General features: G+C 39.3%; 1 pseudogene; it reads right to left on the bottom strand.

The window, feature by feature from the left end:
- Window positions 1–190,915: 190,915 nt before the first annotated feature.
- On the bottom strand, window positions 190,916–191,967 carry LOC149142740 (exocyst complex component EXO84C-like; annotated as a pseudogene).
- Between the last annotated feature and the right edge of the window lie 96,391 nt (window positions 191,968–288,358).

The following is a 288,358-nucleotide window of genomic DNA, read 5'->3' as shown; positions in this document are numbered from 1 at the left end:
TATAAAGCCCCGACCTCCATGGCCAGTCATGACAGCATAAGCGGGAGTGGGAGTTCTATTTTGTTTTATATTTAGATAGCGCTTTCCTCCCTTAACGGCTTTCTGGTACAGGAAGGTGTTTGCTGAAAATATACGAAGAAGAGATAATGCAGCGATATTTGTGAGATATCTCTTTTTAACAGAGAAAAGAGAGAAAGATTTAGCAAACATACCCCAAGATTGTAATTAGACTGTAACTGGTATTTTATAGAATGTTTGCAGCCATCTGGGAACTTCTCTCCTCGCTGGAGCTGCGTCTTCCCTCGTGCAGGAACATACCCTTAATGCTCACGTACCTCTCTGCTCTAGCTCGCGGCCTCTGCTCGATTTTTCGAAGAACTACTTCACATGTGCGGGCAACATCTTACCATTATCGTACTGCTCGTGGTGTAAATAGTTACCGAGGTATACAATTTGTATCAGCTTATGGTCCTGGGATTGTAGTATAGCGGATATCTTTATGGTGATTGCAGATATTTTATGTCGATTTTTATGTCTACTGTAGATTTAGGGAATTTGGTGAAGAGAGGTTTATGGTTTATAGGGAATCCATTGGAAATTAATTGTCGATTTAGAGAATTTGGTGAAGAGAGAGGTCAATGGTTTAGGCTTCTTCTTTATGTCAATTAAGGATAGCTTTATGCTGATTGTAGATTTAAAAAATCTATTACAAATATAGGGAATTTGATGGTGAAGAGAAAAGTCAATAGTTCAGACCCCTCTCCTCACCATCAGATTTTAAGACATTACTAATATCTGTAATCAACCTAAATTCAAAATAATATAACTATTATTTCTGTGATTATTAGTTGTGTTGTTTCTTCATTGCAGTGTATTAAGGGTCTGGAATTCATCTGTTTTCATTTGTTAAATATATTTTTATATGTCTAATATAATATAGATGTTTGTTGAGTTGATGTTAAATAGTAAATATGATTGTTGAATTGAGGCCTTTGTGATCTATATCAAGTTTATGAGAGATTTTTTGGCGTAATTCACAAGAAATTTTATTTGTCGACGGGTTTCGAACCAACCAGTGTGGTGCATCGTCAGGGCAAGTTGAAGAATCAGTTCTAGCTTAACATCTTAAATAGTTAGATTAGAACATCCAACCGCTATAATTCTTGACTAGATAACGGCTATATTGTCTAACAGCTAAATTTGACCAAAAGATGGTTAGAAAGAACGAATTAGGGACAAAAACCTATATTTAAATAAATAAATTAATTAAAATAAAACTAAAAGGACCATTTAAACTAAATTAATTATAAAATAAATTAATATAAATTAATATTTAATTATAAAAGTTATTAGAGTAATTAATTGTTAGTTATAAAAGTTGTTAATAAGGCTTAGCATGTTTTTTTATAAGATATTTAAATCTAAAGATAGAATTTACATATTTCTATCCATTATAAATTTTCATTAATAATTAAATTATTAAATAAAAATATTTTTTTTTTTTTTAAATAAACAAAATATAAATATTTACTCTTCAACTATATCTCTGCTCTTTGGAACTGTATCTCTGCTCTTTGTATCCAGTTCCAATTGCAAGAGTGGAAGCCGTGTATTCTCTTGATTGTTAACGGTGATAAGTATCTGCACAGAAATTAATTACAGGCACCTCTGCCATGCCTATCCTAATTTCCCCCAACCCTGCGAGTCTCTCCACTAGGGATGCTCCATTAATGGCCATGAATGATGGATTCATGGTGGCCATTGCAATATAGCAATCAATACCATGTCTGATAATATAGCCAATTTATATGGACTTGGGGAATATGAAGACTCATTAATGGACAAAAAAAAGCCACTATTGATCTGTATTGAAAGTCCAGGGATGGTGGTTGTGATATATAATGGCGTGCAGGAAACCAGGAAAATTCTAGGAGTATTCATTAAGCGGCAATCCATGATCCAAGTCGAGGTCAGTTGTCCTCAGGATTTGTTTCCACGTGGTTGGATTATAAAACGGAGAGCTAGAACCTCATCCAACGGCACCATATATATATATAAGGACATTATTTGTGGAGTAATATAAAATTAATATTAATAATAATATTTTATGTTAAAAAAGTAATAGGGAATTTAGAAATATAATTGGTGTATAATAATTCTTTGTTTACGGAATAAGTTATTTGTGTGTTTTTAGTGATTTGATTGTTAAAATTTATAGATGAGATTATTTTTATTGAAGCAATTGTTATGATGTGAGTCATAAGATATTTAAAAGAATTGAGCCAATGGAAGCAGATGGCCTAAGGTTTTAATGATAGATTGTGTGAAAGAAAAAATACTTGGACGCAGCAAAATAACAAATGGTTTAGTAAATGAGGTATTTGCTTAAACGGGTGTCACATAAACACCAAAGAGATAAAAACTTTTGTTATGGAAAAGTTCCACAAGCGTACTTGGATAAGGCGCTAGGAAGAAAGAAAAAGTACTATATTGAAGTGTTTAATCCTACACATAGTCATCAGCCAAAAGCATACATAGAGGCCAACATCTTTTGGAGAGCCAAAATTTTTATTGCTCAGTTAAGGACTAATTTTCATCAACTCCGTTGTGAAACAGAGCGTTGGAAAAGACCAAAAGAAGTGTGGGAGGAAAGAGTATGCATTTTTTTGTTCCTCCCGACAAGTGGAAACAGAAAAACATTTCATTTTAGAATGTGAGGCTTTCAAAGACAACATAGAAAATTATGCAAATATGTTGGCAGCTAGCTCTTGAGATGATCTATTTAGCCAGGGGTTTGTCTAGAAGATGGAAAGATTTATTTTGAAGCTTCATAGAAAAATGAAAAATGACCGAATAAATCAAGCAGATGAAAAAGCAATTTGTCCCATAGGCTATCTTTAGCCTAGTGGACGTTAAAATAATTTATTTCTTTCTTTATTTCTATATTATACTCCTAAATATCAATGTTTATTACATAAGATAGGGGGTGATAGTGTAAAATGCTTCCAATAGTAATTTTGTAGTGAAAATAAATGAACAAAGTTAAATGAAAATTTTAAGGTATGGTAAAGAAATTTGGCCATGTAAAAGATATTATTTGTATTAATTTTAGTGTACAAATAATTATGTTGATAGACGTGTTTGTTTAGCAATAGGAATTCCAAAATTTTAATTTAATTATCACTAATTATTATGTGAATGGTGGAGATTTAATCTTCATGGATTATGCTCTAATATGCAAAGTAGTATATATAGATTAAGGGTTAAGATTTATCTCCAAATTAGTTGTGTTTTTTAATTAATTTATCTCAAATTAATTAATTAATTAAAGAAAATGTTATATCAACACCTATCATGTTATATGGTATTGATAAGCCATGGTATTGGCCCATAGTATTCTAACAACAATTATTTACATATTAAGATTTTTGATGGTAAAGTGGAGTGAATATCCATGGTTATAAATATTGTTTAACTCATACATTAATTTTTTTTATAATTATTAACAATAATAATCATTTAAAATAAAGTTATAGTTTAGTTTTTTTTAATGATTTTTCCTAAGCTGACAATGTGAGATGTATTTTGGTGTAAATGTTTTGATGCTTATCATGGTTGGGTGCCTATAAGTATTTATCAACCATTTAATTGATATGGTTGCTCTAGTATTTGGAGTAATCAAGTAATCATGATGAGCTTGGACATTCCTTGGAATAATTTTATTACCTCAAGAGTGGCTTCCATCTTCAACCCTTCCCATGAGTTTTTTGAACTTGGTGGGAACTAAAGCCTACTCAAACTAGCTTGTGTACACCTCATAGTTAATCAAGTAATTGTACTGATTTTAATAATAATATACAATGTAAAATAATAAAGTGCAAGGATTTTAACCATGATATAATAAAAAATGATTTAGTATAATCAAGACTTTAAGTGGGAAACTTAAAAACAATTTTACTAAATTAATTGAAAGAATGAATTATAAATGGAAAGAATGAAATAAATTCAACTATGTAGGAGTCATGGATTGATGGAGTAATTTTATTGATTCCAAAAATGATATAATTCAAAAAAAATAAGGTGTATTGACTTTAGTGATAATAAGTTAAAAATGATTTAGAACAATGAATTAGCCACATTGATTTCAATAATGACATAATGCAAAACAACATGGTGCATTTATTTATGTGAAGATCAACGAAAATATGATTTAAAATATTCAATTAGTTGCATTCATTTAGCAAAGATATAATGCAAAATAATAGAATGCATAATTCTAATGATAATATGATGAAAAATGGTTAAGTCAAATTGAAAAAACAATACCAAGAAAAATTGTGACATTGTTTGTGTTGTGAAGTATTATGTAAAGTATGTGATCCAAGGTTCAAATCCCCTCAATTTAGCTTGTGAGTGATGGTCAGGGTCGGTAAAAAAAAACTCCTAGAGGTTATAGTGGTCACGGTCAGGGTACTCCTAGAGGTTATAGTGGTCACGGTTAGGGTACTCCTAGAGGTTATAGTGGTCACGATCAGGGTCCGTGGGTACTCCTAGAGGTTATAGTGGTCACGGTCAGGGTACTCCTAAAGTTTATAGTGGTCACAGTCAGGGTCGATAAAAAAAACACCTAGAGGGATCAGGGTTGATGGCAGTTGGAATCAACACCATGCTAAACAAGTATGATCCTATCTCCATTTGTAAAAAAAACTCCTAGAGGTTATAGTGGTCACACCTAGAGGTCAGGGTGGCTGTAAAAAAAAACATCTAGAGGTTTTTGTTAAAAAAAAAAACTCCTAGAGGTTATAATGGTCAAAACTCCTAGAGGTTATAGTGGTCATGGTCAGGGTTGATGGCTGTAAGAAAAAACCCCTAGAGGTTATAGTGGTCACACCTAGAGGTTAGGGTGGCTATAAAAAAAACACTCGAGGTTTATGTAAAAAAAAAAACTCCTAGAGGTTATAGTGGTCACAGTCAGGGTCGATGGCTGTAGACAAAAACACCTTATAGTGGTCACACCTAGAGGTCAGGGTAGCTGTGAAAAAAAAACACCTAGAGGTTATAGTGGTCACACCTAGAGGTTATAGTTCTCACGGTCCGGGTCCATGACTCAACACCATGTCAAGAAAGTATGATCCTATATTATTTTAGAATTCCTTTACTAAAAATAAATAAAAAGAAAACAAACAAACACTAAGATAATAAAGGTTATAGTGGTCACGATGGCGGTTGGACTCAACACCATGTCAAGAAATTATGATCCTATCTTAGTTTAGAATTCCATTAGTAAAAAAAAATGAAAAGAAAACAAACAAACCCTAAAATAGTAGTTATTAGGTGAAAAAATTTCGATGATATGCAGAATTGTTGAGCCTAGAGGCTCATTCAACGATGGACTCATTTTACAATCCAATGTGAAAGCACCATGTCAATAAAGTATGATCCTATTTTAGTTTAGAATTCCATTAGCAAAAAAAAATAAAAATAAAACAAACAAACCCTAAGATAGTAGTTATTAGGTGAACAATTTTCGATGATATGCAGAATTGTTGAGCCTAGAGGCTCATTGAACGATGGGCTCATTCTACAATCTAGTGTGAAAGCACCATGTCAAGAAAGTGTGATCCTATCTTAGTTTAGAATTCCATTAGTAAAAAAAATAAAAATAAAACAAGCAAAACCTAAGATAGTAGTTATTAGGTGAAAGAATTTTGATGAAATGCAGAATTGTTGAGCCTAGAGGCTCATTCAACGATGGGCTCATCCTACATTCCAGTGTGAAAACGATGTGTAAGTATATCTGTGTTCGATTTGGAGTTCACACATGTCCCTTTTAAAATAAAAATAAAATATTCTCTAAATAGAAAAGACATGTCACCTATAATGAAAAAGAAAAAGAATATGTTATTCATGTTTAGTTAGTTGTTCATATAACCTAATATAATTTCATGTAAAGTAATTAGAGGTAAAAGAAATATACGAATAAGATGTCTAAACCTTATATTTTTCAAAAATATATTAACACATTATTTAAATGAATTATTTAAAGATCTATGTTAACTAGCTTATGTGAATATCTACTTCATATATAGAAAAAAATGTTAAAAGAAAATATTTTATTGTATATAATAAAATATCCATGATTATGAATAAAATATTTTAATATGAATTAATGTTTACTTATACTTCAAAAAATGTAGCTTTCAAGAATAAAATTTAAACAATGAAATATTACATATTGATTTTTTACACTCTATAATAAGTTTTCACTTGAAGAAATTTGATCCCTCTAAACTCATGTTAGATACGTGCTTAAAATGAATCTATGTTGATTAATATTATAAAGAAAAAAAAAACATAATATGACATTTTGGAAATATTCTTTAAATTATAGATGATACTTAGTAAATTTTAGTGAATCAAATTTGTATAAAACATATGCATATATAATGATAATCATTCAAAATTTTAGTGTGATATCTTGTCATTAAAATCAACATAAATACCTATCAATTCTAAAATTATTAAATATGTAATGTCTCCGTCCTAAAAAAAAAAATTATTCCCCAACGAATTACATGATGAGTCTATATTTTTACCCAGCTGGCCTATCGTACACCAACTATGGGGTTACCGCAACTCTAGGGATCCCAATCACTACAGTTGTAAAGTCATTTATTAATGCATTTAATACTCAGGGTGCTGGATTTTGGTTATGAGCCACACTGCTAAATTTCATATTAAGTTTGATATGAGGTTGCTTACCTGATTATTTGCCACCTGTGCTGTCGTATACATGGCCTGGTGGACCGTCTGGCCACACCAGCCCCGCTCGGGATCCTCACCCAGATCGACGGTGCTGTATACTCCTTCAAGATCCAACGGTGGCCACTATTCCAGGTCTTGCCACAACTCTCGCTGTGAAGAGTTTACTTTCATTTGTTCTGGCAATTTCTCTAACGAGGTTTACTTTGGTGCGATCTTTGTTCTCCACAGTGTTGTTTGGTAACTTAGCATGGGTCCCCTTGTCATGGCCTGTCAGTGTGTCGAAAACATTTACAGGTGAGCTATATTATTTTCTTCCAACTGGTTTTATACTCTTTCTTTTTCCTTGATATAATGTGTCTGGAGGCGTTCCAAACTCTGCCAGGTGACCTAATCAGTTTTTCTTTATTTGGGTGAATGAATTGCTACGTAGGATGAGGGCTTATGGAGTTGGCTCGACCTGCCTGGGAAAGGTGTCTACAAACCCACAACAGAGGGGTTTCTCCCATTTCAGGTAAGAGCTGAACCTTAGTCAATGGGAACCCTTAAGGCGTGGCCTGTTCTTTTTACTTTCTACAGTCGAGATCCATCATTCCAGAAAAGGATTGACTCCTTTACTGTTAATGGTTTCTTTTTTTTTTTTCCAAATATGGGCAACTATGAGTACGATGTAATTACCTACTGTAGATTAAGCCAGAGCTTACTTCTGCTCGTAAATTATGTAAATTTATTTCCTCTCCGCACCTTGGTGACAATGAGGGTTTTATGAATTGTATAGTTTATTTAATCTGCCCTTTTGGTATGGCCCTATGGTGAGTGATTTTAAGTAATATGTGCTTAGAGTTGTTTCCAGAATTTTGGGCTAATTTATATGTATATGTCGTGCTTAGAATTATTCCCAGAATTTTTCTAATTTATATGTATATGCCTAGTTTCGGATTTAGCGTCCTCTGTTACGTAATCAAGAACTGGTGCAATGAATTACCTGGTTTCTATGCTTGTTCTAATGTACACAACATATTCTATTTGTTTATACTTTTCAATGGATTGTTTGTATTATGAAGGGTTTCAAATTCTCGTGTCGGTTATGAGGCCTCAGCCCACTCGAACTCTTGTTCACTGCTGGCAGTCTATAAGCCTGTTGCGTATCTTTACCCTACAACATGCTAGTTTTCTTTCTTACTGTTCCCTTTATATTCGCGGGTTTGCTACCTAGTATTGAGTAATCTGGAAACCCGCGGTTTCTATGCCTCTCTAAGAGCTTGTACCACAACCACAGCTACAGGTTCCACCGCCAGGAGGATTAATCTCCTTGGATGGTTGGTTTTCTTTTTGGCTGCAGGGTTCGACTACTGAGTCCTCCACCCTTAGGGACTACTGGCTTCAAGGGAGTTCGAACCCTTACCCTGAGCCTGCACTACCCTCTGTATTGTTATTTACTTTCACACAAATCATTTCTTCCGCTTGTGAACTGTATTCATGCATTCCACAAAATTCTTATACAGGTATAAAATAATGGTCCCACAGAGCCACTGCACATGTCTATACTATTTCCAGAAGAATTTCCCGGTGACGCTAGCCCTGAGAGTGCAGTTACCTCTCGATAGCCTGTCTGTCTTCCGAGGCATGCTGAGACTATAGCAACCCGTCATCCCTTTCCTCCAAGATCCATAATACCAACTACATGGGACCTTTACAAATTTGCGTTAGTTCACTAATTTCTCTAAATCCAAGTCTATCTACACTTAGCTCAGTTCTTGATTGTTTAAAATTCTTTGTGAATTCTCTGGCGGCTATCCGCCCTTTGTAATCCTACCAAGGTTTTTCCTATTTCTTGGTTTTAACTGCCTTTAGGTTCTACTCTTTGAAATTATATTCTTTAAATTATAATCTTTCCAATAGTAAAACATTTGACTACTTCCCCCGATTACAGTTAAACTGGAAGGCTGCCCGACCTTCCTACGGACGACCCCTTTCTTATTAATTGAAGGAGCTATAAAATTACAGACAATAAGTAAATCTTTTCCATAGTTTTGAGTTTAAGTCACGTACCTGAGTAGCCGTTTGTAGATCTCTCCTTCTCTCTGTTTCTTGTTCTGATCATCACTGCTTTCTGCAGCTAGTCTTCCACCCATCCTTGAAACCGTCCTACAAGACCAATTTCCCCCCTAGCTGGCTCAAAGACTACCATCTTTGCTAGTTGCATGCGCTCTGCGCCCTTACCATCTGATCCTCACCAGACTTGGTAAGACTCTGACCCTTTTCCTACTGTTTGTCCTCTACAGCATAGCCCCCGTCTTTTCCTTTTTCCTCCCTTTTTCCCAAACCATTCCACGGTTGGGGGAAAGAAAAGAAACGGTTAGGGTTGCAACTGTTTTTTTTTTGTTAATCCAAGTCTTAACCAACTCTGCCACTATGTGACATGATATCCTTGTCATTTAAATTTCCATTTACTAAAAAAAAATATAAGTTTATACACAGATAATGTTCTTGTTTTTTGACTACGATAAAAAGAATATTTACAATAATCTGGGGATATGACATCTCCCCCTCCTGAAGTTAGACATCGTCCCGATGTCTTCTGGTTATAAACAGCCCTGGGTAAGCTTGCTTCATGAGTTCCTCATCTTCCCAAGTGGCCTCATCAGGCCCAAAGTGCTGCCACTGCACTTTAACTTGGGTAATATCCCGCTTCCGCAGTGTGACTTCTCTCCGATCTAGAATGCTCAGCGGTTCGACTCGGATTTCTCCTTCCAGTTCTACCTGCAATATGCAACACCCTGAGTCAATTTTCCTTTAAGAGAAAACATTTTTTATTGATTTACCAGAGAAATTCTTACCTGAATATCCTGCCAATTAATCACATGTTTAGGGTCATAAACATATTTCTTTAGCACAGAAACATGGAAGACATTGTGGACTCGTATATGGCTAGGCAGAGCAAGTTGGTAAGCCACCGGCCCAACCCTTGCTAAAATCTGGAAGGGTCCACAATATTGAGGTGCCAACTTAGCGCACACTAAATGCGAGGCAAGCCTGGTGGGTGGATTTCTTAAGTGCCTTTGATTTTGAGATCAAGCATCTGAAGGGGAAGGAGAACCGGGTGGCAGATGCTTTGAGTCGAAAATGTCACCACATTTTCAGGGCGTGAATCATAGCTGCCAACTCTAGATCGTAAGCAGAATATTTCTGCTCATGTTCTTTTAACTTCCTTGATTCGTAGGCTATCACTTTGCCTTCTTGCATTAGCACACCTCCCAATCCTTCTTTGCTAGCGTCAGTACACACTACGTACTCTTTACTGGGATCGGCTATGCTTAGAATAGGTGCGGTGGTGAGTAAATATTTGAGTTGTTCAAAACTTCTTTGGCATTCAGGAGTCCACCGGAAAGTTCTTCCCTTCTTTTGCAAGGATGTGATTGGGTAAGCCACTTTTGAGAATCCCTCTACAAATCACCTATAGTAGCCTGCCAAGCCCATAAATGATCGGATGTCTGCCACATCCTTGGGTACTAGCCATTCCATAATGGTTCTTATCTTTTCCGGATCCACAGCGATTCCATCCTTAGTGATGATATGGCCCAAGTACTGTATCTGCTCCTTGAAAAATTCGCATTTACTAAACTTAGCGTACAACTGGTGCTCTCGGAGAGTTTGCAATACTATCCTGAGATGCTCCTGATGCTCTTCCATAGTCCGAGAGTAAATCAATATATCGTCAATAAAGATCAGCACAAATTTATCCAAGTATCGGTGAAACACACTGTTCATCATGCACATAAAGGTGGCAAGAGCGTTGGTCAACCCGAAGGGTAACACCATAAACTCATAGTGGCCATATCGCATTCTGAAAGCTGTCTTAGCTATGTCTTCCTCTCTAATCCGGATTTGGTGATACCCTGACCGTAAATCAATTTTCGAGAAAACTGTTGCTCCTCTTACTTGGTCGAACAGTTCATCAATGCGAGGTAGGGGGTACTTGTTTTTAATTGTCAATTTGTTTAATTGGTGGTAGTCCATACACATTCGGAGGATCCCGTCATTTTTCTTAACGAACAGCACTGGGGCTCCCCAAGGAGACACACTGGGGCGTATGTACTTTTTATCTAGCAGTTCCTGTAACTGCATTCTCAACTCTGTCAATTCTGGCACACTCATTCTGTAGGGTGCTCGTGAGACTGGGGCTGCTCCTGGTACCAACTCAATGGTAAAATCTATATCTCTTTTAGGTGGCAGCCCAGGAATCTCTTCCGGAAACACATCGGCAAATTCTTGTATCACTGGAATATTCTCCAATGTGGTTGTTTTATTCTTTGAATTGGCATACCCCACTTGAATGGCGTAAATCTGACATCCTTTTCTGATGCATTTGGCTAGCTGTGAGGCAGTTATGGGCCGAATCTGTACTGGCCGCTTAATCCCCTGCATCTCTTGTTTTATTCCAAGCTCATCTTTATAGCTGATAGTCTTGGTTTTACAATTAATTATGGACCAGTGTGTTTCTAACCAGTCCATACCAATCAATATGTCGTACGAGCCAAGGGGAAGCACATTTAAATCAGCTGTTACTGATTGTCCTGCTATTTTTAATGGGCAGTTTTTGACCTTAGCCATTACCCATCTTTTTGCCCCTGTTGCCAACTGAACTAGCCAGGGGTCCCTAAACTTAACAGGCTGCAACTTATAGAGCTCCACAATTCTAGGACTAATATAACTTAAGGTTGCACCAGGGTCAATTAAAATAGTTACAGCAAGGTCTAAGAGTTTACCTTCAAATTCCACCATGGTCGGCTGGTACTCCGCCTAGCGATCCTCCAGAGTGGCATTAATCTTTGGCAGACTCCGTCCTACATCACCAACGGTAGAGGCTTCATAAACCTGGGAGACCTATTCAGCCCCTTTTCGCTGAGGGCAGTTTTTTACATAATGGGGGCCACCACAGCCCCAACATTGCACCGGGGGCCTTGCTGTCCCTTCATTGTCTGTTTTCCCGAGTTGGTCATTAACTCTGGACTCGTTGAGAGGCTTTGATCGGAGTGGATTTTTTTGAGAGTTTCTGCTGATCTGCCCTTTAGTGAATCCTTTGTTACCTCCACCACGGTTTCCTTTAGTACCACCAGCCAGCTTGCTGCTTCTCTTATCAACCCATTTCTTACCCAGGGGCTCTCCCTTCTGCTTGCCCTACTGATAACAGATTCGGGCTTTTCGTATTGCTTCATCCATCGTCTTTGGATTGTCAAATTCAATCCTTTCTCTCATACTTGCGGGTAGGCTACTGACAAACCTTTGCACTTTAGCCTTCTCTTCCCGAATATAGGGCACATAGCGGAGTAAGGAAGTAAAACGAGTAATAAACTCGTCCATCGTTTGCTGCCCCAACCGCAGGTCATGAAATTCCCTTGCCTTCTCATCATAGAAGCACTCAGTCAGGTACCTTTCCTTAAAGTATCGCTGGAATTTCTCCCAAGTGACAATCTGTTCGCTTACCCCTTTCACCATCTTAACTTCCTCCCACCACAAGGTGGCCTTCCCCTGTAGTTGGAAAATGGCCAGCCGTGCTTTGAGGTTGTGATCGTATTCATACAGCTGGAAGTATTTGTTCATATTAATTAACCAGGCTTCAGCTGCTTCCTCTTGTTCACCATCAAAGTGTGGTGGTTTGATCTTACGAAACTCCCCTTGCAACTCGATCCACTGCCTTTTGGACGTCTGCTGTTCTGAGGCATTATCTGAGCGTTCCTCCTCCCGCCCTTCTGATTCCTCAGGTCCTGTGGGGTGATTCTGTTCTCCTGACATCCTTTGTTGCTCAGAGCTGGGATTCAATGGCTGCTGGTTCTGTCTGTCAGACAGGCTTTTGATAATCCTCTCCTGCTCCATAGTTAACCTTGCATTATCTTCCCGTAATCAAGCCATTTCATTCTTCAGCTCTTGTACCATTTCCAGAATTGCCTGATTGGTATTGCGTGCTTCCTCGCCCAGCTGTACCCATAATTTGGGATTGTTCCCAGGACCCATTGTAGGTCCCTGACCTGCCACAAACCTGTGTGACGCACTGTCTGTTCTCCTCATACTGCCAATCTTCTGTTGCCCTATGCTTACCACAAACAAGCAACAGCAGACGATTACCACATTAGCTGTTCCTTTTTACTCATTAGAGATAAAAATAAATTGCAATATACAGTCTATTGACTGTTTTATTTTTTTCCAATGCCCAGAGGCCATAGTTTTTCAACTTAGCTCTGATACCATTTGTGATGTCTTCGTCCTAAAAAAAAAAAATATTCCCCAATGAATTACATGATGAGTCTATATTTTTACCCAGTTGGCCTATCATACACCAACTATGGGGTTTATTGCAACTCTAAGATCCCAATCACTATAGTTGTAAAGTCATTTATTAATGCATTTAATACTCAGGGCGCTGGTTTTCGATTACGAGCCACACTACTAAATTTCATATTAAGTTTGATATGAGGTTGATTATCTGATTATTTGCCACCTGTGCTACCATATACATGGTTTGGTGGACCGTCCGGCCACCCCAACCCTGCTCGGGATTCTCACCTAGATCGACGGTGTTGTATACTCCTTCAAGATCCAACAGTGGCCACTATTCTAGGTCTTGCCACAACTCCCGCTGCGAAGAGTTTACTTTCATTTGTTTTGGCAATTTCTCTAGCGAGGTTTACTCTGGTGCAATCTTTGTTCTCCACAGTGTTGTTTGGTAACTCAACATAGGTCCCCTTGTCATGGCCTGGTAGTGCGCCGAAAAAATTTACAGGTGAGCTATATTATTTTCTTCCAACTAGTTTTATACTCTTTCTTTTTCCTTGATATAATGTGTCTGGAGGCGTTCCAAACTCTGCTGGGTGACCTAATCAGTTTTTCTTTATTTGGGTGAATGAATTTCTACGCAGGATGAGGGCTTCTGGAGTTGGCTCGACCTGCCTGGGAAAGGTGTCTACAAACCCACAACAGAGGGGTTTCTCCTATTTTGGGTAAGAGCTTCCTCAGTCGATGGGAACCCTTAAGGCATGGCCTGTTCTTTTTACTTTCTGCAGTCGAGATCCATCATTCCAGAAAAGGATTGACTCCTTTATTGTTAATGGTTTCTTTTTTTTTTCCAAATATGGGAAACTATGAGTACGATGTAATTACCTACTGTAGATTAAGCTAGAGCTTACTTCTGCTCGTAAATTATGTAAATTTATTTCCTCTCCGCACCTCGGTGACAATGAGAGTTTTATGAATTGTACAGTTTATTTATTCTGCCCTTTTGGTATGGCCCTATGGTTAGTGATTTTAAGTAATATGTGCTTAGACTTGTTTCTAGAATTTTTGGCTAATTTATATGTATATGCCGTGCTTAGAATTATTCCCATAATTTTGCTAATTTATATGTATATGCCCAGTTTCGGATTTAGCGTCCTCTATTACGCAATCAGGAACTGGTGTGATGAATTACCTAGTTTCTATGCTTGTTCTAACGTACACAGCATATTCTAATTGTTTATACTTTTCAATGGATTGTTTATATTATGAAGGGTTTCAAATTCTCGTGTTGGTTATGAGGTCTCGGCCCACTCGAACTCTTGTTTACTGTTGGCAGTCTGTATGCCTGTTGCGTATCTTTACCCTACAACATGCTACTTTTCTTTCTTACTGTTCCCTTTATATTCGCAGGTCTACTACCTAGTATTGAGTAATCTGGCAACCCGCGGTTTCTATGCCTCTTTGAGAGCTTGTGCCACAACCACGGCTACAGGTTCCACCGCTAGGAGGGTTAATCTCCTTGGATGGTTGGTTTTCTTTTTGGCTGCAGGGTTTGACTGCTGAGTCCTCCACCCTCGGGAACTACTGGCTTCAAGGGAGTTCAAACCCTTACCTTGAGCCTGCACTATCCTCTGTATTGTTATTTACTTCCACACGAATCATTTCTTCTACTTGTGAACTGTATTCATGCATTCCAATGAATTCTTATACAGGTATAAAATAATGGTCCCACAGAGCCACTGCACTTGTCTATATTGTTTCCAGAAGAATTTCCCGGTTACGCTAGCCCTGAGAGTGCAGTTACCTTTTAATAGCCTGTCTGTCTTCCCAGGCATGCCGAGACTATAGCAATCCATCATCCCTTTCCTCCAAGATCCATAATACCAACTACACGGGACCTTTACAAATTTGCGTTAGTTCACTGATTTCTCTAAATCCAAGTCTGTCTACACTTAGCTCAGTTCTTGATTGTTTAAAATTCTTTGTGCATTCTCTGGCGGCTATCCGCCCTTCGTAATCCTACCAAGGTTTTTCCTATTTCTTGGTTTTTACTGCCTTTAGGTTCTACTCTTTGAAATTATATTCTTTAAATTATAATCTTTACAATAGTAAAACATTTGACTACTTCCCCCCAATTACAGTTAAAGTGGAAGGCTGCCCGACCTTCCTACCGACGACCCCTTTCTTATTAATTGAAGGAGCTATAAAATTACAGACAATAAGTAAATCTTTTCCATAGTTTTGAGTTTAAGTCGCGTACCTGAGTAGCCATTTGTAGAGCTCTCCTTCTCTCTGTTTCTGGTTCTGATCACCACTGCTTTCTGCAGCTAGTCTTCCACCCGTCCTTGAAACCGTCCTACAAGACCAGTTTCCCCCCTAGCTAGCTCTATAAAAAGAGCTAAGCTCTAAGTAGTTTTAGAGTCAAAGATAAGAGTCAGATAGTAATAGCTCTGAAGTAGTAAGTCTAAGTTTTAGGTCGTAGAGTAGGTAGGGGGTCTGTAGCTGAGTGCGCAGAGGCCTAGGGTGGAAGTCCACATCTGAGTGTGGGGACCCCTACAGATGTGTGCATAGGGCGAATAGAGTCTGTAATTACTTGAAAATATCAATAAGGAGAATTATTCTACAATTTTGTGTCTTTGTTTTCGGTTGCTACATCTTGACATGTTATGTGTGAATTTCAATTATAATACTTATATGATGGGCGAATATATGTAATTACATTGGTTAAGTGAGTGCAAGTAAGAACATCTATTTACGCAGTTCTAACTATGATTTTCTAATAAGATAAGCAAGATACTTAAACTAGATTAGGAATTTGCATGGTACACTGCCATAGCAGCGCAAAAGCACCTGAGCCGCAAGTCAGAGCTGCACGAAGGTCAATCGTACCCTTTCGCAGAGGTACTGAAGGGCGGAATAAAGGGCTAGTATGGGGAGCCCTAGAGGCAATTGAACTGCGTGAAGGCAGGAATAGAAGGAATAAGCTGACATCGCAACCATCTTAGGGTGCAGAAACTTGGTTCCAGCATCCTCCCATACTACTTCGGGTGAGACTTCGGTCCACGCTCCATAGGCTGATGCCAAAAGAGCCAATAGTGTAGGGATTTGTTTGGCTAACTAACGTTGAACTTGGGTCAAGCCCCCATAAGCCAAAAAATGGTTCTGTTACCGGGATAGGAATCTGCAATAATAGATGTGTGATGTCGTATCACTGGAATCCAACTAAGAAAGAGATCGAAGACTAGTTGGATAAGAAGATCCACGAATTTGCGATGCAGAAGAACAAAAACCTGTGACTGACAAAGGAATAGTGGCTAGACAGGTACCTATATACAGAGATCCATGAGATCTTCTTCTGCTCCTTTCCGGTTAAGCTATACGAGTGGTTCACGAAGCTAGTAGATAGCCAAGGAAGCTGGAAACTTGATGGTCCTATTGTCTAGACCCTGGAGCTAATATAGAAATTGGAGACATCTAAGGACAAGATCACCTATGCTGTCGATCATTGGCTGAATTGCGTCATAGGAGGATTTGTAACTAAATTCGCAGTCGATACCTCAGTCAGCTACAGCGAAGTGGAGCAATGCTTTTTCAAAGGACTATGAGGTAAGTACATAAAATCTTTGAATACATGGATTAAAATGTTATTGTGTGAAAAGCAAGTTATGCAGCTACCTTGATGTTCAGGGCTAGGCGAAGCAGAAAAACTTACAGGAACGAAGGGAAAAGGGTCTTGAATATAGTCCAATGATTTCACCTCCGCGAGGTGATGAAGAAGGAGTGGTGCAGGCTTCTCCATGAATTGCTATTCAGTTAATAAGACAAGGATTCCCACGACTACCACCTCCACCCACGCCATCTCCAACTTCACCACCATCACCTACGGCTTCATCCGTACCACCTCTGCCTCCATAGCGGTTCAGTATGGAAAACTCAGTAAAGTTGCATTTTTTCAAAGGCTTGGGAAATGAGGACCCAGACCAATTCTAGTTCATTGTGAAAGCTGTATGGGAAGCTCAGGGCGTTACAGATGATGACATGAATAAGCCGACATTGGTTAGTGCTCTGCAGGATCGCGCACTAACCTGGTATATCAAGTACTCTAATGATAACCCGAATGCTGCAGTGGTAGACATCCAGACCACGCTGAACAAAGAATTCAGTAGGCCTAAATCTGAGGCATAGTCTATTGTGGGGTTCAAGGAAATCGCGATGAAACCAGGAAAGACACCTTTGGAATTAGATTAGAGATTGAAGTACAAAATCTATAAAGCTAACATGAAATTGACAAACTGGCAACATCACGAGTGGTTTGTGGCTTCACTATTGCCACACCTAAGGGTTGCGTTGTCGCAGAAGAAGATAACAACTCAAGAAGAGGCCTTAGAGATTGCCATGAGACTACATGAAACGCTGATGCAAGATCCAAATCTGGGGGTTCAATAGATCCATATGCAGTTAAAAAACCTTTTCCTAGAGATACAAAGTTTGAAGCAAGATAGAACAGTTTGACCAGAGGCATGCAAAGAGGTATGGTGCCTGAAAATCAAGGATCAGGGCCATGACAAAGACCATTTCCCAATCTTTGTGAACTATATTGCAGGAGGAGGACTGATACCTTTGAGGCCAAAAGTTCAAGCATGACCAAGCACGGGGCCTGCATTATGGTGTGCTATATGTCAGGTAGCAGGAAAACATGCCACAGATAACTATCATTTGCTACAGAAGTTTGTACAAACACCACAACAATTGTTCTACAACTTCTGTAGGTCGGTAGGACATGATGAGCATAATTGCAGAAGTTATGAATTGATGATAGATAGAACTCCCACCTATAGGGTTCAGGAAGAAACACGGCCACCTGATGAGAGTGTGGTGATGGTGCGGATAGGCTTTCAGGGGCATGGATGAGGTCGAGGTGGAGGAGGACCTAGCAGAGGTCGGGGACAGTTGATATACTACAATTGGGGAGGAGCAGGACATTATGCCAGTGATTTCACTAACCCAGCACATCCGTTGTACAAGTATTGCACTCTGTTTGATCATGAAACAAAATACTCTCCTACGCTGATAGCAAGGATATGTGGCAAAGGGGCACTACCACCTTCGCCGACTCAAAACCTACAGATGATGAGGTCTAAGCCATGTGAAGAGAGTCCAAACGTGAATATAGTGCTCCAAAGTGGAATTGCAATAGGAGATGACAAGGGGAAACAACCCAAAGAAAGTACATGGGTTTGCAAAGCTCCAATGAAGGAGGTTGAGTTCGATTTAGAGTGTGCATGTGAAACCTTCATGGAAGCGAAGAAGAGCTTTGCTGAGGCCTCCACCTTAGGGAGCAAGGATAAGCTTGATCACGAGATGGACCCTTATATGCTTACAACCTTCCTGGAGACCTGTATGAAGTTACTACGTGATAGCAAGGCTGTGAAGGTGCTACAGGAGCTTATAAACAGATGCACCGGAAACACTCTGGGTGAGCCGCATGTCGTACGAAAGATTGGTCAGCATAAAACAAGGACGCAACGGGAGATGAGACTGACCACGGAGATAGGAGAATATAAGATGGATAAGATTATTTTGGACCTGCGGTTAGATGCAAACATCCTACCGAAGCAGATTTGGGAATGGATGGGGAGACCCATGCTACAGTGTTCTCTGATTGAGCTAAGGATGACGAACCAGTAGAAGATCATCCCCATGGGGTGGCTACAAGGGGTGACTGTAGATATTGAAGGTGTGAGCGCTTTGGCTAACTTCGAAGTAATAGAAATTATGGATGATAGCAACCCCTATCCTACGCTCCTGGGTATTGATTGAGCTACTGATATGAACGGGGTAATCAACTTAAAGAAGTGAAAGATGATATTTGAGAAGAAATCGCTACGCGTAATAGTACCCATAGATCTTGTTGAAGGATCGCACTATACTGAATGAGTCCACGATTATGAGAGCAACGACGATCTGGACTATATCTATAAGATAATAGCGCGAGACCAAGATTGGGTGAATCCCATTGCGGATGGACAAATTACATGGGATCATGAGAGTTCCTGCCCTCAAACTCTGATGAAGAATTAGAGCATTGGCAGAATAGGTTACATGAAGTAACCACATTAAGCTGTAACATGATGACCCGGTCGATATGCTATGTGTCATCGGAGGTAAGAAATCTACCTACTAATGATGTCCTAAACAATGTAGATGTATTTTTGGATGCATTTGAGAGGGAGGTACCAAAAAAGCAGCGCTTCCAAGAATTGGACTGGGCACTACATGCTATGCCCACAAGGTGGTGGGGTATGCATAAGGGAAGCTTTGATGGTTGGAGAGAATGTAGGAGGATGATGAGAACACACTTTGGGAAGCCAAAGGTATGAATGATAGACAAGTATGATGGGCAGGATGACCCATGTGCGCACTTGGCCAAATGGGCTTAGGCTTATGGAGAGAAGCCCCAACGTTAATGGGTGCACTTGTTCTGTCACACCCTGGACATCATCCTGATGAATTAGTACTTAGAAATAGAGCTTTGCCATGGTATAGGTGAATGGGATATTCTACACGAAGGATTCATAATGACATTTAGTTTTGAAGACAGGTTTGACTATATTGATGAGGTGCTACAAGAGGTGAAAGCAAGAATCTTTAGGATACCGTAGGATCCTTTAGATGTGATTCAACCTGAGTGGGCTACTCAGCTAAGTCATGCACTGGAATGCTATAACATAACTGCTAAAGAAGAGGATGACGATCCATGAAATATTAACATCCCTGAAACGGAAGGCCACCGTGAGGTTAAAGGACCGTGGATTGAGAATCTTGATATAACCGCACTGCTAAAAATGAAGCAAGTAAACATTGGTATGGAGGTAAAGCCCAAATTTTTGAAGATTGGAGACTACTGGGATGACATGAAGATGGATAAGATCCTTGAATTTCTCCACGAATGCCAGGATTTATTCCCTACCATGCTTATGGATCTAAAAGGGATAATCAGAGACTTAGGTGTTATGAAGATCACATTGAAACTCAAGGTGAAGCCGGTTAAGAAAAGACCTTACCATCTCAATCCAAAGTATAAAGAGAAGGTATACTTAGAGCTATACAATATGCTCACAGTAGACATCATTGAGCTTGTGGAAGAATCTAACTGGGTAAGCCCAATGGTGGTACATGAGAAGAAGCATAAGGATGAAATAAGGATATGTGTGGATCTCAGAAAGCTGAATGATGCTTGCGTACATGATCCTTTCCCAACGCCATTCACGGATGAAGTGTTGGACAATGTAGGTGGTCAAGAATCATATTCCTTCATTGATGGGTTCTCACAGTACCACCATATCAAAATCACACCGGAGGATAGGAGAAAGACGACCTTCATGACTGAGTGGGGGTGTTTACAGTACACTGTAATGCTCTGTGGATTGAAGAATGAACCTGTGATCTTCTCGCGCTTAGCTGTTGCGACTTTCAAGGAATTTATTGATAAGTTCTTAGAAGTATATTTTGATCACTGAACTGTGTTTGGTCTGGTGAAATGCCATGTCGCCAGTTTATGTCTAATGTTGGATACTTGTCGAACATACCAAATCATGCTCAATTTGAAGAAGTGTCTGTTTTGTGTTCCTTTTGGGACCCTGTCGGGTCATGTGGTTTGCAGACAAGGACTGATTGTAGATCCTGCTAAGATCATGGTGATACTGAACTTGGAAGTGTCGAGGAGTGTGAAACAGCTATGCACTACACTAGAACACATAGGATATTACAGAAAGTTCATCAAAGGCTATGCCCAGATCACCATGCCTATGGAGAATTTGTTGAAAAAGGATGTCATGTTCTGCTGGAATGAGGATTGTAAGAAGAGATTGGATGTATTGAAAGAAAATATGGTCACCACACCAATTCTAGTCTTCCCCGATTAGAAGAAGGAGTTTCATGTACATGTCGATGTGTCATGTATCGCGGTGGGAGCATTACTGGCACAGGCTGGTGAGGGAGACTTGGACCATCCTATCACGTTTGCAAGAAGAAGGTTATTCAAGGTAGAGGAGAACTATTCCACCATCGAGCGTGAAGAGTTAGCCATGGTATATGTGCTCCAGAAGTTTAGGCACTACTTGTTGGGTGGCCATTTTAAGATGTATACCGATCACTCTGTGCTAAAATACCTGGTCAATAAGCCTGTGTTGGGGGGGAGAATCTGCAGGTGGCTGTTACTGTTCAAGGAATATGATTTTAAAGTTATTGTGACGCTTGGATGACTGAACACAGGACCATACCATCTGTCATGCATTGAAATAGGGGAAGAGCCCACTAATTTGGATGAGGTATTACCTAATACGCAGCTATTTGCAGTTTGTGCCGTGGATGGTTATTTTGAGGATATAATACACTTCCTAATGGCAAGAACTACTCTGAAAGGATACACCATCTAGCAGAAGAAGGAATTAGTGGTGCACGTGACAAATTTCTCTATCATTGCTAGGGATCTGTACAAAATGGGGTATGATGAGATACTGTGACGTATGTACCCGAGTTTGAAAGAAGCAACATCCTCGTGGACACTCATGGGGGTGCCGCAGGAGGACGTTATGTAGAGAGAGTAACCATGCAAAAGATTCTATGTGTAGGGTTGTGGTGGCCAACCCGCCTTCAGGACTCAAAAGCGTATTGGAAGGCATGTGATGGGTTTCAAAGAACTGACAGGCCATTGCGGAGGGATGAGATGGTTTTAAATCCATAGATGACATTACAACCCTTTGATAAATGGGCGATATATTTTGTGGGATACATTTAGCTCCAAGAAAAGATGGGGGCGAGGTACATTATCATTGTGACAGAGTATTTTACTCGTTAGACAGAGGCACAACCTGTGGAGGATTGCACAAGCACGACAACTGCAAATTTCCTCTTTGAGTATGTACTGACGTGATTTGGCTATCCAAAGATCTTGATGAGTGATCACGATACACACTTTCTGAATGAGACAATTAGTGCACTAAAGGAGGAATTTTAGGTATATCACTTAAAGAGAACGCCCTATCACTCGCAGGCTAACGAGACGATGGAAGCATTAAATAAAGTGCTGGAGAACATGATGACCAAGGTTTGCAACAATCAACGAAGTGATTGGGACCTATGCATACCTGTAGTACTATGGTCTTATCGAACAACATGCAAGAAGTTGACTGGACAAACCCCCCTTAGGCTTCTCTATGGTGTTGAAGCAGTAATGCCTATGGAAAATATTGTGCCTAGTTTGCACATAGCGGCGCTCACAAGTATGATGGATCGCAGAGCCATAGAGGAAAGGCTCACAAAGTTGGATGAGCTTGAGGAAGAGATATTTCTAGCTGGATTTCACCAACAGGTCCAAAAGCAGTGTGAGAGAGCATGGCATGATCGACACATTAAGATGCACACCTTTAAGGTAAATGACTTGGTTTTGTTATATGACAGAAAGTTTGATAAATTTCTAGGGAAATTCAGAATGCATTGGTTAGGGCCCTATGTCATTAAGGAAATTACTGATGGAGGAGTGGTACAACTCATAAAATTTAATGGAGAACCCTTCTCAGGAAATGTGAATGGCAGTTGATTAAAGTCATACACCATTGGTCCGCCCATGTGACTAGATGTAGGCAACATAGTCTTATCACTCCAGGAAGCTGAAAGGAGGTGTGGAATATAAACTAACCTACCCAAGTTGGGGAGTTACACGATTGGAGGATAGCGTGAAGCAAGGAAGTGTCACAAGATTCGCAATAACACGAAGGGAGCTGCGCTACCCCAGGAAAAAACATGCAGGTTGGCTAGAAAGTAACCATTAAGGTCACTTTTCATGATTTAACAGTAGAAGTGCGACCAAATGGAGTAGGCAGCTGACATTTAAGACGAAATTTATGGCTCACATCCTTGAAAATCGAGCGCCAATCTGACATTAATGAACCAAATTTGAGGGGAATGGTCGGATTCGAATTCAAAATTCCATATAAATTGCAAGTGGTTGTCCAGCAAAAAACACTTGGCATTTTGAGAATTGATTTGTTGAGCTCTCAGGCTCCCACGAATCGAGAATTCTTTGAGGCTTTGAAAGAGACTCTAGCATTTGCAAACTTGCTAGAGACATCGCGAGCACTATTAGAAAGCACTATGGCACCACCCACAGAAGCTAGAGATACTGAAGTACAAGAGTTGGTGCCGAAAGTTGAGATGGAGGCAGAAGTAGCTACTCCAGAGGTCGCCGAAGTTCTAGCCAAAGTCCCCAAATCACCGAGGATGCTGAGACCCAAGCCGAACCTAACCAAAGATACCACCAAAGATAAAAAGGGCAAGCAGTCTGCCATACCAGTGTGTGCATCGCCAAGGAGAAACCCTCCAAAACCCACTGCATAGGAGAAAAGAAAGGCCATAAATCTGGAGCCGAAGGAGGAAGACATTGAAGACATGTCGATGGATGATGAGGATGTGGGAGTTGAAGTGGAGGAGGTTGAAACCTATGGTGTGAACCCTATTACTCAGTTCTCTGAGTATGTCCCTCTACGCAAGCACAAGACCAAGGTGCCAAAGGACATCGATGAGAGAAAGACCCCCTAGAAAACCCCTTTCCTGCCGGATGAGATTGTTTTTGACAAACTGTGCTTGGAACAAGTGCCACTACTAAAATTTAAGGATTGGGACTTGGATGATCAAGAAAAATTCCCACACCTAGCGACCAAGCAGTTGATGCACTGCATCACTGATATGGACATCAGAATGACCACATTGGACCCACGGAGGTGGCTCAGAGGAGTAGACAAGGCAGGGTTCCTCAACTTGCTTTGGGTGCCACACTACAACCGCACTCTAGTAATAGTATTGGTCATCAAGCAGCTGCTGTGCTTGGTGTATGATTGGTTTCTATGGCTAGAGGAGCCAATACTGATCACAGATAGATTGATTCACAGGATAATGCGATTGTCATATATAGGAGAGAATCAGGCCATGATATTTGGTGGAAAAGGTGGTGAGTAGGCCCTCGCGGAGTCTATGAAGGAAAAGTTTAAACTGGTGAAGAAGCCTCGTGGATATGCTATATCTAGCATCTGCAACCCTACTGTGAAGGTAGCCACGTAAATCCTAGCAGGGAAGGTGATGAGGAAGTGTCACGCTGATGAGGTGCTAGCACCTGTTGTCGCACTAGTAGCCCACTGCACTGAAGGAGTCCAGTTCAACTAGTCAGACTACCTTCGCGTAGAGTTCCTAGGGAACTTCCACAAAGCACAAGAGCTCAGCAAGACATTCCACTATGCGTGGCTCTTACTGTCAATTGTGCTGGTAGCATGGGAGCTACCAGAGGATAGCCAGTTCCCTTTAGTCATGCCAGACCTCCCAGAAGTAGCGAAGTATGCTTTGTTGTGGGCAACCAAGGATGCGCAATGAGTCAGGGACAACAAGATCTTCTGGATCTTGATGGAGATGAACATTTGCATGGCCATCAATTGCAAACTGTGATTGTTGGCTACAATGTATGCCACCTTTTAGGGCTACACAGAACTTAAAGCAGAATTCCATCATGTATCCATCAGGGTGTGGAAGGACCCTGTGCAGAAATGGTAAGACTTGCCTTGGAAAAATATGGCCTTGGAAAGACTTGCCTTATCTGGCAGCGGATGATGCCATTGATGCGGTACTTAATCAATGGCTGGCAGAGTGGCATGCTACAACAGACTTGGCAGTTGGAGGGAGCAAGTCTTCCACATAGAAAAAGAAAGAGGAGGCCAAGCTTAAGATGACACATCTGGTCGAAAAGAGGAAAAAGGAGGCCGCTAATAAGGGCCAAGCAGAGCGCGAGGCCATGTAGTAGACAATGAAGTAGACAGGTGGGACAGAGTGGGGCTTTCACAAAGGTGCACGGTCACCTTCACCTAAAATAGAGGAGGACACAAAACAGCATGTCACAAACCCTCAGGAGACATCTGCCTGCATCAAACGCCCAAGGGAGCAGGAGAAAGGAGGGTCTAGGAAGAAATCAAAGGTGACCAAGATAACACTAGACCCCATCACACTAACAGAGGGTGACTTGCATGATATCGGTGACATAGTGAGGGATGTCACTATAGAGGCCCTGCAACAATTTGAGCAGCAAGTGCAAATCATCTTTGGGGCTATCCAGACAGGGTTGCAGGAGCTACAGACCCTCATGTCATAGGTGGGCACGGTGTCTACCAGCCTAGCTATCGACACTTCAGAGGCTGTCGAGATGGTGCATGCAAAGGCCTCCAGTGCAATAGCACTACCTGATGGAGCTCTAACCACAGAAAATGAGGCTGAATTTCAGCGTCCTAAAGGGATTAGGGTTGAACTTGGTAGTGCTCCAGCGAGAAGTGCTCAACATGTTATAGGATGGAGTGATTGTAGAGCTAAGGGACTGTGAGCACCACGCCCTCGAGGTGATCAATGAAGATCTGATCAACAACGAATAGATGGCACTATAGTGAGATGTTGCCATCGTCGTTGAGACTGAGGTGACCAATTAGAGCAAGCACATTATGTAGGTCGTCGAGGAGGCATGTTGAATGGTCCCAAAGTTGGCCATTCCTGAGGAGGATCCAGTCGAGGTGCGCATTCGCAAGCTAGTCAAAGGGGTGCACGATACTCGTACTGAGATGTCACGGGTTCAGTTGGAGTTGAACCTACAAGTCATGGAGTTATAGTTGAAGGCCCAGCCTTAAACTCTGCCAGAATTGAAGGAGCATCAGGTGACCACTGTCACAGAAGCAGTAGCAGCGGTGGATAGTGCAGTAGCAGACAACACACAACCTTTTGAGTAGTCGTTTGAGGTCCTGACAAGCTTGCAGGAGGACCCTAATGTATAGCGACTAGAGACAAAAGTGTGCAAGCTACAACAGCACTATGATGAGGTTAAGGGCACAACACAAACCATCGCGGTGACACAAAGACTAGCGAAGCTGGAGGAGGCCAAGAAGCTGAAGGAACAGGTGGATGTGGTGCTACACAAGGAAGCAGTGCTGAAGGCAATACTAAAGCCCTGGCTGGATGAGGCTTACATAGTGACAGGGTTTATTGAAGCAAAGCTTGCGACTCTGCAAGCCACACAGCAAAAGCTCCAGGCCAATAGTTCAGGAATAGTGGCCGAGCAAATGGTTGAAGACATGAAGCAAGCGACCATACAATGCACAACTAAGGTTGCGGTCATCTAAGTTGAACTAGAAGGTCTTCGTGTAAAGTTCTCTGCACCTTCCGAGTGACTCGAGGGCGAGTCATGATGTTTGTGTTGGGGGCCTATTGGGAACGAGATCCCCCAAGGACAATTTTGGGGCTAAAATCCCATGTTTTGGTCAAATTTTGTAATAAACTCTTAAAGACTCCACATTTTGTGGTTTCGGAGCGCAAAGGTGTCATGGGTCATAAAGGGTTGTCGGCCCTTAGTTTTGTAAAGTAAAGCCGACTGTAAAAGATCTACCCATGGTCCGCAGACCATGGGATTATATAAAAAGAGCAAAGCTCTAAGTAGTTTTAGAGTTAGAGATAAGAGTCAGATAGTAATAGCTTTGAAGTAGCAAGTCTAAGTTTTAGGTCGTAGAGTAGTTATAGGCTCTGCAGCTGAGGGTGCGCAAACGCCTAGGGTGGAAGTCCACAGTTGAGTGCGCAGACCCCTACAGCTGTGTGCGCAGGGTAGGTAGAGTGTAATTAGTTGAAAATAGCCATAACGAGAAGTATTCTACAATTCTGTGTCTTTGTTTCCAGTTACTGCATCTTGACATGTTATGTATGAATTTCAATTATAATACTTATATCATGCGCGAATATATGTAATTATGTTGGTTAAGTGAACGCAAGTAATAACATCTATTTATGTGGTGCTAACTATGATTTTCTAATAAGATAAGTAAGACACTTAAACTAGATTGGGAATCTGCATGGTACGCTACCATATAAGCGCGAAAGAACCTGAGTTGCAAGTTAGGGTTGCACGAAGGTCAATCGTACCCTTTTGCGGAGGTACTGAAGGGTGGAACAAAGGGCTATTCTGGCGAGCCCTAGAGCTAAGTGACCTGCGTGAAGGCAGGAACAGAAGGAATAAACCGACATCACAACCATCTCAGGGTGTGAAAACTTGGTTCTAACATCCCCCATACTACTTTGGGTGAGACTTTGGTCCGCGCTCTACGGGATGATGCCAAAAGGGCCAGTGGTGTAGGGATTTGTTTGGCTAACTAACGCTGAACCTGGATCAGGCCCCCACAAGCCAACAACCCCCCAACAATTATTTTACAGTTTCTGTAAATTTGTAGGTCACGATGAGTGACATTGTCGAAGTTATGAATTAATGATGGATAGGACCCCTACCTAAAGAATGAAGGAAAACAATTGGCCTCAAGATCAGGGTGCAGGTGCAACACATGGAGGATTCCAAGGCCATGGAAGAGGAAGAGGAGGAGGGGCTCGCAGAGGTCGCAGAGAAGTTATTTTCTATAACTATGGCAAAGATGGACATTTTGCACATGACTGTTAGAACCCAACACATCCATATTGACAATATCAAAGATCGTTAAATCATGTGATAGAATATTTCCTGATACTTATAGAAAAGGTGCAAGAAAACAAGATGCAGACCCAAAAACCTACACAAAATATCTAGATGGTGAGGGTGGAGCCTCACAAAGAGGATCATAACATCAATATTGTAACGTGCAGTGGTATGGCCACAAGAGAAGATAAGGGAAAGCATCTAGAAACCAAAGGATGGGTGTGCAAGGCTAGGGAAAAGGAAGTCGCGTTTGACCTCTACTAAGCCAATGAAACTTTTATGGAAGCTAATAAAAACTTTGCTAAGCCTTCTATGTTGGGCACGGGATCCCCCAAAGGCAGTTTTGGCACTAAAAGCCCATATTTTGGTCAAATTTTCTAATCCAAATGAAAAGACTCCACATTTTGTTGTCGCAGAGCGTGTAGTTGTTAAAGAGTCATAGGGTTGTCTTCCCTTATTTTGAAAATGTAATATTGGCTGTAGAAGATCTACCCATGGTCTGTGGAACATGTGATTGTATAAATAGAGCTAAGCTCTAAGTAGTTAGAGACATTAAGAAATAAAAAGAAGATCGAACATGAATGAGAGATAGCTCTGAAGTAGAAGTCTAAGTATTGGGTCGTAGCATAGGTAGAGGCTCTGCAGCTGAGTGTGCAGAGACCTAAACGTCCGCAACTGAGTGCGCAGGGCGGGTCAAGTATGTAATTGTACAAAAGTATCAATAAAGAGAAGTACTCTACAATTTATGCATCCTTATTTCCTATTATGCATTTGGTTATGTTTGGGTATGAAGTTCACTTATAATGCTTATATGATGTGCGAATATATGTAATTGTGTTGGTTAAGTGAATGCAAGTAAGAACACTTGTTTACGCAAAGATAACTAAGATCTTTAATAAGACAAGTAAGATAATTAGCGTAGTTTGGGAAATACCACAGTTCGTTTCCCTAGCAGTGCGAAAGCATATCAACCCCGGGTTAGAGCTGTATGAAAGCCTATTGTGTTGTATTCTTTATATGACTAGCCTGGAGGATTAGAGTGGGGGTAGATCCCCCCCTTCATTGCACTGATTATGTAGCGGGGGGGGTCACAGGGGGTTTGAGTGGGGCGAGTAGCCCCCCTATATGGGGTCGAGGGCAATGCCCTAAGGAAATTTTTTTTGGACCCTATATTAGGTTGGGCAGACCTACCTATGGTTTTGTGCATGGGTTTCGCACATGGTTTTGGACGTGATGGTTTTTGGTCCATTGTTTTGGACACGATGGTTTTCGGTCCATGGTATTCGATGCTTCGGCATGTATAAATATGTATTGTAACATTGAAAGGAAAATAATGAAAACTCAATCTGGTAGTCCCAGTTTTGGGATCCAGGGGAAAATCTTTGTTTATATGTGTTTTATGTGTTGTTATCTCGCATTGTTTATTTTCTGTTCTTAGAATTCATAAGCAGGTAATTTCTGTATGGAATTGAAACCTACGAATTGTATCTTGTCATGAAGGTACTAAAGGGTCGAACAGAGGGCTAAGAAACTTGCATGCAGGAAGGTATAGGCAGGATAAACCAACATCATAACCATCTCAAGGGTGTGGAAACTTGGTTCCAACATCCCCCCATACTGCTTTGGGTGAGACTTCAGTCTGCGCTCTGTAGGCTGATGCCGAAAGGGTCAGTAGTGTAGGGATTTGTTTGGCTAACTAACGTTGAACCTGGGTCAGGCCCCCACAAGCCAAAAATGGTTCTATTGCCAGGACTAGAATCTACATAAGAGATGTGCGATGTCATATCACTGGAATCCAACTAAGAAAGAAATCTAAGGCTGGTTGGACAGAAGGATCCACGAGTTTGCAGCACAAGAAAACAAAAACCCGCGACTGTCAAAAGAACAGTGGTTGGACTGATACTTGTATACCTAGATCCATAAAATATTTTTCGCCTCCTTTCCTACTGAGCTATACGAGTAAATCGCGAAGCTAGTAGATAGTCAAAGAAGGTGGAAACTTGATGGTCCTATTGTGTGGACCACAGAGCTAGTGCGAAGGTTGGAAGCATCAGAGGATAAGATCATGCACGCTGTTGATCATTGGCTCAATCACATCATAGGAGGGTTTGTTAATGAGTTCATGGTCAACACCTCAGTCAGCTATAGTGAAGCAAAGCGACGCTTTTTTCAAAGGACCGTGAGGTAAGTATGTAAAATATTTGAATACTTGGATTGAAATGTTGTAGTGCGAAAAACAAGTTATGCAACTACCTTGATGTTTGGGACTACGTGAAGCAGAAAAAGTTATAGAAATGAAGGAAATAAGGGTCTAGAGTATAGCCCCTTGATTTCACCTCTGTGAGGGGATGAAGAAGGGATAGCAAAGGTCTCAAAGTGCTATTCAGTTGATAAGACAAGGGTTTCCACGAATACCACCTCTGCCCACACCACCTCTGTCTTCACCACCGTCACCTCCAACTTCACCCATACCACCTCCACCACTGCCGCAATTTAGTATGGCGAATATAGTGAAGTTTCCTTTGTTCAAAGGCTTGGGAAATGATGACCCATACCAATTCTGGTTCATGGTAAAGGCTATATGGGAAGCACAAGGTGTTACAGATGACCATATAAAGAAGGTGACACTGGTTAGTGCTCTGCAAGATCGTGCGCTAACCTGGTATATTAAGCACTCCAGCGATAACCTAAATTCTAGAATAGTGGACATCCAAGTAGCACTGAACAAGGAATTTAGCATGCTTAAATATGAAGTGCAGTCGATAGTGGGATTCAAAGAGATCACGATGCTACCAGGTGAGATGCCTTGGGAACTAGATCAAAGGCTGAAATGTATGATCCGTGAAACCAACATGAATTTGACAGATGGACAACATCGTGAGTGGTTTGTAGCCTTGGAGATTGCCATGAGACTACATGAGACCCTGATGCAAGATCCTAATCTAAGAGTTCAGTAGATCCACACGTAGCTGAAGAATCTATGCCTTGAGATGCAAAGCTTGAAGTAGGATAGGACGGTTCGGCCAGAGGTACGAGAAGAGGTATGGTGCATGAAATGCAAGAGTACAAAGACCACTTCTTGGTATTTATAGATTACCTTGCAGGAGGAGGACCGATGCCTTTAAGGCAAAAAGCACAAGCATGACCTAGCGCGGTGCCTGCTTTGTGGCGTGCTATCTATCAAGCAGCCGGAAAACATGACATGGATAACTACCACTTGTTATTGAAGTATGTGAAAACACCGCAACACTTGTTCTACAACTTTCGCAAATCAGTCAAACATGATGAGCGGACTTGCAGGAGCTATGAATTGATGATGGATAGAACTTCTACCTACAGGGTTCAAGCCAAAATGCAGCCCCTTGACCAGAATGCAGGGATGTCGTGGACAAGATTTTAGTGGCACGGAAGAGGCCGAGGTGGAGGAGGACCTGATAGAGGTCATGGACAGTTGATTTGCTACAATTGCAGAGGGCCAAGACACTATGCCCACGATTTCACTAATCCAACGCGCCCATCATGCAAGTATTGCACGCTGTTTGATCATGAAAAAGAAGATTGTCATATGCTGATAGCTAGGATACGTGACAAAGGAGCGCTACTGCCTCCCTCGACTCATAACCTATAGATGATGAGGTCTGAGCTACGCGAGGAAGATCCGAAGATAAATATAGTGCTCCGAAGTGGAATCGCAATAGGAGATGACAAGGGGGAGCAACCGAAAGACAATACATGGGTTCACAAAGCCTCAATGAAAGAGGTCGAGTTTGATTTGGAGCGTGCTCGTGAAGCATTCATGGAAACTAAGAAGAGCTTCGATGAGGCCTCCACTTTGGAAATCAAGGATAAACCAGAGCCAGAGATGGACCCCTCTATGCTCACAACTTTCCTAGAGACTTGTATGAAATTACTATGCGACAGTAAGGCCATGAAAGGGTTACAAGAACTTATCAATAGATGTGTTGGGATTGTGCCAGGTGAACCGCGCATAGTCTGCAAGATCGAAAAGCGTAAGACAAGGATGGGGTGTGAAATGGGACTCATCGCATAGATCAGAGAATACGAAATGGATCAAGTCATTCTGGATTTGGGATTAGATGCGAATGTTCTATCGAAATGGAAATGGGAGTGAATAGGGAGACCTGCGCTGCAATGGTCTCTGATTCAGTTGAGGATGGCGAGCCAATAGAAAATCATACCCATGAGGCGGTTGCAGGGAGTGACCGTGGATATCGAGGGAGCAAGCGCGTTGGTGGATTTTGAGGTAATAGAGATTGTTGATGACATCAATCCCTACCCTGGTCTCCTGGGAATTGACTAGGCTACTGATATGAATGGGCTAATTAATCTGAAGAAGTGAAAGATGATCTTTGAGAAGAAATCAATGTGCGTAACAATACCCCTGGATCCTGCTGAAGGATCATGATATACGAAACCAATCCATGATTATGAGAGTGATGATGATCTGGATTGCATATATAAGATAACAGCGTGAGACCAAGACTGGGTGAATCCCACCATGGATGGGTAGATTGCATGGGAGTGTGAGAGTTCCTGCACTTCAAATTCTGATGAAGAAATAGAACACTGGCAGAATCAGTTACACGAAGTAACTACGCTGAATTGCAACATGATGATCCGGTTACTGCATTATGTGTCATAAGAAGAAAGAAATCTACCTACTTATGATGGACTAAATGAGGTAGATATCTTTTTGGACTCATTTGAAAGGGAGGTGCTAGAAAAACAATGCTTCCAAGCCTTGGACTGGGCACTGCGCGCTATGTGCACAAGATGGTGGGGTACACACAAGAGAAGTTTTGATGATTGGTGTGAATGTAGTAGGATGATGAGAGCACAATTTGGGAAGCCTAAGATGTGGTTGACAGATGAGTATGATGGGAAAAATGTTCCGCACATGCATCTGGCCAAATGGATGTAGGCCTATGGAGAAAAGCCCCAACTTGAGCAGGTGCACCTATACTCCGCGCTTAAGTACCTGGTCAATAAGCCTATGTTGGGGGGGGAGGGGGGATTTGCAGATGGCTTTTATTGTTCCAAGAATATTATTTTGAAGTTGTTGTGAAGCCTGGATGATTAAACGCAGGACCAAACCATCTATCACGCATTGAAACAAGGGAGGAACCTACTAAATTGGAGGAAGGATTACCTAACGTGTAGATCTTTGTTGTGTGCATTATGGATGGACATTTTGAGGATATAATACACTTCCTAACAACTAGAACTACACTGGAAGGCTACTCTTTCTAGCAAAAGAAGGAATTAGTGGTGCATGCAGCGAATTTCTCTATCATTGTTGGGCATCTATAAAAGATGGGGATTGATGAGATACTTTGAAGGTATGTACCTGAGTTTGAACGAAGCAGCATCCTCACGGACGCTCAAGGGGGCGCCGCAGGAGGACATTATGCAGGGAAAGTAACCGCGTAGAAGATTTTACGTTCAGGGTTGTGGTGGCCAACCCTTCATTAGGATTCAAACGAACATTGCAAGGTCTGTGATGTATGTCAAAGAACAGGTATGCCATCGTGGAGGGATCAAATGCCTTTCAATACACAAATGGTGTTGCAACCTTTCGAAAAATGGGCAATAGATTTTGTAGGACCTATTCAGCCCCAAGGAAAGACAGGCACGAGGTACATTATCACTACAACAGAGTACTTTACTCGTTGGGAAGAAGCGCAACCAGTGAAGGATTGCACGGGAACGACTGCCACAAAGTTTCTATTTGAACATGTACTGACGCGATTTGGATGTCCAAAGATCTTGATGAGCGATTGAGGTATGCACTTCTTGAATGAGATGATCAGTGCACTCATGGAAGAATTTCAAGTGTATCACCAGAAGAACACACCTTATCACCCACAAGCTAACAAGACAGTGGAGGCATTCAACAAAATGCTCGAAATCACACTGACCAAGGTGTGCAATGCTCAGTGAAGTGATTGGGACCTACGCATACCTACAATATTGTGGGCTTATCGGATGATATGCAAGAAGTTAACGGGACAGACACTCTTTAGGTTGGTCTATGGTGTGGAAGCCATAATGCCTATGGAATACATCGTGCCTATTCTGTGCATAGAAGAACTCACAGGTATGACAGATCATGGAGCCTTAGAAGAGAGGCTCGCACAGTCAGAAGAGCTGGAAGAAGAAAGATTTTTGGTTGGATTTCCCCAACAGGTCCAAAAATAGTGTGAAAAAGCATGGCATGATCGACATATTAAGTTGCACACCTTTAAGGTGAATGACTTGGTGCTATTGTATGAGAGTAAGTTTGATAAATTTCCAGGGAAATCCAGAATGCATTGGTTTGGGCCCTATGTTATTAAGGAGAATACCAATGGTGGCACAGTCTAGTTGGTTAAGTTGAATGGAGATACCTTCCGAGGAAAGGTGAATTGTAGTCATTTGAAGCCATACACAGGTGCCCTAGCCATCTAACTAGCCGATAGAAGCATAGTCTTAACACTCCAGGTAGATGAAAGGAGGCGTGGGACTATAAAATACACTACCTAGGTTGGAGAGTTGCATGATGTTAAGACTACACGAAGCAGCGAAGTGTCACAGGGTCTGCGATAGCATGAAGATAGCTGTGCTAGCATGCAGATCCACCGGAAAGTGACCGTTAAAGTCGCTATTCAGGTTTTGATGGTTGGCTTGAGGCCAAATGGAGAGGGTGGCATGCATTTAAGGCGATATTTATGGGTTAGATTCTTGAAAATCTGTCGCCAATCTAGCATTAATGGGTCAAATGTGGGGGGAATGGTCAAATTTGAATTCAAAAGGCCCTATAAATTAAAAGTGGTTATCCAGCGAAAAACACTTGGCATTTTGAAAATTTAGTTGTTGCGCTATCAGGTGTATATGGACCTTTTGAACTTTGAGGCTTTGAGAGCAAGTTCATTGTTTGAAACATTGCTGAAGGAGACACAGGACCTCCTGACTAGAATGATGTCGACACCCGAGGAAGCCGCATAGGAAATTGTGGTAGTAGAAGCCCCAGAGAGTGCCAGAATAATAGTTGATGTCCCTAAATCACCCAGAACACCGAGACCTAAGAAGGATAAGCAGGTTATGATACCAGTGCGCATCTCACCAAGAAACCCATAGAGGACCAAGCTCACCTTGCAAGAAAAGGGGAAGGCCATTAATTTAGAGGTTGACAATGAGGAATCTGAAGAAATCCTGGTGGATGAGGAGGGCGAGGAAATGGAAGTTGAAACCCATGGTGCGGACCCTATTACCCGATTACCAGAATATGTTCCTCCACACAAGGGTAAAGCCAAGGTTCTGAAGGACATAGATGAGAGCAAGAGCTCCCTACAAACCTCATTGCTCCCAGATGATATTGTTTTTGAGGGGCTACACTTAGGATAAGTTCCTGTACTGAAGTTTGAAGATTGGGACCTTGTGGATCATGAGAAATTCCCAAATTTAGCGACTGAGCAGCTAATGCACCGGGGGATTGATGCGATGGTTGGAATGATTGAATTGGATCCGCACAAATGGCTCAAGTGTGTAGAGAAAGCTGGGTTGCTAAACCTACTCTGGGTGCCGCATTACCACCATGCCCTAGTGACCATCTTCACCATCAAGAAATTTCTCTACTTGGTGCACAATGGGTGTTTGTGGTTGAAGCAACCCATTCCCATCATATACCACTTGATTCATCGAATGACATGGCTGCCTTACTCAGGGGAGGATCCAGCCAATATATCTGAAGAAAAAGGTGGCAAGTTGGCCTTGCAGAAGCGATGAATAAGAAGTTCAAGTTGGAGAAGAAGAAGTGAGGATAGGCCATCTCCATCATTAACAACCCCACAGTCAAGGTCACGACACAAATACTAGCAGGAAAAGTGATGTGGAAGTGTCGCACGGATGAGGTGTCTGTGCCTGTGATCGCACTAGCGACCCAATGCGTGAAAGGAGTCCATTTCAACTAGGTGAACTATATATGTGGTGAGTTCCTTGCGAACTGTCACGAGGCATAGGAGTAGGGCAAAACATTTCACTATGTGTGGCTCCTATTCTTGATCATACTAGTGGCATGGGAGCTGTGCGAAGATAGCCATTTCCCCTTGGTCGCGTTAGACCTTCTAGAGGTAGTGAAGTACGCTTCACTATGGGCGACCAAGGACATGCAATGAATAAAAGAAAACAAGATCTTTTGGGTCTTAATGGAGATGAATATCTAATGGGGATCAATCACAAGCCGTAGTTATCACCCATAATATACACCATATTACATAGCTTTGCAGAATTCAAAGCATATTTCCACCATGTTTTTATCAGGGCATGGAAGGACCCTACAAAGACATGGCATAACCTACCATACCTGGCGAATGTTGATGTAATTTTTGCAGTCCTTGAGTCTTGGCTTCTGGAATGGCATGCTCCAGCAGGCTTCACACTGGAAACAGATAAGTCCACTGTGCACCGCAAGAAGGAAGAGACAAAGCTCCAAATGGCGCAGCTGGCGGAGAGGCATAGAAAGGAGGAAGCATAGGCTAAGGTCGAGGCAACGTGTGACGCTGTGAAAATGGTCAAACAATAGAGGACAGGAGGGGAAGAGCGCAAAGGTTATAAGTCAACTTCACCCAATACTGAGGCAGAAACAGAGACAGAACAAGGTGGTGTGGACCCACGGACGATGTCCAGCCAACTCAAGCATCTGTGACCATGTGAGCAGGCAGTGCCAAGAAAGAAAACAAAGGCATCAAAGACATCCTTCGACCCAATCACTCTCACAGAGGGGGCTTTGTGTGATATCAAAGAAATGGTGAGGGATGTCACCACTGAGGCCCTCCAACAATTCGAAGAGTAGTAGAAATTGGTATTGGGGGCTCTCCGGACAAAGCTGCAGGAGTTGCAGGTTCACACTCCGCAGGTTGGCACAGTGTCCACCAGCCTCACGATTGGCACTTCAGCTGCTGAGTAGATGTCGCGCAAAAGTGTGAAAAACATGGTAGTGCTACCAGATGAGGCACTTACTACAAAGAATGAGGCTGATAGGCCCATGGTCAGCAACTTGAAAGAGGTAGGATTGAATATGGTCGCGCTCCCTCGGGAGACACTCTACCTCTTAGAGGATGGAGTCACCACGAAACTCAGGGCCTAGGAGAATTGCGCTCTACAGGTGATGAACGAGCAGTGCATCAATATCAAGTAGTTGGTCCTGTAGCACAATGAGGCAGTGAAGTAGAAGAAGTAGATTATGTAGGTAGTAGAGGAAGCCTGTCGAATGGTCCCGGAGTTGGACATTCAGGAAGAAGAACCGATGGAGGCCCGCATCCACAAGCTAGCCACAGGGGTGCACGACGCTTGAGTAGAGATGGCTAGGGTTTAGCTAGAGCTGAACCTGCAGATCACAGAATTGCAGTTCAAGGCGCAACCTTCAACTCCGCCGAAATTCAGGGAACAACGTACCACTGATGTTACAACAGTAACAGTGGCAGTTGACAGTGAAGTGGCAGGATGCATGCAGCTGTTTCAACAGTCATTCGATGTCCTAACCACCCTACAGGAGGACCTGAATGTAGAGAGCTTGGAGAGAGGCGCGTGATCTACAACAAAGGTACGACGAGGTCAAAGGCACCACGCAGACAATTTCCCTTACGCAGAGGCTCGCACAGATGTAGGAGGCAAAGGCGCTCAAGGAACAGGTGGATGTCGCTCGACATAAAGAAGTAGTATTAAAAGTGCGCCTACAACCATGGATAGATGAGGCTTACGTGATCACAACCTCCATTGAAGGAAAGCTGGTGAAACTGCAAGCAGCTTAGCAAAATATTTAGAGCAATAGTTCAACAGCAATCACCAAATAGTGAGTGGAAGAAGTCCAGCAAGTGGCTGCTCAGTGCGCTGCCAATGTTGCAGTGATCCTAACAAAGTTGGGAGGTCTTTGCGCTAAGATCTCCGCACTTACAAAGTGACTCAAGGCCAAGTCATGATGTTTGTGTTGGGGGCCTGTTGGGCGTGGGATCCCCCAAGGGTAGTTTTGGGGCTAAAAGCCCATATTTTGGTCAAATTTTGTAATCCAAATGAAAAGACTCTGCATTTTGTGGTCACGGAGCACGTAGTTGTTAAAGAGTCATAGGGTTTTCTTACCTTATTTTTAAAATGTAATGTTGACTGTAGAAGATCACGGACCATGGGATTGTATAAATAGAGCTAAGATCTAAGTAGTTAAAGATATTAAGAAATAAAAAGAAGATCGAACATGAATGAGAGATAGCTCTGAAGTAGAAGTCTAAGTTTTGGGTCATACCATAGGTAGAGCCTCTACAACCAAGTGCACAGAGGACTAGAAGCCCGTAGCTGAGTGTGCAGACCCCTACAGCTGAGTGCATAGGGAAGGTCGAGCCTATAATTCTTCGAAAGTATCAATAAAGAAAAGTACTCTACAATTTCTACGTCTTTATTTCCTGTTATGTATCTGATTATGTTTGGATATGAATTTCACTTATAATGCTTATATGATGCGCGAATATATGTAATTGTTTTGGTTAAGTGAACGCAAGTAAGAACACCTATTTACGCAAAGCTAACTAGGATTTGTAATAAGACAAGTAAGATAATTAGCGTAGTTTGGTCAATACTACAGTTGATTTCCCTACCAACACAAAAGTATATGAGCCCCAGGTTAGGGCTGCACAAAATCTGATTGTATCCTATCATGAAGGTACTAAAGGATGGAATAGAGGGCTAAGAAACCTGCATGTAGGAAGGTATAGTCAGGATAAACCAACATCACAACCATCTCAAGGGTGCGGAAACTTGGTTCCAGCATCCCCCCATACTGCTTTGAGTGAGACTTCAGTCCATGCTCTGTGGGTTGATGCCAAAAGGGCCAATAGTATAAGGATTTGTTTTGCTACCTAACGCTGAACCTGGGTCAAGCCACAACAAGCCAACATTCTACTTCAAGGAGTCAAGAGAAATCAATTGGAAAGAGTGGAGCACAAGATGTGGATCCTTTGTTGTTGGCCACTTTTCTCAAAACTTGTATGAAGATGTTTAGGGATTAGAAGGGGTATAAGGGCTTTAGGAGCTAATCAATAATTTCACAGGAAAAATTAAGATTCCTACAGAATAGCATGTTGTGAGGAAACTAGGTAAACACAAGAAGCGAACAGGGCATAAGATGAGGCTGATTGCACCGATAGGAGAATATGAAATAGACCAAGTCATCCTAGATTTGGGTTCTGATGCAAACATGCTACCTAAGCAGACATGGGAAAGAATGGGGAGACCTGCATTGCAATGGTCTCCTATACAGCTATGCATGGCCAATCAACAAAGGATCATTCCTATGGGGCACCTATATGGGGTAACAGTGGATATTGAAGGAGCAAGAGCGTTGTAGACTTTGAGGTAATTGAAATAGTGGATGAAAATAATCCTTACCCTATGCTACTAGGAATTGATTGGGCCTTCGATATGGATGTGGTGATTAATTTGAAGAAGCAAAAGATGACATTTGAAAAGAAGGCACTCAGGGTTATTATGCCACCGGACGCTGTTGAAGGAGCGCGCTACACTGAACTGGTCCATGACCATGAGGAACATGATGATTTGGATCAAATTTAAAAGATTACTACACACGACAAAGATTGGATAAATCCCACTGCAGATGGGCGCATCACATGGGATAGAGACAACTCATGTACCTCACACTTAGATGAAGAGCTCGAACACTGGAATAATAGGTTGCATGAGGTCTCTATGCTACATTGCAATATGTTGACAAAATTGTTGTGGTGTGTATCTTGAGAGGTAAGGAAACTTCCGAATTACAATGGCTTAAATGATGTTACTCTCTTTTTTGATGAGTTTGAAAGGGAGGTTCCCAAGGAACACCGATTCTAGGCACTTGAATTGGCACTGCCCGGTACGCCTGCCCGATTGTGGGGTATGAATAAGGAAAGCGTCGCTCACTAGAAGGAATACAAGTGAATGATGAAGTTGAGGTTTGGATACACTAATACTCAGATAACTGAGAAATATAGAGGAAGGGATGATCCGCATGAGCACTTGGCGTGGTGGACTAAATATTGGGGAGAAGATCCAAAACCAGAATGGGTACACATCTTCTATCACACCTTAGATATTATTACCATTAATTGGTACTTGGAAATAGAGCTACACCACAAAACATATGAATGGGATACCTTGAGGGGAAGCTTCTTATTAATTTTTAGCTTTGAGGATGGATTTGAATGCATTGATGAATTGCTACAAGAGATTAAGGCCGCTATCTTTAGAACGCCTAAAGAACTAGTAGGATGTGTATAACCAGACTGGAATACAAAACTACGCCATGTGCTAGAATGTTACAATGTGATGGCCAATGACGAAGAGGAGGACCCACGGAATATTAATATTCCAGAAAATGAAGGTCAGCACAAGGTTGAAGGACCTAAGACAAAGAATCTTGATGTAACAGAGTCGCTGAAAACCCAGCAAGTAAATATTGGATCCAGGTGGTCGAACATCTCCGTGAATACAAGGATCTATTCCCAATAAAATTTTTGGATCTGAAGGGTATTGTAGGATATTTGGGTGTAATGAAATTACTTTGAAACCTAATGCGAAGCTCGTAAATCAGAGACCTTATCAGCTCAATATGAAGTATAAAGAAAAGGTGCGCAAAGAACTGGACAAAATGCTGGAGGCCGGAATTATTGAGCCAATAGAAGAATTCGATTGGGTGAGCCCAATGGTTGTCTAGGAAAAGAAATAGCAAGGTGAAATTAGGATATGTGTAGATCTCAGAAAGCTTAATGATACATGCATTCATGATCTGTTTCCAACACCATTTATAAATCAAGTCTTGGACAATGATGGAGGCCAGGAGGTATATTCGTTCATTGATGGATTCTTAGGATACCATCAAATAAATATAGTGATGGAGGATCACAACAAGACAACCTTCGCGATAGAGTGGGGTTGCTTTCAGTATATAGTAATGCCATTCAGGCTGAAGAATTCACCCGCGATCTTCTCCAAGGTAGTAATCGCAGCGTTTAAGAATTTTATTCATAAATTCTTAGAGGTATATTTTGATGACTGGACTATGTTGGGATTTGTGAAGTGCCATGTTGCAAGTATGCCCCTCATGTTGGATACATGTCGCAAATACCAAATCACGCTGAACTTGACAAAATGTATATTCTATGTGCCTCTAGGCCATGTAGTATGTAAGAAGGGATTAATGGTGGACCCTGTGAAGATAACAATGATTGTGAATTTAGAGTCTCCCAAGAATGTTAAGCAGTTGTGCGCAATGCTAGACCACACAGGCTACTATAGGAAGTTTATCAAGTCTTATGCCCAGATAACCATGCCGATGGAGAAACTATTAAAGAAGGATGCAAATTTTTGTTGGGATGAGGAGTGTCAATAGAGTCTTGATGTGTTAAAGGACAAGATGGTGACTATGCCCATCTTAGTATTTCTGGATTGGAAGAAAGAGTTCCATGTGCATGTAGATGCCTCATGTATTACGCTGGGTGTGGTATTGACCCAGCCTGGCGAAGGTGATATTGATCATCCAATAACCTTTGCAAGTAAGAAACTATCGAAGGTTGAAAAGAACTATTCCACTACAAAGCATGAAGGGCTGGTGATGGTCTATGCACTGCAAACATTTTGACATTATTTATTGGGTGCACATTTCAAAATGTAAATAGATCACTCCACTCTCAAGTACCTAGTAAACAAGCCCGTGTTGGGGGGGAAGATATGTAGGTGGTTGTTGTTGTTCTAGGAGTATGACTTTGAAGTAATAGTGAAGCCTAGATGGTTTAACATAGGATCGGATCACCTAAGATAAATCGAGACAGGTGAAGAACCAACCAATTTGGAAGAAGGATTTCTAGATGTGCAGCTCTTTGCTATGCGCGTTGTGGATGACCACTTTGTTGATATCATTCGGTTTTTGACCACGAGTACAACCCCAGAAGGATATTCTACTTAACATAAAAATGAATTAGTGGTTCGTGCAACTGATTTTTCTGTTATAGAGAGACATTTGTATAAGATGGGAAAAGATGAAGTATTGTGCCGATATGTTTTGGAGTTTGAGTGTGCTAGTATCCTCGTTGGAGCACATGGAGGAGTGGTAGGAGGACACTATGGAGGTAGAGCCACCGCACAGAAGATTTTACATGGAGGGTTATGGTGGCCAACAGTACATAAAGATTTGAAGGAATTTTGTAAAGCATGTGATGCGTCAAAGGATGGGAAAGCCTTCGCAAAGAGATGAATTTCCCTTAAACCCACAATTTTCGTTACAAGTATTTGAAAAATGGGCAATTCACTTTATAGGTCTGATGCAACCATCAGGAAGGAAGACAGGTGCATGATACATCATTACTATGACAGAGTACTTAACCAAAGGAGCGAGAGCACAACCAGTGAAGGATTGTGTTGTTTCTACAACTGTGAAGTTCTTGTTTGAATACATCTTAATGTGGTTTGGGTGCCTTAAGATATTGATGAGTGATAGGGGTACACATTTCCTGAATGAAACAATCAATGTGATGCTCAAAGAATTCCAAGTTTACCATCAAAATAGTATGCCCTATCATCCCCAAACCAATGGAATAGTGGAAGCATTCAATAAGATTCCGGAGAAAAAGGTTTGTAATGTGAAGAGAAATGATTGGGATGTACGCATCCCAACGGTCCTATGGGCATATAGGATGACGTGGAAGAATTTGAATGGCCAAACTCTGTTTAGGTTTGTCTATGGGATCGAAGTGGTGATGCCCATGGAATATATTTTTCCAAGCTTGCGCATTGTGGCTCTGACAGATATGGCAGATCGTGAGACCTTGGAGGAATGGCTTGCACAGTTGATGGAGTTGGAAAAAGACCAGTTTCTTGCAGGATTTCACCAGCAAGTGCAGAAGTCCTGGCATGATAGGCATATTAAGCTGCACACTTTCAAGGTGAACAATTTGGTTTTTCTCTATGATAGTAAGTTCACAAAGTTTCCTAACAAGTTCCAAATGCACTAGTTGGGCCCATGTATTATCAAGGAAATTATAGATGCTGGCACAGTTCATCTCGCGAAGCTGAATGGTGAATTGTTCCCTAAAATTGTGAATGAAATTCAATTGAAGTTGTATATAGGGGATCCTTCCCTTGCGTAATGACTACATGGTAGTAGGACAGTCTTAGCGCTCTAGGTAGTTGCAAGGGAGAATGGGACTATAAACTACACTGCTCAAAGAAAAGGAAAGGACAGTAAGGGGGCTGCAAGATGGAAGCAAGGAGTAAAACTGAAGAATCTATTACAGAAGAATTTGTGACATAAGAAGCTGCAATGGACGAGATGCACCATGGAGGTTGGCACCATGCAATCAAGTCCAAAATTAGTCGTTGAAGACATTGTTCATGATTGGATAGAGAAAATCCCGTTAGGAGGAGTAGGCAGGCAACATTTATGGTGAAAATATCTGGAGATTTGCCACCAAAGATGCATTTATGATCAGAAAATGGAGGGAACAATCATATTTGAATTTGAAATTGCCTATGAATCTAGCATGTTGGTCTTTCGTAGAACACTTTGCCTTCCGAAAAACACATATGAGCCTTCTTGTTTTCACTCTATGAATCGATATATTTGGGAGGATTTGTTTTCAAGCCCAGTGTTTGTGAGACTGCCTAAGTGGAACCAGAAGATTATCCTTGAAAATATGTCTCCCGAACCTATAAGCTCTGAAGCTGTTGTGTCTGAAGTGGAAGCCTCGAAAGTTGCGTCAATGGAAGTTAAACCATATGTTCCTATGGTGCCAAGGTCACCTAGGTTGAAGCCATCTGCTACTAAGGAAAAGCAAAAGAAAACCCAAGCTATACTAGTGAGGCGGTTACCGAGGAATATTCCAACAGAGGTTAGGTAGAAATCAAAAATGGATAAATCTAAGAATCCCCATGAACCCTTAGATTTGGACAAAGAAGAACTTCGTGAAGGAGTTGAAGAGATGGATGTTGATGAGGGAGAACCTCTCACTAGGCTCCCGACATATATCCCTCCATGAAAAGGGAAAGCAAAGGTTCTAAGGATCCCAATAGCAAGAAATTAAAGATCTCTATGCCACTATTACTGGAAGAAGTGGTATTTGAAGATGCGCTCTTAGTGCGTATCCCTATGTTAAAAATGGAGGATTGGGATCTAGCCAATCACGAGAAATTTCTGCATTTGGCCACCAATAAGTACATGACCAAGATTTACTATGAAGAGACTAGGGTCACAAAGTTGGAACCAATGAAATGGGTAAAAGGGGTCGAGCAGGCCGGATTGCTACATATGTTGTGTGTGCCACACTTTAGCAGGTCGATTATCAATAATGTATGTGTGCGCCAATTTCTCATGCTAGTGCATAATGGGTATTTTTGGTTAGGTGAACCCATCCCCATAACAGAAATGTTGATAAATAGAATTATGAAATTCCCATATAAAGGGGAAGATCTAGCCAAGGAGTTTGGAGGAAAAAGAAAGGAGAAGGAGCTTGCAGATAAAATGAAAAATGAGTTTGGATTGGTCAAGAAGTCGCTCAAACAATCTATCTGCTCTATTACAGACCAAGCAGTGAAGTTTTCCACTTCGATTTTGGTTGGGAATTTCATGCGAAAATGTCACGCGGAAGAGGTTTTGGCTCTAGTAATTTCATTGGATGCACAGTGCACAAAGGGGGTGCAGTACAAATGGGCGCAGTACCTCTGTAAGGAGTTCTTAGCAAATTTTCATGAAGTGCAGGATCATGGTAAGGTATTTCACTATGCCTTGCTCCTACTGTTGATTGTACTTGTTGAATGACAACTTCTGGAGGATAGTCAATTCCATCTACAGGATGAGGATTTACCAAAGGCAGTAAAGTTCACTTTGTTGTGGGTGATGAAGGACTCAGAGAGGGTCAGGGAAACAAAAGTATTCTGGATACTGGTCGAGATGGACCTCGACATAGTGATTAGTCAAAGGCCAAGCTTTTCTCGAACCTTGTTTGAGAAATTGCGATCCTACACAGAATTTAAGGCTAATTTTCATAATGTATACATTTTCATGAAGCGAGATCCTAAGAATATATGCCACAAGTTTCCATACCTATTTACGGAGGCCAATGTATAGGAGATTGTGGGGACATGGCCAGGGGAGTGGCGGCAACCACAGAACATGGCGTAGGTACCAGAAAAGGTGAAGAAAGCTCCTCTGCACAAACGACAACTGTAAAAAAACAGAAAGAAGCAGCATAAGCAGTAGCACGGGAATTGACTGATCAGAAGAAGAAAGAAACTACTACTAAAGTAGCTGCCACTAAGGCATATGCCGAAAAGGAGAACACTACAAAAAATGCCAAAATAGAAGTCAAGGAGTTGCCTTCCCAGCCTACTAAAGAGCAGGAATAGTCTGATTAGGAAGGAGATAGGGATGACTCATAGAGAACTCCCTTTAGGGTGTCAAAGTGCCAAAAGGAGACAACTACCAGACCAAGGAAAAAGAACAAATCGGACAAGCAAGCGCACCTTGACCGAATGTTCCTCACAGAGGGGGGCCTTAATGAAATTTGGGATAAGGTTAGAGATACAACAACGGAACTATGGAAATAGTATGAGAAGCAGTTCCAGCAATCACTTTTAAGCATTCAGAAATATCTGCACGAGCTGCAAATACAGAGAGGTCAGCTGCATGCGAGCGTGGGCCAAGTGAGTGGGGTTCAAGTGAGCCTGCAACAAGCGACCGAGAGCGTAATGGAAACAAAATGGACTCTAGACCTCAGATTCATTCCCTTAAAAGAAGGAACATTACGCGTAGAGTCAGAGGAAAATAATGCCCAGCTTGGAAAGCTCAAATGTGTGGTTGTGAATTTAGCTATGTTGCCACTTCAGACCCTTCACGCGCTTCATCAGGGGGCCTCATATGAGCTCCGGTTCAGAGAGAAATGTGCATTATTAGTAATTAGCGAAGTCAAAATGAACAGTGAGAATATCTTCACCGAAAAGTCTTAGGCTCTTAAGGAAAAAGAATAGCTAGCAGCGCAAAATGAGAGCCTCAAAGTAGCAATTACACAAGCCTGTAATTCAGTAATAGAACTACACATTCTAGAGTATGCGACAGCTTCAACAAATATTTTGAAATTGGCTATTGCAGTGCGACAGTCTAAGGATGATGTAGACCAAGTTACTTTTGACTTTCAGATGAAGATCTCATAACTATAATTGAAACTACTGCCGACTACTCTGCTAGAGGTTAGGGAGCATCACTATGTAGCCATTAGAGAACACATGTCTACTTTTGATAATGCAGTATCAGGGTGCAATGGTATTTTTGAAAATACAATGAAGCTATGGACCACTTTGCATGAGGACTCAAACCTGTAGCGACTAGGTATAGAGATTAGAGAGGCACCGCAGAAAGTTGATGAGATTAGGGCGACTGCGCACACTTTAGCGCCAGCCTAGCACTTTGTGCACTTACAAGAAGGTAAGCTACTATAGGCATAGGTTAAGGAGCTGCAACACAAAGAAGAAATTTTGAAGGTTCAGATTCAACCATGGATAGAGGAATCTATCCAGATTACTCTAGCTATCCAAGACAAGTTGAAGATTTTCTAGCAGACACAAAGGACCATGTGCCTCACAACGGAGGGGCCAACTATAAAGAAGCTGGTTGAAGGAGTGAAGTAGGCTATAGTACAGAGCACAACAGACCTTGAAGTATTGAATTTGGAGTTCAATTATCTCTGCAATAAAGTGGAGAAGCCAATTGAGTGACCCAAGGGCAAGTCACCAAATTTGTGTTGGGGACTTGTTGGGATGGGGTCCCTAGGGTCAATTTTTGTAATAGTTTTTGTTAAAGAATGTAAAGTCTCTGCAAAATGTGGAAGTGAAGCGTGAATCTATGTAAGATTCAATGGGGCATTAGTCACTTGTATGACTCAACTATAAGTAGTTGAGTCATAGTGAGTCTTAGAAGATAACTTTTTGTGAAGAATCATTGGAAGGGAAAGGTGCTAAGGTAGGAAAATTTTGTTTCCTATACTTAGGTGAAAGAAGAAGGCTCATGCAACTAAGGGCGTGGACCCCTACAGTTGAGTGCCCAGGGAGGAGGTCTAAAATTGAATGCTTATTCATAATAAATACTGTTTGGGAAGCAATTATGATGCATTTGTGCCTTGTTATTTACTTCTGTTTAAGTTTATGTATCTTTGCTCTGGGATTTGTTTTATGTGAGTTAATGCTTATTTACTACGCAAAATGGGTAGATCTATAATATCTATTCATAATAAGTATAATTAATGACCTTCACAAAGATTATGAAGCCGTTAGATAAATATGTTGTAGTTAGCCATTTGGAAAGGTTGGATTTGCACGACGACAAATCTAGGCCATAAGGGCATCAGAATACACATTTAATGGGCAGAACTAGTAGATTTGAAATCTTTCTGCATGATAAGTACAATTAAGTACCTTCACAAAGATCTAAAGGTCATTTTGATAGAGTTGCAGTAGTTGACAGTTGGAAGGAACAGATCTGCACGAAGGTAGATATAAACCCTAAGAACCTTAGGAAACCAACACATAAGCCCCTAGATGCAGAAACCTGGTTCTAGCATCCCCTAATACTGCTTCGGCTAGGACTGTAGCCTGTGGTACCTAGGTTGTTGCTGAAAAGGCCAACAGTTAGGGTATTTTTGGTTGGCATAGTTAAAGCTGAACCTGGGTCAGGATCACTCAAGCCAAGAAAAACACACAATTCATCAAACACATAAAGGTAGTTGGATCATTAGTCAAACCGAATGGAACTACAACAAACTCATAAAGCACATCCCTGGTCTGGAAAGATATCTTGTATATTTCCTCCTATTTAATGTGTACGTCACGATATATGGTTCTCATATCAATCTTCGAGAACATTGCTACTCACTTTAGTTGATCAAACAAGTTATCAATCCTCATCAATGGATACTTGTTCTTGATGGTCACTTTGTTCAACTTCCTACAGTAAATGCATAGCCTCAAAGTACCATCCTTCTTCCTCACAAACAATACCGGTGTGCCCCAAGGTAATACACTTGGCCTAATGTATCCCTTGTCAAGCATGTATTTTAACTACAACTTTAACTCTCCCAACTCAGGTGTGTGTATCATGTAAGGTGCTTTTGATGTTGGAGCTACTCTTGACACCAACTCAATATAAAAGTCTACTTCCCGATGAGGCGGAAACTCTAAAATATCTGTAGGAAATACATCTTGAAACTATTGTAGAACTAGGTACCTTCTCAAAACATCTGGACCCTCAACTTCCTTACCTTTTTCACTAGAGATATGTACTGCAAAGAAAACACACCCTTTCCTATGACTATGCTTGGCCTACATAGATGTCACCATCCTAATTGATGTGTCTTTCTTCTTTCCCTATAAGACTCTTAGTTCCCCATTTTCATCCAAGAACTCAATGGCTTTGTAATAATAATCCACCTTGGTCCTATGAAGGTATAGATAGTCCATACCCAATAGCATACTATATTATCCCAATGATAATATATTCAAGTGCATTGATGTAGACATGTTGTTCAACTCAAATGCACAAGCTCTTACCTAATGACGAACTCTTTTGTATGTACCTATAGCCAACTGCACTAATCAAGATTCTGCATGAAATTATTTACTAAAACCACACTTATCCACCAAGTCAGGATTAAAATAACTATAATTAGATCTAGGATCAATCAAAATAGAAACAACTTGATCACAAATCTTATCATCCATCTCAATGATAGATTCCTGATTGTCTGCTTGTCTGTTGTCTAGCACTGTATAGATACAAGGAATCCTATGTCCAACATCCCCAACAGTCTACGCCTCCTGAGCACTATAGATTTGAGGTCTACCACCCTAATTTTTTGGACAATATCCCTTAAGGTTTTCCTTACCGCATGTCCCACACTCCAACTGGCTAGTACCATCACCTATATGTTGTTGTTGTTATCCATGTCCCTATATCGCTGCATTGAACTTTTTTTTTTGGTGACACATTTTCTTTCTCTTATGCATTCTAAGGCCTTGTTATTTTCATATACCATTTACCCTTACCTTTATCCTTATCCTTCCCTTTCCATCCTTGCTAAGATTCATTCTCACTCTTTGATTGTTCATATCAATGCTTCAATTTCCCAATAAATTCCTCAAGTGACCATGGCTCATCATACACTATCCAATCTCTAAATTCTAATACAAAATGACTGAAAAATCATTGAAATTTAGCCTTCTCATCTTTAATATATAATACATACCTCAATAGCTCCAAGAACTTAGTCATGTACTCTTCATCTATCATTGATCCCATCTTTAGCTCATAGAATTCTTTGGCCTTATCATCGTAGTACCTTTTTGACAAGTACTTCTTCCTGAAAAGCCTCTTGATCTCATGCCAACTCAAGCCCTCTATCCTGATGTCTTTGATCAGCTTCACATATTCCCATCAGATATCTGCTTTAATTCTTAGGACAAAAATAACTACTTTGGCCTTCATATTATATGTGTAATTATGCAAATCAAATAACTTTTTCATCCCAAGTATCCAAGCCTCTGCATCATCCAACTTCTTCAAATATCCATCAAAAGTAGGTGGCTTTGGTTTCTTAAATTCATCTATAAATTATCCCCTATCACTCCTCATGTAAGGATGATAACGATGATGATCATAATTCCTATCAGAACCAGAACTAATGTATTACCTATGTCCATCACCTCTCCTATCCAGAGTATCCAACAACCTATCATCTCTCACTATGTCATCTCTATCCAACATGTGAACACCATGAGACCTAATTCCATATGCCCCATTAGTTTTGTCCTCTTTCCCATGGCTGATCCGAAGTGGCACCTGTCGTTGCAATTTTGAAAAATTCTAAAGGAGCTTTGCATTAACCTCTACTTGTTTCTCTTGTGCCTGCATGATTTTCTCATTGTCTACCTTAAAACTCCTTATTTCTTCCTTCAAGCTTCTCAAGGTGTTTGCTAAATCAGAAGAGTGAGCAACACCACATTTCTTATCTGATTCATAGGGAGAATCTTTGTAGTCTACCATCTTTCTAGTCATTTTTATCTCTTTCCTGTGAGGCATACTATGTTAGCTAAACCAATCCACAATATACCAACATAACTTAGCAAAATTCGAGGAGGATATCTCGTTTGCATGATCAACCAGTCAACATAGTACATGTATAACATAATCATAACATCATATATACATATAATACATAATCATATAACCATATAACCATAATTCTAGCTAGAGTCCAGTCATCAATTCATGACCATATTAACTACACATACCATGACCTCACGCATGACAAAAACAGCCATACCAATGTACATTGACACTATGCAAGCATAAACAACATGTAACCAATCATACACTCATGATGACACACTTCACAACAACAACATCATCTTTCACATGGCGACATCACTTCAACCATGACCGATACCATGGATATGCAACAAGCATATAGACTACAAGGATGATTAACACACATGAAATCGACATGAATGCATGACCAAAACACACCGCCCATCTAGTCCAATGGGTGAACCATTCTTTGATAACACTCTATAGCACCCTCATCCCATATGTACTCAAGTAACTGGCCAACTAGGGTAAATATGTGATGAGAGGCCATTATAATGGGATTCAACCTCCTAGGTGACCTTAAGGAAGTGGAATCAATGGAAACACACCACACAGAACTTCCACATCAACAAAAAAAGTCCCAGGAGCCATCCCAACCACTTAGATAACCAACCCCTAAGACCAACTAAATTTTTAGTGCATCAAACTCCTCGATGCTCCCTTAATATGGACAAGGGCGCGTCTGAGAGGCTCTAGATGCTCACACAACAAGGCATGTGTGCATCTAGGGACTTTTCTCCTCAGACCTATGCCTGCAACTCTAAGATTTGTGCCACTTTTTCAAGCCCAGAGCCAAGGTCACTATTGAGAACTCAATGACAGGATCACAAATGAATTTACACAACTAAAAAATGATACATTTGCAAAAAACATTGACAAGGTCTAGATTGGACCCCTACTAGCCATGACATGAATTTCGTCAAACATGTCATAAATATAAAATCTTCAGGTTTAAACAACAGATCTAAGCATAGGTTTTTCATACTTATCTGATAATCGCTAAGAAGCATTGTCCCCTTATATCATTAGCTTCATTATCATCTATTAGGTTATATATACATTGTTCATTCATTTACAAATCAAAACATGAGGAGATCCATACATCATCACTATCATAATACATTCTTATAACCAACATAATAACAACAAAATTATCAAGGATACATCGTCCATAGAACCCACATATAAACCACTACATTTACACATAAGATGTTAAGGAAAGAACCTCTTATTAATAATTACAAAATCCAACCCAAGATGGGATTACCACGTTCCACCTGACCATAGATTGGCTGAGCCAAATATCTCTTCAGCTAATTACCCCCGTGCCATATTCCAAGCATGAATGTGGGACTCAAACCAAAAGAACCAACCAAGGCATCCCAAGGCTAAAACACCTCACGCTCATAAATAGAAACCATGCTTTACTGCAATCCACATCAGATCACTAGGCCAACAAAATAAACATGTAATAATAGACTTTACCATGATCTACACCAGATCACTGAGCCAAAAAAAGCATGGATGCCATCGAATTTATCCACCTACAACATGAGGAATTTTCTAGTCTCCTAGTCTCTCAGGCTTTACTACAATCCACACCCGATCACTAGGCCCTAAACCGAGACTCCACTCTCTAAGATTTACCATATATCCCATCTTGGGATTACTAGGCTTGATGGAGAGAATCCACCTCTAGGATTTACCGTATATCCTGCCATTCACGAGTCTAGGATTCCTAGGCCCAACAAGACAACACAAAATATGGATTTACCATAACTCACAGTCTGGTCCAGGGGCTACTAGGCCATGTGTTCTTTTATTCAAAGATCCACCTTACTCAACTTCGAATCCATCTGAAAATCCATCTCAACTAAAACATGAGAACCCCATCACACCATGGCTATCCAGAAATGGCACAGGTAGGATGAAAACATTATCACGCTTGGAAAACCCCATGCCATGATAGTAGATAACCACATGTGATACCATGCTTGCCAAATCGAGGAAGGAAATCACACATGAAAATTGATAAATGAAAAGAATCTTGTTGTAGTTGATTGATCGTGCTCTTACTTTCTTGCTGCTTCCTTCCTCTTTCCTTCTTTTCCTTTCTTGATCCAATGCCAAAGTGCTCGAAGAAAACTCTAAGTGTCCAAGAGTGAGAAATAGAGAGAGAATAATGAGAGAGCTCCAAAACTGAACTGAAAAAAGGGTACCAACTGATCCTTGAAATCCTTTTTATCATTTAGGCATCTATTTTCTTCATTTTCCATTATTTTCCTTCAGTTTTCCTCCTCACATGCAACCTGTGACCTTTCACCTTTCTTTTCTACTAATTTCCATCATTTTCATAAATAAAATGCCAATTAATGGCTCTTTTCCTTTCCAAATTCCTTATCCATTTCCCTTGCCAATTTCCTTTTCCATAATAAACCAATTAAAACCCACACTAGGATTCAATAAACCTAGTGTACTCAGATCTACCCAAGTATTCAATAAACCTAATAGGAGGTGTTATGATCTTCGCGTAATCACTTAACATTAATTGCATTTAGTTAATAAGATGAATTTGGTAAAGTCGTGCATCAATACATCATTATTTCATAAAGACATTATTCATTACAGCGTATATCGCAATCACAAACAATAGAGATAAACAGATAAAACATGTGATTTTTCCAAACAGTTTTCTTTATTAGTATTTAGTATAAGGTTACAAACTCAAACTTCCCTGCGCACTCAGCTACAGGGGCCCACGCACTCAACTGTGGACACTACTCTAGGCCTCTGCGCACTCAACTGCAGAGTCTTCCCCCTCTAAGACTTAATTTCTTGCGCTAACTCTCTAGACTCCTTCTTTCATACCCATAGATAAAGACATAGATCTCCACATTAGGGGACTTTTGAGGTCTAAAATGGGCATCCTAAGAAAAATGTACAACCAAAATAAACTTTATAAAAACCAATAGGATTAAATATGATGATGTCAACCATGGGGGATGATTCACCATTTTTGGAGTAAAAAAGTAAAAAGATTAAAAAATAATAAAATAATAAAACTACTCTTTCAAATCGTATTTTCAACTTATCTCCCTAAGGTTTTACTCAAATTTCGAGCAAGAGTACTCATTGGATGAAAAATTTAATTCCTCATCCAAAGGGTACCCATGTTGCATACTTTTGATGGACTCTACTACATGAAAAATGAGAAATACATGAAAAAACGTTATTGCAATCACGTTTTTCATGTATTTCTCATTTTTCATGTAGCAGGGTCCATCAAAAGTATGCAACATGGGTACTCCTTGGATGAGGACTTAGATTATGCATCCAAGAAGTGTTTCCACTCGAAATTTGAGTAAACCCATAGGGATATAAGTTGAAAATATGAGTTGAAAAATAGTTTTTTTTTTCCCTCTAAAATTTGATGATGTCATCTAAGCTTATTTTATTATTTCCACTATTATTTTATAATTTCCTTACGAGGCCCATTTTAGACCTCAAAAATCCCCTAATTCTTAGACTCTCTAAGACACACCTATTTATACAATCCCATGGTCTGCGAATCATGGGTAGATCTTCCAAAACCGACTCAAGTTTACATAAACGAGGGGAAAAACCCTTTTTGACTCTTAACTAACTACGCAAATCACATCCACAATTTGCGGGGACTTTACATCTTTTTACATCAAAAGTTGGGATTTTGCCCCAAAATTGACCCAAGGGACGTCATCCCAACAGGCCCCCAACACAAAGGTCATGACTCGTCCTCGAGTCACTCGGCTGGCACGGTGATCTTGCTGCGAAGATCCCCCAGCTCCACTTGCACAATTGCTACTTCAGTCATGCTCTGCATGGTTGCCTGCTTAACTTGTTTGAACAATTGCTCTGTAGCTGGTCCTTCACCGGCTCACTTGATCTTCTGTTGTGTGAGATGCAAGTTTGTCAACTTTTCCTGAATAGTGGTGGAGACTTGGTAGGCTTCTTCCAACCAAGGATCCAACTTGGCCTTAAGCACTGCCTCTTTTTTCTACGCTGCTTCCACTTGAGCGAGGAGTTGCTTCCCTTCCTGCAACTTGGCAAGGAGTTATGCTATAACATGTTAGAAAATTATATATTACAAGGCAATGGAAAACATAATATATATTACAAAAATATAAACACCGAAAACACATAAAACAAGAGAGACACAGATATACGTGGTTCACCCAATTTGGGCTACGTCCATGAAGAAACAATGAGTCCTTCCTTTTATATTATCCAGCAAACTAAAGAGATACAACCTACAAAAGATCCATTGTAATTCCCTCTTCTCTCTCGCTCAATCTCCTCTCTCTTTCTCACTCAGAATATAGATCTACATAGGCGCAATAAAATTCCCTCATATATATCGAGGGGTTTCCTTCTAGGGAAAAAAACCCTAAATTAAACATAACTTCTATCATCATATCTCTGCCTAATGAATGACCCAGATTGACTATGAAATTACAATAATTTACAAGGCAATTTTACATCTATTTTTAGCTTCGGGGGTGCTGCCCCCGATCCCCCCCTGGACCCCCCTGTTGTGCAAATATTATGGGAGGTGTTGCCACCACATTACGAACTAGGGTCCAATACGGTGATACCTTTGAATAAAGAAGATAATCAGGCTCCACACTCAACATAAAAATGGTGCACGTCATCGCCCTAACCTCGTCTTACTGATTTTGAAGCTCGCGGACCTATGTACTCAATATCTGCAGGTTGGGATCTTCCTGTAGGCTTGTCACCACTTCCATGGCATGTTCGAACAAAGTTGTGTAATCAACAACCGTGACATCCACAATATATATCCCTTCCTTGACGGCAGCTCCGCACTATTCCCTAATTTTAGGCAGAGTCAAAGGCTATGACTTGAATTCTAGCTCCGTGATTTTCATATTGAGTTCAAATTGAAATATTGCCACCTCTGCAACTGTGGTCGCCAATTGGGAACTCTGTACCTGGATCGTATCTCTTTCTTTCAGGGCTTGTGTCTTCTTGGTGAACATTTTCTCATTGTTCACCCGATACTTTCTTATTAAACTGAGAGTGCGTTTCTCTCGTGCTCTCAATTCCACTATCACTCATATCTACAGCGCATGAAGAAAATTATTAGGGATCACTGCAACATTGAGGTCGATGTTCTTCAATTTGCTAATGATGATCTTGTCATCAGCCGATTCCATGCTCAGGGATCCTTTTGGTAGTGCAACTATCTTGAGGTCCACTATCCTGACCAGCTCAGTAGCCTAACTTGTCCCCGGTGTCAGGCTTGTCTATGCGGCACTCACCTAACCTGCACCCACCTATATTCTACTAGTCTGGATTTGTAGTTCACGTAGATCCTTCTAAACACTACCCAATGACTGAATTTACTGTTGCTCGAATTGTTGCAACAGTTTGGCTGTAATGTCGCACAATCTGTCCCCGATTTCATCAAGATTGACCTCCTTCAATGTAATGGCATCCACCGGTGGTTTAGTTGCCTTTGTCTTCCTTTGGGACCCCTCCTGCTATTGTTCTGTGCGCTTCCTTACCTGAAATGGGGTGGTTTGCCCTTCATCGCCTCCACCACCCTACACCAACTGATCTTCCTCCTCAGTTTTGGGTGAAGGGGATATACCGCTTTGTTCAGTGTCATGTTGTTCATGTTCATCCTACTCCTTTGTAGCACGCTCCTTTTCCATTCGGGCCTTCTCTTTGGCTTTATTCTTTCACTGCGTGGCCAAATTTTGTGCCGCTTGCTTGACTGCATCCTTTCGCTTCTTCTCCACTGAGTTCCTCATGCCTTTTCTGGTACTTGCGATGAAGTCACACAGAGTATTCCAATTGGCTAGTTAGCACTTGATTACCTCCTATATGGCATCATTAGTAACTAGGTACGCCAGATCGAACCAATTCTGTTGCGGGTCCTTCTGCACCCTAATGTAAACACGGTGGAAGTCTGCCTTGAACTCAACATATTCAGACATTTTTTCATACACGGTTGGGGACAACCATGGGCGCTGGTTGATGGCCATGCGGAAGATTGACTCCATCAATACCCAAAAAACTTCATTTCTATGGCCTACGTAGTGTCCTTCGTGGCCCAAAGGGAGGCAAACTATTGTGTGTCCAGAAATCCTGCCTACAAGGGAGAAAACTGGTTGTCCTCTGGGAGACTCCAATTAACTAGCACAATGGAGAGTAGCAACCACATGTAGTGGAAGGCCTTGATCTCATCTTGGGCCTTGCGACAATTCACAAGGAACTCACTACATAAATAGTGTGACTAGTTAAATTACATGCCCTCTACGCATTTTGCAGCTGACGAGATCACAGGTGTCAGAACCTCGTCCGCGTGACAATTCCTCATAACTTTGCCAGCTAGTATCTTGGTAGAAATCTTCATGCGGGATCATTGATGGATGTTATGGAATAGCCATGCGGTTTCTTAAGAAGCTCGAATTTCTTTTTCACCCTTTCCACAAAGTCTCTCTCACTTGTTTTTCTACCAAACTCCTTGGATGGATTCAAGACTTCATATTGTAGGTGCGTGATCTTGTGGCTGAGCATATTTGTGATGTGGATAGGCACACCAAGCCATAAGAACCCATCATGCACCAGAGTAAGAAACTATCGTATACATGTGGTATTAATGTTACAACAGTGGTAGTGGGGCACCCATAGCAGGTTCAACAACCCAGATTGCTCTACTCCATGAATCCATTCAACTGACTCTAGTTTAGTGACACTTGAGTCTTTGTAATATACTCGTCTCATATAGTTCTTTGTTGGAAGGTGGGGGAACCTCTCATGATAGCCATCTCAGAATATTCCATCTTTAAAAGGGGAACCCGCGCCAAGTGCTGACCTTTGAAGGTTATCTTCTCTAGCAACAGGGGTGTGTGAATGACAAATTTCTCTGAGTCTGGGTCCTTAGTGGCCTTCACCTTCCCCTTACATGGAGGGATATATTTGGGTAGCTTGGTGATGGGATTCACTCCCTCATCATCTATATCTTTAGCGCCCTCTTCAACCTCCAAATCTACAACCTTCTCAGGTTTCTTATCCTTCTTTTATGTCTGGGCAGTAGAGTGCTTCCTAAGCGAGTCGTGCACTGGCACCAGCCTCTTCTACTTATCTTTCTTTGGCTTTTGGGTCTCTCTCAGATGTGTAGGCTTCAGCCTAGGCAACGTTGGCAGCATAGGAACAGGAGCCAAAGCCTCCATGCTCACAACCTCTGGAGAAGCTCCGTCTGAGGCAACAGTTCCACCAATGCTTGTAGTCTCAATGGGGCCTAGTCTTGACATGGTGTCGCGAATGAATTTCTGGGTTAACTCGGGAATATTATTGAATGCAGGGCTTGCAACCAAATCTTCAAAGAACTTACAATTCATAAGCGATGGAAAACACAGCTCAAAAACTCTAAGGGTGAAAAGTGTTCTCCGCTAGACTGGCATGCATAATTTATAGGAGAATTCAAATTCAAATCTGATGGTTCCCCCAAAATCCATCCATTAATGTCGATTTGGTAGTTGATCTCCAAATATTTCAGCCTTAAATTCCGCCCACCCACTCCTCTTAACCGTATCTGGGCTGTCAAATCATGAATAGTGACTCTAATGATCAGTTTCTGGCTGTGCTACATGGTATCTCCATCCATAGCGCAGCTCCCTTCGTGCAGCTTCTGGTACTATGACATCAACCTTTTTCATGGAGTCCCCCTCTCGCGTAGTCCCCAAAACTAGGTAGTGTAGTCTATAGTCCCATGCTCCCTTGCAGCTGCCTAGAGCACTAAGACTTTTCTGCTGTCATATAGTCATTGAGCTGGATATCTTATATATGGCTTCAATTGGCTTCCATTTACCCTTCCCAGAAAAGGTTCTCCATTTAGCTTCATGAGTGGAACTATGCCTCCATCTGTAATTTATTTGATGACATATGGCCCAAGCTAGTGCATCTAAAACTTTCCCAGAAACTTATTGAGCTTACTATCATATAATAAAAGCAAGTCATTTCCCTTAAACGTGCATAGCTTGATGTGTCGATCATGCCATGATTTTTCATGTTCCTTCTGCACTTGCTAATGAAATCCAACCAAGAATCTATCCTCTTCGAGCTCCATCAACTACGGGAGCTGCTCTTCCATAGGCATGATGACTTCTACGCCATAGACCAATCAGAATGGTGTCTGGCCTATTATCTTTTTTCCAGTAGTCCTGTAAGCCCATAATACTTCTAGTACGCACACGTCCCAATCATTCTACTGTGCATTGCAAATCTTCGTCAGTGCATTCTCCAAGATCTTATTTAATGCCTCAACTATTCCATTAGCCTAAGGATGATATGGTGTGATTTTCTAATGATACACCTGGAACTCTTCTATTAGCGCGTTGATCATTTCATTGAGGAAGTATGTACCGCAATCACTCATCGATACTTTTGGGCAGCCAAACCTGGTTAACACGTACTTAAACAAGAATTTAGTTGTTGTGGCTCCTGTACAATCCTTCACAGGTTGTGCCTTCGCCCATCTGGTCAGGTATTCTATCGCAATGATGATATAATGTGCCCCTATCTTCTTACCTGGTGTTGTGGGGAAAAATTCCTATGCAGGACGATCCTATCCACCTAAGGTGTGACAGCGCCTTAGCAACAAACGAATACAGCTATTATGATTTCTTCCTTTATGAAATGTGAAAGAGGGGAGATCGGCAGACTTAACGTTGTCTTTCGGTTGTCCCTCGATCTGGATCCTCTTCTCTTTGTGTGTCTACAGCTACTTGTCTCCCCGCTTGCTCAAGAGAACAACCACGAGATCACAAGAGAACAACTACCTGTGACAAGAGAGCAGCTACTTGCGACAAGAGAAGAACACAATACAAAGGCAAATATACATATTCATAAATGATTCAGGATTAGAAGTAAATCAAATATACTAATGCAATCATACAAAATACACCAGCATATAGGAAAGAATCAAGATAGCTTTATTGATAAGTAACAAGGTTCAGGAAGAGATACAACCCATAGGGCTCCAATCCAGCATCTCCTTCCCAGCAGAATGAAATTCCCTCTTCAGCTCCCTTCAAAGCATTAAGCACCCAATGTTTCTAGCCACAAACCAACAACAATTCTTTGCAATCACAAAATTCCAGCCTTTAGATCCCATGGAGGTGAGATCCATATATAGATATTTGGAGAGAGGATGAGTCAGCTTGAGATCTGACTAGTGCCCTCTCCCTCTCTCAGTTCTTGAGTCCACTTGGAGGTTCTTGCTTCCACTTGGAGATTTGGAACCTCTTACTCATCACCAGTTGAATTCCTTGATGCAAGTGTCATTTTGGAAGCTTCCTGGGCATTGACACCTTGAGGAATGAATCTACCACATGTCCAAACTCGCTCAGCGCAGGTAGCTAGTGTTGGAGTTGACATTCAACGCAGGTAGCCAGTGTAGCAGTTGACATTCAGCGCAGATGCTCAGTGGAGCAGTTGACATGATCCAGAATTGGCTTGTTTTTGAGTGTTTTCAGGTGGAGAACTTCTGTGAATTGCTGTGGTTACTTGGCCTTGTTCCTCTAGGGGTAGGAACAACATGTTTAGGGACTTTGGATCCCTTAGATTATGGACATTTCATGCTCGAGGATGTAAGGCACAAAAATGTCTATAACAGTTGCCCCCTAAAGTATGAGGCCATTTATCGGGTGAAATGCTTTATCCAGGAGGGTCCGAAGTTCATCCATCTGCTGGGAGGAGACCTGTAATAAAATACAATACAATATATTATGATTCATTCTACTTTCATGATCTAGCTGAGGCGGGCATTCCCATGCTCAGCTTTATAAATTCATTTTTTGTACATAGAACAGACGATCGTCTGATGGTAGACTGATAATTTTGGCGAAATTATCATCCTTTGAGTAGGATGATCATCTGCTGCAATGATGTACATGTCAAATGTCTTTATCTTTCCTGAATATATATCGCAGCCCAGATGGATGAAACTAGATCCGGGGTCTTCAAACTCGTTCGATCTTCACTCTAAGTACAAGTCGATCCATGTGAGAATTGCGCTGAAGTCGAACATGGAAAGACATCGCTTGATTACCGGTCAATGATGTAAACCGTTAACAAGCGCGAGAGGAATCACCAATAATGATGATGACCCTCAAGGTACTGCAGTACAATTCACGTGGTGTGAATAAAGGACTTGGCGTCGAACACCACGCAAAATCTTCTGGTCGAAGGTCATTGATGTATACCTGTCGCCGGAAGTGAGAAACTTGCCATTGAGGCATGCAAGCTTCAAAGCACTGAAGGGGGTGTTCCTAGATCAACTTCTTGGATAATGAGCTGATGTCGACAAGAAGCGATCCGTCACAGGAGGGCCCTAATGAATCCCACATCAGTGACACGGAACGGAGCTAATGATTTTAATGGAGGTGAAAACGATCTGTGACATATGATTCAGGGTGGCGGTCATGAATGGATGAAGGATAATGTATGGTAGTGGATGGGACCCGGTTGACTCTTTCTGAACGACTTCTCTTGAACATATGGCGACACTGATGCGATGGATTGGTAGCATTACCCCAAATATGGATGGTATGGCGAGACCATGGTGATGTGACCTGTGAATGAAACAACCCAACCCGAATGTGGTACGGAGGAAAAGTGTCATGTTCAAGAGCGACCTGCTACCATCAAAGTTTTCTTGATTTTCCCAATTTTTCCCCAGTCATTGCTGACCAGTACCTCTTTATTTTTGTCAAGCTTGAGGAAGATAACATATGCTTGTTCTATAACCTGCCCTTCGGGCAAGCCCATCGCTATGTTTTAATGAGCTTAGTGATAGTGAAACTCGTTCTCATCTAAAGACAAGTTTGTCGCTATTTAATAACTTTAACGAGTCTAACGACAAGGATAACTCGGTCCTTTTCATTTTTAGAGAGTCTGAAAAGGTACATAAAGTTAACTCCAAAATTCCTTTTTCGTCATCTAATCCCTTAAGCCAGAAAAAGTATAAAACAATACAGAAGGGATGAGTTTTTGATAATTTTAACGAGCCGAATAAAACAAGCGCTCGACCTTTTTGTGCAATAATCCCTCAGGTCCAAAAAGATTAAAATCTAGAGGAGGGATAGCTCTTCCTGTCCTTTAACGAGCTGGAAGGCCAAAACTCGGCAATATTTTCATATTTTACGAGTCAATTGAAAAGAGCTTAAAGAAGACTCGTCTTTTGAGGAACAAGTGATAAACAGGGATAGCAACTGATTCCAGGTACAGGTTGGAATTTTCCAATCACGGCAGTGTCACAAGGATGGCTAGGTGAAATCACTCTTCGCAGCTGTTCCTCAAAATGGGTAAACAATCATATGGAGGTGAACGATCGGCCAAATGAAAAGTGGAGGTGGCAGGTGCAAACACGACCAAGGCTTTAACGGCTGATAAATTACATTCACAGTGGTCATTTACCGAGATAGGTTCATTTTTTAGTTAAAAATGAGCTTAAACACTGGAGGAAACTCTGCTCACTGCTTATATTTATTTTTTAACAAGCATGAAGACCGCGTTAAAACTGCTCGGATCTTGCGTTTATTTTTTAACGAGCATGAACTTTATGCTAAAACTGCTCGATTAACCAGTCATAAGATAAGAGTGTCTCATGAAAGATCCCATTTTTTATAGAGCTTGCACCTTACCAAAGCTATGCTCCCTCTCCTTTCTTTATGCAAGTTCGGAAACGACTAATCCTACGAGTTTAAAGGGTTAGACCTATAGGTTTAAAGGGAGGACCTAAAAATTTAAAAAATAAATAGTCGCCCCTTGCTTGCACTCTAAAAGGTTTGCATGCCCCCAGGTATAAAACAGAGTTTCAAGGTTACCTCTACTTACCCTCCGCCAAAACATTTGTTTTAATCGAGAGAGGCTTACCTCTTTCAGGTTACCCAAAGATTGTCTCATTACTCTTTCAAACAAAACACTTCCTCGGCAATGTCTACTAAAATAGACAAGGGTGAATGACTGGTGCCAAACACGTAACTTTGAAAAAAGAATCTTATTCTAGAACAACCCCTCTTCCATCCACGGATGGGGTACGGACTAGTCATATTCTCCCGCGGAAACCTACTCTATACCCAAAGTTTCCCTGCCGAAGCAGGCCAGGATGCATGCCCCCTGGGTTCCGGTCATATCCTCCCGGATTACTCGCGCTCATCAGGAGGACGGACCGTGGGTTGAGACACTTCTTGCGTGAATAGACCATTTAGGGATGGTACATGACTATTTGCGATGTGTGATCCAGGAAACGAAAGTTGGTCCACGAGCTTGACCATTCTTCCTTCATGCGGAAAACACATTACTCTAAAGAGTGAGGAGACTACAGCTCCCATGCAATATATATAGTCTCGTCCAAGGAGTAGGTTATAATCCAAGGGTCCTTGAACGACCATCACGTTCATTTGAACGGTCTTCCCTTTCAATGTTATAGGCACATTGGGGAGGATCCCTAAAGGTCGACTGGTTCCTTTATCAAAACCTGACAGATTTCTCATCTCAGGTAAGAGTGCTGGCGAACCAAGCGCTCTCCAAGCAATAGAGGAAAGGATACTCACAGATGCCCCCTCATCAATGATAGTGCCAGCCATTACCATTCTGTATATTTGACAAATAATTCTGAATGGTATACTGGCTGGCAACCGGGGTCTGCCTAGTTGGTTCCAATCAAAGGACACAACCAGGTTGCTTGGTGGTGGGACCGAATATATGGCCGGATAGCGCTCTGATGAACTTCCTTCCTGCGATAAAGGAATGGTGGCATTGCCCCCTTGATCATCAGAGTCAGTGCTGATGAAGAGAATCTGGACGGTGTCGTCTTTATTCTCCTCTATGATGGTGTCATTCGAAGATGGAGCCTCTGAAGGCAAAACCGGGTCAACTGCCGTATCAACCTTTTGACTTTCATCAGGCATGGATCCAGATGGTTCATCTTCAATGACAGGTGCTTCGGCTGACCACCTAGGTGGCTCAGCCGGATTCTCAACTAGCGAGGGACTTGGCAGGAGTCTTTGATATCCAGGAGGGAGATGCGCTCGTAAAATCGGGCGATCTTCCAGAACTCTTTTTGCCTCGTCTAAGAAGGGACAACGGTGGATGGTGTGATCGCCTTCACACAGTCTGCAGGGAAATTTAGCTCTCCCGCTCTGTCCTGGAGCTTCACTCCCACTAGTTGACGGTGAGCAGTCGACATGGCTATCGGAGGTCGACGCTACCGAATTGTGCAAACGGGGGGACCAGTCTCTTAGTATCCGCGGGATACAGGGAAAATCTCTATGGAAGTGGTCTCCCCTGCATATGACGCATGGCGATTTAGGCCTTACGAGTGCAGTGTGTGAATTTTTGTTAGATGACACTTGTTTGCCCCCAGTCACCTTAGGCTCCTTCTTCTTCTTCTCTTTCTTCTTCTTCTCCTTCTTCTCCTTAGGAACCTGGTTTTTAATTCGACCAGTTCCGTCAAGCGAAGAGGAAGGAGGGGAGGACGATGAAGTAGAAGGCTGGGAGGCAACTCTTGTCTGATCTAACTTTTGACTCGACTATTCAGGAATGGTGGTATTCTGAACGACATTGGTTGAAAAGAGCCAAACTGGTAGGGCAATTGTCAGTCCTGGAAGCGACAATGTGGCCATGTGGGGTGCACCAACATCTCCCCAAGAGGAGAAGGGACTAGGATTTCCACCCAAGGGAATTCCTTGGTTGGTGTGCTCCATCTTTTCAACCTAAAGATCAACGCAGGATTAAAGGGTGATTGTTTCGTTTAAAATAAATTGTTAACGACGCTTTAGACACAACCTGCTTTTTCAGTTTTAAAGAGTTGAGAAAAAGCTAAAGATGACTCTAGTCTCCTTCGATGTTTTAACGAGCCCGAAGTGACAAATGCTCGGATGGACTTTTTCTGTTATAGAGTCTGAAAAAGGCCAAAAGAAACTGCTCTGGAGATCTAGGCAGAGGGTGTGCCAAACTTTTCGCAAAACCACAGAATACTTTTTACGGTACAGGTGGTCGATCTTCATGAATGCTGTGTTCACTGCATTGTGATTAGTAGGGCGGCCGACACGGCTTCCTAAGGATAAAAGACATATGCCTATAGGGGTCTCCCAATATATACGCGACAGTACGTGGGAGCACAAATCCGTACTAGCGCTACCGTCTCTCAGGAGGAATCACCCACCTTCTTCGAGATCGACAGTCACTAGGCTTAACGACGCCGGAACACGTCTCTAGCCTAGACCTCTATGTTGTGCATTATGTTACAAAGCGTTGTTAGGTTCATTCAGTTTATTTTAGGTTGATCTTTTTAAAGTTTGCCTTTCAAGGTTCACCACGAGATGTATGATACAAATTCCTAAATGCAGTCTAAGATGATAAGCAAGATTTACAATCTTTCAACTTTGAAAATCCTAGCTACTAAGGGAAAAGAATAACACTATCTTTTCTCAAAGAGCAATCAGCACACTCTAATGCACTTTCCCTAAATCCAACATGCAAACTATCAAATGCAAAATGCACAATGCAGGTGTTTGTTTTCCACTTTCTTAGTATAAATTCCTACAAAGAAAGCTTTTTGCACAATTTTGAATTTGCTTTTAAGATGATCAATACAAACAAGTTCACTTTCTTCGAAATCAACAAGGGTAGAAGAGATTACAATCACCTTGCGATTTTCGAAATAAAGACTTGTTTTGACACTTTGAAAGAGACAAATTCAAACCAATAAGCAAAAGTAAATCTATAATCAATCTGCAAACAGCCAATGAACTCTCTTCTAAGATTACAATCAAATCTGAATCAAAGGCTACAGGATGACTATTTTACTCATGCAAAGGAAGACTGTAAATGACGCCACAAACACATAAAAACATTCACAATCTTTTTGTACAAAAATGAGACGGAATCTAAGCAAAGAAAAAGGTTTATCAGACTCGTACCTATGCTGGTTAAGGGCTGCAAAAAACAGAGATCAAAACAGGGCAACAGAGGACAAAGAACCCCAGCTACACAAGGCCACACTGGTTCAGCGCAGGTCTAACACTATCAGTTTGACATTCAGCGCAGGTAGCCCCTTCGGGACCTGCGTTGAAATGCAGACTGCCTTCACAGTGTCTGCGCTGAAAGAGAAAACTCTCGTTTCCCTTGGTTTCTGGGTCACAAAATGCTCAAAAATCAACTGTTTCAGGCCAAATCAGAAACACAAGTAAGGTATAAACATAGGGATACTTTGATAGGGTACTAAAGACTATCACAAGGATCATCAAATCATCTGTGGATCTAGTTTAGATCATAGACAAGTCCAACAACTGGATCAAAGCAGCAACTTTTACTTTGCATCCGGGAAAGATGCAGTTCAATAGTTGCTGTCAAGTCTATGAAGTAAACAAATGACGGAAACACAAATGAAATGAATAAACAAGTTCTCCCCAGTGGAGTCGCCAATTTGTTGTGGGGAAAAATGCCTATGCAGGACGATCCTATCCACCTAAGGTGTGACAGCGCCTTAGCAACAAACGAATACAGCTATTATGATTTCTTCCTTTATGAAATGTGAAAGAGGGGAGATCGGCAGACTTACCGTTGTCTTCCGGTTGTCCCTCGATCTGGATCCTCTTCTCTTTGTGTGTCTACAGCTACTTGTCTCCCCGCTTGCTCAAGAGAACAGCCACGAGATCACAAGAGAACAGCTACCTGTGACAAGAGAGCAGCTACTTGCAACAAGAGAAGAACACAATACAAAGGCAAATATACATATTCATAAATGATTTAGGATTAGAAGTAAATCAAATATACTAATGCAATCATACAAAATACACCAGCATATAGGAAAGAATCAAGATAGCTTTATTGATAAGTAACAGGGTTCAGGAAGAGATACAACCCATAGGGCTCCAATCTAGCATCTCCTTCCCAGCAGAATGGAATTCCCTCTTCAGCTCCCTTCAAAGCATTAAGCACCCAATGTTTCTAGCCACAAACCAATAGCAATTCTTTTCAATCACAAAATTCCAGCCTTTTTAGATCCCATGGAGGTGAGATCCATATATAGATATTTGGAGAGAGGATGAGTCAGCTTGAGATCTGACTAGTGTCCTCTCCCTCTCTCAGTTCTTGAGTCCACTTGGAGGTTCTTGCTTCCACTTGGAGATTTGGAACCTCTTACTCATCACCAGTCGAATTCCTTGATGCAAGTGTCATTTTGGAAGCTTCCTGGGCATTGACACCTTGAGGAATGACTCTGCCACATGTCCAAACTCGCTCAGCACAGGTAGCTAGTGTTGGAGTTGACATTCAACGTAGGTAGCCAGTGTAGCAGTTGACATTCAGCGCAGATGCTCAGTGGAGCAGTTGACATGATCCAGAATTGGCTTGTTTTTTAGTGTTTTCAGGTGGAGAACTTCTGTGAATTGTTGTGGTTACTTGGCCTTGTTCCTCTAGGGGTAGGAACAACATGTTTAGGGACTTTGGATCCCTTAGATTATGGACATTTCATGCTTGAGGCTGTAAGGCACCAAAATGTCTATAACACCTGGTGGCTGAATTGGTCCTACAAAGTCAATAACCCATTTCTCAAATGGATGTAACAACACCTAAGGATTCAAAGGAAGCTCATCCCTTCGTGATGGCCTGCCCATTCTTTGACATGCATCACACACCCTACAATATGCTTTGGTATCCTTATGTAATGTAGGCTACCACAAACCCGCACAAACATTCTACACTATTTCTTTTCCTACATAATGTCCTCCCGCAGCTCCTTCATGAGATTCACCAAGGATGGTATTTCATTTAAAGTCAGGCACACTTGTAGAGTATCTCGTCCAATCCCATCTTATACAAATGTCCTACAATGACAGAGAAATATGCTATGCACACTACTAACACTTTCTTTTGCTGACTGGTGTATCCTTTTGGAGCCGTTCTGGTGGTCCAAAAGTGGATAATATATGTAAAACGGTTATCTGCTATGCACATCGTGAAGAGCTATGCATCGGGAAGTGCTTCCTCCAAATTAGTAGGCTCCTCCCCAATTTCAATCCACGACAGATGAGAAAGTCTTGCATTCAACCTTCTTGGCTTCACAATTACCTCAAAGTCATGTTATTGAAATAACAACAGCCATTTGCATATTCTCCCACCCAACACAACCTTATTGTCTAGGTACTCCAAGGTGGAGTGATTTCTGTACATCTTGAAATGTCCCCCCAATAGATAGTGACTGAGCTTTTGGAGGGCGTACACCATAGCCAATCCCTCATGCTCTGTCATTGAGTAGTTCTTCTCGACCTTTGAAAACTCAACTCACAAATTCTATACGATGATCCATCTCTCCTTCACCAACATGTGTTAGCACTACCCCCAACGTAATGCAGGAGGCATCAACGTGCACATGGAATTCCTTCTTCCAATCCAGTAAGACAAAGATCAACATGGTGACCATATTTTATTTTAATACATCCAGATTGTGCTAACACTCTTCATCCCAATAGAATGTAGCTTCCTTCTTTTATAGCTTATCCATAGCCATGGTAATCTGAGCATAAGCCTTGATGAACTTCCAATAATATCCAGTATGGAACATCATTACACGCAGCTGTTTGACACTTGTTGGGGGCTCCAAATTTACTATCACCATGATCTTGGCAGGGTCCACCATTAGTCCTTGCTTACATACCATATGACCTAAATGAATCCCAAAAGGGGCACAAAACAAGCACTTCTTTAGGTTTAACGCGATCTGAAATCTTCAGTACGTATATAACATTAGGCGTAGACTGGATACATGGCACTTTACTAACCCAAACACTGTCCAGTCATCAAAATAGACCTTCAATAATTTGTGAATAAACTCCTTGAAATCCATGATGGCTACGTGAGAGAATATCTCCGGCGCATTCTTGAGTCAAAATGTCATCACAATATACTGGAAACAACCCCATTCAGTGACGAAGGTTGTTTTTCTCCTATCCTCTGGTGCGATCTTAATCTACTAGTATCCAGAGAACACATCAGTGAATGAGTAGGCTGGTGGGCTCCAGTATTGTAGCAATAATGCTACAACTCCTGGAGCTTCCTTCTTTAATTTTATCAACCCGGTAGTTCGTAACAAACTTGGAAGCGACGGTGCTGTATGCACAAGTACTAGCTCTTGCCGCAGCTGTCACTTGGTCAGCTGGCACAAGTCCACTAGGAGCTTAAGCCAACTTCTATGAGCTCTTAGAAGAAGCTTTTTAATTGATGGATGAAAGCTAACTCGAAGGAAGCTAATCTAATTGCAAAAAGAAACTGAAAGCCAAAACGAAACGCAAACCCTAGCAAACCCTAATTCTACTAGCTAGTCCTACTGACGTAAAGGAGAGCATGCAAACTATTGAAAGAGATGCCATTACTTCTATGAAGGTAAAATGCAAATGTCTAAGCTATCACTATCTGAAGAAAACATCTTTTTGTATTTTTGATTAAGTTGTTGGAATTATCATGCATGTGCTTCTAACTATTTTTGACTGTGCAGAGGTGGATCAAGGAGGAGAAATGCTTGGGAAAGGTTGGGAAGGTTCAGAGAGGGTCTAAGGGGTCCCTAACACCCTTCCAGAGAGTCTCACAAAGTTTGGCTGCCAAGAAACCGTGTTTATGAGCTTCTACAGGAAGTCTGCAGGGGTTCTACAGGATGTTCAGGATTTCTACAGGATGTTCTGTAATTCTTCTACACGATGTTTCGAAATGGGATTTTGGAGCATGGCTGGAGGGAAAAAGATGGAGGAATGAGTATGGAGGTGAAATAGGGGTGTGAAGAGGCCTAGGGCTTGGTGGATGAGGCTAAGGAGCGATTGGATTTGTTCAAGGATGGAGGAAGCGATGATGCACAAGAATGTAGGAATTAGGGCAAGGTGGGGAAAGTATGGCAAATGAAGGGTACGAATCATGGACTAAGGGTTGGAGCAGATTATCAGATGGATCATGGGCAGATAGAGAAGGATGAAAGGTACTCTGCAAGTGGTTTTTCAAAATGAACAAACAAAGACATGCAAGAAAACAAAGATCTAGTTATGCTACCCTAATATGATCTAGCTAACAGTAACAAGAATGGACAACAGCTTTATTTGCAAGGAAACCATGTATATTAACTGTGCAATGAAGCATTCAAAGATCTGAACATGTAACCAACTTCTGCAAATGAAAACCAAACACTAATGATTGCATGGCAAAGCAAAGTCAGTGCTTTTGTGGGCAACAAAGTCATCCTAGTCACAGCTCCTGATCCCACTAAGGGAGAGGTGAAACCACAGATGTTTGTTGGCCCTTTTCTTGAAGCTTTTTCTGTTAACAACCTATCAACTAAATCTGAGCATGAAAAGCTATTTTACACATAAAAAAACAAACTAAATAACAACACAAGAGTTAGATCTAAATAGCAGATTTTATTCTAAGAACGCAGCAAACACACATAAAGATAAACAGGGGAGGTACTGGGCGCTTGAGATGGGCCCAACCCCAAGAGCTACAGCCTCCCAAGAGAGATTTTGAGCTGGTGCAAAGCTGGATTCATCTTTATTGATCAAGAAATGAAAAGTTACATCAAAACTGTCCACAAGAAGAACTTGCAAATGAGCTGAAAGCAAAGCTAATCTATTTCATCCAAATCGAACTATAAACTAGCTAACTATTGGCTACAAAATGACTAACCACTAGCTAACTATCTACTGGCTAACTAGCTAACATCCACTGGCTACACTGGCTAACTGGCTAACCCAAAATGAGGCCCTAAGCCTTCTTATTTATACAATTTGAGGACCCAACAGTCCTCCTAAAATTTAGGGACTTGGCTGCCCAAGACTTGTAGTTAACAGCAGTCCTACTTGACTTGCTTGGCTGCCCTTGTGCTCATTGATTTGGTGGCCTTTGAACTCCGAGCTGATGGTGGAGAATTCGAGGTAAGGGCCCATAAATGAGGGGGACACCTTCCTACAAATCCTCTAGCTTGTTCTCCCACGAATTTGGCTGCCAAGTGCTCATTAAGACCTTCAATTTTGTCTCCAAGTGGACCAAAAAGGCTACACAAAGCACCCATTAGACTTGTTGGCATAATGACTAACCAAATTCACTCTATTAACATAAAAATAATCAAAAACATGCAATAAAATAATGAGAATGGTGGATTAAGTCAAATTAGGAGGTTGAATGAGCCCAAATAATTGTCCATTTTTGGGGCTCATCATAGGCCTCCCGTCCTCCAACATTATCCAGGACCTCATCAGTAAATAGCGTTGGGAAAGGATCATGGACACATGCATCGTTAAGATTTCTTAGATCTACACAAATCCTTATCTCTCCCTTCTACTTCTTTTCCTAAACTACCATTGGGCTCACCCAATCAAATTCCTCCACTGGTTCAATAATTCCCGCATCAAGCATCTTCTCCAATTCTAAGTGGACATTTTCCTTGTATTTGGGGTTGAAGCAATATGATCTCTTCTTAATGGGTTTCGTGTCTGGTTTGAGGGTAATATTCATCATGCCCAAGTCGCCTATGATTCCATTCCGGTCCAAAACTTTTGTAGGAAACAAATCCTGATATTCACGAAGCAACTCAATAATCTTATCCAATATGGCATCATCACAATAATCTGCAATATTTGCAAATTTAGGCTCCGCTTCAATACCGATGTTTACTTTCCTAGTCTTCAACGGCACGGGTGATGTCTAGATTCTCTATCTGTGGACCTTCAACCATGCGATGGCCTTCTTCCTCTCGAATATTTATATTCCTCGGGTCATCATCCTCCCCATCAGTAGTCACATTATAGCATTCCAGCGCATGGTGCAACTGGGTGCTCTAATCTGGTTGAACCAATTCCAGAGGATCCTGTGAAATTATGAAGATCGCCGCCTTAACCTCCTATAGAACCTCATCAGTGCTTTAGAACCCATCTTCAAAACTGAAGGTCATAAAAAAAGCCTTCCCTTAAGATATCCCACTTTGTCGTGCCATGGAGGAGCTCCGTTTCTAGGTTCCAATTCCTAGGGATTATATCTAGAGTGTGACATAATAAGTGCACCCAGTCTGGTTGTGGCTACTTTCCATAAACTTTAGTCCATTTTGGTAAATGATCACGCGGATCATTCCTCCCATCGTATTTCTCAGTTAGCTGAACTTTTGGGCGACCAAATCACAACCTCATCATTCTCCTATAATCACGACAATCATTTAAGATGTCTTTGTGCGTACCCCACAACTATGTGGGCATAGAGTGCGGTGCCAAATCTAGCGCTTGAAAGCGATGGTCCTCCGAGAATTCTCTTTCAAAAGCATCCAAAATCTTATCTACATCAGTCAAACCATCATAATAAGGTAAATTTCTTACCTCCAATGACACACAGTGTAGTGATTTAGTCATCATGTTGCAACACAGTGTAGATACTTAATGCAGCCTGTTCTTCCAGTGCTCCAATTCTTCATCTAAATCCAATGTATAGGAGCTTTTGCAATCCCATGCAATCCTTCCATCATCCATTGGATTAACCCAGTCTTGGTCCTGCACTGTTATTTTGTAAATATGATCCAAAACATCATCACTTTCTTCATAGTCACGGACCGTTTTAGTATAGTGCGATCCTTCTGCAGGGTCCAATGGTACTACAATGCAGAGTGATTTCCTTTCAAACGAAATTGTCCACTTCTTCAAATTGATTATTGCATTCATATCAATAGCCCAACCAATTCCAAGGAGAGTTGGGTATGGATTTCTTTCATCAACAATTTTTGTTACTTCAAAATCAGCCAGTGTGCTTGCACCTTCTATATCTATGGTAACTCCATGCAGATGCCCCATAGGGATAATCTTCTACTGGTTCACCATCCTTAACTGAATTGGAGACCACTGAAATGTACGCCTCCCCATTCTCTCCCATGTCTATTTAGGCAAAACGTTCGCATCAGATCAGAGATCCAAAATAACGTAATCCATATCATAGTCTCTTATTTGCATGATGAGCCTCATCTCGCGCCCTTCTTTTGTCTTATGTTTTCCAAGCTTTCTGACTATGGGATGTCCTTCAAGAGAATTTTCCTTACCAACACACTTGTTTATCAACTCCTATAGCCCTTTCACAGTCTTTCTATTGTACAATAGTTTCATACAAGTCTCCAAGAAGGTCGTAAGCATAGAGGGGTCAACCTCTATAGGCACACTGATTTCTAGTAGTTTGTCCTGACTTCTTGAGGTAGAGGCCTCAACGAAGCTTTTCCTCACCTCCATAAATGTTTCTTTCACATGTTCCAGATCAAACCTAATCTCCTTTTCTAGGGCCTTGTGAACCCACCCACTTTCTTCAGGTTGTTTTCCTTTATCATCACCAGTCGTTATTCCTCTTCTTAGCACAATATTCACATTCGGATCTTCCTCACAAGGTTTAGCCCTCATCATCTGCAAGTTCTGGGTAGGCTATTGAGGCTGCAACTTCTTCTCCTACATATTAGCTATCAACACAAGGCATTCTTCAATTGTGTGGTCAAAATGAGTGCAATATTGACATGATGGGCATGTTTGACTTGTACACTCCCGTGTGTAGTGCCCCGATGTTCCACAATTATAACAAATGACCTTTCCATGACCTCTACCAGGTCCTCCTCTTCCTTAGCCTCATCCATGCCCCTGATATTCTCTGCGCACCCCTCCTACACCCTGATCTGGAGGCCGTGTTTCTACTTGCATTCAATACATAGGCGTCCTTTCCATCATCAATTCATAGCTACGGCGATGGTGCTCATCATGGCCCACCAATTTGCAGAAATCACAGAACAATTATTGTGGTGTCTGCATAAACTTTTGCAGCAAATGACAATTATCTATTACATGTTTTCCGGCCAGCTGACAAATGGAACACGATAGCACGAGTCTCGTACTTGGTCCTACTGGAGCTTCTTGCCTCAGGGGTATTGGTCCCCCCATGTGATATAATTCACAAAGATAGGGAAATGATCCTTATCATGCCCCTGGCTCTTACACTTGAGGCACCAGACTTCTTCGCGCACCTCTATCCTAGCCTCCTTTTCTTTTTTCAAGCTCTGCAATTCCAAACAGAGGTTCTGCAACTACGAGTGAATTTTTTGGACTCCCAAAGATGCATCCTAAATAGGTGTTTCATGTAATCTCATTGTGATTTTCATAGCTTCTGCCTGAGTTCCTATCTTTTGCTACAATAGAGCAATCCTTAGGTGGGGCAGGAGCAAGGCTATAAACCACTCATGATGTTGACTATCTGTGAGGTGCATATTAGCTTCACGGATCACACACTTCAATCTTTGATCTAACTCCTAGGTTGTTTCACTGGACCTCATCATGATTTCCTTAAATCTAATTACTGATTGTGAGTTAGACTTAGGCTTACCGAATTCTTTGTTCAAAGCATCCTGAGTGTCTACTAATTATGCCAATGGATTATCGGTCCAGTACTTAATGTACCATGTCAGCGCGCAATCCTACAGAGAGGTAACCAACTGAACCTTCTTTATATTATCATCCGTAATCTATTATGTTGTCCACACAACAAAACAACAAAACAAAACTGATCCAGATCCTCACCTCCTAAGCCCTTGAAAACTGGTAGCTTCATTGTATTTGGAATGTTGAACGGCGGTGGTGGTGGTGGCGGTGTGGGCGAAGGTGTATGTTGTGGAGGTGAGGCGGAGGTGGTGTGAATGGATGATGTATTCATGGAAAACCCTGCCTTATCAAATGGACAACACTCCACGGTAAGGCTTGTACCACTCCCTTGTCCTCACTTGAAGGAGGTCCAATCAACGGGCTATATTCAGGACTTGCTTTTTCTTAGTTTCTAAAGCTCTGTCCACTTCACGTAGATCCAAACATCAAGGCAGCGGCATAACCCATTTTTAACACAAGAGCATCTTAATCTAGGTATTCAAAGATCTCAAATACTTACCTCATAGTCCCTTGAAGAATCATCAATCTGCTTCGCTGTAACTGATTGAGGTGTTAGCCGCGAAATCTGTAACAAATCCTCCTATAACCCGATCGAGCCAATGGTCCATAGCACATGCGATCTTATCTTCAGAGGCTTCCAACCTCCGCACTAGTTCCGTAGTCCACACTATTTGACTATCAAGCCTCCACATTCCTTGGTCATCCACCAATTTAGCTATCCACTCATATAGTTCAATCGGGAAGGTGTAGAAGAAAATTTCGTGTATTTCTGTGTGCAAATATCTGTCTAGCCACTACTCTTTTGTTAGGTGTGGATTTATGTTCTCTTGCGCCACTAATTCATGGATCTTCCTGTGCAGCGACTTCTTGATTTCCTTTTTGGTTAGATTCCTGTGACGCGACATCACACATCTCTTTATGCAAAATCCTAGTCCTTGCAACGGAACCATTTTTTGGCTTAAGGGGTCATGACCCAGGTTCAAAGTTAGTTGCGCCAAAGAAAACCCTACATTACTAGCCCTTTCGGCATCAATCCGCATAGCATCAAATGAAGTCTCACCCAAAGTAGTATGGGGGGATGTTGGAACCAAGTTTCCGCATCTAGAGATCAGTGTGATGTCTTTTTATGCCCTAGATCTTCCTCTGCGTATATCTATGAGCCCTTAGGGCTTGGCACTATAATTCCCTTCGAACTGCCTTTAGATATTTGCGAACATATACAACTGGCTTTTGCGGACCGTGAATTGATGAATTAGCTACTTATGCACACCTTATATTACTCTTAGATCAGTATGTACTCAGATCTACCCAAGTATTCAATAAACCTAATAGAAAGTGATATGATCTTCACGTAATCACTTAACATTAATTGTGTTTAGTTAATAAGGCAGATCTAGTAAATTCACACATCAATACATCATTATTTTGTAAAGACATTATTCATTACAACATATATCGCAATCATAAACAACAAAGAGAAACAGATAAAACATGTGAATTTTCCCAACATCTTCTTTATTGATATTCAGTATAATGTTATAAAATCAAACTTCTCTCTACACTCAGCTGCAGGGGTCTGCGCACTCAACTACAAACACTACTCTAGGCCTCTATGCACTCATCTATAGAGTCTTCCCCCCCTAAGACTTACTTTCCTATGCTAACTCTCTAGACTCCTTCCGTTGTACCCATAGACAAAGACATAGATCTCCCTTAGACTATCTAAGACACACCTATTTATAAAATCCCATGGTCAATAGACCATGGTTAGATCTTCCAAAACTAACTCAAGTTTACATAAACGAGGGTAAAAATCCTTTTTTATTCTTAACTAAATACGCACTCTGTCTCCACAATTTGTAGAGACTTTACATCTTTTTACATCAAAACTTGGGCTTTTTCCCCAAAATTGACCCAGGGGACCCCATCCCAACATGGTTTGACAAAAAACTAATTGATAGTCTTAAGGTCAAATCTCTATAATTGTTCAATAGATTCCACAATGACTTTTCTATGCCTTTGCACATCACGAATGAAAGTTTATGCTCCAGTTGTTTCATCTAAAAATGGCACATCAAACATGTTCATATCTCTTACAACACAAATGTTGTGTTGATCAATGAAGTGTAGGTTTCTTCTGCCTCCTTGGACCTTTACTAATTTATTGGGTTTCTTTAAATTTTATTTCTAGCTCCTCATAGTAATTTCTACTTAATTTTTTTCATAAAAAATTTGAGGAACATTGTGTGGGACTGCCTTAGACTTGGATTTCCAAAATGTTATATTGATGAAATTATTCCGATGCTAGTCTAACTCAATCTCTCTGTCAATGATGCTATCGAAAGTGTTGTTAACTAAACATAATTAATTTTAAACTATTTTCAAATCTCAACAAAATTGTTCTTGAACTTGTTGGAGTTGTTCATTATCCTTGACTACTTATATGAACTTGTTGGTTCCAGGATACCATTTTTTAATTCCTATATTTGAATTTGTGATTGGTATATCTATGCATATTTTAGTTCATCAAAGCAAATAGAGAGTTTTTGAGCTTTGGTGATTTTTTTTGTCAACTTTTGTTCAAGAGTTTTCTTCTGCTCTGAGTGTCATTGTTGCATTTCTAAGACCCTTAGCTTGTTTTTTTCTTCAAATTTTGTGTGATGTTTATTCAATTTCTCCTCTAATGGAGTTATTGTATCATTTATTTGTTTGATTATTTTCTTCAAGTCGTTAACTAACTATTTATTAGCTAAATAAAATTCTCACATATAATATGGCATCTCTCCTACTAATTCATTATCATTGTATTTAGAAGCATCCAATACTATTGTTTGTTGCACTAGAGGGTCATGTTTTTTCCGAAGCTTTCTCATTTTAGTTGTTCCCTTTATGATGGATCTATTTTCACATTCAAAAATAATAGGTTGGAGGAATTTCCACCTATTCAATATGTGATAAATAATCTACATGAATAATACCTATGGTTGAAACCCCATGAATAATTGATACTAGAGTCTTTGATATGAATCTAGATGCTACCATATTGGTTAGTTCTTACTTTGTTGCATATTTACTACCTATTTTGGTTCCACTTGAGCAACACTAAAGGGGGTTTGTGCCTTTCTCTATACTTATTATTTTCTTCTTTTCCTTGCTTAGACCTTTTCAAATAAGGAAAATTCATGCTACATTTTATTTTCTTAAATTACTTTTCTTTGCTACTATGTGAGCTTCTCTTTCAGTAACTCATCTGAATAGATATCAATTATCAAAAATGGATAAATAGGTGTTTGTGATATTTGAGCTCCTCTTTGAGCTACAAGAGATGTCTCTCCTTGCTTCTGAGGAGGCTTTCCTAGATAAGGTTTCCCTTGTATTTTTTCCTCTTTCTAAGATATTGTTGCTTTGGTACCAAAGGTCAAAGACAAACTTTGAGGCTTTTCTTAAACCTATTATTCACTTACATTTTGTATCATTTGAAGGAGTATCCTCCTCTTTGTATTTATAATGTTAAAAAATCATGGTCATGTATCATTGAGGAGAAATTATATTTATAGAAAAATTCATGATAGGATTTGGCTCAAATAAAAACATCATGAAGAGGTGTTTTCTCATGGATATGTTTCTTTATACATGTGAATGCAATGCTCAAATATGAGCTTTTAGGGATCATACATTTTGAATTAATTGTATGAAAAATTGAATTTCTCTAATGTTGCAACTCCAATATTTACATGGACATTTGATAAGGTTTAATGTGAATAGGGAAAGAGGGAAAAACTTTATTTGTTGAAGTCTTCAGGTCTATAGCTAGGCCTAAGGCTACTATTTGGTAGGCAATTTCCTTGAGTACTAGCCTATCTTGGGAAAATATGGTTAATTCACAAGGAGGGGAAAGAAAACCATAACTTTTGATATAAGAAAAAGTTTCTTATAAATACAAATCCCTTATTTGGTATAAGACTTTCATGGCTTCATCTCTAAACCTAGGTGGAAGGGAACCAAAAATTATCTCACGGAGAGGAATTGTCACATAAATACGTATTTCATAGAAATTTTCCTTGGCATTTTCTTTGCAAAATTTAGAATGATAGATATGTGCAGGTCCAAAAATATGAGTCCAATGCCAATTCATTAGGGGGGAGGAGTGTGAATAAAAATGAAATTTACTATATAGGTTGACATATAAAAATAGGGAGTTCCACCTCATTTCATCTTTAGGAAAGACTCATTGTGGCTATAGAGGTGTCAGATAGGATATTTTCCCAATAGAAAAAAAAAACCCATGCAATGATTTCTACATAATGGGAATCCAATCTAGCTGGAAAGGAGAAGGGTTCTTCTCACCATATAATCAATTCATCAAGGTGGTGACATACAAATGTCCTCATTTGAAGGAGGTAGTAGAATAACTTTGGAAACTCTCTACATTGTTTCTATTTTCATTATACTAGCAATCTCATATTAGTAGAGGCATTTCTAAATCAAATTACACACATTCATCATTATGGAACTACTAGATAAAAGAATTGTTATAAGTGAGTTTAGGTTAAGGTAGTTGATAGATTACATGTATGTTGTATGGCTTAAATGATCCAATGATGACTCTCTAATTCATACATATTTTCTACATCAGAAGGTCCACATGGGCGAGTGGCCAGCAAATGATGTTTGTGTAAGGAACCAATGTGGGTCTTGTTTATATCTTGTGTAGACTAGACTTCACAATGTCTCAAAAAGTGGAATGATATTCAAACTCTAAGTTTGAAAAGTTTACTTCCTCTAGGAACCTATAGATTTCAAACCATGATTTTCTATTTGGATGTGATTTGTTAGTAGTTTATGAGAAGAAGGTTGTGTTATCACCCCAAGAAACTCTCCTAGGTTGTAGCTTAGAGATGCTCGGGACATCACAAACTCAACTTAATGTTGGAAATGGATGAATGGAAGGAATGATGCATATTCAAGCTAGATAACCACTCCTACTTTGCTTGACTCCAGACATGCGTGAACACCCCCAGACTACAAGGCTTTAGACCACCAATTACTCACAGCCTAAGGGTTGAGTGAATATGGAGAATACTGACCACACCAGCAGATGCACAGGACCTTGTGATGGCCGGCTGCAACCAGTAAAAAGGTCTGCAAATCTAATTCCCTAGTGCATAGACAGGATGACAGCTCTCTGTCACTAAGTGAAAAGAAACCTGATCAATAGATTCACTAATACATACAAGATTATAACACAGAGGTAGGATGAAAACTCCTCTAATGCTACACATCAAGAGTTCAGGAAAATGCATATCAAGCACAACCTATAACAAAAAAGAGATGGAAAGTGAGCAATTAACAACAAAAGAAGCTTGTATTAGCTGAAAATGAAGACGAGACACTGCAAGTATCAAAGTAATTACAGTCTCCAGAAGTTGAACCGTACATCAAAACAACAACCATCCACACTCATTACATCTGTCTTTTGGGTATATATAGATTTTCATTACAAAAAATGTTCTGTTGTCCTATGTGTGGAGGGGTCATAATGGACCACCAACCGCTTTAACTGCCTGACAGAACTTTTGAGTGCAATTTCTTGTTGTGGTGAAAAAAATTGATCTTCTTGGATGCTTCTGTTGTACTTATTGAGCAGGTGAAATGTCGTGTGGATGAAGTTCCATAACTGTTGAATGTATTTTAACTACTCGAGGCATGTCCTTTTCTTCTTCTCCATGCTGCTTGTTGAAGACGGTGGTTGAGGAGTAACTGTGCAGAGTACTGGATGTTGGCCGCCTTCATCCTTTCAGGAGTAGGGAATGGCTATGGACATGGACAGTCGGGATGGATGGAGGAAGAATATCGGCTGTTAGATCACACAAATGGACGACAGAGAGTGCTTTACAGAGGGCATCGGGAGTTATGAGAGCGGGATGAACGCAGTCTGTTGGATCTCAGGTGAATAGATCCAACAGTCGTCGGGCGTCGGAGGTGCACGGAGTTTATCGGGCGGGAAAACAGGCTTGAGTTGTAAGCGGCATCGCTCATGCCTCTATTGAGGGTTGGGCGGTAATCGTGCAGGGGCGAGCGATTCCATTCAGATGGTGACGCGTAGCGGCGGGGTAATACGGAAACCACTTTTTATTGCAGATTAACGTGCGGCTATGTTATGGCAGCGGGTGAAGCGGGTGTCGTCGGATCACGGCGGATGCGATCAGACAGTGGATAAACAAAGGGGCAGTTTGTTCATTTGAAAGTGGCTGGGACCGTTAGATTAGGGTGTGGCGATCAACGGCTACGACTACAGGTGAAAGGGCAATGAAGGCGCGCGGTCACGTGAAGACGGTTATATGAGGGTTTAGGCTTTGCGCTCAGGCTCAAGGGAAAAGGCCTTCTATATATGATTTTTTAACAATTAAGCCCAAGAAATGGAGATGAGAGGAGGGTGATTGGAGTGAAAGGGGAGGCAGAATGATCAGTTATAGGCCTCCTTTGAGCAAGAAACGAGGACTGAGCTTCCTTCTGAGATTCCGAATATCAGCAACGTGTAGCAGAGCTAACACTGGCTCCTTCTTGGGATAAGATCCTCCGTGTGAGGTCTCAAGAACTTGCAGATCAATGCCTTTCCTATAAAAATCAATTAGAAAAATTTCCTAGTGTTCCATTGGGCATGGAGTCTAACTAAGCTTATACTAAAAATTGATAAAATAACATATTTACAACCTTAAGGCCAAAAGACCTTAACTGACATAATTTTTCAGGAAACGCCCATTCACTGGGCCATCAAAAACTGTCTCCCCTCCCATACTTTGCAGTATGAAAGTATTGTTCCCCTGGGTCTAAGAAATGATAAAAGGCCCTATCCAGAAAGCACCAAACTTCCCATGGTTGCCTTTCTTCTCTTTCAGTGTATCCCACTTCAGAACCAAGTCTCCAACCTAAAAATTATTTGATTTTTCCCTTCTGCCAAAGGCTTTCTTGATCTTCTTTTGATGTGCTGCAGACCTTTCAACCAGATGTTCCCTGATCTGATGTACTTCTGCTAAATTAGTGATCCTTTTTTCCATGTCTTCTTCCTCATTCTGTTCTTCTTGTACGAATTTTTCCAGAGGGAGAGTTAACTGAATCGAGAATACGGCTTCAGTACCATATACCAGCCTAAATGGAGAATTCCCTGTGGATTTCTTAACGGTCACTCTGTCAGCCCACAGTGCATATTTGAGCTTAGAATCCTAGTTCTTTCTATTGTCTTCCAGCAGGTTTTTAATTATCCTTATCAGGCATTTGTTGGAAGATTATGCTAGACCATTGCCTTGAGGGTAATATGAGGTGGAATGAACCAGCTTAATTCCCATTGAGTCACACATATCTACCAACTCTTTTGCCCTCAAGGCTGCTGCATTGTCTGTGACTAATTTATGTGGACAGCCAAATCTAGTGAAGATATGTTCTGTCAAAAACTTCATGACCACATTATGATCAGCCTTCCTTGTAGGGATTGCTTCAGTCCACTTAGTGAAGTAATCAGTGGCAACTAATATCCATCTGTGTTGGCCACTGGAATGTGGATTGATTTCTCCAATGAAATCCAAGCCCCACTGCTGAAAAGGTCCATTAGCATGTATTGGTTTTAGGGGCAGGGACTTCAGTTGTCATTTTCCTTGAAATATTTGGCACCTGTCACATGATTTAACAAATGAAAAGACATTAGAAAACAAGGTGGGCCAATAGTACCCAGCTCTGAGGATCTTGTGGGTTGTAGTTTTCCAATAATGATGCCCCCCACATATGCTTGAATTAAATTGTTGCGTGACTTCAATGGATTGTTCTTTTTCCAGACACCTTAAAAGCATTCCAGATGGGTCCCTCCAATAGAGAAAATTTTCATGAATGCAATATTTTGCTACCCTGAGCTTGATAGTTCTGGCTTGGCTTGTGCTTAAGCCTGGAGGGACTTCTAACTTCAGCAAGAATTTAGCTATTACAGAGTACCAATCACAAGAAGCTAGATTTGCTGCTAATGACTATTCTTTCCCTGGTTCAGCTGCTTCCTCTTCTTCTATTTGACCATTTCCTGCAATTGTGCCCATGAAATTTATGTCCAATGATCTACAATTTTCTTCAGCCAATAGTCTGGCAAGACCCTGACCTCTGACCAGCTTGGTGGGCTTCAATTCTATATTAAATTCAATTAACTTTGCAATCCACTTAGCTCGTCTTCCACCAGCATCAGGCTGTGTTAAGACATATTTTATTGAAGCAGAGGGTACATATGCAATTATCTTGGAATGCAGGATATAAACTCTAAAGGTTTTCAAAGACTTGATAAGAACATATGCCTGTTTTTCAATGATATCATACTTCAACTCAGCATCCCTCAATGTTTTGCTGAAAAAAGCCACTAGATGCTCTGAGCCTTCTTCATCTGCTTGCAATAAAACTGCTACAAGGGTGTCATTTGAGGCAAATGAAAATATGTGGAATTCCTTGTTGTAATCTGGACTTCTTAAAGTGGGAGCTTCCATAATAGCTTTCTTAATGGACTCAAAGGGTCTTCTTTCTGTATCAGTCCATTTGACTTCGGACCCCTTTCTCAACATGGAGGTAATGTGCTTTACAAGTTCTGCAAAATTTTGGATAAACGTCCTCACAAAATTTATTTTGCCCAGAAAGGATTGGATGTCCTTCTTTGATCTTGGGACAGACAAGGTCTATATTTCTCTTACTCTTTCTAGGTCAATTCGGACACCTGCGGTAGAAACAATATGTCCTAACAGCTTGCCCTCTTCCAAAGCAAACTGTGACTTTTTAGGATTGACTAAAATCCCAAACCTTCTACACTTCAGGAACACTCTCTGTAAATGGTCTTGATGACTGCTGGAGTACACTGTTATGTCATCTAGGTAGATAAGGACGAACTTGTCCTTCTCCCACCACAAATGCTATATCCATAGCTATCTGAAAGGTGGCTCTAGCATTCATCAACCCAAAAGGAATCTTGGAATACATAAACGTGCCCCAAGGAGTGGTGAATGCAGTCTTCTCTTGGTCATCTGGATGTACAGCAACCTAATTATACTGTGAAAATCCGTCCAGGAAAGACATCACTTTGGCTCCTGAGACCTTCTACAGCAAATGCTCCATCTTGGGCAGAGGATAGTTGTCTTTTTTAGAGCATTTGTTCAAGTTTCTGAAATCAACACAGAGCCTGATTTCTCCACTTTTCTTTCTCACTACCACTAAGTTGGCTACCCATTTGGAATATCTGAGAGAGACTATGATTTTGGAAGCTAGTAACTTCTTTATTTCTTTTTCAATCAGAGGAAGAAGCAAAGGATTTATCGGTTTCAGCTTCTGCTTAAAAGGGATGGTGTCTTTCTCTAAAGGAATTTTATGCTGAATGATCTTTTTGTCATATGTTTTCAGGTCACTATACTCCCAGGCAAAGACATCAGCAAATTGGTTCATTAAATTGTAGTATTCAGCACTATGGGTAGTAGACAGATGAGTGGACAGATTTATGTATCTTGGCTAATCTTGACTCCCTATATTATGCTTACAAACTGTAGATTGGTCTTCTTTTTGGGCAGCCTTATAAGGCACATCATTTTGGTCAAACAACTTTTCTAAAGGAACTAGACCCTTAGGTATATGATTGCTGGGCAGTTGGACAATGCTATCTTTGCCAATTTTGTTTCTAAGCTGGGATTGGGGACTTTCTTCCAAGGCTTCATTTTCTTGGTCAATTTGCATTTCAGAAATTCATCAATGACTTGCAGAAACCTATTCACTTCATCATCATCTTCAAAAACTTTCCAATGCTGGACATTGTCAGGCAAGGATGTTCTATATTTCATTTGAACTTCATATATCAGTCTGGGAGGCATGGGAGGGATAAACATGCTAGTAGACACAGCAAGGGAATCAACAAGCTAATTTATGGCTCTAGGGATATATGAGATACAAAAATTATCAAAGGAATCTTTAAGTCTCCATACCTCATCTCTGTATGCTTTCAGCCTTGGGTGCTTTGCTTGAAATGTTTCATTCACTTGCTGAATGATAAGATTAGCATCTCCAAAAACCTTTATATTCCCGATTCCTCTGTCTTTAGCTGCATTGAGACCCAATATCAGAGCCTCATACTATGTTATATTGTTGGTGACATGGAAAGCCAGCTTAAAAGACAGATGTGCGTTTTCTTTTTTTGGAGATATCAGCACCACCCCTACTCCTGCAGTCTCCCTGGAACATGCTCCATCAAAGAACATCTCCCAAACCTAACTTCCTTACTCTCCCTTGGGCTGATTGACTAGTTTCTTGATCTGCATTGAGGCCTTCTGGGATTCTTCAATTTGGAGGATACAAGCTCCAAAATCAGTGTCCACAACATATATGGGATGATTAGAAGGATTCTTCTCATCACTAATGATGTATGCCAGTTGTGCTCTGTACAATCTCCTGCTTTCCCCTTCAAAAACTGGGACAGTGGCATAAGATAAATCATTATGTAGTGTCCCACCTAGTCTCTTAATCCATCCTCTGGACAACAGCATGCCAAACTTAGGAGGGGCATCTGCTACCACAATATCCATCATCATGCTCTTCATGGGCAGCTGAGTTAGGGTAATGGCTAGATCTTTAATCAACCCCAGACATTTCACCTTTCTTGAATCAAATGAGAATAAATCATGATATGGTCTAGTGATGTCAAGGCCTAACTCTTCCATGACAGCTTTAGGCATCAAATTGTGGCTGGCCCCTATGTCTAGCAGGCAATTGTGGAGGATTTTGTCATGAATGGTCAAGGAGACATAAAATAATGGAGAATTATTATCAGCAGGTTCGATCATGGGGCTGAGCACAACTGCAGGCTTATCATCTTGCAAATTGATGTAGTCGGTGGGGGTTTGTGTGGCTTTCAGCTCAAGAGCATCAAGGATAGGCTTTCTAAACACTTCACTCCTTACAACTTCTAACAGAGGTACAGATATTTTTAACTTCTGGACTTCTGATTCAAAGCTGAAAGGGGAAGGGGACTTATCAGGACCTCTTACCTCTTGATCTGGTGCTTTGAGGATGACTGGATCAGCTACTGGCTTCTTCTGTCTAATATTCTGTGACTCTGTTTGGACAACAGCTCTTTAGGCAGGAATATCCTTGACATTGTTTGCTTTCGACCTCATATTATACCTTTGCTGTTCACAAGTCTGTAGAAAAGCCTCTCTCTCCCACCCTTGATTGGTTTGGTCCTGCAGTAATGATTCTTCATATGCAGCCAATGTCAAAAAGGTAGCACCACCTTTATCTTCCATTCAACAGATTTCATCCTCTTCTTCAAACTGCTCCTCCTCCATGACTACATTTTGAAAAGGAGCCTTAACTTTCTATTCTTCACTTGCTTCTTTACCCCTTTGAATGATTTGTAATTGTTCATTTTCTTTTCTGAATGGATTTGGATTTCTTGGAGCAAATGTGTTTTGAAACCTTGTTTTCCCAGAACTCTGCTCAACTTTCAGCTTAGATATCTCAGCAACTAATGACTCTATCATTTTAGTCATTTTATCTAATTTGGGATCTGAAGATGAAGCAGAGGAAGAAGAAGCCTCACTTCTCTGCCTTCTTCTATCAGCATTACTTTTAAGCTTTTCTGTGGCCATAATATTCGATTCTACCTCCAATGCTACATCTTGCATATCAGCTAGAGTGGCACATCTTCTTTCTCTCAACAACAGGCAGAAATCCGATTCAAAAGCATTGGCATAAGTGAGTTTGGCAGAGGTGGGGGCAGACTTTACTTCAGCTGGTAACTTACTATACATACGGTTAAATCTTTTATTAAAATCAGGCAAAGATTCCCCATTCTCCCTCTTTAGGTTTCCAAACTCTGTATGGTAGTAGAACAGGTCTTTTCTATCTCCCCATTATTTCAAGAATGCATCATCCAATGCCTCAATGTCTATCATAGACCTATGGGGAAATTCTCTAAACCACTTTCTATCTTCTCCATCAAGGATCTGAACAAACACTCTCATCCACACATCATCTTCACTGATATCAAGGTTATTAGCATAACTATAGAAGGACTCAAGGTGTTCTTCAGCTATCACTCCCTCTGTACCAGTGAATTTGGGCATATATTTCTGATATTCCCCTGTAGGCATAGCATTCAAAGGAACAGTCAAGACCAAAGGTCCATACCTAGTAGCTATAATTCTTTCCATCTTCATGGGAGCTTGTTGTCCTGCCATGACTGGGATAGGTGGAAGGATACTGGTAGATTGAGTAGGAAGTAATGAAATAGATGACAGACACAAAGGAAAATGATGGACTGTATGAGAGGCTTTCTTTGGACTGAGATCCACAGGGGAATTGACTGAACAAGGAGCTGTATGAATCTCTGAAGGAATTTCTTTACTAACAGTGCTGGGCTCTAAATCTTCAAACTATATATCCTCAGCTATAACCTTCTTCTTCAAAGATACATAAGGTTTCTTGGGCTTACTTGATATTGATGCTCCTTTCTGTGATGTTTTCTTCTGCTTAGCAATCTTCTCAGGGTCAGGCACTGGGTCAGCTGGTTATTTTTGAGTATTTCTCTAGGTATGCCTCACAAACTAAGCCAGAACTAAAATGTGGAGTCGCCAGATAGATGATTACAACCAAAAATGTGTCCAGACTTTGTCTATCATCAAAGCATGGAACTGTGTCATTTTCCCAGGGAAACTGAGCTTCAATCTCCTCTCCCTGCCAACGACGCCAATCGATGTTATCACCCCAAGAAACTATCCTAGGTTGTAGCTCGGAGATGCTCGAGACATCACAAACTCAACGTAATGTTGGAAATGGATGAATGGAAGGAATGATGCATATTGAAGCCAGATAACCACTCCTACTTTGCTTGACTCCAGACATGCGTGAACATCCCCAGACTACAAGGCTTTAGACCACCAATTACTCACAGCCTAAGGGTTGAGTGAATATGGAGAATATTGACCACACCAGAAGATGCACAGGACCCTGTGATGGCCGGCTGCAACCAGTAAAAAGGTCTGCAAATCTAATTCCCTAGTGCACAGAAAGGATGATAGCTCTCTGTCACTAAGTGAAAAGAAACCTGATCAATACATTCACTGATACATACAAGATTATAACACAGAGGTAGGATGACAGCTCCTCTAATGCTACACATCAAGAGTTCAGGAAAATGCATATCAAGCATAGCCTAGAACAGAAAAGAGATGGAAATTGAGCAATTAACAACAAAAGAAGCTTGTATTAGCTAAAAATGAAGACGAGACGCTGCAAGTATCAAAGCAGTTGCAGTCTCCAGAAGTTGAACCTTACATCAAAACAACAACCATCCACACTCATTACATCTGTCTTTTGGGTATATATAGAGTTTCATTACAAAAAATGTTCTGCTATTCTATGTGTGGAGGGGTCATAATGGACCACCAACCACTTTAACTACCTGGTGGAACTTCTAAGTGCAATTGCTTGTTGTGGTGAACAAAATTGATCTTCTTGGATGCTTCTGTTGTACTTATTGAGCAGGTGAAATGTCGTGTGGATGAGGTTCCATAACTGCTTAATGTATTTTAATTGCTCGAGGCATGTCCTTTTCTTCTTGTCCATGCTACTTATTGAAGACGGTGGTTGAGGAGTAACTACGCAGTGTACTGGATGTTGGCCACCTTCATCCTTTCGGAAGTAGGGAATGGCTATGGACGTGGAAAGTCAGGATGGATGGAGGAAGAATATCAGTCGTTAGATCACGCAGATGGATGGAAGAGAGTGCTTTACAGAGGGCATCGGGAGTTATGAGAGCGGGATGAACGCAGGTCGTTGGATCTCGGGTGGATAGATCCAACGGTCATCGGGTGTCGGAGGTGCACGAAGTTTATCGGGTGGGAAAATGAGCTTGAGCGGTAAGCGGTATCGCTCGCACCACTATTGAGGGTCGGGCGGTAATCATACAGGGGCGAACGATTCCATTCAGATGGTGACACATGGTGGCGGGGTAATATGGAAACCACTTTTTATCGTTGATTAACGTTCGGCTACGTTATGGCAGTGAGGGAAGCAGGTGCCATCGAATCGCGACAGATGCGATCGGACAGTGGATAAACAAAGGAGCAGTTTGTTCATTTGAAAGTGGCGGGGACCGTTAGATTAGGGTGCGGTGATCAATGGCTACGATTACAGGCGAAAGGGCAATGAAGGCGTGCGGTCATGTGAAGACGGTTATATGAGGGTTTAGGCTTTGCGCTCGAGCTCAAGGGCGAAGGCCTTCTATATATGATTTTTTAACAATTAAGCCCGAGAAATGGAGATGAGAGGAGGGTGATTGGAGTGAAAGGGGAGGCAGAATGATCAGTTATAGGCCTACTTTGAGCAGGAAATGAGGACTGAGCTTCCTTTTGAGATTCTAAATATTAGCAACGTGTAGCAGAGCTAACAGGTCGAATTTTGGTTCTTTGCATATGGGTCCTTCATATGTTGGTCTTGCTTTTGCTTCTTTCCTTTCTTAGGAGCCATGATGATCTTTATTTCAATTCATTGAAAAGAAATTCTATTAATTTCCATAGGAAGAAACAAGAATTAACAAATAATATGAATGATAATTACACACTTAGAAAATAGGCAAGAAATTACTTGTTTGAGAAGTCTTGTATGCATTTCAAGTGATAGGTTACTGCTAATTGTAAGTAATGCGAGCTATTTGAACACAATTATGAGGCAGTTCATGGCAAGATCAATGAACAAAATATTGAAGTTGCAGAGTGATTTCTAGATGCTATGATAGATCTATTTGAGATGTTCAAGGCTTAAACCTTATTAAGCATTTATTTAACACTTCCTAAACAATTATTAAAATAACAAAAACATAATTTAATTTAATCATCAAATATTTGGCATCACATGTTGCATTTGTTATGTGAAAGTGTTGATGTTTGAGATGGCATGGTAGTAGTAATGACATGGTAGCTCGACGTAGATGCCTTGCGGCACTAAAAAATGGCCTTATTATAGGTATAATTAGCCGAAAAATGAGTTACATTTGTTTTGTGATGTGGCTAGGTTACCACATATCATAATAACATGTTGGCTTATGTTAGTGTCAATTAGTTCAACCTATCACCAGTGATCAAATATGCTCTTACAAGGTGTTGTTAGGGTGTCAAGTCAAATTTTTGTCATTTCAGCAAGTCTTCAAATAACAATTTGGTCACTAGTTGTTGTGTCTAGGTCACTACTAATCCCTTCACTTACTCATGGTCTTCATCACTCATCATGGTCATTGTCTTCTTCGAGGTATCATATCTTCATTTAAATGTCTTGGGTCATGAAATGGTTAAATTCCTCATTTTAGGTCATGGTCCAGGGTTTCACTCCATGTGTCGTCATGGTACCATATGTCAAACAAAAAACGTGTCCATCATGTGAGTCAATGGATAAATGGAGTTAGCAGCTTAGGGAAAGAAAAATAAATGTACACTACCTCATCTCGTCATTTCTCAAAGGGACATATGATGTCATGCCAATACCAAAGAAAAAATAAAATTTCAAGGTACAAAGAACCGAAGCATCAAAAGGGTTTCATTTTATCATTCACAAGTTTAAACATCTTCTTCGCAAGTAAATAAACATCTGACACCTCTTATGCATCCTTCATTTTGAAGAACTCAGTGAAAATCCCTCTCCTAGGGTTTCATTTTGTTGGTCTCCAAATGCTTTTGCTTCATTGAGGTGAGAAAAAAACTAGTTTTTATGTTCCATAACCCCCAAAAATACCCTATATACCCCTCCCAACCATTTCCCATACCCATTCCCTTCATTTCCCCTCATTTTCCCTAAACCCTAGCTGAATGTTGCATTTTGCAAATTTCTAGGTTATGACTATGTTTTGCACTTTTCGGCACCTTTCCCTCATTCTTTTCAATAAATTCCACCTCCTTAAACTCCCTAACATCTATCCCTACCACCCAAAATTTTCCCAAGAATTTAGAAATCCCCTAACCCCTTCATTCCCCACCATCTACAACACTGTCTCAAAATCCCTTGTTTTCCTAAAACTAAACCCTAATTCTTCCTCCTCGCGAGCTAGGGTTTAACCATGGAAGTAGAGGCCACACACACTGACAAGAAGAAATAAAATAATGGAGGACATGTCTAAAGAGTTGAGCCATCTAACATCAAAGAGATCAGTGCCTCACAAACTCATCAAGAGGTATTTTGCGGCACACACGGACAATTTTTCTTCAAAGTGTGTTTTTGACCAAATGGAGACGAAATTGAAAAAAGTGGAAGAGGTTTTTGCCAATAATATACCAAGGAAAAAAATGTCCATCATTTTTTACACAGGTATCATATATTGTGAGATATGAAACTTTATTGGAGACCTATGTCAAAAAATCAAAAATTTTGAAGTTAATTTCCTATTTTAGTCATGATTTTGTGGCAGGGATTACGAGCACATGAAAATTATTGTCCAGAAATGAAGAGATTTTTCTTATTAAAAATGTCTTTATCTACAGAAACCTCTCTCAGTTTTCTAAAATTTCATATGGTTAGAAAGATATTACTCCATCTTGGAGCCATATGTTTGCAAAAAAACCCAAAATTTTGACCCTGCCAGAAGCGTAGCCTCCATTTTAGGAAAGGTATACATTTTTGGAAATCTATTTCCATCCTCTAAAAACCCATTTTTGTAGAAATTTTGAATAATATGACACTTATTCACAGAGATTATCCCGATTATACACTATTTGCGGAATGCATGCATAATACATAACCTCCTCTACATTGATCATCAATTTGCTGAATCAAAACATTCGCATGCACACATTGAAACACATCAATAACACATATCAACACATTATGTAACCGGGCAAAGAATATAGCTGAAAACCCCCAACTATCTGTATATTATATTGATTGAGAACATGTAAAAATACATAGTACAATACTCCTCACAAGTACTCAGTACTATCTCCACCTGTTACACACAAACTAGCTCAGATCTGAATCAACCACAGGTTCAAATCTCCTCCGCTGCTTGCCTGCCTCCATTGCGCAATCCTGCATGAGAATAGATGAGAATGGCTGATCCAAACTCGTATTTCCCTTGCCTTAACCACGCAATCCTCATTGGCAATACTCAATCCATTGATTGTGAAAATCTCATGCACAACTATAGTCACAACTGACAGCTATCTTGCCCTTTCACTCACCTCTAACACTTGTCTCCACTGAACTTTCCATGCACTGAGTTAACTGATGTATTCTTTAGTTGATTTATGAGTTAATAATTAGTGAATTAATTAATAATTAATTCACATCACTCATCACTAGTGTATTCTTCAATTAGACTAAATACAACTAGTTCAACCAAGTCAAACTGAACACAACTCCATCAACTCCTCAATCAACTCCACCAAACTCAATCACTTGAGTTCTAACTGAAGTCCATCGTGCAATAGCTCAACTGACCCATAATAAAAGCGTATTTCCTTCTGGCAGTTACATGTGCCACATCCGTAGCTCGAACTGAAGTGCTCCAAGAGGATAAGATAATGTTTATAGTCCAAATATTATTAAGAGCTAATAATATTCGACTGTTCTATTTTTAGCCTGGCAGTCTAAAAATAGACTCCGCCCATATGTCTAAAAATAGAAGTCCATATATTTTTACCAACATGACCAATCATCCACAAATAGCATCCTGCAACTCATAGACCATGATCCATATGTCTAAAAATAGACATAGTCTAAAAATAGACTTTGCGCCAAAAATAGCCTGCGGGCCCACTTAGTGAAGGCAACTTCTTTTCACTAAGCTCCATCATCTTGTTGCATTTTCAACACTCCCTCTCAACAAGATATGGATTATTTGCAACCCCTATCCTGCAACTCTGGAATGTTCTGTATGCAACACATTTGCCCGGTCCACTTGCTCCAACAACACTTGAAACAAAAACACTCCCAACTGACCACTCTGTTGGGATAGGAACATACTCTCATGCTGAAGCTCTACCTGCTGCTGACAAATGCTCCCTCTCTGACATCTGCGCTACTGCAACATCTCCATGCATCTCGCACCATTGCACACCTCTCTGTGCCACCTAGCACTGTGCAAAACACTTGTGCCTCTCGCATTGCTGCAACCTGCTAGCTATGCGCTGTCCTGGGATTCCCTACACTATCGCTCTCTCTGCCGCTCCATCCATATTTGTCTCTACCCAATCAGTCAAATCCTGCTACTCCACATCAGGGCTCCCGTAGCAAGGTCTCATCCAAGAGGTTGGGTACCTCAAGGATCTTGCCCCTCCTCGTTGGGACGATCACTCTATATCGCCCCACCTCCTACCTCGAGGTATGGCTGCATGTGATCCCTCAGCCCACCTGGCTCGAGGTTTCCCCCTACTTGAGGTCTCTGCATGAGTAGATGTCTCTACTCGATCTCCTCTCAGCTTCCCTTGTTGTGGCTGCTCCACAACCTCCTGAAGTTGCTGCACCAATCGTGGCTCCTCCACAATCGTCTGAGACTTCTTCTGGCTCTGCATGTTGAGAGGTAATATACGCTCCCTCTCAACCACCAAGTCTCCATCAGTTGCCTCGCTGCTCAAGGCTTTGCATGCATCTTGAACCTCAAGAGCATATAGGTTCTTAACTCGTGAACCAATCTGCTTCAACTGTCTAGTGATGATGTATCCAAGGAAAACCTTTCCCTTACTGAAGACTACATCATAGCCTCTATCTTCCAGCATCGCAATTGACACCAAGTTTCTCTCCAGTCCTGGTACATACTCGACATCGGTCAAGGTAAGGCGAGATCCATGCTCCCTCTGAAAAATAACCGTGCCTACACCTGAGACACTATACTTCTCATCATTAGCCATCGCTATGAGTATCTGGAGATCTTTCTCCTCCAAAGTATTGAACAAACTCTTGTCACCGGTCATGTGGAAAGAAGCTCCACTCTCAAGAAACCAACCACTTCCCACCATGGATGAAACCATGCATGCGAAGAGTGTGAAATCCAAATCAAACTATGAAGCAAGTGCCTCACCTTCAGATCCTTCCCCGGATCCCTTCTTGGATTTCCTCCGTGGACAATTTGCAGCATAATGGCCCACCTCATGAAAACGAAATCATCGTACTTTCGATTTGTCAACCTTCTTCCCATCATTGGAAGAACTGGATTCGGAAAGAGAACCCTTCTCCTTCCCCTTCTTTGCTTTGCCAGCCAAAGTGCAATTTTCTTCATCAAATGCCTTTGATGAAGATCCATCCCTGGTATTCCACCTGATCTCCTCTTGCACAAGATCTGACCAAAGTCTCTGCCATCCTGGCAATTTCTCCCGACCATTGACAGAGTCTTGATAGGAATGCCAACTCTTTGGAAGACCAAGGAGAGCCAAGCTCACCAATTCCTCATCATCGACAGTCACCCCCACACTTCCCAGCTCATCCTAACATTGGGTGAACTTCGTGAGATACTTGGGCATACTGTCTCCATTCTCACACTTAATGTTTCTGAGTTTATCCTTGAGTGCAAACTTCCTCTGATCACTCTTGCTTTGGAATAAATCTGTCAACACTTTCCACATCAAGTATGGAGAAGCCTTTCCATGCAAGCTGGACACAATGTGATCCTTCACGCCCTCCAACAGAATCCTTTGACACTTTGTTGTCTTCTTTTGCCAAGCATCAACGTGAGCAGCATCAGTAGGCTTTGGGACCTCAACCTCTATGAAACCCTTCAACCCATTATCATCTAACACCACCTCCATCTTGTCTTTCCATGCAATATAGTTCGAGCTACCTTCAAGAGCATACTCCAATCGCAATTCGTTGAAAGACATTTCAACTTTGACACCAAGAAAACACTGCTGCAAATTCGAATTCCACCAACTCAAAACTCAACCGCTTCTGATCTAAAATTCGTGAGAACAAAGTATTTCTCGTACAGAGATTGACTGTATGGGCATTCACCGGATATCTCACCTTCCAAAAGAAGGATGAATCCAGAGGCTACTTGGCCTGATTACAAACTCTGCCTGAAGAAATAAAATGTAAACACTTTCTGAATAATAGATCTGATGATCAACTCTGCTCTGATACCATGTAGAAATTTTGAATAATATGACACTTATTCACAGATATTATCCCAATTATACACTATTTTCAGAATGCATGCATAATACATAACCTCCTCTACGTTGATCATCAATTTGCAGAATCAAAACATTCCCATGCACACATTGAAACACATCAATAACACATATCAACACAATATGTAACCGGGGAAAGAATACAGCTGAAAACCCCCAACTATCTGTATATTGTATTGATTGAGAACATCTAACAATACATAGTACAATACTCCTCACAAGGACTCAGTACTATCTCCACCTGTTACACACAAACTAGCTCAGATTTGAGTCAATCACAGGTTCAAATCTCCTCTGCTACTTGCCTGCCTCCACTGTGCAATCCTGCATGAGAATATATGAGAATGGCTGATCCAAACTCGTATTTCCCTTTGCTGAACCATGCAATCCTCAATGGCAATACTCAATCCATTGATTGTGCAAATCTCATGCACAACTATAGTCACAACTGACAGTTGTCTTGCCCTTTCACTCACCTCTAACACTTGTCTCCACTGAACTGTCCATGCACTGAGTTAACTGATGTATTCTTTAGTTGATTTATGAGTTAATAATTAGTGAACTAATTAATAATTAATTCACATCACTCATCACTAGTGTATTCTGCAGTTAGACTAAATACTAGTTCAACCAAGTCAAACTGAAGACAACTCCATCAACTCCTCAATCAACTCCACCAAACTCAATCACTTGAGTTCTAACTAAAGTCCATCATGCAATAGCTCAACTGACCCATAAGAAAAGCATATTTCCTTCTAGCAGTTGCATGTGCCACATCCGTAGCTCGAACTGAAGTGCTCCAAGAGGATAAGATAATGTTTATAGTCCAAATATTATTAAGAGCTAATAATATTCGACTGTTCTATTTTTAGCCTGACAGTCTAAAAATAGACTCCGCCCATATGTCTAAAAATAGAAGTCCATCTATTTTTACCAACATGACCAATCATCCACAAATAGCATCCTGCAACTCATAGACCATGATCCATATGTCTAAAAATAGACATAGCCTAAAAATAGACTTTGCGCCAAAAATAGCCTACAGGCCCACTTAGTGAAGGCGACTTCTTTTCACTAAGCTCCGTCATCTTATTGCATTTTCAACAATTTTCTTAGATTTTGCAGAGGTGGCTCAGTTTTGGAGAAAAATGCCAAAAAGTGGCAAAAAACTAGCATTTTGTACCCTTTTTTGACACGCGATGCGCTCCTCGAGCGACCTTGGGAGAATGGATTTTGGAAGGCCTTCCTATGGTCCAAATTCCAAAATTCAAACTGTTCCGAAAACTAGACTTGAAGGGCTAGTTGATTGTTCTCTTAATTGTGCAGTTTAACCCTTGGAAGGCACCTGAAAATTAACCCAAATTGGACACTGTGCTTCTGCACTTTTCTGTGTTTTAACTTGTAAATTTCACTGTGTAAAATTTTTAATTTCCAGTTTGACTTAGTCAAAGTCAAGATTCTCTATGTAATGGCACTAGTTTCAAGGCTAGGTGATGTAGGCATGAATAAATGTACATCATAGGTTGTTTTTTATGTTTATTAGGCCTCATAAAGGAAGCAAAATCCTAAACAAACTCTTTCAAGAAGTGTTTGAGTTTCATCTTCTCACTCTCACTTGTTAGTTGAGAGAATCTTGGCGTCAGTTGCTCCACCAAGGAATTCGACTCCTGAAGGTGGGCAAGCAGTCTAAGAGAGTCTATATGTATCATTTCTCTTCAGGAGAAGAGGGTTTAACTTTTTGTGGAGGAGGCTTACATGTAATCATCTTTTCAGCGAATACAGAGACAAGTTGGAGCTATTTTCAAGGAACTCTAGCCCAGTGAGTTCATGGTGTTTGTTCTTCATTCTCTTTTTTTTTCTAATGGTTAAAACATCTTTATCTACATGATATATCTTCTTTCTATGGATGCCTTACAGTGAAATATACAAAATTCTTGTTCTCAAGCTCTCTTATCTAGTTTTCATAGTTATGTTTATGTCTTCCTAAGCTAATGAAATCATGTTTACTTATGCTCATTAGTTTCTTATACACTTTATCTTCTATACTACACTGACAATATCCTAAATACACCATGACTTATGATATCTAGCTCCTTCTCATATTTTCTCCTGCACTCCTACAACCTAGACATATTTGTGATTCCAAACCCTAAGTTTAGCAAACCCCAAAAGACAAATTTTCACAAACAAACAAACAAATACATATATCTAGCCTAAAACTCATTTTCTTTAAAGTCATATCACTGATAAGAGACTTAGAGATATCCCTTTCATTCTTAGTAGGGCTAGCTACTGAGCTGAAGTGGTTTGAGGTTACCCTTCTCGGTTTCCTTTCCAACCTAGGAGATATTAAGGGCTAACATTTTTGGTGCCGTTGCCGGGGAAACGAGTGCTATATCTTCCCTGAGAAAGAATGACAAAGATCAGATCTGATTGCTGATGGTGAACAAAAATTAGACACATATGAAGGCTGAACCATTCACCTAGCGACTCCCACTTGATCTGAATACTCCACTGGTAGCAGGATCCAAAAATTGAAATGAGTTCTCAATCTAGAAGGTATGCTCCTATGCATCGAGATCATGTTCCAGGCTTTCCAAATCGTATGCCTTAAGTAGATTGGTAAACACACTTGCCAAAATTCAGAGATGGAAAAGGTGATTATGCTACACTTCATTTAATAAGATTTCATATGCATGTGCGTAAGCTAAGGATTGATTTTCATGAAGATTGTGTAATGAAGATGTTCATGGTCTCATTGGAAGAAAGAACATGGTCTTGGTATGAAGGCTTGCCTCCCTATTCTCTCAAGGATTTTCACTCAGTATTTATTGAGAATTATAGAGAGGCCTATCCTTCTTTAGTTTTGATTGAAGATTGTTGTGATAATTTTGAAAATTTTATTCAAGAGCTGGAAAATGCTTATGACGATGAAGAGTTTATGGATGATGAAATCTTGGATGCTTTCAGTGAAAACCCTTTTCACCACCATGTTAAAGTCATGGATTCTACCTTGGATGATAGCGAAATTGAGCCTATGATTGTAGAATCATTTGTTGATTTGCAAAAATCTTATGATCCACGAGAACATCTCCAAGAGACAACAATTTTTGCAGCTGAAAATGAAACTAATCAGATCGTCAAGGATCAAGAAAAGAGTAGTGAAAGAGAAGAGTTTGTTCTAAATCATATTGCAGAAGAAAATTGTATTCAGGAAAACTTCCAACAAACAATGTCTTCTTTGACTGAAGAAAATATTGATCAACAATCAATTGATGAAGATCACATTCATTCCCTTGAATTATATGAAGAATATTTTTAGGACCAAGAGCACACTCTTACCAAAATTCATCATGAAGAGAGACTAGTTGCAATAGAAGGACGTTTCTTGATTCCGCCACATCAGCAAGAGCCAATTTTTCATGATTTTCAAGATCCCATGGAAAATTCGTTACATCCAATAATGAAGGTCAATGTTGTAGCATTCATTGATGAAGGTGATTAGTTTCAGCGCATAGACAAATCAACAGTTTGGAACGAAGTTTGTTTTCCTATTTTAACTCATCCAGAAAAGTATATGTTACATGCTTTCCATGATCTTCTAGTGAGTTTATTGCAATCATCAGTAGAGGAAGAATTTTCCAAGTTTGTCAATACAAGTGTTGAATCCATATGGAATTTGGAGTTACTTAGCTTTTGTTTTGTCTTCTTGCTCAAGGCAAGTGTGAGTAGGATTCAAGTAAGTAGTCGTTTGCTGGATTGGTTACACTGGAGGGATCATTACACATGATTGTATATACATCTTCAACAGGAGGGTGTTTATCATCAGGATTTGAAGCTCAAGGTGAAGGACCTAAGATCCTGATGGTCCACTGCCATAAGTAAGTTCAGCCAGTATGTTTTTTATAGTCAGGTCAATCAGTTAGTCAGTCAGTTTTCAGTTTCATTTTAGTTTTTTTGCATTCTGACTCCATGCCCAATGGATAAGGCTACTTGGTCTACGAAGTTCTTGACACCTCCAAGGAGCTACCATCCCCAGTTGGAGCCAATGTTAGTGTGAGTCAGTTCAACCTATCACCAGTGAACAAATATGCTCTTACAAGGTGTTGTTAGGGTGTCAAGTCAATTTTTTGTCATTTCAGTGAGTCTTCAAATAAAAATTTGGTCACTAGTTATTGTATCTATGTCACTACTACTCCCTTCACTTACTCATGGTCTTCATCACTAATCATGGTCATTTTATTCTTCGAGGTATCATATCTTCATTTAAATGTCTTAGGTCATGAAATGGATAAATTCCTCATTTTAGGTCATGGTCTACGGTTTCACTCCATGTGTCGTCATAATTCCATATGTCAAAATGGAAACATGTCCATCATGTGAGTCAGTGGATAAAGGGAGTTAGCAGCTTTGGGAAAGCAAAATAAAGGTAAAGGTAATGTTTTATTTCAAATAATACAATTTTTTAGTACACTACCTCGTCTCATCATTTCTCAAAGGGACATATGATGTCATGCCACTACCAAAGCAAAAATCAACTTTCAATCTACAAAGGACCAAAGCATAAAAAGGGTTTCATTTCATCATTCACAAGTTTAAGCATCTCCTTGGCAAGTAAATAAACATCTGGCACCTCTTATGCATCCTTCATTTTGATGAACTCAGTGAAAATCCCTCTCTTAGGGTTTTGTTGTGCTTTTGGTCTCCAAATTCTTTTGCTTCATTGTGGTGAGAAAATTCCTAGTTTTTATTTTCCATAGCACCCCAAAATAACTTATAAACCCCTCCTAACAATTTCCCATACCCATTCCCTTCATTTCTCCTCATTTCCCCTCATTTTCGCTAAACCCTAGCTCAATGTTGTGTTTTTGCAAATTTCTAGGTTATGACTATGTTTTGGACTTTTCCACAGCTTTCCCTCACTCTTTTCAATAAATTCCACCTCCTTACACTCCCTAAAATCTATCCCTACCACGCAAAGTCTTCCCAAGAATTTAGAAATCCCCTAACCCCTTCATTCCCCTCCATCTACAAGATTGTCTCAAAATCCCCTGTTTTCCTAAAACTAAACCCTAATTCTTCCTCCTAGTGAGCCAGGGTTTCACCTTGGAAGAAGAGGCCACACACACTAACAAGAAGAAGTACAATAATGGATATCATTACCTCACAAACTCATCACGAGGTCATTTTCGGCACACAGGGATGGTTTTTCTTCAAAGTGTGGTTCTGACCAAATGGAGATGAAATTGACAAGAGTGGAAGAGGTTTTTGTCTATAATATACGAAGGGAAAAAAACCTTATTCATGTTTTACATAGGTATCATATATTTGGAGATATGAAACTTTCTTGGAGACTTGTGTCAAAAAATAAAAAAAATTCAAGTTAATTTCCTATTTTAGTCATGATTTGGTGGCACGGATTACAAGCAAATGAAAATGAATTTCTCGAAATGGAGAGAGATTTTTATTCCAAACATCCTTATCTACAAAAACCTCTCACAAGTTTCCAAAATGCCTTATGGTTAGAGAGATATCACTCCATCTTGGAGCCATATGTTTGCAAAAAAACCCAAAATTTTGACCCTGCCAGAAGTGAAGCGCCTTAGCGCTGCGCTTTTTCCTTATGCCTCCATTTGAGGAAAGGTCTACATTTTTGGAAAGCTCTTACCATCCTCTAAAAACTAATTTTCTCATATTTTGTAGAGGTGGCTCAGTTTTGGAGAAAAATGCAAAAAAGTAGCAAAAAACTAGCATTCTGGACTGCTTTTTTGACAGGCACTGTGCTCCTAGAGCGACCTTGGGAAAATGGATTTTTGAAGGCCTTCCCTTGGTACAAATTCCAAAATTCAAACTGTTTCGAAAACTAGACTTGGATTTTTTAAGGTCTTCCCATGGTACAAATTCCAAAAGTCAAACTGTTCCGAAAACTAGACTTGAAGGGATAGTTGACCGTTCTCTCTGTTGTGCATTTTGACCCCTGGAAGGTACCTGAAAATCATCTCAAAGTCAGCACTGTGCTTCTGCACTTTTCTATGTTTTAACTTGTAAATTTCACTATGTAAAATTTTTAATTTCCAATTTGACATAGTCAAAGCCAATATTCTTTATGTAATGGCACTAGTTTCGAGGCTAGGTGATGTATGCATGAACAAATGTACATCATAGGTTGTTTTTGATGTTTATTAGGCCTCATAAAGGAAAAAAACTCTCCAAGAAGTGTTTGAGTTTCACCTTCTCACTCTCACTTGTTGGTTGAGAGAATCTTGGAGTCAATTCATCCACCAAGGAATTCGACTTCTGAAGGTGGGAAAGTGGTCTAAGAGAGTCTATATGTATCATTTCTCTTCAGGAGAAGAGGGTTTAACTTTTTGTGGAGGAGGCTTACATGTAATCATCTTTTCAGCTAATACAGAGACAATTTGCAACTATTTTCAAGGAACTCTAGCCCAGTGAGTTCATGGTGTTTGTTCTTCATTCTATTTGTTTTCTAATGGTTAAAAAAAAATTATATACATGATATATCTTCTTTATATGGACGCATTACAGTGAAATATACAGAATTCTTGTTTCTCAAGCTCTGTTATATGGTTTTTATAGTTATGTTTATGTCTTCCTAAGCTAATGAAATCATGTTTACTTATGCTCATTAGTTTGTTCTACACTTTCTCTTCTATACTACACTAATAATATCCTAAATACACCATGACTTCTAATACATAGCTCCTTCTCATATTTGCTCCTGCACTCCTACAGCCTAGACCTATTTGTGGCTCCAAACCCTAAGTTCAACGAACCCTAAAACACAAATTTTCACAAACAAACAAACAAATACATATATATTGCCTAAAAGTCATTTGCTTTATAGTAATATCACTGGTAAGAGACTTAGAGAGATCCCTCTCATGCTCAGTAGGGCTAGCTACTAAGATGAAGTGGTTTGAGGTTACCCTTCTCGATTTCCTTTTTAGCCTAGGAGATTGTAAGGAATAATAGCTTAGAATTCCAATGTGGAATGGGGAAGAGTTTTATATCGATATCAGATCATTGGGAGATCAAAAGGTGATAAAGTGCATGGTTCACCAAAATGTTGATGTCTAAGATCAAGGATATTTTTTGTTATTTGACAAAGGGAAGTGAGTGAATTAATTGATTGTATAATAGTTTGGCCTTGAGGATTTTAGGACTGCGAGATTTTAAATACATGCATATGAACAAGACTCTAATGACTACTATCCCAATGATAGAGATATTCCCATTAGTTCGAAGATTTTGATTTGATTTCGTGATCCATCAGGATCAAAGGCATAGGAACGTGTGGGATTGGGTGTATCCTTCACTATCTATTCTAAGCATGTGTCTAATGTGCTGATGTTTTTCCTTGGGACATGAAATATTTAATAATAAAAGGAATATAAAGTGTATTTACAATGGGGAATTTACGCTTTAAAGTTTAAGTGTAAATGAACAATGTTTGTATTTTTGTGCAAAGGGAAAATTATAAAGTTTAGAAACTTAAGGGTCCACATTATTTATTTTAATGTTAAAAAAAATAATCAAGGTTTTTGTCACATCAAAATAGGATGTCATTATAATGTTACCAAAATATGAATGTAAATATCCCATTTCTATGGTTTGTTAATAGACTCACAAAATATGCACATTATTTGGAATTCAAAGTATAGACATAGAAATCCTAGTGAAAGAAGTGTTCATGAAGGAAATTTGTAAACTTCATGGTCTTCCTAAGGTAATAGTAAGTGACGGAGATCCAAAACTCATAGGTATCTTTTGTAAAAAATTATGGAAGTTGAATTGAACAACATGAGTAATAAGCTCAACAAGTTTTCCACATACAAATGATTAAATAGAGATTGTATGTATAAATTGTGAATAATATGACACTTATTCACAGAGATTATCCTGATTATACACTATTACAGAATACATGCATAATACATAACCTCCTCTACGTTGATCATCAATTTAGCAGCATTAAAATCAATGAAACATCAATCGCATGCGCACATTAACACAGTATGTAACCTGGGGAAAGCATACAGCTGAAAACCCCACACTATCTGTATATTATAATGATTGAGAACATGTAACAATACATAGTACAATACTCCTCGCAAGTACTCAGTACTATCTCCACCTGTTACACACAAACTAGCTCAGATCTGAATCAATCACAAGTTCAAATCTCCTCCACTATCTGCCTGCCTCCACTGCGCAATCCTACATGAGAATCAATCACTCTGTGAAATCGAATTCCTTTGGTTATACTACGCAAGCCTCATGGGCAATCTCCATCCATGCATGTGCAAATCTCATGCACAACTATAGTCACAATTGATAGCAATCTCAACCTCTAACACCTGTCTCCACTGAACTGTACATGCACTGAGTTAACTGATGTATTCTTCAGTTGCTTTATGAGTTAATAATTAGTGAATTAATTAATAATTAGTTCACAGAACTCATCACTAGTGTATTCTTTAGTTAGACTAAAATACAACTAGTTTAACCAAGTCAAACTGAACACAACTCCATCAACTCCACAATCAACTCCACCGAAACTCAACCACATGAGTTCTAACTGAAGTCCTGCATGCAATAGCTCAACTAACCCACAAGAAAAGCGTATTTCCTTCCGACAGCTACATGTGCCACATCTGTATCTCAAACTGAAGTGCTCCATGAGGATAAGATAATGTTTATAGTCCAAATATTATTATGAGCTAATAATATTTGACTTTTCTATTTTTAGCCTGGCAGTCTAAAAATAGAAACCGCCCATATGTATAAAAATAGAAGTCCATCTATTTTTACCAACATGACCAATCATCCACAAATAGCATCCTGCAACTCATAGACCATGATCCATATGTCTAAAAATAGACATAGTCTAAAAATAGACTTTGTGCCAAAAATAGCCTGTTGGCCCACTTAGTGAAGGCGACTCATTTCCACTAAGCTCCATCATCTTGTTGCATTTTCAACACTCCCTCTCAACAAGATATGGATTATCTTCAACCCCTATCCTGCAACTCTGGAATGTTCTGCATGCAACACATTTGCCCAGTCCACTTGCTCCAACAACACTTGGAACAAAAACACTCCCAACTAACCACTCTATTGGGCTAGGAACATACTCTGATGCTAAAGCTCTACCTGCTGCTGACAAGTGCTCCCTCTCTGACATCCGTGCTACTGCAACATCTCCTTGCATCTCGCACCATTGCACACCTCTTTGTGCCACCTAGTACTGTGCAAAACACTTGTGCCTCTCGCATTGTTGCAACCTGCTAGCTATGCGGTGTCCTAGGATTCCCTACACTGTCACTCCATCCGCATCTGTCTCTACCCAATCAGTCAGTTCCTGCTACTCCACATCGGGGCTCCCGTAGCAAGGTCTCATCCAAGAGGTTGGGTACCTCAAGGATCCTATCCTTCCTCCTTGGGACGATCACTCTATATCGCCCCACCTCCTACCTGGAGGTATGGTGGCATGTGATCCCTCAGCCCACTTGGCTCGAAATTTCCCCCTACTGGAGGTCTCTACATGAGTAGATGTCTCTACTCAATCTCCTCTCAGCTTCCCTTGTTGTGGCTGCTCCACAACCTCCTAAAGCTGTTGCACCAATCGTGGCTCCTCCACAATCGTCTAAGACTTCTTCTGGCTCTGCATGTTGAGAGGTAATATACGCTCCCTCTCAACCACCAAGTCTCCATTAGTTGCCTCACTGCTCAAGGCTTTGCATGCATCTTGAACCTCAAGAGCATACAGGTTCTTGACCCATGAACCAATCTGCTTCACCTGTCTAGTGATGATGTGTCTAAGGAAAAACTTTCCCTTACTGAAGACTACATCACAGCCTCTGTCTTCCAGCATCACGATCGACACCAACTTTCTCTCCAGTCCTGGTACATACTTGACATCGGTCAAGGTAAGGTGAGCTCCATTCTTCCTCTGAAAAATAACCATGCCTACACCTGAGACACTATACTTCTCATCATTACCCATCGCTATGAGTATCTAGAGATCTTTCTCCTCCAAAGTACTGAACAATTGTCACCGGTCCTGTGGAAGGAAGCTCCACTATCAAGAAACCAACCACTTCCCACCATGGATGAAACCATGCATGCAAAGAGTGTGAAATCCAACTCAAACTGTGAAGCGAGTGCCTCACCTTCACATCCTTCCTCGGATCCCTTCTTGGATTTCTTCTTTGGGCAATTAGTAGCATAATGGCCCAACTCATGACAATGAAAGCATCTCACCTTCGACTTGTCAGCCTTCTTCCCATCATTGGAAGAACTAGATTCGGAAAGAGAAACCTTCTCCTTCCCCTTCTTCACCTTACTCTCTAAGGCACAGTTCTCCTCATCATGCATGCATGAAGAACTGTCTTTGGTGCTTCGTCTGATCTCCTCTTGCACAAGATCTGACCAAAGTCTCTCCCATCCTGGCAATTTCTCCCGACCATTGACAGAGTCCTGATAGGAGTGCCAACTCTTCAGAAGACCAAGGAGAGCCAAGCTCACTAAGTCTTCATCATCGACAGTCACCCCCACACTTCCTAGCTCATCCCGGCATTAGGTGAACTTCGTGAGATACTTGGGCATTCTGTCTCCATTCTCACACTTAATGTTTCTAAGTTTATCCTTGAGCGCCAACTTCCTCTGGTCACTCTTGCTTTGGAATAGATCTGTCAACGCTTTCCACATCAAGTATGGAGAAGAATCCTTTGACACTTTGTTGTCTTCTTTTGCCAAACCACAGCTTCAACAGCATCAGTAGGTGTTGGGAACTCAGCCTCTATGAAATCCTTCAACCCATTATCATCTAACACCGCCTCCATACTGTCTTTCCATGCAATATAATTAGAGCTGTCCTCAAGAGCATACTCCAATCGCAATCCGTTGAAAGACATTTCAACTTTGACACCAAGAAAACACTGCTGCAAATTCGAATTCCACCAGCTCAAAACTCAACCGCTTCTGATCTAAAATTCGTGAGAACAAAGTATTTCTTGTACAAAGATTGATTGTATGTGCTTTTACCGGATATCTCACCTTCCAAAGGAAGGATGAATCCAGAGGCTACCTGGCGCGATTACAGACTCTACCTGAAGAAATAAAATGTAATCACTTTCTGAATAATAGATCTGATGATCAACACCTCTGATACCATGTAGAAATTTTGAATAATATGACACTTATTCATAGAGATTATCCCGATTATACACTATTTTGGAATACATGCATAATACATAACCTCCTCTACATTGATCATCAATTTAGCAGCATTAAAATCACTGAAACATCAATTGCATGCGCACATTAACACAGTATGTAACCCGGGAAAAGCATACAGCTGAAAACCCTACACTATCTGTATATTATAATGATTGAGAACATGTAACAATACATAGTACAATACTCCTCGCAAGTACTCAGTACTATCTCTACCTATTACACACAAACTAGCTCAGATCTGAATCAATCACAGGCTCAAATCTCCTACACTGTCTGCCTGCCTCCACTGCGCAATCCTGCATGAGAATCAATCACTCTGTGAAATCAAATTCCTTTGGTTATACTATGCAAGCCTCATGGGCAATCTCCATCCGTGCATGTGCAAATCTCATGCACAACTATAGTCACAACTGATAGCAATCTCAACCTCTAACACCTGTCTCCACTGAACTGTACATGCACTGAGTTAACTGATGTATTCTTCATTTGCTTTATGAGTTAATAATTAGTGAATTAATTAATAATTAATTCACACAACTCATCACTAGTGTATTCTTTAGTTAGACTAAAATACAACTAGTTTAACCAAGTCAAACTGAACACAACTCCATCAACTCCACCGAAACTCAACCACATGAGTTCTAACTGAAGTCCTACATGCAATAGCTCAACTGACCCACAAGAAAAGCATATTTCCTTCCGACAGCTGCATGTGCCACATCTGTAGCTCAAACTGAAGTGCTCCAAGAGGATAAGATAATGTTTATAGTCCAAATATTATTATGAGCTAATAATATTTGACTTTTCTATTTTTAGCTTGGCAGTCTAAAAATAGAAACCACCCATATGTCTAAAAATAGACTTTGCACCAAAAATAGCCTGCGGGCCCACTTAGTGAAGGCGACTCCTTTCCACTAAGCTCCATCATCTTGTTGCATTTTCAACATTGTAAACAAATATTTATAGGGTTATATACAATGCCATTATTTAGATAAGTAATTTTAATCGATAATGTAGCTTCCTCTGGAATAATGGTGGTATAATACTACCTATCATATATCTACTAGAATGACCCCATTTGACGTTGTTTATGGATACCTGACTCCTAGTATCTCCTATATTTTACAAGATAAGTTTAAAGTACAAGAAATACAGTCACATATGGATAAGTCTAAAGAAACTTTGACCATTATTAATGAAAACCTTCAAGTGGTACAAAATCATATGAAGAAATAAGTAAATCAATATTGAAGTGAATGAAAATTTTGGGAGGATGATTGGGTACTTCCGAGACTACAATGTTATAAGTAATATACACTCAAGAAAAACAATAATTAAAAGTTAGCTCAAAAATTTTATGGGTCGTACAAGATTATTCACAAGATTGGATGGTTGGAATATGAGATATATCTTCCTTATTTTCATATTCATAAGGTTTTCAATGTACATTGCTTAAAGAAAATTGTGGGACATACTATACGAGTACAAGCAAAACATCCAAAGTTAGATGGAGAAGGAAAGTCTATTGTTGAACTAGAAAATTTAGGGATCAATATTCTCTATCTATTTAAAAAAAACCATTATGGAGTACCTAATCAAGAGGAAGAGCATGACTCTAGATGAATTTACTTGGGAAAATGAGTATCTCATGAAGAAAAAACCTCAACTACTAGCTTTGAGGGAAAATCTTGTTTAAAATAAGGAGTTGCATTATGGCCATTGGACCCTATATTAATTCCATAATAATCATCCATTAATAGTTTAATTTTTATATTAGGATGTTGGCTAGATCCTTTCATCATCCCATTTTATTATAATTGTACCCCTTTTCTCCCATATATACACTAAGGATACCTAGTCTTAGGGTCATCAAATTATGTTCTTGTGCATTATATTCATTGTAAAGGTGTTTTTCCCCTTGAAGTGGACTATAATTATTGGTTCCTTATCAAATTTTATGCACAAGGTTCATACCATGTGGCCTTTCTAATGGTGTCATCCAAAGTTTGTGGTTCATTAAAGTCAATTATATCTTTATAATACTCAAGTAATCCATTTAAAACATGTTGGATCTTTACCTTCTCACCCCTTAACTATGTAACATACCTCAATAGTCCAAGAATTTATTTGTATATTCATCCATGTTCATTTCCCCAATATTGTCTCACATAATTATTTTATTTTACCATCATAATACCTATCAAAAGTATACTTCTATTGAAAGTGATTCTTGAGCTACAACCAAACAATTTTTCTTTCACAAATTTTCTTACTATATTGAGATGGTCCCAACAAAATGAAGTTGTTCCTTTTAGATTAATTTTTTCCACTCTCAACTTCAGGCTTCTAGAATAACCTTGGACCTAGAAATATTTCCTCATCCCAAGGATAAAGGGCTTAAATTCTCATCCAAATTTAATTTCATAATTTAAGGTGGGTGGGTTGTCTTTAGAAAAAATTCCATGTAAATCTTTTCTAAATGGATTTGACCTCCTATATTTGGAGGAAGAAGATATTGAATTTCTTAAGGACTATTTATGTTGGAATCACGATTTTTGTTACATAAAAACCTACAGGTGTTAGTAAATGAATGCATTTCTAGAGTTAATGGATTCACGAGAGGCGGTTAAGCATATGTCATGAAACACATGAGGATGCACTAGTTTATACAATGCCCAACAATCTCCCCATAGTGCGGGTTGGGTGTGATTTTAACTCGAGACCTTTGGCTCTGATACCACTTGTTGGAATTACAGTTGTCGTTACACAAAAACCCATAGGTGTTACTAAATAGATGTATCGATAAAGCTAATGGGTCCACGAGAGGTGGTTAAGAACATGTTGTGAAACACATGGGGAGCTATAGTTTATCCAATTTCCAACAATTTATTTAAGAAACTGTCTTACTAGCATTTGATTCTAATGGTGTATATGTACCATCCTTGGAGTTTCTTTTTTTGTGATATGGTACTTATTTTGAGATTGAATTCTTAAATTGCTTGGACTTGTACTAACATTATCTGATCTCCACTAATGATATTTTATCTTATATATATATATATATATATATATATATATATATATATATATATATATATATATATAATATATATATATATATATATATATATATATATATATATATATATATATATATCTCTATATATATATATATATATATATATATATATATATATATATATATATATCTCTATATATATATATATTATATATATATATATATATATATATATATATATATATATATATATATATGGATCATGGAAACATTTAAATACTTATTCTCCTCCTAAGATTTAGCTATCCTTTTCCAATGGGGCATTAAAAAGTTGGTGAATGGGTGCAATATTAAGACACTCTTTATATAATGGTCATAGATTCACCTTCCCAACCCTTACATTAGAGAAATTTTGAGGTCTAAAATGGGCATTATAAGGAATATTATAAAATAATAGACGAAATAGTAAAATAAGATTAGATTACATCATCAAATGTTAGAGGGAAAAAATTAAAAACTATTTTTTCAACTTGTATTTTCAACTTATCTCCTTATGGTTTTATTCAAGTTTCGATCAGGAGCACTTGTTGGATGCATAATTTAATTCCTCATCCAAGGAGTACCCACGTTGCATATTTTTTATGAACCCAACTACACGAAAAATGAGAAATACATAAAAAACAGGAATGTAATAATGTTTTTCATGTATTTCTCATTTTTCATGTTGCAGGGTCCATCTAAAGTATGAAACATGGGTACTACTTGGATGAGGAATTAAATTATATATCCAACGAGTGTTCCTTCTCGAAATTTGAATAAAAACATAGGGAGATAAGTTGAAAAAACAGTTTTTTTATTTCTTTTATTTTTCTAATGTTTTTACTTTTTACTCCAAAAATGGTGAATCATCCCCCATGGTTGACATCATCATCTTGAATCCTATTAGATCTTATAAAGTTTATTTTGGTTGTATATTTTTCTATTGAGGCCCATTTTAGACCTCAAAATTTCTCTAATGACTAAAGGTTATAATGGTATAAATGGGAATCGACCCTATGTGATGCGAGTATGAAACCCACCTAGTTATTGGTTTTAGAGCCACCTAAAAAATCCCTTTGGGGACAGCTTAATTGGAAATCATTGTGATATGAAGTATTATTTAAACTATAATATTCAAGGTTTGAATCCACATGATTAGCCCATGCCTCTAGGAGGGGCTTGTGTAGGCACCTACATGTATAGTGGTAGCTATTAGAATTGATGCCATGTCATATGGGTAAGAAACTAGCCTAGTTTCCAATTTATCTAGCTTATAAAAAGAAAAAAATATTTAACTATCCTTTCATTGCTTATTATGTGACTTTGTAATACGACTCTCAGAATTCATAGTCTCTATAATATTTGGAGGAGTCACTTGATTTCTAATTCTATTAGACTACATATTTTCATTTCCATTTTTTATATTTTCACCCATAGAATTTAATTCAAATTCATAAGGGTCTTATGCATCCTCTATTGGGAAAAATACTAAGAGGGGGGACTGAATCAATATTTTAAAAGATCATTAAACTTTTCAATTTTATATCCAAATTTATGTACGTGAATTTACTGAAGGGAACCTGCATATGTACATGACTATTATGTAGACAACTAGTGTATATCTAGTAAACTTACTTTTCATTATTTGTTTACCTTGATCCAGTGTATCAGTATCTAATTAAATAGTAACCATGTGTAGTAAGAATAAATTAAACCATCACACATAAGAAACACATCAACACTAGGATTTTTAGGTGGAAACCCAATGTGGAAAAAAGCCACCACTACTGTCGTCTCTGTCTTTTTTTATTATTATAAATAAAACCTTCATGTAATCTTGTATTGGCGTAGACACATACCAACATCCAAGCACCCACTTACAGAAGGCTACAACTTTCTCTCATTCTCCAACACCCACTGGAAGGGAGCTCCAACCCCCTGATTATGTTTATCGGCACCCATCAGAAGAGAGCTTCAACCCCCTAATCAAATTTACCAGCTACCACTGGAAGGAACCTTCAACTCCCTCAACACCTCCATGGACCATGTTCCATAAATTTTCATACCAGATCCACCTGCTACAAAACATCACAACTTGTAGGCCATGTTTCGTCAAAGTTTCTAACTGGACCCACTACCAAAATTTAAGCCCAATACCAATTATCAAAACTGAAAAATGATCAGTGAAACTCAATCATTGAACCAACCAATCACTGAACCAATTGAATCAGCCAATCTCTAAATCAAATGAATCAACGAGTCAATGAATCAAATGAAACCCAAATCAATGAAATTATTCTCAAACAACCAATGCAGTTAGATCATTGTAACCAAAGTACTAATATTTAACCCAAACACGACATCGACTTACTGAATCAATTGAATACCCTCATCAATAAACTATCAGAATATACATGCCACTTTTCTGTATCAAACCCACATGTATACTCAGCTTCCTTGAAGCATACTTGTGTACATATCTCAAAACATTGAACCTTGAAACTAAACCATTGTCACTGTGAAATAAACATTGGATCACACATAGATCCACTGCAACATTATGAAATAATCACAAAACCATCATTGATCTTCAATCACAAAAAACTAGTATCTTCATCATTCTTTAATCAATCAATCATGAATCAAAATATCACTATTGAGCCCAGATCATTAAGTAATACATCACTAGCAGACAATAGAAACACATCAAGGCTGATTAAAATGATCAAACATATTTTTTAGCAAAACCATAGTTTATATACACGCTTTTCTCAAAAAAAATCTGCTTGTATACACACTTTTCAGGAATCAAACCTACGTATATATCTGAATAGATACACAACTTACCAATATTAAACCTGCATGTGTACGCTTCCTTCAAGTTATCAAACCCGTTTACAGATCTACAATTATTGACATGAACTTTCGTTGCACAACAAAATTTTAGACATACCCAAATCTCGACATACACAAAATAATCACACGTTAAGACATTATAATCACTAGTCAAATCAACCCATATTCAATATTGTCTTCTCATATCTATTGAATTTGATCCATCATCAAATTCCCAGGTGCATACTTAGTTTTAGGTCAAACAAATCAATAATAGCCCATGCACACTAGCTTTTGATCTATCTTATTCATGAAATATTCATCACTTGCACACCCAAGTACTTTGATCTTCATCTCCTTATATAGCTTAGCCCTTATCGAATACCACAAGTCAAAATCATACTAATGCCGATGGTATTATTAGACGGGATCAAATATCTATTGCTAGAAATAATACCATGGGTCAATACCATGGTAAAGACCCTTGGTATTTAGAATAACATGGTCCAGAAACTGTATATCCCTTTTCTTCTTCATACCCATGTATGTACATGGATTTTCTTCATAGAACATGCATATACACATCTTTGGTTCACCAAACTTGAGTATGTACATGACTTTTCTTCACCAAACTAGAGTATGTACACGAATTTGCTTCATAGAACTTGTGTATATTGTTTCAAACTTCATCTTTATCATTCCTTTGTCTATGAATTTCTATTCCTTTCACCAAAGTCTCTGTCACATGTAGACACATCCTGTTGACATCTTCATTAAGTAGGTTTCCATCAAGAACACCACATTAGTCATAATGCCAACAATCTCCCCCTTTGGACTTGATGGTAACCACTTTGGTTTTTTTTCACCACAACCTGTAAATACCTATAAAATTCATTAAGATTTTAAAACACCAAGTTACTCTCCCCCTTTGACATCAAGGGAAAAGGGATGACCAATGTTGAATGAAGGTTTCTCTCTTAAGCATTGTAGATATGAATTGTTGAGTATGAACATTGAATATTGACCATGCTCCCCCTGAGCACATGCTGAAATTTCTGAAGGATGTACAATGAAGTACATGACTCTATGACTCAAATGAATATGAATTTTCCTATCACCAAGGACTCAAGCTTACATCAATCATCCAATCACAGTGGGTTTACATATTTGACCTCATTATTACATCGACCTCCCAATGAAAGTGGGGTTACAGATTACATCACATGTCCAAAAAGGCTTAACCACAATGGTCCATACATGACTAAATTTGACAATGACTACATCATAGGTATTTACATGACCTTTACATCAAATGACATATATGACATGTATAACCAAGACCAAAGATAGTCTTCAGCAACCATCATATACTATGTAGTATCTACACCATAAGCATCTATTAGCATCAACTTTCACGTTTTCATCATCAATTTGCAAGATAAGATAATGTAGCTTCAATACCATCAACCTATGACCAAGTATGTCATGTCTCCTGTAGTAACCTTTAGGAGATGTCTTCATGAAATCCTGTAGTAACACCATTTTCCTCATGCAAGAAAAATTATCACACTAACACCACTTCATCAAGAGTTATTTCACCATTATGAAACTCAAGTAGACATCATAATCAACTACTCATCTCATAGGCTTTATCCATGATAGCAACATTATCAACAATATCTACATGTTATTTCCACAACTGATAAGCATCAACCATAGTTAGAAACTCGTGCATCATCATTGAAGAACTTTAGCAACATAAGCAACATCACCATTGATAAGCATCATTATGTACCAAGGAATTATAAACAAAACATAATATCAACAATTCATTATTAGAAGCATAGCAAATGTTCCCCCTGAACCTGTACTAATTGTTCAATGTCTTATCTGATCATATCATCTCATATATTAATAAGAAAACCAGAGTATATTCATCAATCATTTATCCATCAAGGCATCAACAACTTATAAAAGCTAAAACCACTTCTGAATAACATCAACATACTGTATCGGAACATGAAATCCAAATAATAATTGACTAAATCATATTAGAGTCTTTTCCCAAGTATGTCTCATTGTTTCTACATCATAGCAAAACATACACGACTGTTCAAATTAGAACTCGCGTATATATGTGACTTGTCTTAATAAGATCCAGGTATAGAAAGTGAAATATTGAAACTTCATAATTTCATCTCCCCCCTGATCCTATACTGTATGTACCTATTCACTGTTACTACACTAGATGCACTGTCAATAGTATAAGAAACATGAATATCAAAACAATCATAGGAATCATCATCAAGACAAAACATGTATTTCTCCCCCTGAGATTACTAATCATGTGGACTTGATAATAATATTATGTTCTTATGACATCAAGTACCTCATATCACTTCTATAGTCACTGTTAGAAGTATTCTTTTAATAATAATGGATTGCAATGGGAACCATCTTCTTTTACTTTGATTCTAAATCCTCCTCATATATGCGAGAATTATGTTCTTCAAGCACATATAATTTGTCTAGGTTTCTATATCCTCTTGCTATGACTTTTCCAGTTTCTTCATCCATAACCTTGCACTTGGTTGAGGTAAACACAATTATATTTCCTTTATCTTCCATTTTACCTACACTTAGAATATTCTACATTAGACCTTGAACTAATAAAGCATCAAATGCTCCTCCATGTTTACTAATTTTGGCTTTACGCTTTCCGAGAGATTTTGTTGGAACATTAGTTCCAAGAATAACATTACCATATTGGTTTTTCTTAAGAGACTCCATCTTATTGTTATCTCCAATCATGTGATGAGAGCATCCGCTATCTATGTACCATTCATCTTCTTCTTCAAATGAGCATAGAGAAATACCACACCTTATATGTTCTTCTTCTTTTTTTCTTACTATGAGAAATGTCCATGGATCCATCTTTTTTAGGTCTTCTGACAACAAAATTCTTATCATGATATCTACGGTGATCCATAGACTTATTCCTGCATTCTTCTACTACATGCCCAAAATGTGTTACAAGCATAACATCTTATATGAGTGGTGGAATCATAATATTTTCGTTTCATATTCCTTCTATTGCAATCAATGGCTTTGTGACCAAATATATTGCAAGAAAAACAATATCCCTTAAAGTACTTGGAAGATGATGATCTCTCTATGAGGCAGTTTGTTCTAAAACCAGCTCACAAAAAGATAGAAAAGATAGATGAATGCCTTAGAAATAAGCCTCTTCGATGGGGAAACCTCTTTTACATTACACAAATGAACAATTATTTGATGATACAAATGACAAGACCTCCTTTCTATATAAAGGAGTCTAAGGGGTCGTAATATAATTAGAGCCGACATAACAATAATAATTTAAGGGCACAATAATAAAAATAGTGGGTTTCTATGGGGCACAATAATAACAATATGGGGACTACATGGGTAAAACAATATAATAAGGGGCTTGTACTAATAATAATAAGGGGTTACACTAGTAGTATAGGGGCATAACATGTCCCTCTCCTTCAAAAAGTGTTGTCCTCAACGCTTGAGTAGTTCTTGATGCTTCTGTATAAAATTCTTGTCCTCCCATGTGGAATCTTCGGTGGGTAAGTTTTTCCACTTGATGAGATACTCTGAAATTGATCAATTTCATAGCTGTCAGGTTCTTGTTTCTGTGACTGATCCAGGTTCCAATATGATTTTTCCTTCATCTTCAAGTTCTGTAAATATTGTTTGAATTGGGATCTTCTACAACTTTTGAATGAGTGGCCACACTTCTTCATCCTTCTTGCATTCATCCCTTGCTTCGTTTATCCAATCTCATTAGATAATAGAAATAGCACAAAACAATGCTTCCACGTCGTCATCCTTTCTTGAGAGTGTATCTGCGACAAAATTTTGCTTCCCTTTTCTATAGATGATGTCAAAGTCATAACCCAACATATTTATGACCCATTTTTTCTATTCTAAAGATAATATTTGTTCTAAAAAGTATTTAAGACTATCATGATCCATTTTTACCTTGAAGTGTCTTCCCATTGGGTAAGGTCACCATTTCTTAAGTGCATGTAGTATTGCCAACATTTCCTTCTCTTAAATAGCTTGCTTGAGATGTAGTCGTAAAAATACCCAATCACCTACACCAAAACTTTTTTCACTGCGGTGTTGATCTACCTATTGTTTCATTCGAGTCTGCACCAAAGTGGCATTATCCTTTAAAAGTTGGAGAACTTGTTGTTGATGCTCGATGTGATCTCTCACTGCTTGAACCTTTTTCTTCTTGATATGTCCTTCTATCTTGAGGGTTTGAGGAGTGGTAATTTATTCCAATGCTTTACAAGATATGGTCGGATTCTTTTCTTGATGCTCGATGTGATCTTTCACTTCTTGAACATTTTTCTTCTTGATATTTCATTTTATCTTGATAGTTTGTGGAGTGGTAATTCCGGCCAATGCATTACGAGATATGGTTGGATTCATTTTTCTTTCTCGATGTGATCTTTCATTTCTTAAACTTTTTTCTTCTTGATATTTCTGTCTATCTTGAGAGTTTGAGGAATGGTAATTCTTGTCAATGCTTTCAAATATATGGTTGGATTCATTTCTTCTTTCTTTGGGGTTGGTTCCTAGTGTATATCCTCTTCTTTTGATGTTTCTTGATTGTTTTCTTCCTCCTCTTCATAATCTATGTAAAATAATTTCTTCTCATCACACTTATAACCTTTAGTGCATTTTATATCACAATTGTAACAAAGCCCTTTCTCTCTTTTTTCTTCCAATTGTTGTGGTGTAAACCTTGTAGGTTATGGAAGGCTAGGAGAAAGAACACTTCCATAATTATAGTCGTGAGTGGTGGGATTCCTTGTTTCCATAATTTCGCTTTCAATTTTTCTTGCCCCCCTGAATGCCTTCTCCAATGAATTAGGTTCCCAAAGATGAACCTCATGTTGAATGTTATCCTTTAAAGTACCTATGAAGACATCAATCCTTTGCTTCTCTTGAATATCATTTACCCTTATATTCAATTTTTGAAAGTCCTCAATGTGCTCTGCCATTTAACACTTTTGTTTGAGATTTATCAATTGGTTAAAGAAGGTGTTTCTCTTTGTATCCTCATAATGTGCTATCATTTCCTCCGTGAAAATTGACCATGTAACAAGTGGTTTACGAGAACATAGCCCTTTATAACATAAAAATTGATCCAGTTATAAATATGAAAGACGCAATGCGTACCTTTTGTAATAGTTGCACCTCATGTAAATCAAAATATTGCTCCATCTGTAGTAACCAATTTACCGGATCGTTGCCATCAAACTTCCTCATATTGCCTTTTCTTGATTTTAGGAGCTCGATATTGAAATGACTATAACTCTGTAATTCAGATCTTCTAGTTCTGAAATTGCGATCTGCAATAGCCCTCTGCATCCTCCTTTCAATTCCACCAGTCTGATCGAAATTGGATTCTCCAAGAAAGAGTTATGCACAATCTCTCAAGATGACCTGATTATATACCTTTTTAGAAGAGCGAACTTGTATGAAGTACCACGTGTCACTATTTTGACCTTCGGATCTAAAAAATATACATAGGCAACTAAAGTCCATCCTTTTTCTGTAACTTCTTACGAAATTTTAATCTGATTCTCAGAGCGAAAGTTATGATGATTTTCCCAAGGTGACCTATTTGGAATGTAAGTCGAGGTTCTGCAAAAATCCTAACTTCCTCAGATTATATCTCCAACAATATAGCGAGATAGGATCTAAAATTTGGACCAGAGGTTCAGCATGATTTCATCTCAAATGGGCTTTGCTTTTAGCTTCTGAAACATTGCAGAAAAAAGTTGTAGCGAAAATGCCATGATGACCTGTTTGGAGCAGCAAACCCTAGAATCCAAAGCTCTGATACCAAATGTTATGAAACTAGCTCACAAAGAGATAGAAAAGATAGATGAATGCCTTAGAAATAAGCCTCTTCGAGGGGGAAACCTCCTTTACATTACACAAATGAACAATTCTTTGATGATACAAATTACAAGGCCTCCTTTCTATATATAGGAGTCTAAGGGGTCATAATATAATGAGAGCCGACATAACAATAATAATGTAAGGGCACAATAATAACAATAGTGGTTTTCTATGGGGCACAATAATAACAATATGGGGACTACATGGGTACAAAAATATAATAAGGGGGTTGTACTAAAAACAATAAGGGGTACACTAGTAGTATAGGGGCCTAACACAGTTATTTGTTTGAGACAGTCTACTACTACAGTTGGTTACAACGTGTCCATAATCATGAAATGTAGAACATTCAACATTAATTATCAAAGGAGAGAATTGATTAACATTTCTATAATTAGGAATAAATTATTTTCTTTGAAGATTCACTTCCTTTGGTTATTGATCAGGTTGACTTCTTATCTCTTTGTTGAGCATTTTAGGTTTTGCATTGTTACTCTTTAAATTCCTTGCCTCGGCTTGTGAACTAGATTCTCCTTCAATAGTTTCATGAAAACCAAGACTAGATTTGATGGTAGGAGACCTTTGACTACTAAGTATATTATCTAAAATCTTAGTATTTTCTTGAAATTTCAAATGTTTATCTTTTTCTTATTATTTACCTTTTAGGATGTCTACCTCAACCTCCATTCTTTGATATTTCTTTTTGTTTTCTAGACACTTCTTATTCATACCTTCTTCAACCTTTCTTCCTTCCTCCACTTGCTACTTTAATTTGAGAATCTCTTCTTTTAACCCATTTACTTATTCTTCAGATGCTTGAAGTAGCTCTTCATTCCGCTTATCTGATTTTTCAAGATATGCTCTTAGAGGGACCATCTCAGCTTCAACACCTTCACAACATTGTTTAGATTCCACAACAACATTTACTGATTTAATATGATCAAATTTTTTCTAAGATCAAAAATCTCTTCTAACATGTCTTCTTATGAATCAACAACTTCATTTGACATAAAAAACGTTGACACATTGTTAAGGATAAGATTACCTAGTAGTTCCCTTGATGAGGAATCTTCCTTTGGGATTTCTTCATGGATTGCTTGTAGCTTACCCCACACTTTGTTTTCAGTTGTACAATGCATAACCTTATTTAATGTTGAATCAGGTATGCTACAAAAGATGTCAGTCAAAGCCTTACTGTTCTTTCGCACTTCCTCATCTAATGGAGGAATCTTGGTGCCACCATTGCATACTAGATACCAAACGTCAAGGTTCATTAGATTAGACTTCATCTTTTATTTACATTGTTGATAATTATCTTTGCTTAGCATAGGCACATATGTATTGTCCATTATTTCTAACTTGCCTTGATCTTCTGCTTCTAGAGGCATCATTTTTGAATCTGCTTTTTCTTTAGAGTGCTTACTTTCACTTTAACCCATGAGTGCAAGTTTAGTTATTTCACTGTCATCATCACTATCATTATTGCATAAATAAGGAAATGGACTGCAGTTAGAACAATAACACATGTCTAATAATTCTTTGTTACCATCTTCTTCATTCTTGATTAATAGAAAGCGGGGTGTTCCCAAAATTGAATATTTGCTAACATTTGTAGTTGTCAATGAAAATGTTATATCACTGTCAAAGTTTTCAATAAAAATAATTTTTTTTTTCTAGTGCCTCAAATTGATTACTAATTATATCTTCAAATGCCATAATTAATTGACATTCTTTGTAACACCCTCCTCCCACATCTACCGAAGCAACTAACCATTTGAGGTAAACATGCGATGAGAGGCCACTATGACATGATTCGGCCTCCTAAGTCACATTAAGGAAGTGGAACCAAGGGAAACACACCATATAGACATTCAACATCAGCATTAGGACCCTTAAGAACCAATCCAACGTTTTCTCCAACCAGCCCCTTTGTCCCACTAAGCTTTTGGATCACTTGACCTCTGTATGACCTCATGTTGCGGGCATGCCAGCGTCCAAGGACATATGGACGCTCTCACAGGCCTACAAGCCAACGTCCAAGGACTATTTTTCACAGTGTTGTGTCATCATCCTCGATATTTGAGCCACTTTTTTAGGCCCAAAGCCCATGTCACTGCCCAGAATTGAATGACATATTTAGAATAGTAACATAACAAGGAAATGACAGTAAAAATGAAATCACTTGAATAATACCTCGACTGGACCCCTACTAGCTATGATAGGAATTTTGTTAAACATATCATGAATATGTAATCTACAGGTGTAAATAACATATATGAGAAAAGGGTCTCATACTTAGCTAAGAATCTCTAAGGAGCATTGATGCCTCAACCCATCAATGGAAATTTCATCCATTAGGTCATAGATAAAATGTTCAATCATTTAACAGTAAAAACATGATGAGAGCCATACATAGCTTTTGTCATAAAACATATATATATAACCAATATAATAGCAACAAAAATACCAATGCAATCACAGCCATATCATCCACATATAAACTAGTATAATACTCATAGAAACACAAGGAGAAATAACCTCATATTAATTATGTAAAATCAAAACCTAAGATGGGACTTCCACTATCCACCTTACCATAGCATGGCTAAGCCAAATCTCTCTTCAGTCATTCACCCCTGTGCCATATTCCAAGCATGAATGTGGAATCTCATAAATGCATCAACTGAAACCATCTAGGGTTTCCAGAGGCCAACCACCTCAACCCATCAAAGAGTGATTCCACCTCACAGCCAGACATCATAAAACCATCATCAAATTGGTCTCTATCCAAGCCTTCTAGAGCTTCCAGAGAATTTGTTCCAACCAAGGCTTCTGGGAGTAGTAACTCAACCCACAATTGTCATCAGGATTCTAGAGAGTTTTTCCATCCAAGGCTTCCAAGACTAGTAATTCAACCCACCAAGGCCTTCTAGAGTGTTTGTCCAACCAAGGCTTCCAGGACTAGTAACTCAACCCAAGTTGTTACAGGGCTTCCAAAGCATTTGTCCAAATAGGGCTTGTAGGAACTAATAACTCAACCCAATCTAAGGAAACATGAGAACTAACCAAAACGAAACAAGGAAATAAACCCATGATCTCCATGGCTATTGAGGAAATGGATAGGCTAGGAAATCCACTCTCAATCTAGGAAATCCTCCATTCCAGTGATGGATCATGACCAAAGAACCACATTCATATTCAATGCATGCCAAAAGTAATAAGGAAAACATACATGCAACTCGATACCTACAAACAAAACTGTTGTAGTTGTTAATCCTAATGTCCTCTTATGCTTTCCTTCTCTTCCTTTTCCTTCTTTCTCCAAAACTCCAAGTATGCCAAACCCTCCAAGAGTGCTCCAAGAAAACCCTAAGTATCCAAGAGTATGAGAGAGAGAATAATGAGAGAGCTCCAAAACTAAATTGACAAAATGTTACCAACTGATCCTTAGAAGCCTTTTTATGAATTAGGCCTCTATGTTCTACATTTTCCATTAGTTTCATTCAATTTCCTCCTCACATGCAACCTGTGACCTTTCACCTTCCTTTTCTCCTAATTTCCATTATTTTCATAAATAAATGTGCCAAAAATGCTACTTTGCCTCTCCAAAACCTTAGCCATTTCCTTTTCCAATTTCCTTAGCCATTAATCAATCATAAGTGATCCCCATCACTAGGATTTTTCCCAACGTTCATCTTGGATTAAGTGTCCCATCATCCATGGTTATTATTTTTCCTTTATCAACTTTTATTACATGGAATTTTCACTAGGGTTGTTACAGAACCTTGCCCCTTGGGGGAATACCATCCTAGGTGTTCAACAACACCTATAACCATAAGAATATTGTAAAAAATATATACTTCCGATGGAGCTTTATAAACTAGCTCGATGTAGTATTTATAATGATCAACCTATTGAGGAGAAAACCAACATGAAAAAATAACAAACATAACATCATAATGACATGACACCCATACTGCTTATTTGAGCTTTATAACATATCTCATGGTGGTGTTTACATCCATACAAACATGTACATATATCAAACATCACCAAAACAAGTACCAAAACATCATACCAAAACTGTTTTGCCTCAACTGGCAAACAATGAAGGATATATAGCCCACATCTGATCTGCCATCTCCCATGTAGTTTCATCGAGGCCAAAGTGCTTCCAATGAACTTTCAATTGCTTGATTTCTCGGTTTCAGAGAATGAACACATTTTTCTACAATATATAGTAAGGCTTCAGTTGGAATTCTCCATCTGGTTCCACCTGAAATACAAACCAGTCAATCACATGATCAACATATTTAACATACTTCTTAAGCAATGACACATGGAAAACATCATGGAATTTCACTGTCAGAGGCAATGCAAGTCGATATTCTACTGGCCTAATCCTCTAAATAATACTAAAGGGTCCATAAAACCATGGTGCCAACTTGGCACATGATACAATCCATAAGGAGCTCTTCTTCGGTTTGATGCACAAGTACACATGTTCCCCAAACTAGAACTCCTTGAATAACCTATTTTGATCTGCATATCTCTTCTTCCTATCCCGTGCTAACTATAGATTTTTCTTTATAACATGCATTCCCTCTTCCATGTATGCCAACATGTCTGGTCCAATCAACACCCTATTTACTGGATCCCTCCAACTGATGGGAGTATTGAAACTCCACCCATACAATGACTCAAACTGACTCATCCTCAAAGATTCTTGATACCCATTATTGTAAGCGAACTCTACCAGTGGAAGGTACTATTCCCACTTTCACTGTTGATGCATCCCATACATCCTCAACATGTCATCCAATGTCCTATTGACCCTTTCTATCTGTTCATCTATCTGCAGATGATAAGTTGTACTAAAGGCCAACATTGTGCCTAAACATGCAAATAATACCTTCCAAAAATTGGAAGTGAACTTTGCATCCATGTTTGACACAATATTCTTCAAAACACCATGCAATCTGACCACATCTCTTATGAATACATGTGCTACGTCACTAGCTGAGAATGTAGAGTTCACTGGAATGAAGTTTGTAACCTTTGTCAACCTATCCACAATAATCATGATGGAATCATGTTGTCTCATTGTCCTCAGAAAACCTGTGATGAAGTCCATGGAAATGACCACCCATTTCCATTCTGGAATCAAAATCAACTATAGAAATCCACCTGGATGCTTTCATTCTAGCTTGACACGCTGACAATTAAAACACCTAGCCACAAACTCTACTACATCCCTCGTTAGGTTCGACCAATAATAAAATCTCTTCACTGTGGTCAATGTCTTCTAATAACCTAGGTGACCTGAATATGGTTTCACATGAAACTCCCTCAAGATCACCTTTTTGATCTCACTATTGTATGGCACATATATCATGTCTTTGAACCTAACCAATCCATCTACTGTAAGGCAATAGTCCACATCTTGCACACCTGCACCTGCACCTGCACCTATACCTATACTTTCAATTGTACATGTACATGTATGTAACACCCTCCTCACACATCTACCAAATTAACTAGCCAACTGGGGTAAACATGTGATGAGAGGCTACTATGATTGGATTCAACTTGCTATGTGACCTTAAGGAGGTAGAATCAATGGAACACATCAACCAACATATCCACATCAACAACAGAACCCTTAGGAGAAATGTCAGCAACTAAAATATCCTATCCCTGGGTTCCACTGATGTTATGGAAATCTTAAGCCTCGATCGCTCTCATGCTATAGGCATGACAACATTCAAAAACCAAAAGTCACTCTCACAGGCTTTCCTACCAGCGTCTAGAGACCCAATTTGCCAATGTTATGTCATTGACCCCGAAATTTGAGCCACATTTTTATGCCCCAAGCCTAGGTCAATGCCTAGAGTGGAATGATAGCTTAATATTAATCAAACAATAGAGAAACAATGATGCAAAAGAAATAAGTTAAACAAGTCTTTAATCAGGTCCCTACTAGCCATGACAGACATTTCGTCAAGCATATCATTAGCATGTAACCTACATGTGTAAACAAAAGAATTAAGTGTAGGGATCTCATACTTATCTGTTAGCATTATGACATAGGCTTGGCACTATGGCATAGGTATTGACCTTGATGGCAACCCACTCGACAAATCACTCAGATGACAGTTCAGGATCACAGGCTCTCAGAATAAAGGAAAAGGAGGTGTACGCAGGTTCCCGTTGATCAAGCCACGTATACACACACTTTCATGCATAGAAAAGAGCGTACAGTTTAGAAAACTTGGTTTTTGGTCCTTGGTATTCAGACCTATGGTTTTGGACCATGGTATCTAATCTGAAGTGTTGAACCCAGGTATTTGGACCAAGGTATTGATTCTAAGTGGTTTTGGACCATGGTATTGAGTAAGGCTTAAGACTATAAAAGGGGAAGGAGATCATTAGGCAAAGGCACTCAAGGATTGAATATCTTATGAAGAACAAGATCTAAAATACTGGTGATTGGGTTATGGTGCATAGATGGATTTGAATCAAGGAGGAACCTGAGCGCTAGAAGAAGGATAAGTTCTTTTGATGGGTCAAGATCTTAAAGCTTGAAGAGAAGTATCTTTGTGTGATTTTGATCTTTTATATTTGGCGCATGACTTGATATGTAAATCTAATGATCTGGGTAAAACTCATATCTGAATAGTTGAAAAGGGTAAATTATCTTTTATAGATATGTACGCAGGTTCAGCACAGCAAAGACGTGTATACACACTAGTTCGGTAATTCAAAATTGCATATACGCAGGTTGGACTTGATATAGGTGCGTATGCACGCAGGTCCTACATATTGCATAAGCATACATCCCATAAAATATGTTTTAGCTACTTCTATTTCTTGCTACAGTGTTCTCGGTTCAGGATTAGTTTCTGGTTACTGTTATTGTATTCTGGTTATAGCATTCAGAGAAGTGATTGTTTGATTCAGTTTTGGTGGGTACATAGGAGATTGGTTGATGCAAGTATCTTTAATGTTTTATTGGTTTTATTGATGGATCTAATCTGAAAATTTATGAAACGTGGTCCCTAGAAGAAAAGAGAAGGTTTTAGCCTTCTGTAGGCCAGCACCTACGTCCTAGTACATTAGCTAGTACAAGAGCTAAGGGGGTTGTAGCTCCCTTCCAGGAGAAGCTGGAGAATGAGAGAAGGTTGTAGCCTTCTGCAGGTAGTCGCCTACGTATTGGTATAAGACTGCACCAATATAGAAACATTGTAAAAAGAAGTTTCTTATTAAAAGAAGATAGAGACAAATTGCAGTAGGTGGTTTTCACCCACATTGGGTTTCTACCTTATATCTTGTGTTCTTGTGTGTGATTGTCTGCTCTATTTTATTGTACCTGGGTACTGTTTATATGGTTTTTATGCACATATTAATGATCAACATCTGAGGAATAAATTAAATTATAATTCTGTAGGTTATACGCTAGTTTCCTTAACTGCAGTTGTGTATATACGCAGTTTTCACTAACTGAAGTAGCATATACAAGTTTGTTTGTGAAATGAAAAAATAATTGACTTGATAATATTGATTCACCCCCCCTCTCAGTATTATTTCCAACAATTGGTATCAGAGCAAGTCCTTCAAAAGAAGCTTGATCACTTGAAGGAAGGTCTATCATCATGAGCAACCACGAAAAAGAGGCATCCATCCGGCCACCAATTTTTGATGGGAGAAACTTCATTTATTGGAAGGTAAGAATCATAGCCTATATTCAATCTCTTGGAACAGAAGTTTGGGATATTGTAGAAGGAGGATACACATTTCTAGTAGCAACTCCTACAGATACGACAGGTAAAAAGTAGTATGAAACAAATGCAAAGGATGTCAATACGTATTGGGGAGTCTATCACAATCAAAATTCGTCAAGGTTATGCAGCTCAAAACCGCCAAAGAAATATGGTACAAGATCGTTCTAAGCTATGAAGGAGATGATCAGGTAAAACATGCAAAACTACAATCTCTCAGAATTCAATATGGAACTCTCAAAATGCACAACGATGAAAGTGTAGCTAATTATTTCCTACGTATAGATGAGATTGTTAATCGCATGAAAAATCTGGGTGAAGAGATAAAAGAAGTCACTTTAGTTGAAAAGGTTTTAAGATCCTTGTCTTCTAAGTTTGAATCAAAAGTTTCTGCCATAGAAGAAAAGCAGAATCTTCAAAGTATTAATATGTCACAATTGCACGGAATCCTAATTGCTTTCGAAATGAGAAAAGGGGGTCCATCAGATAGGAGAGAAGTCGCATTCAAAGCTTCAGGAAAAGGAGAATACAATGAGTCAGAACATACGTCAAAAGGAGAGGAAGAATCAAATTTTGTCAGGGACCTGTTATCACAAAATCGAACACTGAAGGCTGCCAATCAGCAAGATTCTGTGTAACTATTTCAAACCAGGCTTTGGACTAAGGCTTAGCCTCCTTAGTCTGAGAGGGCTCTCTCACAGATTATGAATATTGACTAATGACAAGGAAAGATGGCTAACTCTTATAAGACACATGAAAAATAAGTTGGCTGGACAACATTGAATTGATTCCCATTGGGCTTATGGAGTCTCTCATATCTCAGCAAACAAAAACACTATCTTTTCATAGAAATCAGGGCACTTTACATCTATATGTTCAAACATAACTTTGAAACCACAGTTTGCCAAGTTATACAGGAAGTCAGAGCATGATTCATGAGTTCTGAGTGATTATGCATTAACAAAACTATAAAAGAACCTTAAAGAAAGAATACCATCACACATTTGAACAAGAAGATCCATTGTGAATCCTGAGAAGAAAACACAGTCATTTGCATTACTGAAACTTGTTTATACATAAACCAAAAACAGTCTTCTCCAAAACATCCAACCCTCATTACATCAAAGTCTGATCTATATATAGAGATACAACCTTAACCACTATGAGCTTCCTCCTCCAGCATGAGGGGAGCTCGAAGACTGTTACTAATTACCCCTATCTATCAATTAACTAATTCATTAAATACATCAAGTGCTGACTGTAATTACAAAGAGTGCTAATTAAACTACATATCTAATTCTATCTTCCTCGTATCATGATCCTTCTTTGCTCTTGGACACCTGTCTCCTTTCAGTTTGGCCGAGATAACTGAAAAGTGGATGAAATGAACAAGGTTAGCATTGGATACTGAATGCGCTGATGGTTCATTGATCATAAGAACAAACCCCTGTTTTTCCGGTCTTTGTCTCCCACCATCCTTCGAAAGTTAAGCAACATGTTCCCAGCTCTTTAATACCCCAAAATTTATGAGCATCACCATATTTCAGATGTGTTGGAGGCTCCGTTGATGGGCATGTGTATAAACCAAAACAATACTCCTCGTATGCCATTTCTGCCAAACCCTAACTGGTCATAAAGTACCTTTATAAAAGTTTTAACTTGAGACAAAATATTTCACCTTTACAAAAAGGCACACTTGTCATTATCTGAATGGCTAGGATAGCCTCATGTGGTCTCCCTTATGTTCCTTAGGCATTTCCTTCAAAAATTTGCTGATCTTACCATTAAACTGTTTGTTTTCATCCAAAAACAGTACCTACAGCAGTTTCGTAGCGCGCCACGAAACCGCTGTTTTTGCTAAAACAGAGTGTATTTGCAGTAAGGAATTTTTTGCTTGAACTTCTAATTTTTTAAATCTTCTTTACAGGTGGCAGAGACCTATATGTCTTCAAAACAATGGAGCTTTAACAAAATTTGCCAAAATTTAGAAAATGACCTCTCTCACCATCAATGAGCAGCTAGTTAACCTAGCTGTGCTTTTAAACTTGCAATCTCCCTCCTCAGGGCTTTGTTTTCTGCTCTTAGAGCCATGTTCATTTTACTGATGAATTTAGCTTGTTTAATAGCTGACACTATCCATGTATACACATCAGCCACTGAATCCACTTGACTCACTAGATTTTTACTACCCTTTAACACAGCTCTTCAATAGTTGGCATACCTAACTGCACGCTCTCTAATGACGTTCTTTGCTTTGGCAATTTCATCTTTTGCAATCCCCGCTTGATTCTTTATGGCTATAACATTTCCTCCTTGGGTAATGATAACTTTTCTGTTCTTGTCTTTATGCTTGACTGCCTCCACTGTTTTGGAAAATACTTCAATTACCTCTTTTCTGGGCATCTTTACAACTTTCTCTCCTTTATGCACTTTCTCAGCTTCTCTAACTTGTTTCCTTGTAACCGGCCTTCGTGGTTTGAAAATAAACTCCTCACTAGGTTCATCAAACCTTAGTCTCTTCGAAGCTTTGGATTTCTTAGTGCTCTCCGGTGATGATTGAGTCAAATCAATATGCATGGGTTCAACATGCACTGGTTCCTCCTGTTCAAACTCAATTGCCTCAAGCAAATCACTCAAACTGGCCTTAGATATTGGACTTTCCTCAATAGCTACTGATTTGCCCTTCTCCTTGCTTAATTGACTCCTTGTTTTAACTCTTGATACTCTTTCAGACCCACTTGATCCAGGTACATCTTTCTTGTGCTTAACCTTTTCCTTTGATGATGGCTGAGGTGGCTCTTTAAGAACCAAGGGCTTTACTGGTTTGTTCAACTGAGACTTGGTTTTCTTTTTATCCCTAGCCTCCTTTCTAAGCTCAGCTATTGTAGGTTCCTCCACTGATTCTTCTCTTTCTCTAACCGGTTGTGGGGTGAGGCCTGTCTTACTCTGGAAACCAGCCATATAGATGAAAGAATTCCAATCCCTACCAATTCTCTGAAGACCATCCAGCACTAACAGTTTCACTAAACCATGGTGAAATAATGATGTCTCACAGTCATCCTTCCTTAATTGAACTTTATCACACATCTTGCTGAGACTACGAAACAAGTAAAATGGAATATCTATAGAGGCTTTACCAGTAAAATGCAACAGCAACTTAAAGTGATAGGAGTAAACCTTGTTATATCTACCCTCACAGGTTAAATACTTTTGAATACATGTAAGAAGCAGAGCATAGTGCTCCTTAACATAGCTCCTAGGCACAGCCTTTGTTAAATCCTCATTCACATATGCCTCTTTAAGAAATTCTTTTCAGGGGTTCAAATCAAATTTAAAGTTCTTAAACCACTCCTGCCCTCCTCTTGGAATTTCAGTTACATTCGCAATTGCCACTGGAGATACTTGAAATTCTAACATAGATACTTTAGAACTTAAACCTGTAAAGTTCAAGGCAAACTCTTTTGTTACCTCAGCATGGCCACCCTGCAGCTTCTCACAGAAATTCCAACAGCCAGCATCCTTGAAAGCTTTCCTGACCCCTTCGTCTCTCAATGCAAGATCCAATCCTTTAGGCTATGTTCTTTGACATCTTCCAGACCGATGCTCCTTCCTCTCCATTCCGCTTTTGAAATTTTTGCACAGAGAATCACCTCCAGCTTCAACTCAAATGGCAAATTCAAATTTTTTAAAACGCAGGCTCGCTTGAAAAAGAAAACTCGGGCTCATTTGAACTTGGGCTCATTTGCAATTCGAACATCTTATCACACAAGCTGGCCACTTTATGCATCATTTACAAACATCATAAAACATTCATGCATGATAAAACCGTTAGAATGATTTTTATGTGCATGCCTATGGATCTATTGGTGGAGTGATGGCTCATAAGTGTTTGGGAGGTACACCAACTGACAATAACCGGACGGAGACAATGACTCATCCCCAGACATGACCCTTTAGGAATCTGTGCTGCAAAATGCCCGAAACTGTGATTTCATAGCGCAGATAGTTATAAATTAGCAAAATGTGCTGCAAAATGGCTGGATGCTGACGTGCTGCGAAAAGGCTAAAACATAATTGCGCTGCAAAATCAAACAATAAGATTGCGCTGCGAAAATACGAAAAGGACCAGTGACATGTACAAGATAAGACATGGCTTATGCAATCATGATGGAGGATGACCAATAGTATTAGATAATGATTCACATCAAGACCCTTTAGAAACATGACCCCTAAGTAAGAAACATAGGACAAAACCCATTTGACACCAATTTTTGACAGTGAACTTTGGACAAAAATTATATACATGTGACTGTAGTTCTAGGTGATAACAGTGGCTCCACTTGGGATAGTGTGCTCCTGTAGTACACTAAGAACTCGTAGAACCAGTGCTTTGTCCATTTTATAAAACAAACACACAGCTGACAAGCATTCCTTTCTAGCTTTGTGGGCCTTCTCCTCGGGCTAAAGCTTTTCTGTTCAGCTTGTCATTTATTTTCAACAGGAAAAATTCATAAAACGGTTATATACAATGCTCATGAGATACTTGGCAGACTTTCACTGATTGTAATGCTTTAAGAACCTGCCATTAACAGGTCCTCCAGCATATGGTGTGCCATCAACTTCTTGCAGAATGTAGGTATTGTTTCCATGGAAAGCAGAAATCTGATATGGCCCCTTCCATAAATTTTCAAACTTGCCATGTTTACCTTTTTCTTCAATTCTGGCTTCCCATTTTAGGACTTTATCATTAATCTGAAATATGACCTCTTTGATCTTCTTGTCAAAAGCTCTCTTGACTCTATTCTGGTTTTGTTGATGGTCTTCAAACACCTCATTCCTTTTCTCCTGCAAAGCTATCAACTGATTAATCCTTCGCTGTATGGCATTTGGTTCCTCTTCTAATCCCTGAATTAGTTTCATAACTGGTACCCCAAGAGATGTTGGGAAAATTGCCTCTGCTCCATACACAAGTTCATATGGTGATGTTCCAATGGACCTCTTTGTGAAAATTCGATCAGCCCACAAGGCATACTTCAACTTTAAGTGCCAAGCCTTTTTATTTTCCTGCAGCAGCTTCTTGATAATCCTCACAAGACTCTTGTTTGAACTTTCAGCTAAGCCATTTCCCTGTGGATAATAAGCTGTGGAATGACCAAGGGAAATGTGGTATTGATGACAAAAATTTATCATTCTTTTAGACTTAAAAGCCTGAGCATTGTCTGTGATAATCTTGATTGGACAACCAAACCTTGATAAAATGTTATTTTCTAAAAAGGAAATTATCACTGAATCATTGGCTTGCCTGGTAGGTATTGCCTCTATCCACTTTGTAAAATAATCAGTGGCTGTGAGAATCCAGCGATGCTGTCCTGAGGAAGGAGGATGTATTTCCCCTATAAAATCTAATCCCCACTGCTGGAAGGGTGCCTCAACATAGATAGGAACCAATGGCAATGGCATGAGCTTTCTCCTTCCTTCAAATACTTGACATTCATGGCATGCTGCTATCTTTTTATAAATGTCTCTGAACATAGTTGGCCAAAAATATCCAGCTCTCAAAACTTTATTTGCAGTGGCTTTCCAATAGTGATGGCCTCCACAATCTCCCTTATGAAATTCATCAATGACCTTATCAGCTTCTTCTTCAATGAGACAATTTAGCAAAATTCCTCCTGCATCCTTCCAAAATAAATTTTGCTCATATACAAAATATCTAAGGGACTTCAACTTGGTGAACCGAGCTTTAGATTTGGAAAGGCTATCAGGGGCTCTATTGTACTGCAAGACAAATGCCACATCCTTATACCAGTCTGATGTCAAAAACTTTTCATTGATTTGGATTAATTCTTCTTCATTCTCAGAAATTTCCGATATTTCTGTGCTAAAATTGATACCAATACAGTCCAGATTTGACTGAGTCAGCAATTTTTCTAAGCCCTGACCCTTTACCAACTTGGTGGGCCTGATCTCAATATCATATACCAACAGCTTGGCTATCCATTTTCCTCTTTTTCCATCCGGGTCTGCTTGTGTAAGAATATCTTTTATAACAGCACTTGGCACATATGCAACAATATGAGAGTGCAACACATAAATTCTGAAATCCTTAATTGCTTTCACCAATGCATATGCCTGCTTCTCTAAGATATTATATTTCAATTCAGCATTAGCCAATGTCTTGCTAAAGAAAGAAATGGGCTGTTCAGTACCTTGACTTCCTTTCTGCAGTAAAACTCCAGCAATTGTGTCTTCAGAAGCAAATGTGAAGATCAGGAACTCCTTGGTAAAATCCGGGCTGATGAGGACTGGTGCTTGAGTAAGTGCTTTCTTGATCTCTTCAAATGACTTCTTTGCTTCAGCTGTCCACTTAAAATCTGCTCCTTTCCTTAGCATCTTTGTTATATGTTTGACTACTTCAGCAAAGTTAGGAATGAATCTTCTAACAAAATTAACCTTACCAAGAAAGGATTGAACCTCTTTCTTACTCCTTGGCAAATCTAGCCTTTGAATAGCACTGACCCTATTAGGATCAATCCTAATTCCTTCTTCAGAAATAATATGTCCAAGCAATTTGCCACAAGTTAAAGCAAAGATACTTTTGGTTGGGTTTAAAGAAATACCAAACCTCCTACACTTTAGCAAGATCCTTTCAAGGTGTTTTAAGTGGTCTTCTTCCCTTTTTGATTTGACTGTGATATCATCAAGATATACCACCACTGATTTATCTTTTTCTTCAGCAAAAGCAATGTCCATAGCCCTTTGGAAGGTCGCCCCTGCATTCATGAGACCAAAAGGCATCTTTGCATACATAAATGTGCCCCATGGTGTAGTGAAAGCTGTCTTCTCCTGATCATCTGGATGAACAAGGATCTGATTATACCCTGAGAAACCATCCAGCATAGACATTCTCTGGGAACCAACAATATTTTGCAAAATAAGATCCATTTTAGGAAGAGGGTAATTATCTTTCAGTGAAGCCTTGTTTAAGTTCCTGAAATCTATGCAGATTCTAATCTCCCCATTCTTTTTCCTAACTGGTACCAAATTAGCAAGCCAGTTTGAGAATCTGATTGGAACAATAATTTTTGCATCAAAAAGCTTTTTCACCTCCTTTTCAATCAGTGGCATCAGAAGGGGATTAATCCTTCTTAATTTCTGCTTAAAAGGCTTCTCATTTTGCTTAATTGGGATGGTGTGTTGTATAATTGAAGAATCATACTGCTTCAAATCAGCATAGCTCCATGCAAAAACATCAATAAATTTCTTCATCATTTCAACATATTTGACCTTCATATCTGCTGATAAAAACTTTGAAATCTTGACTAACTTGGGCACAACTGAATCACCTAAATTACAGCTTTCTATTTCTTCTTCATTAGCTTGCAATCTTGGTGCTTTAAACACATCATTCTGATCAAATAACTTTTCCAGTGGAATGAGGCCTTTAGGGATTAGGTTGTTTTGCAGCTGCAACACTTCAGATTTGTCCCTTGTCTCTGCTAACATATTTTGCTGATCTATTTGATTATGCTCAAACTCCTCTTTCAACTCAAGAAAATTTCTTACCTGCTGATCATCTTCAAATACTTGCCAATTTATGATATTATCTGGGATGACTGGTCTATGGCGAACCTTCACTTCATAGCTATCAGAAGAATGCTTGGGAATAATAAAAAGACTGGCTGCAACAGCAAGAGAATCTACAACAGAATTTTGATCTCTGGTTTTTATACTGAAGGTATAGGATTGAAATTTTTCCAACAATTCCAACACTAAATTTCTGTAGGCTCTCATCCTTGCATCCTTTGTTTGATATGCACCTTGAACTTGCTTTATAATTAATTCAGAATCTCCACAAACAACAATGTTCTTTGCCTTCAACTCTATCAAGGTTTCTAAGCCTAATACCAGAGATTCATACTCAGCCATGTTATTGGTACAATCAAAGTTAAGTTTGTATGACAGAAACTTACTTTCTTCAGTTGGACTAGTGATCCAAATCCCAGCTCCTGCGCCTTCTTTTCCTGCTGCTCCATCAAAGTATAGGGACCAGCAACCAGTGATGTCTCTTTCATTTCTTTGCTGTACCTCCTGACACTGATTTTCTGCATGTTCATCTTGTGATTCTTTTCCAACTGATTCATTGAAAAGAATAGCTGATCCAAGGCCTGTATCACAAGAGTAAATAGGAAAATTCTGAGGCTTGTCCTTGCTGCTTACCATATATGCCATCCTTGTTTCACGATACAACCTCCTTTGTTCACCAAACACTGGAATGGTAGCATATGTCAGATCCATTTGCATGGTACCCTTGATTTTTGCAGCCCATGACCTTGAAAGAAGCATCCCAAACTTAGGTGGAATGTCTGCAACAACAATGTCCATGACAGTTGTTTTTGCTGGTATTTGTGTGAGTGCTACAACAACATCTTTTATCAACCCAATGCAATGAACTCTCTTCGAATCAAAAGAAAATAAATCTTTATATGGTCTAGTTACTTCTAATCCCATTCTTTCCATGATTACCTTAGGCATGAGGTTATGTGATGCCCCTGAATCCAGCATAGCATTATGTAGAGTCATATCATGGATATTAATGCTTATATAAAAAGGAGGAAACTCATCACTTTGTTCATCTTCAAGTCTTGGTCCTAAACAGATAATAGGATTATCCTCTTGCACACTTAGAATATCAGCCCCTCCTGGTGGAGAATTAAGCATTTCCACAATCTTGCTTCTATATTTGTCTACTTTCAGAATTTCATTAAATGGGACTGATATTTTGATTTTTGCAATCTCATTTTCTATATTAAAAACAGAACTAGACCTTTCAATTTCCTTAGGAAGTGCAGGGTTTTGAATATCCTTTTTATCAATAGAAGAATCACCTTTACCATCAATCTGCTTTGACTTTTCCTTTTTGTCTTCAACTGCTTTTGAAACATTTTTCTTGGGCTGCGCTTTATTTGCTGTAATAGGGACATCTCGGTTTCTGAGATTATACTGCTTCTGAATTTCAAATATAGCATGCTGATAACCTTTTAAGAAATCAGAAGGTTCCTCTTCTGCCTTTACCAAACTAGACTCATCATGTTCCTCTTTTGTTAAGAAAATTTCTGAGTCTTCTTCACCAAAGCAATGAATAGACTCCTCAGGTACCTCAGGATCTTCCTCTTCATCCACCATGTTTTGTTGGAAAGGAGGTCTCACTGGAGGATCTGCTTGCTGATTTCTATTTTCCCTTGGCCTTTGCTGATTTTGAGGCCTTCTAAATTGAGGGTTCCTGAACCGAGGTTCTTGTTGTGCTTGAGGAGCAGCAGTATTCCCAAGTGCTAATTGATCCATCAATTTCTCCATGGTTTTCATCATGGTTTCAAACTTGTCTTCTTGAGCAGAGGTAGAAGGTTTCTCCTCTTCTTTTATCTTAGTCTTTGCCATCTTTGACTTCTTAGCAGCTAGCATATTCCCCTCTACCTTAACTGCATCATTCTGCATGTCAGCAAGAGTAGCAGACTCTCTTTCTCTGAGTAAAAGAGAGAAATCTGAATCAAATGACTCAGCATATCTTAACTGTGCCAAGGCTCCAGGAGGCTTCAAATGTGCTGGAATGGAATTATATACCTTATTAAACCTCTTAGAAAAATTTTGAACAGTTTCATCTGGAGCTCTTCTTAAACTATTATATTCGTTAAGGGCTTGAACAGGATTGGTCCTATTTCCCCATTTTCTCAGAAAACTATCTTCAAATTCAAGCCAACTATGAATGCTACCAGCTCCAAGGGCTTTAAACCATTTTCGGACTTCCCCAATAAAGGTTTGAGCAAACAGTCTTAACTTCACATCTTCATCATCTACTTCTTCCCTATCAACAAAGTCATTGAATCTATCCACATGTTCCTCAGCTGAAATTTCATCATCTCCTCCCCATGTTGGAATCCTAGCAGCATATTTACTAGGAAGATCATGCAAAACAACAGGGAGAGCTAGAGGAGCATACCTAGCAGGTACAACCATAATGAAAGGAGGAGCAGGGATAACAAGTACTGTGTGACTAGGGGGACCAGAACTAATATGAGATGTTGTCTGAGGACTTTCTGGACTAGCAGAGGCAGAGGTTAAAGTATGAGTACGGAAAGGGCTATTGGGACTTTGTAAGCCACTGACAAAAGAACTCCAATTTGGGAGAGGTAAACCAGTTTTGGATTTAAGCAAGACTTCAAAAGGGTCAAGCTCTTTAAGCTGTTTCAAATCCTCTTTCTCTAATAACAATTCAGAAGTAACAATTTCCCAAAACTCTTCTTTATCTCTTTGTGACACTAAAGATGAAGTATCAATACCTTTCTTTTGTAGATCCAAAATAATACCAATAAGCTCCTCTTCGTTTTCAGACCTCAACAACACTTCTTGGATTTTATCATCAACAATTTTATCTTCAGGACTTCTAGAAAACTCAGGAAACAAAGACTTTGAAATATTTGAAGTACCTGGTATATCAAAAAATCTTTGTTTACTCCTTGAGATGATATTAGGATTTTCCACAGGACTAGGTGGGTTTGGGTCAGGATTACTCCTTGTATACCTTCCTCTCGAAGCCAACTTTCAAACTTTAAAATTCATGGAGTCAGCAAGGTAGAATGCAGCCTCGAAAACTTTTTTGAACTCCTGCTACCTTCAGAAATTCAATCTTATAACTATGGGAAGGAGTAATCTTCAGGCTCCCGGCAGACGCACCAAAATGTTATCACAAAATCGAACACTGAAGGCTACCAATCAGCAAGATTCTGTGTAACTATTTCAAACCAGGCTTTGGACTAAGGCTTAGCCTCCTTAGTCTGAGAGGGCTCTCTCACAGATTATGAATATTGACTAATGACAAGGAAAGATGGCTAACTCTTATAAGACACATGAAAAATAAGCTTTCTGGACAACATTGAATTGATTCCCATTGGGCTTATGGAGTCTCTCATATCTCAGTAAACAAAAACACTATCTTTTCATAGAAATCAGGGCACTTTACATCTATATGTTCAAACATAACTTTGAAACCACAGTTTGCCAAGGCATACAGGAAGTCAGAGCATGATTCATGAGTTCTGAGTGATTATGCATTAACAAAACTGTAAAAGAACCTTAAAGAAAGAATACCATCACACATTTGAACAAGAAGATCCATTGTGAATCCTGAGAAGAAAACACAGTCATTTGCATTACTGAAACTTGTTTATACATAAACCAAAAGCAGTCTTCTCCAAAACATCCAACCCTCATTACATCAAAGTCTGATCTATATATAGAGATACAACCTTAACCACTATGAGCTTCCTCCTCCAGCATGAGGGGAGCTCGAAGACTGTTACTAATTACCCCTATCTATCAATTAACTAATTCATTAAATACATCAAGTGCTGACTGTAATTACAAAGAGTGCTAATTAAACTACATATCTAATTCTATCTTCCTCGTATCATGATCCTTCTTTGCTCTTGGACACCTGTCTCCTTTCAGTTTGGCCGAGATAACTGAGAAGTGGATGCAATGAACAAGGTTAGCATTGGATACTGAATGCGCTGATGGTTCATTGATCATAAGAACAAACCCTTGTTTTTCCGGTCTTTGTCTCCCACCATCCTTCGAAAGTTAAGCAACATGTTCCCAGCTCTTTAATACCCCAAAATTTATGAGCATCACCATATTTCAGATGTGTTGGAGGCTCCGTTGATGGACATGTGTATAAACCAAAACAATACTCCTCGTATGCCATTTCTGCCAAACCCTAACTGGTCATAAAGTACCTTTATAAAAGTTTTAACTTGAGACAAAATATTTCACCTTTACAAAAAGGCACACTTGTCATTATCTGAATGGCTAGGATAGCCTCATGTGGTCTCCCTTATGTTCCTTAGGCGTTTCCTTCAAAAATTTGCTGATCTTACCATTAAACTGTTTGTCTTCATCCAAAAACAGCACCTACAGCAGTTTCGTAGCGCGCTACGAAACTGCTGTTTTTGCTAAAACAGAGTGTATTTGCAGTAAGGAATTTTTTGCTTGAACTTCTAATTTTTTAAATCTTCTTTACAGGTGGCAGAGACCTATATGTCTTCAAAACAATGGAGCTTTAACAAAATTTGCCAAAATTTAGAAAATGACCTCTCTCACCATCAATGAGCAGCTAGTTAACCTAGCTGTGCTTTTAAACTTGCAATCTCCCTCCTCAGGGCTTTGTTTTCTGCTCTTAGAGTCATGTTCATTTTACTGATGAATTTAGCTTGTTTAATAGCTAGAACTGTCCATGTATACACATCAGCCACTGAATCCACTTGACTCACTAGATTTTTACTACCCTTTAACACAGCTCTTCGATAGTTGGCATACCTGACTGCACGCTCTCTAATGACGTTCTTTGCTTTGGCAATTTCATCTTTTGCTGTCCCCGCTTGATTCTTTATGGCTATAACATTTCCTCCTTGGGTAATGATAACTTTTCTGTTCTTGTCTTTATGCTTGACTGCCTCCACTGTTTTGGACAATACTTCAATTACCTCTGTTCTGGGCATCTTTACAACTTTCTCTCCTTTATGCACTTTCTCAGTTTCTCTAACTTGTTTCCTTGTAACCGGCCTTCGTGGTTTGAAAATAAACTCCTCACTAGGTTCATCAAACCTTAGTCTCTTCGAAGCTTTGGATTTCTTAGTGCTCTCCGGTGATGATTGAGTCAAATAAATATGCATGGGTTCAACATGCACTGGTTCCTCCTGTTCAAACTCAATTGCCTCAAGCAAATCACTCAAACTGGCCTTAGATATTGGACTTTCCTCAACAGCTACTGATTTGCCCTTCTCCTTGCTTAATTGACTCCTTGTTTTAACTCTTGATACTCTTTCAGACCCACTTGATCCAGGTACATATTTCTTGTGCTTAACCTTTTCCTTTGATGATGGCTGAGGTGGCTCTTTAAGAACCAAGGGCTTTACTGGTTTGTTCAACTGAGACTTGGTTTTCTTTTTATCCCTAGCCTCCTTTCTAAGCTCAGCTATTGTAGGTTCCTCCACTGATTCTTCTCTTTCTCTAACCAGCTGTGGGGTGAGGCCTGTCTTACTCTGGAAACCAGCCATATAGATGAAAGAATTCCAATCCCTACCAATTCTCTGAAGACCATCCAGCACTAACATTTTCACTAAACCATGGTGAAATAATGATGTCTCACAGTCATCCTTCCTTAATTGAACTTTATCACACATCTTGCTGAGACTACGAAACAAGTAAAATGGAATATCTATAGAGGCTTTACCAGTAAAATGCAACAGCAACTTAAAGTGATAGGAGTAAACCTTGTTATATCTACCCTCACAGGTTAAATACTTTTGAATACATGTAAGAAGCAGAGCATAGTGCTCCTTAACATAGCTCCTAGGCACAGCCTTTGTTAAATCCTCATTCACATATGCCTCTTTAAGAAATTCTTTGCAGGGGTTCAAATCAAATTTAAAGTTCTTAAACAACTCCTGCCCTCCTCTTGGAATTTCAGTTACATTAGCAATTGCCACTGGAGATACTTGAAATTCTAACATAGATACTTTAGAACTTAAACCTGTAAAGTTCAAGGCAAACTCTTTTGTTACCTCAGCATGGCCACCCTGCAGCTTCTCACAGAAATTCCAACAACCAGCATCCTTGAAAGCTTTCCTGACCCCTTCGTCTCTCAATGCAAGATCCAATCCTTCAGGCTCTATTCTTTGACATCTTCCAGACCGATGCTCCTTCCTCTCCATTCCGCTTTCGAAATTTTTGCACAGAGAATCACCGCCAGCTTCAACTCAAATGGCAAATTCAAATTTTTTAAAACGCAGGCTCGCTTGAAAAAGAAAACTCGGGCTCATTTGAACTCAGGCTCATTTGCAATTCGAACATCTTATCACACAAGCTGGCCACTTTATGCATCATTTACAAACATCATAAAACATTCATGCATGATAAAACCGTTAGAATGATTTTTATGTGCATGCCTATGGATCTATTGGTGGAGTGATGGCTCATAAGTGTTTGGGAGGTACGCCAACTGACAATAACCGGACGGAGACAATGACTCATCCCCAGACATGACCCTTTAGGAATATGCGCTGCAAAATGCCCGAAACTGCGATTTCGTAGCGCAGATAGTTATAAATTAGCAAAATGCGCTGCAAAATGGCTGGATGCTGACGCGCTGCGAAAAGGCTAAAACATGATTGCGCTGCAAAATCAAACAATAAGACTGTGCTGCGAAAATACGGAAAGGACCAGTGACATGTACAAGATAAGACATGGCTTATGCAATCATGATGGAGGATGACCAATAGTATTAGATAATGATTCACATCAAGACCCTTTAGAAACATGACCCCTAAGTAAGAAACATAGGACAAAACCCATTTGACACCAATTTTTGACACTGAACTTTGGACAAAAATTATATACATGTGACTGTAGTTCTAGGTGATGACAGGACCTTCAATGGGGCTCTGGAAGATTTAGAGGTAAGTTACCTTTCAAATGCTTTGCTTGTGGAAGAGTCGGTCACTATGCAGCCAAATGTCCTCATAATAATAAGCTTGATAAAGGTAAGGAACCAGTTAAATGGAATAGAAAATAGAGCATAAGTAAGAAGAGCTATTATACACATGAAGACAACGATGGACTTTCAAATAGTGATGAAGATGAACATGGTAATGATTATAGACTTTTGATGGCTTTTGAAGATGATGATTTCTTAGATGTTATAGATGAAGATGATCTCTATGAAGAAATTTCTAAACTTAAAATTTGTTTAGAAGAAAAGAGTATGAGTATAGATACTCTGACATTCCAACTTGCTAAAAGGGAAAAAACAATGAAAATTTAGAATGTGAAATTGTGGGACTTAGAAAAGATATTGAGAAAACAAAAGCTCTTAATCTTAGATTTGCTAAAGGATCTAAAACTTTAGATGAGATTATCAAAGTGCAGCATTCTCCTCTAATAAAGATAGGTCTTGGATACATTGAAGAAGCATCTCAAGCACAGAAGCCATCCACCTCCAAAAGTTATCTTGATGCAGCAAGAAGAAGTGAACAGGTTGACAATCAGCAGCAAAGGCATAAAGTGGATCACCAGGTAAATCAGGGTCAATCTACTTCAAGGATGAACATAAGCTACAACCAACCGTAGGTAAATCATTCCCAATTTGCTTCAAGAATGAATGTCAATGGAAACTACAATCACATGGTTAGTAGATTTGATAATCGCATGAATTTCTTTAATGGCCAATGTTTCTCATGTCATAACTTTGGACACAAAGCTGCTCAATGTGTTGCCTACAAGACCATCATGACTAGAGAAACACAAAATCAAAGGAGTGTGACTAGGATCATGAAAAGGACCTACAATAATTTTTCTGCTCTTAAAAATGAAATAGAATGCTCTATTTATAACAACTTCCTTAATGAAGATTCTGAATGCAGGAGTAAGTTTCGGCAAACATCTCAGAAGGAGCAAGCTTCATTGGGTCCCAAAACATGGAGAAGGAAAGAACCGCAAACAAAAATATGTGGCATAGCCTTATATGCGAAAGGACAGGAAAATCAGTGGTACATCTACACTGGATGCTCGAAACATATGATAGGTGATAAAGAAAAACTTCAGCCATATGGTGCCTTAGAAAAGGAAAGGAAGGTCTCATTTGGAAATGACACCCCTGCACTCATAAAAGGTAAAGTCTCCGTTCTTTTAAAAGAAAAGGTCAAAGCTCGAAATGTTATGTATGTTGATGGCTTAAAGCATAATCTATTGAGTGTTAGTCAAATGTGTGATCAAGGAAATGAGGTAGTATTTCGATCAAATGGATGTATTGTTCGTGAGCTTGATATAGGAGAAATAGTGATCAAAGGCATAAGAAATCCAAATAATTTATACATACTCGAGGGAGGATAACAACAATGTTGTCTAAGCAAAAATGATGAACACTAGCTATGGCATAGAAGATCGGGGCATCTAAGCTTCCCTCAGATAAGGAAAGCATGCAAATATCAGGTTGTTCGCAATCTTCCTGACATCAAAATTCTAGACAATACAGTATGAAAATCATGTCAGTTTGATAAGCAAACCAGAACACATTTCCCTGAGAAGGAAGGATCAGCTAGTAAGCCACTTGAACTTGTCCATATTGATTTATGTGGTACATCAAGGAAAAGGTCACCTCGAGGAGAAGAATACTTTATATTGTTCATTGACGACTTTTCCAGTATGTGTTGGATAGGAGTTCTAAAGCATAAGATGAAGCTTTCAAAAAGTTCAAAGATTTCAAAGCCTTGGTTGAAAATGAATCAGATCGCAAAATCAAATGTCTCAGGTCTGATCGAGGAGGGGAATTTACCTCAGATGAATTTTTTGACTTCTGTGAAGAATATGCAATAAGAAGGGACTTCTCTACTACAAGGACTCCTCAGCAAAATGGTGTGGTAGAAAGGATGAACAGAACAGTTCAACAAATGGCTCATGCTATGCTTGATGAGTCTGGAACTTGCACAACCTTTTGGGGTGAAGTTGCATTTGCTGCCGTTACTATTCTCAACAAAACAAATCTCTGGGTAAACAACACTCAAACTCCTCATGAACTTTGGTATGGTAAGACTCCCACTGTAGAATACTTCAAAGTTTTTGGAATCAAATGTTACATCAAAAGGACTGATGAAAAGCTTGGCAAGTTTGAACCTAGAGCAGACGAAGGCATTCTCCTTGGTTAATCTTCCTGAAGTAAAGGATATAAGTGTTACAATAAAAGATTTGGTAAAATTTTTGAAAGTATTGATGTGGTGATTGATGAAGCAAGCAACAATCCAAAACAGATAAAAATTGAAGATTTTGAAGATGATGAGGACTATCCTTTGACATCAAATCAGACTAATGTTGAAGAAGAAACTTATGAGGCACCAGAAGAACAGATAAGGGTAGAAGAAAAGACTCCATCTAGGTATGTCCAGAAGAACCATCCAGAGACTCAAATTTTGGGGCAGAAAGAGGCAGGTGTACAAACAAGAAGAACTATTACAGAAGCTTCAAGCTATCTAGCATTGCTCTCCTCCATTGAACCATGAAATATAAGTGAAGCATGCAAAGATGAATGCTGGGTCAAAGCCATGAATGAAGAACTTGAGCAGATTGAAAAGAATAACACTTGGGAATTGGTTCCTAGACCTAATGATAAGAATGTCATAGGGACCAAATGGATATTCAAAAACAAGCTGAATGAAAATGGAGATGTTATTAGAAATAAGGCCAGACTTGTTTGTAAAGGGTATGCTCAACAAGAAGGTATAGACTTTGAAGAAACTTTTGCACCGGTTGCCAGACTTGAAGCAATAAGAATGTTCCTTGCTCTTTCTAGCTTTTAGAAGTTCAAAGTATATCAAATGGATGTGAAATATGCCTTTCTAAATGGAGACTTAGAAGAAGAAGTGTATATTGAGAAAATATATGGATTTATCCTTGGAAATAATCCAAAATTTGTATGCAAACTCAGAAAGGCTCTCTATGGTCTTAAACGGGCTCCAAGGGCTTGGTATTATCGTATGGACAAATACCTCCATCAACAAGGTTTTTCAAAAGGATCAGCAGATAGAAATCTATATATAAAAATAGACAATGATAAATTGCTAATACTTGTTGTGTATGTTGATGATATCATCTTTGGTAGCAATGAAGAAGCCATGAGTCAAAACTTTGCGTTGGTGATGTAGAAAGAATTTGAAATGTCCTTGCTTGGTGAGCTCACATACTTTCTTGGTTTACAAGTCCAACAAAACAAAGACGGTATCTTTCTATCACAAACCAAGTACCTTAAGCAGATCTTGAAGAAATATGGCATGGAAGAGTCGAAACCAGTATGTACCCCTATGGTAATAGGATCCAGCCAAAGCGCAAATGATGAATCAGCAATAGTACATCAACCAACCTACAAATCCATGATTGGTATTCTGCTCTATCTAACAGGTACCCGACCAGACATCATGCATGCAGTGGGAATAGTTGGAAGATTTCAGGCAAATCCAAAGGAAGCTCATCTTCAAGCAGTTAAAAGAATTTTCAAATATCTTTAAGGAACTCAAAACTATGGCTTATGGTATCATAGAGATACAGATCTCACACTTCATGCATATACAGGTGCAGATTGGGCAGGAAGCGTGGATGACAGAAAAAGCACTAGTGGTGGTGCAATCTTTATGGGATCCAGATTAGTATCTTGGTTCAGCAAGAAACAAAGTTCAATTGCTTTATCTACAGCTGAAGCAGAATATGTGGCTACTGCATCTTGCTACACACAACTCCTTTGGATGATGCAAACATTGTAAGACATTCAAATCACTTGTACTCCACCCTCTCCATTCTATGTGATAATACAAGTGTAATCAGCATTTCAAAGAATCTTGTCATGCATTCCAAGACCAAGCACATACCTATCAAATATCATTTTCTTCAGGAACAAGTGCTTGAACAAAAGGTCATGTTACACAATATTTTGTCACTGTCCTCATCTTAGTCCCTCTGTTGTGTCATGTGTCAAATAAACATGTTCATATTGTCCCACTCATGTAAGAAGATTAATCAAATGCTCTCTGATGCTAAAGATTGATGCTTTTTGACTAAGTTCCTGCATCATCACTAGTAAACCCTTAAAATCTGTGACGGTTCTCTGTCATGCACTATATCATTGCGACATCGTTGCTAGTCCCCAGTTCATGACCCACGATGATCTAGATTTGGCGAATTAGTTCAAACAGTCAGCCTTCTGGATGTTTCTGGAGCTGGTTGTTGGGTCAGTTTGGGTTGCCTTTCCACCTCTGGGATGGTGGTTCCACTTCTTGTGCAACCTCCCTTGAGGATAAGCTCCCTCTCCCTCGTTTCATGGGGGCTCCTCCTCCTATAAAATCACTCACCATTGCTATGATCTGCTGGTTCCTTAGTGGCTCGTTCTTTTGGTTGTACAATGCTACTGCTGCTTTTGAGTTTGATAGATAGTTGGTGTGAGTGTGATAAGTGTGGGATTGCTTTATAGTTTGCAAGAAGGTGTGGAGTGCCCTTAACCTTGTGTAAAGCTTGTGAATGAGAGAGAGAGGTATATTACTATTTGGGAGAGCCATCTTTGAGAGTGAATTCTTGAAGAAACACACTAGTTGGACCCTCTAAGGAGGCTTGCAACATTAAGACTTGGTTGTGAGCTTTTCTCTTGATTTATTATTAATACAATCAATGATGATTTCCTATGTCTTTTATGTAATTTACTTGATAGCTCATGACTTCTTCACTTTATGAGCAAATAGATCATTGTTGTTTCTTGGTTACGTGCTCTGTTGTTTCTTTGTGGTGTTTCAGGTCGATCACTTGTTAAGGAGAAGGAAACGGAAGCTGGAGCAATGCAACGAAACTTCATCGATCGTCGACTTGAGGTAGGCCTCCAATGATGACGATTTAAGGGAATTAATTGTTGTTTTGTCTTTGCTGTGACTAGACCCACACTAGGGCTAGAGGGGTTGCCTTTGTCTGCAGAGGGAACACTTTCCTGCATCACAAGTTGGTGACTGCGCTGGGGAAGTCCTTTGCATGTTTCTTCTCTTGTTTGCTCTTGTTTTGATTTTGATTTGGTGTCTTTTGAATTTTGGGGATAAACTATCAGTCTTTTCGATTACCTGGGTCAATCTGGGAAATCCCTTTATTATCTATAGGATTGGCTAGTTTTTGTTTGGGAGTTTCTTGTTCATCTGTCATTGTTTTTAAGATCGTCGTTGAAGATAGCCTAATAGTCGCGATGACGTCGCTGATGTTATAGCTTTGTACCCGCGACTATTTGGCTTTCATCTCGGGTTGCTAGTTTAATTCCCGCGATGACTCTTGAAATCAGACCGTCGCTGAAAATAGGTGTACTTTAGCGACGGTCTCTAGTTGTCAGTGTAACACTAGCGACTAGTCTCTAGTTGTCAGTGTAACACTTGCGACGGTCTCTAGTTGTCAGTGTAACACTGGCAACTAGTCTCTAGTTGTCAGTGTAACACCTGCGACAATTCCTGTAAAGTTGTTTTTACAACTTTACCTCCTGAATTCATCAATCTTGTTTATCCCCTGTTGTTTCTTGTCTCTCATTAGCTTGTTTTAATTGCTTTTGGTTAGGGTACTATCTCTTTGATTTCATTGAGTGAGTCTTGTGTTTTTAGACCATGTGACCTAGCCCTTTAGAAGTTTCATTGAGAAATCATTTTCTTGGGTTACTTGTCTGTTCAAGGTTCACACACAACTGTCTTGTGATTTTCTTGAGGCTTTTTCGCTGCTTGTTTTCTTGCTGGTTGATTTTTAGTGTCGATTATTGTACCAATTTTTTATGCTGATTCGATTTCTTTGCTACCAAGCATAGATCAAAATTTTTTGGATCGATCAGTTCACACTTGCTTGTTTGTATCTTTAAATTCAAAAAAGAAAAGAAAATCAAAAATTTGCATTCATTTAGCATACGAAAGTGAAAGTACATTTGCATTACGAATTTTCATGTTTGAGAAATTGGAAAGCGAATTTTAAATCTTTCATTAGTAGTATCGATGCATCGTGAGATTAGTGTATTGATGCATTGTGTTTCTTAGTGTTTGCATTCACTTGTCTTGGTTTTCTTGGTTTGGGAATGATCTCTCTACCCTCCTGTAGGTAGGTGTTCATTGAAGTGAAAGATGTTTTACTCATTCTAGCTGCATCCTAGGTTTTTGATATACATATGGTAAGGCTTGGAAACTGAAACATAATTCATGATCAAATCTAAAATGAACTAAATGAACTTAACAACGCATTGGAACATAACACACACTATTTAGAGGTCTAGGCTAGAGATGTGCTCCGGTGTCATTAAACCTAGTCACTATTGTTTTCACTCAAGGTTGGGTGATTCCTCCTTCTGTGACTCAATAGCGGTCTAGTATAGAATTGCGCTCCTAGTACTGTCGAGTATATGTTGGGAGACCCCACTAGGTTATCATCCTATATCCTTAAGAATCCATGTCTGCCGCCTTGCAAAACGTAACGCACTGAACACAACATTTGGAAAGATTGACTACCATATGGAAAGTTCTTGGTTTTCATATGATCACCAAGGTGTATATGCAGCTTTACGGGTTGTTTGGTAAACCTTTTGCCTAGTTCTCCAGAGTAATCACTTTTGTTCCTGTTTGAACTCCTTAAAAGAAAAGTTCCATCTAAGCACTTTTCCTTTCAGGCTCATTAAACCTCGAAAGAGATAGAGTCACCTTTTCATCCTTTTCTCGACTCTTGAAACATGAAAAGGTCAAGTTTTGTTCCTGTGTCATAAAAATTTACTACCCACGAAATATTCTTGGTAACAGTTCAAGTTCTTAGTTGTGATAAGAGTGTTTCTTAGGCTCGTTCTCGATGGCAACAGTCCCCGAGTCCACCGGTCAAGGTCTTCCCCTAGATGGAAATCCTGGTCTGTTTCCTCCTTTCGAAAATACCGATGCTCCATATATGGCAACACTGTCCTTGCCTGGGTTAACCATCAGTTTACCCGTTTGGTTGTTTTCAACCTCAGTGATCCTAAGTGTCATGACTCCTATTCCACCATCTCCTTCATCCAAACCATGACACGATGATTCCAAGGTTGAGCCTACACCTTCTTCCGCTGTTTTTTCCTCCTCCTCTCCTCCTTCGCTTGGTGAAAGTTTCACATCTAGTAACTAGGAGACTAAGAAGAAGAAGATGAAGAAGAAGAAGAAGAAGAAGTTTGATAAACATGAGGCCACCTGTGCAGCTATTGCTCCGAGTACATCTCAGGTCGGACCACCTTCTGCTCCTCCGCGGAAGGTTAAGTTTCCTTGTAAATTGTGCAAGGGTGACCATCTTCTTCGTGATTGTCCTGGCATTCCTATGATCTTAGAAGTATGGTTTCGCAATCTGGATCGTCCCCTAAAGCTCATGACGATGCTACCCTATCAACTGCCAATGGTACGAAGAAAGGGAAGATTCGATTCCCTTGTAGACTATGCGAGGGCAACCATCCCCTTTACCTTTGTTTGCTCATGGATAAAGCTTCCTTTGTCTTGGAAAGTCTTACAGCTTCTTCACCCCAATTTCCCGTTGGTTATCATAGGCTCCCTTCATACCCTCCCCTCATTGACAAAGAGATTGACTTAAATTCTTCTCTTTTCCGTCCTCCTCTTTCTGAGCCTGGCTGTGCTAAGCCTGTTCTAGACCAACCATTGGTTGGGGAGAGTGTCAACTTGGGTTCACCACCTATTGATCACTCTGTTTCAGAAGAGCATCATGTTCATGTTCTTCTCGTCTCATCAGATTCTCCTGAGTCTGAGAACAACCCTCCTATCCCTGCTGATCATGAGATTCCTTCTTCAGTTCCTGTAGAGCATGGGGGCAATCATATGATACCCCCACCAAGTACTTCGGTCGTTTCCTTCAACTGGAGTCACTTGATTTCTTTCCGCCTTCCATCCTATGTGCCTTTCTAGATTACAGTACATGCCTATGATAAGGTAGTACCTGGAACTATCTTGGATGAGGGTGTATTAGTTAGCCTCATGCCTTCCACTACTTGGCAAGCTTTGGGCTCCCCACAGCTTGTGCAAGTCACACAGAATCTATAGGCGTTTGATGGAGGAACCAGTCAACCTTCAGGGATCCTCCCGAAGCTTCCTATTACTTTGGGGGGAAAAAGTGTCTATATAGATGTCATGGTTGTCCAGGATGCTTTAGATTTCAGTCTTCTCCTTGGCCGTGACTATGTTTATGCCATGGGAGCTCTTGTTTCTTCACTTTTCCGTGTGGTTTGTTTTTCGCATGATGGCAGAATGGTGACTATTGATCAATTGTCGTTCTTTAGTCCCCCGGTGCCTCTAGCACAGCTATCATCCCCTCTCAGTTCTTGCTCACAAGCAGTACCTTCCTTTCCATAGGTCAATTATCTGGCTACCTGTTCCGTCTCTGCCTCGGCTGATGATTATGCAGATGGTCTCGTACATCATGTACTAGGGGCATTGGAACCCGATCTATCATTAGTGTCCAATGACATGTGTTCCTCCCAGAGCATGGTTCTTCCATCCCGTGAAGACCTCTTGGGAGCCATGTTCTTGTATGGCCCATGAACAAGGGTTACAAGGATAGTTATTTTCTTGTGTCGACCTCATTAAAAAATGAAACAAGGTGTCACGAGCATAGTTCCCGATCTTCTGTCAAGCTTGTTACAAAATGAAATAAGGAGGCTCGAGGATAGTTTTATCTTCTGTCAACCTCGTTAAAAAATGAAACAAGGATCGTGGAGCATAGTTCCTTGTCTTGTGTCAAGATCATTAAAAAATGAAACAAAGATCACCGAGGAGAGTTCTTGATCTTGTGTCAACCTCGTTAAAAAATGAAACAAGGGTTATGAGGATAGTTCTTTTACTATGTCAACCACATTAAAAAATGGAACAACTCCCTTTTCCAAATCGAGTCTTTGATTAAGATCTCATAAAATCTGAGTCGAGCCTTTCCAAGATCTCAAAAGTGAACCTTCATTCCATGCACCTCGTTGAATGCAATGAAGCTTGGGGGGCATGTACCTCAATTTGCATCGTTATGCTGGGGGCATGCGAACTCATAACAAGCATAGTTTTTCGTTTGAAGCTTGTGTAAACATGAAACCGAATCCAAGCAGAGTTCTCCATGGTTCAAGCTTGTGTAAAAATGAACCCATACCTGATTTACACCTCGTGACCTTCAAGCTTGTCTAAATTTTGCTAGATGAGCCTTGGTTGTTTCATTCCATCGCCACCATCTCTTTGGCCGATCATATGATTTCACTTGGTTGTTTTTCCTTTCCTAAGGAACCGCAGAAATGAGTGGTTTCATTAGCCAACCTCTTGACCATTACATGTTTTCAGCAGTTCCACCATTGTTGGAACCAGTTGCTACCCTTTATACCACTCGTTCCTCTAGGACGAGTCTCCTTTAAGCTCTTTTATGACTCGTAAAAGATGAAAAGATTGCCAAGTATTTTTTCCTTTTTTTTTGACTCGTTAAAGAGAATAAAAATGGTGGTATGATTTCAGCTCTTTTCCAACCATTTAAAGATGAAAAGATTGCCGAGTTTTCCCTTTTAACTCGTTAAATGCAACAAAAGGCAATCCACTTTCAGCTCTTTTCTGACCGTATAAACATGAAAATATCACCGGACTTTTTTCATTTCGAGTTTGATATTGGTTACAAAACGACGTGTCTTCAATCGCTTTTCTACTTTTTTGGATCGACATCACTAGTGACGAAAAGTACTCCTTGATTGTAATGGTCAAGCGGTTCTCTCGAGTATTATTTTATACTTTTTCGGGCTCAAGAGACACAAATCTACGAAAAAGGACCCCCCTAGAGTTTTATTTTCTGTGTCTTTTTCAAACTCTCTAAACATGAAAAAGACTTCGAGTTTTACCCATGTCGGACTCGTTAAATCCTGACGACATCAAACTCGTCACCGTGATGAGACTCGAGCTTCTCCTCCCTAGGGCTCGTTAAACTATTACTAGGTTGGATTCAACCAAAGGTCGAACTTATATTACAAGCATATGCTATCCCCTTCAAGCTTGTTTTCAAAAATAATTGGGGTACTCGCCAGCAATGGTGGGGGAAAATTTGGAAGTTTTCATTGGTTACCTGCGGCAGCTAGTCACTCTTGAACATCGACACTTTTGCTTCTTGTTGAGTTGGGATATCCATAAATCGTCATTTTGCCTTCTGGGGTTTTGGGTTGCCATTTAGCCTCATTCCATCTAATCCATGCTATCTCCATCAAGCCTCTGATCCCTCGGTACCTAAATGTTGCCACCCTCTGGAGTCGTGTCGCCAACATGTTCAAGAGTATAATCCTTCTGTAGTTCACATCCTTACGTCCTCCTCTGATACTCTGTTTCACCATCTACCACTTGTTCCTTATCTTGTATCGTTGATGGGGGAAACATTATGGCCCTCCTATAATGGCTCGTCTCTTGTTGACGTCAGCTCATTATCTAGGAGACTGATCTAGAGATCCCCTTTGGTACCTTGGAGCTTGCATGCCTCAATGGCAAGTTCTTCATGCCTGACGATCGACTTTCATCATTGGTCGTCGATTGGGTGATTCCACGAGTGTTCGAATTCAGCTCATTCTTCACACTTCATGGATTGTACTAGACAGTACCTTGAGAGCCATTGGCATTATTGGTGGTTTCTCTCGTGCTTGTTAACGGTTTTCATCATTGACTGGTAATCAAGCGACTTTCTATCATGCTCGACTTCAACACATCTATTCGCATGGTAGAATTTGTACTATGATCGGTTGGGTTTCAAGACCCTAAACTAAGATTACACATGTTCAGGCTACATGGATTGGTTCATGATTACATGGCTCTTTGATGGATGGCTGCGACCATACCTTTATTATTATCATGGTCTTACTAGCTGGGTGGTTGCATCCATACCACAAACCTAGTTTTATATGTCTTTTGGATGGCTGTGCCCATGCCTAGACTACATGTATTTCACTATTAGAGATATCAGTTGTACTTGCGCCTGCAGGTTCTTCCAGGTGGTGTTCTAGTTCAGACAGTTTCGTAAAGCATTTCACCCCTCCCACTCTCTCGGGCTTCATGCTTTAGGGGGCATCTATTACACAGTAATTTGTCCCTATCCTCATCTCAGTCCATCTGTTGTGTGATGTGTCAAATAAACATGTTCATATCTTCCCACTCATGTAAGAAGATTAAGCAAATGCTCTCTGATGCTGAATATTGACCCTTTTTTACTAAGTTCCTACATCGTCGCTAGTAAACCCTTAAAATCCGTGACAGTTCTCTGTCATGCACTGTATGATTGTGACGTCATCGCTAGTCCCTAGTTCATGACCTAGAACAATCCAGATTTGGTGAATTAGTTCAAAATTTTGGCCTTCTGGATCTTTCTAGAACTGGTTGTTGGGTCAGTTTGGGTCGCCTTTCCACCTCTAGGATGGTGGTTCCACTTCTTGTGCAACCTCCCTTGAGGATAAGCTCCCTCTCCCTCATTTCATGGAGGCTCCCCCTCATATAAAATCACTCACCATTGCTATGATCTACTGGTTCCTTAGTGGCTAGTTCTTTTGGTTGTACAGTGTTGCTGCTGCTTTTGAGTTTGATAGATAGTTGGAGTGAGTGTGATAAGTGTGGGATTTCTTTATAGTTTGCAGGAAGGTGCGGAGTGCCCTTAACCTTGTGTAAAGCTTGTGACTGAGAAAGAGAGGTATATTGCTATTTGGGAGACCCATCTTTGAGAGTGAATGCTTGAAGAAACACACTGGTTGGACCCTCTGAGAAGGCTTGCGATGTTAAGACTTGGTTGTAAGATTTGCTCTTGATTTATTATTAATACAATCAATGATGATTTCCTATGTCTTGTATGTAATTTACTTGATAGCTCATGACTTCTTCACTTTATGAGCAAATAGATCATTGTTGTTTCTCGGTTACGTACTCTGTTGTTTCTTTGTGGTGTTTCAGGTCGATCGCTTGTTAAGGAGAAGGAAACAAAAGCTGGAGCACCGCAATGGAACTTCATCAACCGCCGGTTTGAGGTAGGCCTCCAATGATGACTATTTAAGGGAATTAATTGTTGTTTTGTCCTTGTTGTGACTAGACCCACTCTAGAGCTAGAGGGGTTGCCTCTGTCCACAGAGGGAACACTTTCCTGCATCACAAGTCAAATTGGAATATGTTCCCTCCAAGGAACAGGTTGCTGATATATTCACCAAACCACTACCCACGGAGACATTTGAATACCTCAGATAGAAGCTGGGAGTAGTTGATGCATCATCTTGCTGTTGAAACTTATCTGTTTCAGAGAAAAGTGGGTGTACGCAAGTTTCATGAAGCGTATTGGCGTGCATACACTGGTTTCTGTAGATGCAATCATGTATATGTGGGTTTGAAGAATATCAGTGGGTCAGACTCAGGATGAAAAGAGTCTGATGTGTGTCTGATCATCTGGCACAGGTTCAGGGGGAGCATATACTTCTAATAGTGCATTTTTGGCATTACCTTAGAAGATATGGGTACAATTTCACAGTTTTTTTTTATTCAGGTGGAACAGGTGTAGAGGGAGATCATGGTTGTTGGTCTGGATGGTGATTGACAGATGTTGTTGATGATAGTTGTTGATGACTATCATAGTCTTGTCTTAGATACTTAGTCTCTATGTCATGTATTTCTTTTATTATCAAGGTCATATAACGACATATCTTGTTTCCCCACTATGCCTGGGATGGATGATGTAATGTTCTTGTTTTATCATGTATAAGCTTTTGGTGTATCCCCACTTGGTTGGGAGATGGATGTATGTATAAGTCTTTGGTGATAGAAAGGTCATCTATGATGTATAGAGTCATGTTCTTTCTTGTAGAACATCTTTTTGCAAACCTTGCCTACAGTGAGGGGGAGCATGGATAACACAGCAGAGCAGAGATTTCAGCATGAACTCAGGGGGAGCATAACCCTTTTCCCTTGATGACAAAGGGGGAGAGTGACTTGGAGTTGCCATCAAGTCCAAAGGGGGAGATTGTTGGCATTATGACAGAGGCTTGGCACTATGGCGCATGTATTGTCTTTGATGGCAACCCACTCGGCAAATCACTCAGATGACAATTTAGGATCACAGGCTCTTAGAATAAAGAAAAAGGAGGTATACGCAGGTTCCCATTGATCAAGCCGTGTATACACGCGAATTCATAGACCAAAAGTCGTGTATGCGTTACACGCACTTTCATGCACAGAAAAGCGTGTACGGTTTGGAAAACTTGGTTTTTGGTCCTTGGTATTCGGACCTATGGTTTTGGACCATGGTATCTCATCTGAAGTGTTGAACCCAGGTGTTTGGACCCAGGTATTGGTTCTAAGTGGTTTTGGACCATGGTATTGAGTAAGGCTTAAGACTGTAAAAGGGGAAGGAGATCATTAGGCAAAGGCACTCAAGGATTGAATATCTTATGAAGGGTCATACGTGAATGACTTACTTAACGCAGTTGAATCCCAAAATGATATCTAATATAATGCACTGCATAAACCCCCATACTTAAATTCAAAAAGAGTCAAGGGATCTCTACTTGAATGGTTCATGAGGCACAATACTTGCTAAGGTTTTGCAAATGGGGTAGCAAGCTAAGTGGGCTTGATTGTGGGGAAAACTCCACAATTAAGCGCGCTTGAGCCAGAGGAGTTCTGGGATGGGTGACCTCCTGGGAAGTCCTGGTTACCGGGTGCAAGCCCCGGAAGTGATGATTGATGCTATGTGATTCATTTCACTAGTTTCAATCCCACTTCTTCACCCCTGTGAGCATCACCCGATGCAATGAGTGCTAAGTGAACTATTCAAAAATCATGAGAAATTAGTCAGTTACGACTACCTCTCATGGAAATGGTCATACGTGAATGACTTACTTAACGCAGTTGAATCCCAAAATGATATCTAATATAATGCACTACGTAAACCCCCATACTTAAGATCTAGAATACTGGTGATTGGGTTATGGTGCATAGTTGGATCTGAATCAAGGAGGAACCTGAGCACTAGAAGAAGGATAAGTTCTTTTGATGGGTCAAGATCTTAAAGCTTGAAGAGAAGTATCTTTGTGTGATTTTGATCTTTTATATTTGGCGCATGACTTGATTTGTAAATCTGATGATTTGGGTAAAACTGATATCTGAATAGTTGAAAAGGGTAAATTATCTTTTATAGATCTGTATGCAGGTTTAGCACAGCAAAGACGCATATACACGTTGGTTCAGTAATTCAAAATTACATATACGCAGGTTAGCCTTGATATAAGTGCGTATGCATGCAGGTTCTACATATTGAAGAAGTGTATGTCCCATAAAATATGTTTTAGCTACTTTTGTTTATTGTCATAGTGTTATGGGTTCAAGTTTGGTTTCTGGTCACTGTTATTGTATTCTGGTTATAGCATTCAGAGAAGTGATTGTTTGATTCGGTTTTGGTGGGTACATAGGAGATTGGTTGATGCAGGTATCTTTAATGTTTGACTGATGTTTTTGATGGATCCAGTCTAAAAATTTATGAAACGTGGTCCCTGGAGGAAAAGAGAAGGTTGTAGCCCTCTGTAGGCCAGCACCTATGTACTAGTACATCAGCTAGTACAAGAACTAAGGGGGTTGTAGCTTCCTTCCAGGAGAAGTTGGAGAACGAGAGAAAGTTGTAGCCTTCTGCAAGTAGACGCTTGCATACTAGTATAAGACTGCACCAGTACAGAAACATTGTAAAAAGAAGTTTCTTATTAAAAGAAGATAGAGACGAATTGCAACAGGTGGTTTTCACCCACATTAGGTTTCCACCTTATATCTTGTGTTCTTGTGTGTGACTGTCTTCTCTGTTTTACTGTACCTGGTTACTGTTTATATGGTTCTGATGCACAGATTAATGATCAACATCTGAAGAATAAATTAAATTATAAGTCTGCAGGTTATACGCTAGTTTCCTTAACTGCAATTGTGTATATATGCAGTTTTCACTAACTGAAGTAGCATATACAAATCTGATTGTGAAATGAAAAAATAATTGACTTGATAATACTGATTCACCCCCCCTCTCAGTATAATTTCCAACATTATCTAAGAATTTCTATGAACCATTGTTCCCTCATGTCGTTTTCTGCATTAACATCTCTTAGGGCATAGATACATTATCCATTCATTTATAGGCAAACACATGCTGAGAGCCATACATAGTTGTCATAAAACACACATATAACGAGCATAATAACAACAAAAATACTCATGAAATTACAACCATATAGACCACATATAATCCATCAAAATGCTCACATAAATATAACGAGAAATAAACTTTCATTAATGATGAAAAACCAAACTCGGAATGGGACTTCCACATTCCACTCGACGATAGAATGGTTGAGAAAAATATCTCTTTAGCCATTCACCCTCGTGCCATATTCCAAGCATGAATGTCAGACTCAAACCAAACGAACCAACCAGGGCATAATGAGGCTAAATCACCTCACCCTCATCAATAGAAACAAACATTTACCGTAATCCATCCTAGATCACTAGGCCAACACAATGAACATGTCATAAAAAGCTTTACCATGATCTCCACCTGATCACTAGGCCAAACACGCATGGATGCCACCAGATTTCTCCACCTACACCGTGAGGAATTTTCCTGTCTCTTAGTCTCTTATGATTTACAGCAATCCAAACCCAGATCATTAGGCCTTAAACCGAGACCCACTCTCTAGGATTTACCACATATCCCAAACTCAAGATTACTACACCCAACGGAGAGTAAACCACCTCTTGGCTTTACCATATATCATCCCATTCACTGGCAAAAATTCCTAGGCCCACCGAGGCAACATAATCCTTGCTTTACCACAACCCACAGTCTACTTCATGGGTCACTAGGCTAGTGGCTTTACCATGATCCATAGTCAAATTTATGCAGCACTAGGCCATGTGCTCTATCATTTTGATATCCACCCCACTCAACCTCAAATCCATCTGGCAATCTAGCTCAACCAAAACATGAGAACTCCATCACACCATTGCTATCTGGAAATGGCAAGACTAGGATGAAAACATTGTTACACCTGGAGAAACTCATGCCACAACAAAAAAAGAACCATATGAAATACCATGCATGCCAAATCTAGAAAGGAAAATACATATGCAAATGGATACTTCCAATGAATCCTATTATATCTGCTTGATCCTGCCTTTCCCTACTTGATCTTTGCTTCCTCTTTCCTTGTTTTCCTTTCTTGATCCAATGCCAAAATGCTCCAAGAAAACTCTAAGTGTCTAGCAATGAGAGAGAAAGGGAGAATAATGAGAGAGCTCCAAAACTCAACTCACAAAAGTTTACCAATTGATCCTCTGAATCTTGTTCATGAATGAGGCCTCTATTTTCTTCATTTTCCATTATTTTCCTTCAATTTCCTCCTCACATGCAACGTGTGGCCTTTCACCTCCCTTTTCTCCTAATTTCCATTTTCTCATAACTAAATGTGCCAAAAAGTTTATTTTTCCTTTCCAAAGCCTTAGCCATAAACAAAGAAATGAACACCCTCTAGGATGCCTTGCCCAACATTCAGCTTGGAATAAGTGTCTAATTACTATGGTTATTAGTTTTTCCTGTATTAACTTTTATTTCATGGAATTTTCACTAGGCCTATTATAGAACCCTCACCCTTGGGGAACATCATCCTCAGTGTTAGACCACACCAGGACCTCAGAGAAATCGTTGAAAAGAAAACATACTACCCATGGAGCTTTGTAACATAGCTCGATGCAATATTTACAATGATCACCCTACTAAAAGAAAACCAACATCATAAAAACATAATAACATGACATTGTAATGACATGACACACATACCACTTATTGGAGCTTTATAACTTAGATCATGGTGATATTTACATCCATATCCATATGTACATATAGAAAAATCATCAAAAAATATACCAAAGCATATACCAAAATCACACCAAAACACGAAGCCAAAACTACTTTTCCTCGACTAGCAAACAAGGAAGGATACATAGCCCGCATATGATTTACCATCACCTATGTAGCTTCATCGAACCCAAAGTGCTTCCACTACACTTTAAATTTCTCAATTTATCGGTTCCGGAGCGTGAGCACCTTTTGCTACACTATACACTAAGGCTTCAGATGGAATTCTCCATCTGGCTCCACCTACAATATAGGCCAGTCAATCACATTATCAACATCTTTAACATACTTCTTAAGCAATGATACATGGAAACCATCATCAAATTTCTCGAAGGTAGTGCAAGTTGATAGGCTACTATCCCAATCCTCTCAATGATATGGAAGGGTCCACAAAACTATGGTGCCATCTTGGCACATGATCCAATCCGCAAGGAGCTCTTCTTCGGTTTTATTCGCATGTACACATGTTCCCGAACCTAGACTCCTTGAACAACCTATTCTGATATGTATAGCTTTTCTGCTTATCTCGTGCTGCCTTTAGATTTTTCTTTATAACTTGGATTTCTTGTTCCATGTCTGCCCACATCTCTAGTCCAATCAACACCCTATTAATTGGATCACTCCAACTAATGGGAGTATTACAACTCCCCCTGTACAATGCCTCAAAAGGACTCATACCCAATGAATCGTGATAACCGTTGTTGTAAGAAAACTCTACCAAGAGGAGATAATCTTCCCACTTCTGCTGTCGATGCACCACATACATCCTCAACATGTCCTCTAATATCCTGTTGACCCTTTCTATCTATCAATCTGTCTATAGATGATAAGTTGTGTTAAAGGCCAACTATGTACCGAAACTTGCAAATAATTCCTTCTAAAACTTGGAAGTGAACTTCACATCCCTATTTGACACAATCTTATTTGGAACACCATGCAGTCTAACCACATCTCTGATGAATACATATTCCACATCACTAGCTGAGAATCTAGACTTCACTGGAATGAAGTGTGCAATCTTTGTCAACTTGTCCACAAAAACCATGATGGAATCATGTTGTCTCACTATCTTTGAAAACCCTCTAATGAAATCCATGGAAATGACCTCCCATTTCCACTATGGAACCGCAATTGGCTGTAGCAGTCCACCTAGATGTTTACACTCTGTCTTCACTCACTGATAATCAAAAAACCCAGCCACAACTCTGCTACATCCTTTTTCAGATTAGGCCAATAATATAATTTCTTCATTGCAATCAATGCCTTCTAATAACATGGGTGACATGAATAAGTTTTCACATGAAACTCTTTTGAGATCACCTTCTTGAGATCGCTTCTATCTGGAAAATATATCTTATCTCTGGATCTAACCAATCCATATGCAGTAAGACAATAATCCATACCCTGTGCACCTGCACCTGTACTTTTGCCTATACCTATACTACCATCTATAACTATACTACTACTTGTACATGTACACGCGCCTGTACCTTTACCACTACTTATACCTATTAGAAAATTATATATTACAGAGCAATGGAACACATAAAATATTACAGAAATATAAACACAGAAAACGCATAAAACAAGAGAGACACAGATATACATGGTTCACCCATTTTGGGCTACATCCACCCTGAACAGCCAGTCCTTCCTTTCTATTATCCAGCAAAATGAAGAGACACAACCTACAACAAATCCGTAGTAATATCCTCTATTTTCTCTCACAGTCTCACCTCTCTGTTTCTCGCTTAGAGAATACACATCTATATCACAGCCTCAAATACAATTCCCTCATGCAAAGAGAGGGGTTGCCTTCTAGGGCAAAAAACCCTAAACTAAACATAAGTTCTACTGTCAGATGAACCGCCTAATGAACGGCCCAGATTGACTAGAAATTACTATACTTTTACAAGTCAATTTTACATATATTTTTGGCTTCGGGGGCGCTACCCCCGAACCCCCGACGGGGGACCACTGGCCCGCGCCCCCCCACGTGGAGGGGTGTACAAACTTCCTGGGGTATACATCTGGCTGAAACAAAAGACCTCTGAACAATCATGCTCCACACACAACAATCTCCCACTTGGAGAATGATTGTAGCAACTCCACCGCTGCTTCATTTGTTGGACAATGACTCCTCTTTGGACCTGGCTGTTTCTCATCTTCATCGTCATCCTTGAAGACCAATTGAAACTGAGCATGTTCTCAGTTTCTCCCTGGTTACAACTTTTGTTAGCATGTCTGCAGGATTCTGGCTAGTGTGTATCTTTTCCAGCTTCAACTCTCCATCTTCCAACATTGATCGTATGAAATGGTACTTGAGCTGTATGTGTTTAGTCCTAGAATGAAATGTTGAGTTCTTTGCAATATGAATGGTACTTTGGCTATCACTATATAACGTGGTCATATCATGCTCCTTACCCAATTCACCCATAAACCTCTGTAACCAAATCATTTCTTTACTAGCCTCTGTAGCAGCAACATACTCTGCTTCTATTGTTGAAAGCGAAACAACACTTTGGATTTTTGAAACCCAACTGACAGTTGTTCCACCAACAGTAAATACATATCCTGTAGTGCTCCTCCTGTTATCTTTGTCACCTGCCATATCTGCATCAACATATCCCTGTAGAGAAATGTTTGAACCACCAAAGCATAATTCTTGATTTGTGGTACCTTTCAAATATCTGAGAATCCATTTCACTGCCATCCAATGTTCCTTTCCTGGATTGTTCATGTACCTGCTTACAACTCCCACTGCATGTGCAATATCAGGCCTTGTGCAGACCATTGCATACATTAAGCTTCCAATTGCTAATGCATATGGAACTTTAGACATATAATCCATGTCTTCTTGGGTCTTTGGGCACATTTCCTTACTAAGTTTGAAATGGCTAGCAAAAGGTGTACTAACTGGTTTTGCATTGTGCATATTAAATCTTTTCAACACCTTTTGTATGTACTCATTCTAAGACAATGTTAATTTGCGATTTTTCCTATCTCTAGTGATTCTCATACCAAGGATTTGTTTTGCAGCTCCCAAATCCTTCATTGCAAATGAATTTGCCAATTTTCTTTTGAGCACATTTATTTCCTGCATGTTAGACCCTTGTTCAAACATAAACTTGTCAAATTTTAGATACCACTGCCTTGGAGCCTGTTTTAAGCCATACAAGCTCTTCTTCAACCTGCACACTAGTTTCTCCTTCCCTTTCACCTCATATCCTTGTGGTTGCTGCATATATATCTCTTCCTCCTAATCCCCATGGAGAAAGGTTGTCTTTACATCTAACTGCTCAAGATGCAAATCTTCAGCTGCTACTAGACTTAAAATAGTTCTGATTGAAGTCATTTTAACAATAGGAGAAAATATTTCATCAAAATCAATATCTTTCTTCTATGCAAACCCCTTCACCACAAGTCTAGCTTTGTACCTATATTTTCCTCCATCTTCTTCCTTCAGCCTGTAAACCTATTTATTCTTCAATGTAGTTTTTCCTGCAGGCAACCTGACTAAGTCCCAAGTCTGGTTATGCATTAAGGAGTCCATCTCTTCTTCCATGGTTGCCTCCCACTTCTTCCTACCTTCAACTTGCATTGCTTCTTCATAACATTCGGGTTCACCAGAATCAGTCAACAATAAATAATATAATGAAGGAGAGTATCATTCAGGGGGTCTACTTATCCTGGTAGATCTTCTAACACCACTTTCAGGTGTTTGGGGTGCCTATTGTTGTTTTTGTGGTTGTTGTTCTTGTAGTTGTTGATTATTATTATTTTCAGGCACCTTTACTTTTTCAGTGATTTCATCAAGAACTGCATATGCCTTGTTTTCTTTTTCTTGCTTCTTTTCTTACAACCGATTCTTATACAAGACCTTTTCATTGAATATTACATCTCTACTCCTAATGATTTTGTGATTTTTGTAATCATATAAGCGATAACCAAAATAATTAATACCATATCCAATAAAGGTACGTTTCTTTAACTTTGCCTCAAGCTTTGTTCTATTTTCTTTATCAATATGGACAAAATCCTCACAACCAAAATGCTTTAAGAAGGAGTAGTTTACCTTTTTACCTGTCCATGCTTCCTCTGGAACACCACCATCCAAGGAACTTGAAGGCCCTCTGTTTATTAGATAAACAACAGTATCTATAGCATCTGCGCAAAACTCTAAAGGCAATCCTGCATGCAATCTCATGCACCTTGCACGCTCCATGATTGTTCTGTTCATCCTTTCTGACACACCATTTTCTTGTGGTGTTCTTGGAATTGTCTTCTCTCTGCGAATTCCATGCTCTAAACACTACCTATCAAACTCTTTGCTGCAATATTCACCTCCATTGTCTGATCTAAGACATTTCAATTTCTTTCCTGTCTCAATCTCAACCAAAGCTTTCCATTTCTTGAAAGTATCAAATACATCAGATTTATTCTTAATACAATAAATCCAAGTTTTTCTAATTGCATCATCAATAAAGGTAACATAATAATGAGAGCCACCGAGAGATGATACCTGAGCAAGTCCCCATACATATGTATGCACAAGCTCTAATTTTTCACTCTTATTTTCTTTCCCAACTCTAAGAAATCTGACTCTCTTCTGTTTTCCATAAATGCAATTTTCACAAAAGTCCAAATCAACATTCTTTAAACCCAACAACAAATTCCTTGAGTGAATAATCTACATCCCCTTTTCACTCATGTGTCTAAGCCTATGATGCCATAATGCTACATCTGATCCTTTGGAAGTTAAAGCATTAACAGAGTTAGAAATACCATTGCATAAATACAATGTACCAACCTTTTTGCCTTTTGCTATTACCAGGGCTCCTTTGGTGACCTTCCAAGCTTTATCTGTGAAAGTTATCACACAACCTTCACTGCCTAACTGCCCTGTTGAAATCAGATTTTTCTTTAGATCTGGAACATGCCTTACCTCCTTTAGTAGCCATTGGTTTCCATTATGCTGTTTTACAAGAACCTTACCCATTCCAACAATTTTACAAGGTTTATCATCACCCAAACGAACTTGTCCAAAATCTCCTTGAACATAGTCATGAAAGTATTTCTTATCAGGTGTGGCATGGAATGAGGCCCCTGAATCTACCACCCAGGAATCAGTAATATTTTCGAAAGAAAGAATCAAAGCATCTTGTAACACCTCACCTGTCACATTTTCTTCATGGTTGTTTTCTTGTTGTGCATCTCCTTCTTTTCCCTTCCAAGATCTACAGTCTTTCTTTAAGTGTCCTTTCTTTCTGCATTTCCAGCACAGTATCCCCGATCTGGACTTGGATCTGCCTTTCCTTGATTTATTGCGATATCCTGAGCTCTTTCCTCTTTCCATTTTTCTTCCCCTAGATTCTGCACTCAAAGCATTACCTGATGTCTCACCGAAGCTTTTTCGTCACATTTCCTCGCTAAGGATAGCACCGACAACATCATCAAACTTTAAAGTACTAGATCCAGAGACAAAGTTACTAATGGTCATTACTAAACCATTCCAACTTTCTAGCAATGAGCACAAGAATAACAGAGCTCTAACTTCATCTTCAAAGTTTATCCCTACAGAACTTAATTGACTTTTAACTGTATTAAAATCATTTAAACGATCTGCAACAGATCCACCTTCCGACATCTTCATATTAAATAATCGTTTCATAAGAAATACCTTGTTTGAGGCCGAGGGTTTTTCATATAGTTTCGACAACGCCTGAATCAAACCCTCTGTCGTTGTTTCCTTTGAAATGTTGAAGGCGACTGATGCAGCAAGGCACAACCGTATTGTTCTAAGTGCCTTTCTATCAAGAAGGTTCCATTCTTCATCTGTCATAGCCATCGGCTTCTTCATTTTTCCGCTCAATGGTAGGTACAGATCTTTCTGATACAGATAATCTTCCATCTGCATCTTCCATAGTGAGAAGTTTTGGCCATTAAATTTCTCGACCCTAAACTTACCATCTTCCGCCATTGCTCCCACTCGAACGAGGAACCCTTCTTTCCTGCGAGTTTATCAACCAAATAGACCTTCGGCTCTGATACCAATTGTTAGAAAATTCTATATTATGGAGCAATGGAACACATAAAATATTACGGAAATATAAACACAGAAAACACATAAAACAAGAGAGACACAGATATACATGGTTCATCCAGTTTGGGCTACGTCCACCCCGAACAGCCAGTCCTTCCTTTCTATTATCTAGCAAAATGAAGAGACACAACCTACAGCAAATCCGCTATAATATCCTTTGTTTTCTCTCACAGTCTCACCTCTCTGTTTCTCGCTCAGAGAATACACATCTATATCACAGCCTCAAATACAATGCCCTCATACAAAGAGAGGGGTTGCCTTCTAGGGCAAAAAACCATAAACTAAACATAAGTTCTACCATCAGATGATCCACCTATTGAACGGCCTAGATTGACTAGAAATTACTATACTTTTACAAGGCAATTTTACATCTATTTTTGGCTTCAGGGGCACTACCCCCAAACCCCCGTCGGGGGACTACTGGCCCCCGCACCCCCCAGCCGGGGGGGATCAGCCCCCCCGGACCCCCGCGGGGGGGACAAGTCCCCCCTGCGTCCCCCCCCCCCCCCCCCCCCCCACGTGGAGGGGTGTACAAACTTCCTGGGGTATACATCCGGCTGAAACAAAAGACCTCTGAACAATCATGCTCCACACACAACAATACCTCCACCTGTACTACCAGACGTATCTATACCACTACCCTGCTTCAACCTGTGCATAATCTCCATATATCTAATGTCCTACTGACCTACCTACAAGATCCTATCCTATAGATCTTCCCATAGGAGCTCATAGTTGCAAAGTGATTTACCTTTACTCGCCTGTTGAGAGCATCTGCCACCCTGTTCTCTTTCCCTTTGATGTACCTGATCTTGAAATCAAAGTGACTGATCATGGCCAACCATCTAGCCTTCATGGAATACAAATTCTAATGGTCAAACAAATATCTCAACCCAATATGATAACTCATAAGTACAAACCTCCTGCCAAGAAGATAGTGTCTCCACATATTCAATGCATGTATGATCACTGCTAACTCAATATCATGTGTCAGGTCATCTTGCTTGTGCTCGTTTAGTTTCTGTGACTCATACCATACCACCTATCCAGCTTGCATAAGGACTCTTCCAAGTCCTCTCTTGCAAGCATTTGTGCATACTACAAACTCGTTGTCCGTATCCGCAATCTGTAGCACTAGTGCATGTGTCAACAACTTCTTAATCTTATCAAAGCTAGCCTCACACTCCTTTTTATGTTTTAACTTCTTACCTTTCCTCTGCAATTATGTAATATGATAAGAAATCTATGAGAAGTTCCTAATGAACCTCCAATAATAGCCTGCCAGACCCATGAAATATATCACCTCATCTAAACTCTTAGGAGCTACCCACTCCATGATGGCTCTTATCTTCTTTGTATTTACTACAATTCCCTCCTTTGAGACAACATGCCCCAAGTAATGTCCCTCAGTCTGAAAGAAACTACACTTCTTGAGTTTAGCATACAACTGATGCTCTCTCAGCGATGTCAACATTCTTGCTAAATGATTGACATGCTCTTCCTCATTTTTCGAATATACCAGTATATCATCAATGAACACAATAACAAATGTATCCAAATATGGATGTAGCACACTATTAATCAAGCATGTAAATGTAGGTGGAGCATTAGTTAAGCCGAATGAAACTACAACAAACGCATAATATCCACACCTAGTCCAGAAAGTTGTCTTGTAAATTCCCTTCTCTTTGATATGTACCTAATGGTATCTGAATCTTAGATCAATCTTTGAGAACATTGTTGCTCCCTTCAGTTGATCGAACAAGTCATCAATCCTCGATAAAGGGTACATGTTCTTGATGGTCACTTTTTTCAACTCCCTATTGTCAATGCATAATCTCAGAGTTCCATCTTTCTTCTTCACAAACAAGACCGATGCACCCCAAGGTGATACACTTCACCTAATGTATCCCTTGTCCAACATTTCCTTCAACTGCAACTTCAACTCAACCAACTTAGATGTGCTCATCCAATAAGGTGCTTTTGATACAGGAGATACCCATGTCACTATCTCAATAGAAAAGTATACATCCCTGTGAGGTCGAAACTTTGTAATGTCCTCAGGAAATACATCATGAAACTGCTGCAAAAATGGGTACCTTCTCAAAACATCTTCATCCTCAACCTTCTTACCCTTATCACTATAAATGTGCACTATGAATAGCATACACCCTTTCCTATGACTATGATTTGCTTGCATAGTTGTCACCATCCTAACTAATGTGGCTTTCTTCTTACCCTGCAAGACTCTTGGTTCTCCATTATCATCAACACACTCAATGGATTTGTCATATAAGTCTACCTTGGTTGTATGAAGATACAACCAATCCATGCCCAACAACATACTTGATGATCCCAATGGTAATACATTCAAATGTGTTGTAGTAGGCATACCATTTAAATCAAATTCACAAGCTCTTACCCAATGATGGACTCGCTTCTTCATACCTCTACCTTGGTTCTATGAAGATACAACCAATCCAATCCCAACAAAATACTTGATGATCCCAATGGTAATACATTCAAATGTGTTGTGGTAGGCATACCATTTAAATCAAATGCACAAGGTCCTACCTAAAGATGAACTCACTTCTTCATACCTATTGTTAGCACTCAGGATTGTACCTCAAGGCTGAGTAAAGGCAATCCCAAGGTAACCACATACCAAGCTTTCGATCTGGCATCTAGCCCTACCAGACTAGAGAGGGATCTCTCTTTGCCAACGAAGGGTGGCTACAATAAATGCATCTTAGGCTAGCTATAAAGTGCGGGGATTTGTTTGAATGTTTTGGGTCAAAAACAGTAAGAGAAAGGACCATTCAGCTATGGAGTCGATGCCGGTTTCTGCCGAAAAACTTGGGGCAAAGTAGGCACAATTATCAACCAGATAAAAGATGTAAATGAGAGAAGAAAAGAGGAGAAAGCCTGCTACCCTGCAGGCATCAATCAGGGGATGGATCTACAGTGGCAGCATTAGAAGAAAGAGAAACACAGGGTTACTCAACAGAGCATCTAACAGAGGATGGATTCTGCAAAGATAACCACTACATTTAACAACAAAATCATTGTGAAAGGAGCATCATGCATGGATGGATACCTAACACTTCCCTTAGATAATGTTATAACAAGAATTAGTAGAAAAAGCAAAGTATGTAAGTGAATTTACAAGAAAAACATGCTGGACATTAAACACCATGATGGATCCCAAATCTAAAGGGAAGAAACTGCTCCATTAAAAATAATATTCAGAAAAATCTTTACACAGTCCAAAGCAGCGTCACTCTACTGTAAAATCGAACCCCCATTCTTTCAAACTAATCCTATTTATATAATATTACAAAATCATTTTAATTTCCTCAACATAGGAAATAAAAAATAAAAGTAAAATTAATAATGAAATCCTATCATAAAACAATATTTAAAAACTCTCGTGAACTATGGAAAATAGAGTTGTTTTTAAAACCAAAATCAGTGAATTTTGGTCAAGTTTTGCTTCCTTTAAGGGTGGAATTCCACAAAATCTTCCTTTCTACTACTATTTCACCCTTTGACTACTGAAACTGAGCCCTAAGATCTAAGATTTTCCTCAACTACTCCTGGATTTGTGCCTGGAAACTCTAACACTTCAGTTTTGACCAGTAATTTTCCTCTTTCAAATGTTGATCTCCATTTCCTCGAATCTGGGACCTGATTATTCAATGATTTTAATCCTAAAATATCTCACTTGTTTCCAAATCTTCCACATTATCTAAGTTCAATGATGTTGGCTTATATGGGCCTGACCCAGGTTCAGAGGTGATTTAGCCAAGAAAATCCCAATACTACTTGCCCTTTCAACAACAGTCTGCGGAGCGCAGACTGAGGTCTCACCCGAAGAAGTATGGGAGGGTGCTAGAACTAGGTTTCCACACCCTGGGGATGTCTAATGAGTTTCTGGTCGTTCGCTGTTTGATCCTGCGTGCATGTCGCTACGCGCACCTATTAGACCCTCGAAACCTATGAGGTTGCCTTCGCACAGCCCTACTAGGGGCGCGATCCTTATTATACCCAAGTTCCTTGCTTATTTAACCTGTTATTACCTGATTACTTAACTTATCTATGTAAGACTAGTGATAATTAACAATATATCCAGCAATCATATAAGTGTGCGAGATAAACAAAACAGTATAAATGTATAGAAGGCAATACACAAATAGATGAACAGAAATTGGATTCAACTTCTCTTTATTATTCTTCATTCAATATTACAGACTTGACACTGCCCTGTGCACTTAGCTTCAGCGGTCTGTGCACTCAGCTGTGGACTCTACTAGGCCTCTGCACACTCATCTGCAAAGCCTCTTCCTACTATTACAACCCAATACACTTAGACTCTTACTCTATGCTCGAACCATTCGTATTCATCTATCTCTCCAATTTGCTCCCTTTACACTTAGAGCCTTGCTCTATTTATACAATCCCAGGCCAAAATGACTTTACGTTACATTACAATACTTAGGGCGGACAACCCTATGACTCAACCTATACTTCGTGCTCTGCGCCCGCAATTCACGGAGTCTTACAATTCATTTTACCAAAACTTGGGCTTTGAGCCCCAAAACATGTTGTGGGGGTTTCCATGCCCAACAGGCCCCCAACGAAAACATCGTGACTCACCCTCGAGTCACTCTGTTGGTGCGGCGATCTTGGCGCGAAGTCCCTCCAACTGGTCCCTTATTGCTCGGAGGTCCGCAACACACTATTCTGCGATTTTTTGGACCTGCTGCATGTGCTCCTCCAATGCTTCTTTGTGAGGATCGAATCCCTGCCTTAGCGCGTAGAGCCCTTGCATCTGTGCAAGCTTGCCCTCAATATTTGCCGTAATGGTGAAGGCCTCATCAATCCATGGCTGGACATGCACTTTGAGAAGTCCCTCTTTTGTCTTGCAGCATCCACCTGCTCTTTCAGTGCCCTTGCTTACTGCATCTTTGTGAGCCACTAAGTGAGAATGATTGTCTATGAAGTTCCCCTTACATTGTCGTACTGGTCGTGAAGGTTAAGCACCTCTGTTTCTAGGCACTGTATGTTGGGGTCCTCCTGCAAGGATGTGAGGACTCCAAAGGCTTGGTCCAACATACCGATACAGTCCTATACTGGCCGTCCAATTTCTTCCAACCCTGTTTGGATAGCGCTAATGTGTTTCTATCTAACTTCCGGGGAAGTGGAAGGCTACGCCTTCAACCACAGCTTGACAATCTGGATACTCAGCTCCAGCTACACACGTGTTGTTTCCTCACACGTGTTTTAGACTCCACTTGCTAGACAGTGGATCTGCATTTCTGTTGGTAGGTTTGCAGCGATGGACAACTCTAGGACTCGCCAACACACTTCATCAACTATCTGCACTATCTGCTGGTTTTGTGACACTAGTTCATCATGCTACAGGCTGAGTTGTTCGATGTTGATCTTTTGCTCACTTATCACCTGAATTGTACAGCCCTCCCTGGAATGGAGCTCTACTGTTATGCCATCCTGTAGTTGGTACAGTGTGTCTCGTGGAAGGGCAGCCAAATTAAGGCCAAGTCCCTTGATCCTAACAACTGCAGCTTTGTCGGTCTCATTCTCTATTGCTAGCACCCCTTTCGGTAGCACTATGGTATTGGCCATCCTTGTGCGTAGCATTTGCTCTGCTGCTGATGTGATTGCCGCGTCGTATGTCGCTACTGTTCCTTCTTGTGGGGTCCGCATCTATAGTTCCTGTAGCTGTGCCCTTAGGGCCCCCAACACAATCTACTGCTCCGACATGGCTTCCTAGAGCACTTTCTTGGTGACCTCACAAATCGTGTCGCCAATGTCATAGAGGTCTCATTCTATTAACGTGATCGGGTCAATGGCCAATTTGGAGGCCTTGACCTTTTTCCGTGGACCCGATCTCTCTGTGATGTGCGGCCTTTTGAGTTGGGTGGAAGTTGTGACCGGGTCCACACCTTCTTCTGCAAGGTCTATGTCCTCTGCCTCCTGTCCTGTAGACAATTCTTAGCTCTCCTCTTCCTGCATTGTTGTGGCCCCTATTGTCTGCGCTATTGCTATTACTTCGGTGGCCTTTGCCTACTTTGCGGCTGCCTTTGCTGCCTCGCGAACTGCCCTTACCTCTGCTTCCACTTTTTCATTGCACCTCTGTTCGGCCAACTGCGTGACACACAACTTGGCCTCATCCTTTCTTCTTTGTACTATTGTCCTATCTAGCTCTACCAAATCCAGGGCACGCCACTTGGGAGGCCATGATTCTAACACTGTAAAAATTGCATCATCAATGGTGATGAAGGGGAGCTTGGTCCACTACAATGACGGATCCTTTTGTGCCTTGATGTAAATATTGTGCATATCCACCTTGAAGTCTACAAAGCTCTGCAGACAATTGTGCACTGTGGGGGACAGGTGCGGTCGCCTATTAATCCACATCTAGATGCTCGCCTCCACGAGCACCCATAATATCTTTGTTTCATGAATCCACTTCGCGTCCTTCGTGGCCTAGAGCGACACATACTTTGCGACCTCTGGCAAGTCCTGTTCAATGCTCGGGAACTGACTATCCTCCAGCAGTTCTCCTGCTACCAGCAAAATGGATCAAACAACCACACGTAGTGGAAGGTCTTACCCTACTCCTGGGTTTCCTTGCATTTGGTAAAGAATTCCTCACAGAGGAACTCAGCCTAGTTTAATTGGACCCCCTCTACACATTGTTCGGCCAATGCAACTACCGATGTTGGTACCTCATCACCACAACATTTTCTCATTACCTTCTTGGCTAGGAGTTCGGTGGCTACACACATCCCTTTATCTTTGATGTTGTTGATTGTGTAACCCCTCTTATTCTTCTCAAGCTTGTATTTTTTCTTCATAACCTCCATGAGAGCCAAATATCTGCTTTTTTCTGCTATCACCATAGGGTCCTTTCCCTTACAGCGAAGCCGAGAAATTTTGTGGATGAGATCTGTCGTGATGGGAATAGGCTCCTCCAACCATAAGTACCCATTGTGCACCAGGGAAAGTAGCTGCCTAATGATGAAAATAGTGATGGGCATGCGGTGAAAGTGTGGAATCCACAACAGATGAAGAAATTTGGCCTTCTCCACACTGTGCAGCCATTTTCGTAGCTCTAATGTTGTGACTGGCACCTCCATGCTCTGCTTCATGAGGCTCTCTGTCTCTAAGTGTGGAAACTTCTCGTTGTCTGCAAGGTCCCAATCTTCAAACTTCATTGTGGGCATGCGGCCCAGGTGTGAGCCCTCAAACAAAATTCCATCAGGGAGGAGCAGGGTTTGGAGTGTACTCTTGGTGGCATCCAGATCCTTTGGTATATTAGTTTTCCCTTTTCATGGAGGGACATACTCATGCAATTTCATTGCAGAGAGTACCGGCTGGATGTCCCCTTCCATGTCCTCTGCTTCCTCTACCTCAGCGATGAGAGTTCGTAGGTCCTTCTCCTCGTCATCTGTCTCAATGGTGACAGCCTTACTCTTTTCTTACATTGAGAACTTACTGAACCGCGGATTTCACGAGGACATGAGGACTAGTCCCACTGCCTGCTTATCTTTTTTCGGCCTCGGTGTCTGAGGTGATTTTGGGATTTCTAGCGCGACCGCAGTATCTTCAGGAACATCGTGTACCATGGGGTTCTGCATGGCCTCGTTAGTTCCTTCTACAAATCCCAAACCACTTCTGGTAGCCGCCATCTTGTTTGAACTGTCTGTGGTCATCCATGAACTTTGAGGCTCGAATATCACTCGGCGCTCAACACTCTGTGCTTTAATCAACTGCTCAAATCTTAAGTGAACAAGTGTTTTCTTGTGGCTAGCCCCTGGAGTTTTATAGCGCCTTTACAATTCAAATTCGACCGTTCCCCCCAATTCTGGGCCATCAATGTTTTCTTGGTGGCATATTGTCCCAAATATTGCCCTTAATTCACATCTTAAATGCTCGCCGCCCACTCCTTTTTGCCTTAAATCATACATCCTGTCATGAACAGTGACACCAACGGTCACTTCCTAGCCTACCCACGTGGCAGAGCATCCCCCCGTGCATAGGCGCAAACCTTGTGACATGTTGATTTTGCATGCATCTACCTTATCGCGCAGCTCCCAAACAAACTCTTTTATAGTCCCGCGTTCTCTTTCAATTGCTGGAGCGTTGAGACTATGCTCCCTATGGCTAGTTAGGTGGTTGCACCACCTATGTGAGACTTCAACTCTCCTTCCAGTATAGTCCATGGAAACTCCTCAATTTCCCTCGGGATAATCGGTGCCACGTGTTCTACCGTATGTATTGTGCCCCCCTAGTTACTGTGTTTGGTGATGTGCGGTCGTAGCCATGCAAGCAGAGTCATAAATTCTCAGAGAAAATCTTCTAATCCAGTGGTATGATCATCTACACCTTGTCTTGTCATCATTGGTTTATCGACAAGACATGCTTACTTGATCTCGTTTTCCAGCATCTTGATCTCAGCATCCATCAAAATGCTTTTCTTCCTCAGTTGTACCTGGTCTTTTTCGAGTTCGTGAAGTATAAGGTTCCCTCGCCGAATGGTTTCCTGAATCCTTATGTGTTCAACCTCGCATAACTGTGTGATTTCTTCGTCCTAGTCTTCGCGCACTGTCACAACTGTTGGAGCTATTACATGTGGATTCCTCTTTGCGTTCTCTTCAAAAAGTACGATCTCTACTATGTTCCACACCTTTGGAATCGTTTGCATGGTCAGGGTTTTGCACATGGTCCTATAGGCCCATCGAACTGCTGGTGCGCGTAGGTCCTAGTCAATGCATCTAGCCTGGTGAACCCTGTTGAGTACTTCGCACACCCTATTGAATGCATGTCCATGGATAATTGGTAGTGTGCATCACCTTCCTGCTACTGCGGTTTGTTCCGATTCTCTATTCTGGGAGTGGTGTGCGCTTGTGCGAGCTGTACAACATATGTTCGTACCCATTAGAAAAGGTGGGTGTGCATGTTGTTCTGCCCCTGCTGACTGGCTCTCGTTTTCAGCTGGGGTTTTCCAAAGCATAGGTGCATCATCCTTCTGCATCTGCGCCAGTCTTCAAAACTTCCCTGATGTGTACCCCACCATCGTGGGGGCGTTGCGCACAGTGCCCACTTCAGAGCATCGAATCGCTACTGTTCTGGTACTGCACTTTCAAATTTGTTCAGGAATTCATCCACCACTGTCAGCCCATCATATGTAGGCAAATCCCTTGCCTATGTTGTCACGCAGCGCAGTGATCTAACCACCATGTTGAAATTAAGCGTTTTTACTTAGTGTAGCCAATTCTGCCATCACTCTATCTCTTCGTCTGAATCTGAAGTGCAAGAGCTTTCGCGCTACCACAAAATCCTTCCATCTGCAGTCGAATTCACCTAATCCTCTTCTCATGTGGTTATTTTGTAAATACAATGGAGATCGTCATCAATATCATCATCGCACACTGGTTTAGTGTATCGCACTCCTTCGGCCGGATCTAGTGGTACTACTACGCGTAATGACTTTTTCTCAAATATAATTTTGTGCTTCTTCAGATTTATGACTCCATTCATATTGGTGGCCCAGTCTATTCCTAGTAGTGTGGGATAGGGATTACTATCATCGACAATATCTATCACTTCAAAATCCGCCTGTGTGCTCGCACCTTCAATATCTATTGTTACCCCTTGCAATCTTCCCATGGGCAATATCTTTTGTTGGTTCGCCATTCATAGCTAAATAGGAGACCACTGTAGCGTAGGTCTGCCCATGCATTCCCATGTTTGTTTTGGCAGTACATTCACATCCGATCTAAGATCCAGGATTACCTTATCCATTTCATATTTGCCGACTTGCGCAGTCTACCTCATTTCCCTTCCTGTGTGTAATTCATGCTTTCCAAGTTTCCGGACCACGCACGGTTCTCCTGACCCCATGCACCTAGTGATAAGTTCCTGTAGTCCTTTTACTACCTTGTTGTTGCCTAGCAGTTTCATGCATGTCTCCAGAAGGTAGTGAGCATTAAAGGATCCATCCCTGGTTCTAGTTAATCCTTACTACCTAAAGTGGAGGCCTCCATGAAGCTCTTCTTAGCTTCCATGAATGTCTCTTTCGCACGTTCTAAATCAAATTCGGGTTCCTTTGTAGGAGCCTTGCGAGCCCACGCACTTTCTTCTAACTACTTACCTTTATAATTTCCAGTGGTCATACTACTCCTGAGCATCATGTTTACATTCAGGTCTTCTTCGCGTGGCTTAGACCTCATCATTTGTAGATTTTGAGTCGGAGGGGGCTGAAGTACCCCTTTTTCGCGTAGTCTCGCTATCAATGTAGGGTAGTCTTCTACCTCATGATCAAACTGAGTACAATACAAACATGATGTCCTTGTCAGGTTTGTACAATTGTGGGCATAGTGCCCTGGCCCTCCGCAATTATAACAAATTAACTATCTGCGACCCCTTCCTGGTCCCATTCCACCTCGACCTCGACTGCACCCCTGAAATCCAGTGCGCTCCATTCCTACATTCGGGTCAAGGGCTCACGTTTTAGTCTGCACCCTGTAGGTAGGAGTCTGATCCATCATTAATTTGTAGCTTCTACAGGTGCGCTCATCATGGCCTACCGACCTGCAAAAGTTACAAAACAATTGCTGGGACACCTCCATATACTTTTGCAATAGATGACAATTATTCGTAGTGTGTTTTCCTCCTATCTAATAGATCGCGCACCATAATTCAGGTGCCACGCTTGATCCTGCCTATGCCTCAGGTCTTAACGGCATTAGCCCTCCTCCTTCCAAGTAATTCGTGAACACTAGATAGTGGTCCTTGTCATGCCCCTAGCCTTTGCATTTTATGCACCATACCTCCTCGCGCGCCTCTAGCTGAGGTGTCCTATCCTGTTTCAAACTCTGCATTTCCAGACATAGATTTTGTACTTGCACGTGGATTTGTTGGACTCCTAGACCAACATCTTGTATAGGGGTCTCATGTAATCTCATCGCCATCTCCAAAGCTTCAGCCTAGGTGAAAAGTTTTTGCTGTGATAGCACCGTCCTTAAGTGCGGTGTTAATGATGCTACAAACCATGTGTCATGTTGTCCATCTGTCAATGTCATGTTGGCTTCACGAATCATGCCCTTTAGTCTTTGGTCCAGATCATAGGGGGTCTCACCCAGGAGCATCGCGATCTCCTTAAACCTGACGATTGATTGTGTTTCTAACTTTGGCCTGCTAAATTCCCTGTTTAGTGCAGCCTAGATTTCTACAAATCCTGCATTTGGATGGTCATTAGAATGCTTGATGTACCATGTTAATGCATAATCCTGCAATGCACTCACCAACATAGCCTTCTTGATAGTGTCATCCATGAATCCTTGTTCTTCCCATACTGCTCTTACCACAAACCAGAATTGGTCCAAGTCTTCATTCCCTACTCCTCTGAATACCAATAGTTTGATCGCACTTTCCATACTGAACTGTGGTGGTGGCAGAGGTGGGGTGGGTTGAGATGGAGGTGAGGAGGTTGAGACGGGTGGCAGTGTGGGTGGAGGTGGTAAACACGGAATGTGCTGTCTTATCAGACTGACCGTGCTTCTCGGAGAAACTTTCGCAAGCTCCTCCTCACTTTCCTACGAGGGGGAAATTAAGGGACTGATTTCCAATCCTTCACTACTTCTACTTCTGTCTTCCCACTTCACGTAGTCCCAAACATTAATTTATTCGAATAACCCGCTTTTCACACAATAGCATCTTAATCCAAGTGTTCAAAGATTTAATATACTTAACTCGTGGTCCTTTGAGGAAACGTCGCTCCGCCTCATTGTAGCTGATGGTTGTATCTGCCATGAACTTAGTGATAAATCCTCCTATAATTTGGTCGAACCAATGATCCACAGCTCGCATGATCTTATCTCATGACGCTTCTAGCCTGCACACTAATTCCGGAGTCCACATGATTGGTTTGTCGAGCCTACACCTTCCCTGACTGTCTGCTAGCTTCGTGATCCACTCACAAAACTCATAAGGAAAGGATGAAAAGAAAATTTCATGGATTTCCATATACAAGTAGCGCTCCAACCACTGTTCCTTAGATACTCGCAGATTTCTGTTTTCCTGCACCGCGAACTCGTGAATCTTCTTGTCCAACCACTCTTCAATTTCTTTCTTTGTGGGATTCCAGTGGCACGACATCAGACATCCCTTATTCATATCCTGGTCTCGGTAATGGAACCATTTGTTGGCTTGCATGGGGTTGACCTAGGTTTAGAGGTGATTTAGCCAAGCAAATCCCAGTACTACTAGCCCTTTCGGCAACAGTCCACAGAGCACTGATTGAGGTCTTACCTGAAGTAGTATGGGAGGGTGCTGGAACCAGATTTCCACACCCAGGGGATGTCTGATGAGCTTCTGGCAGTCTGCGGTTTGACCCTGCGTGTACATCGCTACACACACCTATTAGTCGCTCGCAACCTGTGAGCCTATCTTTGTGCTACCCAACTCGGGGTGCAATCTGTATTATACCCAAGTTCCTTGCTTATTTAACATGTTATTACCCAATTACTTAACTTATTTGTGTAAGACTAGTGATAATTAACAATATATCCAGTAATCATATAAGTGTGCATGATAAACAACACAGCATAAATGTACAGAAGGCAATACACAAGCAGATGCACAGAAATTGGATTCAACTTCTCTTTATTATTCTTCATTCAAGATTACAGACTCGACACCGCCTTGTGCACTCAGCTGCAGGGATCCATGCACTCAGTTGCGGACTCTACTAGTTCTCTGCACACTCAGCTGCAGAGCCTCTTCCTACTACTACGACCAAATACACTTAGACTCTTACTTTCTGCTCGAACCATTCATATTCATCTATCTCTCCAATTTTCTCCCTTTACACTTAGAGCCTCGCTCTATTTATACAATCCCATGGTCTGCGGACCATGGGTAGGCCGACATGACTTTACATTAAATTACAATACTTAGGGCAGACAACCCTATGACTCAACCTATATTTCACACTCCGCACCCACAATTCGCAGAGTCTTACAATTCATTTGAGCAAAACTTAAGCTTCGAGCCCCAAAACATGTTGTGGGGGGATTCCATGCCCAACAAATGACAATGATTTTGTGAACTTTTTTAGAAGAAGCATTATGTCTGCAAACATTCCCCATCTATCATGTCTGCTTGCTTGGTTGTGCTATTTACTACATGCCTTCTTGCTTGGCTAAGCTCTTTACTATTGTATCCACTAGCATATGAAACAGAAGTGTCAGTGGTCTTATATCCATCAGATGAGACACCACTTTCATACTTGTCATAAAAAATACTCTGCTTCCTTTCACAGGACCTATTCCCATGCCTACTTTCATATTTATCATATGAACTCCTAGAATGCCTCCCTTCATGTTGATGGTTACTACTGTCTAGTTTCCTACGCTGTGATCTACCATCATGTCCCATTTCATGTCTATCAACAAATATTTCCTCAGAATTGGAGCTGCAATAATAACAGACATTATTATCATTATAAAATTTCACACTATGACATCTATCATTGCTTTCATCCTCAAAATTATGATTCCTTTTTATATGCTCATGCTTTCCTGATCCATTGTCATTGTTAAGGAAGCTTCGTGAGCAATTGCTTCACCACCTTGTGTTTTCCAACCAACACAATTGCAGAAAGTTGTGCAAGCTCATTCAATTTCATGAATAATGCCTAGAAAGACAAAGAGGGCATTGTATCTGCATCCCAAAATAAATCCTCATTCTTCCCATTTAGGTATGTAGTTCCAGTCAATTGCACAGTGCCTTCTCTAGAATATATGAGGCCAAGGACATATTGCCGACAAAAATGATCTCTCAATATGTCTCCTACACGTTGAAGATGGCGTCTCCACTCCTTGAGTTCTACAGGGAGTGATGCAAGCTGCTCTGTTGCTGTTGTTTTGCATGTGCATTCTTGGTTTTCAGTTTGCTGTCCCAAAAATTTTGAGATAGAAAGTGGTATCAGTTCATCAACAAGGGCTGACGCATTTCCCAAAAGGGCAAGCTATTGAGTCTATGTTTTCGCACAAATCAAATTAGAGTTATCTATGAACTCTATGCTATTTTCCTCTTCTGAGGTATAGGGTATAGCTCCCATATAAGTGTTCATATAGCTTTCAAAAAGGCAAGCAAGCCATTTCAGAATACTCCCTCCAAAGTACACAATTGTGAATGGGGTCAAGCATTCTACAGTGCCCTGTACCACTGAAATAAATTTGAAAGCACTATTAAACAGCTTAACTTGACAAAGGAAACTAGCAGCATTTTGCATCCGTGATGTGTGGTTCACAAGAATATGATTAGCTGGTAAAGTGAGGACCCAAAAATCACATTCTGTAACAACACAGATATCTTCCTCAACCTACTTTAAGTTTGCCTGTAAAGCCCGTTCCCAATACAGCTAAGTCCGCTCTAAGAGATATGGAGATAATATCAAGCCTTCCTTATCTAACAATCAACAAAGCGAGAAAGAACACTACAAACACATAATGGTAGCATGAAAACCTACTTCTGGATTTGAGAAGGATGTGTATTTCTTCACCAGCCTCACAAAATGTTTGATTTCTTTTTTATATTCAATGAGAGTTCCATCCTCTTCATCTAATGACAAAAGAAAGGATCTCATCCAGGAGTTGAATGCTGCATTAATGTGCCTGTTGGACACCTAATCCTCGAAAGGTTGGTGTGGAAGTTGAACAACCAAAAGGAGTCTAAGATACCACTTGGAATATGAATCCAAGGGTCACACCGTGTACTATAAATGTATATCATTTGTTAATAATAAGTGTACTCTCCCATTTATCATTCATATTCCGTTGCTTCCATGTGTGTGTTTAACATGGTATCAGAGCGAGCGATCTCCTCCCCTTCTCAAGTATGAGCCACTTATTTATGTGAGCTTTTTCTATGGCCTTTATGTGCATGTCAGTCCTGCACCTTTACCCATAATCTTGAAATAGTAAAAAATTGGCGTCTTGGGTCTACAAATTCAAATGTTTTATATTAGCCTGTGTTACCAGTATTCTCCTATTTCATTGTTGCGTAGAGAAACGCTCCTTCACTCAGCTTTATTTGTGGCCATTTCTATCCTACCATCCTGAATCTGCTCAGTCGTTTCACTCAGTTGTTTCTCTGTAATAATTATGGTCAGCTTGTCAGCGCTCATTGGGTCAACTTGTCAGCGTTATTTGCTCGGACACCACAAGAACTAACTGTAGGTAAGTTTTCACGCTGAGCATTTACCAAAGAAAATGTATTGTGAAGAAGGGGATTTCCATGGCTTTGGTTCAATGGATTACAACTCAAAATCAATGACCCAGAACTAGAGCTTCTATTAGGTGAACTAATAAAATGACCGATTTCATTCTGCTGCAATCTTTGAGAGGTAACAAAATTCATATCAGGGACGACAAGATTGTGAGGCAAGGAAATGCCTTGTGCTGCTTGTCGAAGTTGAGTATTTTGTAACGTCATGCAATGATTAAACCTTCAAGCTAAACCCAGAGACCGGGCATCACTTTGTGTGTTGCTATGTATCCACTAGCTTCTGAGACCAGACTATAGTGCGGCTACAGCATTTTCCAGGCTTCTAGAAACTACGCTTGCATTCCCAAAGCCATTATAAGAAGAGGAAATTTTTTTGAACGCTTTTGTCAAGGCTAGCATTTCCAGTCCCAGGAAAACGTTTGTTGAAATACCAAAGAATACAACATAGGATGCATTTTAATACAGAACAAATGACTTGCTCGAGTTGGTGTTATGTTCTTCTGAGAAATGCATGGATTTTACCCATGAATTTAAGCTCAGTAAACCATTTGAAGAGGTCAGCTTTTCAATCAAGCCTGTCAGCTCATCTCATTCTTTAACAACTTCCTCGAGGGCCTCAGTGATGCTTCCAAGCATCAATAACTAGAATAGATTGAACGGTTAAGTCTTTAGCAGAATGAATTTTGGTTTCTACACTAAGGGCAATAGATAATGTTGAACCAATAGATGATCTCCAAGAAAACTGATTCAAATTAGGTTTGGATGATGCTTTCACATCTTTACTTGAACCTTTTTCTCCATTACTTGATGTAAAAGTAGAAGTCAAGGTAGCCAGTGCAGAATATTTTCAAGTTAAGCCACCTTTTCGAAGACCATTCAAACTCTCAGGTGTCTGTTTTGTATTTTCACTGGATGCAGCATTAATGTTGTGTTCTCAACCTTTTAATTTCTCAACAGCTAGAATAGGCTTTCCTTAGAGAATCACAAGTTTCTTTTCAAATGAATTCCCCTGGACCACGACCTTGGAAGAATCCCATGCAAAATATCTTGTAAAGAAAGACGGTTCATTTCCCTCAGTAACTATGTAAAGCGGAGTATCTAGAGACAACCCTTCAAACATTGCTACATGCTCTATGTATTTCTGTCCAATATCAAAAATTTGTTGCTTCAATTTAGAATTTTCATGCTGACCAATCCAAATGAAAACTTCGCTGTGAGTATCCAGTAACATGATATCCTCTGTCAACAGGTCATCTTGAGTAAAGTTAAAGATTTCTGTAGGCTTCAATATTCTTTTTTCAAATGCACAAGCATACAAAATTACCATGCCAAATGAGAAGTGATGTCCCAGTTTGCAACAAGAAGCAATAGGTAGAATTCAAATATGATGCAACTAGATCAACTTGAATTGCTTTACAGTAATTGGTGCTTGTTGGTTGCACACTAGTCAATTGGTGCACATTTATAGAGGATATTGTTGTGTATTTGTACTGTGAGTGGGTGTTACTTTTCCACATTGGGTCATAGTTGTGATCAGTTTTTAAAAGGTGTAATTTTGACAATGGAGAATATGGTTCAAATTACTAAAGTATTAGAATTCTTGAAAACTTTGATGCATTCTACTGATCATGATACAGTGAAAAACAACAAGAACACTCTCTGTGATATTAAAACCTATCTACAATATACATAAGAAAAGGTAGAATTTTTGGAGCTTGAATCTCAGCTTCAGCAAGAAGAATTAAAACATAGGAGTCATCATTCTAAACCAGTTTCTGTTTAGAACATTGAAACAGACTCCCATAAGTAGCAAGTTGATTTAGATCTAGTGCCCCATGAAGTAGCAGAATTGCATGTAGACGTAGAAATTCAACCAACACTTCCCAAGCCGGTTATCAAACCTTGGGAAGAGCTTGTTCACAATAAGCACAGAACTAGTCTTGGATATGACAAGGATGCGTCCTTTCATATTCTAGACTACTCCAAACCAATCCAATTTCAAAGTGTTGAATATCTTCACAATGGCTCATCTTCACCTACTCCTCATGACAGTTCACCTTCAACTGTTTCAAATTCTGGTTCTCTTCCACAACAGAAACAACAACAGATTATGAAATGCCAACACTGTGACCGAGTTGGCCATTTGAAAGATCATTGTTTTTATCTTAATCCATGTAAGCATTGTCATAAAACTAGTCATTCTTCAAATAGATGCTTTAGAAACAAACCTCCTGCAAGATCAAAGATTCATCTTGGATGGATCGCTTCTTGGCAATGGGCATCAACAGCCAAGAAGATATTCCAGTCACATGTTATAACTTGTTCTAGAGTATTGAACAGTCTTACATTTGATTTTTCTCCATCATCTCACCTTGTATTTGACAGGGGGGGAAATGATGGTCATCTACAAGCTTCAAAGCCACATCAAGCGAGGCTGAGACACAACCTGCCATACCAGATTCAGAGTTGTAGCCAAAGACAAAGATGCCCCTAAGCATGCCTTTAGTTTGTGACACCTCTTCAAAGAATTGGGGACACTTCCTTTGGCAGAAGACTTCAGTCTCTTTCCAGTTTTGGAAGAGTTCCAAGAATTTCATTAAGCATTCCCGAGTTGTTGGTCATCCTTAAACCATCACAGGTTGAGACTTCTCTTTTCAGGTTGAATTTCTCCCTTTTATGAGGGGTGAGACCTCCCTTTCATGGTTGAAGCTTTACCTCTTCAAAACATCAGGAGCACTTCCTCTAGTAGAAGACCTGAGCTTCATGCCAGACTTGGAAGAGTTCTGGGAACTGCACTAAGCATTCCAGTGTTGGTGGTCATCCTTAAACCACCGCCCTTTATACCAACATGTTAGAGAGCACATTCAGCCTACTGCTGCCATGCATTTTTGCACATTTTGTATTACAGCTCTCTTCTTGGACTTGTACATAACCCTTCGGATTAAGGGGGGCAATGTTGGACACCTAATCCTCTAAGGGTTGGTGTGGAAGCTGGACATCCAAAAGGAGTCTAAGACACCACTTGGAATATGAATCCAAGGGTCACACCATGCACTATAAATGTATATCATTTGTTAATAATAAGTGTACTCTCATGTTTATCATTCATATTCTGTTGTTTCCATGTGTGTGTTTAATAGTGCCTCTCCAACTCAACTTGTGATAATTGTGTTGGAGCCTCAAGCATCTCAAAAACTACTATGAGGCTTCCATAAGATTCACCTTCATTAAGAATGATAGTTGCCTTTTTCCTTAAGAAAAATGGAGTGCCCCCAAATAAGAAGACAAGGCCCCAACAAATAACTTCATATCACCAGAATAATATACTAGATCAATCACTTTCTTGAGTGAGGATAGTTGGCCCCAAAAGCAATGTAATTAAATAAAACATCCATCAGCACCTCAATACCATGCTTGTGTGCTTCTCTAACAAGCATTTTAAATTCATGAATTGCATCTCATCCACAATTCCTAACACCTGCAGTAGCATATCGAATCATTGGAGAAAAGAAGTTGATGGTTGAGTAGCCCCAAAAATTCATCTTGTGATCACCCATAACAGGATTATCTGAGTAATATTCCAATTCATTAAACTTCACGTAATTGAGTTTAGTTCTATCTATCCTTCATACCAAGATTGAGATGAAGAAATAATGGCCCATTGATTATTAGGTTCCATCATAGGAAGCTAAACCATCTTTCAATAAACCATCCTGAAAACATATCATCCAAAGTGATACATCTCTTGCCTATTTCAGTGGACTGCATGTCTAGAAATCTTGTAGCCTTCGTATCATTTGAATTTGGCATTAATATTGGTGAGAGAAAAGGATTGATACAACAAATAAGTTGCTGGTCATAAGATGTTCGTGTCAATCACTGATGTTGTTCTTCATTTTCCAATATCCCCTTGAGAAAAGTTTGTTGTATCTTGATATTTTCAACTCTCTTTACCTTTTCAATCTCCTCACCAATAGTGAACTTTACCTTTAGTTATACTTTTCTTGCAAACCCACTTCCCAGGAACCAGAGTAAGTGGAGGTTTTGTGCTTCTATGGTTTGATGGCCCCAACAGTCTCTTGAAATCTTGCTGCATATGGATAGCTAGTGCTATAGCATGGTCAAGAACAACTGAACCATTTGGTGGACACTTCAACGGACTATGTAGAGCTTGATGATATGTCTGCATAGCCATTGATGGTCTAGCTACCTTCGCAAACTGAAGATCTTTGTCATTCAAAATAATATCACTATCAGCAATGTACAGTGCCCTATGCCATGAATTGGAAGTAGGTTCTCAATTACCAAGAACGACATCTCCTTTTCCTCGGGATCATTAAATACATGAACTGCTGCACTGGGAGATCTTTGAGTTAATCATTCATTCGATTATATATTCTGATCCAGAAACCGGTTTTGGGAGTGTGATATACCATTGGAAATCTCTTTCTAAGCCACTTCTGATGAACACACTTATGAAATGTTTTGCGCTGAAGCTCATGTGAAAAAAAATCTGAAAACTAGACATAGTAAAAGCCCATTTTGATCACTGGTGATAGGCTGCAAAGAATGGAACTAACATTGGCCTTATTGGGGATGGAAGCTCCTTGGAGGTGTCAAGAACACTATAGACCAAGTGCCTAGCTGATTGGGACAATACGGTCACCAACAGCTGCAAACCTAAACAACTTATACCAACCCAAAACACACATACTGCAACCTGTTTATTAGGAAATTGAAACGAATGTCGAAAACTCAAATGCTACCTTGGGTAGCTTATTTATGTACAAACCTACCCTACTTTGCTGCAAAATTACTAGATCAAGTGATGTTATAGTTCCAAATCAACCAATCAAGTAGTTGTGGCAACGATGATGCTAGGGAGTGCTTTGTCAGGCCAGGAGTAACTCCAGTTTGGCATAAAACTCAAAAAAACTGATTCGATTTATTACATTAGGTAGCTATTGTTATATACAAGAATGTGACTACTCAGTTCATCTTCTGATGACTGTTCACATTCCAGGTTCACCCAACCACAGAGGATTAGGTGTCAACATTCCCCCCCTTAATCTGAAGGGATGTTGGTGAGTCCAAGCATCATTCTGAATCTTTCAAGCTTTTCTCTTCCAAGCGCTTTGGTGAAGATGTCTGCAATTTGCTCATTTGTGGAACAATGACGGAGATGAATTGTTTTGGCCTCAACATGATGTCGGATCAAATGATATTTAGTATTGATGTGCTTTGTACGATCATGGAACTTTGGATTCTTGGCCAGCTTTATTGCAAAGGTCTTGTCAATCATGAGTGGAGTTGATTGTACTTGTTTTACCTGCAAATCTTCAAGAATTTTCCTAAGCCACACAATTTCTTTCGTTGCTTCAGCTGCTGCCACATATTCTGCTTCTGTTGTGGAATCTGCTGGAACTGATTGTCTGCGTGATCTCCAAGAGACAGCTCCTGATCCAAGACTCATAGCATATCCTGAAGTAGATACCCCAGTTTCTTTGTCTCCATCGAAGTCTGAATCAGAGTATCCAATCAAGTTGAAGTCGTCCACCTGTGTATACTTGATTCCAAGGTCTTGAGTTCCCTTCAAGTACCTTAGAACTCTTTTTGTAGCAGACCAATGTCCCTCACAAGGCTTTTGCATAAACCTGGAGAGGATTCCAACAGTAAATGAAATGTCTGGTCTGGTAGTAGTGAGGTAGATGAGACTTCCTATGAGCTGTCTATACTTTGTTGCATCCTCAAATTCCTTTCCTTCAATAGATGTGAGCTTTAAGTTTTGTTCCATTGGAGTAGAAAGAGGATTGCACTCTGTCATGCCAAATCTGTTTAACAAATCTCCAATGTATTTCTTTTGAGAAAGAAATATGGATTTTGGATGTTGGGTTACTTCAATGCCAAGATAGTAATGAACATAGCCCAAATCAGTCATTTCAAAACTTTTCCCCAATTCCTTCTTTATGGATGCAATGTAGCTTTCATTGTTCCCTGTCATTAAAAGATCATCTACATATACCACAAGATATACAACTGTTTTTCCAACTTTCTTGACAAATAAAGTTGCATCATCAAGATCAAAATGATTGAAGTTGAGTTTCAGAAGATGCTCAGTTAGTTTTTCATACCAGGCTCGCAGTGCTTGTTTGAGGCCATACAAGGACTTCACAAGTTTGCATACTTTTTGTTCATGTCCTTTCACAGCAAATCCTTCAGGCTGGGACATAAAAACATTCTCTTTTAGATCTCCATTCAAGAACGCAGTTTTTACATCCATTTGATGGACTTTCCAACCGTTCTGAGCTGCTAGTGCAAAGAGTGTCCGGATGGTGGCCCATTTTTCTGTGGGGGCAAAAGTTTCCTCATCATTGACCCCTTCCTTTTGTGCAAAACCTTTTTCCACAAGCCTAGCTTTGTGCTTGTCAAGTGAGCCATCAGCTTTGTATTTGTTCTTGTAGACCCACTTGCAGCCAATTGGTTTGGTTCCAAATGGAGGATCAACCAGCTTCCAAGTGCCATTCTTTATGAGGGCATCATACTCCTTTTTCGTCGCTTCTTTCCATTCATCATGAGAAGCAGCTTCTTTGAAGGAAGTTGGTTCAAAATCTGTAGACAAGTTCAACTCACAATCATAAGTAATATCCATATCAACAGGTGAATTAGAGTCATCTACATCACCTCCATCTTGTCGGTTTGAATTTCTGGTTCCTCTTTTTCCAATTTCATCAGGATGAACACTTTCAAGTGTCTTTATCAGCCACTTTGGGGGACCTTTCTGAGATGGTCCAGGCTGCTCTGTTGATTGAGTTGGGACTGAATCAAGATTGAGTCTCCCAATTCTATCAATTACATCACTTAAAGCATCATCCGTTGTTGGAGTTTCATGCAGAGGAGATTGTTCTTCAGAAGAAGAAGATTCCACATGTTGTTCTAGTATAGGAATCCCCCCTTCAAGATGTGGAATATGATTATCAAATTCTTGAAATGATTTCATTTTTGCGAATCTATCCAAGCGATCAAGTTGCTGCTCAACAACATTGTCAGATTTGGATGATTCAAGAAAAATGACATCTCTAGATACAACAAACTTTTTATTTACTTCATCATAGAGGTGGTATGCTTTAGAGGTGTTTGAATACCCCAGGAAGATACACTTACGACTTCTAGCACCAAGTTTGTTTCTATGTACCTTTGGTATCAAAGCATAACAAGTGGAACCAAAGATCCTGAGATGTTTTACCGAAGGAACATGTCCATACCACAATTCATAAGGAGTCTTGTTTCTTATAGCATTAGATGTACATCTATTCTTTATATATGCAGCACATAGAACAGCATTAGCCCAAAACATTATCTTCACATTTTTGAAGAAAAGCATGGATCGTACCATATTCAAGATTGTTCTATTCATTCTTTCAGCTACACGATTCTGTTGGGGATTATAAGGCACAGTGGTTTGATGTTTGATCCCATGTTGGAGAAGATAGTTTTCAAATTCATTTGATGTATATTCTTTTCCATTATCAGTGTGAATATACCAATATGAGATTGTGCATCATTTTCAATCCATTTATGAAAATTCTTAAATGTTTGAAAAGCATCAGATTTGTTCTTCAATAAATAAACCCAACACATTCTGGTGTAATCATCAATAAATGTCATGATATATTTATTTCCATTTGCAGAAGGAATAGGCATTGGACCACATAAATCTGAATCAATGAGTTCAAGCTTCCTATGTGCTCTTGAATGTGAATGATGAAAAGATTGTTTGCTATGCTTTCCTAGAATGCAAGCATCACATTGCTTATGTTTCCTAGGAATTGTAGGCAAACCAGCAACACCATTTTTCTTCAATAAGCGGAGACTGTCATAGTTTAAATGTCCAAATCTAGCATGCCATAATAAACTTGATGGAAGTGTACCTTCCTCATGATGAGAAATATATGAGAAATGTTGTGCATGAGCAGAGGTTCCTTGCAGTTTGAGAAGCCTTTCTTCTTCTATTCCCCTCATGACAAGTGAGTGGTCAGATGCTTTTCTTACCTCAAGCTTGCCATCAAACATATTAATGGAGTGACCTTGCTGGTGGATGTGGACCAACGACAGCAAGTTTCTCTTGAGTTGTGGGAGATATAGAACATGATCCAGAAGAAAGTCTGGAAGACTAGGCAATTTAAGCCTGATTGTGCCAAGCCCTCATGGCTTGATTTTTGACTGATATGCAAAGTATACTGCTCCATCAACATTGTCAGTGAAATCTTCAAAAAAATCTTTTCTATGAGTCATATGACAGGTTGCTCCTGAATCAAGCAACCAATCACTTTTCGAACAAGCAAGTGAAGCATTAAACAAATCTTCATTTACTCCAATGTTACATTGTGCCTCAATATAGTGAGCGGATTCAGGTGCTTTACCTTTTTCTGTATCATCAGTTTTACCTTTCTGCTGGTTTCTTTTCTACTCAATTTTGTCCCATGGTAGCTTGCATGTAGAAGCATCATGTGATCCATTTCGTTTGCAGCGAATGCAAGTCTGCCTTTTCTCCTTGAGAATGTTTGCCCCCCCTGCCTCTGAAGTATCTTCCTCTTCCTCTTCGTCCACCTCTTCCTCTTGTAGAATCTTGAGCAAGATGCTTTTCTTTATGAGCAAGGCACATAGTCTCTTCAAAAGATTCAGGAGTTGTCTTCTTTCCAAAGGCTTTCTCTCTTTCAGCAAACTTTTTCACAAGAGAGTCAAAGGTTATATCTTTAAGATTTCCATTTGCTTGTAAAGACTCAAGGTAATTGGAGTAGGTAGGATAGAGTGCCTTGAGAAAAGCAATAAGAGGGATATCCAGCTCAACCTTAGTGGATTTATATCATGCATTATAGACTTTACTTCAGATGCAAGAGCAAGAGGATCATTATTTTTCAGTTCAAGCGTGAAGAGTTTAATCATGAGCTAAACAACTTCAAGTGCAGAATGTGAGTCATAGAGTTCTTTCAGCTTTTGTAAAGCTTCAAAGGCAGTTGAATATGATGAAATATGGTGACTCACTTCTTCATTTACAGATGCTGCGATTAATCCATAGGCTTTGCAGTTCTTGTTTTCCCAAATGACGAGCTCTTTGTCTGATGTAGGCTGCACTGGGTCATTGTCTCCTTCTCCGACACACACTCTTTTCCACAACTCATTGAAGATGAGGGTGTGTTTTATCATCCGGGACCATTCAGGATAGTTCTCCTTGCCAGTGAGAACTATTCCTACCATAGAGATGATTGAATGCATTCTGTAAAAAAATACTTCTGCTAATAAAAAAAACTTTTGCTGATAAAAAGAACTTCTGCTGATAAAAAACTTTCATTGATAAAAAAATACTTCTGCTGATAAAAAAAAACCTTTCTGCTGATATACAATGAAGTTGTACTCAAAAGGGCAACTCAAAGGATTTCAAATCCACAATGTGACCCCTATAAATCCATTATTGTATAAATTCACCTTACATAAACCTCATATAAGTTTCATATAAGTCCATCATATAACCCTCATAAAACTTCACCTTATAAATCTTATATAAATCTCATAAAACTTCACCTATAAATATCATGGTCATGCACATTCTTTGAACTGTAATTTACAGCGGTCAACTTCGGCAAAGCATTAAACCAAGTTATGGAGGCCAGCGCACAAAACTTATTTTAAATTCGAACTTATTTGAATCAGGCAGCAAGCGTATTTATTTGAAAACTTCAAAATATATGTCAGCAGCATTTATTTGAAACAGGCATTCGATACCATTCCAAATTGAAACATGCAATGGCATATGTATATAAAAAGTTGTGCGCTTTTTTTTAGTGGACAAAAATCTTGCATAAAACACCGGAGAGTGAGCGGTGAGAATTTAATGAGAGTTGGATGCGAAGGTTCGATTCACAGTGCCTTCAACCAAATAAAGCCTTCTACAGGGCATCCCGTCGGCGTCCCTCTTCATGTATCGCGGCACATTCCGCACCATTCCAACCAATCTTTAGCCGCATTCAACATGCCTTGAGGCACTTGAATGCCAGACGAGCTGACGAGAAATACATTATACGATCTCTGGCATAGCTTTTCAAACAAGTAACCATTCCAAAGAGCACTTCTTGATGCAAGCGATTAATCAAGGATGCTATTTTTCATTTTTCAAAAAAACTGGGTTGTTTCCAACCATCTCTCGTAACATATATGGGCTTCCATGGACGTTCACCAAACGTGAAGCAAAATAAAAATATATTGATATGCTTTGATACCATTACCAATAGAGATATAGCGCAGGCAGCCCGAAATTTCTCAACATTCTGTGCTACAGCTTGACAGCGTACCCATTGAAGAAGGTACCGACAGGGGACGTGTTCGAGGCTTGATGTGGAGCGCCTCAGGTATCTGCTGGAATTGTGCGGCAACGTCAATGTGAGGGACAGCGTTCAATACCACCATACACAGTCAATTCAACAGCGTTCCAATTGAACAGTGTTTCAATGGAATGGTGCGAATGGGTGCCATAATGGAGATTCGAACCTTGACTGTTCAATTTCAGATGCGGTCAGGCCTATGCAGGTCAGAGACAAGCGTTATGGACAGAGCGTAGTGGCAGAGGCAGATTATTTCATAACAGAAGGGAATAAAGCAGAGGCAGAGGCAGAGGTCAGGACAGAGGAGTTACAAGGAGCATAATAGCTAAAACAAGGAGCTGGCTCTGATACCATGTCAGGCCAGGAGTAACTCCAGTTTGGCATAAAACTCAGAAAAACTGATTCGATTTATTACATTAGGTAGCTATTGTTATGTACAAGAATATGACTGCTCAGTTCATCTTCTGATGACTATTCACATTCCAGGTTCACCCAACCGTAGAGGATTAGGTGTCAACATGCTTGAACCAGGACATAATTGGAAATGCTGATAGCCATACAGGCACACAATGCTTCTACCTATGTAAAAGACAATTTAGTTTGTCATTCAAACTGAAAAAATATTCCATATATGCAACAACATGATCATAGAAACCAGACCATGTCTGCTGCCCTAACTCCTCAACATATGCTTCCAGCTGCAAACTGTCAATGCAAACATCCAAGGGTGGCCTTACCTTTCCTTCCTTCTGCTGAAAAAGGTCCCCAAAGAATGGGACTTGACAGTCCAGATCCTGGGACTGTATTTGGATCTCCAACATGGAAAGATCTCTTCAATTTTAATGGCAAACTCTTGCAAAATATCCATCTTATCTTCATGGCTACATTGACAGGATTTCAAATAAGAAGAAAGAGATGAAGCAAAGTTCTCATCTACCTCATCATTTGTGCACATATCTTCCCATTCTCTAAAGCCTTGAATAGAGGTCACCTCTATTTTGAATTCTTCCTCCTTCTCCATCCATGTTTCAAGAAAGGTATGCCAAAAATATGCAAATGACTTAATAGATCTGATAGGAAAACCTTTAATCCATCTTCTATATTTTCCTTAACACGAATCAAAGAATAATCTGATGAAGACATCTTCTTTTTTTACTCTAAGAATTTCCACAAATGTTTTAAAATTTGCTATATGTTCAAAAGTCAAAGTCAAATCTTCCCCATTGAATTTATGGCCATTGCTCAAAATATATGCATCCTTCGGTAATTGATTAGGAAAACCAGGAAGATTAGAAAAATCGATACATGAATACCTTGAATAATTAGAAACAACATCTTAGTCCTTCATTTAGCTAGTGGAGCCACCATCAATACTTTGAAACTCGGGATTTCGAACAGTGGATTCGCCAGGCAGATGTTTTAGCCTTCATATGTGTCTGATTGTTGTCCACCATCAACAATCAGATCTACAACTTGAACAGTCTTTCCCGGAGAAGATCTTTCACCTCATTCCCTGGCAACGACGTCAATATATTAGCACTCAGGATTGTACCTCAAGGCTGAGAAAAGGCAATCCCAAGGTAACCACAGACCAAGATTTTGATCTGGAATCTAGCCCTTCCAGACCAGAGAGGGATCTCTCTTTTCCAATGAAGGGTGGCTGCAATAAATTCATCTTAGGCTAGCTATAAAGTCACGGGATTTGTTTGAAAGTTTTGGGTCAAAAACAACAAGATAAAGGACCATTGGGCTATGGAGTCAATGTCAATTTCTGTCGTCAAACTTGGGGCAAAGTAGGCACAATTCTCAACCAGATAAAAGATGTAAATGAGAGAATAAAAGAGGGTAAAGTTGGCTGCCTAGCAGGCATCAATCAGGGGATGGATCTACAATGGCAGCATTGGAAGAAAGAGAAACATAGGGTTACTCAATAGAGCATCTAACAAAGGATGGATTCTGCAAATATAACCACTACATTTAACAAAAAATCATTGCAAAAGGAGCATCGTGTGTGGATGGATTCATAATACTTCCCTTAGATAATGCTGTAACAAGAATTAGCAAAAGAAACAAAGTATGTAAGTGAATTTACAAGAAAACATGTTGGACATTAAACATCGTGATGGATCCCAAATCTAAAGGGGAGAAACTGCTCCATTAAAAATAATATTCAGAAAAAGCTTTACACAATCCAAAGCAACCTCACTATGCTACAAAATCGAACCCCCATTCTTTCAAACTAATCCTATTTATATAATATTACAAAGTCATTTTAATTTCCTCAACATAGGAAATAAAAAATAAAATTAAAATTAATAATGAAATCCTATCATAAAACAATATTATAAACTAAACAATATTTAGAAACTCTCATGAACTATGGAAAATAACGTTGTTTTGAAAACCAATCAGTGATTTTTGGTCAAGATCTACTTCCTTTAAGGGTGGAATTCCACAAAATCTGCCTTTCCACTGCCATTTCACCCTTTGACTGCTGATATTGAGCCCTAAGATCTAATATTTTCCTCAACTACTGCTGGATTTGTGTCTAGAAACTCTGACACTTCAGTTTTTACCACTAATTTTCTTCTTTCAAAAGTTGATCTCCATATGCTCGAATCCGAGACTTGATTATTCACTGATTTTAATCCTAAAATATCTCACTTGTTTCCAAATCTTCCACATTATCTAAGTTCAATGATAATGATTTTGTGAACTTTTTTAGAAGAAGCATTATGTCTGCATACATTCCCCATCTATCATGGCTTCTTGCTTGGTTGTGCTCTTTACTACATGCCTGCTTGCTTGGTTGTGCTCTTTACTACTGTGTCCACTGACATATGAAACATAAGTTTCAGCGGGCTTATATCCATTAGATGAGACACCACTTTCATACTTGTCATCAAAACTACTCTGCTTCCTATCACAGGACCTATTTCTGTTCCTACTTTCATATTTATCATATGAACTCCTTGAATGTATCCCTTCATGTCGATGGCTACTACTGTCTAGTTTCCTATGCTATGATCTAATGTCATGTCTCATTTCATGTCTATCAGCAAATATTTCCTCAGAAGTGGGGCTGCAATAATAACATACATTATTATCATTATAAAATTTCACACGATGACATCTATCATTTCTTTCATCCTTAAAATGATCATTCCTCTTTCTACGCTCATTCTTGTCTGATCCATTGTCATTGTCAAGGAAGCTTTGTGAGCAATTGCTTCACCACCTTGTGTTTTCCAACCAACACAATTGCAACAACCTGTGAAAGCTCATTCAATTTCATGAATAATGCCTAGAAAGACAAAGAGGGCATTGTATCTGCATCCCAAATAAATCCTCATTCTTCCCATTTAGGTATGTAGTTCTAGTCAATTGCATAGTGCCTTCTCTAGAATATATGAGGCCAAGGACATATGGCTAACAAAACGGATCTCTCAATATGTCTCCTACACGTTGAAGATGGCATCTCCACTCCTTGAGTTCTACAGGGAGTGATGCAAGCTGCTCTGTTGCTACTATTTTGAATGTGCATTCTTGGTTTTCAGTTTGTTGTCCCAAAAATTTTGAGATAGAAAGTGGTATCAGTTCATCAGCAAGGGTTGACGCATTTCCCAAAAGGGCAAGCTGTTGAGTCTCTATTTCCGCACAAATCAAATTAGAGTTATCTATGAACTCTGTGTTATTTTCCTCTTCCGAGGTATAGGGTATAGCTCCCATACAAGTGTTCATATAGCTTTCAAAAAGTCAAGCAATCCATTTCAGAATACTCCCTCCAAAGTGCACAATTACGAATGGGGTTAAGCGTTCTACAGTGCCCTGTACCACTGAAATAAATTTGAATGCACTATTAGACAACTTAACTTAACAAATGAAACTAGCAGCATTTTGTATCTGTGATGTGTGGTTCAAAAGAATATCATTAACTGGTAAAGTGAGGACCAAATCATCACTTTCTGTAATAGCACAGATATCTTCGTCAACCTGCTTTAAGTTTTCCTGTAAAGCCCGTTCCCAATACAGTTGAGCCCGCTCTAAGAGATATGGAGATAATATCAAGCCTTCCTTCTCCAACAATGAACAAAGCGAGAAAGAAGCCTGCACACACATCATGGCAGCACGAAAACCTACTTCTGGATTTAAGAAGGATGTGTATTTCTTCACCAGCTTCACAAAATGTTTGATTTCTTTCTGATATTCAATGAGAGCTCCATCCTCTTCATCTGATGACAAAAGCGAGGATCCCATTCAGGAGTTGAATTCTACATTAATGTGCCTCTCCAACTCAACTTGTGATAATTGTGTTGGAGCCTCAAGCATCTCAAAACCTACTGTGAGGCTGCCATAAGGTTCACCTTCATCAAGAATGACAGTTGCCTTGTGCCTTAAGAAAAATGGAGTGCCTCCAAATAAGAAGACAAGGCCCCAACACATAACTTCATAGCACCAGAATAATATACTAGATCAATCACTTTCTTGAGTGAGGATAGTTGGCCCCAGAAGCAATGTAATTAAATACAACGTCCATCAGCACCTCAATACCATGCTTGTGTGCTTCTCTAACAAGCATTTTAAATTCATGAATTGCATCTCATCCACAATTCCTAACACCTGCAACAACATATTGAATCATTGGAGGAAAGAAGTTGATGGTTGAGTAGCCCAAAAAATTCATATCGTGATCACCCATGACAGGATTATCTGAGTAATATTCCAATTCATTAAACTTCACATAATTGAGTTTTGTTCTATTTATCCTTCATACCAAAATTGAGATGAAGAAATAATGGCCCATTGATTATTAGGTTCCATCATAGGAAGCTAAACCATCTTTCAATAAACCATCCTGAAAACATATCATCCAAAGTGATACATCTCTTGCCTATTTCAGTGGACTGCATGTCTAGAAATCCTGTAGCCTTCGTATCATTTGAATTTGGCATTGATATTGGTGAGAGAAAAAGACTGATACAACAACTAAGTTGTTGGTTGTAAGATGTCTGTGTCAATCACTGATGTTGTTCTTCATTTTCCAATCTCCCCTTGAGAAATTAGGTTTAGTAGAGGCATGAATTATCTAAATATCTAATTTGCACATCATAGCATAGGTGCATCTTGATATTTTCAACTCTCTTGACTTAAATGAGTAATTAACTAATGGTCTCTGTCACGTATAATACTATTAATACATCATTAAATAAACTCTACAACATACATTAGTATACTTGATAAAGAAACATTTCTGCTTGCATGAAAAGATTCTTTCCAAGCCTTGGGCAGTAGAAATTTACAGGAAACAAGAAAAGTTGCAATCTCCTCACCAACAATGAACTTTACCTTTAGTTCTACTTTTCTTGCAAACCCACTTCCCAGTAACTATAGTAAGTGGAGGGTTTGTGCTTCTATGGTTTGATGGCCCCAACAGTCTCTTGAAATCCTGCTGCATATGGATAGCTAGTGCTATAGCATGGTCAAGAACAATTGAACCATTTGGTGGACACTTCAACAGACTATGTAGAGCTTGATGATACGTCTGCATAGCCATTGATGGTCTAGCCACCTTAGCAAACTGAAGATATTTTTCATTCAAAATAATATCACTGTCAACAATGTACAGTGCCCTATGCCACGAATTGGAAGCAGGTTCTCAATTACCAAGAACTACATCTCCTTTTCCTTAGGATCATTAAATACATGAACTGCTGCACTGGGAGATCTTTGAGTCAATCATTCATTCGGTCATATCTTCTGATCCAAAAGCTGGTTTCAGGAGTGTGATATACCATTGGAAAGATCTTTCCGAGCCACTTCTGATGAACACACTTATGAAATGTTTTGCACTAAAGCTCATGTGAAAAACATCTCTGAAAACCAGACATAGTAAAAGCACATTTTGATCACTGGTGACAGGCTGTGAAGACTAGAACTAACACTTATAGCCAACTGCACTAACCAATACTTTGCATGTAATTCCTTCCTCAAACCACACGTATCCACCAACTTAGGACTAACATAGCTATAATTAGATCTAGGGTAAATCAAAATAGAAATAAATTGATCACAAAGTGTACCATCCATCTCAATTATAGATGCCTCGTGTTCTACCTGTCTATTGTCCACTGCTACATAGGTACGAGGAATGCTCTGCCCAACATCCCCAACAATTTGTGCCTCTTGTGCACTATATATCTATGGCCTATCACCCTGATTCTATGAACAGTCTCTCTTAAGGTGTTCCTTGCCACATGTTGAACACTCCAACTGACTAATACCAACACCTCTATGATGTTGTTCTGACTCATGTCCCTATCTAGCTGCATTAAATCTCTTATGCGGTTCCACATTCTCTTTCTCATCTGCATGATGAGGCCTTGTGAACTTAGGCTGTCATTTACCTTTACCTTTGTCTTTTCCTTTCCATCCTTGTTGAGATTCATTCTTACACTTTTATTGTTCATAGAAATGCTTCAATTTCCTAATAACTTCCTCAAGTGACCGAGGCTCATCATACTCAATCCAGTCTCTAATGCTAACGAAAAACCACTGAAAAATCACTGAACTTTACCCTTCTCATCAGTAAGATACGATACATACCTCAATAACTCTAGAAACTTGGTCATGTATTATTCATTTGTCATTGATCCCATATTTATCTCATAGAATTCCTTGGCATTACTGTCGTAGTACCTCTATGACAAGTACTTCTTCCTAAAAATCCCCTTGAATTCTCACCAACTCAAATCATCTGTCATGTTTTCTATGACCTGTTTAAAATATTCCCACCAAATGTCTACTTTAGCCTTCAACCTGAAGATCGCTAATCTTTCCTTCATGTTATCTGTCTAATCAATCGACCCAAAGAATTTGTCCATCCCAAGTATCAAAGCCTCTACATCTTCTAGCTTCTTCACATCTCCATCAAAAGCAGGTGGCTTCACTTTCTTAAACTCATCTTGCAATTATCCCCTATCATTCCTCATGTATGGATGATAATGATGACGATCATGATGTTTATCATAAATAGAACTAGAATAATACCTATTCTCATCACCCCTCCTATCCGAAGTGTCCAACAACCTTCCATCTCTCACCGTGTCATATCTATCCAACCTATGCCTACCAGGATACCTATTTCCATATGCCCCATTAGCTCATGTCCATGGCTGATTCAAAGTGGCCCTTGTCATTGCATGTCTGACAAACTATGAATGAGTATATCATTAACCTATACTTATTTCTCTTGTGTCTATATGATCTGATCATTATCTTCCTTAGAAATCCTTATCTCTTCCTTTAAGCTTCTTAATGTGTCTACCAAATACAAAGAGTGCCCCATGCCACACTTCCCATATGATTCATAGGGAGATTCTATGTAGTCTACCAACTTGCTAGCCATTTGGTCTCTTTCCTGCAATGCATAATATGTCAGATAAACCAAATCACAATAAATCAATGTACCTTTATATAATTTTAGGAGGATACCTCGTCTTCAAGATCATAAAATCAACATGATACATGTATAACATAATCATAACAACATAGATACACACGCAAATAAATGCATTAACACATAAATATCTTTCTAGATAGGGTCCATTCATCAATGCAATGCCATATCAACAATGCATGCTATGACCTCATGCATGAAAACAAACATTACTCCATTGTACACATTGCCACATGCAACCATCAACATGCATAAGCAATGTCAAATCAACTACACATACACATAGATGCATGTAGTTGAGCATAAGTGATCAATCCTTGTAACCAACCTACAATACTGATACATGTAATCAAACCTACAATAATGTAGCCTGACATATAAGGATGTAAGTAGGCAACATAAAATAAAAATGTAAGTGACATGTAACAATATGTAACCAATCATATACTCATGATGATGCATTCCATAAGATCAACATCAAATTCTCTATAACAACCTTACTTCAACCATAATCAATCATCAAGAAAATGTAACAAGCACATGGAATGAAAGTGTAAGAGGCACACATGCAAATTACATGCATGCATGACCAACACAAACCACACATCCAATATGAGGGGTGAACCATGCTCTGATACCACTCTCTAACACCCTCCTCACACATATACCCAAGTAACCAACCAACCAGGGTAAACATGCGATGAGAGGCTACTATGATTGGATTCAACCTCCTATGTGACCTTAAGGAAGTGGAATCTATAGAACACATCAACCAACCTATCCACATCAAAAATAGAACCCTTAGGAGACATGCCAGCCACTCAAACATCTTGTCCCTGGGTCCCACTGATGTTTTGGACATCATAAGCCTCAATCACTCTCATGTTATAAGCATCACAAAATCCAAAACCCCAAATTCGCTCTCACAAGCTTGCCTGCCAGTGTCCAAAGAACCAATTTGCTAGTGTTATGCCAATGACCCCAAGATTTGAGCCACTTTTTCAAGCCTAGAGCCCATGTCACTACCTAGAATCGAATGATAGCTTAAGATCAGTCAAAGAACATCGAAACAGTGATGCAAAAACAAATAAGTTAAACAAGACCTTAATTAGATCCCTACTAGCCATGACAGGCATTTCACCAAAGATATCATCAACATGTAACCTACAGGTGTAAAGAACAGAATTAAGTGTAGTGATCTCATACTTATTTGAGAATCACTATGAACCATTTTTCCCTCATGTCATTTCCAAATTACCATCTATTAGGCCATAGATACATTATCCACTCATTTACAAGCAAAAGCATGTTGAGAGCCATACATAGCTGTTGTCATAAAACAGAAAGCAAACATATAACTAGCATAATAATGACACAAATACTCATGAAAGTACAACCATATAAACAACATATAATCCATCAAAATCCCCATAGAAATTCAAGGAGAAATAAGCTTTCATTAAAGTGATGCAAAACCAAACTTGGGATGGGACTTCCATGTTCCACTCGACCATAGAATGGCTAAGCAAAATCTTTGTTAAGCCATTCACCCCCGTGCCATATTCCAAGCATGAATGTGGGACTCAAACCAAAAGAACCAACCAGGGCATACCGAGGCTAAACCACCTCAACCTCATCAATAGAAACCATGCTTTACCATAATCCATCCTGGATCACTAGGCCAACACGATGAACATGTCATAATAGGCTTTATCGTGATCTCCACCCAATTACTAGTGCAAACAAGCATGGATGCCACCAGATTTTTCCACCTACACTATGAGGAATTTTCCTATCTCCTAGTCTCTCAGGCTTTACCACAATCCAAACCCAGATCACTAGGCCCTCAACCGAAACCCACTCTCCAAACTTTACTGCATATTTCAAATCCAAGATTACTAGGCTCAACGGAGAGAAAACCACCTCTTTCCTTTACCATATATCTTGCCATTCACTAACAAGGATTCCTAGGCTCACCAAGGCAACACAATCTTGGTTTTACCACAACTCATAGTCTGGGTCATGGGCCACTAAGCCAGTGGCTTTACCATGATCCACAGTCCAGTTGAGGAACCACTAGGCCATGTTCTCTATCATTCAAAGATCCATCCCACTCAACTTTGAATCCATCTAGCAATACATCTCAACCAAAACATAAGAACCCCATCACACCATGGTTATCTGGAAATGGCAAGGGTAGGCTAAAAACATTGTTACACCTAGAAAAACCCATGCCAAAACAACAAAATAACCACATGCGATACCATGCATCCAAATATAGCAAGGAAAATAGACATGCAAAACAATACCTACAACGAATCCAGTTGTAGATGCTTGATCCTGCCTTTCCCTGCTTGATCTTTGCTTCCTCTTTCCTTCTTTTCCTTTCTTCATCCAATGCCAAAATGCTCCAAGAAAACTCTAAGTGTCCAAGAGTGTGTGACAGAGAAAGAGAATAATGAGAGAGATCTAAAACTAAACTAACAAAAGGTTAGCAACTAATCCTCAAAAGCCTTTTTATGAATGAGGCCTCTATTTTCTTCATTTTCCATTATTTTCCTTCAATTTACTCTTCACATGCAACCTGTGGCCTTTCACCTCCCTTTTCTCCTAATTTCCATTATTTTCATAAATAAATGTACCAAAAGCCTTTCCAAAGCCTTAACCATTGCCTTTGCCAATTTACTTAGCCATAAACAACCAAATGAACACCCCCTAGGATGCCTTCCCAACATTCAGCTTAGAATAAGTGTTCCATCAACCGTGGTTATTATTTTTTCCTTTATTAACTTTTATTACATGGAATTTTCACCAGGGCTGTTACACCGTACCTGTACTATCACCTGCACCTTAACCTATACCTGTACTACCACCTATACATGTACCTGTACTACCACTTGTACTCTGCTACAACATGTGCATAATCTCCATATATCTGACATCTTGTTGACCTGCCTACAAGATCCTATCATATAAATTTTTCCCATAGAAGCTCATAACGGTTAAGTGGTTTACCTATATCTTTCTGCTAAGAGAATTTTTCACTCTGTTATCTTACCTTTGATATATTTAATCTCAAAATTGAACTCACTAATCATGGCCAACCACCGAGCCTACCTACCATTCATATTCAGTTGGTCAAATAGATACTGCAAACTACTATGATCACCCATCAATATAATTCTTTGGCCCAGAAGATAATGTCTCCACATCTTCATTGCATGTATAATCGATGCCAACTCAAGATCATGTGTGGGGTAGTTCTGCTTATGCTCATTTAGTTTTCGCGAACCATAACATAACACCCGTTCATCTTGCATAAGGAATCCATCAAGTCCCTTATTGCAAGCACCTGTGCATACCACAAACTCTTTTTCTGGATCTGCAATCTTTAACACCGGTGCATGTGTCAACAACTGCTTAAGCTGCTCAAAACTAGCCTCACACTCTGTCCACTCAAACGTCTAAGATTTTCTCTATAATGATGTGATAGCATAAGAAACATGTGATAATTTCTGATGAACCTCCTATCCTTTCCAACCCCATGAAAGATATCACCTCATCTATATTCTTAGGAGCTACCCACTCCATGATGGCCCTTAACATTTCTAGATCTATTGTAATGCCCTCCTTGGAAACAACATGTCCCAAGTAGTGTACCTCTGTTGGAAAGAAACTACACTTGCTAAGCTTAGTATACAACTGATGATCTCTCAACAACCTCAACAGTGCTACTAAATCATTGGCATGTTCTTCCTCATTTTTAGAATATACCAATATATCATCAATGAACAAAATAACAAACTTATCCAAATACATACACAACACACTATTCATTAAGCACATAAATGTAGCTGGAGCATTAGTCAAGCCGAATGGAACTAAAACAAACTCATAATGCTCGATCTAGTGTAAATGTCCTCCTCTTTGATGTATACCTAGTGATATCCAGATCTCTAATCAATATTCAAGAACACTACTACTCCCTTCAACTGATTGAACAAGTCATCAATCCTCGGTAAAAGGTACCTATTCTTGATGGTCACTTTGTTCAACTACCTGTAATCAATGCATAATATCAGATTTCCATCTTTCTTATTCACAAATACGATTGGTGCACCCCAAGGTGATACACTTGGCCTAATGTATCCCTTGTCCAACATTTCCTTCAACTATAACTTCAACTCAACCAACTCAGGTGTCTTCATCCTATAAGGTAATTTTGATGATGGAGTTGCGCCTAGCACCAACTCAATGGAAAAGTATACCTTCCTGTGAGGTGGAAAATATGTAATGTCCTCAGGAAATACATCCTTGAACTGTTGTATAACTAGGTACCTACTCAAAAAAAATTCATCCTCAACTTCCTTATCGTTGTCACTAGAAATGTGCACTACAAATAACACACACCCTTTTCTGCGACTACCTTTTTCTTACATAGTTGTTACGATCCTAACTAATGTGGCTTTCTTCTTTCCCTGCAAGGCTCTTGGTTCCCCATTGTCATGCAAGCACTCAATGTCCTTGTCATAGAAATCCACCTTGGTTCTATGAAGGTACTGCCAAACCATGCCCAAAAACATAATGTATGATCCCAATGGTAATACATTCAAGTGTGTTGCAGTAGGCATACCGTTAAAATCAAATGCACAAGCTCGTACCAAATGATTAACTCACTTCTTTGTACTTGTAGCCAACTACACTAACCAATATTCTACATGAAATTTCTTACTCAAACCACACTTATCCACCAAGTCAGGACTAACATAGCTATAATTAGATCGAGCGACAATCAAAATAGAAATAACTTGATCACAAAGCTTACTTTCCATCTCAATTATAGATGCCTGATGGTCTGTTGTTTTGTTATCCAATGTTGCATAATTACGAGTAGCACTCTTACCAACATCCTCAATAATATGTGTGTCCTATGCACTACATATCTGAGGCCTACCTATAACAACCATGATGAAAATTTCATGTAACAAAAGTTAATAAAGGAAAAATAAGACCACGGTTAAGGGACACTTATTCCAAGTTGAATGTTGGGAAAAGATATCCTAGTGGGCATCACTGGATGTTTGTTTTGGCTAAGGAAAATTGGCAAAATCTAAGGCAAAGGCATTAAAAGCAAAAAAGACATTTTTGGCACATTTATTTATGAAAATAAAGGAAATTAGGAGAAAATTAAGGTGAAAGGTCATAGGTTGCATGTGAGGAGGAAAATGAAGTAAAATAATGGAAAATGAAGAAATTAGAGGCCTCATTCATAAAAAGGCTTCTAAGGACTAGTTCATGGCTTTTGTCAGTTTAACCTTTTGTCAATTAAATTTTGGAGCTCTCCCATTATTCTCTCTCTCTCTCTCTCTCTCAAACTTGGTCACATAGAGTTTTCTTATAACACTCTGGGTTTGGATCAAGGAAGGAAAAACAAGAAAGAGGAAAGGAAGGAGAGCAAGGATCAAGGAAGAAGAGCATGATCAAGCAAATTTAGCAAGAATACTTGCAAGTAACCTTTTTCATGTGTGATTTCTTAGCTGATTTGGACATGCATGGATTTGCATGTTGGCGTATGGTTCTCTTGTTGTTGGTGGCATGGTTTTTGTAAATTCTCATGACTATTTTGTTTTTGACACCATTTCCATCTATTTTTCCTCTTTTCATCACTGCTATCAACTCAATTAAAGAGTAAAGTAATAGATTTTAACATGGTAAGGTACTTAGATGTCTTATTTTTCATATTTATTAATGTGCCTTATTATTAAGTTAAAGATTGTAATATCTACGTAATTAACATGAATATGCAACCGTTTTATGATTCCATAGTTATTTCCATGGTTTGTCAAATTCTAGTACGCTAACCAAGGAAAGAAGCACATGGGAATATAGGGATTTATCTCCTCATGGATCTCCTCCTATTCGCCCAAGCCAAATCATCAAAGGAATCGCCTAGTGGTGCAGTTAAGGAAGCAATTCAATGCATATATGAACAGAGTAGCGAGAGTTAAAATCAATCACGACTCTCCAATTTTCTTTCCAAATAGAAAATCATCGAGAAGCATTAAAATTTCCATTATCATATTAGCCTTTAGATTAGGATTGCTTTTAAGATTTTAAGGCATGAAAGTCTCAAAATTGTTGGGCACGAATGCTATATATATATATATATATATATATATATATATATATATATATATATATATATATATATATATATATGTAAATAGAAAACAAGACACGCAGACATATATTTAATTTGTAAGTGATAGTTTGAATTTCTATGACTCTATTCCTTTTTAATTGAAGAAGTATTCTTATGAATATTATGGACAATTAGTTATTGAGATAAGAGTTATAAACCTGATGTTTTGTGGAGGCCCCTTGCAGACAATCGAGGTTCATTCATTTGCTTATTATCTAGTTCAGTTCATTTCATTATTTTTTCGAGAATTGCATTATTGTAGTTTCATTTCTTTGTAATTATTTGTTTATAGTCTTTCATTTGTTTTCTTCCGATTTCAGATCATTTACATGCTTTCTAAAATAGGAATGTGTATATAAATCTCCTTCATTTCATAAGTAATTACGTTTGCTTAGATCACATCCTTTCTTCTTTTATTTTTATTATTTCAAGTAAGATTGTTAATTACAGAGCATAGACCTTAATATAGATTGTTTTATAAATTTTATCCTTAAATAGAAGTAATTCTTTTTAGAATAGAAGTAATTATCTTTCTAGAACATTAGTTTAGGTAGCTCTGTTTTTGTCATTTTACATAGTAACTAACAATAGTCAGTTAACGAAGATCATGATAGCTTGTCTTAATTTCATTTTCAAGAATTGATTGTACTGTAAATATTTAGTTTCATTAGGAACATAGGAACAAAGAAAATCCTTAAAACCATCCACAATAATAATCTTAATAAACTCAAAAAGACTTCTAGCATAAATAGTTCACTTGCACTTCACAAGTTTACCAACTCCGGTCAATAATTTATGTAAGAAATTTAAAAACATTGAATTGACTAAACATTTCGGTGCCATTGCCGGTTAAGTGTAAATAGAAGTCTTGATTTCTTTAAAAAAAAATGATATGCATATGGAAAGAGACTCTAGGCATAGATTTGTAGGTAGATGAAAGATCTTAATTCCAACAACATCACTCACTCTACCATGACCTCGTAGTGCCACACCACCCACAAAAACTTGAATTCCATCCATAGAAGGCCAACATAGGCTTCCAAAGGTATTAATATCTAAAATCCAACCAAAATATTCACCAACTTCATCAACAAAAGTTGTAATCGATGAAGATCACACATCCCCAACAATAGGAATAATTTTCCTATATTTAACTAGAGAGCAACTTCTAGCTCAAGAGTTTGAAGTTCCTATTGAATAACAAGAAGAATAAACCTAATTCAAACCATTCATAGAAGAACTAGAGAAACTAGAGGAGATTGAAAACCCAATCTTAGATCCAGAATCAAAACCCTATATTAGTTCTGAAGAATCTATAATGGCTAGAGAAGGGGAAGGAGAGGTACCTAATTTAAATGGTGAACATCCTAGAATTGGAGGAAAATGACATGGAAGACAAGGAAGAGGAGGTGGAAGATATGGAGGAAGACGAAGAGGAGAGAATATAAATCTAGAACCTTTTGGATTTCCAATCCTCGATGAAGATACAACTGTAACAATGAAAAATATCTCAGCCTCTATCCTTCCAATATTTCATGGATTAAGGAGCGAATACCCTGAGATATTTCTCTTTGAATTTCAAGTCTTATGTAGATCATATGATTATCTACATGATGCTCAAAAGTTTAAATTATTCCCTACAACCCTTAATGATGCAGCATTAAAATGGTTTATGGGTTTAGAAATAAACTCCATAAGAACATGGGAACAAATGAAAACTGCATTCTTAGAGAAATATAAGGATTATTGTATGCCCCATAACAGTAAAAATGAAGTCTTTAAAATTATACAAAAAGAAGATGAAAATCTTGAAGATTTCGTTGAAAGATTCGCTTACAATGTAAAAAGGGAAAAAATGAATAATCTAGATGAGGAAACTTTGAAATATCTCTTATTAAAATCAATTAGAGATGAATTGATTGATCTTCTCAATCTAATGGGTAAGGGATACATTTCTCAGTTATCACTAGGAGAAATTTGTGAGTTGTGCATACACATTTCAAGAGGAAAAGAAAGAACTGGGAAAAATCCAAGAGATCCTCTTCTATCGAGGATTAATAAATTTGCAACTGGGATAGTAAGTAGAGCAGAATTAGGAATTTTTCTTGATAACTTTAAAACAAATATTTTAGGTAGTCTTAGTGAACAAATTGACACCCTTAAAATACAAAACAAGCAAAAAGTTGAAAATGTTGCATTGTCCATTTTCTATCCTAAGTGTAGAAACAAACATGCCTTGAGAGAATATCCTCTTGATTTAAAAAGTATAGAAACTTGTGTTATTTGTGAGGAAAATCATGATACAAAAGAATGTCCCTAAATACCAAGTCTTAAAGTTGTTTATCAAGAAGAATGAGTACCAAATCAAGTAGACCTTCTTTGTTTTATTGCTAAAAGACCTTGGAAAAATCCACAACCAAATACAACTCAAGGTTTTAATCCTCAACCATTTGCACAATCTTCACAAAGAAATTGGAATGCCCCATTGCCTCGTAAATCTTGGCCACAAGGATGGAAAAATATTTATGGAAAATTCCCTCAATATCCTCAATATCCAAAATTTCAACAATCATATCCTACTTTTCCCCCACAATATTATCCTCAAACTGTTCAACAAACTCTACCTCACAATGTGAATCCACAACTTTCATTACCATTTCCTCAAATACCAAATCAATTGCCTTCCCAACCGCTTCCAAATCCAACTAACAATAAAAATTCACAACCATTTTACAGTATGGAAGGACAAAATTTTCAAACCTACATGATAACTCCACTATATCTAAATAATGTTCAACTTAGATCTGGTAGAATATTAGAAAAGAAGTCCCCCTCAATTGTTATTCAGGAAAGTGAAAAAGAAAAGATCCTTGAAGAAGAAAATTTTCTTAATAATAAAAAAGAAGAAACTAAAAAACAAGTTATTCCAACACATCCAAATAACTCAATCCTTATTTGGAACATCCTTCAATATTTGTTTCAAAACCACCCGTCCCTAAAAGATTGAAAATTGATGAAGGAATAGAGAAACAAATTTTATTTCCTACTTATGACATGTTAGATCAACTGAAGAATGTTTTCATTAAGATTCCTTTTCTTGAAGCTATGAAGGAAATACCAATTTTTGCAAAGACAATTAGGGACTTGAGCATAAAAAAGCCTGGAAGAAAGAGTGAGGAAATAAAAAGAATCCAACTTGTTGGAAAAATTGCAGATATCATGATGAGTAAAAGAACAATTCAAAAATATATTGATCCAGGAAGTTCCATTGTGAAAACACACATCAATGATATAGAGATCCCAAATACATTGATTTATCGAGGAGAAACCATAAATATCATGAGAAAACAAACTATGAATCAATTAAAACTTTCTAATCTTCAATATACACCTACACTATTACAATTGGCAGATAGATATGTAATCAAACCTGATGGTGTATTAGAAGACATATATGTATCCTTAGATTCTTGGGAATATCCTATTGATTTTATGATTTTAACACCCAAGAATAATTTAGGAGGGCATCCATTAATTCTAGGAATACGATGGCTAAATACAATTGATGGTTTCATAAGTTGTAGATCTGGTGATATGTTCATTTTTGATGGAAGTACAACAATGATATTCACATTATATCCATCAACAAAAACACTGGTAGAGGTTGAAAATGAAGAATGAATAGATGATGACTTCTATATAAGACCAATATTTTCTACTTCACAATTAGATGAAGAAGATCAAATTTTAAATTTAATGAAAAATAATGAATCTTCATTATATTGTGAATCTATTCAGAGTTTTCAAGAACAACACAATATTGAATATTTATCATCTCATCAACTATCCTTGCACTTTATGGAAAAATTTGGCAATTCTACGAAATATTTCCAAGAAAAACTTTGAATATCAATAATAATGTGGAATAATTTCAAAAGAAAGAATTAATCGAGATGTTACAAAAAAATTCATCTGCTTATGCATTGGAATACACCGACATGAAAGGAATTGATCCTAATACTTGTAAACATCATATCTACATTGAAGAAAATGCCAAACGATTCCGACAACCTCAAAGAAGAATGAATCCAAATTTAAGGGAGATTGTTAAGGAAGAACTACAAAAACTGTTGAATGTCAATTTCATCTATCCATTATTAGACAGTCAATGGGTTTCACCCTTAGTAATTGTCCCTAAAAAGAATGGAAAATGGAGAGTGTGTATTGACTATAGAGAATTGAATAAAGCCACTTTAAAAGACCACTTTCCACTTCCTTTCATAGATCAAGTTTTAGGTACATTGGAATGAAAGAAATATTTTTCATTTTTAGATGGTTTTAGTGGGTATAACCAAATCCAAGTAGCCCCAGAATTCCAAGATAAAACCACCTTTACCTGCCCATGCGGAAATTATTCTTACCGAGTACTTCCCTTCAGATTATGTAATGCTCCTACAACATTCCAAAGAGCAGTATTATGCATTTTCTATTATCTAATTCATGATTGTGTGGAAGTGTACATGGACGATTTTATAGTTTATGGAAATTCTTTAAAGGAAGCTCTTGAAAATTTAGAAAAAGTTCTCACTAGATGTAAAAAGGAAAATCTCTCATTAAGCCATGAAAAATGTTTTATGATGTTTACTGAGGGCATTTTTCTAGGACACCATATATCAGGAAATGGAATTAGAGTAGATACATCTAAAGTAGAATTTATTTATAAATTATCAATTCCAACCCATCAACGAGATGTTAGAATTTTTTTTGGTTTCACTCATTATTACAGAAGATTTACAGAAAACTTTACAAAAATTGCATCTCCACTTTTCAAGCTACTCACGAAAGACTGTGAATTCAATTGGGATTCTAATTGCAAAAAGGACTTTGAGTCATTAAAAGAGAAAACCTCTGAAGCACCCATTCTTAGAGGACCAGATTGGAAATTACCTTTTCATATCTCAACTGATGCTTCAGATACAGCTTTAGGAGCTATACTAGGACAAAAATACTTAACTCCATACTCCATTTATTACACTAGTAAAAATTTGACTCTTGCAGAGTTAAATTATACAGTCATAGAAAAGGAGTTTTTAGCTATTGTTCATGCCATCAATAAATTCAGACATGATATTACTGGCTATGAAACTTTTGTACATACTAAGTATTTTGCAATTAGATACTTAATGAATAAATAAATCACTAATGGCAAAATCACTAGAAGGTAATATTACTATTCTGGATAGACCTGGAAAACAACACACAGTTGCTGACTTTTTATCAAGGATTCAAAATGATAACAATGATATACCTGTAGAAGATAATTTTCCTAATGAATATCTTTATCCAGTATCTACTAAATATCCATGGTTTGTAGATATTTCTAACTATTTGGCTACAGGAAAATTACCATCATACTTGTCTCCTTGAGAGAAAAAGAAGGTAATTCAAATTAGTGCATCTTATTCATGGATAAACGAAGAATTTTATAAAACAAGTCCATATCTGATCATCCGAAGGTGTGTAAGAGAAGATGAAGTACCAGAGATATTGAAAGCTTGTCATAATGAGCCATGTGGAGGACACTTCGCTGACAAAAGAACTTCTTACAAAGTCCTTCTGTTAGGGTCCTATTGGCCTTCCCTTTTTAAGGATGCCAGAGAGTATGTTAAGAGATGTGATAGTTGTGAAAGGATGGGGAAACCTATTCCTTCTGATGAGATGCCTCTACAACCTCAGGTACTTGTTGAGCCTTTTGAAAAATGGGCTATGGATATTGTTGGTCCAATCAATCCACCTTCAAAACAAAAAAGGTACATTCTTGTTTGCACTGATTATGTTACAAAATGGGTAGAATCTAAAGCACTTCTTTCTGCTACTGAAAATGTTGTAGTTTCATTTCTTTTTTAGGATATCTTTACTCATTTTAGTGTTCCAAGAGAAATTGTATTAGATCAAGGTACCCAATTTATATCCAATTTGGTACAGAAGATAATGGTGGAATGAAAAATCAAACATCGAAAGTCTACTCCATATCATCCTCAAGCAAATGGACAAGTGGATTCCACCAATAAAGCCATTGAAGCAATTCTCAGCAAAACTGCTCATAGAAGAGATTGGGCAGAAAAAATTCCAAAAGATTTATGGGCATACCATACCACATGGATAAAATACTACAGGACATACTCCTTATGAGCTTGTCTATGGAAAACAAGTCTTGTTTCCTATTGAGTTTCAAGCCAAAACTTTGAAGATCTAAGTCAAATTTGGCCTTGAACTGTCAAAAGCACAAAAGAAAAGAATGGAGAAACTAAATGAACTTGATGAGATAAGACAATATGCAATCCAAAGAACTAATATAGTTCAACAACATAGATCTAGATGGCATGACAAATATATGAAAGAGAGAAAATTCCAACTAGGAGACTGGGCATTACTGTTTGATTCAAAGTTCAAAGATTTCCAAGGGAAATTTCAAACTCATTGGCTTGGGCCTTATGAGATTTATGAGATTGAAACAATCTTTAACAATGGTGCAGCCGGAATTAGAACTATTGATGAAGAAAGGATCACATTTCTTGTGAATGGTCATCGACTAAGAATCTATCATAAGCCATTGACCAAGGAAGAATTTATAAAAAATTTGCAAGACAGTATTGATTTAAAGTTGGTGAAGAAGGATATTCCTTCTTCTCCAACTTGATCTCCAAAAATATTTTCCTTACTAAATTGTTATATGTATGTGTGTATATATATCTATATATATATATATAAACTTGAAAACCAACAATGGTTGGCACGTTATACAAAAAATCTAAGGTGAAAATAAATTTTTGACACATTAAATTTTCTTTACATCTTTTCTAAACCCATTTTCTTTATGTCCCACTCTTTTCCTTTTCAAAATAAAATAGCTACAAAATTATTGAGTTTCTGTAGCTTTGATAGTTTTTTGCAGCCAATTTGAGAGAGAATTCTAATGGAATAATTAAAGAGCGATTGACTCCCTTCAATGCAAGGCACTCGAAAACAATACAAAGACTAGAAACCAAAGGTTAGAAGAAATGATTCAAAGGTATGCAACTTTTTAATTTGATAATAGGGATCAAAACATTAATCGTATGAATTATATAGACATCATACTACTGAATTCAAATTCATCATTACTAAAAATTGATTGTATTGTGTCAAATTGGATCTAATCCTCCATTCACTCCTCATCATTATACCTACACTCCAACCCACATCCCAATTTTTATTTCTCTAATTGCCCAAATCATGTGTTTAGTCAATTTACTGTCCTAAATTTCTTGCATAAATTATCAACCGAGGTTTGTAAACTGATGAAGTGTGGTGCACTATATGTGCTTAGTCAACCTTTCTCTTACTTCGTTGTTTTGTAGTTATGTTTGTTTTGGGGGCTTCTGTTCTTTGATTTCTAAGAATGTACAACTTGAAGCTATGAGAAAATTTAAGTCGATCTAATGAGTTTTAAAGGAAAGGAAATGTTCCTAAGTTAATCTAATTTCTTAAAAATGGACGAAGAACTGTTGGCTAGTTAGAACCTAATAAGAAGACAAATCATCTATCTTATCTTATCATTAGTCCTAATCCATGGATCTAATTATTAAAACCAAGAGTGATATTGATGCTGAAGGTAACTCAGTAATTGAATTCATTAAACATTCAACCATTCAATTTTGGAATATGATTAAATCAATCTCCTTGAAATGATTTTTTGGAATATCAGTGATGCAACTAAGTAAGGATCTAAAAGCAAAAAGGTAAAAGCATGTAAAACTAACAATGTACTGAGTAAATTCAATCGCTGCATGAATTAGACATTTAACCATTTAGTTTAGGATCATCAACATCTTGAAATGGCTTTTGAAAACATCCATTAACATAGTTAATTGATAGTTCTGTTCTAAGAGAATGAATGACAAAATAGTAAGAAAACTAAGCAACTGTGTATTATTATTACTTTAACCTTCATTCAATTTGAAAACAAAGTCATTTTTCTCCATAAAATATATTAGAAGAACAAGGCTGCATAGTTGTGATTTTATACTTACACTATTGGTTAAAAACTGAAATGAAATATCACTCTAAATTAGAAAATAGATTTGCTGAAAACAGAGTAATAGAAATTAAACTGAAAACAAAAAATGAAAAACCTCCTTTAGTGCAAAGGCCCTCTACAACTGATGTGGCTGGAATGATAGCTAGTTAAGGATGCACTTTAAACTATGATTGACAACACGAAGTTTGTATTATGAGAAAAACAAAGTCTGAATACAGAGTATCAGCAAAAAGCTTGAACTTAACATAATTCCTTCTAACTTCTAACTACCTCTCGGTTCCATGCAACTGATATTTATAGGAAAATAACAAAACTATTTTATGAGATAAACTTGCTACAGGTGGCTAATTCGATTTAAATCTAACATGACTATTTATGAGAAATACTTGCTACCGGTGGCTTAATTCGAATTGTAATAGGATTGTTTAAACTTCTAATCAGCTACAAGTGGCCAATTCGAATTAAATCTTCAACAGAATTGTTAGACTCTTGTTTAGCTATGAAAGAGAAAATCAAGAGTCCTACTGCTTCTAAGTAACAGATTTTGACTCCATCTTTGACCATGACCTTAGGCTTGCTTTTCCGTTGATCTAGACCGAGTGAATAGGATAGAATCCATGTGGAGATGATTCTAGAAATGCCCATGTGGCCCAATTCTTCATTTGACACCTGGAACCTGCCAAACCATGAGAGTAGCTACGGAATCCACAGTTAGCTATAGAATAGGCTGCATTCTGTAGCTAATTTGCAAAAATCTATTCAAATAGCAAGAACATGAAAATATAATATGGTGATCATTTTAATGCTTTCCCTAAGACAAAACCTAGCATTTATCATTGATTGGGTCTGTAGTCTTATGAGAAAGTGAGAGAAAAAGGTGAGAAAAAAATGTCAAGGAGAGGGTAATTTTGAGGTTCAACATACCCCCACTGCAAAATCATTTCAAGTCCTCATGTAATTTTCCAAAAATGTGAGTTCTTACTCCCTAATGCATTTTCTCAGACACCTCTGCTAGTACATCCAATTTCCTTCTTTTGCTCTTCTTTGAAGTGACTGTCATTCTAGGCTTTCTCATAAGAAGTTTGTACTTAAGATTAATGACTGCTCTGTTCAAGATCTTATTCTTTCTTTTCAATTTCCTATTTTTCTTATAGCACATACCTAGATGCAAAATGGTATTATCGCGAATCTCCTTGTCCAATTTATTTTGTTCCTTCAAGGTTTCATTCTCCTATTTGATATGTCTGTTCAATATCTCTAATTCATAAGTTTCCTGTTTGAGAGTATCAATTAGAGGTTCTTGTGGATTGGCAAAAGGTTTTGGGTTCATTGAGGCACTTCTCTTCTCCATTGATTCTATATAATCATATATTTGTTGTTGCACTAGGTCTATGCCTGGAGATCTTCTGCTTGGGCTACCTTCAAAATGATGAACAGGAGAATTTTGAGGACTGTGTGCAGAAAAGATGTTAACAAGAGATGTTTCTGGGGTTTCCTCGTCTAAATTTATAAACTCTGTCCCTTTTGATGATGTTTTCTTTACCAAACCTCAGAGTCTATAACTTCTTCTAAGTTGTGGAGGACTTACATTCTCCTCATTCGTGACCTTTTTCTCCTTTCTTATCTTCCCTCTTGCCTTGATTTGCTTCCTAATTTCTGTCAGTTCTTCAGAGATTAACTTTTCATCATCTTTCTGTAATGAAGACTCGGGTATGTTTTCAATAGTTATACCAGTCTTCTTTCTTCTGCTTCTTCTAACATTATCTTCTTTAGGTGACTCTGGTGCTTCTTGGAAATGGTTTCTAATAAGGAAATCCTCCCAGGTATCTCCTATACTTTTTAAATGAAACTCAATCAATACCTTTATCAACCCATGATGATACATGGTTGTATCTATGAACTCTATTTTCTTTTGCACATTTGAGGCCATCCTTCTTAAACTATTTAGTAGGAATAAAGGAAGATTGATTTCCCCATTTTCTAAGAAATTCATCAGTAAACGGATATGGTAGACATACATGCAACCAAATCTCCCCTCACAGGTGATAAATTTTTGTAATATCAAGAGCATGTTCCTCCACTTACTTTTAAGAGCTAATATGGGAATTCCTTTTCTAAAAACAGAGACATCCATACCTAGGTTTTTGAGTATTACTTTCCATGATTCATTGTGGGACTCCTTGTTCTTGAACCATCTTTCATCATGCCTTGGAAGTTCTATAACCTCGGTTATGAATGACTCAGTTACTGAAAACTTAATATCTCCAATTTCTACCTCTATGCCATCAAAAGATCGAGCAAAGGATTTCGTAATCTCTGTTACACTAAAATTTGTCACCATGACTATTTGCAGTTAGTATGGCTCCATCAACTGTCATACTATCCTCCTTGGCAAGTCTCATACCTCTGCTCTTCATGTCAAACTCCAAAAAAGAGAGAAAGTCTTTAAAAATCTATATATCTCTAGGTACGCAGTTTCTCTTAGCCTTACCTGCGTGTACGTACCTCAAGTTCACAATACCTGCGTACTTGTACGCTCTGTCTGTAAAGGGGTGGGTGCATACTCCTGTAAAGGTCAAAAGGCGCAAGTTTCACTTCAAAAAAGTTACTTGTGGTCATTTCTAGAGCATTCTAGAAGCTTGTTTGACGTGTATTGAGCGCCTCCAGATGGTTCATGTATCCCTATGAAAGAGGAACTTATCCCATCAAGAGGGGAGCTATCCCATTCAAAGAGGGGCTTATCCCATTGATGGTGGACCTGATTAACTTCCTCTAGAGCACTATAAATATAGGCATTGGGCCAAAGGGAGGGGGGGTTGAAAGCTGAACATTCCTAAGGGTAGATGCTGCTGGAATTAGGACTCCCTTATAGAGCTTGAGAGGAGAGATTCCCATCCTTTCTTAGCCTTATTTGGAAGTGGGTGAGCTGATCAAAGTAAAGGAAAACTCTTGCTGGACCCTAGGAGGGACCTGCACAACACCAAGGCTCAGGTTGTAATGGTTTCTTTTGTTTCCACTTAATACAAATAAACTCATTTTTCTCAACAGATTGTTATTCATGATTTGTTTCATATACTCCTTGGTCTGTATGATAAATATGTTTTATTTTATAAGTTATTCAGGTGCTATTTAATCTTTTGGCTTGTTAGTGAATGCAGGTTTCGAAGAGAAGGAGGAGCTCATCCGGATCAGCGAGGCTGGACTACTACAAAGCGTTGGACTAAAGGTATGTTATAAACACCTGATTACTTGTATTCTAAATGCATATTTAGAGAAAGGTAGTGTTTACTTGTCTTGTTTGTCACTAGAAAGCCTTAGCTTCTAGGGAGGTCGGTTTTGTCCGCAAAATTGACTCTTTCCGCATGACAAAGCGCTCTAGCGGTTATGATTAGGGGGCATCAAGCACAGTTTTCTCTCTGTTTCAAGCTTGTGAAAAAATGAAACTAATTTGAAGCATAGTTTTTCTCTGTTTCCAGATTTTGTAAAAAATGAAACCTATCTCGAGTCAATTTCAGTTATTTTCAAGACTCGTTAAACTCATGAAAATCCCGAGATTATTTTGCTATTTTTCATTCTCGTAAAGCAAATGAAAATGCCGAGTTCTTTTCGTCTTTTCCTGCTCGTAAATTAAATTGAAAGTCGGCCATATGAGTACATTTTTATCATTTTTTTTCGAACTCATTAAAACTTACAAAAAAGTGAAAACCATGAGTACATTTTTATCAATTTTTTGAACTCGTTAAAACTTACGAAAAAGTGACACCTCAGAGTCATCTTTTAAGCCCTTTTCTGACTCCTAAAACATGAAAAGATTGCAGAGCGTTTCTTTTACACTCGTTAAAACGGAATTAAAAGACGGTCCCCTTATAGCCCTTTTCTGACCGTAAAAACAGGAAAAGATTGCCGGATTTTTGTCGTTTCAAATTCGATACTGGAAATAAAACGACGTGTCCTTGATCACTTTTTACTTTTCAGGTGAAAGACACTAATCATGAAAGTACTCCTTGGTCGTAAAGATCAAGCGGTTCTCTCAAGTATTATTTTATACTTTTTCGGGCTTGGGAGACACAAATTTACGAAAAAGTTCAACCCTGGAGTCTTCTTAAGTTTTTTCAGACTCTCTAAAATTGAAAAACGCCGAGTTTCTCCTATACTGGACTCGTTAAAATTTCACAGTAAAGGACCTGTTCGATTACAAACAGGAATGGACCACTCCTTCTTAGGGTTCGAATCAAAACTAAGTTGGACTCATCCGAAGGATGAGCTTATAATCAAGCATATGTTATCCTCCTCAAGCTTGTAAAAAATAAAGAGGTACTTGCCAGAAATGGTGGGGGAAAAGAGAGAAAAATGAGCCTATTTGTTATCCTTTGTCTCAGAAGAAGCCTTATCACCACTCTTGAACACGACATTTTTCATTCACCTGGGTATGGAAATCCTTTTCCTAACAGTTGATCAAACCACATTGAAAATATTCAACCGATTCCGGGTATTAACTTTGGGTCAATCGCCACCAAGCCATCTGTCGCGTCGTTATGTGTTCGAGAGGTCACTGCAAATAAACCATTCATCTGCAAAATACCCATCATCCATCTCGACCATCCCTGAGTCAGTCCTTACAGCTACATTTCTTCAACTTGATCTATGATTTCGTGTTGTGGGCTTGCCTGCAACGGGTCGCTTTCTATCGACATCAGCACATTATCTAGAGAGATGACCTAGAAATCGTCAATACCTTGAAATCTGCATGCATCAATGGCAGGTTTCTCGCCTTTGACGACGGTTTACATCATTGACTTTCGATCGAAGGATTCCGTGAAATGTTCGACATCAACTCATTCATTCACATCTCATGGATTGTACTGGGTACTTTGAGAACCATTGACATCACTGGTGGTCTCTCTCACACTTGTTAATAGTTTACATCATCGACTGGTAATCAAGTGGTTTCTACCATGTTCGACATCAACTCATTTATTCGCATGGATAGAATCGTACCATTTCGGGAAATAGAAATGAAGACCCTGGATCTAGTTTCCACCATCCAAGCTGCGAGGAGTTTTGTATTCATTATATAGTAGACTCATCATAAACATATGGCTGCGTCCATACTGTGTCTACAAGAGTCTATGATTATGATGTACTGCGAAATCATTCCTGTATCAGAGCAGTAGTTAGTTTGTTAGTTAAAGTTTTCAATCTGAGTATGGGAATGCCTACCTCAGCGATGATATGATCTTATATATGTATTTTGTGTTGAATACTTGCAGGTTCCAACCGGGCTCTCCACAAGATAATCCTTGAAATGATAAAGTACTTCACCCTTCCTAAATGATATGAAACCCTAATCTACTACAAGCTTCGCACTTTAGGGGGCAATCTGTTATACTAAAATTTGTCACCATGACTATTTGCAGTTAGTATGGCTCCATCAACTGTCATACTATCCTCCTTGGCAAGTCTCATACCTCTGCTCTTCATGTCAAACTCCAAAAAAGAGAGAAAGTCTTTAAAAATCTATATATCTCTGGGTACGCAGTTTCTCCTAGCCTTACCTGCGTGTACGCACCTCAAGTTCACAATACCTGCGTACTTGTACGCTCTGTCTATAAAGGGGTGGGTGCATACTCCTGTAAAGGTCAAAAGGCGCAATTTTCACTTCAAAAAAGTTACTTGTGGTCATTTCTAGAGCATTCTAGAAGCTTGTTTGACGTGTATTGAGCGCCTCCAGATGGTTCATGTATCCCTATGAAAGAGGAACTTATCCCATCAAGAGGGGAGCTATCCCATTCAAAGAGGGGCTTATCCCATTGATGGTGGACCTAATTAACTTCCTCTAGAGCACTATAAATACAGGCATTGGGCCAAAGGGAGGGGGGGTTGAAAGCTGAACATTCCTAAGGGTAGATGCTGCTGGAATTAGGACTCCCTTATAGAGCTTGAGAGGAGAGATTCCCATCCTTTCTTAGCCTTATTTGGAAGTGGGTGAGCTGATCAAAGTAAAGGAAAACTCTTGCTGGACCCTAGGAGGGACCTGCACAACACCAAGGCTCAGGTTGTAATGGTTTCTTTTGTTTCCACTTAATACAAATAAACTCATTTTTCTCAACAGATTGTTATTCATGATTTGTTTCATATACTCCTTGGTCTGTATGATAAATATGTTTTATTTTATAAGTTATTTAGGTGCTATTTAATCTTTTGGCTTGTTAGTGAATGCAGGTTTCGAAGAGAAGGAGGAGCTCATCCGGATCGGCGAGGCTGGACTACTACAAAGCGTTGGACTAAAGGTATGTTATAAACACCTGATTACTTGTATTCTAAATGCATATTTAGAGAAAGGTAGTGTTTACTTGTCTTGTTTGTCACTAGAAAGCCTTAGCTTCTAGGGAGGTCGGTTTTGTCCGCAAAATTGACTCTTTCCGCATGACAATCTCCTTATGAAAACCATCAAATTTCTCGATGTATTTAAGCCATCCATCTTTCTGCAACATTTCTTTGAGCTGTGGGTATCCTTCCATGTACTTTGCTCCTACTGCTTCTGATTTGACAATTAGCCCCATGCCTTCTACTATGCAAAGTTCTCAACCTTCAGAATTACCCTTTCTGGTTTTATGAAATGGATTGACCGCGAATATGGTGAAAGTAACTATGGGTTTGTATGAAATAATTAGACAGTAGGGGTTTTGGAGAAACTAGACAAGTATGTCACGTCATATTCATGACCATTAATAGCAATGAGGGAGTTAATTGTGGACCGTTATGTGACATAATATGGAGGATGTGGCAGATATGTAGTATGATGGAGATTGCAATCAAATCAAATGGTGGATTTTCAAGGAAACATATGAATATCTATATTATATATGATTTATGTTTTACCCTTGCTATTTAAAATAATTTTTTTCACTTTACCTTTTAGAACTTAACCTTTTCATTTGTTGTTTTCTTTGATGTTGATCTGTAGGTACCATTTTAGAATATTGGTCTTCAAAACAAGATTCTTCAATTACCTGCAATCATCATTTGTTTTTGAATTTGTATAATTATGTCAGAGCTCTTAAATGAGATATGGTTGCAGAATCAAATTAGCTACAGAATCAAATTAGCTACAGAATGGAATCAGCTATGGAACATGATAAAAATGAAGTATGGCTATGGAACATGAATGTGAAATGAAATGGAAATGGAATATGACAGTGAAAGGGAATGAAAGTGAAGTGAGAAACTGTAAAATAAAATGAAAATGGGGTGAGATGGAAGGAAATGAAATGAAATTGTAGATTAGGAACTGCAAATGAATGTAGTTTTATGTTGCTATTTATTACAGAAAGAAAATGGAAAATATAAGATGTCAGAAATCTCTAATTTTCACCTTGTATTTCTTGTATAAGTATGCCAATTAATAATTGGTTTTCATACTTATACATTTTATTATTATTTTTTTATGTTTTTTTTTTGTATATATATATATACAAGAAAAATAAAAGCTAAGTTGGTGGAGAAGAAAAATTCTTCTTCACCAACTTCATTTCAGTGTTATCTTGGAAAATATTGACAAAATCCTCTCTTGAAATTGGCTTATGATATGTCTTCAACCGATGACCATTCACAAGAAGGGGTACCTTTCTTTCATCTATTGTCCTTATTCTCACTGCTCCATTATTAAAGACTTCTTCAATCTCATATGGCCCAAGCCAATGAGTCTGAAGCTTCCCTTGAAAATCTTTGAATTTTGAATCGAACAAAAGTGCCCAATCCCCTGCTTGAAATTTCTTCTCCTTGATATACTTATCATGCCATTTAGCCCTTGCTGCTAGACTAAACTGGTTCTTTGAACTGCATCTTTCCTGATTTCATCAAGCTCATTAAGTTGCTCCAATCTATGTTCATGTGTTTCTGATAAATCCAATCCCAATTGGACTGCCATCTTGAAGGTTTTGATTTGAAACTCTATAGGGAATAGGACTTGCTTCCCATAAACAAGCTCATAGGGAGTATGTCTTGTTGTGTTCCTCCATGTAGTTATGTAGGCCCATAAGGATTCAGGAATCCTTTCTGCCCAATCTCTTCGGTGTAGATGTACAATCTTAGTGAGAATTCCTTCAATCACCTTATTGGTAGATTCAACTTGACCATTTGCTTGTGGATGGTAAGGAGTAGACTTTCTATGTTTGATATTGTATTCTTCCACAACCCTCTCCACCATTTTAGATATAAATTGAGATCCTTGATCTGTCACAATTTCTCTTGGAACACCAAAACGAGTGAAGATGTCTTCAAAAAGAAAATTAACTACAGATTTTTCATTAGCAAAAGGTAATGATTTAGCCTCTACCCATTTGGTGACATAATCGGTGCATACCAAAATATACTTCTTTTGTTTAGATGGAGGATTAATTGGTCCAACAAAATCCAAAGCCCATTTTTCAAAAGGTTCAATGAGTACCTGAGTTTGTAGTGGCATTTCATTTGAAGGAGCAGGTTTTCCTACCCTTTGGTAGCTTTCACAACTTTTGACATATTCTATGGCATATCTGAAGATGGAGGGCCAATAATATCCTAAATGAAGGATTTTATAGGTTGTCCTCTTGTCAGCAAATTTTCCACCACAAGGTTCATCATGACATGCCCTAAGAATTTCAGGCATTTGATCTTCTCGAACACATCTTCTGATCATGATATCTGGAACTGTTTTATACAATTCATTAGTAATCCATGAGTAAATTTCACTTGTTTGAATGATTTTTCAATTCTCCTTGGGAAACAAATGTGAAGTTAATTTTCCTGTGACTAAGTAATTGGCAATATCTGCAAACCAAGGGGCTTGAGTAGTTATTGCAAAAAGATATTCATCTAGAAATTTATCTTCAATTGGAGTGTCATCTTTGATATTTTGAATTCTAAACAAGAAATCAGAAACTGTGTTTTGTTCTCCAGGTCTATCTAGAACAGTGATGTTGAATTCTTGCAGGAGTAATAACCATGTTGTAACTTTGCCATTAGTAATAGGTTTATTCATTAAGTACCTAATTGTAGAGTGATCTGTATGAACAAAGGTTTCATAGCCTGTTATGTAATGTCTAAACTTGTTGATAGCATGAACAACAGCTAAGAATTCATTTTCAGTTACAGTGTTATTTAACTCAGTGGGAGTCAAATTCTTGCTTGTGTAATAGATGGCATAGGGGATCAAATCTTTTTTTCCTAATACAGCTCCCAGAGCTATATCTGAAGCATCTGATGAAATGTGAAAAGGTACTTTCCAATTTGGACCTCTTAAGATGGGTGCTTCAGAAATTTTTGCTTTTAAAGTCTCAAATGCCAACTCGCAATCAGTATTCCAATTGAATTCACAATATTTGGTGAGTAATTTGAAGAGAGGGGATGCTAGTTTAGTGAAAATTTCTATAAACCTTCTATAGTATCCTGTGAATCCTAGAAAAATTCTAACATCCTTTTGACAACTTGGAATTAATAATTTAGAGATGACTTCAACTTTAGATTTATCAACCTTAATTCCATATCCTGAAATGTGATGTCCTAAAACAATCCCTTCTGTAAACATCATAAAACATTTTTCATGGCTTAGTGAAAGGTTTGCTTCCTTACATCTTTTAATAATATTTTCCAAATTTTTTAAAGCTTCTTCAAATGTATTCCCACAAACTGTAAAGTCATCCATATACACCTCTACACAATCATGTATTAGATCAGAAAAATTCATAGTACTGCTCTTTGGAATGATGCAGGGGCATTGCACAATCCAAAAGGGAGTACTTGGTAGGCATAAGTTCCCCATGGATAGATGAATGTGGTTTTATTTTGATCTTTAGGTGCTACCTGAATCTGATTGTAACCACTAAAACCATCCAAAAATGAGAAGTACTTCTTACTTGCTAATGTATCTAACACTTGATCTATAAAGGGAAAAGGAAAATGATCTTTTAGGGTAGCTTTATTCAATTCTCGATAATCAATACATACCCTCCATTTACCATTATTTTTAGGCACAATCACTAGAGGAGAAATCCATTGGCTATCTAAAATTGGGTAAATGAAGTTTACATTCAACGATTTTTGCAACTCCTCTTCCACAATTTCCCTAAGATTTGGATTCATCCTTCTTTGAGGTTGTCTGATAGGTTACATATTTCCTCAATGTAGATGTGATGTATATAAATCTTAGGACTAATTCCTTTCATGTCAGTGTATTCCCATGCATATGCAAAAGAATGTTGTTGTAATGTTTTGATTAGCTTTTCCTGTTGTAATTTTTCCAAGTTATTGTTTATGTTCAATGTTTTTCCTGGAAAGATTTCAACTGTAGAGCTACCAAATTCTTCCATAGAATAAAGAGACATCTACCTAGATGAAAAATATTCAATATTAGATTTTTCTTGAAATTGATCATGTTCATATTTTGGATATGATTCAAAATTTTATGATTTAAGATTTGACTATCGTCACTAATGGTTGAAATAGTAAAGAGAGGTTGAATATCATTTTCATCATCAATCCATTCTTTGTCATCTATCTCTGTGATTGTTCTTGCTAGAGGATATAGAGTGAATTTCTTAGTTGAGTTACCATCAGAGATATACATATCACCAGATCTACAGCTAATGAAAGCATCAGCTGTAACCAGCCAAGGTCTTCCTAATATAAGTGGATGTCCTTCTAGATTATTCTTTGGGGTTAAGATCATAAAATCAATAGGGTAGTCCCAAGAGTCTAAGGACACTGAAATATCTTCTAACACACCATTTGGTCTAATTACAGATCTATCTACCAATTTCTGTAATGTAGGTGTATAAAGAAGATTAGGAAGTTTGAGTTGTTCCATGGTTTGTTTGCTCATGATGTTTATTGCTGCTCCTAAATCAATCAATGTATTTGGAATTTTAACTCCATTGATATGTGTTTTTACAATGGGATTTCCTAGATCTACATATTTTTGTATGACAATTTTTCCCATCATTATGTCTGCTATTTTCCCTACCAGTAGAATTCTTTTTACTTGTTTTGTTTTTCTTCTTGGTTTCTTCGTGCTCAATTCCTTTATTATTTTTGCTAGAATTGGAATCTCCTTAATGGCTTGTAACAAAGGGATTTTGATACAGATATTTTTCAATTCATCTAGAAAATCATAATTAGGCAACATAATATGCTTTTCTACCCCTCTATCAACTTGTAATCTTTCAGGAGAAGGAGGTGTAGAAGTGGATACTAGTGGTTTCTCTATGATAGGAGTTGAGATTATTGGTTCTTTCCATTTTTCATTTTCATTATTCTAGTTTTGAAGAGATGTTCCTTTAAAACTTCTATTTGGCTGTAGAGAATCTTCCTCGGAATTATCTTGTTCTTGAATAACTACAAAAGGTTTTTTCTTTTCCAATATCCTACCAGATCTCAGTTGGACATCATTGAGATCTAAAGGAGTGATCATATAATTTGGAAATTGTTGTCCTTCCACCATATAGGTATTCTGGGGAGTTTTATTGTTGGGGTTTGGTAATGGTTGGGCAGGTAACTGATTTGGTCTCTGTGGGAATGGCAGTGAAAGTTAAGGGTTTTGGTTTTGAAGTTGGGCCTGTTGATTTTGTTGAGGAATTTGTTGGGGAGGATAGTTTGGATATGATGGAGGATATTGATAGTATTGAGAGAATCTTCCATAGGGATTTTGCATTCCTTTAGCCCAAGGTTGAGATTGAGATTGAGACTGAGGTTAAGGCCAAGGTTGCTGCCAAGAATTCCAATTTGGTGGGGGATGAATATACATTTGGTTGTTAAAACCCTAATTTTGTTGCCCCTGCCAAGGTCTTCTAGAGACAAAGCAAAGAGATTCGGTTGGATTTGAAATTATTTCCTCTTGAAAAACAGTTTTAAGACCAGGAGTTGAAGGACAAGTTTTGGTCTCATGGTTTTCTGAACAAATCACACAAGTCTCTATTATTTTTGCACCCAAAGGGCATTCTCTTAAAGCATGCTTTTTTTTATACATTTGAGATAGAAAATAGCTAAAGAATCAGTCTCGTCTTTCTACTTTTTTTGTAACTTAAGGGTGTCTATATGTTCACTAAGGCTCCCTAGAATATCTGTTTTAAATTCATCAAGCATGTTTCCAGTTTCTACCCTACTCAATGATCCTGTTGCATATTTATTCACTCTATCAAGAGAAGGATCTCTTGGAACTTTCCCAATTTTGGACTTTCCTCTTGAGAGATGAACACATAATTCTCCAATGTCACTAAATGGGAGTTGAGAGATATCTCCCTTCCCCATCATGTTAAGTATGTCTATCCACTCATCTCTAATGGATTTTAATAGAAGATCTTTTAAAGTATCTTGATCTAAGCTATCCATTTTTTCTCTTTTTAAGTTATAGTTGAATCTTTCAATTAAACCCTCCAAATTTTCATCCTCTCTTTGCATCATTTTAAACACTTCATCTTTTTTATTGATGGGCATGCAATAATCCAAATACCTGTCCAAAAACACTTTCTTCATGTCATTCCATGTTCTAATAGAATGAGTCACCAATCCCATGAACCATTTTAAAGCATCTCCTTTCAATGTTGAAGGAAACAATTTGAGTTTTTGAGATTCTTGTAAATAATCATAAGTTCTGCACAAGACTTCAAATTCAAATAAAAAGGTTTCAGGATCTTCACTTTTTAATCCATGAAAAATTGGGAGGAGAGAAGGTGAGATATTTTTCATTGTGGCATCTGTTTCTTCATCATCTATAGGGAATCCAAAAAAACTATCAACTTCCCTATTTCCTCTACCTCCTCCATTATTTCCTCTACCTTCTCCATTGTTTCCTCTACCTCCTCCTCCTCTAAATAGTGAAAATTATCCATCCTCTCCTTCTTCTTCTCTTCCTGCCATTATAGTTTCTTCAGAGTTAATATAAGATTCATCCTACAAGGTTAATTTCTCTTCCTCCAGTTCCTCTATCAATGGTATGTAGAAGAAAGGTTCTACTTCTCCCTCTCCACTAGGAATTCTTAATTCTTCAACTAAAATATGTTCCCCTGTAGAGGTGAAAAAGGCTACTCCTTCTGTTGGAGATCCAAGATTTTCTTCTTCTAGGACTGCCTCAGTAGATGAAGTAGGAGATCCTCTTGATTGGATTTCTGACCTTAGAACTTCAGGAAGTCTATGGCTAGGAATATGAGTTTGATATGGAGGTGTATCTCTTCTTAGTATTGGTGGAGTAAGTGGTGTTGTAGGAAATAAACTCCTGCCTCAAACTATGAATCTACCCTTAGAGTCTCTTTCTCTACGCATATCATTTTTTTTTAACGTAAGAGATGAAGTTACCTAATTACACTTCCTCGGCAATGACGCCAAAATTTTTAGTCAATTTAGTGTCCTAAATTGCTTGCATAAATTATCCACGACGTTTTTAAACTGATGAAGTGTGGTGCACTATATGTGCTTAGTCAACCTTTCTCTTACTTCGTTGTTTTGTATTTTATGTTTTTTTGGGGGTTTCTATCCTTTGATGTCTAAGAATGTACAACGTGAAACTATGAGAAAATTTAAGTGGATCTAATGAGTTTTAAAGGAAAGGAAATGTTCCTAAGTTAATCTAATTTCCTAAAAATGGACCAAGAATTGTTGGCTAGTTAGAACCTAATAAGAAAACATAGCATCTATCTTCTCTTATCATTAGTCCTAATCCATGGATCTAATTCTTAAAACCAAGAGTGATATTGATGCACAAGGTAACTCAGTAATTGCATTCATGAAAAATTCAACTATTCAATTTTGGAATATGATTAAATCAATCTCCATGAAATGATTTTTTGGAATATCAGTGATGCAACTAAGGATCTAAAAGAAAAAATCTAAAAGCATGTAAAACTAACAATGTACTAAGTAAATTCAATCACTGTCTGAATTAGAAATTTAACTATTTAGTTTAGGATCATCATCATCTTGAAATGGCTTTTGAAAACATCCATTAACACAGTTAATTAACAATTTTGTTCTAAGAGAATGAATGACAAAACAATAAGAAAACTAAGAAACTGTGTATTCTTATTACTTCAACCTTCATTCAGTTTGAAAACAAAGTCATTTTTCTCCATAAAATATCTTAGAATAACAAGGTTGCACAGTTGTGATTTTATCCTTACACTATTGGTTAAAAACTGAAATGAAATGTCATTCTAAATTAGAAAATAGATTTGTTGAAAACAGAGTAATAGAAATTAAACTGAAAACAACAAATGAAAAACCTCCTTCAATGCAGGGGCTGTATGCAACTGATGTGGCTGGAATTCTAGCTAGTTAAGGATGCACTTTAAATGATCATTAACAACACAAAGTTTGTATTATGAACACAACAAAGTCTAAATACAGAGTATCAGCAAAAATCCTAAACTTAAGGTAATTCCTTCTAACTTCTAACTACCTCTCCATTCCATGCGACTGATATTTATAGGAAAATAACAGAATTGTTTTATGAGATAAACTTGCTACAAGTGGCTAATTCGAATTAAATCTAACATGACTGTTTATGAGAAAATCTTGCTACATGTGGCTTAATTTGAATTGTAATAGGACTGTTTAAACTTCTGATTAGCTACAGGTGGCCAATTTGAATTAAATCTTCAATAGAACTGTCAGACTCTTGATTAGCTACGAAAAATCAAATCAAGGGTCGTACTACTTCTAGATAACGTATTTTGACTCCATCTTTGACCATGACCTTCGGCTTTCTTTTCCATCGATATCGACCGAGTGAAAGGATAGAATCCATGTGGAGATGATTCTAGAAATGCCCATGTGGCCCAGTTCTTCAATTGACACCTGGAACATGCCAAACCATGAGAGCAGCTAAGGAATACACGGTTAGCTTCATAATAGGTTGTGTTTTGTAGCTAATTTGCAAAAATCTATTCAAATAGAAAGAACATGAAAATATAATATGGTGATCATTTTAATGCTTTCCCTAAGACAAAACCTAGTATTTATCATTGATTGGGTCTGTAGTCTTATGAGAAAGTGAGGGAAACAGGTGAGAAAAAAAATGTCAAGGAGAGGGTAATTCTGAGGTTCAACATCATGCTCATTCATTCTCTCAACTGTTAGATTATGTCACACTTCTTCATATCCTTACCACTCACACTCTTATCATTCACACCCTCATCCTCATTACTCTAAAACCCTCTGATACCCTCATACCTTGTCAAACGAACAGACTTGATACAAAGCTTCTCAACCATGGGAGTTATAGTTAGAACAGAACCAACAGGAAGAATTTTTTTGGAAGGATATCCACAAACAAGGGAATTGTTGTAGAAAGCGCAGTGGCTGGAATTTGTAGAAAAATTTGACGGATTCCACAAGGAGGTAACCAAGTCTCTCGCCAGAGCCTTTGATGGAGTGGAAGTCAAGATAGGGGACATAGAATTCACAGTGACATAATCCTTTGTTGTTGAAGCTACTGGATTGCCTCAAATTGAAGAAAAATGGCTTAAAAACAGAGGCATTGAGAGTGAAGAATGGAATTTTTTTTCTGAAGAACCCTAGCATGGAAACCACCATTTTCAAGAAAGGCATCCCAAGCACAACATTAAAAAGTAAGTGGAGAAACTTTCTTCTGATGATTTAAAATTTTGTTACTTGCGAATGGAGGTTTGGATGCATGATTTTCTATCATATTCAACCGTTAATGAATTTTATTTAGGATAATGAAATAAATATTCCTTATTTCTTTCTCAATAGTCTAAGAAATATGTCAAGGAATGTCCAAAGGAAAATTCAGTTTATAGAAAACGCCATGTATCACCATGGACTCATTAAAATCCTTGTTGAATTCCATCATAAGAATGTGGGTGATAATTGGGAAAGTTTTGTTGAGGAACCATTTTAAATAAGATAACCAAGAAAACCAAGCAACATTAAGGCTAAGATAGGGAGAAAAAGAAAAATTGAAGAACCAACAGGACAAGGACAACAACAATCACAGGAGCAGTCAAAGGATGGCATTCCTCTTGCAGAAATTTTAGAGAATATGAATAAGAAGGATGTTAGAAGAAAGAAAGCCAACCAAAAGATAAAGAGCACACCCAAAATAGAGAAACCTAAGATAGAAAGAAAGAAGGAAAAAATTCAAAAGCCTCCTATTACAAGCTTAAGAAGAAGTACCAAACTCAATCCAACAACAAAATAACGACCTACAAAAAGTATGGAGCATATCGACCTAGGAGCAAAGGAAGATTCAAGGGTTTCTCCACCAAATTTCATCACACTTCCTCAGAGTCCAAGTCAAAAAACACCAAAAATTGATCCTGTACAACATAAAATCTATGATTATATAGATTCTTTGGAGAAATGAGATGCGGCAAAAACATCAACTTCAAATGAAGAAGAAGTCCAACTTAGTAAACCACAAGAACCTCTAGTAGTAAATGTTTTAAAACAAGAAATTTTTGAGTTGGAGACATTAAACAAGTACATTCAAAATGAGAATCAAACCCTAAAGGCACATAGTGAAATCCAAGTTGATAATCTCCTTTTACACCTAAGTCTGTGGTACAAGAAGAATAAGAAGCTGAAACAAAAAAAAAGAGCTCTACAAAGGCAAGTCATAAACCTGAAGTACACGATTCTCATGAAAAATCCGAGGAGAGCAGTGGGTGGATAGAAAGGGAAAAAAATGAAGTTGGATGTAATTGCAGAAGTTTCAAAAGAAATACAATAATTAAATAAAAGATGTCAGTTTTTTGTTTTGCATGACGACATGAAAAGGTCTAAACATGGGGGAATGTAGAGTCTCATGACTGTTTTGTTTTTGACACCATTTCCATCCATTTTTCCTCTTTTCATCAGTACTATCAAATCAAAGAAACGGTAAAATTATAGATTTTGACATGGTAAGGTACTCAGATGTCTTATTTTTCCTATTTATTAATGTGCCTTATTATTAAGTTAAATATTGCAATAGCTACAGAATTAATACGAATTTGCAGTTGTTTTATGATTCCGCAATTATCTCCATGGTTTGCCAGATTCCGATACGCCATCCAAGAAAAGAAGCACATGGGTAGATAGGGATTGATCTCCTCATGTATCTCCTCCTATTCACCTGAGCCAAATCATCAACGGAATCACTCAGTGGCGCAGTCAAGGAAGCAGGTCAATGCGTGGATGAACAAAGAAGCAAGAGTTCAAATAAATCACAACTCTCTGATTTTTCTTTTCGAATATCAAATCATCGAGAAGCGTTAAAATTTACATTATCATATTAACATTTAGATTAGGATTGATTTTATTTTTTGAAGGCATGAAAGTCTCAAAACTTTTGGTAATGAATGCTATATATATATATATATATATATATATATATATATATATATATATATATAGATATAGATATAGATATATATATATATATATAAACATAAAACAAGACATGCATACATATATGTAATTTGTAATTGACAGTTTGAAGTTCCATGACTATGTTCCTTTTTAATTGAAGAAATATTCATATGAATATCATGCACAGTTAGTTGTTGAGATAAGAGTTATAAACTTGTTGTTTTGTGGAGGGCCCTTGCAGACAGTCGACGTTCATTCATTTCATTATTTTTCTAGACTTTCATTATCGTAATTTCATTTATTTGTAATTATCTGTTTACAATCTTTCATTTGTTTTCTGTCGATTTCAAATCATTTAAATGCTTTCTAAAATAGGACTGTGTATATAAATATCTTTCTTTTCATAAGTAATTATGTTTATTTATATCACATCCTTTTTTATTTTGTTCTTATTATTTCAAGTAAGATTGTTAATTACATAGCATAGATCTTAATATAGAGTGTTTTATAAATTTTATCCTTGAATAGAAGTAATTCTTTTTAGAATAGAAGTAATTATCTTTCTAGAACATTAATTTAGGTAGCTATGTTTTTATCATTTTACATAGTAACTAACAATAGTCAGTTAAAGAAGATCATGATAGATTGTCTTACTTTCCTTTTCAAGAAATGATTGTATTGTAAATCTTTAGTTTTCATTAGGAACATAGGAACAAAGAAAATCCTTAAAACCATCCATAATCATTATCTTAATAAAATCAGAAAGGATTCTAGCATATATAGTGCACTTTCACTTCACAAGTTTACCAACTCCAGTCGATAATTTACGCAAGAAATTTAAGAACATTGAATTGACTAAACAATTTTTCTCGGTTATGACAGTGGTTTTCGCCCTAGCCTTGCCTTTTTCCAGATGCCATGGTGTTGGGATTTTTATTTCGATTTTGATCTTTGCTTTTGTGGATGGATTTCAGAATCGGGGGTGGAGGTAGTCTCAAGGTTCATTCCCAAATGCCTAGGAATCCCTTGACCGGATTTTGCGAGATACATGGTAAAGCCTGAGGGAGAAGTCTCAGTTTAGGGCCTAGTGATCTGGGATTGGATTGGGGTAAAGCCTGAGAGACAAGTAGATGGAAAATTCTGTAAGGATAGTGATGGATTCAGGATGGCATTCCAAGTTTGGTTCATTTATGATCGGAGCACCAGTTTTGGTGTGATCATGGTTTGGTGAGGGCAGAGGTAGTTTAACCTCTGGATTCCCTTGGTTGTTCTTGGATTGGGTTTTCTATGAGATCCCACATTCATGCTTGGAATATGGCACAGGGGTGATCAGTGGAAAGAGAGATTTGTTTCAACCATGTCTATGGTTGGGTGGTACGTGGAAGTCTCAAAACAAGTTAGATTTGCCTATGATTAGTAAAATCTAATTTCTCTTAATTTTGTACTTATTTATATGTGGATTTAATGGCTATCATATCTCTGATATTTATATGGTTTAATGTTGGTTATAAGCATGATGATGTGACTATTTCATGTCATGGTTATTCCATGTATTTACTTGTAATTATTGAATGGATGGATGTAAGACCTAATTGATGATATAATAGTCCAATGGAGAAGGAGGTGATCTTTTTGGTCATGTTTCATAAGTTCTTTCAGTCAATTATGCTATGTCTTGTATCCTAGACCTGTTTGCATTGATGCCAAGTGTTTGAAAGAATGTCAGTCCTAGTTGGGGATGATCGTGCCTAGTCCTAAGGTTGATTTTGATTTATCAACATTGTTATCATGTCTTTGATGGATTCTAAAGGTTGTAGCAAGTTATGGGTAGATGCCAAGATTTTGGGCTAGAAAAGTGGCTCAAATCTCAAGGTCGCTAGCATAGGTCTGCTGAGAGAAGTCCATAGTTGATGTCACAGAGGCCTATGAGAGCGAATTTGAGTTGTTGGTCACTGTCTTGCCTATATCATGAGAGCGACTCTGGGTTAAGAGGCTTAAATAATCAATGGGACAAAGGGACATGTTGTCTAAGTGGCTGACATGTTTCTTGAGGGTGTTTTGCTGATGTGGATGGGTTGATTTGATTTGTTATGTCGATTCCATTTCCTTAAGGTCAGCTAGGAGATTGAATCCCTTAGTAACCTCTCTCATCACATGTTTTTCTGACTAGCTAGTTGCTTGGGTGGACTTGGGAGGAGGGGGTGTTACATATTGGTATCAGAGTGTGGTTGCACTCTCCTTGGGTGAAGGTGCTTGGTCATGCATGCATGTCAGTTGCATGTGTGTCTCTTACACTTGCATTATGTGTTCTTGTTGCATTGCGTCATGTTGATCATGATTGTAGTGAGGTTGTCATGAGGATCTTGATGTGATTTTGTGGGATGAATAATCAGAAGTATATGACTGGTTGCATATGGTTATATGTTTCTTATGTATTTTTTATATGTCATTTGAATACATCCTTGCATGTCAGGTGTATTCTTGATTGTTTTTATTAAATGTATCAGTCTTGTAGGTTGATTACAAGAATTGATCACTTATGCTTGACTACATGTGTTCATACGTATGTGTAGTTGATTAGGCATTTCTTATGCATGTTGATAGTTGCATGTGGCAATGTGTGCAATGGAGTAATAGTTGTTGTCATGCATGAGGTCACAACATGAATTTGTAATGTGGCCTTGCATTGATGACTGGACCCTAGCTAGAATGATGTTTATGGGTTGATACACTTATTGGATATATGTCTATATGTTGTTATGATTATGTTATACATGTATCATGTTGATTTGATGATTTTGCAGACAAGGTATTCTCCCTGAATTATACTAAGGTACGTTGGTTTATTAAGATTTGGTTTAGCTGACATATTATGCCTTGCACAAAAGAGATCAAATGGCTAGCAAGGTGGTAGAATACATAGAATCTCCCTATGCATCAGATGGGAAGCATGGTGTGGGGCACTCTTCCGACCTAATAGACACATTGAGAAGCCCGAAGGAAGAAATAAGGAGTTACAAAGAATACAATGACAAAATCATGTAGGCACAAGAGAAATAAGCAGAGGTGAATGTGATACTACTTCATATTTTGTCAGATTTGCAGCGATAGGGACCACTTTGAATAAGCCATGGACATGAGGATATAACTAATGGTGCATATACTAGTAGGTATCCTAGTAGACACAAGTCAGATAGATATGACACAATTAGATATGGTAGGTTGTTGGACACTCCGAATAGGAGAGTTGACTGACACAAGTACCATTCCATTTATGGTTCTGATAGACATCATGAGCGTCATCATCACCATCCTTACAGGAGGAGTGATCAGGGATTCTTTCCAGATGATTTTAAGAAGGAAAAGCCACCTACCTTTGATGGAGAGATGAATAAATCATAGGATGCAGAAGCATGGTTTCTTGGTATGAAGAAATTCTTCCGATTGCATGATTATTCAGAAAACATGAAAGCAAACATAGCCACTTTCAGTCTCAAAGGTAAAGTAGATATTTGGTAGGAAGACATGAAGAATGTCAAAGGTATTGTTGTAGCGGCTACAACCACCCTCCAAAATTTTTCCTTAGCTTCATTTTGGAGCCCCCTACCGACCATCCTCAATAGCATGTCTTGCACTATCAAGCACATTAGCTTCAATCATTTCATAGAGCCTTATCATCATGTGCATGCAAGTTTGTTCCACCTCCTTCAAGAGCTAATTTATAGACTTAATGTCAGGTGCTAGTTGAGTAGTTCCCTCTGGGAATTACCAAATTCTGGAGGGGAACCAACCTTCCCTCCAGAAATTGCACAAACCTAGCTGGGCTCCAGAATTCCGCAATTATTCCTGACAATCTTCCTCTCAAAAATTGCGCAATTCATCCCAAGACATCTGCTTAGCCTAGAAATTGCACAATTCTAGGTAGCAGTTAGTTGTTGCTCCTAGAAATTACGCAATCCCTCTGGTACAACCATCCCAACAGCTAGTAGAAATTGCAAAAATCTAGCCAGGCAACTTGCTGGGCTCAGAAATTGCGCAATACAGTAAGATAGGCTTCCTTGAGGAATTTGCGAGGTCAAACCAAGGACAGTTGCTCAGCCTAGAAACTATGCAATCCTCAGAGATAGTCACCTGTTCCTCTCAGAAATTGCGTAATCCCTCTAGGACAACCATCTCTGCTTAGTGCATAAACTACACAGATTTTCATCCCAGGCTCGTAAATTGATGCATGTGCCTTCAAGTTGACTAGTCCCCTTCGAGACCGAGAAAAACCGATTTTCATGCATAGACTTATTTTCCCAAGGAAGCACGCAAAGGCGTCCCTTGATTTAGGGATCTCTTTTTAACAGCTAGAGGTTACATGCAAGGATCATTTCAGAAACCTCCCACGAATTGTCGCTTTCCTAGATTTGTGGCATGCGCATCACAACCTCGATTTTATCAAAACTCATCAACCGGACATTGCAGAGCTCATTCCTCACATCGACCTTACAACTTTGACATCCTAGATTGCATCTAAGAGCCGTCAGCACAATCAGCTTAGTTGTTTCAGGGTAAGCCCGATTTTCATGTCTCACGCTGCCTTTCTGTCACTTTTTGTGTTTCACTTCGTGTGAGTGATGTCTGCTTGATTTCAGTGAGCGCTTGTTGTCGTTTTGATGTATTTTAGCCTGTAGAAGCACCATTTTAGTTTTCATTCACATCTCACTGATGTCACATGCATGCCACTTTTTTTCACGAACACTCACCTTCACAGTGACTCACTTCAAACGCATGCATGCTTTCCCATTTCCTAAATCTTGGACTTGTTGTTTACATGTATGATCATTCACTCTTGTTTTCACTCATCTCATCATGCATTCAAACTTCTCATGTTTTCAGTCAACTATCAGACATTCTAGGTTGCCTTGGCCCGGACCGTGCCTTGCCCGTCTAGCACTACACATTTCTGGAAGCAAAGGCTCTGCCTTCCCTCCTGAAACTACACAAGTCTAGCCCAACACTGACCTCCAGGATTGCATTGCACAATTCTTGGAGGGAATGTCTCACTAACCCCAAAAACTACACAATGCAGTTTGCTGGTTGCATGTCACCACTGACTGAAATTGCGTATTGCGTAGTTTCAATCCTTAGTAGACCAGGCTAGACTATGCATTACGTATTTCCAGTAGTCAGTTAGCCTCCTAATAGCTCGGACTATGCCTTTCATATTTTTGGTAGTCAGTCTCCAAACCTCCCAGCGGAAATTGCGCAACCTTCATGATCAATCACATAGGTATGTTGCAATTCAGTCCTCAAGTTTGTTTTGGTTTTCGACTGACAAATTACTTTCCATGAGTGTTGCTATGCCTCCAGGCATCACAGGTGTTCGTCTATCTCTTAGCAGAAAAATTAAAATGGCCTTCAGGAGAGCAGAATCAGAGGACACATTGAGAGCACAACAGGTGTTGCAGCCAAGCAAGTGTCTTTGAGCTTGCCTACCTATGAAGACATCAAGTTGTTCGTAGACAAGGACATCAACATAAGATGGCACCACCATCACAGTGAGCAGCACCATCAACAACATTAGAAGGAAGCACACCTACATGTGGCGAGTACAAGAGGAAAGTTGTTGACAACATAGAGGTGAAGTAAAGCTGCAAGTTCAAAGTAGATCCACTCATGACGAAAGAAGCTTTGGAGATTGAGGCTATGAGGTGACGGCACGACAAGGCAAAGATCGCGTGAAGGCAAAGATTGAATCAGAGAAAGAGTTGCATGTGCTGAAGTGGAAACTCAAGGAAGAACATGAGTTTCACAAACAAGAGAATGAGTTGTAGCGGGAACATGTATAGTAGGGGGCGCAACATGCACAGACGGATGAAACTGTGCCCACACAAGTTATAGATCCATCCCAGTAGCTGGAACAGAGAAGACAAGATGAGAAGTGTTGTTGAACACATGAAAGGGAATTAAGTAGCATGCCTGTCATTGTGCACATGTATGCGATCCCACCCACTTGGCACACTCATCGAGGTGAAGACAAAGAAGCAAGTCCAACTCGAGCTGAACATGTATTCCAACAAGTTGATGGGCATGGCCACCAACACATGCTTGGAGATCAACACAGACACCATGCATTACTATTTTGCCAGTCTAGCCACCCTTAAGATGATGATGCACATGCTATCAAATGAGTTGGACAGAGGGGCCTTATCAGTGTACCCAGATGCAACAAAGGCAAGAGTTCGCTTTCAACAGGATGTCACCATTGAGCACACAGACACCATCACGGATGACCAAGATTGGCATCAATTCTCCACCATCGACCATAACAAGGATGTCAAAGAGTTGGTCTCACCATAAGGGTCCGAGTGTTAGTGATGTCTTGCATGGATTTTTCAAGCCATTTTGTCTCACATCAGTACATGCGAAGATTGTATGTAACATCTTGTCAAGTGGAAGTTCAAATGTCGATAGTTGAATGTAATAGTCATAGAGTAGGTGAAGAGTCATGAGGGTAGATGTACAGTCACAAAGGGGAATGTTAAGGGTCACCCCACCCTTTGCTATAAATAGAACCTCATAACTCATTGTAGAGGCTTTTGGTCAGCCAAGCTTCCAATAGGAGTATCTTAGAGAAAGCTTGGACAGTATTGTAATGATCCTTGGCTTCTCCACTAAGGAGAGCTAGTATATCTCTTTGGAGGAGTAGTAGGTTGTGGTTGTAACATTCCACTATCGGCGCTAGCGGGTGGACATGGATGTATTGTACGATTGGAACTTTCACTTCTTAATATAATAGAGGCAGCACGTTTCATGCATATGTCATATTGTATTCCAGCTATCTTGTTTACTCTAAATGATATATGTATCTATTTTCTTATGCATGCATGTATGGGCTATTCTATATAAGTATGTACGAATCTTACTGAAATGTGTTGATTGGTTTAGCCATCACTTTGGATTTCTCGTTATCTTTCCAGCTAGTGATGCATCTTCACTTGTGTGTTCCCTTCCAAGTTGCGTACTACTATAGATTTCCAAGGGGCGCACTCACCTCACTTTCCGTGTGTTAGAACCATTAATGCACCTTCCTTGACTTGCCGCAACTATCACACCCTTGCTACCAATAGGGACATCTTACTTTCCTCTATGCAAAACTGTGATCAAGGTGAGACCATACGACCCACTGCTAGGACTCCTACACCAAACAGTCTGAGGTCTAATTGGGACTTCTTACCAGGGAGATCCCCTAACATGTTGGCAAGTCCAACACCATCAACAGGTATACAAGAGTAGGATTTGACTTGGCATGCACTTGTAAGGCTCTTTAAGAAGAAGTAGTTGTCAAAGAGGTACTATGATGACAAAGATGTGGATTTTTATGAGTTGCGGATGGATTTTGTGATAGATGATGAGAATACTAGCAGATTTTTAGAGTTGTTGAGATATGTGCCTTACCTCAGGGAGGAGAAGGCCAAGGTTCATAGATTCAACAGTGGATTTCCAGTTGCATACAAAGACCGTATTGATTTCAATGAGCCTATATCATTAGAGGAGTCCATCCGAAAGTTGAAGCACTGTTATGAACAGTCGAAGTGCAAAGTTGAGCCCAAACATGACTTGAAAAGAAATGAGAAAGCTAAAGTAAAATGGACACCAAAGAGAGGAATATCTCAAGATGCAAGTGAGAAAGAAAATTCAGTTCCTTACAAGAGATTTAATACACCTAATGTTGGATATGTTGTAAGGATCATCGTAAGATGGATTTTATGCAGTATTAGTGTGGTGGTAGACCCCAAATCTATAGTTCTCTGGAGGCGCATATAGTTGGTGATGTTGGTCATACATTCCTCAGATCTATGAAACTATGGACAACAGGCAGGCAGATCATCGAGAATCGATCATTGAGATGGATGGTAAGAATTGTGATCAAGTTGCTTCTATTTTGATTGATCTTGGCTCTAACTATAGTTATATTAATCCTGACCTAGTGGATAAGTGTGGTTTGAGAAAAGAAGTGCATGCAAAATCTTGGTTTGTACAGTTGGCTACAGGTACAAAGAAGAAATTTCACCATTGGATAAGAGCTTGTGCATTTGAGTTAAATGGTATGCCTACATCAACACATTTGAATGTATTGCCATTAGGTTCGTATAGTATGATTTTGGGTATGAATTGGCTATACCTTCACAGAACCAATGTGGATTACTTCGACAAGGCCATTGAGTGTCGATGATAGTGGGAAAAAGAGGACTTTGCAAGGGAAGAAGAATCCTACATCAGTGAGGATGGTTACTGCTATGCAAGATAACTGTAATTGCAGAAAAGGTTGTGTGATGTTTGCAGTACACAATTCTACTGACAATGGTAAGGAGGTTGAGGATGCAGATGTGTTAAGAAGATACCCAGTTTTGCATCAGTTTCAGGATGTATTCCCATAGGACATTACAGATTTTCCACCTCACATGGAGGTAGACTTTTCTATTGAGTTGGTTGTAGGGGCAGCCCCAACATCCAAAGCACCTTTTAGGATGAGCACACATGAGTTGGTTGAGTTAAAGTTGTAGCTAAAGGAAATGTTGGACAAGGGGTACATTAGGTTGAGTGTATCACCTTTGGGTGCACTAGTGTTGTTCGTGAAGAAGAAAGATGGTACACTTAGGTTGTGCATTGATTATAGGCAACTGAATAAAGTAATGATCAAGAATAGGTACCCTTTTCCGAGGATTGATAATTTGTTTGATCGATTGAAGGGAGCAGCAGTTTTCTCAAAGATCGACTTGAGATCGGGATACCATTAGGTACACATCAAGGAAGAGGATATCTTCAAGACTTCATTTAGGATGATGTATGGGAATTATGAATTTGTTGTTGTTCCATTCAGTTTGAATAATACTCCAACTACATTTATGTGTTTGATGAATAGTGTGTTGGCCCCTTATCTGGACAAGTTTGTTATTGTATTCATTGATGACATACTGGTATATTCTAAAAATGAGGAAGAACATGTCGAGCATTTAGCAATAGTGTTGATATTGCTAAGATAACATTAGTTGTATGCTAAACTTAGAAAGTGCACCTTCTTTTAGACTGAGGTACATTATTTGGGGCATGTTGTCTCCAAGGATGGCATCATAGTGGATCTAGAAAAGATAAGGGTTATTATGGAGTGGAAAACTCCTAAGAATGTGGATGAGGTGATATCATGTATGGGATTGGCAGGTTACTATAGGAGGTTTTGTTGTGCTCTACAACAACCCCCCCATTTCATACAAATTTTATTTTCAAAACTATAATATGAAATGGGTCGCTTTTCATTTAAATTGGTATCAACTTATCATTATTCAAAAAGGTCCGAAACGAAATAAAACATTATAAAACCTTTTTGATAAACCAATTAATCGGTCTTATAATAAAGAATGAGTAATCTTTTATTATTGCGATAAAGCGATCGTAAGATCGCATATCACAATAACAAAGGATGCATGACTTAAAAGACCCATTGATTTTCCCCGATGCGACAATACACAAAAGTCTATCGGATATCGGGAAGGTAAGAAATCATAGCAAAAGACCCCTTTTCGCTCTGATGTGATATCGCTATCAGCGATCGGGGATGTACCATGCATGCATCTAAGGCCCTCACTCAAAACTCCCGACACGAATTGGCGATATCGCTATCGGCAATCGGGGATTCCAAAAGGAACCAATATAACAACTTAAGATTTCCCCCGATCGCCGATTGTGATAAAGCTAAAGCACAGATTTCAAAAAAGATTGGTAAAGCCGGGATATTTTATGGTTATTTAGTATTAAAGGCTTTTCTCTTCCCGATAGCGATTCACTTGCGCTCAACCACCAAAACATCAAAGCCACGCTTAAATGAATCATTCGGCCAATAAACGATATGATGAGAATTTAAAGGATTGACAGGTTTAAATGGCCATTTAAGGAAACAGTAAGGCTAAAATCTCTTCAGGGATTCTATCCATGGCCACCTTAAGTTAAATCCTCCTTTATTCATTGATTAAAATATCTTGTTCTTCTTTGATTTGCGTTATCAATTCTCCGCGTTACATTCATTTTCACTCCTGTTCAGAGCTCTTCCGAAGCAGCAAATTCAAGCCAAATGGGGAAGAAATCTAAGAAAACTGCAACAGCTTCCGCTTCGGCAGCTACAGGGCAACACACTGCCGATCCAGGAACAAGCAAAAAGGGACTGATATCCGACACTGCATGTCTAGGACTCGGAAAAACTACTTGGCTGAGCACCTACAATCTGATTGAGGCCGAAGAGCCTGAGGTAACAACAGTGCAAGCCACAGCAGACATGACTCAGAAGTCTGATGCTACTCTAAAGGATTTAGCCGACTCTTTCCTTCATCGGATAGCAGCCCGAGAGCAAATTCTCCCATATACAGATGTGGTGAGGTGGGCAATTGAAGAAATCCCAATCACAAACAGGACATTTTGTACCATGGATAGGAGAGTCTTCGGCTCATTTCAACCTGATGATTTGAGGCAAATGTACCATTTGCCTGCACCAGAGAAGAAGTACAACAAGGCATTCTTGGAGAAATTCAGAAATGAGAACGATATTGAATCAGAACCCATTTGGGATTGGAGGCAAAACCCAGCAAAACACAAGCATGAGTCTTCGGGTAAGTACTCTGTCGATTCTTTGTGTTCTCCTTATTGTTATGCCGGGGTAATGATGTGTAGATTGTGGGGGTTACATGATTCCGCAAACTTCACTATAGATATGGTTCCTTTGATGGAGGCAACATGTAATAGTGAAATAACGGATTGGGGAACTATACTGTCTGATAAGCTAGCAACCGCAGTCCTTGAATTTAGAAACAAATCCCACATTATTGAAAGGTTCATTCCCCCATTCTACTATAGTTCCTACATCTTGGACACCCTGTGTTTTAATTCTAAATTTCCTGTGCTTGGGTGGAGATGGATTCCACAAGACCCCATGCCCATTCATATATAACACCAGAAGTTATGGAAAGCCCACTATAAGCACCATTTATATCAAGTTTGCAATGGTTTTATGTTACCCATTCACTATGCCATTTTTGATAAACCTGCTCCTAAGATTTCCTACCAAGCGGAGATTGACTTAACATCCGTAGGGAGATGGTTCAGGGAAGAAAAATTCACCTATGTAAGAGTTTTCAGCAGCCAGGCCAAGCCTCATGTCCTCCCTTTGTATATACCCGATAAACTGTTAGCCCGGGAGGTAGCCTATCAGATTACATCCGAAGGAGTTACACAGACTACAAGGAATAAAAAGAAGCAGGTTTGGCCTCCTTTTCCTCTGAGATGCGGTGTCTATGCTCTGCATGACTTTAAACATGCAGAGAAAGAAGCAGATAAGATTAAGGCACTGAATCTCGCTACTCTTCCTAATAGGCGATTTGATCCAAACAAAGTCGCCTACATTGCACTTGAACAGGCAAAGCTAACTAAATTTGACCATAAAGATGATATGTTTGATGACCTGTTCTCCTCAGCCGAGTCACTATTTCAGGTTAAATCACTAGCCGAATCAAATATCAGGATGGCGGGTTAGTTTAATTTAACAGACTTAGAGAACAGAGGTTGCAAACTCTGCCTCTAGATCTATTAGCAATGACCCCGATGACAAAATCAAGCGAGCCTGAGCAGCTACTCACCAAGGAACCTCCTGCTACATCAAAAATTGCTGGAGAAATCCAAAAAAAAGAGCAGGAAGAAGTGCAGAGAAGACAGCAAGAGGAAGCACAGAGGAAAGAGCAGGAGCAGAGCAGCACGAAGGTGAATGTAGATGCCCAGATTGACCCGAAATTGCTCCAGGAATGGCAGCAATTCGACTCAATCATAAACAATCTTGAGAGCTCCAAGGAAGCTGAAACATTAAAAGCGGTTGACACACAGGAAACAACATCTAAACAGGTTCCAAGTGGAACCAGCGGCCTACCCAGTTCTATAGGAATAGAGATAATTCTTAAGGATCCTTCCGATCAAATTGTTTTGCAAGTGGAGGAGATACCTCCATTGGATGTCTTTTACAGCCCAAAGCACAGGGCTGTAGTAAAACGACAGCGAAAAAGGAGAAGGACTGATCAACCTTCCCTATTCTCGGAACAAATAGTGACAACCAATGTGGTCTAGAAAGAGGAATTTGATCCTTCTGATGACCTTACTAAATTGTCCCAATATGCTGGAGCCTATTTGGCAGCCACCATGGACAAGGCATCAGAAGTGACTAATCTGTTAAGAGAAAAAGACCAATCAATCGCCTCACTACAAGTACAGTTATCAGAGGCACAGTAGAAGGCAAAGCAACTGGAGCAGCAATTGTACACATAGCAACAAATAAACAATCCACTGAATAAACAATTGCAGGAAGAAAAACAAAGAATTGATTCAAGCGCCATTCAAAAGCAGAAATAGTTGTCGGAAGCGTTGGCAAAATTGAAAGCAATGCATGAACAGATGGGGAAATCTAAAGATGAGCAAATTGCTCAATTATCAGCCCAAATAGAGAAGACCAAGAATATTCCACAGCCAGCTGAGTTCAGAGCCGAAGCATTACAGATTAACAAAGCATTAATGACACAAATAAGGCTGTTATGTCAACAAATCGCCCAAGCAGAACCTTTATGTGACTTAACAGCATCAATAAGTGATAAATCAATTGATGCTAGAACAGACTTGGAGCAGGCCGATGAGACCTTGACCAATTTTCTTGAGTGGAAAGACACTAATGAGGGACAGGCAGCTAATTTGCCAAAAATCCTAGAATCACATAAAGAGATCCTACTTATGGAATGGCAGTCCCAGTTAATGAAAGCAGAGAGAGTAGTTTCCAGATGCAAGTTAACCACAAGTAATTTGGTTGAATTGATTAATGATACTCTCTACTTATCTAACATGATCTCTCAATGTACCCCAGGTAAATTGCTATCGGCTAAAACATTGGAGCAGTCATGTTATCAAGAGCTGGAGAAAAATGGGAGATTAATCGCAGGAATTAACAGTTTGACTTGGGACACCTATTGGTTGTTCCTAGTCAAACCATACAGCTAGAGAGCCGCCCTCAAGTGCCTCACAGATGCAATCGGGTGTATCATTCCCGATATACAAGATGCCACCTATGCTGCCCAACTCAATTCTCGTCTCAACCAACCACCAGAAGTGGAACCAATGCTTGCAATATGCCAACTCAGGTCTAAAGGCAAACAGCCTAAGTGATGAATCATGCTGCCGACTGCTAGATTGCCATGAGGAAGATATTCCGAATCAAGTTGTACCAATTAAGTAGGATTTTAATTTCATAGTTAGTTAGTTTTAGTCAAGTATTTATAGACCCTTTCAATGCATTGGAAAGGGTCGTAAGTTTTTGTATATGACTTAAACCTGAAGTTGCACTACTGTACTTCAAGCATATTCTTTTATAGAGACTGGGCCAATTATTCCAACTTTGATAACGAAGCTTTTATGTGAATGTGCACTACTGCCTTTGTTTAAAAGTATTTCTACATCGGAAGAAGGAATTCAAATAGCGATTGATATTGGGAGTGATTTGCAGCTCATATGGTACTACTATCTATGTCTGCTTTCATTCTGTTTATATGAATTGTTGTTTGATCGCTCTTGCTATTATCGGATATATGCGTGTGTTTTTAACAGCATTCTTTACAGTTTCCACTATTGGATGTTTACAGCATGCTTTTCTTTTGCCATACATGTATCGGTAATATAAAAGGATAAGTGTAACAATGTTGTGTTAATCACTTTGTTCAACTACTTGAACAAAGTAATCATTAAGTAAATGAATGTCTATGTTCATTGTGTAGAGTCATCTATATGCCTATCAATGAATAGAGATCATCAAGAGTTGCACTTAAGAGAATAGAAGACTCCCGGGATAGAATAGTCATTTATATTTTGTTGTTAGATTAAGTCATCTATTCATTATCATTTATTAGAAACCAATCACTCATCCATCCCCTTTTATTCATTACTGGGAAACTGGTCCCATTATATCCAGTCGGAGCCACCATCCCAAACGGAAAAGGAGTTGTATTAAGGTCCGGACCGGGTGGTCATCCCCCAATGTTGATACAACGATTTTCGGGGCATCAACAGGTTCATCAGGAAATTCTCACGCATTGCATATCCTATCACATCATTGTAGCATTAAGGTAAGAAATTCGAATGGACAGAAGAATGTGAGGCTAGTTTTGAGTATATTGAGTAGTTGTTGACACATGCACCAATGCTAAAGATTACAGATCTAGACAAGGAGTTTGTATTATGTACATATTCTTGCAAGAGAGGACTTGGCCGAATTATCATGCAAGAAGGGTAGGCAGTGTGCTATGAGTCATGAAAATTGAAGGAGCACAAGCAGAACTATACAACACACGATCTTGAGCTAGCAATGATTATACATGCATTGAATATGTGGAGGCACTATCTTCTTGGCAGGAGGTTGAGATTGATGAGAGATCACAATGTGTTGAGATATGTGTTTGATCAACCAAATCTGAATGCTAGGAAAGCTAGATGGTTGGCTACCCTTAGCAACTTCCACTTCAAGATCATATATATAAAAAGGAAGGAGAACTAAGTTACAAATTCTCTTAGCAGGAAGGTACAAGTAAATCATATAGAAGCTATGAGCTCTTATGGGACAAATTTACAAGATAGGATCTTGCAGGCAAGACAACGGGATGACAAATACATGGAGATTATGCACTAGTTACAATAGAGAATTGGTACAGGTGCAATTACAAGTGCATGTACAAGTATAGGTGAAGGTATAGGTATAGGTGATCAGGATGCAGACTATCATCTCACGATAGATGGTTTGGTGAGGTTTAGAGGCAAGATCTATGTGTTTAATTACAGTGAGCTCAAGAAGCTTATCTTGAGGGAATTTCATGCCAATCCATACTTGGGTTGTCCATGATATCGGAAGACATTGATAGTGGTAAATAAGTCCTACTATTGACTAAATTTGAAGAGAAAAGTGGTAGAGTTCGTGGCTAGATGTCTAGATTGTCAACATGTCAAGGTGGAATGTAATCATCTAGGTGGTTCACTACATCCTATAGCAATTCCATAATGGAAATGGGCGGTCATTTCCATGGATTTCATCATACGTATTTCAAAGATAGTGAAGTAGCATGACTCTATTATGGTCATGGTTGATAGATTGAGCAAGGCATCTCACTTCATTCCCATGAATACTACATATTCAGCCGGTGAGGTAGCACAGGTATTCATCAGAGAGATAGTGAGACTGCATGGTGTTCCAAAGAATATTGGGTCGGACAAGGATGAAAAGTTCACTTCCATTGTTTCGAAGGAGCTATTTGCAATCTTGGGCATAGAGCTGGCCTTCAACATAGCTTATCATCCACAGACAGGTGGAAAGACAAAGAGGGTCAATAGGATCTTGGAGTATATGTTGAGGATGTAAGTGATGCACCAGTAGAAGAAATGTGAGGAGTATATTCCATTGATTGAGTTCACGTACAACAATGGTTAGCAGGATACATTGAGGATGATTCCTTTCGAGGCATTGTATAGGCGGAGTTGTAACACTCCCATCAACTAGAGTGATCTAGTGAACATGGTACTTAATGGACCAAATATGTTGGTATACATGGAGCAGGAAATGTAGGTTATAAAGAAGAATCTGAAGGCAACAAAGGATAGACAGAGTAGTTATTCAAATTAGAACAGGGTGTTCAAGGAGTTTCAAGCTGGGGAGCACGTGTATTTGTGCATCAAGCCCAAGAAAATATCTTTGAGGATTGGTTCATGTGCCAAGTTGTCACCATGGTATTATGGGCCTTTCAAGATCCTTGAGAGGATTGGACCAATGGCATATCGAATTGCACTGCCTCCAACAGTGAAATTCCATGATGTTTTCCATATTTCATTTCCTAAGTATATAACGGATGTTGATCATGTTATTGATTGGTTTATATTGTAGGTGGAGTAAGAAGGAGAGTTCTAGTTAGAGCCTCATCGCATATTGTAGAGGAAATATCTCATGCTCAGGAATAGAGCCATATAGAAAGTTAAAGTGCAATGGAATTACTATAGGCCTGAAGAAGCTACATGTAAGATGGTGGATGGAACTATATCCTTCATTTTTTTCCAGTTGAGGCAAAGAAGTTTTGGTTTGATGTTTGGTATCTATTTGGCATATGTTTTGCTGATGTTTTGGTATATGTATGGATATGTATATGGATGTAAATACCTCTATGGGCTAAGTTATAAAACTCCAATAAGTGGTATGGGTGTCATTATTATGGTTGTTATATTTCTTGTTGCCATGATGTTTTTCTTTTGAGAAGTTATTTCATTGTAAATATTGCAACGAGTTAAGTTATAAAGCTCCATGGGCAGCATGTTTTCCTTTCAGTGGTTTTTCTGATGTCATGGTGTGGTTTAACACCGAGGATGGTGTTCCCCAAGGGGGATGGTTATGTAACATCCCTAGTGAAAATTTGATGTAATAAAAGTTAATAAAGGAAAAATAAGACCACGATTAAGGGACTATTACAGATCCATTTGGCCACATCACTCCCATCATTCAGATTAGTACCATTAGGGCTCATCAAACCCTAATTTAGTTGCTATATTCCCTAGAAAAAGTCACCATTTTGAATGCCTCCTTCCCTGTGATTTTCTTGGCCTGAAACCCTCCAGAATTTCCCCCTTGAGGGACCAGCACAGCCTTGGATAGGGGTAAGTGTGCTTTAGTGCAGGTAGGCCCATGTTAGGGTGCTCTGCAAAGCAACTAGGCCCACTTTGACCTAAACTTGGCGAGATTGAGTGAAATTCACATAGGGTTCTGGGAATATTGTCATCTTTTGGAGTCATCTAGAAGATTCCCACACTTATCATCTCCTATGAGCTCGAAAATGGATGAGGAATGAGTTAAATTACCTCATATCCTCTCATCCCTTACTCCATGGAAAATAACTCTAAGTATGGAAGGCCATTCAATACCCTCATTTATGACAAAACTTCCTCCTTTGGCCCATAAATTGAGCACTCATCTAAGTGATCAGGGGCTGTACTTTGAAAAATTTTAAGGAGATATATTGTTCGTGTGAGAATTGAGAGTATAAGCAAGTAGTGTTATGATGTTGGAGTGTTGTTCTATTGAAGTGATGTTGGCTGGAACCCAAGCTGGAAGAGTGACAGTGGATCAGACTTCGTGGTTGTAATTCTTCCTTCTACCTAATAAAGTCTTTTACACCTTTTTCCATATGCTTATCTTGATATATGATGTTTATATGTGTGAATGTATCTGATTCCATTTACTTGTATTCGATAGATGTCTTGCTTTGATTGGTTCTTTGTCTTTTGTTTATGCTTACACGTACTTTTGGGACGAGTTAAGTTCAAGAAGGAGTGACAGGAGTCAAACAAAGGAGATAAAAGGAAAGCAAAAGAACAAGTAGATCCTTTGATTCCTTTGTCGTTTATAGAAAAAGGATAAGTGCTTGAAATCTGTTGTTCTTGGTATAGCTACCTACCTAGGGAATTAGTATTTATCCGTAGATACCAAATTCCTCATAACAAATTGGCGACCATACTGGGGAACTAGTCAACCATTAGGGATCCTTCCTCATTTGCCCATTACTTTGGGAGGAAAAATTGTTTATCTCAATGTGAAGGTAGTCCCAGGCCCTTTAGATTACAATTTACTTCTTGGGCGCAACTATGTTTATGGCATGGGATTTATTGTTTCAACACTCTTTCGAGTGATGCGTTTCCCACATGAAGGCAGAATTGTCACCGTTGACCAGCTTGCATTTCCCGATCCAAATATGGCTTTCAGTCAACCATCTTCCCTAAATGGTCCTTTTGTCCCAACAGTATCTTCCCCGCCACAGGCCAATTATGTGGCAACCCATTCCATGCCTAAATCAACTGACGATCAATTCCATGATGTTGTACATTATGTACTGGGGGCATTGGAACCAGATCTTAGACTCCTTGTTACGGACCCCTTCCAGAGCATTATTCTCCCATCCGATGAGAACCTCTTGGAAGTCATGACCTCTTATGGATCATGATCAACTAATATGAGGATATTTCCTAGTCTTGTGTCAACCTCATTAAAAAATGAAACAAAAGGTAAGAGCATAGTTCCTTGTCCTCTCTCAAGCTCATTAAAAAATAAAACAAGGAATCTGAGCACAGTTCCTTGTCTTGTGTCAAGCTCATTAAAAAATGAAACAAGGAATATGAGGATAGTTCCTGGCCTTGTGTCAACCTCGTTAAAAAATGAAACAAAGGGCATGAGCATAGTTCCTTGTCTTGTGTCAAGCTCGTTAAAAATGAAACAAGGAATATGAGGATAGTTCATGGTCTTATGTCAAACTCGTTAAAAAATGAAACAAAGGGTATGAGCATAGTTCCTTGTCTCATGTCAAGCTCGTTAAAAAATGAAACAAGGAATGTGAGCAGAGTTCCTTGTCTTGTGTCAAGCTCATTAAACATTGAAACAAGGAATATGAGGATAGTTCTTTTACATTAAAAAATGAAACAAGTCTTAGAATAGATTTCCTTGCCTTGTGTCAAGCTTGTTAAAAAATGAAACAAGGAATCTGAGCAGAGTTCCTTGTCTTGTGTCAAGCTCATTAAAAAATGAAACAAGGTCCCCTAGAGAAAATTTCTAAGTCGAGTCTTTCATTAAATCTTGTAAAATCCCAGTTGAGTCTTTCACTTGATCTCGTACATGAACCTTCATTCCATCCACCTCATAGCCATGAGTAGTCTACTTAGGTGAATGCAATGAAGCTTGGGGGGCATGCACCTAGAATCGAGTCATCATGCTGAGGGCATGTAAACCAATCTCAAGCATAGTTTTTCATTTTAAGCTTGTGTAAACATGAAACTGAATCCAAGCATAGTTTTTTGTTTCAAGCTTTTGTAAACATGAAACTAAATTCAAGCATAGTTTTTTTGTTTCAAGCTTGTATAAACATGAAACTGAATCTAGCCATAGTTCCCTATGGTTCAAGCTTGTCCAAAAATGAACCATCTCCATTTTAACCCTCGTGATTGCCATTCTATTAGCCTCTTCCATCAGATAAGCCTTAGTTTTTCTCCTTCCATCATCACTATCGACTTGGTTGATCATACGCTTTCACTTGGTTGTTTTACCCTTTTTGACAAACAATTTCAATGAGTGGTCGTATTATCCAGCCTCTTCACATAAATCAACATGTTTTGAGAAGTTCCAACATCATCGGAACTAGTTGCTATCCTAGACACCACTCATTCCTCGAAGTGGAGTCCTCTTTAAGTTCTTTTTAGACTCTCAAAATATGAAAAGAGAGCGCTTGTCCTTTTCAGCTCATTAATGGATTGGAAACGACATCTACTCAATATAAGTTTATCCCTTTTCTGGATTGAGATAGATTACATATGAAAAAGGAATACGTTGATTAAACATGGTTAATAGGTTCTCTCTTGTATTGTTTTACGCTTTTTCGGACTTGAGAGACAAATATACAAAAAAGAACTTGTGGAATTTTCTTTTTGTCCCTTTTCAAACTCTCTAAACATGAAAAGGACCGAGTTATCATTGTCGTTAGACTCGTTAAAACATCACATAGCGATGGATTCACCTGAAGGGTGGAATTATAAAACAAGCATATGTTATCCTCCTCAAGCTTGATAAAAATAAAGAGATATTGGTCAACAGTGGCTAGGGAAAATGGGAAAAGGGGTAATCCACTTTATGGCAGTAGGTCGCTCTTCAACATGACACTTTCACTTCATCATTGTGACTATTTGGGTTGGGTTATCTACTTGATGGTCATCATACCTTGGTTTATCATACTGTCCATTACTTTTTTTTGGGTCAATGTTGCCAATCCATTCAGTGTCACCGATATGTTCAAGAGAAGTCACTCAGTTAAAATTCATCCTTTGCAATACCATAAACCTTCATTTTCATGACCGCCATTCCTGAACTTTATGTTGTCATTCAAATTTAGTCTCCAAAATCATTACACTCATTGCATGTCGTTGATGTGGGATACATCAAGGCCCTACTGAGATGAGTTTCTTCTTGTCGACATCAACACATTATCCAAGAAGTTGACTTAGAAACACCCCTTTAGTGCCTTGAGGCTTGCATACATCAATGGCAGGTTTCTCACTTCTGGCAATAGGTTGACATCACTGGCCTACGACTGAAAGACTTTGTATGGTGTTCGACATCAAAAAATCCATTCACACCATGCATAATTTACTATTGTACCTTGAGGATCATTATCATTATCGGTGATTTCTCTCGCGTCTGTTAATGGCTTACATCATTGGCTGGTAATTAGACAGTGTCTTCCCATGTTTTACCTCAAATCACATATTCACATGGTTAGACTTGTACTTGAGTGAAAGATTGAACGAGATAGAAGACTCCGGATCTAGTTTCATCCATCCAAGTTGCAATTTAAGGAAATGTACCAAATCATCCGTACAATGGCTTTACATTGATAGTCATTTCAATCATGGGTCTATATTTGTAGACGACTGTCTATGTACTTGTAATGAAAGTTTATATGCTGAGAATGGGATGCCTTCCCTTATCGATTCATGGGAAAAAATCAAAATATCATGATATTATGTATTGTAATTGATGCAGGTCACCAACCACTTCAGAACCTCCTCATCACATCGTAAAGCATATCACTCGACATCATTATTTTCAACTTCATGCTTTAGTGAGAAGCTGTTATAGATCCATTTGGGCACATCACTCCCATCATTCATATAAGTACCATTAGGGCTCATCAAACCCTAATTCAGTTGCTACATGCCCTAGACAAGTCACCATTTTGAATGCCTCCTTCCCTGAGAGTTTCTTGGCCTGAAACCCTCCAAAATTGCCTCCTTAAGGGACCAGCACAACCTTGGACAAGGGTAAGTATGCTTCAGTGCATGTAGGCCCATGTTAGGGTGCTTTGCAGAGCACCTAGGCCCACTTTGACCTACGTTGGGTGAGACTGAGCAAAATTCACATAGGGTTCTGGGAATATTCTCATCTTTTGGAGCCATCTAGAAGATTCCCACACTTATCATCTCCTATGAGATCGAAAATGGATGAGGAATGAGTTAAGTCACCTCCTATATTCCCATCCCTTCCTCCATGGAAACTAAATCTAAGTATGGAAGGCCATTCAATACCCTCATTTATGACAAAACTTACTCCTTTGGCCTATAAATTGAGCACTCATCTAAGTGACCAAGGGCTGGACTTTGAGAATTTGTAAGGAGATACTACTGGTGTGAGAATTGAGAGTATAAGAAAGTAGTGTTATGATGTCGAAGTGCTTTGCTATTGATGTGATGTTGGTTGGAACCCAAGCTGGAAGAGTGACAATGGATCAGACTTCATAGTTGTAATTCTTCCTTCTACTTAATAAAGCTGTTTACACCTTTTTCCATATGCTTATCTTGATATATGATGTTTATATGTGTGAATGTATCTTATTCCATTTACTTGTATTTGATAGATCTTTTTCTTTGATTGGTTCTCTGTCTTCTATTTATGCTTGCAGGTCCTTTGGAGCAAGTTAAGTTCGAGAAGGAGTGACAGGAGTCAAACAAAGGAGACAAAAGGAAAGCGAAAGAACAAGTAGGTCCTTTGATTCCTTTGTCTTATTTATCATTTATAGAAAAAGGATAAGCACTTTAAATCTATTGTTCTAGGTATAGCCACCTACCAAGGGAATTAGTATTTATCCATAGATACCAAATTCCTCATAACAGGGACACTTATTCCAAGCTGAATGTTGGGAAAAGTTATCCTAGTGGGCATCACTAGATGTGTGTTTTGGCTAAGGAAAATTAGCAAAGGCTAAGGAAAAGGAATTAAAAGAAAAAAAAATAGATTTTTGGCACATTTATTTATGAAAATAATTATAATTAGGAGAAAAGTAAGGTGGAAGGTCACAGGTTGCATGTGAGGAGGAAAATGAAGGAAAATAATGGAAAATGAAGAAATTAGATGCCTCACTCATAAAAGGGCTCCTAAGGACTAGTTCATGGCTTTTGTCAGTTCAAGTTTGGAGCTCTCTCATTATTCTTTCTCTCTCTCTCACTCTTGGTCACATAGAGTTTTCTTAGAGCACTTAGAGCACTCTAGGTTTGGATAAAGGAAGGAAAAGCAAGCAAAAGGAAAGGAAGGAAAACAAGGATCAAGGAAGAAGAGAAAGATCAAGAATCTTTAACAAGAATACTTGTAGGTAACCTTTTTCATGTGTGATTTCCTAGCTGGTTTGGACATGCATGGCTTTGCATGTTGGTGTATGGTTCTCTTGTTATCAGTGGCATGGTTTTGTCAGGTTATGACAGTGGTTTTTAGCATAGACTTTCCTTTTTCAGGATGCCATGGTGTTGAGATGTTTATTTCATTTTTGAGCTTTGGTTTTCTAGGTGGATTTTGAAATCCAGGGTAGAGGTGGTCTCAAGGTTCATTCCCAAAGGCCTAGGAATCCCTTAACTAGTTTTGACAGGATACACTGTAAATCCTGAGGGAGAAGTCTTGGTTTAGGGCCTAGTGATCCGAGTTTGGCTTGTAGTAAAGCATGGGAGTCTAGTCTCGGTTTAGGACCTACTGATCCAAGATTAGATTGCGGTAAAGCCTGAGAGACAAGGAGACAAAAAATTACTCAAGGATAGTGATGGATTCTGGATGGCATTACAAGTTTGGTTCGGTTGTGATCGGAGCACCTGTTTTGGTGTTATCATGGTTTGGTGAGGGTGGAGGTAGTTTATCCTCTAGATTCCCTTAGTTGTTCATGGATTGGTTGTTCTATGAGATACCACACTCATGCTTGGAATATGGCACGAGTGTGACTGGCTGAAAGAGAGATTTGGTTAAGCCATGTCTATGTTCGGGTGGTATGTGGAAGTCCCAAACCTTGTCAGATTTGCCTATGATTAATAAAATCTAAGTTCTCTTAATTTTATACTTGTTTATATGTGGATTTAATGGTCGTCATATCTTTAATATTTATATGGTTTAATGTTGGTTATAAGCATGGTTATGTGACCGGTCCATGTCATGGTTATTTCATGTATTTACTTTTAATTGTTGAATGGATGGATGAAAGACCTAATTGATGATATAAGAGTCGAATGGAGAAGGAGTTGATCCTTCTGGTTATGCTTCACAAGTTCTTTTATTCATTTATTCTCTACCTTGTACCCTAGACCTATAGGTTGCATTGATGCCAAGTGTTCGAAAGAATGTCAGTCCCGGTTAGGGATGCTTAGGCCTAGTCCTGAAATTGGTTTTGATTTATCAACATTGTTATTGTCTTTGATGGATTCTCAAGGTTGTAGCAAGTTCTGGGTAGAGGCCAGGATTCTGGGTTGGAAAAGTGGCTCAAATCTCGGGGTCGCTGGCATGGAGGCCTATGATAGAAACTTTGAGTTGCTAGCCATTGTCTTGCCTATAGAATGAGAGAGAATCTAGGTTAAAAGGCTTAAATAATCAGTGGGACAAAGGGACAGACTATCTGAGTGGTTGACATGTCTCCTAAGGGTGTTTTTCTAATGTGAATGGGTTGGTTTGATTTGTTCCATTGATTCCATTTCATTAAGGTCACCTAGGAGATTGAATCCTTTAGTAACCTCTCTCATCACATGTTTGCCTGACTGGTTGGTTGCTTGGGTGGACATGGGAGGAGGGGGTGTTACACTAGCACCCTGATTTTGTGGACAATCTCTCATGCAATGATCTTTGCCACAAGCCCATCACTCTATAGTCTTCCAACCTGCATCCTTTTTATGTTCTTCATATCGATTTCCCTATCCTCTATCTGATGCATTGAACTTCTTAGATGGCACTACATTCTCTTTATTACCTTTACCCTGAGGTCTTGCCTGCTTTCTGTCCCATTTTCATTTATTCTTTGCATTATCTTTCCATTTTGGCTTAGTCTTAGATCTGCACTTTGATTGTTCATATCAATGCCTTAGATTTTAGATGGTTTCCTCTAATCATTTTGGATCATTGAACTCAATCCTGTCTTTGAATGCAACTAGTAGTCCACTAATGAACCTTTGAATCTTGTCCTTTTCCTCTTTGATGTAAGGAACATACCTCAGTAACTCTGAGAACCTATTAGTGTACTCATCATCTTTCATCAATCCCATCTTTATCTCATACAATTATTTTTCCCTATCATCAAATTACCTCTCCAATAGATACTTCTTCTTGAATAACCACTCAAACTCATTCCAAGTCAAGTCTTCCTCATGAATACATCTGAAATTCTTCACGTCTTCCCACCAAATGTCTACTTTACCTGTGAGACTGAATGTAGCTACCCTAGCTTTCATGTTCTCTAAATAATCATGTAACCTGAAGAACTTCCTCATGCCAAGAAACCATGCCTCTACATCCTCTGGTTTCTTCATATCTCCATCAAAAGTAGGTGGCTTTGCTTTCTTAAACTCATCTAGAAAGTATCCACTATCACTCCTCCTATAAGGATGATAATGATGACGATCATAGTGCCTATCTAAATAAGAACTAGAATAGTACCTGTGTCTATCCCTACTCCTTTCCGGAGTGTCCAATACTCTGCTATCTCTGACTGTGTCATCTCTATTTGACTTGTGACCACCATGAGAGCTACTACCATATGCCCCTTTAGTTCTTTCCTCTTGCTCATATCTAATATAATGTCATCCTTGTCACTACAAATCTGACAAACTCTAAAGTATCATTGCATTTACCTCTACTTGTTTCTCTCATGCTTGCATGTTTCTTTCATTATCTGCCTTACAACTCCTTATTTCTTCCTTTAAGATTCTCAATGTATCTCCCAAATTGGAGGAATTCCCAAAACCTTACTGCTCATTTGGTTCATAGGGAGAATCCTTCTAGTATACCATATTGCTAGCCATTTGATAATTTTTCCTACAAGGTATATCATGTCAGCTAAACCAAATCACAATAAGCCAACATACCTTGGTATAGCTCAGGGAGGATACCTTGTCTGTAAGATCAAAAAATCAGCATAATACATGTATAACATAATCGTGACAGCAAATAGAAACATAACACATAAGCATATAACCATGCAACCATCATTCTAGCTAGGGTCCAGTCATCAATGGATGACCTTATCAATGACACATGCTACGACCTCATGCTTGACAACAATCATTACATCACTGTACACTTGACCACATGCAAACATGAACATGAATAAGGAATGAGTAATCTATCACACACACATAGAAACACATAAAATCAAGCATAAATGAACAATACTTAAAACCAAAACTACAAGAATGATACATGTAACCAAGCATAAAATAATGATACATGTAAGCGACATATAACTGTGAAAATTTCCGAATCTTTACAAACAAAAATCCTACTACAGTTACTGGTTTAGCATCTCCTACTTGTTATTTCATTCGATAAATTATTTAATTTATAAACAGTGATTAAAAACACTACTGCAAACTACACTGACATACAGATCATAAAATGAAACAATATATGAGACAAACACACAAGGGACACCATTATTTTTGGACAAGATGTCCCTGAAAAATCCCAATGTGGGAAACTAGTGCAGCAGATAGAGGGTTTGTATTATTAAGAAAGAAAAATCTGAGTACAATAGGTTGCCTCTCACACTGGCTTACCTTCCAAAGAAGTCTTGGCAACAAGAAATACATATGAGGACTTACCTCATTTCTCAAGTCACTGCTGATCCAATGAGCAATCTAGCTCCTCCCATCAGATACTGCGAAGTCCCTATGCAATCACTGCATGGGTCAACGTATTTCCTTAAGAAGACTGTGTCACCCCTTTTGCTGGATCGATTTGCTGGAGGAAGACTGTTATTCAATCCTCTCAGCTCATAACCTCACTTCTCCAACAAAATCTCAAACTTCTGATGAATACTCTACACTGCCACTGCAAGAGACCCTCTTGGCCTACGTCAGCACTGCAGGAGCCCCTCCTGGGTTGTGTAGGCCTCTGCGCTACCTATTTAATTCTATTGTTGCCTCTATGCCATGTACTCTTTAGCTAGGAACCCCTTTCCAATCAAAATATCTACTTTTGACCCTCTCACTGCAACTCAAATCACTTGTTAGATTTTCTCAGCAAACCACACCCCAGAAAAATCAAATTGACTAATCACTTGGTGTATCTCCAACTGGCGCTCAAGCCTCCTCTTATAATTTTCCTGTTGATGAATCAATGGCCAATATTAAGTCCTTAAGGAATGGATAATATTAAATAAAACTTGAAACTCGCCTCTTAGAAGCTTCTCACCCATATTTTTATTAATACCCATTAATATTTTTATTTTCCTAAGTTTAGACATAGGAACCCATAAAAAATATTAATTATTTTAATAACTCACAATCTAGGTATAATTTCTCCAAACAATTTTTGGGTCTTGAAGATCTTATGTATTGTAGCTAGTCCAAAAAATTTCGGAGCTAGATCACATCCGATGACACCCAAAATCAACACTCCCTCTTAGTGAGGAATGTGCTCTAGCAATACTCCCAACTAGAAGCATCACACTGATCCACGACATCGGTCCTCTATGCTATTGATGCTTGGCCTACTACCCTTCATTCACTACACTATTTCACCTTGTACTATTGCCCATGACACTACCACTTTCGCTACTTCATATGTACGACAACTCCCTATCAAAATGCTGCATCATGCTACCCATAACATTGCCACTGCTAATTGCTACCCTGCAACTCAGTTGTTGAGAAGTAAGAAACTGAAAATACCACCCAAAGGCTGACATACTGGTGAGTTTGGATGCCTATTGATGCTGAAGCTACCTTTGCTACTAATCTGTGCTGACCCTCTGCTGCTACTACATTGTTGCAATCTACTTTGTGCCTCCCATAGTCCTACAACCTCCACTTTTCTTCTCCAGACTCAAGCACTCTAACTCTGCCATTGTTGCTCCATCCTACCTTGCATGAACTAACTCCTGTCAATCTGCTACTATCATTAAGGGCTCCCGTAGTCGTATGTGATCCAAGAATTTGGGCACCTCAAGGATCGTTCCCCAGTGTAGTCCTCCTGACTACAACTCAATGTCGCCCCACCTCTTCTCTAGAGGTGCATGAGCACTCATGGCACAATCATCATCCTCACCTTCTCCATCAGCTTTCACTGAATAAGCCTTCGATTTAGAATTCTCTTCATTGCCCTTCTTCTGAGGGCATTAAGTAGTGAAATGTCCCATTTCCCCACACTTGAATCATCTAACTTTGGTTATATCCCTTTTCTTCCTCTTTTGTTGCCCTTGTTGTCTCAATATGTGAGATCTGCATCCTCCTCCTCCTCCTCCTTATTGGCTCTAACTCCTTTGTCACTACTTCCTGCCTTGGTTAATTGCCTGATCTCTTCTTATCGAAGAGTTGCCCACATCTCCTCCCAACTGGGAAGAGAAGCCCTACCCAAAACTCTCTGGACAAAGGTCTCCCAATCTTCAGTGACTACATTCAGGGTAGTCCTGACTATGAACTCCAGATCTGGTGTAGACCCTATGGAAGTCAATTGGTCTCGAATCCCTTGCAATCTGAGAAGGAAGGGATCGATTTCTTCTCCCATCTGCATTTGATATTTTCTTAGTTGACTCTCCAACAATATCTTCTATTGGATGGAAGTTCCCTCATATAAGGTGCTCAATGCCTCCCACATTTCCCTTTTTTTTCCTTTTAAGTAATATGTGGGACCACATGATCCTTGACCCCATCCAAGATCATGTACTTCGCCTTTGTCTGAGCCTCCTCATATTTCTTGAGAGGATCAGCATCGACCCGGACAACAATTACTTTCAAGGCATAATCCTTGATGTGATTCTTATCTAAGATTGCTAGGATCCTGGCCTTTCAAATGACAAAGTTGGATGCTCCATCCAATCTATCCTGATCCCTCTGTCCACTAACTACCATTTCTACTCAAACAAGTGTAGAACAGGTTCTCTTCTCCCTCTATTGTTTCTTCCCCAGCAAGACTCAGATCTAGATTTATTTGGTGGTAGAAATCCTCTAAGGAAAATGTTATTTATAGACTCCCTTTGAGTCCTGATTTCCTTCATGGAAATCCCCCCATCAGATAATGTCAAATCACCCCTTCTCCAATCCTCCTTTTCTACTTCTCAGTAACCTAGACCTAGATTTATTTGGCAAGAAATACATTAAGGAAATGACTCCCTCTACCTTGGTTCAGTCTCCTCAGACATTGTTCTGCACCAGCAACAACAACATCTCACCAAAACCTCAAATCTGATCCTCACTGCTCCCTCTGCCCCAACAGCTGAAGAATTTGAGCTCCTCAGGCTCTGCATAGTTATTGCGTGAGCTAGATTAGCTCCTCATGGCCACTATGTCACTCCTTCCTGGCCCAGAAGGAAGACATGGCTCTGCATGAGACTAATCTTCCCCTCTCTGCTTCTGAATTGGCCTAGATAGCTTACGCAGTTACTGCGTGGGATCCTCCCAACTACTGCATCACCCTCATTTGTCTCAAAAAGCTAACACAGGCACTATGTGAGCCTCTACATCACCTTTTCTACACTACATCACTCTCCCTCTATGTCTTTGGCTCTAGAACAAGGCTGTCACTCGGGACATCTTCCTCTCTGCAAAAGATTTGCTAGATCTCCCAGCTGATGGCTTTAGTATCCTATGATCTACAATGCTCTAATACCATGTGAAAATTTCTAAATATTTACAAACAAAAATCTTACCGCAGTCTCTGTTTTAGCATCTCCTATTTTTTATTTCATTCAACAAGTTTTTTAATTTTTTCCCCTTAGATATGTCCCCCTCTAGGGTAATTTTTTCCCCTTAGATATGATTTTTATTTATTTGTCTTTAACTAACTTTTAACATGAATTATTTTTAGGTAATAATTGAACATAACTGTTATATATTTTTAATTATTTTTAATATTTTTATCACAATATTAATTTATTTAAAGGACTGGTCCCCCCGGGTAGCATTTTTTAAGGTACCTAGTCAAAAGTAGCTGTTAGTCTTTTTAACCGTTGGGGGCTTTGCTCTGTCTATTTAAACTGCTAAGCTGGATCTGTTTCTTCAACTTGTCCTGACGATGAACCACACTGGTTGGTTCGAAACGCGTCGACAAATGATGTCTCATGTGATCTTCGCCAAAAATTTTTGTAAACTTGATATGGATCATAGAAGCCTAAACTCTACTAAGTTTTTTAATGTATAAACAATGATGAAAAACACTACTGCAGCCTACGTTGACATACAGATCATTAATGGAAACAATAGATGAGACAAAGACACAAGGGACGCCATTATTTTTGGACCACAAGTCCCCAGAAAAACCCAATGCGGGAAAACCGGTGCAGTAGATAGAGGGTTTGTATTATTAAGCAAGTAGAATCTGAGTATAATAGGTTGCCTCTCACACCAGTTAACCTTCCAGAGAAATATTGACAACAAGAAATACATATGACGGTTTACCTCATTTCTCAGGTCACAGCTGATCCAATGAGCGATCTAGATACTCCCGGTAGATATTTCGAAGTCCCTATGAAATCAATGCATGGGCCAGCATCTTGCCTTCAGAAGACTACGTCACCCCTTCTTCTGGATTGATTTACTGGAGGAAGAATTTTGTTCAACCCTCCGAGCTTAGAACCTCACTTCTCCAACAAATCTCGGACTTCTGATGAATACTCTACACTATCATTGCAAGAGACCCTCCTGGCCTGCATCAGCACTGCGTGAGCCCCTCCTCGGTTGTGTAGGCCTCTGTGTTGCCTCTCTGATGCTACTTCTGCCTCTCTACCTCTTTGATTAGAACCACTTTCAAATCAAAATCTCTTCTTCTGCCCCTCTCACTCCAACTCAGATCACTTGTTCGATTTTCTGAGCAAACCATGCCTCAGAAAAATCAAACTCACTCATCACTTGGTGTATCTCCAACTGACCCTCAATGTAGAAATTCTGACTGTAGATTAACCTGATAACACAATATAACTAAAGAAAAATACTTTAATCTACTTCTACAATCAAACTTGTAGAAGCTTAATAGATTTGAGCAAGATCAAGTGGAACACATATAACGAGAAGAAGAATCAATGCACATGAAACACAGAAGAATACTTAAGGGAAAGCCTCAGCTAAAAACCCAACTATTTGTATTATCATACAAGTTTGAAATATCTCAAAATTAGACAAAGCTTTAGCTCTCACAGCTAGCCAGCTCTCAGTACAATCCTCACAGATGCTCACAGGAAAAATAGACTTCTCATAAGTCCTCCACACTGCCCTCCAAGCTCCTATTTCCTAGCACAGTTTTTCTTGGGTGATCCTACTGTTACCATGTGTAACACTGATCACTCACACTAATCTCACACCCTGTACAACTACGCAATCCTCAAGGAATGAATTCCTTCTGCATGCATGATTTTTCCTCATAGGAAAATTTATGCAACTAATAATACAATGTCCATGTCTTTAATCTCAACTAGGTCTTTCTCAGAATAGACATGCATGAGTTAATGATGAGAGAATCTTTAGTTATCTAGAGTACACTAGTTTGATGCATGCATGCATTAACTAACTGAACTCACAATTAGTTCCTCAAACAGTTTAGAACTAATTTAACTAGACTTAACTCAGTAAACTGAGCTAACTAATTACAACTCAACCTTATCTCCTTAATTAAAGGATAATATCCTTAATTTAAGGGATAACTGTTGCATGACTTTAGAAAGACTTCTAACTTGAATTTCTCCAACTAATTAACTCAATATGAATTAATGAATTATTTTTCAAGCAGCTGGTGAGACTAAATTCGAATTTTAATTCTCAAATTTAATTCAAGGACAAATTAAAATTGGAATATTCTTGTTGCCACATTTCAACACTCCCTTTCAACAAGAAAGGGATTATCTACCACCCCGATCCTGTCTCTATGGAACTTGAATTTACACTTTGACAATGCCTTTGTCAAAATGTCTGCATCTTGATCCTCTGTCGAAATACATTATAGCAACATGATCCTCATCGCTACACAGTCTCTGAGATGATGATATCGGATATCGATGTGCTTGGACCTATCATGAAATACTGGATTCTCATAGAGTTTGATACAACTTTGATTATCACAATAGATCACAGTTGGATCCATCCTCTAATCAAAAAAGCCAACTAGAATTTTCCGTATGCAGATGGCCTCACATGTTACCTGACTTGCAGCCACGTATTCAGCCTCTGCTGAGCTAAGTGAAACCGACCTCTCTTTCCTGTTGTACCAAGAAACTGCAGCTGACCCCAGGTTGAAAATCCCTCTTGATGTTCTCTTCCGATCTGATGGACTCCCTGCCCAATCTACATCAGTGAAGGCTTCACTGCCCTGTCCGTCTGTACCATAATCCATACTGAGATGTCCCTCTGAGGTGTCTCAATACATGCTTTTCCACCTTCCAAAACATCTTGGTAGGCTGAAACATTACTTGACTCAGTTGGTTCACTGCATAGCACAAATCTGGTCGTGTGTTCACCAAGTGCATCAGTGAACCCACAAGCTGCCTGTACATAGTAGCCTCTACTACTTCTCCTAAAGTATCATCCTCCTTCCTCCAGTTATCTACTAGAGGAGTCTACATGGGCTTACACTTCTCCATGTGGAATCTCATGAGTATCTCATTGGCATACTTGCCTTGAGACACAAACAACTCCCCATCCTTCTGCCATACTTCCATGCCAAGGAAGTAATGCATGAGACCCATGTCTTTCATCTCGAATTCTCTTACAAGGTCCTCCTTGCAAGACATGATCAACTGATCATCACCTGTCAATATGAGATCATCAACATAAAGTAAAATGATCAACTACTTACCTTTCACCATGATGTGGTACAGGTTCGCATCCGCTTCACTCTTTGTGAAGCCCAACCTGGTGAAGTAGTTGTCGATCTTGGTGTACCAAGCACGAGGTGCTTGCTTCAGCCCGTACAAAGCTCTCTTGAGTCAGCACACATGCGACTCACGATTGAAGGTCTCAAAACCTTCTAAATGCTCTATGTACACCTCTTCTTCAATCTTGCCATTGAGGAATGCAGTCTTCACATCCATCTGATGGATCTTCCAACCCATCTATGATGATAGTGCCAACATCGATTTGATAGATGAGTACCTTGCGACAGGAGCAAAAGTCTCATCATAGTCAATCCCCTCAACCTATGAGAAACCACGGGCAGCAAATCTTGCCTTATGTTTCTCTACACTACCATCAACAACTTACATTAACTTGTAAAGCTAACGGGAACTCACAAATGACTTGTTCTCCAGTCTCGGAACCACATCCCAAACATTGCTATGAACTATGGAGTCATACTCCTCCACCATAGCATCAACCCAAATCGACTGCTGCACTGCTTCCTCAAAGGAATATGGCTCGGTATCAACACATTCCCCAATAAGGGCCATGTATCCAGTGTACCTTTGAGGTGACCTCCTTTGTCTGCGCTGATAAGATGGTTCTCCCACATTCTCTCTCGCATCCAAAAACAATCTGTCAGCCTCCCTTGTGCACTTTCGTCCATCTCTGGAAGACTCTGCTTGAGTGGATGTCTCCACTCTTGGATCCTCTGCATGTGGTTGCTCCACATTAGTCTGAGGATCCTCCTCCTTAGGAACCAACAGTTCCTCCACAACCTATAGTTGGAGCTCCCTCTCAAGGGAAACTCGCATGGCCTTTTTCTCATCAAACTTGAGATCTCTGTGAACCACTGTCCTCTGACTGGTAGGAAAATACACCTGATAGTTATGGGGTGTATCAGTGTACCCCACAAGTATCCCCAACTCTGTTGTCAGCTTAAGCTTCTTCCATGCATCCTTTGTCACATGGCAATATACCGATGAGCCAAAGATCCTGAAGTGACCCACATCTGGTCTCTTACTGGAGAAAGCTTCCTTTGGTGTCTTCATCCCAAATAGGTGATGCATGCTTCTATTCTGCAAATTGGCCGTTGTGTTGCATGCCTCAACCCAAAAATGAAGTGGTAGGCCTTGGTCATGCAGCATCGCCCGTGCTTCCACTACAATCATTCTGTTCTTCCTCTGGGCCACCCCATTCCGCTGTGGGTTATGAGATGCTGTTAGCTCTCGTTTAATTCCTTATATTGCACAGAATTCCTTAAACTCTTGAGAGACATACTCTCCAATGTTGTCGCTTCTCAAGGCCTTGATCTTCTTCACTGACTCTTTCTCGACCAAAGCTTTGAACTCACAAAACTTTGAGAAGGTTTGGTCTTTCTTCTACATGAAATAAATCTAGCATTTACGATAAAAATCATCAATGAAAATTACATAATACCTTTGCTTCGCTGTGGATGCCGTCGAGAATGGTCCACACAAATCAATATGAACTCGCTCTAAGATTGCATCTACCCGACTGTCTCGATCATGAAAGAAAGACTTGCCGTACTTTCCCAAGGTACAACCTTTGCATGTGTCAACTTTCTCAAGTTTACCTTTGGGAAGTCCAGTAGAGATCTATTGCATTATCTTCAAGGCCCCATGATGCAAACGGCCCAACCGCCTGTGCCACAACATTCCAATGTCTTGGCTTTGCAGAAATTCTTCTTTCGAACTCAATGCTGCACAATCATCTACTTCTAGTTAATAGAGATTCTTCAACTGAATCCCAATCCTCTTGGTCTAACCCATGGCTATGTGTCTTAGGAATGCCTTTCCTTTACTGAAGACAACATCATAGCCTTTGTCCTCCAACATCATGACTGATACCAAGTTCTTCCTCAGTCCAGGCACATACTTCACATCTGTCAAGGTGAGAGGAGCTCCATGCTCCCTCTGAAAAGCAACCTTACCTTCTCCTAAAACACAGTACTTCCCATCATCACCCATATCTATGCGCATCTTGAGGTCTTTCTCCTCCAATGTACTGAATAAACTTTTATCGCCGGTCATGTGGAATAAGCCTCCACTGTCAAGATACCAAGCACAACCTGCCATCGATGACACCATGCATGCAATGAGGGTAAAGTCCATTTTGAACTGAGAGGCTAATGCCTCACCTTCCGATCCTTTCAAGGATCCCTTCTTGGACTTCTTCGATGGGCAATTGGTTGCATAATGTCCCATCTCATGACAATTAAGCCTTGCCCTTCCATTTCCTTGCCTTACTTGCTCAGGCTAGATTTTCTTCATCATCATTCTTTGATGAAGAACCATCTCGTGTGCTCCTCCTGACCTCCTCCTGCATCAGATCCGACCACAATCGTTCCCAATCCTGCAGTTTATCCCTTCCATTCACAGAGTCCTGGTAGATATTCCAGCTCTTTGGAAGGCTAAGGAGAGCGAAGCTCACCATATCATCATTGACAGTGGTTATTCCCACACTACCAAGCTCATCTCTGTAGGTGGTGAGCTTGTTCAGATATGTGGAAATAGTATCACCCTTCTCCATCTTGATTTTCTGAAGCTTATCCTTGAACGCTAATTTCCTCTGGTCGCTATTGTTCTAATAGAGGTCCTTCAATGTCTTCCACATTGAAAACAGAGTATCGTTCCCATGGAGACTCGAGACAATATGGTCTCGAACTCCCTCCAGGATGATCCATCTCGCCTTTGCTACACACTTCTTCCACTCAACCAACTCTTGTGCATTAGCTGCAGCTAGCTTTGGGATTTCTTGACCAATGAAATCCTTCAAGCCATTGTCTTCTAATACATCTTCCATTCTATCTTTCCATGTTATGTAATTCGAGCTGCCTTCCAAGGCATACTCGAGTCTCAAGCCATAGAACTCCATTAAACAACCTAAATTATGAGATGAATTCGATTTGTACCTGTAACCCCAAAATTCAAACTTTGAATTCTCTTCTTAGTATACTGGTCACAGCTCCGATAACCTTTGCTCTGATACCATGTAGAAATTTAGACTGTAGATTAACCTGATAATGCAATATAACTAAACCAAAATACTTTAATCTACTTCTACAATCAAACTTGTAGAAGCTTAATAGATTTGAGCAAGATCAAGTGAAAGACATATAACCATAAGAAGAATCAATGCACATGAAACACAGAAGAATACTCAGGGGAAAGCCTCAACTTAAAACCCCATTATCTGTATTATCATACAAGTTGGAAACATCTCAGAATTACACAAAGCTTTAGCTCTCACAGCTAGCTAGCTCTCATTACAATCCTCAGAGATGCTCATAGGAAAAATAGACTTCTCATAAGTCCTCCACACTGCCCTCCAAACTCCTATTTCCTAGCGCAGTTCTTCTTGGGTGATCCTACTGTTACCATGTGTAACAATGATCACTCACACTAATCTCACACCCCATAAATTTGCGCAATCCTCAAGGAATGAATTCCTTCCGCATGCATGAGTTTTGCTTATAGGAAAATTTATGCAACTGATAGTACAATGTCCCTGTCTTTAATCTCAACTAGGTCTTTCTCATAATAGACATGCATGAGTTAATGATGAGAGAATCTTCAGTTATCTGGAGTACACTAGTTTGATGCATGCATGCATTAACTAATTGAACTCAGAATTAGTTCCTCAAAAGTGTGGAACTAATTTAACTAGACTTAACTCAGTAAATTGAGCTAACTAATTACAACTCAAATAAAACTCAACCTTATCTCCTTAATTAAGGGATAATCTCCTTAATTTAAGGGATAATTGTTGCATGACTTTAGAAAGACTTCTAACTTGAATTTCTCCAACTAATTAACTCAGGATGAATTAATTAATTATTTTTCAAGTAGCTCATGTGACTAAATTCTAATTTTAATTCTCAATTTTAATTTAAGGACAAATTGAAATTGGAATATTCTTGTTGCCACATTTCAACACTCAAGCCTCCTCTTATACTTTTCCTGTTGATGAATCAACGACTGAGATTAAGTCCCTAATCAACGGCTAAGATTAAAACAGACTTGATCCTTGCCTCTTAGAAGCTTCTCACCCATATTTTTATTAATACCCATTAATCTTTTTATTTTCCTAATTTTAGACTTAGGGACCGATTAAAAATATTAATTATTATTTTAATAACTAACAAACCAGGCAGAATTTCTCCAAATGATTTCTGGGTCTTGGAGATCTTATGTATTCTAGCTCCTCCAAAAAATTTCGTAGCTAGAGCACATCCTATGCTACCAAAACTCAACAATAACAACATGTAACCCATCATACATGCACGACAATGCAATCCACAATGACAACATCACCTTCCACATTAGAACATGACTACAATCATGACCAAAATCATGCAAATGGAATAAGCATATGGAATGAAAGCGTCAAAGACACACATGAAACCAACATTCATGCATGACCAACACACAGCCCACCCAGTTTGAGGGGTGAACCATGCTTTGATACCACTCTATAACACCCTCTTGCCACATCTACCCAAGCAACCGGCTAGCTGGAGTAAACATGCGATGAGAGGCCCCTATGATATGATTCGACCTCTTGAGTCATGTTGGCTTGTTGGGGCCTGACCCAAGTTCAGAGTTAATTAGCCAAACAAATCCCTGTACTACTGGTCCTTTCGGCAACAATCCATGGAGTGCAGATTGAGGTCTCACCCGAAGTAGTATGGGGGGGTGCCGGAACCAAGTTTTCGCACCCTTGATGGGGTTCCCACACTGCTGGAGCAGTGCGCGGTAATATTACCCGTTAATTATATTCACATAAATGGAGACCTTATGTTATATTTATTTATACAGCACACTCATATAAGTTCACGCAGCAAATAAATAGTACACTTGTAAATTATACCAAATAATACATAAAACAGGAAAATATACACAAAAATATGGTAAAACTTCTCTTTATTAATTCTTCCCACAATTACAAACTCAACCTGCCCTGCACACTCAGCTGCAGGGTTCCGCGCGCTCAACTGCAGACTACTAGGCCTCTGCGCACACATCTGCAAAGCCTTCTCCCACTCTATGACCCAAAGGCACACTTTACCCTTCGACTCAATCCCTTAGACTCATCATCCTTCTATTCTATTGATCTGATTGATTTCTTCTCTTAGAGCCTCGCTCTATTTATACAAACCCATGGTCCGTAGACCATTGGTGGATCTTTCAAGCCGACATAACATTACAAAAATAAGGGCATACAACCCTGTGACTCTATTATGACTTCGTGCTCTGCGCCCATAATTCATGGAGTATTTTACAATAGTCTTGGTCAAAACTTGGGCTTTAAGCCCCAAAAATTGCCTTGGAAGGATTCCATGCCCAACAGGCACCCAAAAAAAACATCGTGACTCGCCCTCGAGTCACTCTATCGATGTGGAGATCTTCATGTGGAGTCCCTCCAACTCTGCTCGAACTGCTACAAGGTCGGCAGTGCACTGAGTGGCTTCCTGTTGAATCTCCTGTACCCATTGTTCCGAGACCGTGGTGTCAAAACTGCTTCCCCGCATCCGTTCGTGTGTCCCCTGCATTTGTGTGAGCTTGCCTTCAATGGTTACAGTAATGGTGAAGGCCTCTTCAATCCAAGGTTGAACACATGCCTTTAGAACTGCTTCTCAGTGTCATACAGTGTCCACTTTCTCTTTCAGTGCTTTGGCCTGTTGCATTCGTGCGAGACTCTGAGTGAGGGCCACCATCTACACGGTCCCTTTGATGTTGTCGTACTGCTACTAGAGTTCACGCGCCTCTGTCTCTAGGTGCTGGATGTTGGGGTCCTCTTGCAAATTCATGAGGACCTCAAATGACTCCTCCAACATTCTGGTGTAGTCCCTTACTGCACTGTCGATCTCTTCCAGCCCTGATGTAATAGCACTGGTGCGCTATTCTCTTACTTCTGGAGGGGTGGACAGTTGTGCCTTCAACTATAGCTTTGTTATCTAAAGGTTCGGCTCCAGCTGAACCTTAGTTATTTCTTCTCGTGCCTCGTGCAACCCTATTACTAGTTTGTTGATGCACGCCTCTGCTAGTGCGTCTGTTGGGATGGCCAGCTCAGGGACCATCTGACAGGCTTCTTCCAGTACCTGTCCCATCTGCCTATTCTACAACACCACTTCATCGCGCTGCAAGCTCAACTGCTCCATGTTAATCTTTTGCTTGCTCAACACTTGTAGTGCGTGGCTCTCCCTAGCCCGCAGTTCTGTAATAAACCCATCGTGTAGGACATATAGCGTTTCTCACGGGAGTGCAGCCATGTTGATCCTGATACCTTTCAGTGCGCTAATTGTAGGCTTGTTGGCCTCATTCATTATCACCAGTGCCCCTTCTGGTAGCACTATTGTAGTTGTTGTCCGAGTGCGCAGCATCTGCTCCGCTGTAGTTGTCCCTACTGCGAGGCTAGTCGAAAGGGTACCAACCTGAGGAGTTCACATTGGAAACTCTTGTAGCTGTGCTTTGAGGGCCCCCAAAACAATCTGATTCTCCTCCGTGAAAGTCTGGAGGGCCCCAGTAGTCACATTATGCATTGTCTCACCAATGTCATGCAGATCACCCTCAGTAAGGGTGATCGGTCGATCAGCAGCTTGGATGCTTTCCTCTTCTTGTGCGGCCCCATCCTCTCACTCAGGCGCTGGCGCTTCAATAGTGTAGATGATGTGTGTGGGTCTGCACCACCCTCCTCTTCCTCTCTTGCCCATGCGAAGGTGACTCCTGACCCTCACGTGCCTTCTCAGCTGCCTCCTATGCTACTGCTAATGCTATGGCATTTTCCTATTCTGATTTTGTCTATGTAGCATCCCGCGCCTCCTGCGATTTTATTGCTGCTACTTCTTGTTGTCTCTTTTCTACCAACTGTGCCATGCGTAGCTTGGCCTCCTCTTTCTTCTTCTGTGCCACAGATTTCTCCAATGCCGCGATGTCTGGGGCATGCCACTCTCGCAGCAATGTCTCAAGTATATAAAAAATTACATCATCTGTGGCCATGAAGGGTAGCTTGCTTCATTTCTTGCTTGGGTCCTTGCGCGCTCTGATATATATGTTATGGAGGTCCGCCTTAAATTCTACAAAGCTTTGCAGGTTATTGTAGACAATGGGTGATAACCACAGCTTGCGGTTAATCCCCATTCTGATGTTCATTTCCATGAACACACGGAATATCTTGTTGTTGCAGATCCGGTTCGTGTCTTTCGTGGCCCACAGTGAAGTGTACTTTGTGGCCTCCAATAGATCCCTGTCAATAATGGGGAACTGGTTGTCCTCCAACAATTCCCATGCCATGAGCACTATGGACAATAGAAGCCATGCATAGTGGAACATTTTGCCTTGTTCCTGGGCCTCGTGGAAATTTTCTAGGAACTCCTTGCATACGAAATTGGACTAGTTAAACTGGACCCCCTCCGTGCACTACTTAGCAGATTCCACCAGCGGCGTGGGTACCTCGTCCGTGTGGCACTTGCGCATAACTTTACTCAACATTATTTGCGTCACCACTTTAACTGATTTTTTGTTGATGTTGGATATGGCATAGCCCCTTTTCTTCTTCTCCAACTTGTACTTCTTCTTCATGGCCTTCGTGATGGCCATGTCACTGCTCTTCCCATCTGAGATGTCTACGGAGTCCTCTCCTTTGCACAAAAGCTGGGTAATGCTATGGATTAAGTGGTCCGTGATGTGGATGGGCTCCTCCAGCCACAAACACCCACCATGCACCAAGCAGAGCAGCTGCCTAATGACAAATATTGTTATTGGGGCACGGTGGAAGTGCGACACCCATAGAAGGTTTAGTAACCCTGCCTTTTCCACTCCGCGTAACCACTTTCGGTGCTCCAATTCGATAACCCCCACCACAGTGTTCTAATGAGCTATGTGGTCTCTAGATGAGGGAACTTCTCGTGGTCAGCGATATCCCAATCTTCAAATTTCCAGCTCAGCACCTACCCCAGGTGCGTGCCCTCAAAGATGATGTTGTCCAGGAGGAACGGAGTTTGGAGAGAGCTCTTGCTCTCGTCAAGATCCTTGGGCACTTTTTCCTTCCCCTTCCACGGGGGGATATAGGCGGGTAGCTTTGTTGGAAGGTGAGCATGCTTAGTTTCTTCCTCCATGCCTTCTTCCTCATCTTCTTCAATTAGAAGGTCCTCCAGGTCTTCCTCCTCCTCATCGGTTAACAAGTCAACGGCTTTCCTTTTCTCCTCCATCGTTAGCCGAGTGTTCAGTGGGTTTCGCAGGGACACATGTATAGGAACTATCAGCTGTTTGTCTTTCTTTGGCCTCGGTGTGTGTAGTAATTTAGGGATTTCCTCCATAATCCTGGCGCCTTCAAGGGCATCCCCCACAGTCAGGGCCTGCGTGGCTTCTTCGGCGGTCATCTCTGCAATTTCCATAACTTCCTCAAATGTTGCCATTGTGCCCATCCAGAAATCTATTACTCACATAATCAGGGGCTCAATCAATGCTTTGTACAAGGCTCTACTCAGAATATGTGGGGTATACAACAACTCAATTCGCAAATGACCAAGTCTTGTTTGTTGGGCAGCCCTTTGTAATTTATAACGCCTTTTGAATTTGAACTCGACCATTCCCCCCAAATCCAATTCATTAATGCTCCCTTGGCAACAGATTTTCCCAAATCTTTCCCATAAATCACGTCTTAAATTCCTACTACCCACTCCATTTGGTCTCAAGTTGAGCATCACATCTTGAATAGTGACTCCAATGGTCACTTTCCAGCCAACCTGCATGGCAACGCAACCCCCCTTGCGCGGTCGCAGACCTTGTGACACTTTGTTTCTACGCACAGCTTCAACATCGCGCAACTCCTGGGTAGAGTAGTTTATAGTCCCACGCATCCTTTCAACTACTTGGAGAGCTAAGAATGTAATTCCCACGGCTAGTCAAGTGGCCGCACCACCTATATAGGGTTTGATCCAATCATCCATCACTTTTCCTAGAAAATACCCACCTTTTCTTGTTACTGGCTACGTCGCGCACTTTATCATCTGCAATGCACCACCATGGTTGATCCATTTAGTAATATGCGGTCCATTCCAAGGCATTAGGCTAATCAATTCTCAGTGATAGTCCCCAAATTCGTCAATGTGATCATGCAAACCTTGTTTTATCACCTTGAGTTCTTTATTAATAAAATTCTTCTTGATCCCGTCCTCAAGCTTCTTGACTTCTGCTACTACCAGAGTGCTTTTCTCCCTTAATCGCACCCTTTCTTTCATAAGTTCTTAGAGCCTAAGGTCACCCTGTTGGATTTCTTCGTTAGGCCTCATGTGTTCTGCTTCATTCCGCTGCACGACCCCCTCTTCCAAGGTTCCACGAACTGTCGTATCAACTGGTGCTACTATGCGCGGACTAGGCATTTGATACTCTATGGGGATTATAGCATTTGCTCCATACTCTAGCCTTGGAGGCACCTGTGCCATCAGTTTCTTGCATGTGGTCCTATAAGCTCATAGAACCACTGGTACGCATAGGTCCCAATCAATCTGTTGCACCTTGTGTACCTTGTTCAGTGCTTCACATACTTCACTAAAGGCTTCTGCATGGATAACCTTCTATGCACTTGGTCTTTCCATACTCCATGGTTCCAACCGGAGGGGTCATTCGTGCCATTGCCTTGCCCACACCTGCTTACTGACCATGTCTCCTAACGCGAAGGCTATGTGCATCTGCACAGGTTTCGTACCATATGCTTGTACCCATCTGGACAGGTGGGCATGTGCACTGTTTCGTCCAACAATATTGTATGTTAATTGCATCTAAGACTTCCCAAACCGCATGTGCATCATCCTCCTACATTTGTGCCAGTCCTCAAAGCTTCCTTGGTGTGTACCCCACCACCTCACGGGTGTAGTGCATAGTACCCATTTCAAAGCTTCGACACATTGCTATTCCGACACCTCCCTTTCGAATCTATTCAAGAATTCATCTACCTTGCTTAACCCATCATACGTAGGCAAATCCCTTACTTCCATTGATATGCAGTGCAGCGATCTCATCATCATGTTACAGTTCACCGTAGTTACCTCGTGTAACCAGTTCTACTGTCGTTCTATCTCCTCATCCGAATCTAATATGCAGGAGCTTTCACACTCCCATGAGACTCGTCCATCTATGGTTGGATTTACCCAGTCTTACTCTCATGTGGTTATCTTGTAGATGCAATCCAAGTCATCGTCGCTTTCATAGTCACGCATTGGCTCTATGTAGTGTGATCCTTCTGCAGGGTCCAAAGGTACAACTACACGCAGAGACTTTTTCTCAAAAATCATCTTGTGCTTCTTCAGATTTATCACCCCATTCATGTCAGTGGCCCAATCTATTCCTAGTAGCGTGGGGTAGGGATTGTTGTCATCAACAATCTCTGTCACTTTGAAATCTGCTAGCGCGCTTACTCCTTCGATATCCACTGTGATTCCCTACAATCTTCCCATAGGTAGGATCTTCTTCTGGTTCGCCATTCGTAGTTGGATAGGAGACCATTGCAGCGTAGGCCTTCCCATGCATTCCCATGTTTGTTTCGACAAAATGTTTGCATCTAATCCTAGGTCTAGAATCACTTGGTCCATCTTGTATTCCCCAATCTGCGTGGTCAATCTCATCTCTCTTCCCATCCTCGTCATGTGCTTTTCAATCTTTCAGACTACGCTCAGTTCTCCTGGCACGGTCCCATCGCATCTATTTATGAGTTCCTACAGCCCCTTTACAGCCTTGCTATCGTGCAGTAGCTTCATGCACATTTCCAGGAACATCGTGTGCATTGATAGATCCATTTCCAGCTCCGGTCTGTCCTTGCTTCCTGAAGTGGAGGCATAAGTGAAGCTCTCCCTCGCTTCCATGAAGGTTTCCTTAGCACACTCTAAATCAAACTCTGGTTCTTTTGTCAGAGCCTTGCAAACCCAAGTACTCTCTTTAGGCTTCTTGCCTTTTTCATCCCTTATCGTAATTCCACTTCGAAACACAATATTTACATTAGGTTCTTCCTCGCGTGGCTCAGACCTCTTCATTTGTAGGTTCTGAGTCGGGGGAGGTTGGAGCGCTCCCTTGTCACGTAGCCTTGTTATCAGTGTAGGACAATCCTCTATCTCATGATCAAACAATGCACAATCGCGGGCATAATGTCCTGGCCCTCCACAATTGTAACATATCAATTGTCCGCGACCTCTTCCAGGTCCTCCTCCACTGCAGCCTCGTCCACACCCCTGAAATTCGGTTCGTGCCTTCCCTACATTTTGGTCAAGGGGACATGTTTCGGCCTGAAATCTATAGGTGGGAGTCCTATCTATCATCATTTCGTAGCTTCTATAGGTGTGCTCATCATGTCCCACTGACCTACAGAAATTACAGAACAACTGCTGTGAATTCTGCGTGTACTTCTGCAACAAATGGAAGTTATCTGTAGCATGCTTCCCTCCTATTTGACAAATCGCGCACCACAGCGCAGGTGCTACACTCAGTCCTGCTTGTGCCTTCACTCTTAATGGCATTGGTCCTCCTCCCGCGAGGTAATTCATGAACACCAGACAGTGGTCCTTGTCATGACCCTGACCCTTACATTTAACACACCATACTTTGTCGCATATTTTTGGGCGAGTTGTCCTATCCTGTTTCAGAATCTGCATCTCAAGGCATAATTTTTTCAATTGCGCATGAATCTGTTGAACTCCCAGGCTGGGATCCTATATCAGGGTCTCATGTAGTCTCATCGCGATATCCAAGGCCTCAGCTTGAGTTTTTAGCCTCTATTGTGATAGCGTGCTTCTTAGATGCATAGTTAACAATGCTACAAACCATTCACGATGTTGTCCATCCGTCAATGTCATGTTAGCTTTATGAATTGTGTACTTCAGCCTCTGATCCAACTCCCAAAGGGTCCCTGGTAGCATTTTGATCTCCTTGAACCCAATGATTGACTGCGCCTTTGACTTCAACCTGCTAAATTCCTTATTCAACGCAGTTTGGATGTCTACGATCCCTACATTCGGATTGTCATTAGAATGCTTAATGTACCAGGTTAGCGTGCAATCCTGTAGAGCACTAACCAATGTTTCCTTCTTTATATTGTCATCCATGACTCCCTGTGCTTCCCATACAGCCCTTATCACAAACCAAAACTAGTCTGGATCTTCATTTCTTACTCCCTTAAACACTGGCAACTTTATGGCACTTGCCATATTGACTCGCGGTGGTGGAGGAGGTGGTATGGGCAAAGATGGGGTTGAAGATGGTGAAACTAGCAGTGGCGTGGGTGGGGCTGGTATGCACGGGATCCTTTGCCTTATCAATTGATCACACTTCTTGGTGAGACCTTTGTGATCTCTTCTACGTCCCCTCGTGGAGGTGAAATCAAGGGGCTCGTTTCTAGTTCTGTACTACCTTCGCTTCTGTAGATTCTCCCACTTTGTATAGCCCCAAAAATCAATTTATTCGCATAACTCGCTTTTCACATAGTAGCATTTTAATCCAAGTGTTCAAATACTTAATGTACTTACCTCGCGGTCCTTTGATGAAGCGTTGCTCTACTTTGTTGTAGCTGCCTGAAGTATCTACCGCGAACTCAAAGATGAATCCTCCTATAATTCGATCGACCCAGTGATGAATAGTGCGCATGATCTTATCCTCTGATGCTCCCAATCTATGCACCAACTCTGGAGTCCACACAATAGTTATGTCGAGCTTGCACCTTCCTTGGCTATCTGCTAGCTTCATGATCCACTCGTACAACTCAGTAGGGAAATATGCGAAGAAAATTTCATGGGTCTCTGTGTACAGGTAGCAGTGTAACCACTCTTATTTTGATAGTTGCGGATTCCTATTCTCCTACACCGCGAACTCGTGAATCTTCCTATCCAACCAATCTTCAATTCCTTTGTTTGTTGGATTCCAGTGATACTACATCAGACATCCCTATGCAGATCCCTGTTCCAGCAATGAAAACATTTTTTGGCTTGTTGGGGCCTGAACCAGGTTCGGAGTTAATTAGCCAAACAAATCCCTATACTATTGGCCCTTTTGGCAACAATCCGTGGAGCACAGATTGAGGTCTCACCCGAAGTAGTATGGGGAGCTGTTGGAACCAGGTTTTTGCACCCTTGAGATGTCTGAGGGGTTGATTCAGTCCAACTATGAGTCCCTGCGCACAGGTCACTTTGTGCACTTCCATGTCCTTTTTGCCCTGATGTAGTTGCCTTCGCTCAACCCTAACCAAGGGCTATGGGGCTCCCGCACTGCTAGAGCAGTGCTCTATACCATTACTGGTTAATTATCTTCGCGTAAATGGAGGCCTTATGTTATATTTATTTATACAACACATTCATATAAGTTCACACAGTAAATAAACAGTACACTTGCAAATTATACCAAATAATACATAAAATAGGAAATAAAATAGGAAAACATACGCAAAAATATGGTAAAACTTCTCTTTATTAATTCTTCCCATAGTTACAGACTCGACCTACCCTGTGCACTCAGCTGCAAGGGTCTGCACACTCAGCTCCGGACTACTAGGCCTCTGCGCGCACAGTTGCAGAGCCTTCTCCTACTCTATGACCCAAAGACACACTTTACCCTTTGACTCAATCCCTTAGACTCATCAACGTTCTATTCTATTGATCTGATTGATTTCTTCTCTTAGAGCCTCGCTCTATTTATACAATCCCATGGTCTGCGAATCATGGGTGGATCTTTCAAGCCGACATTACATTACAAAAACAAGGGCAGACAACCCTGTGACTCTATTATGACTTCGCGCTCCGCGCCCATAATTCGTGGAGTCCTTTACAATAATCTTGGTCAAAACCTGGGCTTTAAGCCCCAAAACCTGCCTTGGGGGGATTCCATGCCCAACAAGTCACGTTAAGGAAGTGGAACCAACGTAAACACACCATAGAGACATTCAACATTAGCATTAGGACTCCTGGAACTAATCCAACCGTTTTTCCAACCATCCCCTCGACCCCACTGAGCTTTTGGACCCTTTGACCTCTGGACGCTCTCATCCTATGGGCATGCTAGCATCCAAGGACCTCTCGACACTCTCATAGGCCTACAAGCCAACATCTAGGGAATCTTTTTCATAGTGTTGTGCTAGTATTCCCAAGATTTGAGCCACTTTTTAAGGCCCAGAGCCCAGGTCACTTCCTAGAATTGAATGACATCTTCAAAATAGTAAAATAAAAAGGAAATGATAGTACAAATGCAATCACCTAAATAAGAACTTGACTAGACCCCTACTAGCCATGACAACCCTTTTGTCAAACATATCACGGATATGTAATCTACATCTAAATAATAAATCTGAGCATAGGGGTATCATACGTAGATGAGAATCACTAAGGAGCATTGATGCCTCAACACATCAACTTCCATTTCATCCATTAGGTCATAGATACATTATTCATTCATTTACTAGTAAAAACATGATGAGAGACATACATAGCTGTTATCATAAAACATATATATAACTAACATAATAGCAACAAAAATACCAATGAGATCATATCCATATGATCCACATATAAAACAGTATAATACTCATAGAAATACAACGAGAAATAATCTCATATTTATTATGCAAAATCCAAACCGGGGATGGGACTTCCATGTTCCACACGACTGTAGAATAGCTAAGCCAAATCTCTCTTCAACCATTCACCACCATGCCATATTCCAAGCATGAATTTGGGATCTCATAAACACATCAACCAAAACCATCCAGGACCTCCACAGGCCAACCACCTCAACCCATTAAAGAATGATTCCTCCTCAAGGTCAGACATCACAAAACGATCACCAAATTGGTCTCTTTTTAAGCCTTCCAAGGCTTCTAGAGCATTTTTTCCAACCAAGGTTTCTAGGACCAGTAACTCAACCCGCAGCTACTGCTAAGGTTCCAGAGCATTTATCCAACCAAGGAGTCCAGGACTAGTAACTCAACCCACCAAAGGCTTCCAGATCATTTGTCCAACCAAGGCTTTCAGGACTAGTAACTCAACCGAAGCTGTTATAGGGCTTCCAGAGCATTTTTCCAACCAGGGCTTCTAGTAACTAATAACTCAACCCAAGCTAAGGAGGCATGAGAACCAACCAAAACAAAACAAGGAAATAAACCCAAAATCTCCATGGTTATCCAAGAAATGGCAAGGCTAGGTAATCTACTATCAATCCATGCAATCCTCCATGCTAGTGATAGATCATGACCAAAGAACCACATGCACATGCCATGCAAGCCAAAACTAATGAGGAAAACATACATGCAACTTGGTACCTTCAAGCAAAACTATTGTAGTTGCTGATCCTAATGTCCTCTTGCACTTTCCTGTTCTTCCTTTTCCTTCTTTCTATAAAACTCCAAGTATGTCACACCCTCCAAGAGTGCTCCAAGAAAACTCTAATTATCCAAGAGTATGAGATAGAGAGAATAATGAGAGAGCTCCAAAACTAAACTGACAAAAAGGTTATGAACTGATCCTTAAAAGCCTTTTTATGAATGAGGCCTCCATTTTCTTCATTTTCCATTATTTTTGTTCAATTTCCTCTTCACATGCAACCTGTGAACTTTCACCTTCCTTTTCTCCTAATTTCCATTATTTTCATAAATAAATGTGCCAAAAATTCCACTTTTCCATTCGAAAGCCTTAGCCATTTCCTTTGCCAATTTCCTTAGCCATTAATCAATCTCAAGTGATAGCCATCACTAGGATTTTTCCCAACATTCAACTTGGAATAAGTGTCCCATCAACTGTGGTTATTATTTTTCCTTTATTAACTTTTATTACATGACATTTTCATCGAGGTTGTTACATTCTTGATCAAGGTCACCTTCTTCACCATTTGAAAGACCATCACTCTCTTCATGTGTATAAAAAATTATCTTGTTTTCAAACCTTATCCTATTTATTTTTTTAGCTTCTTGCCCTCTCTCATGATTTTCTCTATAGGGTCATTTAGCAACGTAATGACCAACTCTACCACAAGCAAAACATTTGAAGGGAAGCTTACCTCTGAATCTTCTAGTACCCACATGGAGTTTCTTTACGAAGTTTTCCTCTTCTTCTTCTGATACATAACCTGATTCTTCCTTTTATTTTCCTTTTGCAGTAGCTTTGAAGGTTGATTCTCTCATGTCTGAATGACCACCTTTCCTCATCTCAAATGTTGTTAATATTCCATGGACTTGATCAAGTGTAAGACTTTTAAGATCCTACATTTCTTCAATAGCAAATATTTTGGAATCAAACATTGGAGTTAGTGAAATCAAAATATTTTCAACAATAGTAGCATCTTTTATTCCTTCACCAATATTTCTCATGGAATTAACAATTTCATCTACTCTAAGAAAAAATGTTGCAATGCTTTCATCATCATGCATTTTTAGTGTCTCATACTATATTATGAATGTTTGGAGTTTAGCTATTTTTACCTTGGTGTTGCCTTCATAACTTTGGATAATATTATCCCACATTCCCTTGGCTGTGTTCAACTGAATTACCTTCACAAACTTGGACTCAATCAGACTTCCCAAGATGGAATTTACAACATTTGCATTGATTTCATATTGTTTCTTTCCTACAGTATCTGTGGGAATGGAGGTTGGATATTGATATCCACTTTCAATGATTTCCCATACATCAACTCCCAGTGCCTACAAGTATGCTCTCATCCTAACTTTCGAAAAGACAAAGTTAGTTCCATTAAATAAAGGTGGCCTGATAGAAAATACTCATTCTTGACTACTCATCTTGATGAATTTTCCTCCAAGAGATCAAGCTTCTTCTGAAGGAATTGCTTTGATACCAATTGTTGGGAAAAATAATGAGAGACCGGGGGGGTGAATCAGTATTTTAAAAAATCATTAAAATTTCCAATTTCATATCCAGATTTTTGTACGTGACTGTATTAACAGGAACCCACGTATGTACACGAATATTATTTGGACAACTAGCATATATCTAGTAAACTTACTTTTCATCACTTGTTTACCTTGAGCCAATGTATCAGTACCTCATTAAGCATTAAATAAATAGTAACCATGTGAAGTAAGAACAAAATAAACCATCACACATAAGAAACACATCAACACCAGGACTTTTAGGTGGAAACCCAATGTGGGAAAAAAACCACCATTGTTGTCATCTTTATTTTCTTTTTATTATAAAGAAAAACTTCTTGCATTCTTGTACTGGCACAAAATCATACCAGCATGCAGGCACCCACCTACAGAAGGCTACAACCTTCTCTTGTTCTCCAATACCCACTAGAAGGGAGCTCCAACCCCCTGATCTAGTTTACTTGCACCCACCGGAAGGGAGATTCAACCCCTCTGATCAAATTTAACAGCTACCACTAGAAGGAAGATTCAACTCCCTTAAAACCTTTGTGGACAACATTTCATAAATTTTCATACCGGATCCACCTGCTACAAAAAATCACAACTTGTAGGCCATGTTTCATCAAAATTTTGGACTAGACCCACAACCAACATTTAAGCCCAATAGCAAATATCAAAACTAAAAACTGATCACTACAACTCAATCATTGAACCAACTAATCACTGAAGGAATTGAATCAACCAATCACTAAATTAAATGAAACCAAAATAAATCAACTTATTCTCAAATAACCAAAGTAGTTAGATCACTGTAACCAAAATACTAATGCTAAACCCAAACACTGCATCAACTTATTGAATCAACTGAAAACGTTGATCAATAAACTATCATAATATATACACTAATTTACTGTATCAAACCCACGTGTATACGTGACTTACTTGAAGCATACTCGCATATATATCTCAAAACATTGAACCCTAAAGTTGAACCATTGTCACTCTGAAATAAACATTGAATCATACACAGATCCATGACATCATTATGAAATAATGACATAACCATCATTGATCTTCAATAAAAAAATATTTAGTAGGTTCATCATTCTTCAATAAATCTATCACCAATCAAAACATCAATATTGAGCCCAAATCATCAACTAAGATTTCATGGACGGAAAAGATAAACACAACAAGACTAATTAAACTAATCATACCTCTTTTTCAAAAAACTCCTAGATTATATACACACTTTGCTCAAAACATTTCACATTTATACGTGCTTTTCAAGAATCGACCCCGCGTATAGATCTAAGTAGATATGTGACTTACCAGTATTAAATACATGTGTGTATGCTCCTTTAAGATTATCAAACCTACTTACATATCTGCAATTATTGACACAAACATTGGCTGCACAATAGAACTTCAGAAATACCCAGATCTCAACATACATAGAATAATCACACGTCAAGGCATTATCATTGCTGATCAAATCAACCCATAATCAATATTGACATATCATATCTATTGGATCTAATCCATCATCAAATTCCCAGGTGCATACTTAGTTTTAGATCAAACGAATCAATAATAGCCCATGCACACTAGCTTCAGATCTAACTTATTCACGAAATATTCATCACTTGCTCACCCAAGTACTTTGATCTTCATATCCTTATATAGCTTAGCAATTATCCCATACCACTAGTCAAAACCATACTAACGCTGATGGTATTCTTAGGCGGATCCAATATTCATTGTTGGACTCAATACCGTGGGTCAATACCATGGTAAAGACCCTTGGTATTTAGAATACCATGGTGCGGAAACTGTACGCACCTTTTCTTCTTCATACCTACATGTATATGCAACTTTTCTTCACGGAACCATGTATACATGACTTTGCTTCACCAAACTTGAGTATTTTCACGACTTTGCTTCATAGAACATGTGTATACACGATTCTGATTCGCCAAACCTAAGTATGTACACGACTTTGCTTCATATAACCTGCATATACTTATTCAAACTTCATATTTATCATTCCTCTATCCCTAAACTACTATGCTTTCGACCAAACTCTCTGTCACATGTAGACACATCTTGTTGAAATATTCATGAAGGTGGTTTCCATCAAAAGGAAACACATCAAGTAGGTTTCCGTCAAGGACAACACATTAGTAATAATGCCAACATCCTCTATCATTATAGTTCTTTATACCAACCAAGACAATGGATATTGTTAATTTAATTATCTTGAATTCTAGCCTTTAATTATATTTGATATAACACTATATATAAAAGTATTGATAAGGTTAAAATTTTTAGATATACTTTTATCTTGAAAATTATAAAAAAAAAAATACCATGCATTTTAGAAACTGCCCATATTAACATTATTTTGTCAAAGAAAGGGTGCATGCTCTTTTCTTTCTAAATTCTAGTAAAATAAAATTATTTATATAGGGTATAAAATTTCATTCTTGCTCGCATACACATTAGCTTTCCAGTAAGTACACCAATTCTCAATTTTCAATCTTGACAAAAAATTTATGACTCCTAGAAGTTAGTGTTTTTTTCCAAATTCCCACATGTTTTTGAAGTCTAGTACACCCAAGTTTAGAGACCGAATTCTCCCAACTATATAAGAGAATCCAAGAAGAATTGTAGGAACTTTTGTATTGGATTATGATAGTAATTATGATTGGGATAAATTTTCAACGTTTAGCCTAGTCATTTGATTCGCCAATCATTTCCTACATAAATATGGAATTGTTAAATATGTACCTTTTGCACATTTTCTAGACAAATTTTGGTGAAAAGCATCTTCCTGCAATTTATTTATTTTTCTAAGGAAAATTCATCTTGATTATTGGGTATATCAAAATTATTGACATGGATTTTTTTTATTTTTTTTTATATTCATTACCTTGGGTCACTTCTCCTCCATTTATAGTTTAAAAAGTTACCAGAAGGTCTCCTAGAATAGTGAATTTGGCGATATTTCTCTAGTTGCACTTTAAACCCTCTAAAATCTAACTTAAAAGTATTTTGTTTATTTTCATGATTTCTATTTTTCCTTACTATCCAAATTTCAATAGTAATGAATCTATTGAAAAACGATACCATATTTCTCTTTCAATGCTATAATTTTACAATTTTGGAGATACCATAGCCAAATGTACATATTTACCACGTAAGACAATTTTATGCACACTATCACTATGGACTTCTAGTGGAAATTTAAGCTCAAATAAAGTTTTTATACTAATAATATGGCCAAAATAAAATCTTGGCATCAAAATTATTTTATAAATTATATTTATATTCATATTTAGTTGATTTGGCCTGCCACACATCATGTAATTATGTGGTAGGTGGTATGGAATTCATTTGGAATCTAGGTGTCACCACCTGGAAATACCATTTCACCCTCTAAATTGCTCATGTGTTCTTCTTACTCAAGGGTCAATGGGATAATGGAAGCTTAGTTTTTTGCCACCTCTCACTACACTATTTTACATCAGGGAGGATTGCTACTTGTGAGAGATTCTATATTGTTAATCTCAATGTTTTGAGTGAAATATTGATCATTTGTGACAAATTGAGCCACCAATCACTATGATGGGATATGATATATTAATCATTCACCAAATAAAAATGGGTTTCTTAGAACATCCCCACCTCTCTATTTCATCTAAAATTTCCATCGCCTATGAGATATTCTATAACATTGATCAAAACAAGAGGATCTAAAATTGGTCATTCATCGAAAGACAAGCCTTCATTCTCCTGAAATACTTCTTTCATGCATAATCAACTATTAGTCACCAATCTCAATGAGTATATGCAGTCCCAATTATTCATGGGAAAATAACTCTTCAGTAAGGTGTAAGCATGTAAAATGCCATATATGCTTTCCACCATTGGTTTTTCTTAGCACATACATCAATTTCTTTCTTATGAAAAATATATTATCATCATTTACCTCTCTTCCAACATTGAAATATTCACATGGATGTAGGATAAGAATGGATGTTCTCATATAGGTGTAAAAGTCAATCAAACCCTTTACCCAAATTTGCTCTAAATCTAAACCATGAACCTTTTGAATTCTTACTGAGTCCACTTTGATAACTATGAATGAGAAATTCCATTACCGCAATGTCTTATATGCTTTTGAAATCTATTATCAATTCTTGTTAAGGATTGATTTTAAAAGAGATGGCATCCTCAACTTTCACTCCCAACCTTGGGATGGGTATCCATCTCTTCTAGTTAGTTTTCCTCATAATATGAGTAAAAAAATCCTCCTCATAAAGACTATAATCAAAATAAATGCACATAGTGTACAAATAAAGGAATGCAATGAGGTTACAATATCATGGAATCTTACAATTTCAATAAAAATGAAATTATTACAAATAGAATCATAAATAATCACGAATAATGCTTATTACATAAATTTATATAATAGAGGACAAGTATTTTTGTATATTCATAAACAATGAAAGAAGATTTATCATTTAATAAGCAATTGGTTTGAGAAATTGATTGTATAAGAGAATTTTTCCACCCATTCATAGGCATCAAATGACGATAGCATCCCCAATATAGGATACAAGGCCACAAAACTTAAGGAATAAATCTATAACATTCTCTCTCTCTCTCTCTCTCTCTCTCACACACACACACACACACACACACACACACAAATTAAGGTGGCTCTAGAAATAGAAATGGCCTTGAAAAATTTCAAAAATAAAAGTCATCAAATGGAAGTGAAACTAGTACCAGATAATATTTCTGGTTACCCTGATTCTAACGGTGCAAACGACACAAAAATTCGATTTCATATGCTCAAGATATAGGTGGTAAAAATTATGGTCAAATTAGGCCAAGTGGCAGTCGCTTACAAGGCAACAATTTGGCAAAGTCTCAGGGCACAGAATCTGGCCACCAGAATGGATAAATTTTTCACCTCGTTATTTTCTGAATGACCCTTAAAACTTGGTGTAAAATTTTGGGTTGATATAAATTAAAAATTAAAAAAATAAAAAATAAAAAAAAATAAAAAAAATTGGGGTGGGAGACCACCAACCCTACCACCCCCCAACGCCATGTTATATTATATATAATGTACTGGGTCGAGGCTACGGGTGACTCGGACCTCACCCATGGCCATGTGGCAATGGTTCCACACTTGGAGGGAGCTGGTAGGGGTCGAACCCGCCTAGCCCATTTAGGTCGGCCCACCAATGGGTGACTCCAAATAATAAACCGACCATAAATGGGACCGTAGCGTAACCGTAGAGAACCACCAACGATATGCCACAGTATTTGAACTATGAACAAACCATTTGGGGTTGCAGCAGGTTTTGAATCCGGTCCGCCCCAACCAAAGATATTAACTCGGATACCACCACCAATGGGCCAACATCCCAACATTGGTATTTTTGCTCACCTTTTTTATTTAAAACCTAAGAAATCATTCATTCGACGAGGGTAGAAGAGCGGAGCAAGGTTTAGACGTGTAACCAAGAGTGGGTACAGAAGGTGGAATCCTGAACAAGGTATCTTTGTTGATGCTCAGAAGATTCCTTTGTGGTACAGAAGTTCCTGTGTCAGAACGAGAAAAATTTATAGTCATTTTTAGACATTTTCGCACCCAAATCCAATGGTGATGTTTGTTTTTGCATGTGAGATCTGTATTTTTCATCCATGACTGAGATTGGAGTTACAAGGGTAATTTATGTAAAGTTCGTTATAATTCATTTCTTTGTTGCCATTGAATGAAAGAAGGCCTCCCCACTTTCAGCAAGGCCCAAACATGTAGCCCACATTAGGTGAAATCTGTAATCAGCTAATTTGTGTGCCTTTGATATCATGGTTTCTTTATGATTTCCACTTTTTTTCATGTGTTTAAGTTACTTGGTTACATGCTCTTTTATATGCAACTATGTATGCATCCTTGAAGTTAAAACATATGGATCTAGTTTGGTATCATAGTAGGTTTTCTTGATGTGAGTTTCATGAGTGAATGCTAACGAGGTACAAGCTTTAAAGAGGAGAAGGAAAAAACAAATCCTTTTGGCTTGATGGGGCTTGACCCAGGTTCATATTTAACTATGCTAACCAATAAAACCATAAACTACTGGGCCTTTTGGAAACAACCCACATAGCGCAGTTTGCAGTCTCACATGAAGCAGTATTGGGGGATGCTAGAACCAAGTTTCTACATCCAGAGACCTGTGTGATGGTTTCCTGAAGTTCTTATGGCTTAGATATGCCTTTGCATAGATCTAAACCTTTCGACAGATAACTACTGTAAATATATCTAAACAGATTCTAGATATTTGTGAAGGTACTTAGTTGTACTTATCAAGCATAAATATTACAGATATACCAGTTACATGCAGTAAATAAGCATTAATTCACATTAAACATATTACAGAGTGAAGATACATAAACGTTGTAGAAGTAAATAAAAGGACACAGATGCTCCAATTTCAGCTCAAAATATCCTTTATTAGATATAAACGTTCAGAGTCGGACTTCTTATCCCTGTGCACTCAGCTACAGAGGCACACACACTCAACCTACGAATTTACCAAGGTCTCCACACAATTAGCTGCAGGAGCCTTCCCCTTTTGCCTAAGTACAGGAAACAAAACTTTCCTACCTTAGCACATTTCCCATACTATGATTCTTCAAGTTCATTTTCCTCTAAGAATCACTATGACTCAACTTTATATAGCCTTTTCTTTACAATACCCTGGTCCGCGGACCCTAGACGAATCTCAAAACAACTTTATCACCTACCCAACTAAGGGACTAAAGCCCCTTTGACTCCTACTAACTTCGCACTCCGCTTCCACATTTCATGGAGACTTTGCATTCGCTACAAAATATAATACAAAATTGACTCAAAACTTAACAAAATTGACCCCAAGGACCCCATCCCAACAAGCCCAACACAAATTTGGTGACTCGCCCTTGAGTCACTCGACTGGCACCTCTATCTTGTTGCGGAGGTCTTTGAACTCCATCCTTAACACAACTATGTCCATAGAACCTTGCATCATGGCCTGTTGCACTTCCTCTACCATATATTATGTAGTCGGCTCCTTCATCGCGAGGCGCATCGTACTTTGAGTCTAATAGAGTATCTTCAAATTTTCTAGGATTGATAGAGTAAGATGACTTTCTTCCTCTGTCCAAGGCTATATTTTGGCCTTTAAGACAACCTCTTTGCTTTACAGCTCCTCAATCTATGTTTGAAGTTGTTTTTCTTCTATTAAGCGAGCAAAGGTCAAGACTGGCGTTGAAGTGCGCGCAATTGCCCTGAGTTCATCAAACTATTGTTGCAGCTCCTTGATATTTGTGCCAAGTTTCTCCAAGTTTATGTCCTCCTGCAGATTCATCCATAGTTCCATTACTTGCTCAAAGATTAGTGTGTAGCTTGTGACTGTTGCATCCAAAGTGGCCATACTTTCTCTAATAGTTGCTCCACGTTGTTCCAAGACTTCTGGTGGAGTTGTTTGATGCAATTTCAATTCGAGCTCTGAGATCTTCATTTGGAACTCAAATGTTACTCTACCAACTTCATCCTTCGATTCTATAACTACGGTAGCCAACTTCTGAATCTATGTTGCTGCTACTGCATCTTCTGGAATGTGAAGTTCTAGTAGTGTTTGACATGCTTGTTAATTTCTGCCTCCAGGCTTTGGCTTCATGCGGCCAATTATTCCTTTTCCTTCAGCGCCTCAGCTTTTTTTGCAAAAATCTGCTCATTATTCATCTTGACTTCGTTGATAACTGATCATGCATACTTCTCCCTGATCCTGAGCTCGTCTGATATCCCCAGATGAAGTGCATAGAGGGTCTGAATAGGAAACGTGGCTAAGTTGACTCCCACATCTTTTATATGTCTGATCTAGACGTTTTCTTCATATGCTTCTATGCACACTGAACCATCTGGTAAAGGAGTAACTCTGAGGTCTCGAGTTCTATTTGTGTCTAGCACCAATGTGCTTTCTTGCTGTAGGCTTGCTTGAATCCCGTTGGAATATACCATGCTCGCCTGAATTTGACCTGTTTGAATTAGTAACTCATGTAGATCCTTCTCCACGCTCCCCAACATTTTCCTGTATTGTTGCTCGGACTGTGTCCACAACTCCATTGTTATGTCACGAACCTTGTCTTTGATCTCATCCAAGGCCCCCTCAGTGAGGGCCATTGCATCTGCATGGGCATGCTTGTTTGATTTCTTCTTTTTCCTGGGCCTCAAAGTCGTCTCATTGGTCCACTTCTACAATTTAAAGGGAGTGGTCTACCAGTCGCCACCTCCTGCTTCCTCCTCAGATCGTTCCTTATCCGTAGTATGTAGAGAAGCAGACTCCTCACCTTCCAATGTGTCCTCCTTCACGGCGTGCTCCTTCTTAGTAGCTGACTTAGCAGCAACTTCCTTATTTTCCTGTGATGCTTTTTCTTGGGCTACAACCTGCTCAACCTCTTCTTTCTCTATGCTACTTTCTCTCGAGCAGAAGCCTGCGCATATTCCTTTTTCTTTTTTCATTGATATGGTCTATGCAGAGGAACTTTCCCTTGTCATGCTTGTTCCTACGCCGAGATCTGAAGGTTGCGCCAGTCACTTGGTCGTTTTCCCATGACTTCCTATACATCTGTGTCAGTGACTAGGTATGGAAACCTGTGCCATAATTTCTGAGGATCTCACCTCACACGGATGGATACGTTGTGAAAATCCAGTTTAAACTCCACAAAGGCCTCCAATTTCCCAAACAATTTTGGTGATAGACTTGGCCTCTGGCTGATCATGGTGTAAAGATCCATCTCGACTAGCACCCAGAACACTTTTTTCTCCATGAACCTCTCTTGTTCCTTCGTTTCCCATAGCGAAGTGAACTTCACCGCCTCTGGTAAATCATCATCCTATGGAGGGAACTAACTATCCTCAAGGAGCCTCCATGCGATGAGGGAAATCAATAACAAAAACTAGGCATAATGGAATGCCTTGTCATCATTCTATGCTTCGTGACAATTCAACATGAACTCTTTGCAAAGGTATTGCACCCAGTTGTACTGTACCCCCTTCGCGCATTATGCATCCAAGGAAATGACTGGCACCGGCACCTCATCTATGCGACACTTTCTCATAATCTTATAGGCCAAAATCTAGGCAGAAAACTGCACCACCCTATCGGTGATGGAACGGATAGAGTATCTATGTGACTTCTTCACTAAGCCATACTCGCGCTTTATTTTGTTCGCGATTTGATTCTCTTGACTCTTGCCTCTAAAATGCTTGGCAGGATCCACCCCTTGGTAGGGAAACCTTGTGATATGGTGGATCAGCGTATATGTGATGGGGATGGGCTCTCCCAGCCAGATACACCCATCATGCACTAGCGTAAGAAATTGGCATATGCACACCATGTTGATAGTGGTTCGACTAAAGTGTGGTACCCATAACATATTCAACAACCTAAATTTTTCAACCCCCACGACCCACTTCATAGTCTCTAGTCGCGTGACTCCAATCTCCTCATATTACATCTTCTCCAAATATTTTTTTGTCAATAAGTACAGGAATTCCTCATGATTATCTAGATCCCAATCATCCATTTTGAGGGTGGGAATGCACCCTAACATCGCTTCTTCAAATGGAACTTTCTCCGGTAATAGCAATGTAGAGACCATAAACTTTGCATAATCTAAATCCTTGGGTACCTTTTCTTTGCCCTTTCGTGGAGGGATATATTCTAGGAGCCTAGTAATAAGTTCACCCTCCTCAACATCCAACTCTTCAACCCCGTTGTAAAGGGTTCATATGGCTGTTTCGACTTGTCCATCTTTGCTTTGTGCCGAACCTCCGTAGGGTTCTTCCTCAGTGATTGCCTCACCGATACAGCCTATGGTTTCTTTTGTTTCTCCTTAGTAGTATATGGTTTAGGCCTAAGCGACCTCAACGCTGTAGGCACAAATGGTGTAGCTTCCAGCGCCGACACAATTTTAGGTGCTAAAGCATTAGAGACAGTAGCTTCAAAGATAGTGGCTTCGGAGACAGTGACTTTTGTAGGATCAATAATTTTCTCAAGGAAGATCTTATAGCTCCACTCAGGCAAGTTTGCAAAATTTGGTTGCAATAGAAGTTCCTCAAAATCCTTCTTAGATATACATGGAGGACAACAACCTTTCTGAAATAAAAGTGTTCGATTATATGCTAGCATGCTAGATATATAGGGAATTTCAAATTCAAATCCAACTGTTCCCTCCAATTTCTTCTCATAAATGCATCTTTAGTGGTAGATTGCCAAATATTTGCACCATAAATGCAACCTACCCGATCCTACTAACGATATTTTCACCATCCAATCAACTACAATGCATCCAACGACTATTTTTATACTCATCTGCACGGCACCATCCTCCATGGTGCAGCTTCTCCTCATGCACTTCTGGCTTCCCCTGCGTATCCCCCTTACTTCATTTTCCAAGCCTTTGGGCAGTGTAGTTTATAGTCCCGTACTTCTTTGTAGCTCCCTGAAGTACTAAAATTGTCCTTCTATCATGTAGTCATTGCACAGAGGCAGGATCCCCTTGATATAACTTCAGTCGACTCCCATTGACTCTTCCCAAAAATATTTCCTCATTCAGCTTCGTGATCTTAACTATGCCACCATCATTAATTTCCTTAACTACATAGGGCCCCAACCAGTGAATTTGAAACTTCCAGGGAACTTTGTGAACTTGCTATCGTATAATAGCACAAAATAATTTACCTTGAAGGAATGCAACTTAATATGTTGATCATGCCAGACCTTCTCGCGCTCCTTCTGCACCTGCTGGTGAAATCCTGCTAAAAATCAATCTTCTAATTCCATCAACTACGCGAGTTGCTCCTCCATATTTTCACGGTCTACCATATCAGTTAATGTTGCAATTCATAAGCTCAACACAATATACTCCATAGGTACCACAACCTCAATCACATAGACTAGCCTAAACAGAGTTTGTCTTGTTAATTTCTTGCATGTCGTCCTATATGCCCATAGAACTGTTGGTATATGCACATCCCAGTTGTTTATCTATGTGTTGTCGAAAGTCATCAATGCATTCTATAATATTTTATTGAATGGTTCAACCATACCATTTACCTAAGGATGATAGGGCATACTCTTTTAATGATAAACCTGAAATTCTTTGAGCATCGCGACAATAGTTTCATTCTGAAAGTGCGCACCCCTATCACTCATCAGTATCTTAGGACACCCAAACCTTGTCAAGAGATACTCAAATAGGAACTTCGTGGCTATATCAGCAATACAGTCCTTCACCGGTTGTGCTTCTACCCACCTCTTCAAGTATTCAGTCCTAGTAATAATATACTGCCCGTCAATCTTCTTCCTTGGGGGCTATATCGGACCCACAAAGTCAATAGCCCATTTTTCAAACACCTGTAATGAAATATGAGGATTTAAGGGAAATTTATCCCTTTGAGATGGCTTTCCTGCCCTCTCACATGCATCACACGCCTTGCAATATTCCTTAGAATCCTTATGTAGTGTTTGCCACCATAATCCTGCATGCAGAATCTTCAACACGGTAGTGTCCTCCCACCACTCCTCTATGTGCTTCGGCGAGGATACTAGATCGTTCAAAGTATGGAATGTATCGACACAATATTTCATCAGTACCCATCTTATATAAGTTTCCCGAAATCACAGAAAAGTCGACTTCGTGGACCACTAACTCCTTTTTATGTTGTGTAGAGTATCCTTCTAGGGTTGTTCCAGTAGTTAGAAATTGAATTATATCAGCAAAGTGGTCATCTGCAACCCATACCATAAAGAGATGTGCATCCAGAAACCCTTATTCTAAACTAGTTGGTTCTTTGTCTATCTCAATCCAGGATAAATAATCTGGTCCCGCATTCAATCGCTTCACAATCACGTCAAACCATACTCCTAAAATAGTAATAACCACCTACAGATCTTCCCCCCCAACACAGGCTTGTTGACCAGGTACTTGAGAGCGTAGTGATCTATATACATTTTGAAATGTGTGCCCAAAAAATAATTTCGAAACTTCTATAGCACATAGACCATCGCCAATACTTCATGCTCAGTAGTCTAATAGTTCTTCTCGGCCTTTGAAAATTTCCTTCTCATGAAGGCTATAGGGTGATCTATCTCACCTTCGCTTAGTTGGGTCAATACTGCACCCAACGCAATACAAGAGGCATCCACATGCACATGAAATTCTTTCTTCCACTCAGGAAACACCAAAATAGGCATAGTCACCATCTTTTCCTTTAACACATCCAGACTACACTGACACTCTTCATCCCAGTAGAAGGTCACGTACTTCTTCAGTAATTTCTCCATCAGTGCGGTTATCTGTGCATAAGATTTAATTAAATTTCTATAGTAACGTGTGTGGCCCAACGTTGCATGCAGCTACTTTAGATTCTTCAGAGCTTCTAAATTGAAAATCATAACTATCTTCATAGGATCTACCATTAATCCATGCTTGCAGACCACATGACCTAACAGTATCCCACAAGGCACGCAAAATATACACTTCTTCAAATTTAGAGAAATTTGGTATTTGTGACAAGTATCCAGCATGAGGCACAGACTTGCGACATGAAATTTTACCAACCCAAACATAGTCTAGTCATCAAAATACACTTCTAAGAATT

The sequence above is a fragment of the Pinus tabuliformis genome, chromosome X (assembly GCF_031772625.1).
Source record: "Pinus tabuliformis cultivar Carrire ecotype Pingquan chromosome X, CPIR1, whole genome shotgun sequence".
NCBI lineage: Eukaryota > Viridiplantae > Streptophyta > Pinopsida > Pinales > Pinaceae > Pinus > Pinus tabuliformis.
This window is presented reverse-complemented; position numbering and strand designations above follow the sequence as displayed.